At 41.5% G+C, this 288,358-nt stretch overlaps 1 protein-coding gene across 2 annotated transcripts; it reads right to left on the bottom strand.

Annotated features, from left to right (window-relative positions):
* Positions 1 to 49,303: 49,303 nt before the first annotated feature.
* Positions 49,304 to 278,480, bottom strand: SFMBT2 (Scm like with four mbt domains 2). Of its 2 annotated transcripts, none has more exons than XM_080685057.1 (21): positions 278,284 to 278,480; positions 248,208 to 248,356; positions 237,041 to 237,135; positions 232,266 to 232,506; positions 158,920 to 159,008; positions 156,997 to 157,243; positions 149,504 to 149,601; positions 126,917 to 127,018; positions 121,393 to 121,540; positions 108,801 to 108,883; positions 102,715 to 102,841; positions 87,924 to 88,037; positions 85,900 to 85,942; positions 84,015 to 84,085; positions 81,786 to 81,925; positions 70,406 to 70,515; positions 59,462 to 59,637; positions 57,948 to 58,114; positions 57,344 to 57,613; positions 56,476 to 56,604; positions 49,304 to 49,693 (listed from the first exon to the last, which is right to left on the bottom strand). In XM_080685057.1, the coding sequence occupies exons 2-21, from the start codon at positions 248,305 to 248,307 to the stop codon at positions 49,553 to 49,555; spliced, it is 2,691 nt and encodes an 896-aa protein (XP_080541183.1). In that variant the 5' UTR covers positions 248,308 to 248,356; positions 278,284 to 278,480; the 3' UTR covers positions 49,304 to 49,552. The 2 variants fall into 2 exon arrangements, with proteins under 2 accessions (XP_080541183.1, XP_080541184.1); XM_080685058.1 differs by having other exon boundaries at positions 156,997 to 157,052.
* Positions 278,481 to 288,358: the final 9,878 nt, after the last annotated feature.

The following is a 288,358-nucleotide window of genomic DNA, read 5'->3' as shown; positions in this document are numbered from 1 at the left end:
GAATAAAATCTGAATAAAAAGCAAATAATAGCAAGGATAGGCCATTGAAGACTTCTTAAAGAAGAACCAAGTGGTGGATAGTAAGTAAAGAACATTTTTTATTAAAGTTTTATATATGTCTCCTTTCCCTGATTGACCTCCCCCCTGGCCATTCCCACCTCCAAGGGCAAACCCCCACTGCTCCAGTATCCCTATCCATTGGTTATGCTAATATGCATGCATATAAGTCCTTTGGTTGATCTCTAACCCCCCTCCACCTTCCCTGCCATTTGTCTCTGGATTTATTTTTGTTCATCAGTTTATGTTGATCATTATATCCCACATATGAGTGAGATCATGTGATATTTATCTTTCTCTGACTGGCTTATTTCGCTTAGCATAATGCTCTCCAGTTGCATCCATGCTGTTGCAAATGGTAAAAGTTCCTTCTTTTTCATAGCAGCACTAGAGACCCGGTGCACGAAATTCATGCATGGGGGCGGGGGTGTCCCTCAGCCAAGCCTGCACCCTCTCCAATCTGGGACCCCTGGAGGGATGTCCAACTGCCCGCTTAGGCCCGATCCTAACGGGCAGTCGGACATCCCTCTCACAATCCAGGACTGCTGGCTCCCAACTGTTCACCTGCCTGCCTTCCTGATTGCCCCTAACCACTTCTACCTGCCAGCCTGATCATCCCCTAACCACTCCCCTGCCAGCCTGATTGATGCCCAACTGCTCCCCTGCCAGCCTATCTACCCCTAACTGCCCTCCCCTACAGGCCTGGTCCCGCCCCCAACTGCTGTCCCCTGCAGGCCTGGGTCACCCCCAACTGCCCTTCCCTGCAGGCCCGGTCACCCCCAACTTCCCTCCTCTGCCAGCCTGGTCACCCCAACTGCCCTCCCCTGCAGGCTTGATCGCCCCCAACTGCCCTCCCTTGCAGGCCTGGTCCCTCCCAAATGCCCTCCCCTGCTGGCCATCTTGTGGTGGCCATCTTGTGTCCACATGGGGGCAGCCATCTTTGACCACATGGGGGCAGCCATCTTGTGTGTTGGAGTGATGGTCAATTTGCATATTACTCTTTTATTAGATACGATAGTATTCCATTGTGTAGATGTACCACAGTTTTCTAATCCATTAATCTGCTGATGGGTACTTAGGCTATTTCCAAATCTTAGCTATTGTAAATTGTGCTGCTATGAACATAGGGGTGCATATATTCTTTCTGATCAGTGTTTCTAATTTCTTGGGATATATTCCTAAAAGTGGGATTCCTGGGTCAAATGGGAGTTCCATTTTTAACTTTCTGAGGAAACTCCATACTGTTTTCCATAGTGGCTGCACCAGTCTGCATTCCCATCAGCAGTGCAAGAGTGTTCCTTTTTCTCCGCATCCTTGCCAGCACTTGTCATTTGTTGATTTGTTGATGATGGCCATTCTGACAGATGTGAGATGATATATCATTGTTGTTTTGATTTGCATCTCTCAGATGATTAGTGACTTTGAGCATGTTTTCATATGTCTCTTGGCCCTCTGTATGTCCTCTTTTTAAAAGTGTCTATTTAGGTCCTTTGCCCATTTTTTGAATGGATCATTTATCTTCCTTTTGTTAAGTTGTATGAGTTCTCTGTAAATTTGGAGATTAAACCTTTATCTGAAATAGCATTGGCAAATATGTTCTCCCATGCAGTTGACTTTCTTATTTTGTTGATGGGTTTTTTTATTTGTTTGTTTTGTGCTTGCAGAAGCTTTTTATTTTGATGTAGTCCCATTTGTTTATTTTCTCCTAAGTGTCCATTGTCCTAGGAGCTGTGTCAGTAAAGATATTGCTACAACATATGTCAGATATTTTGCTGTCTATGGAGTCTTGTAGGATTTTTATGGTTTCCTTTCTTACATTTAAATCCTTTAGCCATTTTGAGTTTGTTTTTGTGTATGGTGTAAGTTGGTGGTCTAGTTTCATTTTTTTTTTTTTTTTGCATGTATCTGACCACATTTCCCAGCACCGTTTATTGAAGAGACTGTCTTGACTCAATTGTATGCTCTTGCCTCCTTTGTCAAATATTGAGCATAATGGCTTGGGTTGATTTCTGGGTTTTCTGTTCTATTCCATTGGTCTATATGTTGTTCTTGTGCCAGCACCAGGCAGTTTTGAGAACCATGACTTGGTAATATAGCTTGATAATCTGGTATTATGATCCCTCCAACTTTGTTCTTCTTTCTCAGGATTGCTGTGGCTATTCAGGTTTGTTTGTTTTTTTTATTGCAGGTGAATTTTTGGCAAGTTTGTTCTATACCTTTGAAATACACTGAGTGGCCAGATTATTATGATCTCTGAAGACATAATAATCTGTCCACTCAGTGTATATCCTATATAATAAAAGGCTAATATGCAAATTGTCCCCTCAACCAGGAGTTCGACCAGCAGGCAGGCCAGCCAACTGCTCATGTCCCCTCCCCCTGGCCAGGCTGGCCAGACCCCACTCATGCACGAATTCATGCACCGGGCCTCTAATATATATATATATATATATATATATATATATATATATATATATATATATATATACTGAGTGGCCAGATTATTATGTGTTCAGAGATCATAATAATCTGGCCTCTCAGTGTATGCCGTCGGTATTTTAATGGGGATTGCATTGAATCTGTAGATTGCTTTGGGTAGAATGGATATTTTAATAATGTTGATTCTACCAATCCATAAACATCATATGTTCTTCCATTTGTTTATGTCTTCCTCTTATCTCTTTTTTCAATGTTGTGTAGTTTTCTGAGTACATGTTTTTACCTCTTTAGTTAAGTTTATTCCTAGGTATCTAAAATTTTTTGGTGTAATGGTAAATGGGATTGTTTTCTTAGTTTCTCTTTCTGTGAGTTCAATATTGGTGTATAAAAAGGTCATAGATTTCTGGGTGTTAATTTTGTATCCTGCTACATTGCCGAATTTATTTATTAGGTCTAGTAGTTTTTTGATTGAGTCTTTGGGGTTTTCTATGTACAATATCATGTCATCTGTAAATAAGGACAGTTTTACTTCTTCTTTTCCAATTTGGATGCCCCTTATTTCTTCTTCTTGTCTGATCGCTATGGCTAGCACTTCCAGTACTATATCGAAGAGGAGTGGTGAAAGTGGGCATCCCTGTTTTGTTGCTGTTCTTGGGGAAATCGATTTAGTTTTTGCCCATTGAGTATGATGTTGGTAGTAGATTTGTCAAATAAGGCTTTTATTATGTTGAGGTATGATCCCTCTATTTCAACTCAGCTGAGAGTTTTTATCAAGAAAGACATTTGGATTTTGTCAAATGCTTTTTTTTGCATTGATTGATATGAGTATGTGATTTTTGTCTCTCAATTTGTTTATGTGATGTATCACATTTATTGATTTGCAGACGTTGTACCATTCTTGCATCCCCAGAATAAATCCCACTTGGTCATGGTGTATGATCTTTCTAATGTAATGCTGGATCCAATTTGCTAGAATTTTGTTGAGGATTTTAGCATCTATGTTCATGAGGGATATGGGTCTGTAATTCTCTTTTTTTGTGGTGTCTTTATCTGGTTTTGGAATTAGGGTAATGCTGGCTTCATAGAAAGAGCTTGGAAGTGTGCCTTACTGTTGAATTTTTTGGAATAGTCTGAGGAGGATAGGTTTTAGTTTTTCTTTGAATGCTTGGTAAAACTCCCCTGTAAAGCTGTCTGGACCAGGGCTTTTGTCTGCTGGAAGATTTTTGATCACTGCTTCAATATCTTCACTAGTTATCAGCCTATTCAGGTTTTTTTTTATTTTTATTCTTCCTGATTGAGTTTTGGGAGCTTGTATTTTTCTAAGAATGTGTCCATTTCATCTAGGTTGTTGTTTTATTTTTTTTTGGAATAGAGTTGTTCATAGTATTTTTTCATAATCCTTTGTATTTTTGTGGGATCGGATGTTACTTCACCTATTTCATTCTGATTTTGTTTATTTGGGTCCTCTCTCTGCTTCTTGGTTAGCCTGGCTAGAGGTTCATCAATCTTGTTTATCCTTTCAAAGAACCAGCTATTGGTTTTGTTGATCTTTTGTATTTTTTTTTTATCTCTATGTCATTTATTTCCTCTCTGATCTTTATTATTCCTTTTCTTCTGCTTATGCTGGGTTTTTCTTGTTGCTCTCTTTTTATCTATTTGAGTTGTAGGGTTAGATAATTTATTACTATTTTTTGTTGTTGGTTTTTTTTTTTTTTTTTTTTTTTTGAGGTAGTCCTGTAGAGCTATGAACTTCCCTCTCAAGACTGCTTTCACTGTGTCCCATAGATTTTGGATTGTTATATTTTCATTGTCCTTTGTTGCCATGATGCTTTTTATTTCTTCTTTGATCTCTTTGGTAATCCAATCCAAAAGCATGCTAGTTAGCCTCCAAGTGTTTGATTTTTTTTCATTGTTTTTATTGTAGTTGAATTTTAATTTTTGCCACTGTGGTCTGAGAAGGTGCTTGATATGATTTCTATCTTCTTGAATTTGAAGAGACTTTGCCTGTGTCCCAATATCCATGTGCACTTGAGAAGAATGTATATTCTGTGGCTATGGGGTGAAATGTTCTGAAGATGTCAATTAATTCCATCTTGTCTAATGAGTCATTTAGGACTGATGTTTCTTTGCTGATTTTTTGTTTAGAGTATTTATCCAGTGGTATTAGTGGAGTATTAAAGTCCCCTACTATGACTTGTATTGCTGTCAATCTCTTCCTTGATATCTTCCAGAAGTTTTTTTATGTATTTGGGTGCTTCTGTATTGGGTGCATATATGTTTATCAGAGTTATATCTTCTTGTTGAATTGCTCCCTTTAGTATTATGAAGTGGCCTTCCTTATCTTTTGTTATGGCCTTCACTTTGAGATCTAATTTGTCAGATATAAGTATTGCTACCCCAGCTTTTTTTTTTTTTTTTCATTCATCTGAAAATTTTTTTTCCATCCCTTTACTATCAGTCTATGTGAGTCCTTTGTTCTGAAGTGGGTCTCCTGGATTCAGCAGATATATGGGTCATGTTTTCTTATCCATTCAGCTACCCTATGTCTTTTTTGGGGGGCATTTAAGCCATTTAAATTTAAAGTTATTATTGATAGGTACTTGTTTGTCCCCATTTTTATTCTTTATGCCTGTGTTCTTTCTTCCCTTCCTATTTCTTCTTTTTACAGCAGTCCCTTTAGCATTTCTTCCATTGCTGGTTTGGTGATAATAAACTCACTTAGTTATTTTTTGTCTGTGAAGCTCCTGATTTCACCTTTAATTTTTTTGGATTCAGACCCTTACTTTGCATAACTTTGTGTATTTCATTCCATTCCCTTCTGGCCTGATGTGTTTCTGTTGAGAAATCATTCAATAGTCTGATGGGAGATCCCTTGTAGGTAAATTTCTCTTTCTCTCTGGAAGCCTTTAAGATTCTTACTTTGTCCTTGGTGATTGCCAATTTAATTATAATGTGTCTTGGTGTTGGTCTTTTTGGGTTCATCTTGTTTGAGACTCTGAGAGCTTCTTGGACTTGTGTGAGTTTTTTCTTCCCAATATCAGGGAAGTTTTCTGTCATTATTCCTTCAAACAGGTTTTCTATTCCTTGCTCAGTTTCCTCTCCTTCTGGGACCCCTATTATGCAGATGTTGTTTCATCTCGTGTTGTCCCAAAGCTTCCTTAGGCTCTCCTGTTTTTTAAGTTGTTTTTTTTTTTTTCTAGTTGCTGTTCTTCTTGGGTATTTTTTCCTATCTTGTCTTCTAGCTCACTGATGCAGTCCTCAGCTTCTTCTAGTCTACTTTTGATGCTTTCTATTGTGTTTTTTTATTGCAGCTATGTCATTCTTCATTTATTCTTGGTTCTTCTTCATTTCCTCTTGGTTCTTACACATGTTGTTGAATTTGTCTTCCATCCTTTTCAGTGTCCTTATGATAATTACTATGAATTCTTTCTCTGACAAATTGTTTGCCTGCATTTCATTTAGTTCCTTTTCCAGTGATTTCTCCTTCTTTCCTATGGGGGCTGTTTCTTTGTCTTCCTATTTTTGCTCCTCTCAGCATGTCTGGTTATGTAGCTCACTCTCTACCACACAAAATACAACATGACAAAACACAACACAGAGGGCACCAAACACGAATGTATTCATGATACCAATAATCCCAAATAAAGGTGACCAACAGAGAAAAGAGAATTAGGGGAGAGAAAGGAGTGCAAAAATGATACTGAGAAAAGAAAAAAAAAGGTAATAGAGAAAAGAAAGAGAAGAAAAAAGGAGGAATATATATGTATACGAGGAGAAAACTCCAAAAAATCAACAACTAATCCAAAAAATGCAAACAACAAACACCCACAAAAAAAATGAGAAAAGCTGAGTCTGAAGAGGCAGAGCTTATTTCCGGAAGGTAAGGTAAAGGAATTGAATAGATGGGGAAATGGCCACGATTCAGTATAGAGGAGGTAGAAAGAGAATGAGTGTATAAGAAGAAAAGTAAAAAACAAAATACTAAATAAATAATTAGTAGAGGAAGTGAACAAATGAGGAGAGGAAAAACAGAAGCATAAAAAAATAAAAACAGAAAAAACAAACTAACAATCAAATAAACATCAACAACAAGAAAGAAAGAAAGAAAAATAGAAAGAGAAAGGAAGAAAGAAAGAAAGAAGAAAGAAAGAAAGAAAGGGAGGAAAGGGGAAAAATTTGGCTAATGAAGAAAGAGAAAATAAAAGTGTGCATAGACTTGGAGCAGGGGAGAGGAAATTAGATATATGAGTAATATCAGTTTTTAACAGGGAGTAAAATAAAGGATAGAGAAAAACTAAAGCAGGAACAGGGTAAGAGAAACAGGATAGAAAAGGAAAAGAGTGAGCAAGGAAGTGTTGGCATAAAGGAAAGACTGAGATAGAGTAAAATAATGATTAAAAAAATAAAAATAGAATGTAGAACACTAATCCAAAATAAATAAATAAATAAAAATAAAATAAAACTTACAAAAATGGTAAAATAATAGTAATAATAATAAGAATAAAAAAATTAATATAAAGTGAGAAAAAAACTAGTTTCTTAAGTAAAAGATAAAAAATAAGAAAGTGAAGTAGTAAAGTTCATTGGCTTCAGCAGAGCTTCAATGACCCATGGGGGCTGGTTTAAGACCCCTCTCTACTATTCTGCCTAGCACATCTGTTTCCTGTCAGGTATTCAGCACAGTGTTGAAATTTGCAGCGATCTACCTCTTCTCTGTGTCATAAGCCATAACCTTAGTTTCAAGCAAGTGGGATCACTCTGCTTACTTTGTTTCTCTGCCTGACTTCAGTTGTATTTACACAAGCATCTATTTCTGACACAACCCCTGGGTTGTGGTATTTCTGTATTAGTTTCCAGGACCAACCCTGTCCCCCAGGGCTCCTGGCGGCGTTTAGACTCTTCCTTTCCCTGCCGCACTGAAGACTGGGTTGGAGGTACAGACCATCCCAGAGCTGGTTTCCAGCTCATCTATCCCTATTCTTCTCCCCAGTTTCCACCAAAACCACCTTCCCCTGCAGTTTCAGTAAGTGTTTTTGATTGAAAGATCCTATGCACTGGGTGTAGCAAGTAAAAGCAAGGAAGTTATAAAGACAAAGCAACTGTGCCGCCTTGTGTCTTTCTCCTTCTGGCACTGCGCAGCTGGTATAGAACTTCAGGCTGCCTTTCTGGGCACAGTCTCCCATGGCTGTGGGCTTAAATCTAGAGTCCCCCACTGCCAGTAGCCCTGTGGGCCCCCTTCCACATTCGAGAGCTACAGTGACCCCAAGGGCCATGGATTTGGTGTAGCGCAGTCTCCCTCTGAGATTCTAGTCCCAGCTGTGCATGTTTCTCCCTTCAGACCAGAACGCAGATCCCACTTCTCTCCAGGAGATCTCTGACCTTTATGTCCATGGATAGCTGTGTTTAATTTGGCAATTCCAGATGAATGTTATTCGTTTCAGCTATTCTTTCTATCTGCTCTATAAGAAGGTGCAGGACCCATTCACATTTTTGGCTGCCACCTTGTCTCCCCCTGGACAAACTTTTTAGGCACCTGCAGCCGGGGAGGTAGGAGTGGGTTTGCATCTGAGACAGCTGGTCCCTGGTTGTTCTGGCTGTAGGGTCCCGGGAGGTATCTGAGGTCTCCCCAGGTGAAGGTAAGGCTGGGCTTCTGATCACAGCTGCTCTCCCCTTCAGGATGGTGCAGTTTCTGTGGCAGAGCCGGCCTTTCTGGGAGAAATTTCAGTGGTAGTAGAGGCTGCCCAGCCAGGGGAACCTGGTCCGCCAGTCCCCGACTGTCCTGTGGAATATAACTGTCCCTCATTCACAAATACACACACTCCCCGCATGTCCACACACTCTCCTTTCGCTCTTTCACTCACTCACACTATCTTGCTGACTGAAGTCTCGTCGGCCTCCATCTTGAATCTCTCTGTAAAGAACATTTTATCATGCTTACATCCTATATGTTGCGCTCCAGTCATCAGCTGTGACATTTAATTCCACACTAGCGTTGGTCAGAGAATTGGTACTAGAACACAGTAGGACACAAGAACCTCAGCATTCTAGAACTCCATGCTTCTGTGTCCTCCTCTGGAAGATGAGAATCTTATTAGCAGCCCCCTCAGAGGATTTTTGTTGGAATTAAATGAGCTGATCTAGAACAGTGCCTGTCACACCATGAACTCTCCCGACAGTGTTAGCTGTTGTTTGATGATCATGATTTTGGTTCCCATCCTTGCTGTTAATCTCTACCCCTCCAGACCGGTGTCTGTAAAGAGCTTGTAGAACCACAACCAGAGAGGTTCCCAAACTTTAGGATTTCACTGAAGAGCAAAAGTTTACATTTTGAATATTGTCATAGGATTGACTACTTTATATTTTGGTCAAATAAAGACATTTAAAACAAAACCCCATTACCTAACAGGACAGAAGAACTTCATCTGGGAATAAAGAACATTGCCTTAGACTGAATTTAAATCCATTATCCCTGGGGGATCGGGCCTAAGTCAGCAGGTGGATATCCCCCAAGGGATCCCAGTTCCAGACTGCAAGAGGCCACAGGCCTGGCAGAAAGACAACCCCCTCACGCGCCCCCCCCCCCCCCCCCCCAGTGTATGAATCTCATGCACCAAGCCTCTAGTATATATTTATAAAATGAAAATTACATTCCGGGGAAAGATTGAAATTTGATTATAGGAGGATAGGTTCCTGAAAATCCTTATTTAATGCTTTATTATGTGTGGCATGTTAGGGATCCTGATAATCGCTTTATGGAAACCTCGTATTTTCTTTTCTTGTTTTGCTGAAGACCAGTGAAAATTCATTGTGAGCTGCCAGAGACTCACAGTCCAATACTTAGGAACTACTGTCCTATATACGAGAATCTCACACAAACAGGCTCCAAGGTAACACAAATTAGGCAGATTTGAAAATAAGCATAGATTAAGCCTAATGTTACCTATTTGTGTTTTTTCTGAAAAAATGTTTCATATTATAAAAACATTTTATATTCTAGGGTCATTAACCTCAGAATTTTTACTATTTGCTAACATTAAGAAAGTAGTCCCAAAGACATTCATAAAGATGAGAAAAGATAAGAACTAGGAGTGACCCAGCAGCTAACCAGGATCTAAGTCATCTCCGGTTTTTATTTTTCCCGTAACTGCGTATTTGTATTATTTGTTGTTGCTTTCTTTAAATGCGTCAAGTTGTATAGAGCTTCAGGGAACATTCTTGGGCCACCTCATCAATGCAGCTGCTAATCCTTCTGCCCTACTTAAGGCATGTGCAGCCCATGAGGTGCCTATGCCCAAAGCAAAACCATCACAACTACAACAAATAAAAATATGCATTGGGCCAAAAAAAAAAAAGAGAAAGAAATAGAGAAAAATGTTACTGGAACATGTTGGGACTAGGAACGATTTTTCTTTTCCTTTTTAAAAACAAAACACATCAACTTCCAAATTGTCTCTAAATGCATGTGGCAGTCAGCATGGGTTTGCAGTAAGGCAGTCTGGGTTTGTCACTTCTCACTTTTCAACCTTGAAGAGCTAATTTAGCCTTTCTGAGTCTCAGATTCCTTATGTGAAAAATTGAGAAGAATAACGATACCTATATTGCCAGGTATGTATGTAAAATGTTTAGACCAGCATCTAGCACCTAGTGTCTACTTAATAAATTATACCTCTCATAGGACACACAATTTCATTTTGTATAATAGCTAAGGCTCTTTTATTTCTTCAAGGCCAACTTGATGTAGACTGTACTAGCACATTTAAGTAAATTAAAACCACATTGATGAATTAGGGGTAGCATGATCATAAATTACAACATGTCACAGGAATGCCTCCTAAGAACTACATCCTTGACAGGATGCATTCAGCACGCACAGGTTGATAAAGAAACCCTGCTACTATCAGGGAGTCATGGAGTTTAATTAGGAATTCACATTGGTTTAGCTGGACTCTGATCTTGGTAGCCTCTCCAAAATGGCTTTGAAATGCTCCTTGTTTTACCCCCAGGATCTCTATTGTAAAAATTGTTGCTTTCCACCATTGGAAAACAGTAATCCGGATTGTCAGATACTATCATTTCTGAAATGAGCCTACATTTTTCTTGCTTGAGCTTGAAAAATTTCTGGGTTGGAACCTTATCATAATTGTCACCAATATCACTTATTGCCTTCAAACAAACTGTAGGCTGAAAGGGTGGGGTATATTATCATTATCACTAGAATGGAGCATTAGAGGAAACTGGCCAAGAGTCTTGCTAAGTCTTGTCATGCACTTTGTTTGTTGCAAGTAATCAGCCCTGTTGAAATACTATGGCTCACCTCAACAGCTTCATCCAGACTTAGAGGTACACTTGCACAAAGTGCTGGAAGGAATTCCGAACTCTACTCTGGCTATGCTTACTTCTTATTTGTGTATACCAGGAGTCTTTTCTAACTGTGGATTTGCATTTGTGACTGAGCAAAAGTACTCATGCCCAACAACTTCCCATGTGCAAATAGAGCCTATAGAGCTTTGCCACTGGGATCTAGGGGAAGGCAGCAGAAATAGTACCATTAGAAACAACTCTTTTGGAGCCATCTGACACTGTTCAGCTGCCTCCCTTGAGGACACCATCAAGGCCATGAAACAAACAAGAATTCTTTTTTCTCTGGTCACTGAAACTGCTGAGGTAGAAGAACCTGACATGTATATCCACTTGAAAACACTTCATAATTTGTGTAATTAAAGAATCTGCTTCTTTAATTGTTAAGGGTCTCCAGCCAAGCCACTTCCTCTGACAATATTGTTATGATTTCACATAATCTTCCCTGTCACAGAGGAGTTGCTGGAATTTCAGTACAAGCATCAGTGGGTGTAAAACAGAAAAAGAATTACCAAGCTCCATCTACACTCCAAGCATCAGCACCTTGAGAAAAGAGCTCATTAGCAAGAGGAGAGGAAAATCCAATTTCCAACATGCAGTCTATCTGCTGCAAATGTTGATAGCATTTCATAAATGTTGATATCATTATGGTAACAAAATGGCCAAGAGACACCCTGGTCTCATGCTCATTCTGAGTTTCTGAAGCTGCTACATGAGTATTGGCCTCCAAAATAATTACAGGAGTAGCCACTTTCTCCATGAGAGATGGTGGTGTCTAATAAACTCAGTCTTTACCCTGTACTAGGGAAGAGTTTAGTTTTATTGTTATTTTGTTTTTGTTAGGATAAAAGGAATATGACTTTTCCTTGTTTCTGTAACATAAAGTCCCCATTGGCTTTTAGGACAATTATTTGTTCACAAAGAGAAAGGACAGATTGGAAACAATTTATTTATTTTTTTCATTTTTAGCATTATCTTCTACCAGTTTTGCAAGAAAAAGGAGTGTGTGTAACAGCTGATACAGTGTGGTGGTGAAGATAGGGGTTTTACCAAAATAGTCTAGGCTTGAAGCTCTACCTCAATAGTTGCATCTCATAGGGCAAGTGTTTAACTATTCTGTACCTCCCTTTTCAGAACTATAAAATTAGTACGTAGTGAACCTGATTCATGAAGTTGTTGTGAAGATTCAATGAGTATGTACAGCACCTAAGACATGACAAGCACTCCATAAACAGTAGCTTTTATTACTGTCCTATATAATAAAAGGGTAATATGCAAATTGACCAGTCACTATGATGCGCATTGACCACCAGGGAGCAGATGCTCAATGCAGGAGCTGCCCCCTAGTGGTCAGTGTGCTTTCACAGGGGGAGCACTGCTCAGCCAGAAGTCGGCTCATGGCTGACCAGAGCAGCAGCAGTGGCGGGACCCTCTCCTGCCTCCACAGCAGCACTAAGGATGTCCTACTACCGGGCTTAAGCCATTAGTCAGACATCCCCCAAGGGCTCCCAGGCTGCCAGAGGGATGTCTGACTGTCAGCTTAGGCCTCAACCCCTGAGGAGTGGGCCTAAGCTGGCAGGTGGACATCGCCTGAGGGGTCCTGGACTGCGAGAGGGTGCAGGCCAGGCTGAGGAGACCCCCTACCTTGAGTGCATGAATTTTCGTGCACCGATCCTCTAGTTATATTTATAATAGCTTCCATTTTCCATGGTGCAACAATGGCTCTTGCAGAAATCTCTGCTTCTCTGATCTCTATGGTGGGTCTTCCCACCCAGCACCTCTAAGAGAGCAGCAACCTGGGGTGCCTATGGAGCCTCCTAACAGAACTGCAAGTCTAGGATGTTCTTTAGGAAGCACTTCTCCAGAAATTTTTCTGGAACTTTGATTTGTTTTGTTTGAGATACCTAGAGAAAAAAATCTTTGTGACACAGTTAATGTCAAATCATTGGGAAAATAGGTGGCATTTCAACAAAAAAACACACACAACCAAAACGTAATGCTAACAATAATGATAATTAGAACTTCCATCATGGAAAACCTTCTCTCTAGCAGGTTCTTCCCTACAGGAGGTATTGTGCCTATACTATCACTAATCCCTACAATAATCTTACAACATTCATATGCTAATCCTCATTTTACAAATGTGGAAACAGATTCACAGAGGTGAAGGAGTTTTCTTTTGTAGGGACATTATGGATGCAAAAAGATTTGAATGCAGGTGTGTCTAATTTGAAAGCCATCTTCTTCTGTTCTACCACATTGGTGGGAGTCAATCAGTCATCCCATATTAAATTGCACTGCAGTAACAAACAACCCTCACATCTCAGTGGCTTGCAGTCACCAGGGCTTATTTCTCACTCATGTTGTGTCAGCTGTGGGTTGACTCTGGCTCTGCTCTGTGTCCTCTTTATTCCAGGACCCAGTTGGAAGAGTAGTTACTACCTGAGACATGCCACTCTCTTGGCAGAGAGAAAATACCAGTGGTGGAATCCTATGATGGACCTTAAGGCCTCTGTTCTATCATGCTCACATTATTAGCCAAAGCAAGTCACATGGACAAACTGATGTAAATGGATGAGAGCCATATCAAAGAAGGCCTTGCAGGGATGGGCCTGGTAGAGAGGGTAGTGAGTGATTTTAACAAATAATATAGTCTCACACAAAGGGTCGTCCAGGAGGAAAGATCTATGTATACAGCTTCAGGAAGATGCATAGAGTTTTCAGGAACAATGAGAAGCCCAATCTGTCAGGTTTAAAATGTACATGCAACAGTTAGGTAATGTTTGAAACTTTATGCTAACCTCATATTGTGAAGACCTCGGAATGCTAAGCCAAGGAGGGCGCCCTTTATTCAACAGCAGTGAGAAACAGCCAACCAGCAATTCAACATAAAAGGTGTTTTCAGGTGCCAATGGCACAGCAAGGACACACTTTGACATATTTCAAAGAACTATGTTTCATTTTGAGAAAAGACAAATGTAAGTGTTATGCACAATAGCAATAAAACATATGTTTTAACCCGTTCACAGGCTTCCCATTTGATCCTCCTACACAATTGTAGAGTTCTGTGGTAGATAAGATTGTTTTCAATTCCTCACTTCCTCCCTGTTACAAAATTAAATGTATGTGACCTTCTCCATGTGACTATAGCAACTCCCATTGTGGAAGATATGAACTTCCCTCGTCTTTGATGTTGGCCTTGGCTCTAGGACTTGCTTTGACTATTAGAATGTGGGCATAAATGGCTGCATGTTGTTTCCAAGCTGAGGCCATAAGAAGCAGTGTGTTATTTTCTCTGCTCTCTTACATTCCTATTATCCATCAAGAGGAAAGCATGCCAAATAGCTCCTGCCCCTTAACTATTACCCCAATATGAGACACATGCCAAAGATCTGGACTCAACATACAGCCCAGGGCCAAGCCCAGTTGAGATTTGTCTAACCCCAGCCCACGCACAGACTGTGATGGAGAAAAATCTTGTTTCTGGGTTGTTTGTTATGTAGCATTATTGCACCAATATCTATTAAAAGGTCCATTTTACAGATGAAGATAAACAAATACAGAGAACCTAGGTCTTCTTTTCTCAAGGTTATGTTTTTCTCAATAGACCATTGTATTCTCTGTTAGATAGGTAGAGATTTGAAAATATGAGGTACTTTATTCATATATAATGAGGGGCCCAAAGTCTAAAATGAATAAGAAATGCAGTCAGCCTGGGAAGAAGTGGGGCTAACCTGGATCAAGATGAACAAAAGCCACAAACATAATGATGGGGAAGGTATCATTTTGAAGCCACATTTATTCTTTCTTCATTCATTCATTCTTTTGACAAATATTTATTAAGCAATTATGTACTAAGTAACCTCTTCTCTTATATAATTTACAGTCTAGTGCAAATAATCAAACTCTTCAACCAATCAAGGTATAAGTTAAGTATTTTAAAAGAAAAGAAAATAACACTGTATAATGAAAATATATCACAGCGGAATCTGATCTGATCTTGGTGGGCTGGGAAGTGGCATCAAGGGAGGCCTCTCTGGGGGCGTACCCTTTGAACTAAGATCTGAAGAATGCAGATAGACTTACTATGTAAAGAAAGCTGAAGGTAAATGTCCCACACAGCAAGAATAGCATATGCAAAGACCCTGTGGCAGCAGGAGCTTGGGACATTCAGGAAAGTGAAAATAAGGCCAGGTAGAATGTAATAAACCATGGGAACTGGGGGTGGGGATGCCTTATTGGCCAAGGCTCTTGGTCTCTTCCTTCATTCATTAGAAAACATTGGAAGATTTTAAGTGGGGCAAGAAGTCTTTTATCAATATTTAATTTCCTAGATGGAGAAAAGTATTACCTTTTTGGTCAGCCAACTTTGTAAGAACTGATGAATTTATTATTAAAAATGGGCCACAAGGATAATGTCTGATGAAAACAGTTGGGCAGGTAGTACTGAAATTGTCAATGTGGCCATCACCAACATGAGGTAATAAGTTGTTGTAGTAAGCTGTATTCCTCACATAGCTTTGTAAACAAGCAAGGATTTAAAAGATCTTTTTGAATGAGGCCACAATTTATAAGGTTTCATTACTTACCTGATGGAACTCCAGGCCTTCCTTTTCCCAGTGGGATCACACTGTGCATAAAACAGTGCCCCTGAGAGGAGTTAATTTTTGTAATGGGATCACACACCTGTCATCCCTGCTGGTCATCCATTTAGCTCCATGGGAATACAGAAAAAATTTTCTGCTACCAGTTTGATATTGAAAATTCTGTGATGGCTAATCTAAAATTAGGCTTCTACTCCTCCCTCACTCCAGACACACCCCTTATCTGATCCTTGATTTGCTCTAACAAAGGTTGGAAAGTTACAGAAAAAGATAATCTCATTCTTTCAGCACCAACAGCTGGACTCTTTCATGAATTTATGTATTTGTAAGATAAGATAATCACTTTCCTTAACCTTCTAAGTAGCTATTCCAGGACATTAATTGCTACCATTTTATATGCCTCAAAATGGTACAATTGACAGTGACACACATTAATTTTATTGCTGTGTCAGATTTTATTCCATTTGATACTATGCAGCAGGCTTCACATATGACTATCATGTGTCTGTAATATGTTAGTGTCCTCATTACTAGCATCATCTCCATTAGCACATTATCCTCAGCATGTACAGAAGAATTGAGAATTTACACTAACTTAAAGTCTCTGCTCCCAAGGCTCAGTCCTGCCATAAGCAGAGAAACAAATGTACATGCATATATCATTTTTCAAATTAATAATGAAATGATGAATAATCACAAGGGTGAGTTTGAAATTAACTTATTTCCTGCTCAAACAATCATGTTTTCACTTAGTTGGCTGATGATAGAGCAATTTTGTTGACTGACAGTACCCCAGACAGACTACATAGCCTTGCAAAGTTTACAAATAAACCAGCAGACTCTTCTCTAAATGGATTTTTCACGTTTATTTCTTCCTTTGGATTTGGCACTAGAATGACTTTGCCATGAGAGGTAGCTCATATCACACTTCCTCCAGCAACAGTAGTTCACTCCTGTAGAGTTATCACACCCAAACTTCAGTTGGAAGGTGAGGGACTGAAGGAAAACTTTGCTGACTAATAAGTAAAATTTAGGTCTGTGTCAGGGTAGCAGATGGTATCACCCTAGGCAAAGCCTCCACTCTCTGATCAGTCATCTGTATAAACATACAGAAGTTGGTGGCAGACAGTTATGCACAATTTGCAGATGGAGAAACTGAAGGAGAGAGTTCAGTAATATGTTTGAAGTCTCACATTGACAAAGGTAATGATAGGATTGCAATCTAGGAGTCTGGGCACAAAATGTATTCCTTAATGGCTTAAATTCTCTGAGCTTTAATTTCATCTCTAAAATAAAAGCAGTAACATAAGACATAATATACTTATGTCTCCTTTTCCTTCCATTGACCTCTCCCGGGATGCTCCCATCCCCCAGCACATGCCCTCACTCCCCTACTGTCTGTGTCCATTGGTTATGCTTGCATGCATACATACAAGTCCTTTGGTTGATCTCTTAGCCCCTCCAACCCTCCCCTGCCTTCCTTCTGAAGTTTGGTCGTCTGTTTGATGCTTCTATGTCTCTGAATCTATTTTTGTTCATTGGTTTATGTTGTTCGTTATATTCCACAAATGAGTGAGATCATGTGATATTTATTGTTCTCCAACTGACTTATTTCATTTAGCATAATGCTCTCCAGTTCCATCCATGCTGTTGTAAATGGTAAGAATTCCTTCTTTTTTACAGCAGCATAGTATTCCATTGTGTAGATGTACCACAGTCTTCTAATCCACTCTTCTGCTGATGGGCACTTAGGCTGTTTCCAAATCTTAGCTATTGTAAATTGTGCTGCTATGAACACAGGGGTGCATATATCCTTTCTGATTGGTGTTTCTAGTTTCTTGGGATATATTCCTAGGAGTGGTCACAAAGGGGTGACCACTATTTAAAATTATAAAATGCATTAAAACCATTTACTCAGGCACAGATAAGCCAATTATTACCCAGTGTATGGGAAGCAAGCAAAGGAGGGACTAGACCCAGTAGAACTCTGAATTCAGGAGCAATAACTCAGAAACCATGACACCACATGACCATCTGACTTGCAGATCAAATGTAAATTTATACATTAAATATTATCCAGTTAATTTCTTTCCTATCTCATTTATATAAATGGCATTAGAAATATTTTCTTTCCGTATGTTACTTTCTTATGCTCCCTGTCTGTTTTGCCCACTGCCTTAGGAGAGCTCTCCTCTTCACAGTTGCCTTTCTGAGCCAGTAACCCAAGCCCTGCCGGCAGCTTGTGGCTCCTGTATGAAATTTCAGGTGCAAATTTAACTTAAAGAGCCTAACAAAATGGCACATAAAGATGTCTTTTAGATGAGGAGCGCTTTGGGTACTATTGGCTCCTAGTTAACCTGAGGTGCCCATGGGAAAGACAATAGTGTTGCTTGGGTCACTCTATCTCCTCTTCCTTCTTACTGGTCTTCAATGTCACTACAAGTCCCCCACCAGCAGTGATCTCACCCTTTCTCTGGGCATCACATCTGTACGTTACAGTTGGCAATTGATGATAGTATTCTCTCCTTAAACCCCGAGACCTCTCTAGAATCCAAGGATCATTACTCCTGTGCTTAAAATTATAGCCAATAACATTCTGTGTAGAGGGGGTCTCACTCTGGCTTGCCACCCACTGTAATACTCTCCTCTGGATAAAGACCCTCTGGGTCCTTCTGTAGGCATGATGCCATCACTGAGGTTCCATTGTGCCTTCCCTTGAATGTATCAAGTGTGCAGTGTTTATTTACAGCCAATCTCCTTTTAAAATGTACCTATATATTATAATAAGGATCATTTTATAAATCAAGAAGCAAAAACACCATGACAGCTTCTCAGAGGATGTCCAATAAAACTTTTGAAATTTCTGTCCCATTTTCAAAAGGTCAGAGTATAATTTACAAGAATAGAATTGTTCCAATAAAGCACCAGCTGTGTAGAATGAATGCCTTTTTCTATACCCACTAAACTGCGATTCAGATAAAAGCAAAGGTCTCTTGAACTAATGAGTTGCTGTAAAAGTTAAAGATCTGTGCAAGAATAATATGTAGGTGCAGTTCAGAGAGTTCTGGAATTAAAGCTACACTAAACTGAACTTATAGCTTGCAAAAAGAGCTTTGAGGACCGATTTTCTCTGTTTACTCATAGAACAATCAGTGTTTGTAGAAGCCTATTTCCAATCTTTCACTTTTTCCACTAAACTAAAATTCCTTCCAGCATGACAGCCCAGGATGCCCAGTGCAGAGAGCCTTTCAGCCCAGCACATGGACCCACAGAGCAACCAGCCCACATCTGACAAGGGGTTTGATGCTTTAGAGCTAAAGATCAGATTAGAGAGAAATCCTAATCTTCCCCCCACCCCATTAATTCATCCTATATAATAAAAGCATAATATGCAAGTAGACCGAACAGCGGAATGACCAGTCAGCGGGGGGCAGGGCCGGCAAGCAGGCTGCATCAGGCCAGCCAAGGCGCATGCCAGCAGGCAGAAGGAGGGAATGGCAGTGGAGGGGTGGTGACCAGCAGCAGGGGAGGGATGATGGGGGGGCGGGGCAGTGCGGTCCCCTGATCCCCTGTCCTCGCCTCCTGCAGAGGGAGGCCAGGTGTTGCAGCGGCAGGGTGATGGGGGCGGTGCCGTTCCCTGATTGGCCAGCCCTGTCACCTCTCACAGCGGGAGGCCAGACTGTGGCTTAGGCCGGCTCCCCATGGTGAGCTGGCCTAATCCGTTAGTAGGACATCCCCTGAGGACTCCAGGACTGTGAGAGGGCGCAGGCCAGGCTGAAGGACCCCTCCCCACAGGGCACAAATTTTTGTGCACTGGGCCTCTTGTTTTGTAATAAAATACAAGTCCTTTTTATCCATTTGCTCACCTATAAAACATAGTTATGTGCTGCCCCTATTTATCAACCCTCTTTCTTTTAATAGTGACAAATAAATCTCTATGCTTCTTACTGACTGTGCCCACTCATTCAACAACTTCCAATCTGTGGTCAGCAATATGTCCAAACGCATAAAAGACAGAGCGAAAATGCAGTATACTTTACACTTCTCATGTCTTCATAATTGCCAAGAACACAGAGCTCTGTTTTACAAAAAACAACAAACCAGGAACCATTTGTGTGTCAATGGTATGTTGCTTACAGTGTTTTCAAATCTAAAAATAAAAATAAATGAACAAGCAGAACAGAAACAGACTCATAGATACAGGGAGCATTTTGACGGTTGTCAGATGGAGGGAGATTGGGGGAATGGGTGAAAAAGGTGAAGGGGTTTAGAAGTACAAATTAGTAGTTACAGTGTAGTCATGGGGATGTAAAGTACAGCCCAGGGAATATAGTCAATGATCCTATATAACAAGAGGCTAATATACAACCAGGAGTTCGACTGGGGGGCAGGAACAGCTGGCCAACCATCGCAGCCCCTCCCCCCAGTCAGCCCTGCCCTGATCAACCCCCCCACCCTGATTGGGGTAGGCTGGCTGGACCCCACCCATGCACGAATTCGTGCACCGGGCCTGTAGTATTCTAATAACTATGTATGCTGTCAGATGGGTATGAGATTTTTTGGGATGATCATTTAGTAAGTTTTATAATGTCTAATCATGGGGGTATATACCTGAAACTAATATAATATTCTATGTTAACTATAATTTAAAAATAAATAATTTTTTAAAAATAAAGAAAAGAAATGGGGGTGGGGAGAGAGGGAAGTGATTCCAGTGCCTTAGGGACTACACTTTCTGAAAATTCCCTATGGAAGATTTTTCTCAGGGTACAGATTTATTGGGTGAGTTAAGTTATCATTGTCTTTAAAGTCACATGTAGCACAATGAGCATTGGGAGCACTTCATTTAACGTACATTCTCTTTCCATTATTTCTTTATCGAACAAATTACATGTAAATACATCTAGGGTAGAAATCTCACTTCCTAAAACTTAGAGTTAAAAGTTAGGACCTTACTATTTGTTTAGCAGCTACACTTTTAATATATATATATATATATATATATATATATATATAATTCTTGGAGGGTAAAACCCAAATGCTCTGTAACAGAGCTAAGGACACTAAGAACAGTCATTGTATTGCAGGATTTTAGAGCTGAAAAGTGATCATCTAAGTTAAACTCCTCATTGTACTGAAGTCTGGAGAGGTGATGAGTCATCCCCAAGGTCAACCACCAGCAATGGTCCCAAGACAAGGGCCCAATGTGACTGGGTCTGTGCCCTGCTCCCCTCACTACCACGCCTTCTGGTAGGCTGTGCACATAGACTTAAGTGATCTAAATTATGTCTGGGAGTATTTCCGTCACCAAGTGAATTCATACAAAAAATGATACTGAGGCTTTAGAAAAACTATTTTGCCGAACTCCTACACACACACACACACACACACACACACACACACACACACACTATAGAAAGCAAATAGCATCTTCTGCTTTTTATACTCAGGAGTTTACTCTTCTATTTCACAATCCCACAGAACAATTTCTAGCTCTGGGCACGTTTGACATAAATCCTGGAGCATGTAATTGACTCAGCGTGCTACAGGGATCAGAGAACTCGTGAGATAATGGACAGCCAGCCCACTAAGGGCATGTGACTCGTGCATTTAATCTGCTGAGGAGGCTTGTAGCACTGCGAAGTCCACGCTGTTAAATGAGATTCTTCTCCTCTTTCAAAGCCCTGCTCAGTGATGGTCCTTTCTTGGCGGTGATTTTTCTAACCACATTGTTATTTCACTATTATCCACTTCATGTCATATTAACATAATGGGAGGTGGGGATGGGTCTTTCTTAGTTACACCCAATTTCTTCTTACTTTATATTTTGAGAAGACAGACTATTTCAGATAAACATTCATCCACTCGCTAGTAATGTACTTTAAAGTGACTTGCAGGTTTCTGACTGATATGCCGAGTTGTGCCTTGGGAACTCAGGTCAATAATAAAAGAGTTCCTGTGACTGGGGAACTTTGCTTGTCAGTAAATATGTGTGCTGGGTTGTGTGGTTACAGAAAGTAAGGCTTCTTCCCTGATCTCTAGCACACACTCCTCATTGGGAGGGAAGCTGAATAGGTAGTTCTGGTGTGACAAGGGAGACAAGGAGGTACCAGAGAAGCAGAGGGAGGGTGTCCCAGCCAGCTGGAGAAGTCCTTGACACTTACCTGGGGAGGTGATGTTGGAACTGTTATCTAATAGCTGGGCAGAGAGAAAGGAAGGGGGAACAGCTCATGCAGAGACACCACCTGAATGCTTTTTTTTTTTTAACCTTATTTATTTATTTATTTATTTATTGTTTAAAATATTACATATATTAGCACATATGTCTCCTTTTTTTTCCCCCCATTGACCTTCCCCCAGCCTCCCCTATCCCCTATCACATTCCCTCATCCCACCCCCTCAGTGTCTTGTGTCCATTGGTGTGCTTATATGCATGCATACAAGTCTTTTGGTTGATCTATTTCCCTCCCTCCCCAACACTCCCCAGCCTTCCCTCTGTAATTTGACAGTCTGTTCGGTGCTTTACTGCCTCTGTATCTATCTTCTTATTCAACAGGTTATAATGTTTTTTTTATTTTCCATAAATGAGTGAGATCATGTGCTATTTTTCTTTCATTGCCTGGCTTATTTCACTTAACATAATGCTCTCCAGGTCCATCCATGCTACTGCAAATGGTAAGAATTCCTTCTTTTTTTATAGCAGCACTAGAGGCCCGGTGCAAGAAATTCGTGCATGGGGGAGGGGGCTGTCCCTCAGCCCAGCCTGCACCCTCTCCAATCTGGGACCCCTCAAGGGATGTCCAACTGCCCGTTTAGGCCTGATCCCGGTGGGATTGGGTCTAAATGGGCAGTCGGACAGCCTTCTCACAATCCAGGACTGCTGGTTCCCAACTGCTCGCCTGCCTGCCTTCCTGATTGCCCCTAACTGCTTCTGCCTGCCAGCCTGATCACCCCCTAACCACTCCCCTGCCAGCCTGATTGATGCCTAACTGCTCCCCTGCCAGCCTGTTTGGCCCTAACTGCCCTCCTCTGCTGGCCTGATTACCCACAACTGCCCTCCCTTGCAGGCCTGGTTCCTCCCAACTGCCCTCCTCTGCTGGCCATCTTGTGGTGGCCATCTTGTGTCCACATGGGAGCAGGATCTTTGACCACATGGGGGCAGCCATCTTGTGTATTGGAGTGATGGTCAATCTGCATATTACTCTTTTATTAGATAGAATAGAGGTCTGGTGCACGGGTGGGGGCCAGCTGGTTTGCCCTGACAGGTGTCCCGGATCAGGGTGGGGGTTCCCTTGGGGCGTGGGGCAGCCTGGGAGAGGGGCCTGTGGTGGTTTGCAGGCTGGCCATGCCCCCGGTGACCCAAGCGGAGGCCCTGGTATCTGGGGTTTATTTATCTTCTACAATTGAAACTTTGTATCCTGGAGCAGAGTCAAGCCTTCTACTTGCTCCGTGGTGGCAGCCATTTTTGGGGGTATTTATGTATCTTCTATAATTGAAAATTTGTAGCCTTAAGCAGAGGTGTGCGGAAAGCTGTGCAGAAAGGTTGGCTTCCTCCATCGCCAGGGGCAACCCTAGCCTCCTGCTCTTTCCAGCTCCGTGGCTGCCACCATTTCTGTTTGGGTTTATGTATCTTCTATCATTGAAACTTTGTAGCCTTGAGTGGAGGCCTAGGCCAGCAAGGGCAGGCGGAAAGCTTGGCTTCCTCCATTGCCAGGAAAACCCAAGCCTCCCTCCTGCTCTCTGTGGCTGTAACCATCTTGGTTGGGTTTATTTGCATATTCACTCCTGATTGGCTGGTTGGCGTAGCTTGTGGGTGTGACTTGTGGGTGCAGCGGAGTGATGGTTAATTTGCATATTACTCTTTTATTAGATAGGATAGTATTCCATTGTGTAGATGTACCACAGTTTTCTAATCCACTCATCTGCTGATGGGCATTTAAGCTGTTCCAAATCTTATCTATGGTGAATTGTGCTGCTATGAACATAGGGGTGCATATATCCTTTCTGATTGGTGTTTCTAGTTTCTTGGGATATATTCCTAGAAGTGGGATTACTGGGTCAATTGGGAGCTCCATTATTAGTTTTTGAGGAAACTTCATAGGGTTCTCCACAGTGGCTGCACCAGTCTGCATTCCCACCAGCAGTGCATGAGGGTTCCTTTTTCTCCACATCCTTACCAGCACTTATCGCTTGTTGATTTGTTGATGGTAGCCATTCTGACAGGTGTGAGATGGTACCACATTGTCGTTTTGATTTGCATCTCTCTGATAATTAGTGACCTTGAGCATGTTTTCATATGTCTCTTGGCCTTACTTCTGTCTTCTTTCGAAAAGATTCTATTTAGGTCCGTTGCCCATTTGTTGATTGGATCATTTATCTTCCTTTTATTAAGTTGTATAAGTTCCCTGTAGATGTTGGAGATTAAACCTTAATCAGTGATAATATTTGCAAATATGTTCTCAAATACAGTGGCTTTCTTGTTGTTTTGTTGATGGTTTCTTTTGCTGTGCAAAAGCTTTTTATTTTGATGTAGTCCCGTTTGCTTATTTTCTCTTTAGCTTCCATTGCCCTAGGAGCAGTATTGGTTAAGAAATTGCTTCAGCATATGTCTGAGATTTCTCTGTCTGTGGATTCCTCTAGTATTTTTATGGTTTCCCCTCTTATGTTTAAGTCCTGTATCCATTTTGAGTTAATTTTTGTGTATGGTGTAAGTTGATGGTCTAGTTTCATTTTTTTGCATGTATCTGTCCAATTTTCCCAACACTATTTATTGAAGGGACTGTCTTGACTCCATTGTATGTTCATGCCTCCTTTGTCAAATATTAATTGAGCATAGTGGTTTGGGTCGATATTTGGGTTCTCTATTCTATTCCATTGGTCTATATGTCTGTTCTTGTGCCAGTACCAGGCTGTTTTGGGAACAGTGGCTTTGTAGTAAAACTTGAAATCTGGTATTGAGATCCCACCTACTTTGTTCTTCTTTCTCAGGATTTGCTGTGGCTATTCGAGGACTTTTTTTTAATTCCAGATGAATTTTTGGAGAGTTCTTTCTAGGTCTGTGAAATATGCTGTTGGATTTTAATGGGGAGTGCATTGAATCTATAGATTTCTTTGGGTAGTATGGACATTTTAATGATGTTGATTCTACCAATCCATGAACAAGGTATGTTCTTCCATCTGTTTATGTCTTCCTCTATCTCTTTTTTCAGTGTCCTGTAGTTTTTCACATATAGATCTTTTACCTCCTTAGTTAAGTTTATTCCTAGGTATCTTAATTTTTTTGGTGCAATGGTAAATGGGATTGCTTTTTTAGTCTGTCTTTCTGTAAGTTCACGATTGGTGTATATAAATGCCATAGATTTCTTGGCATTAATTTTGTTTCCTGCTACATTGCCGAATTCATTTATTAAGTATATTAGTTTTTTGATCGAGTCTTTCGGGTTTTTTATGTACAATATCATGTCATCTACAAATAAGGACAGCTTTACTTCTTCTTTTCCAATTTGGATGCCTTTTATTTCTTCTTCTTGTCTAATTGCAATGGCTAATACTTCCAGTACTGTGTTGAACAGGAGTGGTAAGAGTGGGCATCCCTGTCTTGTTCCTCTTCTTAGGGGAAATGGTTTTAGTTTTTGCCCATTGAGTATGATGTTAGCTGTAGGTTTATCATATATGGCTTTTATTGTTGATCCTTCTATTCCCACCTTCTTGAGAGTTTTTATCAAGAAACGATGTTGAATTTTGTCAAATGCTTTTTCTGCATCAATTGATATGACTATGTGGTTTTTATCTCTCAATTTATTTATGCGATGTATCACGTTTATTGATTTGCAGATATTGTACCATCCTTGCATTCCTGGGATAAATCCTACTTGGTCATGGTGTATGATCTTTCTGATATACTGCTGGATTTGAGTTGCTAGAATTTTGTTGAGGATTTTGGCAGGTATGTTCATGAGGGATATTGCCTGTAATTCTCTTTCATTGTGTTGTCTTTATCTGGTTTTGGTATTAGGGTGATGCTGGCTTCAGAGAATGAGCTTGGAAGTGTTCCTTCCTCTTGAATGTTTTGGAATAGTCTGAGGAGGATGGGTTTTAGTTCTTCCTTGAATGTTTGGTAAAACTCCCCTGTGAAGCCGTCTGGCCCTGGGCTTTTGTTTGCTGGAAGCTTTTTGATGACTGCTTCAATTTCTTCCATAGTTATTGGCCTATTGAGGTGTTTAGATTCTTCCTGATTGAGTTTTGGAAGGTTATATTTTTCTAGGAATATGTCCATTTCCTCCAGGTTGTCCAGTTTGTTGGAATAGAGTTGTTCATGGTATTTTTTAACAGTCCTTTGTATTTCGGTGGGGTCTGTTGTTATTTCTCCTTTTTCATTTCTGATTTTGTTTATTTGAGTTCTCTCTCTTTGCTTCTTGGTGAGCCTGGCTAGAGGTTCATCAATCTTGTTTATCCTTTCAAAGAACCAGCTCTTGATTTTGTTGATCTTTTGTATTGATTTTTGGTCTCAATGTTGTTTATCTCTGCTCTGATCTTTATTATTTCCTTACTTCTGCTTACACTGGGCTTCTCTTATTGCTCTCTTTCTAACTCTTTGAGTTGTAGGGTTAGGTAATTTATTACCATTGTTTCTTGTTTTTTGCAGTCAGCTTGTAGAGCTATGAACTTCCCTCAAGACTGCTTTTGCAGTGTCCCATAGATTTTGGATTTTTGTGTTTTCATTGTCATTTTTTGCCATGATGTTTTTTATTTCTTCTTTGATCTCTCTGGTAACCCAATCATTGTTTAATAGCATGCTGTTTAGTCTCCATGTGTTTGATTTTTTTGGATTGTTTTTATTGTATTTGATTTCCAGTTTTATGCCACTGAGAAGATGCTTGATATGATTTCTATCTTCTTGAATTTGAAGAGACTTTGCCTGTGTCCCAATATCCATGTGCACTTGAGAAGAATGTATACTCTGTGGCTTTGGGGTGAAATGTTCTGAAGATGTCAATTAATTCCATCTGGTCTAGTGAGTCATTTAGGATTGATGTTTCTTTGCTGATTTTTTTGTTTAGAGGATTTGTCCAATGGTGATAGTGGGGTATTAAAGTCTCCTACTATGAGTGTATTGCTGTCAATCTCTCCCTTGATATTCTCCAGGAGTTTTTTTTTATGTATTTGGGTGCTCCTGTATTGGGTGCATATATGTTTACCAGAGTTATTTCTTCTTGTTGGTTTGCTCCTTTTAGTATTATGAAGTGGCCTTCCTTATCTCTTTTTATATCCTTCACTTTGAGATCTAATTTGTCAGATATAAGTATTGCTACCCCAGCTTCCTTTTCATTTCCATTCGCCTGAAAAACCTTTGTCCATCCCTTAACCCTCAGTCTGTGTGCGTCTTTTTTTCTGAGTTGGGTTTCTTGTAGACAGCAGATATATGGGTCGTGTTTTCTAATCCAATCTGTTACCCTATGTCTTTTGATTGGGGCATTTAATCCATTTACATTTAAAGTTATTATTGATAGGTGCTTATTTGTCGCCATTTTTATTCTTTACCCCTGTGTTCCTTCTTTGCTTCCTATTTCTTTTTTATACAGCAGACCCTTCAGCATTTCTTGCATTGCTGGTTTGGTGGTAATAAATTCCCTTAGTCCTTTTTTGTCTGTGAAGCTCCTGATTTCACCTTCAATTTTGATTGATAGCCTTGCTGGGTACAGTATTCTTGGATTCAGACCCTACCTTTGCATGACTTTGTATATTTCATTCCATTCCCTATGGCCTGATGAGTTTCTGTTGAGAAATCAGTCGCTAGTCTGATGGGGGTTCCTTTTTAGGTAACTTTCTGTCTCTCTCTGGCCACTTTTAAGATTCTTACTTTGTTGTTGGCGTTTGCCAATTTAATTATAATGTACTTTGGCATCGGTCTTTTGGGCTTCATTTTGCTTGGGACTCTGTGAGCTTCTTGGATTTGTGTGGGTTTTTTCTTCCCTATATCAGGGAAGTTTTCTGTCATTATTTCTTCAAACAGGTTTTCTATTCCTTGCTCCGGTTCCTTTCCTTCTGGCACCCCTATTATGCGGATATTGTTTTGTTTCGTGTTGTCCCAAAGTTCCCTTAGGCTCTCCTCCTGCTTTTTAAGTTTTTTTTCTAGAAGCTTCTCTACTTGGGTTTTTTTCCTACCTTGTCTTCTAGCTCACTGATGCGGTCCTCTGCTCCTTCTAGTCTACTCTTGATGCTTTCTATTGAGTTCTTTACAGCAGCGATGTCATTTTTCATTTCTTCTTGGTTCTTCTTCATTTACTCTTGGTTCTTACACATATTGTCGAATTTGTCTTCCATTCTTTTCAGCCACCTTATGACCATTTCTCTGAATTCTTTCTCTGGCAGGTTGCTTGCCTCCATTTTGTTTACTTCTTTTTCTGGTGATGCCTGCTTTTCTTTGCAGCAGTGGGGGCTGCCCGGTCAGGGGAGCCCCGTCCAGCAGTCCCCCACCGTCTCCTGGAGTATAGCTGTCCTTCAACTCACCAACCAACAAACACTCCCTGTGTGACCCTCAGCTGTTCTTTCTATCTGTTTTGGGACAAAGCTTAGGGCACGTCTGTCTATTTCAATGCCATTTTTTCCTCCCCCATATATCCCACCTGGATGCTTTTAACCTAGGGCAGTGGTCGGCAAACCAAGGCTCGCGAGCCACAGGCAGCTCGTGAGCCGCGGTTTGCAGCTCTGTTGACTAATGAGTTTGCCGCCCACTGACCTAGGGGATTACAAGTAGCTCTAATGGTGCCAGAGGCTAGGTGACGACTGCGAGTCCCAGGAAATGAGGCATGTCAGGTAAAAGGGGTAAACCACCCCTTTCTCCTCTGCAGTTTTTCTGTCTCAGCACTCTTAGCTTTCAAATGCCAGAGATCACCCAATATGTGTAGTTTGGTTGCTGAACATAGATTCAGAATTTCTAGACATCTGTGCAATTCAGCTTCCATTCATTTAGGCTTTAGCCTCTCCTAGGGACAGTGGGCAACAGTGGCTGTTTTTCTGAATATGGCCCTCGGGCTCAAAGCTGGGAAATTCTTACACTACAATCAGCTAAGCACAGAAGAGAACAGGAAAAGCATCCTTTTCCCATTAAATGAAGAACTTTGGGGGTCTTATCCAATTACTTTTAATAAAAAGTGGTTTCCCATATCAAAGAAAGGGGAAAGGAAGAAAAGCTTTATATTTTTTAATTGTTATTTCTTAAAACAGCTAAGCAAGTCAACATTATTTATGGGCTCATTTATGTGTTTTGTTTTTGGAACTCTGAATTGCAAAAAATAGAGCCTGTGTTAAACAGTTAAATGGGTAAAGAATTAAGCGAATAGTTTTTTGAGACTACTGAAATTTTTATATCCTTGGCCAGGGACTGTCTGAAAGGAACAGAAAATCCAGATGTTCTTCCTCTCTTCCTCTCTTCCTCCCTTCCTTCCTCTCTTTCTTTCCTTCTTTCTTTCTTTCTTTCTTTCTTTCTTTCTTTCTTTCTTTCTTTCTTTCTTTCTTGTAGTAAGTAATAGTCTTGTCAGACCTTCTGGATAGAATATTTCAATTACATTAAAATGGATCAAGTCTCTGTATGGATAATATAGGTCATAGAAAGAATAGGTAATACCAGTCATAGAAAGAATGGTGAATTACTTAGGTTGATGTCTTTGCAGAACATATAACACAAAATAACACAATATCTTAAAAATCTTTTTTGTTGTTTTTTTTTTTTTGCTATGTGATTATGTCTCTTTTTTTTTTCTCTCTCCTCCGCTGGGTACTGCTCAGTGCCTAACTCTTGGTTAAATTTTAGAGGCAGTAATTAAGCCCTGGAAACTTCTGGATCTGTTCTGCAGCACTCTTAGTATGCTGTAAATCACCACTCTAGCCCCTGGGGGCTCCTTCCCAGAAGCTGTCAGAGGCAGCAACTCCATGTTTATGGGAGAGTCTCTCGACGCTTTATACTCATTGAGATAAAATTAAGTCAAAGAGCATTCAGTTAAAATGGCAGGGTAATTAAATGAGCTGTTCTCCATCCCTCCATCTAAATGGCATCAAGGCTTTGAACTGGGGTGATGAAAATGTGGGATTGTGTTCTTGCTGAGCAATTCTGGGGGACTGCAGGCACAAGTTTTCTAACGAGGTCATGGAAGATTGGAGATTTACCATCTCTTCTGTATACACTCAAGAAACACACATGTGTTTAGAGGTTCCTACTTTAACCCCCAAAGTGGGTGGTACTCCTGGAGCACCGGAGGGTTAACATGCAGCTCTGATACCTGACTGGAGCTGCAAGGCAGAGAGAGCAGGTATAGTTTGTGGCCTCTGGGAGTTTATGGATTAATAGGGAAACCAGTTCAACAAACAAGGGTACACTGAATACAAGAGATACATACTGGTACAATAGGAGTAATGCTGGATACCTGGCTGTGTTATTAATTAGAAAACATCTGACACTGAAGTTGTGATGTCCAAGAGAGACCTTGGAAACTGTCTGGTCCAGAGGTCTGAGGTTTGTCACTGGGGCTCTGCTAGGAGTCCAATCATGTCCCCTCTATGAGGTTGCCAGGATAGGTTAATGCAGCAGGTGGTAGCAAACCCTCCTCAGATCATACTGGAACTATTTTATTTTAATCAGTCAGTCCCCACTGTCAGCCCCAATTCCATCCTCACACATCTCTGTGGAGATACCTATGTGGAGATTTCATCAATGTACTTGCCCAGTTGTATTACTCTGTGAGTGCATACATCATCCTCCACTGATGGTTTTGCTGAAACCTATCAGGTGAGCTGGCCTCCTTGCTCCTTGCACCTGCACTCACGCTTCTTCCATCATTTCTCAGCATGAGCCACCCCATCCCTTGCATCCCAACCTTCTGCCTGGAATCTGCCTTCTCCACCTGAATTTCTCTGACCAGCAGCCTCCATGCCCTAAAGTGACCACATTCAGCATTCTTACCTGGGCCGATTGTTCTGCTTATTCACTGATTTTGTCGTTAAAACATGGTGGTCTTTGAAAACCAGTATTTTTCATTTTTTACACAGTGTACAGTATAATAACATCATGGGTAGTAAATGTTTACAGAGTTATATTTAAAAAATTAGTCCCTGATAAAGTTCAGAATTGCACTTTTTAGCATATTTCAGAAGTGCATGCTTTACTGTAGTTTAATTTGTTTCTTCTATCCTTTTTTATAAGTTTAATTCTGAACAATCCAGCAAAAATTTACCAGAGGTTCCCCTTCCAATTAATTGAGCCTTCATTTTCATATACTTTGCATCCATTTAAGGTCAGTTTCCTGTTTTCATGCATTTTAAGCATGGCAAAGACTGAGAAGCAAGTAGACATCTATGGGATGTCCTGACAGAATCCGCTCTAGTTTTGTTGCATTTTCTTATGAAACGCCCATCATTTGGCTCTCGATGGGTCTTTGCTCGGTAACTGGGTCTGCATTGATTGGAAGGCACAGGAAGTCTCCTTGGTTAAGTTCAAGTATTGATTTACGGTACTATCTGGGGTCTCCCTGATTCTGGTGCCTTTGTAACTGTTGCCTAGAACTACTTTAGAAGGACTATAGAAGCACGTTTACTGTCTTCTGGCATTTAAAACTTCCCTGAGCTTTTGAGACTTGACAAGGAGAGCACCACCAGCTTGCCCTGGTCCTGTGAGTGTTGCCTCTGGCACAGTATTTCAGTCTCAGTGTCTTGCCTGTCTCCATTGTCCAAAAGCTTGGGCTGACATGCCATCTCTGTAAAGATTATGTGACTCATTTTCATTAGAAAATGGTAGTTGAAAAACAGGGTTCCAACTTCATATGAGGAGAAGATAAGACTTCCACGAAGCTTCGTAGGAAACTGTCATGAGGATGGAATTGGTAACCCCAAGACAAAAATAAACAAAGAAAGCCCACACCGGGTGCCTGATAAACTCGGGACATGCACATTTGCAGTGCACGTGGCGATTACTCATGTGAATGAAACGAGATTCAGACATTTCCCTACAGATCTCTAATCAGACTTCCCACATTCATATCGATGTGAGTTTTCCCTTATGTGTCCTCCTCTCACATGGGAGAAACTGATGAGCAGTGAAATTGATAAGGCAAGGCCTTAGAAGACAGGGAGATGAGTAAGCTTTTAGAATAATCAGGAGTTGGCTGAAGACCTTGATCTTGCACTGAAAGTTGTTTTGTGAGAGCTAATGTTAAACATTGAGATTCCAACTGTTCTTTAAGTAGCTGTAAACCCCCAAAGGGCAGCTCTGTGTGTTGTACTTACTACACCCCTCAAAATCCTGAGCTCTGGGTCTCTTAAGTAGAGATCACTCACCAAAGTATTGTTGAATAAAGAATGAATTAATATTATCATCACCACCAGTATTGGATATCCATATCATATTCCACCGATAAGTACAAGACACGATCTTATTAAGATAACATCAAGATTGTAAAAATTTTTCTGGCAGAGCTACATTTTTCTATAACTTTAGGACCTAGATTACTATGTATAGTAATAAGCTGAAAACAGATTAGAAAAATTCTCTGACATAAAGAAGTGTTAGCATTACAGCAAAATGCAGGGTGTTCAGGAAAGTGCACAGACATTTTAAAAGATTTATGTCATTGGTTGCCAGAGCATTTTTATATTTTCGGATGGCACTTTATGCAAAAACTGAACTTTAAAGGAATTTTATAATTCACTGTAAACTTAATTTTGTGCATTCGTTATTAACTGAGTAGTATGCAACTATGATAACGTAGCTTTTGAGAGATTACACCAGCTCTATTGTATTATGCAGTTGTTCTTTTGAATATTTCATTTCCTCAAGGGGAAAACATTGTAATTTGTAATTTCCATATTACCAGATTATCGTGCACTCTCCAATGATTACTCTTTCTATTTGTTTGGAATTTGTCAATTTCTGCACAATTTAATAAGACAGTTTGACTTTCCAAACACCAGGAAAATCTTGAAGGGCTGCATTTCAATGGAAAATGGAAAAGCCTACAGTTCTTTCTCAGGATCACAAGCTTAGCATTTCCATTTGTTAAACCACCTTCCCATCCCATCTCCCTCCCCTCCAGTGAAGCTTAACTATTTGATTTCATCTTGCAGCAACACAATTTCTAAGGATATGATCTTAATACTATTTTAATGATGAAGTAAGAAATGTTGGAGGTGCAGTTATTATAGGTTTGCTATATATTGCGATTGTGTTACAAATGCACACAGACTTATATGGAGATAAAATGCAGCAACTCTGTCACGAAGATTCAAAAACAATTTCCACAGCATTTAATAGACAAACTGTATAAACAGTTTCAAAAATTACTAAGTTGAATAAATTCTATTTGGCCCTTGCCTGCACATTGTCCACACTTAACAGTATTCTCCCAGCTGCTTTGTAGCCCTGAAACCAAGATGGTCTAACACTGCTCTCACATCAGCCCACTTAATTGTGCTTTGCTTCATCAAGTTGTTCCTCAAATAGGTTTTGCAATTATCCCATGTTGTGTCAATCATGAAAATCTGTTGGTTTAATTCTATCCAGTCAGCAAGTAGTTATTGAATGCCTACTTGAAGTTGGGTGCTGAAAATACCCTTTTCTGCCATATTCTGAGCTGCTGGCTTGTTGACTCCCCTGAAGATTTTTTTCAGGCTCCTTCTTTAAAGTCTCAGTTCCTCAAACCAGAGAGCACAGGTTGATGGGGCTTCTGTTAGCTTTATTTTTTGCACCCATTAGGGTTGGCATTGAGCAATTTTCATGTGTTCATTACTATGTCTAGGCACTGTTCAGGTATAGCATATAATAAAAATATAAATATATACAAATTTAGAAGCAATCTATTTGATAGACTATACCAATAGCATGATTTACTAAAATCCAGTGTTTTAAGAAGCACTTGGAAAACTCAAACATATTCAATTATGCTGGGTGTTGATTAAATGAAATTATAAATTACTTTTTGCAAAACAAATGATTAGTAAAGGTGATCACTGTAAAGTGAAAACGACACCCTATGTTTTTATTAGAATTATACTGGGATAGAAGTCAGGAGATGATGTTCTAACCTCAGATAATCCTCTATATGATTTTCCATTAGAACGTGCATGCCTTGAGGACAAAGATTATGCCTTTTAATGTTTTAAGCAAGAGAGCTCACGATATATTGTAAGCATTTATAATATATTGAGTAAATGATTAACATGTAAGTTGATCTTTTTCAATACAGTTGGCCCTTCATATTCATGGGTTTCGCATCTGAGGATTCAACCAATCACAGAAAGAAAACAGTATTTTTGCATTTCCAAATGCAGATTCTCAATTGAGAGTCAAAAGTACTGTTTTCCATCTACAGTTGGTTGAATCCACAAATGCAAAAGGTGGCTATAGAGTCAAAAGCTATACGGAACTTTAGACTGCAGGGGTATCAGTGCCCCTGGCCCCTGCATTGTGCAAGGGTTCCCTGTAGTGAGCATGAAGATAAGCCCAGGGCTCTGGGTGGACGTGGAGGGAAACATCCCTCAGGCTGCATGCTTTATAGAGGCCTTGTTAGGACCGGATGATACACTAAATGTAAAGAATCTAGCGCACATGAGACCTGCTCCATAAATGTTAGTTCAATAACCCTCACCCTCCTTTACACCAGTCCTTGCTGCAAAGGACTCTATTGGTAGAACATGAGTTAAGCTGTTTTCTTAAGAGATGCTGTTTTTATGAACACTGGTAAATGTGACTGTTGTAATATTTTTAGGCTAGAAAAGGCCACCTTGTATTGACTTCACCATATGCCTCCCAACAAGGTTGGATCATTCTAAAAATGGGGTAAAACATCGCTCTACAAAAGTGTCCCTAGCTAGCCCATAGCTCTTGGAGGAGTGAGAACATTCCGGACATAGAGGGACTCCAGTTCTAATTCTGACTGATACTTAATCTTTGTTCATGGTAAGTTCCTTTCTGAAACCTCATTTTCCACAGTTGTAAGAGTAAAAATAGTCCCACCTCAAAGAATTGTGATAATTCGATACTATAATTCATGTCAAGATCTCAGCTCATTTATTTATTCATCAAATACTAATTCAGTAATACTTACTCTGTACCAGATTCTAAAGATAGAGCAGAAGAGAACAAGCAACAAACTTACCTGTCCTCAGGGAGCTTACATTCTAGTGGGGGAGACAGAAAGTAAATAAGTACAGTTTATAGTGATAAGAGCTAGGAAGGAAAGCAGCGAAGAGAAAGATGAAAAGTGAGGAAGGGAAACGAAATCAGACATTGACTATCAAAGACCTGGGGCGGGGGGGTAATGCCAGGCACAAGTAAATGCATATTGATATTTTATTAGTACACATTTCTGTTCCACTCTCTGGGATTGGATATTGCGGCCAACACATCTTGGAGAAAACTGACTTTAGATGATAACTTGGAGCAGTCATACCCTGCTCTTGTGATTAGATTTAATTGTTGTGTTTTTTTAATCCTCACCCAAGGATATGTTTTTGTTGATTTTTAGAGAGAAGAAGGGGAAGGAAGGAAAAGAGAGAGAGAGAGAGAGAGAGAGAGAGAGAGAGAGAGAGAGAGAGAGAGATTGCCTCCCAAAGTCACTCTGACAGGGAATAGAACCCACAAGCTTTCTGGTGTATGGAATGATGCTCCAACCTATGGAGCCACCCTGCCAGTGACTTAATTGTTTCACATTAATTATTTAATGTGTTACTGGCTGCTGCTACTCCCTCCCCCTCTTTCCTTATGCACGTCTGATAATCACTTCCGAAGGCTCTTTTCTCAAAAACAAAACAAAACAAAACAAGAAAACCCCAAACATTATCCCCTCTGGGGTGATCTTGAGCCACCAGAGGACCAATGTTTGCTTTTGCATCTTTCGTAGGATCTGTCCCCGTGAAAGGACTACCTTGTTTTCACAATTGTTTCTCTTCAGATGCTAAGTGACATAAGAGGGTAGAATGTTCAAATTGAAACACAGCAGCCCTTTGCTCAAATGTGATTAGTATTGCTAATGGGATTTGCACAGCTTGCACTAAGGAGAGAATGTTAGCTTGTCATAGGAAAGGACCTTCTAAATGACAGATTCCAGATAGAAATATTCAGCATCAACTTAGTTTGTTACTGAGTTAACCCTACGCCACTATCTGAGGGGCTGGGGGCACAGTTAAGTTGGTTGTCTTCAGTGGCCCAGTGATTAAGACAAGAGCAAGGATTCTCTCCCATCTCTCCCAGCCAAACAAAATCCTGGAATTCTAAGGCAAGAAATAATTTGTTCTGAACTTTCTTTTTGCATCCTTTTCTCACTTAAAGAAAAAATACTTCCCAAGCTTTGATCACATCCCTACCAGCTTTAGTCAATAACTGTTAAATGTCCGCACTGTGGTCCCTTCGTGAGGGTGAGATCAAGCTGTGTGATCTTGGGCAAGTCCCTCAACTTGTTAAGGCCTCGGTTGCTTCTTCTGTGAAATGGGAATGAGGACTTCTAACCTGATAGGATGTGGGATTCTGTAATTGAGGATTCTGTGACCTGAGGAAAGATTCAGTGACACCAAGAACCAGTTCCCAAAGGGTTTCTTATATTTCTGTAGAGATGATGCTAACACATGAAGAAAAAGCATGATGTAACCAGTTGCTAAGGGATGGGTGATTCTAATAAAATAGTTTAATATTCCCTGAAACTCTGGGCAAGGCCTTTAACTTGTCTATCCCCCCACCCCCGTTACTCCACTCTAATTTTCCCATGTTGCTTTCACTACTCTGCACTTCAGCAAGGCTCTTTATTGCCCTGGCCTGAGGTTCCTCTGTTCTCTCTAACCCTAACCCTAACCTTTAAAGCAGATCCCATCCAAATACCTAGAAATCTCCCCAAGAACTCTTGGCAACTTCGCTCTTCCTTTCTTGGTAACTTCCACCCCTTCCCAGCCATCATATATTGATTTTATAGTATTGATTCCTTGCTCTTCTTTATTGCCCTTAATTATGCATCCAGGAAAATATATGATTTAATTTCCATGATTTTGCCTGTTTTCGAATTTTTATAGAAGCAGAACATAAAGCATCTATTTTTCATGTGTAGCTTTTTTCACTCAATATTATTATTTTTTAATCCTCACCTGAGGATAGTTTTTCCATTGCTTTTCAGAGAGAGTGGATCGGAAGAAGAAAGCGGGGGAGAGAGAGAGAAACATCGGTGTGAGAGAGACACATTGATTGGTTGCTCCTGCATGCACCCCAACAGGGAGTGAGGCACTAACGGCAACCCAGGCACATGCTCTTGACCATGAAAGGAACCCAGGACCCTTCGGTGTGCGGGCCGACGCTCTAACCCAGCCGTGGGCAAACTACGGCCCACGGGCCGGATCCGGCCTGTTCGGCTGTTCTATCCGGCCCGCGGAGCCCAAAGAGCGGAGGGTTCTCTTGCTCTCCCCTCCGCTCCTTCACCAGCAGCAGTGTTAACATGGCAACGTGGGGAAACACGGCCGCAGCTTCTTCTTCTGAGTGGGCGGATTTATATCCTCCCATTTAGTAAAAGGAACAACCTCTCAATCTTCCAGAGGCTCCTTGTAATGCCCGCGGACGCGTCCCCGGACATCACCCTGGGAATGCGTAGACATGTTATCGTGGTGATGTAGGGAGACATGCCCCTGGAGAGCACAGTATCAGAGCATTAGCTAAAAAGGAGACCAACAACACTGTTCCCACTGAAGTTGATGTTTTAAAGACCAAAAACCTTTCAACCCAGTCTACATTGCCATCTACATCTACGTCCCGGACATAATTTGGAAGTTGCACTAAAAAAATGTTTAATTTACTGTTTACACATTTTGTTCTTTTCTATTTGTTTTAGTTTTAAATTATTTTATTATATTTAAGTTTAATTTGAAAGGCTTTTGTACCTTTCCTTTGTTAGGCAATTTTATTTTGCCTTTGCCATCTTCAATATAAGGTATGTTATTGTGCTATGATTCCTCCATTTTTTGAAGTTTCAAATTATAATAATTAGTGTTTACATTCTTCTTGTTAAAATGTTTGAAATGAATAAAACTATTGAAATAATAAAAAAAAAGACCGTACCCTTTTATGTAATGATGTTTACTTTGAATTTATATTAGTTCACACAAACACTCCATCCATGCTTTTGTTCCGGCCCTCTGGTCCAGTTTAAGAACCCATTGTGGCCCTCGAGTCAAAAAGTTTGCCCACCCCTGCTCTAACCACTGAGAAACACCAGGCGGGGCATCAATATTGTCATTTTTAAATATTCATTCATACGTTTTCATTAGCTGTAGATATAATTGATCTATTTTCCTTATTCTATGGTATCCTTTGTAGGAATATGCTCCAATTGATTGATCTGTTCTACTAATTAATGATGGGCTAGTTGGACTATTATGAACAATGTTTCTATGAACATTCGTGTATGTGTATACTGGTGTCCATAACCATGCGTTTCTGAGGACATAGTTCTCACAGAGGGTTATCTTTATAATAATCAAATGACCTAGGTGCTAGTATCCCAAGTTTGCAAACAATGAAGCAGGAGCACACAGATGTTAAGTCACTTACCTGAGTTATAGAATAGGTATTCAGATAGTCAGCCTGACTCCAGAGACCCCACCCATTGCTCAGGCACCCTCCCACCCATGTCAAATGCCCATGCCCCACTAGACCTAGTCTCAGAAAGAACAATTGTACTGAAGGAATCTTTTTATAGCTTGCACTAGCGTAGTGCATTGCACAGAGTAGGATGCTTAACATGCTAATTGAATAAGTAAGTGTTGTTTCATACACATTATAAGAAAATGTAGCAAAGGCTATTTTCTTGTCCTTTAGCCTTAAAGAAAATCCACATTTTAAGGGGAATAGAAGCAATACAGAACTAAATTATTTGTTATTTGTAAGCCCCCAAATGCCATGTTTTTGGAACTTATTACCAGATACTATGGCCCAGACACCTTAGCTTTAGAAAAAAGTATAACATTTTAAATACCAGAAAAACATGTAAGAGATAAGAGAACAAACAACACAAGCAGTCATGAGCCAAGGAATGCAGGAGCTAAAAGTTTATATCTAAATTCTCCAAGGATCTGACCCAAAGTAAAGATCTCTAAAACTTATCACTCTCATTTCTCCTAATTGATTGTAAATTCCTTGAACACAAGCAAGACCCATGTATTATTCTATCCCATTACACCTAATGCATAGCAGATGCTCAATTAATAAGTGAATCTCATCTCCAGCTTACAACATGTTTGTGTTGGTACCTTTGTAGAAACGGGCACATACTATCAACTTAATTTTGAGTAGCACTTTAGATTTTGTCCTAAGTATATTCACACTCCTTTTGTGGGAGTTTCAAATCTGAGATCTATCTTTTAAAAGTGAACTGTTTAATTTCTTTGAGCCTTCGTGTTGTCTATCAAATGGCATCTAATAATGCTTAGTTATAGTGAAACTATAAGGTAATTTATGTAAGTTCTCACCACAGAACTTAGCACATCCTAGGTGTAAATCATTATAGGACTTTATTTCCCATTTTACAGGTGAAGAAATGGGAAAGTAGACAGGTTAATTTACCTGATGCAGGTCATAAAGTTAGGAGCAGAACAAGTCTGAAAACTAGACTTCTATATCCTGATACGCAGCCTCTTCTTTCTCTCGGACTGAAATGATGAAACCAATCTGTACCTGAGCCAGGGACCCTGGCCCCAAAGCAAGTGTATGCAAGCACAGATACATCCTTACATAGCAGAGTAATAGTGCGAGCACTCTCATTTTGACTTTGAACAATTATGAGTAAGCCTTCGATTGAGTAAGAATTGACTCTGATGTTTTTTAACTACTGTCAAAATAGATCAAAATTTGACTGTCTCAAAAAAAAGTGATCACAAATCTCATTGGTAAATGTCTCACATTTGTGATTGAATGTGGCCGCCTCCCCACTAAGATGTTTGCAGAATGAGCAAGGCAGAGGTCCTGAACTCGTGGTGTGGAACCTAGCTGTAGATATTTGCCTTAGCCATCATCATCTTTAAAATGTTTTAATTTCTTGACAGTACTTAATACTTTGGAGATCTCACCTAAATATTTAGATTTCTGGTTCCCCTTGGAAAATGAAAAGATGAAGCAATGATTGACCCCAGACTTACTGACAGCCACCTGGCGGACAAGCCCTTCTCAGGAAGGTGAGTCCTCTCCTGTTTCCCTCCACCATCCCCACCAGCTCACTGCACCCATTTATGTTTCCTAGGTGACCCCTGGAGGCATTTAAATGTTCAGCCCCACTGTAAGACCAGTAACAAGGGCTGGGACCTGGTACAGCGATCTGAGAAGCATAAACCTCACTTCTCTGCTACAGCCTGAACCTGTGTTGTACACACCTCAGCTCTGTTTTCAGTGCATGGCCTCCCTCCCTCCTCGGGGGCTTCTGCCTTGTAAGAGCAATTAGCACGGTGCTCTTCTTTTTCCTAATGGACTTAACGTGGTGCATCTACTTAGCAGGTCTGAAATGTTTTTTGGAGATGAATTAATGTTGTCTTAGGTTTCTCATAAGAAGCATTAGCTTTACATAAGCTTAAATGCCTCATAAAATGTTTCCATTTCCGTGTATTCATATGGATTATTGGGACGGCACAGATTAGCCTATTTACATAGTAAGGATGCCCTGTTTGAAGTGAGTCAGTTGATAGGTGGCACATAGCACAAGCGTCTGTATTTAGACAGTGTGAGTACTTAATCGCCTATGCCAACAGAGGGGGAGAGAATGGGTCACTGCTCAAATCCTGGCAGGTAGGAGCATTGTTAGTGTGCGGTATTGACCAAAACAGGCCCATTCTCACACTTACACCACTCCAGCCCCACACCTCTCAGCTAGGAATTTATGACAAGTCAGAGGGGATAATATGCAAAACAGTTTTTTTCAAACCATGAGGTTTTACTAAGAGTGAAACTATGCAGAAGAGACATTTAGAAATGTCAACTTTCTGAGCATTTTGGGAATTGTACCTCAAATGAACCCCATGCCAATATGAATTTTCACATGGGCTAGAAATCTTATTTCTAAATAGCCTGAATAATGCAAACATTAGCTTCATTTTCAGAACATACTCTAATATCACCTGCAGCTTGGAAGAAATTGTCTAAAAGAAAGGTAATATCTGAGACACTTTTAGTCAAGATGGCTCTGTAAGTTTAAACCCAGTCACAACTCTGTTCTAAAACACAGACAATGACAGATAAACTAAGAAAACTGATGAGGCATGGCTGAACTAAAAAATAAGGTGAACACTGCTAGTGACCAGAAAAGGTACAGAAACACAAAGTGGTGAGTAGGCTGCAAACTTGCTGGGTTCTGAAGTAGGATCCAAGCGTCAGTCATGGGATGCTCTGTTATTGTGGAGTGAAGTGCTCCATGAGAGACGGAGCGGGAGCTAGGCTGAGAGCTGGAAGCTACGGTCTGTGGAGGCCTTCTCCAACTGCGAAACAAGGCTGACCCTAGGAGGAAGACACAGCTCAACACGGGAAAGTGAAACAAGCTGACCATTGGCTCAGGGTGTGGATGAGCAATAGCCCCCATATCCCCACGGGATGGGAATGCTCCCTCCCTAACAATATGAGACCTGGTTCTGTTCGTTGGTCTATATGGGATGGATAGAACATGAAAAACCAGTAATTTGATAAGTGGAAGAAGGTAAATAAATAAAGTACATACTTCCCATTCAAAATAAATCAATAATAAAAATCAATAATAAATAATAAATCAATAATAAAAAACTCTGCCAAGTGTGGGTAAGGATGCGGAGCAGGATAACTCCTACACACACCTGGCAGGAGTACAAACTGGAACCGCTGCCTGGGATGCCCCTGGCACAGCCAGGGCAGCCCTCCTCAGGGACACTGCTACCTGTGTGCACCGAAGAACTAACTGCATGAAAATCTTCATGGCAACATTTTTTTGAAATAGCAGAAAAACTGAGAACTTAAAGATCCAATGGTATGAGAATGGACAAGTAAATCATGATGTATTCCATTGAATTTATGCAGCAGTAAAAATAATGAGGAACAAATACTAACATGCAAAACTCTCATAAAAATAATATTAAGCAAAAAAAGCAAATTGCAATATGATACAAGTAGCACAACACCTCACTAATATGTAGAAGACCCGTAAAACAGTGGTGTACATTATTATGGTTATATGATGCCTAGAAATGGAACACACTGTAATCAGAATTGCTGTTACACCTGGGACAAGAGGGAAGGTTGGAGAGTCAGCTCATAGATAAAGGGGGTTTCAATACCATCTGTAAGATTTTATAGAATATATAAATCCAAAGTAAATATGGCAAAACAATACTTTCCAAAGTTGGGTGTAACATTTGTTATGTTGAATTATTTTAAAAATTGTTGAAACATTTAAAATTAAAAAAACATCCTGGTATATAAAAGCCAGGGGCTGTCACAACTGAAACAACCGGACGGACGACTGAACAGCAGGCTGCGTGGGGCGACCAGGCCGGCAGGGGGGTTAGTAAGGGATGACCAAATGACTGAATAGCAGGCTGCATGGGGCAACCAGGTCTGCAGTGGGGCAGTTGGGGGCAACCAGTCCGGTGGGGAGGGGGGCAGTTGGGGGTGACCAGGCCAGCAGGCAGAGGTGATTAGGGGTGATCAGGCTGGTCGGGGCGGGGGCAGTTAGGGGCAATCAGGCAGGCAGGCAAGTGAGCAGTTAGGAGCTAGCGGTCCTGGATTGTGAGAGGGATGCCTTGGATTGGAGAGGGTGCAGGCTGGGCTGAGGGGGACCCCCCTGCCCCCCGTGCACAAATTTTGCGCACCGGGCCTCTAGTTAGATATACATAAAAACATGAACTCCACCCCAGAGAACATTGCAAAATAAGTTAGTGAAAAAATTTTAAATGATATAAACAGCTTGACTTTGATATTGTGTTATAAATATACATGGAAATATGATAAAGTGGTAGTTGATCATAATGAATCAATTTAATAACTAACCCTTTATTTTTCCAAATTGTCTACAATACACCCATATTATTTCAATAACCAGAAAGAACATTTTAAACTTGAATTTCCAACACATGCTTTAAATTCTAAAAGGATTCCTATCATGAGCAGTCCCAAAGGCTCCAGGTGACGGCTGGATTTCACTAGAATATTTTGTCCTCATTATTTGCACATATTATATGAAGCATAATAATGGCTGCCCTGTCTCAGGCTAGCTCCCTAGAAAACAAGGTTACAAGCTGATTCTTTGGTGGTGGAATCCCAGGCTGAGGGAAGTTAGGACTGGAAGGGGCAAATCAATACAAAGCAATTCATTAGCGAGCTGGCCATGTTCCACAAGAGCACAGGTCATTGTTCAGACCGGGGGATGTCTCTGGACTGACTCTCCACTCCACCACATGGGGAAAGTCCATCTATGCAGGATGGCCGAGGAGTTTATTCTCTGGTCACATCCTTGATCAGAGTTTGTCCAGGAGACATGAACTTCCTGGCACCTCCAAGTTCTGTCACCTGAAGCAGCCACATTCCACAGCACAGCGCTCCATCGGAGTCCAGAAAGGATGGGAGGAATTGAAGCTTTGATGAGCCCAGTGCAATGGCTCTGAGTGCCAGGGTGCATGTGGTGGCCTCCATGGTAGAATGAGCTGGTGTGCAGGAGCCAGCCCTCACTTTGGGGGAGGCAAGACAGCGGGGGCAATGGGACATGAAGTAGCAGCCACGGTGGCTGGGCTGTCCGCAAAGGAGCTGCACAGCGGGGAGGCCCAGGATGCTGAGCCAATCAGGGGACGTGCGTTCAGCAACTCAACACTGAGTCCCTGTGCTACTCAGATGCACTCACACTCTCTGTGACATCCTATCCTCATATGCTGAGAACAGATGCTTCACCTTTTTTTCCCAAGAGGGTAAGGAAGCACAAGTCAATGTCCCTGCAAACTGCATGCTAGGGGAAAAAAGCAGCCCTGGTTTACATATGTATCCATTATATTTCCAACCGTCTGACTTCTTCAATACTAGGACAAGGACATTCTGGAACTCCCCACTTGTTCACTGTAAGCCAACATCAGAGAACCATCCCAGGTAATCCATAGACTGGCTCCAAGTTGTCCATACAAAAATATTGAATCCCAAGTCATGGGTAATTGCCCAACTTCTCAAATTTCCCACATCGTCTTATATACTGTCCGCTTGGTCTAACAGCCTCAGCCACTCCCATGTAAGTTCTTCAGCATCTGCAGGGGACATTAGCCACATCCTATAATTCCCTCAGTGTGTGGACTGTCCTCCCACGATGGGGGTTTGTAATTCCCAGCCCAGGTGGTGCTCAGACCAGTCTGGATGTCGTGGAAGCAATGAGGGGTGGGGACACACCTTGAGAATAATGAATTTTGCAAAGCACCTGCATCTGGTGAAGTGGTTCTATGGTGTTCAGGCAAGGAAAGTTCTGGAAAAGTGTTTTACTGTTGTTATTTTGCTTTATTTTACAGCCTTTAAAATTTCTTTGTTATCAAAGATCTTCATTACAAATAGAAATACAATAGTCATACATACTCATGCATATAACCCTTTGCCTGATTTGCTTCTAATATATTTTGAGAAAATGAACAATATGCTTCCTATTTTTGTCTGTTCTCTGAGGCTTTCTTTTTGTTATTAAGGTTTTACTAAGAGAAATAGCTTCCATGATTAAAAATGAAACAAAGATTTTTATATGCAGAACTTGTCAGCAGGGTCAAAGTATATTAAGAGGCTTGAGAATGTCTGCAGTTGGGAGGAGAAATTGTGCAGGATCCCGCTACCTCCTTTCCCTAAATGCCTCCTTGCCCCCGTTCACCTTCCCTCTGTCTCTAGGCAGTTACCTGAGTCAGTATGGCAGAGGGGGCAGAGGGGGCAGGAGCATGATCCGCCTCTGAGAGCCCCCGTGACAGGGCAATGACAAAAGGACTTCTTCCTCTTCCAACGGAGACACCTGAGACACATTCGTGACATTTAAGGGCAATGATAAGTACAAATGTGGTTATTATCGTTCTCACAGACATAAAGTAGTGCTTGTACTAATGCACCAGGTAATCAAAGAGCAACTGCAATCCCTGAAAACGGGGAAGCTAGAGGTGAGCATGCGAGGATATAGAATAATGTTTCAATGAAAAGAGCAAACACAGGCTCTTTGAGTAAAACGTTGCAGAGCTAGCACGTGACCCTGAAAGTTAACCTAGGATTTTGAGAGCCATGGTTATTAAAACTCGGTAACATTTGTTTTAGCACATGGCAAAACAAAAAATTAATTCTAACACAAACCTTAAAAATAGCTAATAACCTTTAACACAAAGACACAAACACCACCATAGACTTTATTTTTACTTTATTAACAATGTGGCTTACATTTTTTTCAAGTAAAAAGGGTTTTTGTCATTAAGAATAAAAATTAAAATATAACTCTGATATAGATTTTCATTTATTTACATGAAAACATATATACAGAATACAATCTTACAACAAACCAACAACATGCTCTTTTGTCCTGCAAATCTCAAAAGTAAAACCCCCAATTTTCCCTTTTATGCACTGAAACATACACAAGATAGATGACTCAAATTTCAACACAAACGCTTCAAACTGGAATGCAAAACAGGAAAAGGGCTTTTGACATTCACGACTAGGGACAGTTTATGCTTCCAGATATCATGCTAGCTTCCATTTTGAACAACAAATGAGATCATTATTTTTTCTGTCATTTAAAAAATTTTGCCTCGCATTTCCCATCATAAGGTGGTTTTCAGCCTGCCCCCAAACTTCACTTTTTCCTCTATGCTGCTCTTTGGCGCATAGGAAGCACCACTCTGCTTGGTTATGTGACAAGATCTACGTGTTCACTGGTACCAAATCCTGGCCATTTAAAACAAAAGCAGTAAGATGGAGAGTCTGCAGTTCAGGACACTGTTACTACTTATCATCTAAACTAGAGGTGCTTTTAACCAAACCCCAGATGTCAGCAATTACAATTTTATGTAAATGAAGTGGGAGAAAATAACCCAATTTGATTTTATCACATCATGTTTTGGATACTTGTAAACCAACTCTAGTGATAAAAGCTACAAAAATCAATCAACTTAAAGATTCAACCAAGTTAAAGGGAGTCTAGAAATCCCTTGAACAGAAAAGGACAGTGAATAAATAAGAGAATCATTAAATTGTAATAGTTGCTAGTTAGTTATTGCACCAAAGAGACATGGGCAGTATGCATCTCTCTCCAACAAGTTCATCCTTAAAAACAACAGATACCTTAAGTTACTATTTTTCCCTTCAAATCATTGCACACGCGATCACAGCTTTCTAAAGACAGAATAGAGTACTTGGAGCCTAGGTTTACCATCTTAACCAAAAAGCAACAACGATGTTCAAACCACAACAAAGATTTTACACTACTGTTTCTATAGTTCTATATACAGAAATAAATATAAACGGGTGTTCTACAAAAGAAGTATGAAAACACCTAGCACTTCCAAAACGAAGGGAGAACAGCTCTTAGAAAGGGGTGTTTGGTCTGAGATAAAAGGAAAAGCTCAGAACTTGTCTGATACAACACTCAAAATCCTATGAGACAAATTAGGAAACTGAGACCAGTCTTCAAAGGCTGATCAACATCAACCTTCTGGAGATTGTAGTAAGGGTCAGAGGTGGCAGTGTTCAATGTCTGAGTCACTTTAATTTATTGAGAAACAAATCAAAGCAAACACAGGAAATCATCTTTCAAATATGATCAAATAAGGTAAAGCAACCTAATAGCTGTACTGCTCAACCACCGTGAGTCAAACTTTGATCAAATGAACCTAATTTTAAAAGGAATAAATGAGTTCTTCATGCTACACAACTCCATGGTGAAGGAAATGGTCTTTGCCTGTTTTTTTGTTTTTTGTTTTTTGTTTTTTTGAAAAGCACATTAAGTTCTGTTATGCCAGTCATACCCTGCTCTTCTTAGGTTTTTATGCTTATAATTTTTGTGGAGAGTATTTTCCCAACACAGTACAAATAAAGTCAAGAAGTTAGAGGCTGAAACAAGCTCCATTCCATTTCGAGTAGGATCGAGTGATGATGGACCTTTCTCATTAAAGATGAGGTGGCATTTCTGCTTCCCACTTATACACATGTCCAGATTGTCAGTGTCTGCTGGCCCAGGGGACAGAAAACACGCGTCCCAGCCGTTCCAAGAGGTAATGTGCGGCACGGTGTGTGCAGGGTCCGGGTACACAGAGGACAGGACTTTGGTCCCAAAGTATTATCAGAGAGAGAGAGGCGAGATCACAGTATCTGGAATGGGCAAGGGAGGGGCGTCGCTTGTAGGAGTGTTTCGACTTAGGGGCTGTGGTGGTATTTGGGGGAGGGGGTGGTAACAGGTGTAACATCAGTATTTCCTGCCCTAAGAGACACAGTAACAGCACAGTAAAATGTTCCTGGGGGTTGGCCCTATTTCTAAGACAGACGCTGGTGAGAGGTCGCTCATACAGAGAAATGAACACCACTGTACAGTCCTGTAGCTCAGTTGCTACTGGCATGAAGTTATACCCACCACCACGGGAATTCCCAAAGAAGCCAAGTTCAGGAGGACATAGGCAACACTCAGAGCAAAAGCATCTTCTTGATCCTAAAACATTATCTTGGCTCCCAGAAGAGCCAGGAGATGGCATGAGATCACTTCAGGGTGATCACTCAGGCTGGCCTTCTGCCTGTAGTGACAGGTGTGTGCTCCTCACACACAAAGCAGAGCACAGAGAGAAACAGGAAGAGGAGAGTCTTGGGCACCTGGCCCTGCGGGGAGCTGGTCCCCAGCAATGGTGGCCAGCTCGTGTCCAGGCTGCCTGGCGGGAGCCTTCCAGCTCCTCTGGGTGGGCGGCTCCAGATACTCCCCCAGGAAATCTGCTTCAGTGCAGCACCTCCTCCTGTGTGTCATCTTTGAGAGGGCATGAGAAGGTGATGTTCATGCTGCAAGCACATTGCTAGGTTTCAGCTGCCACATTCCTTCCTTCCAGTTTCAAATGCAACAGAAAGAGCTGAGCTTGAAAAGGCCACAGTGAGAGATCATAAATGAGTCAGCACAGGGAGAATGCCAAGATCTTGAAATGGATACCCTTTCCAATTGTTGGACAGAGTTTAACTCCACAAGACTGAGCATTTAAGGCCAAAAGCATGTGGCTGAGAAGGCAGGGGTGGGAAACTGAGAGGGGGTCAGAACTTTCGCTTAGAAGAGAGAATGGACTGCAAGCCAAGCAAAAATCACCGCGGACATTTCCATCCTCACAACGGTGCTTAAGACAAGGGTCCTTCCGTCAGTGGTCCCAGGCAAATGCATTTGCCACATGTTTAAAAGTGGACTGTAGAAATCAGCTACAGGGAGATGAAAATGTCTCAACCGCAAAATATTTGTTTTCCGTTTTCATCTGGAACAGTGACAGAATGTTAGTACAGTTTAGCATTAGCAATCAAACTTTTCCAAATCTGACAGTCCCGCCTTAAAATGTAGCAGAAGTATGAGCAGCTAATAAGCCCCCCACCCCTCACCCCCGTCCCCTGCCATGGTATTAGTGGAATTGTTGAGACTCTGATCAAAGCGAAAAGATCAAGGTGATTATAGTGAAAAAGTAGTTGAAGGGTGTGCAGCCTCTGCCTTTGGTGTTCACTCCTGAACAACTCGAAGTTTAAAAAGGTCTTTGGGCAATTACCGTAACAGAATAGAATATAGTCCATTTGGGTTTGAATATATATATAGGATCACTCAGGGGCATACACACATGAAGTGTTTGATACACACAACCAGCCAGTTCTCAGAGTCGCAGATCTTTCTTTACCAATTTAATAAAAGTTGCCCAAGAAATGTCATAAGAACCTAAAGCCAGAGTAAGCTGCAGGATTGACAGGGTTAAAAGCTATGGGGACACCCCTTTTTCCCATTTACTCTTTTTCTCATTTTGGCCAATCTAGACTCTTCCCTTAGCAGGAGCAGAATGGAGACAGGAAAAGGTGTGCTCACTGCTCCAGTCTTAAGTGTTCCAACCTGTCACTTGGCAGGAATGAGGTGCAGAGTGATCGCCACCCAAGATCACAGTTAGTAATTAGCCACGCCAGGTAAAGACCAGGCCTGACTCCAGGTCAGTGCTCACTCCGCTGCAGGCGTTGGCCTATTGTGAACGAGTGGCCAGGGCCGAGCCATGAGAATGGCCTTCAAAGGGAATCTGCTAAGGGCATGTAGCTGATATATAAGAAGCTTCTCTCAAATCTCTTCCCACTCCTGTGCTCTGAAATTAATCTTTACCTTCAATATACAACTCAACATTTCCCAGGAGACTAAAGGAGTCCCTCCCAGATACAGTCACACTTCAATTAGAATGTGAGAGATATTTGAGATCCCATAAAAGAACCTGCAAGTAGAGGTGTCCCTTACTCAAGGAAAATGGTCTCATCGCCACGACACACCGCCTTCCTTCACCCCCCGAACTTCCTAAAAGGCACCTCTGACGGGCGATGCAGGTTTAGTCGCTTTATAGCTATGTCCTGAAACATCGCCTACAGCTGTGTTTGAGAAATTAGTTGCCACCAAGATCAAACTGCGGTGACAGTCACATGTGTATCGGCACGAAGAAGCATCTATGAATGCGCCTGAGAATGATTAGAGCAACCTCCTCGGTCACATTGAAAAGACATCAACTGCACCTTCAGGTGTTTTCAAAGAAACACGGGCCCCGGATTAGGACCTTGTTCAAAGGAAGCCACCTGGTTTTGGGTGGGAGAAAGGCGAGATGTGGCTATACAAAGAAGCTCTTCATATCCCGCAGGGTCTGACACAGAACTTTAATGTACACCCTCCAGAGGCCACTGCTGTGGTCCTGGTGTGTGCTTTGAACACATGGAACTATGAAACGGGCTGGGGGGTGAAGGAGGTCCTTCGTGCTTCGTGCTTTCCAGTGACTGAATGAACCATCTCACGTATCCAGGGAAAAATAAAAGTTCCAGTCCTGGACACCTTCCCCAGACACCGTATCACGAAGACAATGGGCCACCTCCCCAGAGGGTAGAGTCAGTTGGCATACTGGGCGTAGAAAGCCACTTTAACTCTCTCGATCTGATGGCACAGCTTGATGGCGGGCCCCAGCTTCAGCTCCATGCACTCCTGCACGGTCGGGAGAGTCAGCAGCAGGAGCGCCTGACCGTCAATGTCCTGTTGGAAAATAAAGCCAGATAGTGAGCACCGAGGGGATGCCTCAGTCCCAGCAGCCTTCGTCCCTGGGTCAAGGGCGGGAGGGGCTGCTCTCCTCTCCTCCCTTTCTGGAGAGCGAGGACAGAGAGCAACTTGGCTAGATGGCTGTCTCATCTCTTGGTTAACACATTCTTTTTGCTAAAAGATAATTTGGCTATTCTGAGATTCACATCTGGGCGGGCGGGGATGAGGGGCTATAGCAGGTGAGCCGCTGCAGGAATTCTTCCTCCCAAGCTCACTGCCCCTTGCAGGGAGAGCACCTCGCGCCCCGAGGCCCCGTCCTTCCTAAGCTCCGCTGTGATGTAATCTGAGCACTGGAAAAGGGTTCTGTACTAAAAGAAAAGGTCTCCCATTTCACCATCAGACAGGGTGAGAAGATGCTAGAAAAACACACCAGCTACACAGTACAATTTTCCATAGAGGAAAACACAAGTGTTCAGACACACAGGCACGCACACACCTACACCCACATACCTACATCACCCAGAAGGAAGGGCTACCTGTATTTTTATCTTAATTAGTCCTTCTCCATCTACACACAGGGGCCCCACAGTGATGATATTCATTAAATGTCTGTGATACTGCACAGCTACAGAAGGAAGGCTCACTGTAAAGCTTTAGGATCACACCACTGGATATTTCTGCCCCTTTACCCGATTGGTTCTTTAGTAATGGGGTTCATTTATGTAGATGTTGTTTGACTGAGTAACTGAGTGTAACTACGATCCCTCTTTCCATTCACCAGGACACTCTTCATACTCCAGAGGGAATACCGAGGCTCCAGGAGACTGTGGGCCCAAGGTCACGACAAAGGGCAGGGAAGGAACGAGAGCATAAACCGACACTCAGCACACCAGACTTCCTGCCACAGGGGGAGCAGTGTGCCCAGGGCTGCCATAGCCACGGAGACCTAACTGTCATGCAACTAACTGCATGCGTGACCTCAGACATCACCTGTCAGTGAATGTCACATACGTGCTCATTTCTTTTTCTTTTTTAAAAAATATATTTTATTGATTTTTTACAGAGAAGAAGGGAGCGGGAGAGAGAGTTAGAAACATCAATGAGAGAGAAACATCGATCAGCTGCCTCCTGCACACTCCCCACTGGGTATGTGCCTGCAACCAAGGTACATGCCCTTGACCGGAATTGAACCTGGGACCCTTGAGTCTGCAGGCCGATGCTCTATCCACTGAGCCAAACCGGTTAGGGCTCATTTCTTAAATTAATGGTTTATTTAGCTATCTTGAAAATATCTACAAAACAAAAACAAAACCGAAATGAGTATGAATGTTAGCCTTAGGAAGACTAATGTTATAAAACGATGTGCAGGAGGCTTAACCATTAACTTCAATGAAATTAACAGAACAGGATAGAAGAGACCTGAACTTATTTTAAAAACTGGAAGCTTTTCTTAAAGATGGAAATTGATGCCAAAAAGCTACCTAGTTAGAGACAGCATTGAAACTAGAATCATGTTTTCGTGGTGTTAAACTTGGGAAGGAAAAGTTATAGCTCAGCTTTTAACATCTACACTTAGTCATGATGGTCATCCTTGGACATAGAAAAACAATTACAATTGAAAATCAGCCCTAACATATAAATGAAACTCTATGTAGACAATTTTAGTGATGGTGGCTGCCATAGGCATGTAACACAGGTAAATAGAGGATGTCATTCACTCAACAAGCACTTACTGAGAATCTACTAAGTGCGAGGCACACTCTGACAATCTCTGGGGGTATCATACTGAACAAAACAGATTGACTGCCCCCTTCCAGGGGACTCTACAAATCTCAAGGGAGGCAGACAAATAAACAGGCCATTATGATGTAGAAAGATGAATGTATGGGCACAGAACTACAGGTTCAAACTGAATGGCCAACTGAACTAATCTTACAGGAGTCCAGGGAGGCTTCAGAGATTAGGTGATACCTAAACTGAAACCTAAGGGAACAATGGGAATTATTAAGGAATCAAGGAATTAGTAAGATAATAATTCCCTCACTGAGAAACAAGGAAATACAAATTAGGCCCACAATACAATTTAATTTTATAGCCACAAAAACCAAGGTCTAACAATACTAAGTGTTGACACAGAAGTGTACTGTAAGAGGACCCCCTACACTACTAGCAGAAAGGCACACTGTGTATAAGAAAAAAATCAACTAAGAGCTCAGGAAACACAAAGTTCAGAACAGCATTTATGGCCAGTGGGAATCAAGGGGGCTGTGCCTAAAGTTTACTATAAGAGGTCTCCATTTTGAGGCCACAGTTGGGGGTAGGGGGTGGGAAAAGTCCATTCCCTGTGGCCTGAATTTCAAATGTAGGCAAACTGGATGGGTGGAATCAAGTCCACGTCTTTGAACTTCCCTCTTCAGAGCAGTTAAACGCTTCTCGTGGGTCTCACGGTGCCCACATGGCAGCCCCTGCACATCTGGGACTAACAGAACTGGGAGAAATACAGCTGAATTTTGTCTGCAGAGACATTCCTATTTGCAGGAAGATGAAGATTACGGGGCGGGGGTGGATTAAGGCTAAACTATCTGATTCATTACAGCGATCCTGCACACCAGCTTTTTATCTAGGCAAAACTGACAACAACTGGGCCGATGGCTCAAGTGGGAGGAGTGGTTAAAGCGCAGGCTGCCTGCACTGAGCCCCCTCAGGGCCTCTGCTGTCCTCTGGATTCTCATCTCATCCGCCATCTTCCATGATGATGTAAAACAGAACTCTAGAATGTTCTTATTTTGAGAAGAATACGCTACCAAGAATAAAATCAGACCTCTGATTTCCAACACCAAAGTGTCATGCTGCCTGTTGAAAGCACTAGATTTAGCGGCCTGACCATCGGATTGTCATTGGTATGGGAGAGCAATGGTGGTGGCCATTGTTATCAAATGTGGTCGACCAACATGTCTATCTCATGCTGCAGGCTGCGCATCACCAACAACCATGGCAGGGTCCCCACAGGGGAGTGGGAGGGCAGGGAGGGGAATGGAGAAAAAACTGGGGAAACGCACATGATCCTGCAAGGAGTCAAGGAATGCCGGAGGAACCCCCCCTGGCAGCTCCTCTCATAAGCAGCTGTTGCTCTGGTTTGAAAAAAGGTTTTTTCTTTCCATTGATTTTGTAGTAACAGACCTCACAGTTAATTTAATTTTTACAAATGTGCTTTCATATAATTCAGAACTGCTGGCAAATCACTTGTCATGTTCAACATAGAATTAGCACAAATGGACTACTAATTTTTAGAAAATGAAATGTAATAAAATACACCACGTGAAAGTTATGCTTAGCACATGGCAAAATTAACTTTATTTTTGTTTGATACAGAGGTCAGTATAGGACGTGGCAGTTTCTCAATGGGAACATTCAAGTCTATTGAAGTAGAAAGAAGAGGGGATAGTCTAAAAGTAAACCTATAAACTATCCTGAAATTTTTTTACTAAAATAAATCACTAATCTGGTTCTGTGATTATTCTATGTCTCTCATTCATAAAAGGTGAATGAATAGGCAAAATTTTTTTGAGAGTTTGGTGTTTGTTTAGTTATAGATGTATGGGGTTTTACTAGTTAATATACATGTGTACAGCATGAAATTACAGAGTATAGATTTTTTAAGCAGTTGCCATATGTTTAAGAATTATAAAGCATGTATTCCAGTAATGGGAAGTTTATAATTTCTACAAATACTCCTGGTGATTATGATAGTTTCTGAATTTACAACATCCAGAGGAGCTCACTCACATAGCGATTACCATTCCATGCCCTGTGATTTTTTTCACATGCTGGTGCATAAAGACCCTGGGCTCCTTCTAGTTCATCTCAAAATTCACACGGCGCCTGGAGTGTCACACTGGAGACCACACCAATCACAGCCGTGGCCTTCGGGCTCAAAGACGATAGAACAAATTAGTAATTAAAGGTCTGATTGAACAGGAAAGGACTCAAGTGCCCCTGTGCTTCAGATAGCACAGCGGGGTAACAGCCTTTTATTGCGACAGGCAAAATGGCCTATCGTGAAATTTAAAATTAATAGAAATGAGGCTATTATCAATTAAAGTCCACCTATTTTTCTCTCTACATGAGAAATAAGTAGGTATGCAGGATCAAGCTTTTAACTGATGTGAGAAGAGCAACTGAAGGGAGGGCCCTGCCCATTGCTTGGCTCTAGAAGTGGCAACCTGCCGGGAATACTTCACGTCTTAGAAGCCTTAGCCTGGGAAGTCACGGAGCTTTCTGAGATACTGTTATAAACAGGCCTTAGAAGCACTAAAGTAAAAAAGACTCAGCATACGTAGTACTTGAGTCTTTTTGCCAAATCAGCTTTGTTTTCACTTGCTTATTACTAGAAACTTGTAAAAGGAATCAACGCATGAACCTGTTAACCTTTCACAGTGCAAATGGTCTCAAGCTCCATGGATAACCTGGCATCCGGGTGGGAGAGGCTCCGCCCTCTGTTCTGTGTTAGGACCAATTGAAAAACATTTATCAGTTAAAGACTGGAGAGACATACACTGAGTGGCCAGATTATGATGATCTCCTAACGCATAATAATCTGGCCATTCAGTGTATATCCTATATAATAAAAGGCTAATATGCAAATTGTCCGCTCGACCAGGAGTTCAACCAGCAGGCAGGCTGGCCAACTGCCCATGTCCCCTCCCCCTGGCCAGGCTGGCTGGACCCCACCCATGCACGAATTCATGCACCGGGCCTCTAATACACACACACACACACACACACACACACACACACACACACACATACAAACACACACACACTGAGTGGCAAGATTATTATGCGTTCAGAGATCACAATAATCTGGCCACTCAGTGTATTTTTAATTTATGAGTTATAGTCATCTCATCTGCTAAATTTGGTCCTAAAATAAAACAAAAAGAAAACTTTAGACTAATAGAGAATGCTACCTTCCCCATCTGCCTTTTGACTATGGAGGCTCCATCAGTGTATGTGGAGTGTACACATACGAATGAGTAGATACACATTACACCGTCATGTTTTATACCCTCACTTGTCATGTATTCAAATACAATGCTTTTAGCAAGATTTCAAAGTTCTGCTGTATTTTCATTCTCAAGACAGAGACATAGCTGATCAGCATGCCCCAAGTCACTAAAGTCCTCACATTTCTTGTAATTCTCTCTCTTTTCTGTCTGTGTGTTTTAATGAAGAGACATGCTCATTACCCAGGTTCCTTGTGTCTAAGGAAGAAGTTTTTTCCTACCTGTCTGCTTTTAAGTGTCACCCAGAGAGGAAATGCAGTCAGACAGCTGGGAGGCAAACTTGCCCTCTCACTGCCATTCATTCATTCATTCATTCGTTCATTCATTCAGGGTGCACTTATGGTTGTCTACACAAGATTCTCTTGGTCAATCAGAGACCTTTGAACATTAAGCACTCCTCTCCCCTGGGAGAAGCTGGGAACCACAGTTACTTGCTTTTCACAATTCATTACCACATTATGGTGAACTTGGGAGAAAAGCTGAGAAATTTACTGGGAGCATGGGAAATCAGAGGTCTTTCTTTTTTCTCCCTGATTTATTGCTTGAATTGCCCCTTTTCTAGACTATTGGTTTGTGTGATCTAAAAAAAGACTGGATAGACATATTTTTAATTTATTTTATGGGAAACTTTAAGAAAAAAATAGACAGGATCTTGAGAGACACAATGCAAGAAATTTTAGCAAATTAAGCAAACCCAGCAGAGCACATACCACAGGCTTAAACTTGAACTTTTTATATGAGGCCAGTGAGAAGTCTGCAAGGAGGCATGGGTTTAGAGAGTACCAATTTGTTTGCATATTAATTTGAGGGAAAATAGAAATAAAAACCATCCTTTCCTATGGCTCATCATGGCATATCTTACATTTTAGCGTGTTACAGTCATCTCATCTGCTAAATTTAAAATTCCTGTAAGGTATAGATTGCATCAATTGTTTTTGTGTTTATCCATCATTAGCACAATACCCACCTGACATACTATGGGCTTTAAAATATTTTCCCAAGCCAAAGGGAAGCAAGAAAGAAAACAGTGTTGAAAGCAGCATGAAGAAAAATAAAATATATAGAAAATTACTTCTGGGAAAACTGACTTGGCATATTTTCCCCTATTTCTCCCACTAAACATAAGGAAAAGCCCTGGATGTGATACATAAACAAACTTAAGAGGAATTTGAAGGTGGAGAGAGGCAGACCAGCTGGGACTGTGGGACCCAAGATATGACATGGTGATGCGTGCTCTGGGTTTTCTTTGTTTGGCTCCTATACCCAAGGCTTATTGCTAAAGAAGCTGGGAACCCAGAAATGCAAATGGGAATAGATGACCAGAGGCCCAACAGAGACCTGCTCCCTCTAGCCAGAGGACTGGGGAAGGGGTAGCCTGGGGAGACAAAACCTTTCAGGACAAAGCAGCCCAGCCACCATCACCAGTAGAGGTGGCACCAGGTCCTCACCCACAGAAGTGGGGTATCTAAGAAGGTCAAGTGGAGAGCCGAGACTCCCATCTCCACTTGGCCACAAAGAGTCCTCCAAGGAGGTGTTGGTGAAGACCATATGTGGATCTCAGACTCCTGCCCGCCCCCACACCCACAGAAGTAATGAAGACGTGCCCCCTCTCCTATCAAAGCTGTGTCTCAGGAAACCAGTTAAAACAGAGAGTTTAATTGAGACCCAGAGTCTCATAATAAAAACAGCAAATACACCACAGAACCACCATACCTGTTCCTGAAAAATTTTGGCCAAGGGGGCGCAGTCTGTCAGTTTAATGAACCTCACCACGTCAGTCACTGTCCACTCTAACGGGTTGCTCTCCAGAATGAGCCTCTCCTCCTCCTCTTGCTTTGTTTCCTGCAGAGACGAGGGAAGCAGGAGGTCATCGTGTCACTGCATGGTCGGTGGGGTCCTCTTTAACCCTTCCTGGACCCTGAGGGGACTCCCCATAAAGTCTCTCATAACTCGCCAGGACAAGCCACAGGGACTTTCTAGGGTCCTTCTTAGCAACTCATCTGGGTTATGACTGCCTCCAATGATGTGTGTGCCTTTAGAGGGAAAATATTTTTTAAAGGGAGTGATAATAGCTGTTGAATCCCATGTTCAGGAAAACTTGGGACAGCTGATTGAATAGGAGAAATGAATGACAAGGGGCATCTACAAATGTACACAAGACAGTGAGCTATTCCCCCATTTGTTTGGGAGACAATGGTGTCAGTGACCTGTTGGCTGATCATCTGGCACCCGTGGGCTTAGGGGAGACCCGCCAGGCTGATTTACTATTTTATGGCATCACAGAGTACCCTATAAAGGGAAAGTCTAGTGTTCAATGGGACCTTGAGGACTTCCATCTGTGCTCCTGAAAGAATTCTTAGTGGTTTTAAAGCCTTCCTTCAGAACTCCAATCTGATGTTCACTGACCCACTCCGTCAAGATATGAAATCACCAAGCCTCTTGCCCTTGACTTAGAATTAGGCTGGAGCAGTGCTAGTGTCTTTAGTATTTTAAACAGGTGCCCCAAAATCTAGGCCAGGAACTATAATGCATTTTCTTCTTCAACACTCAGCCCAGACAAGCCAGTTCCCATGTGCTTTACCTGTGCTGTGTCCTTGTCCTGGCCGGCTGCCGGGCCCTTGTCGCCGCCCTCGGCACAGGAGGCGGCCTGCACTCTTCGGCCCCGTCTCGTCCTTTCCACGGGCAGCCGGCGCTCGGGCTCAGAGCTGCTCCTTAGGGTGACGGCCCTCCGGGGCCTGGCAGAGGGGACCTCAGCCGAAGAGGTGTCTGTCTGGTCGTCCCGCAGCTCAGAGCCGGTTTCCTCGCTCCCTGTGTCATCGTCCACGGCATCCGCATCCTCCTCCTCACTTTCCTGGGAAGGAGGGAAACATGGGAATGGAGTTACGTGAGAGGAGCCTTTGTGAACACGCGAGGCTGGGCTCTAACCCGAGATCTTTCCCGTCCAGGTGGCCCTGTGAAAGGCACCTGGCGAAGCCTCTGAGGACCGGACTGCAGGTCCCAACCAGGGTCCCAGTGGCAGCCCTTCCCCAGCTGGAGCAGCTGACAATCTAAATCAACAAATGAGGAGGAGGGTGCTGGTATCTCATGTTTCCAACCATTCAGATCAGACTTCACTGAGGCCATCGCACTTGCCCGCCAGGCCTGCGTCCCGGTGCAGGGCTGGGAGGTGCTCCGGGTGAACATACCTCCCCCGAGCCTGCCGCAAAGTCCACGGTAGAAGACCTCCGTTTCTTCTGCACAAAAATGGATTTTCGCCGTTTCCTACGCCTGGCTGGTTTAGGGTGTCCACTTTCAATGCTGCTTTCCCCAATTGGGGGCTTAATGATCTTCTTTCTCTTTCCATAATAATAGGCTACAAGGAGAGAGAAAAAGAGGGAATTTAAAGTTTTTTTTAAAAGGCTACACACGTACATACATGGACATAGAGTACAGGGGCAAGAGGGGGATGGGGAGAGGATTCCTGTGATTTGTCCATGAGTGACCGTGTAGGCAGAATGAAATGGGGAGATATATATCATATAGGAAATGCACACTCTGAATAGTGTTTCAAGCATGTTCAGGTTCCTGACACACAAGGTGACAAATCCCATCGGGGTGGGGCCCACGGAGCACCGACCGTGCTTGTGGGTCCTGGAACATGGGCCGGCAGAACCAACTTCCAGGTCACTGTGACGAGGGTGTAGACACCCCTTGGGTTAGACATAACTGAGGCAGACACAGAAAGAGCAGAAGCCAGGATCAAAGAGTCCTCAGAGCCTGTGCTGTCTGCGGTGCAGTGGTGAGACCAGAGCAGAGGCAGGACAGGGCCCAGGGAGGCCAACTCGAGAAGGCAGAGGTCACCAATTGACAGGGAGATGGAACAGGCAAGTGCTGAGGGAGGGAACATCCTGCCGGGAAGAGGTCAAAGCAAAGGCGTGGGCCTTGGTAGCAACTCTCCCAGGCCAGGTGGAGAAGCAGAGTCAGGAGCAAAGAAAGCAAAGAGTGCTCTGCACCCTCAAATTACTCCACTGAAAGTAGTATCAACAGGGGAGAAACAGATTGTGACAAGGACGTTGCCCGTGTAAAAAAGGGCAATGAAAGACTCGTCATAATTGCTTAGTGTTAAAAACCAAGAAGTGATTCTGGTGACTAGCCATTACCAATAACCTGTTTTATTGTGCCTTTCTTTCAGCCGTATAGTTTTCCGAATCAACCAATGCCCTGACATGCAAGACAGCATATACACCCTCGACTCTTCGTCGCCAATGCCAACCAGTGACATACATCCTGGTTTTAATCACCCACCCCCTCCTTAGACCAAGCTGGAAAACACAGAACCAGGGGCCACAGCAGATCACAGAGAATTCTTCCATAGCAGTTCCTATGAAAAACCACTCAAAAGGTTATTTAAGCCCAGCCAGTGTGACTCAATGGTTGAATGTTGACCTATGAACCAGGAAATCATGGTTCAATTCCAAGTCAGGGCGCATGCCCGGGTTGCAGGTTCGATCCCCAGTGTGGGTTGTGCAGGAGGCAGCTGATCAATGATTCTCTCTCATCATTGATGTTTCTATCTCTCTCTCTCCCTCCCTTTTCCTCTCTGAAATTAATAAAAATATATGTTTTTTTAAAAAGGTTATTTAAAAAACCACAAACACCAACTACTTGACCCTGCAGTTCAGGCCCAGGGACCAATGTTCTATTCATTATTTGTACTCACTGTATTTGGTTTTGGTATGAATGGAGCAGTTTTCTGGGCAGTTTTCAGAAACCAGCACAGGACTGAACAAATTTGGACAGCACTCCAGCTTGGCACAAACACGTCTGCAGAAGTCCGCTACTTGGTCAGAAGTTCGTACAATCTTGGCCACGGCCCTGTATGTTTTGCCTCTGTACCTAGAAGGAAGGAAGGAAAACTTTTGGCAAGACGCAGAATTACTCAGACCTAGTTTGTACAGCATCTCCTAAAGTACCCTTTTATTTTGTGACAATAAAGCAGGTTCTGTGTGATTTCCATGTCATTTGTTTTTATCATTCTTTACATTCTCACACAAATATTTTTTTAATATATTTTATTGATTTTTTACAGAGAGTAAGGGAGAGGGATAGAGAGTTAGAAACATCGATGAGAGAGAAACATCAATCAGCTGCCTCCTGCACACCCCCTACTGGGGACATGCCCGCAACCAAGGTACATGCCCTTGACCGGAATCGAACCTGGGACCTTTCAGTCCGCAGGCCGACGCTCTATCCACTGAGCCAAACCGGTTTTGGCACACACAAATATTTTTAAGAAATGCCAGTGCTCACAGTGCTAAGAGAACCACCGCAGTAAAGATTTCCACTTAGCATATTCTGTGGCATACGTAATTCACACCAATTCCAGATGCTTCCAGAATCTAGATACTGTAATTTGTTGCTCATCAATTTTGAGAAGAAAACGTTCTCCTGCCCAAGAAAAACGAAATGCAGTGAAATTACCAACATAAAATAGGAACGAGATCTTCTGGAAAGCAGGTTGGGTTCTGCTTTAAAATAAGTCCTGCAGGCCTCCTCCAAATATAGGGTGCCCCAAAAAACGTATACACACACTTTGAATAATTATAAAGGCAGTGTTTATTAAAATACATTTCATTTTCAAAATTGAGCTATCAGCTGTTTTGGGGGACACCCTGTTTTTATGGTAATTAACTATGTAAATAATGCCTGCTTGAAAGGATGAGCATTTGGAAATAGGTCTGAATCAGCTTTCAATATATTTTTTAAACTATCATTGGTATAAAATAATTATAAACTTTTCGGTTGGCAGCAGATCATAGGTCCTTACTTTTAGTTCACATTCACTGAACTTAGAGTCCACTTAAATGAGAACACATCAAATTGAAATCTTGAACAAGAAATTATTTTCCAGAAAACTAGCAGGTGGGGGTGGCTCTGGCAGAGAACAGGCATGGTTTTTGGAAAGCTAACCGAATGCAGAGACGCTGCCCACTAGTGAGGTGACGATGTGAGAGAACTCTTTGCAGCCTGCTCTTTCACACACACAGAGGTTCAGGTCCCTGACAACCCACCACACACCACAGGGACATTATGCAACTCGTGCAATCAGGAGTGTAACATCAGGAGATCATCATCATCTTTGCAGTTTGTGAATAAAACACTTAAGTTCAAAACATTAGGTCTGGTTCACTGAGAATACGGTGATGGAAATAAATAGATTTTATTTCAACTTGGTGGGGGATTTTTTCTGTCCTTTTGAAGACCAAATACTTCCCCCTAAAATGCATTTTTTAAAGTATCAACAACAAAAAAATTAAAGTCTAACTTGGAAAAACTGGCCTGTATGTTCATTCACTGGTCTTTCCTATCTCAGTCCCTCTGTCCCTGTTCTTCTGTCTCTGAGAGCCAAGCTGTACTTTCTGGGTAGTAAGAACTACTAGTACAAAGCAATTCTTTGTAGACAAGATCGTGCTTTGAGACCACAGCCTTGTCTGAGTGCTGACTTTTTTAGGACCTCTATGGACCCTAGATATAGAAGCAAGTGTGCCCCGCCCTGAGGAGGGGCTTCCTGACTCACTCTGGGTGGTTCTTGCTACTGCTTCCTTTGTGTTTCATAAACACAGCACAACTCTGAACACAGCATATCCTTAATGGTGGTGGAAACAAAGAATTAAAATACAGTTTTACTCTACATTTTCTCTTGTGATTTTTTTCTCTCTCTTCTAAAAAGCTCAATGTCAAGATTCTTAAAGTCCCTATAAAATAGTAAAATAACAGAAGGTAAAATAGCAGAACTGTAAAAATCAGGTCAAAATTCAGACTGTGGAAGTAGGGGCCACAGACAGCTATTTCTGTTCCCAGACCTCAGATTCGCAAGGGGACACTTCCAAAAGCACAGGAGAGGGTGCAGGAGAAAGGGAACAAGCGCCGGAGACGTGCACAAAGGGTGGCCTTTCTTCCTCTCCTGAAGGAGGATGACTCAGTGGAAGAGTGTTTCAGTACAGCCCTTCACAATTAGGAAAAACCAATCTAAATTTATGAAAATAAAATTAGTCATTTTTTAACTATATCTTTATTTTTATTGTTGACACTATTGCAGATGTCCCCATTTTGCCCCCCTTTACCCACTTCCTTCCCCACCTCTCCCCCCACCCCCCTTCACTCTGGTCATCACCACACAGTTGTCTGCGTCTATGGGTTATAAATAGATCTTCTTTGGCTAATCCCTTCACCTTATGTCATCCATTCCACCCCTCCCACTTTCCCCTCTGACAGCTGTCAGTCTGTTCCATGTATCCGTGCCTCGCTTTCTATTTTGCTCATCAGCTTATTTTGTCCATTAGATTCTACATATAAGTGAGATCATAAGGTATCTGTTTTTCACCTCCTAGCTTATTTCACTTAGTATGGTTTAAAGGGAAGGGACTCCTCTCCTCTTTCCTGCCCTTTGAGAACAATTCTGTCTAAAACAGTGGTTCTCAACCTTTCTAATGCCGTGACCCCTTAATACAGTTCCTCATGTTGTGGTGACCCCCAACCATAAAATTATTTTCGTTGCTACTTCATAACTGTAATTTTGCTACTGTTAATGAATCGTAATGTAAATATCTGTGTTTTCCGATGGTCTTAGGCGACCCTGCTAGCGGTTCTCAATCTGTGGGTCACGACATTACGTAGAGCCTAAGACCATCGACCCTGCTAGCGGTTCTCAATCTGTGGGTCACGACATTACGTAGAGCCTAAGACCATCGGAAAACACAGATATTTACATTACGATTCATTAACAGTAGCAAAATTACAGTTATGAAGTAGCAACGAAAATAATTTTATGGTTGGGGGTCACCACAACATGAGGAACTGTATTAAGGGGTCACGGCATTAGAAAGGTTGAGAACCACTGGTCTAAAAGCCATAGCAGTGGTGGTAAGGGTGGGGGGACTGGGCAAGGAAAGTGCCAGCTGGGGAAGGCAGGGTGGGACCCGCAGCGTCCCAGCTGGGGTGTGGACACTCGAGTGCTGCTGGGACCTCCCCTCCCTGAAGGATGTGCTGTCCTGGTTCGAGCAGTGCTGCTGGCCGGGAACCTCCAGATGTCGCCCCTTTCGGTTTGCACCAGATGCAGAAGTTGCCTTGCCCTCCGCCTTCCCCCAGACAGCCCCATGCAATGACTAATTGTGGCAGGGGCAAATAGGCCTGGCCACCTGGGCCAACTCTGGACAACCATGGAGGGCCATAACGACACAGCTGCCCACAGGCCACAGATGGTCCCGCCCTCTGCCCAATCTGGCTTTTCTTCCTCTGTCTTCCACAGGTGTCGGCCCCCAGGGTCCTCCTTAATTAAACCCCAGCTGGAAGGATCCACACCTGAGGCAGGTGAGAAGAGGGTATAAGGCAGCATTCTGTGCAGGCTGCCGTGTTCTGAGCAGGGTGAGGACATTTGCATCTGGGGGATAGCTGGCGTGGGTTGGTGTGAAGGCCTGGCATTGAGAGTTGGCCCCTGAGTGGGGTGAGGGAAGAAGAAAGTGACAAGAGACTGGCACTACCCTGGAGCCTGATCAAATAAACATGCTGAAGGCGGTGTGAGCCAGGTAGCCCATGTATACTGGGGAGGTTGTGGCATCAGACTAACAATTTACTACCAAATCGATCTGGAGAAAGAATAGTCCGTTTTTATTTTGTAGTTGCAATATTTCTGTAATTCTGCAGTTTTTCAAAATAAACATTAAAAAATCATAAAAATAAAATTTGTCTTATACAATGATTCAAACAACATTAAGCTTAATGTATATTTCCCACCAAATGCATATTTTCGAGCGCTATTAGTACTGGGATCATTTTCAGTTATTGTCACAAATGTGGAATAAAAACTGTTTGAAACATCCGAATCCAGACTGAAGCAATGATCGGGTTTGTTTTGGAGTTGGTCAACAAATCAGGGCAATTGTTCAAACAACTGTTTTAACAAAGCCTGTGAAACTTAGAGAGGTGCCGGCCTACCGAGACACACAGCAAAAAGCAGCTCCAAGATTCTGCCCGGTGGTGGATTTAAGGAGACAACTGCGTTTATGCAATACTGTCATTTCTGTTTTCTCAAGGACATTACACCACGTGATCATTATACAACCTTCCAGACAGAATGAATGGACAGGTGTCCCCAGCCCCCCCCCCCCCCGCCCCCGTGAGGGACGCAGATATGGGAGGGCAGCTGGCACCTTGGGCAGCTCTCAAGGCATCCAGGTGAAGCTGGAAGCCACAGTCCCCGCCACTGCACTGCCTTTACGTTACCACAGGTGAGAACCAGAATCTGTTTTGTAGCTTTCCGTTCCACTAAAGGTTTAAAAAGCGGTGTCCCAATGACATAACCTTGAGGGCAGGAAATGTGAGAACAGCTCAGAAGCCTGGGATAATGCCTTTCCCTTTAGCCTCTCATTATGAACTTGGAGAGAAAAACACTGAGCCATGTAATTTATTAAATGGCCCAGCCAGGCTATTGTAAACAGGTGAAGATAAGATTTTCTTCAAGTATTACAAGTTTTTTTTGTGTGGGGGTGGGGGGGTGGGGGGATATTGAAAGAGACAAACAAGTGAGTACACAGCAGAAATCTCCCCGGCGTTGTAAACAATCTCTGAGAGAAGGAGGGAAGGAAAGAAGTAACAGGCTGCTGCGCTGCAGCACAGGAGGAGATGCTGAGACAACACCCGTCTCAGACGTGCACTCTGAAACAGTCCAGGGAGCAGAGAACAACAGACGGACACAGGAGGGATAGCTTCCCTGGGTGCCAATGTAGGGACCCACTCAGAACCCCAGGGCTGATATAAAGATTACTGTAAGACAAAGGCATTTGAGATTCCACAGATATAGAGAGAAGCTTTTTCAGAGCTTCCATTATCTGACTAAAAGCAGAAACTTTCGAGCAATGAAGACTGCCATAAATTCCCTGTGTGAGGCAGCTTCTAATCGCAGGAGAGAGACCAAGAGTAAACGTACCATAAATCCCCTCTTGGGAGTTTCATGGCCAAGAAAGAAGGCTCGCACTGCATAAACAAACATTATCACACACTTCCTTATCTCCCATTTGTTCTCCTAAAAAACATTTGTCTTTCCTAAAGAAACCCACCTCTTCTTCCCCTAGGGGCCTCTTCTCCATCCTCCCTTCCCCCCACTAAGTTAGGTCCCATGCAAATATACGTTGTTCCAAATCCTAAGTGCCCCCTGGGTTACTCAGCAAGGGGCACTCCTGCCTGTATACGCGCTGCACCTGTAAGTAAACTGTCTTTTCTCTTGCTAACCTGTCTTCTGTCAGTTTAATTTGCAAACTCCCAAGTACTGAACATAAGAGGTAGAGAAAAGGTTTCTCCTCCATGACATGAATAAGGAAGCGTGAGTGGCTTTCCAATATCTTTCCACCAACCAGAGTAGGGACTTATTTCCACACGTGCATGCACATGGCAGGGTGGAGAAAGACAGTGAAGATGGAGGAACAAGAGTGCTGGAAAAAATGGTCTCTTCTCCTCCAGTAAAGAGCTGAGAAAAACCACAATGGATTTTGAGCCAAAAGAAATCGAGCAAAAAGACTGACACTGGCCTGACAATCCCCAGAACCATCAGCATGGCCCATGTGGGATGCCCTCAATCTGGCCTAAGTCACGTCATTCATCTTCAAATGACTCACATCAGGACCTTCTCACAAAATCTGGGTAGGCAGTGAGAGGCCGGAATCCACATCCTTGTTTATTAAAGGAAGAACTAAAGGGGGTGGGGGTGGGGAAGGGGTAACCCCAATAACTCTGCAGAAATAAGGAAGCTTCACAAGCTGTCAACAATGAGATGTGGCTCTGATTTCCTTCCAAACTTCACTGGGCACACCACCCACACCAGGGTCAATATGCTGGCTCCCTCACTGGTTCTCAGACCTCTGATACTCAATTCCTCAAAAACATCTCTCTTCCTTCTTGATCCCTGCATTGCAAGTGCTGAGAGCTCTGTGCAATACATGTGGCGGGGGGGCCCGTGGGGGGAGAGGGGTGTTTATTTTAGGAAGAACACATCTGTGTTTGAACCAGCAACACCAAGCCCGTAATCTGATGAACTGAAACCCACACACAGAAATTCAGTCTTCTTTTCACATGCTGGTTCACCTGCCTGTAATGTGTACAGTATACATTTTTTAGGAGAGCAAGTTGCATACATCTAAGCAAGGTAAAAATTAACAAATGAGGAAACAAAATGTTTTTCAGCAAAAAAGTCTCTGTTTGGGAATCCTTTTTCACATAATCTCCTTATAGCCAAATATTACATTTTACTGGCTCATAAAATATGGGCATGAATAAAAGGCCCCGAAAAGTAAAATAAAAACACATACAAAATTAGTCACTGCTTATGAAAAACAAGAAACCAAAATCTTTTCCATGAATCCGAGAATGACTCACCTAAAAGTACAGATCTGACTAATTCCTCGATTCTGCCTAGCTGATAATGAAGACTAATTCACTTGAAATTATATCAGGATATCTCCTCGTTAAGTTCTGAATAACTCTGAGAAATAACTGGGAAAACCTACTAAGCCTCCACCTGGCTTTTGTAAAGATGATCACAAAAGCCATTCAAAGAAAAGCCCCCCGCCCCCACAATTCTGTAACATATTGGAAAAAATATTTAAAAGTCTCTAGATGCAGAGAGTTGGACTTTTTTTTTAATTCCCACTAAGGTAGAGCCTAAATTCCTCCTCCTGAAATTCAAAATAATGTAGGTCAATTTAGTACACTTCAATATCACCTGAAAGAATTTTCTCTGACAGAACAGCTGGAACAAACTGCATCAGAGTCCACTTTTCCCTTGGCACTACCACACTATAGTTTGCCTTTCATGTTAAAGACTCATAATATCATAGACTCCTTACAGTGATCAAATATTACCTTGATTTGTTTTACTATAAGGGTATGGTTATTGGACAAACAGAAAAGTAAGCACTGAGGAACAACCGCAGGTGACAGTGTTAGCTTTCCTTCTATGTACAAGTCAAACCTTTTCAATGGCACGTCCACCCTCTCAAGTAAATGGGCCTTTATTTACTCTTTAGAACAGGGGTGAGGGGTGTCCGGCCCACGGGCTGTATAAGGCCTGAGAAGTCATTTGGTCTGGCCCTGCCAAGGCATTAGGTGAGCTAATTAAATGTTTGGCCAAATATAACAGGCTAATTTTTAGGTTGATAATTTTGATGTTATAGATACCTAAATGGCCCTGGCAGAACAAAAGTTTCCCACTCCTGCTTTAGAAGTAAAACCCATTAGAAGCCCAGATGCTCAGTGATAGCATGCAGAGAGTCCTGTGGAGGGTCTGATGCTCTTTCTTCCCAAAAACATTCTTAGTGATGTTATAGTTTCCCGGACCACAACCAAGGTGGCTGGATGCCCTAAATGCAGGTCTCTCTGCTGGGTTAATTTATTCATGACAGGGACCACATCAGCCTTTCAGCTCCCAGGACAGAAGCCAGCTCTCTCTCTCTTCCCATTTGAAGCAAAGAAATAGCAAAGTTGTCAGGATCTAAAAAGTTGTCATTTTACATCAGGAGGAAAGAAGTGACTCAATACCCAGTGTGAGAAAAAATGCTCCCACTCACTGGAAGTCTGTCATCATTAGCAGCCGCTGGGAGAGGCCACTGTGATCCGCACACTCGAACCCAGTTCACAGCCCCGCTCCCCAGCGCTGCTGGGTGCAATCTTGCTGAGGAACTCCCTGTCTCATTTGATATAACAGGCACTTCACCGCCTTTATAATATAGCTGTGCCGTGTCTGTATTGATTGAATCAGGCTCTGATAGACCTGGTGATGGGAAAATGAGTGCAAATACTGCAAAATGAGTGCTCCTTTGTCATTTTGGTATCTAGAGCAAGTTTCTGGCTTATGTAGGAGCAGGGGGAGATTTTAATAGAATGTAAGGGGTTGTTGTTTTTTGTTTTTTTTTTTTTTACTTCTACTATTTCCATATCCATTAAGTGTATTTTGGATATATTGAATGTTATAGAAATTTTTTAAAATAATGATTAACAAGGGTTTCTGTATAAATACTTACTCACTACTATAATGAACTGCTCTTGATTTTGCTATTGCTGATGGTCATCCCCTTAAGTAAATTAGGAATATATGGAATATTACATTGGGAAAAAGCTTGTTTTAGTTTTTCCTTGGTTATATATGAAGCTCATTTAAATATTTCTTGGGAAAGAAATGAAGGATGAGCTATGGTGCCACCTTCCATTCACACGCCACTTCATAGAAATAGTCTCCTATTTGCAATATATCCCCTTTAACTTTTGTGACTTGGCAGAATATCTGTAGACCATAAGTGACTTTTACTGAATCTGAAATTACAGAGATGTTCAAAATAGACACTAGAAAGTACTGAGTGGGTAAATGACAAAAAGCGTTGAAGAACAACACAGTGTGTCAACATCTATACTTAGTACCAGTGTAGGATAACTACAGGGTAAATAATTACTGCTTATACACGTTATTTAATATTCCTCAGCTTTCCCTTTGAATAAGGTATGTACTTTCTTTAAAGAAGGGCTTATATACATGCTGACCTTTGAAAAGTGGTTCACTCTTTCAAACAGCATCATTTCCCAAATGTTACATCTAAACAGTGTTAGTTCACTTATACAAGAAGCTGACCAGAAGATCTATTCTATTTGAAAAGCATAACTGAATATTAAAAGGCCTCCCAGGACACTAAGCAATTACTAAACATAAGTATATCTGGAGAAAGGGATCTAAACAATCGAGTTCAACCCTGTGGATCCAGCAGGTGCTCTCAGCTTCAGAACTCAAGAAACTGAAAGCAAAAACAGCACCTTTCCAATGAGCCTATCCTATCTAATAAAAGGGTAATATGCAAATTGACCGTCACTCCAAGACACAATATGGCCACTCCCATGTGGTCAAAGATGGCCACGACAATATGGCCAGCAGGGGAGGGCAGTTGTGGGAAGTTAGGGGTGACCAGGCCAGCAGAGGAGGGCAGTTGGGGAAGACCAGGCCAACAGAGGAGGGCAGTTGGGGTGGGGGGACCCATGCCTGCAGGGGAGGGCAGTTGCGGGGGACCCAGGCTTACAGGGGAGGGCAGTTGGGGGGGACCAGGCCTGCAGGGGAGGGCAGTTGGGAAGGACCAGGCCAGCAGGGGAGGACAGTTTGGGGGGACCAGGCCTGCAGGAGAGGACAGTTGCGGGGGGAACCCAGGCCTGCAGGGGAGGGCAGTTAGGGGCGACCAGACTGGCAGGGGAGGGCAGTTAGGGGTGACCAGGCCCGGCAGGGGAGGGCAGTTAGGGGCAATTGGGCCTGCCGGGGAGCAGTTAGGCATCGATCAGGCTGGCAGGGGAGTGGTTAGGAGGTGATCAGGCTGGCAGGGGAGTGGTTAGGAGGTGATCAGGCTGGCAGGCAGAAGTGGTTAGGGGCAATCAGGCAGAGGCAGGCAAGTGGTTCAGAGCCAGCAGTCCTGGATTGTGAGAGAAGTGTCTGACCGCCCGTTTAGGCCCGATCCCACTGGGATCGGGCCTAAACAGGCGGTCGGACATCCCTCAAGGGGTCCCAGATTGGAGAGGGTGCAGGCTGGGGTGAGGGACCCCCCCACCCCGTGCACAAATTTCATGAACTGGGCCTCTAGTTTCCAAATAAAGGAACAAACTGAGCAACTACATGTCAACCCGCAGCGCATTCACCAACACCAAACAGAGGTACTGGTTCATTTTATCCTTTAGAACAGTGGTCGGCAAACTCATTAGTCAACAGAGCCAAATATCAACAGTACAACGATTGAAATTTCTTTTGAGAGCCAAATTTTTTAAACTTAAACTTCTTCTAACGCCACTTCTTCAAAATAGACTCACACAGGCCATGGTATTTTGAGAAGAGCCACACTCAAGAGGCCAAAGAGCTGCATGTGGCTCGCGAGCCGCAGATTGCCGACCATGGCTTTAGAACTATCAACTCTCAGCGTAAAGAATGTTTGGATCTGGCTTAATTAAACTTTTTACAGTACCAAGTATTAAGAACTGCTAATGAATAATGCATATTGATTAATAAGGGATGCTCTCTCTTTTATAAAAGTTTCCCCTTTTGGTCAAGTGATCTATTCGATCTGAACACAGCATATTTTAATTGTGAATGTTTAGCACACTAAGTATTAGTTAAGCAACCCTCTAGTTCAGCGGTCGCCAACAGGTGGTCCATGAAGTCCGAAAGGTAGGCGACCACTGCTCTAGTTCACTCGAGGAATCCTAAGGCTCAAGACAACTCCGTGCAGCAAATGCCAACAATCAGTGTCCAGCTCGCAGAACTGCAGAGCAACAGTCCTTCTGCTGCCATTTCCCTGGGCTGTGTCCAAAAGAGGGACAACAAGTTTCTGGCCCTGGCTGGGTAGTTCAGTTGGTGAGAGAGTAGTCCCAACACTCCACGTTTGTGGGTTTAATCTCTGGTCAGGGCACATACAAGCAGCAACCAACGAATGCATAAATAAGTGGAACAAAAAATCGATGTCTCTCTCTCCTTCCCTTTCCCTCTCTATAAATCAATAAATTTTAAAAAAATTTAAAAAGAGGAACAAGTTTCAAAGGAGCAGGCCAAGTATTATTACAAGAACCCTTGTTTCCCAGAATTAAAAACACTTACTTTGCCTTCAGCGTCTCCTCCTGAAAATTCCAGTGTGGATCTTCCACCAGTTGTAATTCCCTCAATACCCTCCCAGGCTTGTAAGCTGCGTTGATTATCATGCTAAGAACCTGTTGGGGGGAAAAGAAAACACAAGATGAACTTCAATTGTAGCCATTCTCGATAACACTAGGAGTCTCTGAAAACCCCCTGCTGTCACAAGAAGCATTTGCTCTGCATCTCCATTCAGTGAAAGGCTGGGGAGAAGTTCCACAGGGCATTCTGCAGGCTCATCAGCAGGAGAAAAGGGTGGTACACTCTAATCTCTCTGCTGACAAAGAGGGGGTGGCCCACTCTCACTAACATTCCTGATTGCAGAAAAATTGAACTATTTCTTCCAATGTGTGTGTGTTCCGTGTTGTTGAGGTGGTTCTGACTCCTGGTGACCCTATGAATGAGTGATGGCCACAATGTTCTGTCTCAGCTCCTGCAGACCCATGCCTACAGCTTCCAAAGAGCCAATGGTTGTTCTTCAACAGTCACTCTTCAGTAGGACTGGCTACTGATATTTCATTTTATTCTTAAAAGTAAATTTCAAAAGGCATCAATAAGAGGGAGACAACAGGTTCATGCCAACACTTCTAGATAGACTTCAGATAAAACAATTATGTGAAACTCAGCTGATGCTGCCCCAATTTATGGATATTTCATACTAGGTTAATTCTCTCAGAGAGGGCAGTGTTTCAAAAGGAAGTTTGGAACACCCAACACCATCCCACAACTTATTTCCTCAAATGACCCCTTCACTTCCAAGTCCCAAGTCCAACAAAATGAGCATGTTCTCACTCCCTACTATGACACCCCCAGACAGACCGTACCCATCCCTTCTAAAGTCTCAACTGCATGCTCTGGGGAGATGGCATATCCCTGGTCATCTTGATGTGTTTTTCAAATGAAAAGACAAGGAATTTAGATCCCTCGGGGCCCTCATCTTTCCATAAGCAAATCTTCATTAACAATGAACATTTATAACTTCTGGTATGGTACTGCTATGTGGAGAGAGAACTGAAAGAATGTGAAGGTGCAATGCTGCGTACAAAGAGACATGAGACCTATGGTTCAGTTCCATGCAATGCCCACGGTCAGGATCTGCCATGGACCAGGCCTGGGAGCACACGCAGGAGCAGGCCACAGCTCCTGCCACTCCTGGAGTCTCCCCCAGTCCAGAAGAGCATAAGCCAGGCACTGAGCTCATTCTTCATGTTTCAGAGCAAAACAACATCAAAAGAATGATAAACGTATCTTATCGAGATGGGACATTGGCATCACTGCTGAAGCACCTACTATGTGTTGGAGGAGACCAGCACACTATCAACGGGAAGGAAGGAGATACAAGTATGTTAGAAGAATTTTCATGTTTCAGTTTTCATGTATCTGATGTGCTCCAGAATGTAACTGGCATATTTGTTCCCTGATTTAATTCCAAAAGACAATAAAGCTTTCTCATATTAAAACTGGGGATTTTACCTTAATACATTTTATACTAGGCAATCAGCATGGCAACTGTCTTTTCTTTCCTGGAGTAGCATTTTCCAGGGCCCTGTGACTCCCCATAAAGAAAATGAGGTTCAGCCAAGGCACTAAGAGCCAGGACAAGGCAGAACAAGCAGCTTTGGTGTATTTATGTTTTCTGTATTAGAATAATCATCTGATTTTATTGTTTACTGTCAGTACAATTTACAGAGACTTGGTTTAAAAATAAATGCAATTAGAACTGGCTGAAATAATGTGCAAAGTGTTTATCAACGGACAAGAAAATTTCAACTGATTCTTTTCATCGTGTTTTACTGAGGAACCCCCGCAGCTACATGTTATTTGCAGCATATCAAAATGCATTTTGTGGCTATGAAAAGAAAATGCCTTCCAGAGTTCAATTCAGCCTGGAGACAGGCAGCAATTAAATTGTAAAAAGCATATGATATTGAATAATTTTCCCATGACTTTTCCCAATGCCACATCATTCCTCTCTGAATTCAACCAGCTCCCTATAAAACTTTGAAATTATGAGCTGAGCAACTTCTGTGTACATGGCATCTTGGTGTATTGTTGTTACATCCATGACAATGACCACGTTGACAGCTGTTACCATTACTCATAGTTAGACTGTGTGACTGCACCTCACAAGACATCGGAATGCAGCTCATGATGAGGCTCTTGACCAGAAAGGGGAGCATGGACCCTGTCTCCAATGAACTAGCAGGACATAATTCATGCTGGAGCAATGCCTCGCTCGACTTCTTGGAGTTCACGAATTGTTTGTTGAGAACATACTTCTATGCAGAAGCCCCCACATTGTGTTATACAGCAGAAAGGCAATAACCTTCGTATTAGACAGATCCCAGATCAAATCCCAGTTCCATCCCTTAGAAGCTGTGAGTCTTTAGGCCAGATGCTTGGTTACATTTCCTCCTGTGTATGATGGGGGCACTGCTCTTAACTGGTTCCTAATGAAGGGGGTCAGAGTATGCCACCTCAAAATATGCCACTTGGACATTGGATTATTTTGCAGTGAAGGCAAGTGAGAAACAGCAGACACTGCCCTCCGCTCTCAGCCAGGAGCAGGGCCTAAACTTCCCCTTGTGAAGGCGTCCGTCTCCTCTCTCCCATACCAGAACGAGAGCAACCCTCCTCGCTGGGGAAAGAAAGATGGCACAGAGAGGACGCTGCACAAACAAACCTTACGAAAAGAGCCCTTATCTTCCAGTTGTTTACCCTGCAAATCTACCTTCCCGCAATACCACCCCTAGAAGCCCCCGCCCCTTTTCCTTTGCTTATCACCTCTCCATAATTTATTGCCTTTTGTTAAAATGGTATGGAAAAATCTTTCACTTCTTTTCTGTGAGGCCTGTGTGCATTCAAAATAAACCCTTTCTCCAGTTAACCTGTCTTTTGTCAGTTTCATCTGCAGGCACCAGCTACTGAAGTTAAGAGGAAAAGATTTTCCTTTTCTCCAACAGGGGTATTTTGAGAAATAAAGGAGGTAGCAATTTTGCATAGCAAAATATTTAAAGGCAGCCCTCTTCCTAATAGCAATGCAGCCCTCTCATCAACCCATAAAATAAACTCTCCTGTGCTCTTGGCCTCTCTGCCCGCATTGGCCCATACTGATATTTGTCTTGCATCTTTGCAAAATAACTTTCCTTAGAAGCTCCTTAACTTTATTACTGCTTCCTTTTCAGAACCAAACATCTCATAAAAATAATTTATACTTTCAAATTATTCATCCTCAATTCAGTTCTCAACCTACCCAAATATAGTTTCCTCTCGAGCCACTACACAGAAATGCTTTGCGAAAGGGCCCCCATGACCTAATGTTAAATCCAGTGAGCGCTTTCGTCTTTCTGGAACTGGCAGCAGGCTGACAGTGCACCCCACTCTTGGTCCTGCAAGGCCGCTTTGCTCTCCTCCCTCTGCTCCATCAGGCTCAGTTTGTTCAGAAAATAGTGAGTGGGCCAGGGTATAGGGAAGAGGCGAGGAACAACCAGAGGGAGGGAGGAAAAGAGAAAAGAGCGTAAATGCTCTTAGCAGGGGAAGGAGCAAACTCTGCAGCTGTGTTTGGTACACAGGCCCTACTCAGTGAGTGTCAGCTTCCTTCTCCCACTCCTCCCCTTTCATGTACAATGTCAGCGCTCAAAATATTGTGAAAATTGATGGGATTTTTTTTTTTTCCTGTTCACTCATGAAATTACGCTAACCATGATTTCCTTTCATATTCGCTCTCGTGAAAACTTCTCCCCTAAAAAACAAAAATTACTTAGATAATTCCAAACCTCAACTGTATCCTGTGCTTAAATTATAACTATGTTGAAAGTGCAGGGAATCCCTTAATATAGACAAATTAAATCTTTAAGTGTCAAAATTAGAAAATACTTCAGAATGCAAATATGGCTCCCACAACCTGGGTTCAGCTGGTTTAGTGGGAAGATGACAGATAGAAGGTTTGCAATGTGTTGAATTCTAGTGGCCAGGGAGAAAGGTGTGTCTGGGGTAGACTTTTGGAGACAGACGGTCCACACAACACATGAAGGAGACTATCCACTCTGATGACAAGGAGCTCGGCCCCCCCTCATGCGTTCACCATTCCAACAGACCTTTCTGCTTTGCAGTCTGTCCAAGGACCATGGTTATAATAATTACCTGTTTACAAACTCAGGACCATCAAAAGCCCTCAAGGCCTAAAAGGTTTCTTCTTTTCAACCTCAAAATCAGATGGAATGGAGCTAACTTTATGAATACTTTTTTTAAAGTCAAATGATAAAAAAAATTTTTTTTACTTAATAAGCACTTTATCAATAGGGTTTCACTCATGAATGGGAGCTTATGTGGAAAATTCAAAAGGAATAAAATGAGTTAAGATTCAGACTTCAACAGCTGGCCTTGTCCATGCAATGGGAGGCCCAGTGAGTGCAGAGCAGACAAGCTGAGTTTTTAGTGTTGGGACCAGGATGTTATTTAAGACCTGCCTCCTTGGCTAAGGAGTTCGGGGTTCAGAATTCCAGCAGTTGCATTTCTTTTCACAGAATTCTGTCCAGCCTACCCTCCGTTCCAGAGATCTACACTGCATCCACCACGAGTAAAGGCCATTAAACTGGAAATCAGGAAGACGTGCTCTGAGAGAAGACAGGATCCAGACAGTCTTCTCTATTTTTTAGTACAAACGTAACCTTCTAACAAAGCCAGAGAAAAGCAGGAAACAAGCTTTGGCAAGAAGACAAGGCAAGGAACTTTTTCAAGTTATTGACCCTTGAAAGTGGGTGTTTTTATTCTGTCTCCACTACATCTAATATACTCATAAAAAATCATGTAATGGTAACTGTTATGTTCATTTCTCCTTTTGTTATTAGTTGCAAAATCTCTAATAATAACAGTAATAATCTGACATTTTACCAGGTGGAGAACTGCTTTGGCCAACACCAGCCTCCACCTTTATTTAGATTCTTACACACTTGTGCTTTGCCAGCCTTCCCAGACACTCTCTAGGGCAGCTGTGGGCAAACTACGGCCCGCGGGCCGGATCCAGCTGTTCTATCCGGTTCTCTTGCTCTCCCCTCCGGTCCTTTACTTTGAATTTATATTAGTTCACACAAACACTCCATCCATGCTTTTGTTCCGGCCCTCCGGTCCAGTTTAAGAACCCATTGTGGCCCTCGAGTCAAAAAGTTTGCCCACCCCTGCTAGGGCCTGCTAGTGCTTACTAGTGTCCAATGAGCTGGGTAGGTGGTTTTTAATGGGTTAATGTCCAGCATACACTTAAAACAGCAGCAACAAAAACACAGAATTCAAGAGGTACACCCACATCTTTGATTTTGTTGACTGACTTAACCAGATGTCACATGGGCGAGATGTTTCCTCCATCCATCATGACCTGGAAAGTGTAAGTCCGTTCTCTGAGGCCATATTTCCTGCTGCCTCAACACCACCTTCTCTGAATTATACCAATAAATACATGGATGCTTTGAAAAATAAAAGCTATCTTCATTTTTGGTACATTATCATTTACACCCAGTTAAGGTGACTTTGGATTTCTTACTTTCTGGGTTCCCACACAAAGCTCTAGTTTTTAAAAGCCATGACAGGTAGCCCAGGACAAATGATCACAGATACATAATAAAGGAGAAAGTCAAACAAGTCATGGCAAACTCCCCAAATGTGGGAAATAAACACTTTAATCAAAACCAAGAGGTTGAGGGAAATAGCTTAATGTGCTGGAAAAATTATCTACTGAAGCCAAACTTCAAACTGCCAGGTCCCAATGAGAACTTCCAGCCCGGTGGCTTTGGGGTGGGCAGTGGTAACTTCCCCTCTCTGGGGCGCTCCTTCACTATGTGCAGCATCTCTGGCTGAGGGTGGGGAGGGAAGGGAGGCCATGAGTTCCAAGGGTTCTGGGCAAATAGGGCCCCAGCCTTGTGCAACCACAGGGTTTCTTTGGAACCTCCTGCTCCAAACACCTGGTTCATACGTCAGTAGAGCAGAGCAGAGTCAGTGCAGGGCCCAGAACGTTCACTTAACGGTAGGTCTGTACCCTCGCTTTCTGCTTCAGATTCGTTCAGTCTCCTGTGTTTGAAATCATACTTCATCTGACTGGCTTCTATTTAGTCATACTTCATGGAAGAATCCCAGAGTCAGAAATTAGCAGATGCCTGTGTTAGGCAAATTTCCTCCATCGCTGCGAGCCAGTAAAAAAATAAAAAAAAGGCTGAGTCCTGAGCCATATAGAGCATACGAAACCCACTGACACAGCAACTGGTAATGAGACTGAGGGTACACAGAGAGGGGGACCCCTGTAAGAGTCATCTCTTCTATCTTCCATCTTATTGCCAAGGCAACAAATAGCACTGGGCTCCAGATTTAAAAGCCACCACATCTACTGCTCCCATTGACCTGAGATAACACAGAACTGGGTGTTATTCTAATATAACCAAGACAGGTTCTGCTGGTGTATTGGTATTTGTGTGGGCTTGTCACCAGGAGGCAGGCCTAGAGGCAAGGAGAGAAGATGAGGCCCCCTCCTGTCTGCAGGGGTTCTGTCCACTCTCTGAGGAAGGGCCCATATCTCTTGCTCACACAACCCCTCAGCTTCTAGCATAGTGCCTGCCTGGTACATGGTTGTGACTCATGAATTTCTCAGGACACGAAGAGATGGATGGATGGATGGATGTCTTACTCACTGCTGTGTTCCCAGGGCTCAGGGAACCTGAGATGGCTGAGGCTGAACACCTTGGTATTCAAAAGATTCTACAAAGATTGCAGGTAGACAAAAAGAAATATACATGGACCACAGTGGCACCGTACAATACCCACCTCATTATTCCTGCACTTTCCGAAGCCACAGAAGCAGACTGAGGAGACCAGAGCTCATGGCTCTCATTATTTCTGCAGCCACTTTCTGCCAAGTTAGAATTATCACAACCTGTCCTCTTAATCAGTCATGTCTAAACCATTGCATCCCTTAAGTAGGCTGTAATGAAGAGTACCAAAGTGACTCTTCTAGATACAACAGCTAGATAGATAGAATAAATGATACCTAGATGATAGATGGATGGACATATGATAGAATAAAAGAACGATAGGTCAACCGATATGGATGGATGGATGGATGGATGGATGGATGGATGGTTGGGTGGATGGGTGGATGGATGGATAGAAGGGTGGATGGATGGTAGAAAGATAGCTGGATGGATAGGGAGGCGGGTGAACTGAGTTTGGATTGTGTGGGTGCACACATTACCTGCATTTTACTCATCAGGAACAACATTCCCACCTTGGCAGAGCAGAAGCTCTGTCTATCTCACTTACTTTATCGTGTCGCTCTATACCAATGGTTCTCAACCTTTCTAATGCCGCGACCCTTTTATACAGTTCCTCATGTTGTGGTGACCCCCAACCATAAAATTATTTTTGTTGCTACTTCATAACTGTAATTTTGCTATTATTATGAATTGTAATGTAAATATCTGTGTTTTCCGATGGTCTTAGGCTCTACAGCAGCAGTTCACAGGTTGAGAACCACTAGCAGGGTTGCCTAAGACCATCGGAAAACACAGATATTTACATTACAATTCATAACAGTAGCAAAATTACAGTTATGAAGTAGCAACGAAAATAATTTTATGGTTGGGGGTCACCACAACATGAGAAACTGTATTAAAGGGTCACGGCATTAGAAAGGTTGGGAACCACTGTTCTATACCATCATAGGCGGACTGACCCTGATGTTAGGTGGGGTGCGCAGGTCTCCAGTCAGCATCTCTGGCACTCTCAACCAGGGGGTGGAAGTTACATTGGAGGAAGAATAAGCCACGGAGGGTCAGCCCTTCAGAAGTTTCCCTGAGTGTTTGGGACTCGAGTTGCTTTCTCCGAGGCCTTCTTTTAAGCATCAGAAAGAGGAGGAAAGCGAGCAGAACATCAGGTGCTCTATTTTTATCTTTTCATGGAGTGCACAACTTGTCAATTTTCCTACGATAAAAGTTCATGCCTTGCATGACCGACCCACGCTGCCAAAAAGAAATGCGCAGAACACAGGCCATTTCTGCTACTGAGCTAGCATGTCCCACAGCAAGAGCCAGCTTCACACATCAAAGGTTGATGGGCAAAATGTGACAAAGGACTCTCAGAGATTCCCCTCTGGAAATGACAGGTTCCTCATTTTTGCTAAAAACAGAGGTGACACACTGGCTTTAAATAACTTAAACCAAATAACATTTAAGAAAACCATGCATGTTCCCCAATCTCTGTAACCCACCAGGGACCTTTTCCGGCTGTGCCGCCTTTACATCCATGGCCTTTAGAGACCCTACAATCCTTCCCAAATGGGTGTTTTCAGTCATTTCTGCCAGTAGGACTGGGTCGCTGTTCTCCCATTTCATCAGGTGTCTATCAAAAGATGGCTTTTTCATGGCGGGACACAGTGACATGAGTAAACACGTCACTACATGTTCCACTCTCCCCTGTCCTGCCGCACTCAGGCTGGCTCGCTCACATAATGCTCTTTCACACATGGACACGGCACCTGCCTCATCTCTCTATACATGAAGTAAGGACCACAGACCTGGTGCCTGCATAGAAAGCAGAAAGCAAATTCCCCAACACCTTTGTGAATAGCAACAAGAATGAGGCTAATGATCTCTGAGTGGGGGCAGGCTTGGAACACTAAAACCTTGTGGGTCTGCCCAGGGCCGCATAGATCTGTAGTCTACGTGTATATTTGGGAGACCTTGGCATCCCTGGGGACAGGACAGTCCTGGCTGGTGATGATGAGGCTGCACATACAGGTTTGATTTATGACAATGACCACCATTTACTGTCTGTACTCACAGGTCCCACCCTCCATGCAACAAGGTCCAGGGTCCCATAAAAACGCTCCAGCCTCTGAGGGGGTGTCAATAGACTCATCCCCTGTCTCGGGCCCCAGTCCTGCTTGTTCTGAGTCTCCTCATGTGGTGACCGAACGTGACTGGGCCACCTGCCGGCTGTGGCACCAGCTCCTTAGAGTCACCTACCTGCCTGGGCAGCACCCTTGCTGGAACTGAGCCAGACACAGCTCTTAGCCCCTCAAAAGCTCATCAAGTCAAATGCTCTGCATGCTCATTGACCAGAGGTGAACAGAGACATGCATTAATAATCACTTTTGCCAGAAACGTCTTCCTCTCTGGGATACTGCCCTCGGAGTTCAGGACCCCTCTTCACAGTTCTCCACAGGCCGGCTCTGCATAGACCCACAGACATTATCTGCTTCTAGCAGACCAGACGGAGGGAAGGCACTATCACTTCGTGTTTCCAAAGATATGAAAGAAGCCTGTAACTGCTAACACCACCAATGACCTGAAAAAAGCAAATGCACTCTGTCTTTCTCCAATTACCTCATTCTCTGGAAGTAAAATGAAATTTGAAACCACACAGAGGTTCTGGTGCTGAAGGGGAGAGCATTAGCATAAATATTGGCTTGGCGGAACTTACATTTTTCTTGCGCTCCCAGAACTGAAGTGCTGGCTTTTTTTTTTTTTTCTTCCCTTCCTGCCTCATGCATTTTCTGAACATCAGCAGAAAACTAGTTTTGTCATCAGAAAACTGCTCTGGCCTGGCTTTTAAATCTGGCTGCTGGCACCTATCAGAGAATTGATCAGGGATAACTTCTTTTGACTTAAAAAAATCATGTAGTAAAAGTAAAATAACCAACTGCTAAAGAGAGATGGAACCTAAGGTCATCTTGTTTGCTAACAGAGCCAGCAGGTGCCCCAAGAGCTCATTTTAATAACTGGGATGTGTGGTGTAAAGGGTGTTGCACCTGTCAGTTCACTGCATTATCATCTGCTTCCGTGTTCTGTTCTGATCACTCACAATTGAAACAGGCACTAATTCAGGCAGACAAAACCTCTGTAGCAAAAATGCACTCAGCCCCAAAGCATGGCAAACTGAAGAGTCAATTCTCGGTACTGGGGTCTTACTTTACATCATGACAGAAATTCTTACAGGTAATCCTGGTTTGAGCTCTTTGATTGAATCTAACATCTGTAGGGATCTATAGTCTGGGCCAATTGGAGTAAACCAGTGGTCCTACCTACCATTTACCCACATACCTTTCAGAGGTATCCCTGAAAGATGAGATGTTTTTTTTTCTTTTCTAAATATAACACTCTTTTAAACCTGTGAATTATCCCCAGTCTAAAGACCTATCCTATTCTCCAGCAATACATGACCACCTTCATTACCCAGACACCGCCTTGAACCTCTACCTTGAACTTCTTCCATGCTTTGTGTTCAAGGTTCTATTTACTTCACCTAAGCCAGAGCAAGTGTCCCTTGGCATGCATTTGTCACTCCCTCACTGTGCTCCTGGAGTCTCTGTTGTGTACATCAAGCTCAGAGTCATGTCATCTCCTCAACGGGAGCTTGAGACCCAAACAAGCAGAGGGCAGATGATTTTCTGACCGACTACATCATGCAGTGCCTGGCTCCTCAGAGTTGCCTAACCAACATTTGTTCAATGGATAAGGAATTGTTGTGCCCAAGGGATTAAAACACATTCATCATGGTATAGTAGCAATAAAGAAGATATATGTGGTGTCCTTTTTCTTCGAGAAAGTACTGATGTGTGTGAAAAATGCAGACAGGTCAAGAGCAGTTTAGAAATGGTTCCAAATACCAGTCTGTGTCCAAACACTGTCCGGGGCTAAGCTATAAAAATGTAACAGAGGGAAACCTCCATCAGCGTAATTAGGCTTCACCTCCAACTGCAGGTTGTTTCCCAGAGGCAGGAAGAGAAACGGGAAATAACACCATGTAAGTGCTGCGCAGCCTGGGCTCTGTCTGGATGTAGCCTCAGCACAAACCTGATGCAGGTGCCCAGAGCCTGTGGAAGCTTTCTTCATGCACCTCCTCCTCCCTTGTTCTGTGAGGGAGGGAAAAGCCGCCACTCCGGACCCGGCTGAGGAGGGTCCATTCTTAACCATACCCTCCACCGTCACAGGAAGCCCTTTTTTTTGCTCTTCCAGGCTACTCACCTCTTCAGGGAAACCTTCACTCTCCAGCTCTGAACCCTCACTCCACACAAAACTGATCTTTCCTCTGTCTTCCCGAAGCTCTATTCAGACCTAGAGCAATGTTTCCCCTGACTCAGAGGATGGTATGTACACCCCTCCCACTAGACTGTGGGTCTTTCATGGGCAGAAACACTGTTTTCCATCTTCATATGACCAGCTTCCAGCCCGCAGGATTGAGAAAGGAGGTGCTTAGTAAATATCAACTGAATTGATCCACATTTCCATTGTCTCCTTCTGAAGCTGCACCTACACCTTAAACACCCTGTGGAAATAAGCCAAATGCAACTGTGAAAGCACTTTACCTCTTTCAGAACCAGCACGCATTTGCCTGGTCCCACCGACTGAGGTAGCTCTGCGATCCTCCCCTTGTTTAGGTAAGGGCCTGAGAAACACCTGTGATTGATGAAGAGCTGAGGACAGCAGTATTTCCCGTTGACAGGACCTATGGGAAGAGCAACCAGCTGAGACTTTAGGAAGCAACAAAAAGCTTGCTTAGTCAATTTGGTTGGCAAAATTATCCAGAGGCACACTGTGTCTTAATATCAGAACATTTTATAGACACAATACTATCTTAGAAATCCTGATTATTTTTCTACCATGTAAAATAAAATTTTTGTTTATTATGCAGTATCCAAAACATACACAAAATGCAAAAACAAAGACAATGATAACTAAGGGGGGGGGGGGGGGCGGGTGCGGAAATCACATTGCACAGCTAAGTTCCCCTGTGTGTCCTACCCCAGAAACTCCTCCCAGAGGTAGCCACTACCCTGCACTGGTACTTATCATTCCCATGCAAGTCTATAAATTCGACCACACACATATATGTATGTGTGTAACAATAAGCAATATATATATTTAAAATATTCCATAAATGGTTTTCAGCAACATTTGGTGGTTCAACCTGAAGTTTCTGAGATCCACCCAAGTTGGTAAATAATTACCCAGAACGTTTATTCATTTTTTCACTTCATTTTTCATTATTCCATTGTAAGAATATATTACAATTGAGTTTTCCATTCTTTTATTGATGGACACTGTGTTGCTGCCACTTTCTCAATGTTACTAACAGTGCTTTAATGAATGCAACTGTAAAAAAAAATCTACTTCTATTATGGACCAGAGTCTTCCAAGTACACAACAAGGAGTAGAATTGCTCAGCTGTGGGATCTGTGCATCTTTAGTTTTACTAGATATGGCCAAACTGTTTTCCTGGTGACTAACCAAACAGATCCTCGAGTAAGCACTGTGTAAGAGTGTCTGGTCTCCCACCCAGTCCAACAGAGGTATTGTAGGTCTTCTTCATTTTGCCAGTCTGATGGATGTGAAATGTTCCTTACAGGGGCTTAGATTTGCATTTCCCTCACTATTCTTTCAACTTAGAAAGTGAACCGGGCAAGCGGTTGTTCTAGTTGTATCTGGAGCTGCCATGGGGAAAAGGAGAATTACTACACAGTAAGATGTCACTCCAAATTTCTTCATGCCTAAAAACACAGACTGAGACTTCACTTTCAGCCAAGGACTCAGGCTCTGCCACCACAGCTCCAAGCTAAGCTACACTCACGGTGGCATTTCTGTTGAACAACTGTAATAATTAAGATGGTAATTTAACAATCCGGGAAGTTTTGTTCTCATGGGACTTCAACTAAAAACCAACAGGTAACAAGAGGGAGTAAAATAACAATTACAGACTCTGAATGAGTAGCAGACACAGTACTTTTAAAACCATTCTAAGTTTGAATTCTATAAAACAGGCTAAAAAATTTAGTCTACAACTGCATTTACATGGAAATTTTTGGTAGGATTACTCTTCCCAGACCTTTAGGAAAAAACCATTTTAGTAAGTCTACTCATAAAACTGCTGTCTTTATGATAAAGATAACTTTAACTAATAGGGTTTTTCCACAGCATAAAGCTTTTAAACCTGGAATTCAGAGCAGATTTCACTTTGACTGGAAAATAAGAATTCTTAATCAAATATATTACTGAATGTGCCAACGTGTCTATAATCAGATTTGTGGTCAAAGGCTAATTCACATTTGTGTTTCCAAAGATCACTGTAAGATGTAGGTCTTTACATATTAAAAAACATATTATTCACAACGAGTTATTCAAACACAGGGGGTTTTAAAGAACGATTCAAAAGCCTGCAGGGATTTAAGTATTAACCACTACTGTAAAAATGCAAGTGGAACTGACATAAAATGTAAAAAAGGAATGTCCGATAATTATTACTTTCAACTTAATAATTGGGCTCATAATTTCTAATTAGCACATGGACCCTTTTCCTGCAGACCAAGAGAACTGTCTAGAGCTACTGACCAAAAAGCAGAAAAGAAGAGACACAAAGAATTTAGCTTAGAAAAACAAACACGTTTTTAAAACGCTATTCGTTAATAAGTAGCAACTAAGTACAAGAGAATAGGCTCATAGCTAAAATATTTGCATATTGACCTAAAATATATATTCATGTCTCCACTCCTAATAACAAATTGGGAAGTGACAGAGAGCCCTAAAATGGGTTCATTTACCTGTGGTTTCCAGGTGAGGGAATAAACAATGGTCATGAGGTATTTTCTCAATAGGCACTGTGGATGTCAATCTGTTGATAAAGAAAACAAAACTCTCAAGGGTCCACACTATAGAAGAAACCATTGCATTCCAAAGTCTTTTTACAACTTAAAGCGACTATTAGAGAAATCCAAGCTAAGAGCCTAGTAAGATAGGATGTGTGCATCTAGGAGAAACCTCACTAAGAATATATAAAAAGATCATTTAGATTGTTCTCAAATTCTTGTAATAACCCTAAGACACCTGACCCTTGAGCGGTCATCACTGATTAATGAGGTTCTTCTAGGTCACTCCTGGGCTGGTCTTTTGTTGTAGAATTATAATAATGTCCTTAATGATATTTTAGACATGAAGAAACATCAACTTACATTGACTTAAATTAAAGTCAGATTTCTCTCTAATGTCTAATTGAAAACCACTTTCTGCTGACCTTTGGTTTTGGGTGATTGTGCTTGAGTGGGTCATGGCCACACTGAGAACAAGACCTTCAAAGAAAACCTACCAATGATGGTTCTTAAAATGTGCAGCAGGCTTATTCTAAGACAAACATCTACATTCTGGTTCAGTAAAAAGTTGCTGAATAAATATAAAGCGACGTGGCCTTAGGGAAAAAAAAGAATGGGTTTCACAGGGCGTCTAGGCTGGCTGGGTAGAAAACACACTTGAAAAGCCACATAAAGTTGAAGTAAACCAATATGAGAGATATAAGTTGGGTCGTCCATGGCACTGGTTCTCAAAGATCAGTGTCACCTGGGAACTTGTTAGACACGCTGAGTTGGGTGTTTTGGAGATGGCAGCCTAGCTGCCTGTGTTTGACGAGCAGTCTGGTGACTGATGCAAAGAGAGGGTGAAACATGCTGATCCACTGACTGCACCTTTAGGAGTTAGGTATTCAAACACGGTTTCAATGATGGAACCATTATTTCATTATTTCTTCTCTATTTCAGTGTTGGAGTCACATTACTAACCTGATACACTGTTTAGAAATGAATGTGCAAGAAATTCTGTTATCCACATTTCACTAACAATGCAGTTATTATTCAATTTTTATTTTATTTAAATTTAAACATGAAAAATGTGGTTTTTAATTTCATTTCCATCAGCATATTAAGAAAACAGAAAGGCTTGGCAAGGGATATGTATTTTAGTATATTTTAGATACTTTCCAATATGTAAAAATGTTACCCCCAGTTACGAGTTTCTAAAAAAATTCTGCTGGCATCTGCACAGGATGCCCAAATACCCTTTTTCCTCATAAAATTACAACTGAAATGTGAGATAATCTATACTTATTCAATAATATAGGGCCTACAAATTTTACACACAGAATCCAATTTAACTGTCCTAAAAACCCTGAGGAAAAGGTATTTTACAACTGAGATGCAAAAATATTAAAGCAACTTGCAAAAGTTCATCCAGTTGGGAGGTGGCCAAGCTGGGCAGCAACCCTGAAGTCCCTCTCAGCAGGCCCAGCCATGACGAGTGGCGGGGAGCATGCTGGGTGGGGCTTCGTGGCCTCTCGGGCATTAAGAACCACTATCACAGAGAGCCATCGCTAATAATGAGTGAGACTGGGGTGTCCTTCCGGTATGCTGAGGTGGAATCAAAGTGAGACGTTACAATTTGGAGTAGAAGTTCCTTTAGAGGCACGCCCTGTGCCCTGCACAAAATAGGTGCACAGTAAACCACAGATATTTTACTGTCATCTTTACTACTGTGCTATGTGTTAGACTAACTCTAATAACACCAGCCATGCTTCCCATCCTCTATAAAGACACTCCATAGTTTGTTTATCAGTTCATTTTTGAAAACTAAACAAACAAAAAAATAAAAATAAAAACTTACTGTTTTTCTGGTTGCACAACTGCAATCTTTCTCTTCTGTTGTGCTGTAAAACAGGCCAATAAAAAAAAAAAATCAGCTTGGTTAGCCAGTTGGGTAAAAGCATTTTAAAAAATGGCTTAGTGTAAAGCTGTTAGTTTTAAAGTAACAATTTAAATACTGAAAAGTTATTTCATTCATGCCACAATTTTATCTTAATTGCTTCAAGCATAAAATAGACTTTGACTTATCAGAAATGAGGTCTAAATAGAATTTAGTGCATTTAATCTTATCACTACACACTGTCTACTTCATTTTAAAATGTGATTTAATAAGAAAGAAAAAGAGCACACATATCATACCTCACATGAACACACTTGGTAAGATGAATTGTTGCAAGTATGATTGTCCAGATGACTTTTTCCCCCAAAGAAAGTGTGATAAGTCAAATAATGTTACCATAACAGATACTCCCAAATTAGGATTAGAGACATGTTCTTAAACTAAAACATTTTATTATTGAAAGGAGGATTGCTATCTACCAAATGTGTCTATGAAATAGTAACATAAAGCAGTCAATAATAATTTTTTTGAAAAGAACATTTCCATTTCATATTTAGAACCACCTTAATAAAGACAGACCAGAGCTTCTGACATCTATTTTGGCACAAATATTCCTGAAATTTCCAAGATAAGCATAAATTAATCCTAACAAAACTTCTAAAGAGTTGGTGGGTTTAGACTTAGAGGGAAAAATAAAAAAACAATGACTTCAGATTGAAATAATTATCCTTGGCTCAAATTTTTAGAAATATTTTAAAGTAAGGGGAAGATATTACTCTCATTAGATCAGCCTCACTGAACAGTATGGTATCTGAGAGAGAAGAATCCTTTAAATACCACTTTGCCTATAATCAGAGCTACCTTCTTTATTTCACCCAGTGTCCTACCCTACTCTTGATGAGTATCAAATAGGAGGACTCTAAGTTCCCTTCAAAATCTGTTGACATCAGGAAATAAAAGGCCAACTGTGAGATGGAACTTTCTCTATAGCAATGCTCTGAGATTCTACATAAGTGATCCACATTTAGTGTACATGTAATATACACTCAAGCATACTGCTAGAAAGAAGTAAAGCTAGCATATAAATTACATTTAAAATATAAGAAATATAATCTGTGTCATAAAAATTAAACCCCTTATCTTTAAGGAACCAAAATTTTAAATAATATTTTTTAAAACCTATGGTAGAATATTTAATGCCAATATTTATTAGGTTTGAAAATTTTCAAAAGATATCTTTTCAAGATAATGACCTATTATTATAAAAATGTACCTTAAAACACACTGCTGTACATACATGGTATCCCCAAAGAAAGTATACACACGTCAGCAGGTGATAGCTCAATTTTCAAAATGAAATGTATTTTAATAAACACTGCCTTTATAATTATTTAAAATGTGTGTATAATTTTTTGGGATACCTTATATGTAAGTGTGTGTATTGTGGGATTGGTTAACCACTAATATGGTTTTTTCCCCACTAATATTGTTTTAAGTTGGTTCTGGATGTGATGTAATGCTCTTTTCAAAGTACAGTTGACATTTCACTGGTCAATTAGTGCTAATAGTAGTTTAGTGTTTATATCTATGTCACTAAATTATTGGGACCAATTATGACTCCTTTGGAGTAAACCTCATGAGAAAAAGTAGTCTTTTCTCAGATATGATAATACAAAAATATAGTAGTTAGTCTAATTTTTTAATAAAAATAATAAGTTGTATACAAAACGGAGAGAAGATTCCAGATATTTATTTTTGCCTCTCTGTGACCTTCAGTTGTCTCGTCATTGTGACTTTATTTGTCAACCTATGAAATATTCATCTCATGAACGTAATGAATGAGATTTAAAAAGCTGGTGCACTGTGGGAAATTTCAAACCTTTTCTATGTTTACAACCTGGCTATACTATCTTAACAAAATTGCCTATTTATTCATGCCAACCCTGGAGGTTATCTATCTGAGCTCCAAACTTGGCGATACTTACGGACTATTTTGTGAGGTGTGGTCAAAGGGTAAGAATTTGCTTCACACCAGCCCACAGGGAAGATGTCCATGGATTCAACATCAACAATAAACTCTGGAGCAGGAGTCTGCAGGCCTGCATTGAAAAGTTAAGACAATAGGTACAAACAGGTTTTACCAAAAAAGACACCTAGGAAGAAGGAAAATACTGAGCATCCCTGAGACTGAGGAAAACATACTCCTGGATATTAAACACAAAACTGACAATAGCCTTATGACAGGCACAAATGCCTGAAATATACAAGAGTACAAGGGGCTCAAATAGAGTGGGGGGTTTGGAAAGGAGAGATCTGACTGAAAATGGGACGAGGAAGTAACCCAGAAACAATGGCATTGCCAGAAACGCTAGCAGAGGGAACGAGTCTCTTCCTTTCCTAAGAATAGCTCTGAAATTAAAGAAGCGTGGCTGAGCTTTGGGTGGGGGCCATAGGACACACGTTTAAGCCACCAAGGCATTCTTCACCCAGCACCAAGCAAAGATCAGCCTTTAGCTAATGAAAGTTAAACATGACTTTCTCTACAACACCAATTATGAGCAGTGAAAACAGATGACACAATTTCTCTAGGGAACGTGTTCCTTTATAAGTTTGATTGGAGTTGATTATTTTGAACTCAGTTTGTAGCTTGCAGACTTTGGCCATGTCACACCAAAGTCATGTATGTAGTATTGTATTTTTAGTGGGGATCTGCCTACTTCCTGTTTCATAATCATAATAATAATGCCCTGTGATAAATCAGCATTGTAGCGGAGCCTCTGAAAAGGAGGAGAGATCTGGGTGCAATACCTGTATTAGCTAAAGTTTCAAGGAGCTCTAGCTACTGAGAGAATAAAATTAGAACCCAGAAAACTAGTAAAAAGAAGAAACTTCTACTCTGAATCAATAGTCCTTTAAAAAAAAAAAACACTCTGAGAGAAGATACTCTTGAACCAAGAATCGAAAGATAAGGGCTCTATTAATAGAGAGTGACTAATGGGCTCTGACCACTTAAATCTTTCATTGCTTTGGTTTCTTCACTGAGAACCAAGATGAAAATAACACAGTAGAGCTTCGCACACATCCAGCTTATCACACGATATCTGATGAATTTTTAATCATATCACCTCAAAAAGTTAACTTCCTGAAGCTAAATACCAGGAACACAAAATGTTAACTACAGTTACACTGACTCCCAACTTCTTAAGTCTCATTCTATAGTAGACATTGTGTAGACAGAGTATGTTATTTAATCAGTGGAGGGTCCCAATTTAGTGTCAAACCAAGATATTGGTGCATATAGTGCAATCTGAATGCAGATTCTAGTATACATGAGCACTGAAAACAGATTCTTAGACACACATATTATCATCACTATTAGTCACTTTAAACTTTAGATTTGTTCTCAAAGAAAGCATTACTGTTATTATCAATCTTTACTTACTTTTTGCTTAATTCTCCTATAATTTAAACGATATATGTTAAATAAATGCAACCATGTTTATAGGGATTGCTTTTGAATAGAAATCATTTGTCTCATACAACTCAACTGTGAAAATTAATAAACAGAAACCTCATTTAAATTTTGTAATTAATTTGAGAGAGAGAGAGAGAGAGAGAGAGAGAGAGAGAGAGAGAGAGAGAGAAACATGGATTTGTTGTTCCACTTGTTTATGCATTCGTTGGTTGATTTTCATATGTGCCCTGATCAGGACGAACCTGAAAACTTGGCATATCCAGATGATGCTCTAGCCAACTAAGCTACCTAGCGAGGGTAAAGAGAAACCTCATTTAGAATGGAGGTTAGAAGAGAGAACTCTCACCCAAGTGTCACTCAATATGCACTCACTGCTGATCCCAAGGGAAGAGAAGTACCTGCATCTGAGAGGAAGTGGTACTACTGTACCACCTCACAGGAGGAAGACTCTTCCTTGCCCAGTAACAGCTCAGCCCATGAGAGACCACCACAACTCACTCAATGAGAAGTCACTGTACTTGAAATTTCAGTTGCCTCCATTGGATTCTTCCTTTACAACAACCCCTCCCAACTCCATAAAAGACTGCTTCTCTCCTTTGTTTATGAACTTCTGTGGTATGCCATTAGACCACATATCCAGAATTACAATTCTTTGTTGTTCCCAAATAAGCCCACTTTGATGGAGAAATATCTGTCTATTTGTTTAAGGTCAACACAATCAATATGTAACCTATTTGTCAAATAAGTAAAAAGACATCCCAAACAAACAAAAGATAAAGAAACCCTCCAAGTAGCTTCAAAGATGGAAGTGATTTTTCTTGTCCGCAAGGGCACATAATTCTCCAGAGGTTGCAATGAAGAGGGTTGTTGGGTTATTTCCCCATTACACAGAGGATGAAGATGTTCTTAGTCTTCAAACTCACAAAAATAGTGTGTGTTTCCCAGTTACTCAACAATTTTGCTCACAAATTGAATTCAGCTACTAGATATGTTTCTATTTCCATATTTATGTTTAGCTATAAATAACATTTTCAAGGTCAAAATAGCATAAACTGAACTTTCTAGCTTATTCCTTCATGAATTATGACTTTTGTCTTCCAATGTTCTGCTAGTTCAAACATCACATCATATTAATGCTTTAATATATACACTCTGTAACAATGTATACATTAATACATTTCTAAGGCTGTCTTTACAGTACTTTAAAATTCTTTGATCATGCTTTCCATTCAATTAAGCAAATATTTATGAGCTGCAATGTGTCAGCTACCATATCCTCAAGAAACTTATAGTCCTGCATTCCTTCCACCCCCAAATTTAGCCCATTAAGGCAAAAACTAATGGAAAAGTGGGTTCTTTGTCATCCAGGAAAGATTTCCAATCCTGTTCTGAATGAAGGTACTAATTCTTTATTTCTCTTTATCAACCTTATGAATCTGGATACATCTGGCTGGACTCGGAAGAGTTTTTTAGAACATAACCTCTTATAATCCATTAAAAATGTATATAATGCTCTTTTATTGATTATTCTAGGATTGCCAAAACCACGTATGCAAAGCTAGATGCTCCACTAAGGACTGCTGTAATATATTTATCATTTCACAGGAAAAACTCTTATAAATGACACAAGACCATGGCTTAATCTCTGACTTTATTTCTGCTGCATCAAGTCAATATGGACTCTACTTATTTGTTCTTATCCAGATTCTTCATTTAAAAAACCATCAGGAAGCCTAAACCTCCATCTATGGAGAAGAAATTAAATAACTATTACACATCCATAAGATGGAATATCCTGCCGCTATGAAATAGTATAAGAAACCTCTTTATATACTTATATGTAAAAACATGTATGTATAGTTGAATACACAATGATCAGCAGGGTGCAGAATACTCTGTATATACAGTAGGCTACCATCTATTTAAAAAGGGAAAGTAACATATTTTTATATGTGCATGAAATAAATCTGGAAGGAAAAGCAAAATACTAATCCAGTGGGTGTCTGCTCAGAAAAGAATGGAGTGGCTGTAGGCTGAGGAGATAGGAGAGGTAGAGAGAATCTGACTAAAGATACTTTCATTTATTTTGGGCCTTTGTGAATGAATTACTGATTTTACAATGACAACCTCACTATCATCACAATAACAACAACACAACATAGGATATTCAGAGAAGGAGGAGTCTGGATACACCCTATCATGCAAAAATACAGTATTGCCACAGGGATCAGATTAATGAAGGACAAGTTACCTTAAAAGGGAGCAAAGCTAAACTAGGAATTATTTCACTGCTAAGAGGAGAAGGCCTTTCCATACTCACAAAGCAAATTTACAAGCACCTAAATTTGTAAGAATCACTTTGGAACCTTAAAATAATATTGCAATTTGCTGTATCCAGAGACTAGCGGCTACCCTCCACTTCTACAAAATCCCACTTGCCCTTCTAATTACAGGGTTTAATCCAAGAGATGACTTAGGGCCGTGAGTGTGACCTGTTCTACTCAGAACATCAGGATGAAAGAAAGAGAAGGCTTGTGATGACGCTGAAATCTTGGAAACACAGCCCTGTCACATTACATAATTGCTTCATTCCCAGCAAACTATGGAAGAGAACAAACATGGGCGAGCACAGGAGTAGCAGATGCTACTGGGGGACTGGAGACAAGAGGGATGTGAGGGAAGAGACTAAGAGCCAACTGTGAGAAAGATGGTTTATTTTCATTGACTCCAGTATTAGAACTGGAACGACCCCTCCATCTCAGTTAAAAGCTGGAATGGGAAGAAAGGCAAAGGTATTTAAGGAAACAACCTTGTTCAGTGCCCTCATTAATAGTTACAGGTCGCACCAAACTGTGATGGGCTCAGCATGTGATTAAGAGGTGAAGCACTAGAAGGATGAAGATCTGGTTAATTATGTGAGCAAGCAAGACCTGGGTGCTGGAAACCCCACGGGCCATCTCTCATGCTTCTTTCATTGTCAGATGCCCATCCAGGAATAGGATTTTAGAGTATCCCTTTGTCAGCTACGGAATTAAATTCCCAAGGAATAAAGAGAGGAGCAAAACTGTGACTGGCAAGATCCAGATATGACAGAATGCAGACGACCTAAAGGAAAACCCCAGAAATAGAATTCAATGATGTGTCTGGCAAGAGAGATATATACACTCACAGGATTGCAACTACTTACAGCGCTTGCCCAAGTGTTTAATCCTCACCACAACCCTAAAAGATAGGGACAGTTTTCATCCCCGTTTTATAGATCAGTAAACAGAGGTACAGAAAAAGATCAGACAGCCAGTAAGTGGCACACCCAAGTTTCCAATCCAAGTAGTCTAGTTCCAGAGCCTCAGACAGCATATAAAGTAGGCAGCTTTCTCCCCCTCCCCCTCCCCCTCCCCTGCCCTCCCCACCCATCTCCTCCCCATCTTCTCTGCTGTCTCCTCCCCCCCCTCCCCTCCCTTGCTTGTTGTTTCTGGTCTATCTAGCATGTCTTATTCCTCTTAGGGCCCCATATCCCTTCTGTAGAATTCCATTATGAGGTAACCATTGCTGCCTACCACAAAGGGGAAAAGCCAGATCTACCCTCTCTCTGCAGGCAGATGATGTCAGGCTCAGACCTTTTGAACCAAAATGTGGTCAGTCAGAAGTCACATTCATCACAACGGCAGCTTGAAAGCCCAAACTTTGCTTTGGTTCCTGCTGAAAAGCCTCCTGGAGCCTCCATCCAAAGGCCTTCCTCCCAGATTCCCATTTTGCTGCGACAGCCAGAGCCAGTTCTGTCGCTGGCCACCAAGAACCTGTCTAACTGCACGACAGTTTTGGGGACAAAGCAGATTTGGAGTGATGAAGGCCTGCTCCCAGGGATAGCTCCCACTGCGGGGCCACCCTCTCTGAGGGCAGGAAATTCTGCTCCATACCCTGATCTGCTGAAGCAGCTCCGCAACAGTGCCTTCTGCAGGCCGTACCTCTTTAACGGTTTTAACCCACACTGACTAGAAATGTAATTCTTTTCACATTTGCATTTCCCTTTGTTTCATTTTTGCAAGTCTAGCGAAATGCTTATTAACCACCTGACTTTTTCACAAATCATGGGGCAGTTTTCTGCACCTGGTCTCCTAAAGAGAAGAGGTTGACTCACAAACGTTTCTTTGAAACCTGCCGCACTCTGCTCATTTACCCTCTTAGAGTCCTTTACAAACTCCAGTATGTGTGTGAATCACCTGGGGAGGGGACTTTAAAAGGCAGACCCCCAGGAATCTACATTTTAGTAGGACTCCGTTGATTGTTGATTATAATATGGAAGGTAGTTTCCTGGTACTGAATCAAGCATATGAAAAAACTGACCAAGAAGTTTTTAGATTTTAGCTTACAAGTATAAAATACCTCTCATCATTTCAAAATTTGGTTCTCAAAACAACAGTTCTTAAGGGGCTGCTGTATCCTAAATCACTTTCTCATTAGGAACCACAGATTTTATTTATTTCTCGTGTCGATTCAGCAAACACTGAGTGAGCGCATGAACTCCTCGCGCACGAACACTGTGCTGTGCGATAGGCTATAGGCGAGGACTGGAGTATAGCCGTGTGCAATGTCTCGCAGCACCAATCACAGTATCAGGATGTTAACAGACACCTGAGTGGTCTATTCGGACGGAGCACAGGCTCTATGCAGGGAGGTAAAGCTGCAAGGAAGAACACTGCCTTCCTTTTCGCTCCTCACCACCTCCACTTACTGGGCTCTGACTATTATGGGCCACACACAACTCTGAGCACTTTATAGACACTAATTCTCCCAGCTAATCTCCACAGCATCCTCCAAGGTAGAACCCATTATTATGTACATTTTATAGTGCTGTACAAATAAGAACAGAGATTTTAAACTTAAAAAGTCCTCATGATCACATGTCTAGGAAGCAGGTGTGTATGTCGGGAGGCCTTGCTGAAAGCCAGTTATTTGAGTCTTGGCTCTGCGAGAAATACAGACTCCACATGTGTTAGAAGAAGGGCAATGACTGTATTTTACAAAGCCAGCTCTTAGAGCCCATGAAGACGATAGGGAAAGCAGTTAGGGGACTACTGAAATCCTAAGAGGAAGGGATGAAGACCTAACCTGGGGAGTGGCAGCGAGAAGAGACAGAGCTGCCAAGGGGCACTGGGCTACCGAAGTGACTTCCTGGTCACCGGAGCCGTGGGGGTGCAAACAGACAAGAGTTTCCTAGAATTTCTAAGTTGGATGACTGTGGTTTTTAACTTGGCTGAAATAAAGCACCAGGTCAGATCGAAAACTCCAAGAGAAGAGCAAACACAGGGGCGACACAGTGATGTCTGTACCAAGCTGATGTGCACACAGAGGTGCTTTGCAGGTGGGCGAACATGGGGTTATGCCTGTGACTGCTGGGAGTGGTGGGCATACAGATTTGTCAGCACAGAACTGCTATTCGATGCACAGAGAAAGATGAGATTGTATGGGCACCGGGGAAGAAAAGGTCTGAAGAATTCTGACCTTTACATGTGAGGAAAGCAGTACAAAGGTGAAAACAAGAACCTCTTCTAAGGAAACCTCAGTGGGGAAGAGAAAGCCGCCCAGCCAGTATTCCAGAAAAGACAGAGGGAAGACTTTGGAAAAGGGGTCAAGGTAGGTCAAATGCTGCAAAAGACATTTTTAAGGTGGGGAATTGCACATGACTGCGGAGGAACTTACATAAAAAGAAAACATCTTCATGAAAACAAAAACAACCAAAGCAAGGGATGGAAATGTATATTACACTTCTTCACAAGAGGAAGACTGAATGTGAGGGGGAAATGGAGATAGGAAAGGAAATTACTCAAGGAAATTATTGAAAATGCCTCCCGTTTATCCACTGACATGCCCAACACGTGAGCAGAGCTAACAACGCATGTCTTGCTTTGTTACTTAACGTTAAAAATGAAACTTACTGTTTATCGGCTAACTTGCTGAAAAGAATAAGCCTCCAACATTTCATTCTGTAACTTAAGATCTTGTATGTTTGATTTCCATACAACACAGATTCTTTTACAAAAGTGGAAAGAGGGGATGATGGGATGGCTGATTGGCTCTCAGCACCACAGCCCACCTTCCTCTCGGCTTGAGGGGCTGGAGACCTGAAAAATGAACTCCCAGATCCCCACACACGATAGCGCACTGCGTTCAAAATAGGTTCCACCGCTGGTATTTATTCATGTGAGCTTCAAAGGACAGAATGAAGCAGAAGCGACCTCCCTGCTGCTGTTACTGCTGGCAAGCAAGGCCCTGGAGTGTTAACAGCTGGACTTGGTACGTCCATTTCCATTCCTAAGCTTCAAGGGTCTCTGGAGGTGCTTCAGCAGTCCCAGTGTTTCCTCACAAACTGGAGTTGTGAGAGGGACTGGAGCCAGTGGCAGGCCATCGATCGCGGCTTCCTGCCCATGGGACCCCACAGTGGCCTTAAAATAGTCCATTGTGGGCCTCATGACCTCTGTCCTCCACCCCTCTCAAGGATCTTACAGGCACCTAGTTTCCTGCTACAGTCCCTTTCTGCTTGAGATACCAATTATGCTTTCTTGCCCATTTGTCAGAAAAGAATGGACTCTAGCTTCAGTTTTTATACCTCCAGTTTTTAAGTTCTGTGGGTCCTAAAACCTCATTTCTTCTTGGTATTAAAAGCTGAAATGTACAGTCTGGCATTGAGCTACTTGCGTTTTGCTGCCCCCACATTCCAAGAAAATCTGAGTTCTGGGTCTCCATAGGCCAGTGGGACTTACTTTTGACTCATGTGAGCATCTAGAACAGTACTGTTCAAATGAACTTTCTGCGTGGGGAAATGTGCTGTCCGAAACGGTGGCCACAGCTTCACCTCCCTACTGAGCACCTGACTGCAGAGAGTGCAACTGAGGAACTGAAATTGTAAATTAATTTTAGTTAATTTAAAATGAAATTGCCACATGTGACTAGAAGCTACACACTGGACAGCACAAATCTAAAATCTATAATAATAAAAGCATAATATGCTAATTAGACCAGACAGCCAAACAACCTTTTGGACATCCTTCTGGATGACCTTCCAGATGAAGCCGGGTCTGTGAGGGCCGAAGCAAGCCACCACAGATGCAAGGGCCAAGCCCCTTGCACAAATTTCTCGTGCATCAGGCCTCTAGTCTATTAATATCTCCTGAGAATCTCCTGCAGGGGTTTGGATCTGGGAGGTCCATCTGAGAATTGTTTTGAGAGGGCCTGTGAATCATCTGAAGTGGCATAAAAAATCATATACCCTTCAAGTACATTTTTCTGAGTGTCCACAGCTTTCATTAGAATCTCAAAGGGGTCTGTCCCATCACAAATGTAAAAAAATGTTCTGAGCTTGGGGATCATGCTAGGCATGCCAACATTCCTCAGTTCTAATAAGATCACCTGGTTCAAAGTTCATGCTCCAGGAATCTATTCCTCTATCAAAATATTTATTGATGTCTACCCTGGTTTTGGCCTTCATCCCTATGTCTGACATAGAATCAAATTGTGCCATAAGGGACTCAGGCACAAAACTCCATTAACCATACTTAGTATATTACCTCATTTATTTATTCACCACGTAGCTGAGAGTCTTCAAAGTACAGAGGACAAGGAGGGCAAGAAGCAAGCCAATTCAGGCTGCCAGCCCCCAGAAAGACAGTGGAGTGGCAGCAAGGGATGGGTGAGGCTGAACTGAGAAAAGACTGGTTGAAAGTCTCTCCAAGAAGCAGTTAGACCTCTCAACACACTGTTGACTCTGCACAGAAGGTCACACCTCCACCCAGGCTGGTGGCTAGAGGTTTACTCTCTAGAAAAGAGGAATGAGAACAACTAAGAGTTGGAAACACAAGGAGATGGCTGAGAATAGGAAAAAGACGAGGGCAAAAATGGGATTATGTGAAGGTCCATGCTCCAGAAGTGAAAGGCCTGCACCTGCCGCCATCATCCTACTGGCACAGATGTAAGCCAGATTAGGACACTGCTAGTTGCAGGTGAAGAGGGCGAGGATATGGCCCTGCAAGCCTGGCCTGGTCAGGGAACTGTCCTGCAAAGTGCTGAGTTGCGTTCCCATCTTAAATGATGCCTAAAACGTAAAGCAAGTGGACAAAAGGACACCGGCAGAACATCACATGCCAAGGTCTATCTCACCACAGCCAAGAAACTGAGAAAAAAAATCAGATAAATAAAAAAACTGGCACTGGACAATTCCACAGAGTATGCATTTCTTAAGAGGGAAAAAGGAGAGAGCAAATCCTGTGTTTAAATACCTACACTGAAATTCTACATGAGGCACACAGGCTTAAAGAGTCCACATGTTGCTCACTTTGGCTGTCACCTGCGGAAATCCAGGGCAACATGTGAACTGGGCCCTGCATGTTCTGTGCTTGTCAATGTGGAATGTGAAGTTCATGGGGAAGGATGTAATCCCGGACTCTAAAAAGCTACTTTCCAAAACTATACATCACGATTCACAGATTGAAGCTTATACACTATGTTTTACACACAGAACTGAAAGCCCTGGGTAACAAACCCTACAGGACATCCTTCTCTCTCGACGTTCCCAGTGCACAAACACTCACCAGGAATCCCCTGTCTGTTTTCATTCATAACAGTGCTCCAAATTTCAAAGCCAGGTTTTGGTGCTCATGTTCTAAAGCTCTCCACAAAAATTACTGTAGTGGCAACAAGTAAAAGAGCTAAATAACTTAGCAAAAATGAAGCCTGTTAGTTGTCATACATTTTATGACATAAAAGGCATTTCTGCCTCAGCTAAAAATCTAAAATACTTCATATTCAGGAATGTGGAACCCACTGCATCTCTTCTAAATGAGAAAATCATCTATCTATCATCTATCTATCTATCTATCTATCTATCATCTATCTATCTATCTATCTATCTATCTATCATCTATCTATCTATCTATATAAAGAGCCAGGATCCGTAATGTCCAAAATGACCTAATGGATGACCCAACACTGGAAGTCAGTCCTGCAGTCAGTGTTGGGTCGCCGCAGCAACTCAGCACTGACTGCCACTGCTGCAGGCACGGTGACCCAGAACTGACTGCTGAGGGGGCTGCAGATCATGCCCAAAGAGAGGCCCAGAGAGAGAAGCAGGGTCTGATCCACAGCCTCCATGGCAGCTGTTAATCAGCCCTTGCCTCTCTTTCTCTCTGGGTCTTGCCAGCAGCTGTGGGGGCTGCTGATTAGCCCCACCTCTCTGATCAGGCCCAAAGATAGGCCTGGAGACACTGACTGGCATAGAAACCAACCAATCAGAACCAAATCTGGGTGAACTTCGAGGAGCCAATGGCTGCCTAGAAGGTGGAGCTTTTGACACTGACTGACATATAAACCAACCAATCAGAACCTAATTCGGGTGAACTGCAAAGGCAGAACCTAAGGTGGGGGCTGAGGAGGGGTTTTAAGGGCAACAGCTGTTTGGTGTAAGGTGTAAGAAAGCGGTTCAATTTTTTAATGACCGGTTTGGCAGTATAGTGCATGTGGCTATCAGTCCAGATATTGGGATTATGTATTTTTGTCTGTCAAGAGCATATTCTCCTGCTGAAAAAGGCTCCCCCCCCCATTTAAGGAATCCTATCCTATAATTTATCTATACAAATAAAAGGGTAATATGCTAATTAGACCGGGTCGACCAGACATCCAACTTCCTTCCGGACAAAGCCAGGGTGGTGGGGGTCGAGGCAGAGGCAGTTAGGGGCGATCAGGCCAGCAGGGGAGGGCAGTTGGGGTGAGATCAGGCCAGCAGGGGGTTAGGGGCAATCAGGCCAGCAGGGGAGGGCAGTTGGGGGCGATCAGGCCGGCAGGGGAGGGAAGTTGGGGGTGAGATCAGGCCAGCAGGGGAGGGCATTTAGGGGCCATCAGGCAGACAGAGGCAGTCAGGGGCGATCAGGCTGGCAGGGGAATGCAATTAGGGGTGAGATCAGGCCAGCAGTGGAGGACAGTTGGGAGCGAGATCAGGCCTGCAGGGGAGGGTAGTTAGGGGCAATCAGGCAGGCAGAGGCAGTTAGAGGTGATCAGGCCAGCAGGGGAGAATAGTTAGGGGTGAGATCAGGCCATCAGGGGAGGACAGTTAGGGTCGATCAAGCAGGCAGGCAGAGGGGTTAGGGGCAATCAGGCAGGCAAGCAGAGGCAGTTAGGGGCGATCAGGCAGGCAGGCACATGAGCGGTTAGGAGCCAGTGGTCCCAGATTGTGAGAGGAATGTCAATTAGAGAGTGTGTAGGCTGGGCTAAGGGAACCACCCCACCCCCACGCATGAATTTCATGCACCGGGCCACTAGTATTAATAATAATGGGATAAGGGAAACCAAGAAGGCAATCCAAAGATATAAACCCTCTTAGAGAGTGAACATGCTATGAGGATGAACAGAATGCCCACACCCTATTTGTCCCAGGAGAAAATGACCTGAACTGTATGTGGAGTGACTTGGATTTTGAGAACGCAGACAGAAAAACAAGCGTGTGAGGCAGTGTGTGTAATATGCTAGAGCTGCAATACTAGAGGTGTTAACATTTCTACTACATAGATAATGCTCAGGATGGTACACACGGTTACCTAGAGCAGAGTATTACCATAGAGAAAGCACAACAATGTCCTTCCCAAAACACAAAGCTCCTTCATCAGAAACTGCCCTTGCTCACTATCAGTGGCTTTGTGAGAGCTTGAGATTCTTTCCAAATTTGCACCTAAAATAATATTACACAAATCTCATGTAATTTATTCATTGCTCCCCCTTCAACATCGGCTCCTTTATAGACACTTAAAGAACTATCTGACTTCAAGAGAAGTGAAATATTAAATAAAAATCACCCTTTTAATGACCTACAAGTGGTCAATTAGGCATGTGTTGAAATACTTCACATCAATTTAATGCACAAATATAACTGATAAATTGTTATGAAGTACTTTATAAATTCAAAGTGTCGAATAAATGGTCTATAATCAGCATCACCATCATCATAAAAGTACTCTAACAGGCACAAAGTGACCGTAGTGAATCTCTAACATTTTGTCCCTAGGACAGAGGAAAGAAAACACTATTACATAAAACTGAAATAATGAGAAATAAGTACCAGCAAGCTTGCTATTATATTAAATGGTAAATGTTCAGTAAGGGCCCAAATCAAAAATAAAACAAAACAAAAACACACAAAATTTAAGACCATTTAAGGAGATTGAGTGGAATTTACTTTATTTGATGAAATAAATGCATAATTTTAACCAATAATTCCAGGCAGATGATAGTCAACAGATTGTTTAAATTTTTTTCTTTAAATGTGCACGGCCTGGAAAAAATGGATAATTTACTTTCTGACCTGCTTCAGAAGCCTAACTAACTCATTACTACAGAATTAAAGCACTCTGAAGAATAAGCAAAAGAGCTGCCATGAATTGACTTGTATTTAGTTTGCTATAAATCCACAAAACTATACCAAAGAAAAACAGCAATTTGGATGTAAATAAATTATGACTGCCAAATAATCTTAACCACAATGTGCTAAATAATAATGATAATACATGGGCTCTAAACATTCCCATTTTTGTTTTCAAATTAACAATGTAAATAAGATTCCAATCTCATGATATAGCTTAACATAGTATTAGGTAGCATGTTCGATTAAGGGATTCAAAATCATCCAAGAGCTCCTATTTTTCCAAGAGCAGCTGAATCAACTTTATATGTAGTAATGAAAGTAAGGTCGCACAATTACTGTGGCTGCAGAAATATCACTATTATGCTTGTGTCTACCTTCTGGCTACTTCCACTAGAGGCCATTTTATTTGAAAAACAAAGCAATCAACTTTTTGAGAATTTCCTCTTATTTCAAACTAGAGACCCGGTGCACGAATTCGTGCATGGGTGGGGTCTGGCTGGCTGGCCCAATCAGGGCCGATTGGGGCCAGGCTGGCTGGGGGGAGGGGCCGTGGGAGGTTGGCTGGCCAACCCCACTCACGATCAGGGTCGGGGGGCTAATAGGGAGTGGGGCCAGCCAGTGTGAGGGGCCACAGGCAGTCATCCCCTAGTCGAACTCCGCATCGAGGGGACAATTTGTATATTAGCCTTTTATTATATAGGATTGGAAATCTTAAACCACAGTAATATTTTAAACTATTTTCTGGGAATTAACGACACCTATGATGTTCAGCTAAAATCACTGCTCTCTACTCTTCCCACTCTCCTGAACTGTAATGTTGATGAGATGGTAGGCCTATCTAAAAACTTTCAATGCTTGTTAGATCTTATTACTGATGAAATAAGGATGAAGATATTAGCAGCAATTCTATGACCTTCCAAACTTTCTGGTCCAATGGTAATACAAGCATGTTAAAAGATCTAAAATATAGACCAGGAAAGCTAACATAACTTTATTATTCATATATAGTCTTACTGTTTTTTCATAAACACTTGAAATAACTATTGAGTGCTGTGAAACTGAAAAACAAAGAAAAAAACAAACAAACAAAAAACTCAAAGTATCTTAAATCACAGAAAGATGGGAAAACCTTGGATATCAAATTCATTTCAATTCTTTCTCATTGAAAATATAACATCTAGAAAATATAGTCTACTATCTAAATTCAAAATCTGATCAAGGTTTGTTTACAAAGTACATTATTCTGTGAATTATCTGTATAATTGTAAGTAAAATGTAGCTATAAAGAACAGTTTAAACACCAACAAACAAGCCTAAATCCTGTTTATTATACAGGGGTGGGCAAAAGTAGGTTTATAGTTGTGAATATGCAAAACAGTTTATTCTTATATTATTATTTATTAATTATTGTATTATTTATTTGTATTACAAGTATAAACCTATTTTTGCCCACTCCTGTATATTTGGGGAGAAAGTCATCTCCATTTACTATTTTAAGGAAAAATTAAACAACTATGGAAGAAACCAAAGTAAGGGTATTATTCACATTAAAATATGCAATTCTATCCTCATAATTACCAAGACTTCATAATAACCAAGACCTCAAATACCAGTCTTAGTGACTCATATTAATTTAACTGTGACATTAGCTTTTATAATCATAGATGTAAAAAACCCACTGTGTTCCGAACATAATTATCACTCCAGCATCTCATTTCATGAAATTATTAAATTAAAATGAGAGCCTCTGTACAAATTTGTATTTGATTAGTTTCACTTACTTGAGAACACTGAATAATTTAAGAGCTGTTTTAAGTAAAAGGAACACAAAACGGACACTTCTGAGACGTGCTGGATGGATCCTAAATTCTCCAGAATGGTAACAAAGCGGGCATACCTTCCAGGTGAAGCCACAGCAACCGCCCCTTCACCCTCACGACAGAGGCCACACAGAGCTCTCCTGGATTCCTGGGGTTTACGGCTTCAAGTTTCATGTTCTTTGTGAAACCCCGGCTGAATGATGTCTGAAAGAGAGAAATGACACTGAGCCACTGGTACCACAGCAAGACAGCGTGCAGAAACAAAGCTGGCCAACTGAGGAAGCAGACATGCGCACACAGGCACACGTGCACACACAGACCTTATTTATAAGACGAGCAGGCTGTTCCTATGTTTGTCTTTCCTGCCACTCATGAAGAAAGAACCATGCCTTCTTCATTTGTATCCTAGAAATTAGAGCTCCGCTTGGCACATAGCAAGTGCCTAATAATATGTGTTGAATGACTGAGAGGATGAATACATGAACGCAACCACAGTGGAGATACAGAGCAGTGCCTTCACCTCCAAAACCCCTTGCACTGGCCTTTCGGTAATCATTTCCTCCCAGGCTCCCGATTCCCGGACCACTGATCTGTTTTCTGCTCATATAATTCCACCTTTTCCATAATGAGAGATAAATAAAATCATATACTATGTAGCCTTTGAGTCTGGCTTCTTTCACTAAGCAAACGGCATTTGAGCATCATTCACGCTATTGCACGAATCAGTAATTTATTCTGTGCTACTGCTGAGTAGTTTATGTAGATGTACCACAGTTTGTCCATCATTTACCAGTTGCAAGACCTTTGAGTGGTTTACAATTTTTGGTGCTTGTGAGTAAAGCCACTATAAACACTTAAGCACATGTTGTTGTGTGAACATTAATATATTAATCAGCTCCAGCTGCCATAAAATAACACAGACCTGGTAGCTTAAATAATAGGAATCTATTTTCTCACAGTTCTGGAGACTGGAAGTCTGAGAACAGAGTGTAAGTGGAGTCGTTTTTTTCTGAGGTCTATCTCCTCGGCATGCAAATGGCAGTCTTCTCCATGTGTCTCCACATCTTCTTTCCTCCAAGCTTGTGGTGTGTGCTCTTCTTACCAGGACACTGGTTGTATTGAATTAAGGCCCACCATATGACCTAATTTTACCTTAATTACCTCTTTAAAGACTCTAACTCCAAATACAGTCACATTCTGAGGTCCTGTGGTTAGGACTTTAAAGCATGTATTTTGGATGGACATAATGCAGCCTATAACACTGTTTTCATTTCTCTAGAAACAGGATTGCTGGACCATCTGGTAAATCTATAATAATAAAAGCATAATATGCTAATTAGATCGGACAGCAGGACAACCTTCCAGACGAAGCCAGGGCTGCGAGGGCCGAGCCCCTTGCACGAATTTCGTGCATAGGGCCTCTAGTGTATACATATTTCTAAAAAATTGTCCAATTGTTTTCTAATATATCATCTTGCATTCCCATCAGCAGTGTATACAGTTCCAGTTGCTAAACATCCTCCCAACTGATACTGCCAGTTTTTTAAATTTTAGCCATTCTTATAGGTAAGTCTAGTGGCATCTCACTATGGTTTTAACTTGCGTTTTCCCTATGACTAATGACACTGAGTGGTTTTCACTTTTGTCATTAGTATATCTTCTTGTTGAAGTGTATTATTATTTTTTTAAATATATTTTTATTGAGTTCAGAGAGGAAGGGAGAAGGAGAGAGAGAAACATCAATGATGAGAATCACCCATCAGCTGCATGCCCCCTACTGGGGATGAAGCCTGCAACCCAGGCATGTGTCCCTGAGCAGAATCGAACCCTTCAGTCAGCAGGCCGATGCTCTATCCACTGAGCCAAACCGGTTAGGGCGAAGTGTATTATTTTTACCTTCATTCTTGAAGTATATTTTTACTGGATATAGAATTGTAATTTTTTTTTCTTATAGCACTCTAAAGAAGTTGGTTCACACTCTTTAGGCCTCTTTTGTTTCTGATGAAAAGTTTGTTATTATTCAAACTGTATTCCTCTATTTGAAATGTATTATTTTTCTCTGGACATTTCCAGGAGTTTTCTCTCAATGTTTATTGGTTATCAGCAACTTGACTATGTAGAGTTTCTTTGTATTTATGCTGCTTGGGGCTCACTGAGATTCCTGAACCTGTAAATTTAGATCTTTCAGCTGCTTTGGTTAATTAGGGATTATTATTTCTTCATATATATTTTTCCTTCCACTTCTGTGTCCACTTCTGGGTCTCCAGTTACACACGAGATTGTCCCTCAGATCCTTGAGATTCTCTTCATCTTCCTCCCAACCCCATGCCAATTTTTTTCTCTGTTCTTCAGATAGAATAATTTCTGTCTTCAATATCATAAACTCTTTCCTTGCTCATATCCGTTCTGCTATTAAGCCCTTTCAATGAATTTGCTTATTTCAGATATTGTATTTGTCAGTTTTAGAATTTCCCTTTTTTACACTTCTACTTCTGTTCTGGCACTTCCTATCTTTTCATTAATTAGAAGAATATTTTCCTTAACATCAATGCTTCTAAAACTTTAGAGGATATAAAAATCATTTGGAAAGCCTTTAAAAACATGGGACTGCTGGGCCTCATCCCAAAGTTTGTGATTCAGTTTAAGTAAGACAATTTGTATTTCCAACAAGGTGATGCTGAAGGAGCTGGCCTTCAGACCACACTTTGGGATCCAGTGCTTTCTACTACTGAGCTTAGTTATAATAGGGACTTTAAAATACTTGAATGCTACCAACATCTGGGTCATTTTGGATTTGGTCTCTGTTCATTGTCTTTTCTACTGAGAATGAGTCAGATTTTCCTATTTCTTCATGTATTGAGCAACTGTGGATTGAAATCTGGATGTTTTAAATGTTATGTCATAGAAACCCTGGATTGTGGCATATTACTCCCAAGAGTGCTGGTTTTTCTGTTATAGCAAGCAATTAACTTGCTTTGTCTCAAACTACACACTTGTCTCTTGAGAAGCAGCTCAGATCTAAATTCAGTTCTTTCATCTTTAACTACTAGGCTGCTTGGAGTTTTCCTGGCAAATACATGGTTCAAGGATCTGTGGTTCCTCCTCCTGGCTCTCCCCTGTTTGTGATTCCTCTTACTTTCCAGTAGCTTGTGGTTTCCTAAATTCTGTTATTGTGTTCATAAGGCCAGAAAGATAATAAATCTTACAATCACTGTTTTAGTCATCTCATATGTTGTCAACTGTGGCTGACCTCAAGCCACTCATCTGAAAATTTGGGGATGATCACCCCACGGTCTTATTTTTACTAAACACCTGCCTCCCCGCCCTCAGTATCTGCCTGCTTTTGTTCATGTTCTACATCCTTCAGTAGCTGTTTTCATCCTGCCCAGGGTTTAGTTGCTATCTGTAAGAGGATGGATTCAGTATGAGCTTAGCCATTACTGGAAGCAAGATTAACTTTTAAATAAATATGATATAAAAATTTCCAGTCACCCACTTCTATAAATTTTAACCAGATATTACAATACTACATAAATATATATGCTTTGAAATATACAAACAGATAAACAAGTTCCTGCCAGTAACAGATTACATCTCTCTGTTACTGATGGAAGGAAACCAAGGTAATTCACATTACATGTCTTTTTATATACGTTAAGTTGAAATGAAAGTCTATCTCTGTGTAAACAGAACAAAATTATCCAATGTATGTTAAGAGACTAGTTTGCTCTTTTCCTTTATATTTCCTTGGAAATAGGAATCAAAGCTACTCTATGTGGGCTATTTTCCTACAAATAATCCTAACTTACCCACACATATTATGTATTGAGCTTATTTCTGATAATACAAGTTGATAGGCTGGCTGCCTGTAAAGTCTCTAAATAAGTTAAAATGCCATTTATTCTACTTAATAAGGGAAAGCTACAACCACATAACCTCTGTTTGAGGGTAATTTATAAAGGATCAATGGCAAAACCGTTACCTGTGAGTTTATTTTACGAAGCATTTGGCTGTGTCAATCCATTTCAGAACTGCCTGTGATTGTTAAACATCCTCAGGGAAATGTCATCCATGTATCCACTTCTAAACTACCTCTCCTCTGGTATACATGAGATGTATGATTAAAAAATGAACTCATAATAAGCATCCCACTAAAGAGCACTGCCAAGTACCAGTAATGCAACCCATACATCAACAGGCAGATAACAATCCTGTCGATTAAATAAACGAGGAGCCAGAAAAAAGGGGACATATTTGTAACAAGTGCAGCCCTAATAAATACACCAATGTATTTACTAGAACAGATGTAATCTGGGTAGCTAAATCCTAAAAGCTCAGAGGCCACCTGGGGATGTGGCTACTTGCTCCACTATTAAAATGCATGTGGACAACAGCTGGCTGAATGGGAGCAGAGGACAGATAAAAAGAAGCCTTGGAGTCACAGAAGAAACTCCTCCTTAAATACAGGACCAGGGGAGATGGGAGGATTTCCTTCCCAAAGCTGAAGAATCAGGGAAGGATTTTTATTCTTTTCAGGTAGAAAGCACAAAGTGAAGGGGTTTCAGGACATGATGAAGTGTTTCCAGGATCCTAAATGAAAGGCCAGAAGGCCAGTAGGTTTTGTCACAAGTGACGTCGACATGGTAAAAAGGTTAACAAAATTGCATTGGACTTCATAAGCCTTGAGTGCTAACTGGCTGCTATCCTTATGGTGGCATGATTACACAGCTGCCCCCTTCAAACCACCTAAACACTCACCATGCAGTTCTTTCAACTACAGAAGAACTGCCTTTGTGCAAAGGCTATGTCATCCAAGTAGAAAGTCCATTTAATCATTTACAAAGCTTTGATTTCCACTCTGCCACTGATTTGTTTCTGTATTTAGGAGTACAAGTTGACCTAGTAATCAACCTACTTAATTCTCCAAAATCCTTTTTTGACTTATGCTCAGTATTGAGTTTCTCTCTACTAAGTCAACCCTTTCCTCCTCTCAGTTCTCATATTCTGTTATCCTGCAGAACAAATTATAGGTGGGGCGGCAATGAATCAGCAGCAATAGAAGCTCATGTCTAGAAAACAAGTCTGTGATTCGGGAGCACTCTGCACTTAGTATCTGCAGTCCTCAGCTGGAGGACTGCGTCTTTTCTCAGCACAAGGAATTAACTTCATCATGAAATATGTGTTCAACACACTAAGCTATATATTTATGCCTCATTCTTAAATCAGAGATACTAATCTACGTCTCTTTTCATAGTTCCCCAGGGTTGATGAAATATAAATGAATAATTTATAGACTACTCAATACAACCAACTCTGATAACTAAGCAAATACATACATGTATGAGCACACACACACAGCTATTTTATTTGTCACAAAAATCCTATTACTATGCCAATAAGTTCTATTTGAACAAGGTAGGGGCTTAAAGTAAGCAAGCAAAGTACAAAATTGTTGGACTAGCATTCTAGCAAAATAATCCAAGGCAAAAAAAAAAAAAAAAAAGATCATATTTTAAGAATATTCCTCAGGTACAGAGAATCTGTACCTATTGATGGGCTTATCAATATTATACCCCATAGTCACCAATAGCTATGCATAGCAAGTGCACAGCTATTGGTAGCACAGGTGGCTGGCTGTCCACCAGTTTGTCCTCCCTCTTCTACAGTATGGAGTCATGGCTGGGGAACTAGCCAGGGCATCTCCTAGCCTCATTCATGGTGCAGATGAGGGACTGGTTCTCACTGAGAGAAAGGGAACAGAGTAGCGTGTGTCAATACCGGCTACCCTGCTTAGAACTAGGGCTGTCTTCTCTCCCTATCTGCTCACCAGATCCAGGGACTAAGACCAAAACATATCTAGCTCAAGGCTCACCACAATGAGAAGAACCACCTAGAAACCCAGTACATCATGGACCCTTCCTCAGTGAGAACTAAATGTGTAGATGTTTAAGACACTACACATTTCAGTAATCAATTTGTTACTATCTCCCAGAATTACTCTAATAGACAAGCTGAAAGGAGGACTTTTCAAAAACTATGAAGTTTTGGGATTCCATGGAATACAGCAGCATTCTACTCTTGCTCAATAAATAGAAAACAATTGATGGCATTTGTGGTGAGCAACATCTATGGTAAAAGGAGTAGCAAGAAACAAGCGTCTTACATTTTTGAAGCAGAAAGGAGGTGCTTCTTCCGTTCCATGCTGCTTGTGATAATCGGCCCAGTCAAAGTCCTGGCCAGAGTAACCTGTGCGGGACAGAACATGGGCAACATTAATCAGGCTAAACACTGACAGTGAACAGCTTTACAGTGTCACTAATTAAAATAATGAGGGGTGCAAGGATAGGCTCCCCAAAGGTGAAGTCTTTTCTTAAGCCTGATAGCACATCAGATTTTAGGAGGATCAAATGAAATATTTTGAAAAATGTGAAGTACTACATACAGGTAAGGTGCACCATTATTATCAGAATGAGGTGCCCAAAACCAGGTAAAGACAAGGTGGAATTGACCCACACCAGCGCATGACAATGGGTAGATCAGTTCTGGAGAAGAATCCTATCTAATAAAAGAGTAATATGCAAATTAACCATCACTCCGCTACACCCACAAGCCACGCCCACCAGCCAATCTGGAGCAAATATGCAAATAAGCCCAACCAAGATGGCTATCGCCACAGAGAGCAGGAGGGAGGCTTGGGTTTCCCCGGCAATGGAGGAAGCCAAGCTTTCCGCCTGCCCTTGCTGACCTAGGACTCCACTCAAGGCTACAAAGTTTCAATGATAGAAGATACATAAACCCAAACAGAAATGGTGGCAGCGACGGAGCTAGAAAGAGCAGGAGGCTAGGGTTTCCCCCGGTGATGGAGGAAGCCAAGCTTTCCCCACACCCTGGCAGGCCCAGGCCTCGCTTAAGGCTACAAAGTTTCAATTATAGAAGATACATAAATCCCAATAGAAATGGCTGCCACCATGGAGCAAGCAGAAGGCGTGGCTCCACTCCAGGCTACAAAGTTTCAATTGTAGAAGATAAATAAACCCCAGATACTAGGGCCTCCACTTGGGTCGCCAGGGGGCGTGGCCAGCCTGCAAACCACCACAGGCCCCTCACCCAGGCTGCCCCATGCCCCAAGGGAACCCCCACCCTGATTCAGGACACCCTTCAGGGCAAACCAGCTGGACCCCACCCATGCACCAGGCCTCTATCCTATCTAATAAAAGAGTAATATGCAAACTGACCATCACTCCAACACACAAGGTGGCTGCCCCAATGTGGTCAAAGATCCTGCCCCCATGTGGACACAAGATGACCACCACAAGATGGCCAGCAGTGGAGGGCAGTTGGGAGAAACCAGGCCTGCAAGGGAGGGCAGTTGTGGGCGATCAGGCCAGCAGAGGAGGGCAGTTAGGGGTGACCCGGCCGGCAGAGGAGGGAAGTTGGGCGTGACTGGGTCTGCAGGGAAGGGCAGTTAGGGGTGACCAGGCCTGCAGGGGAAGGCAGTTAGGGGCAAACAGGCTGGCAGGGGTGCAGTTAGGCATCAAACAGGCTGGCAGGGGAGTGGTTAGGGGGTGATCAGGCTGGCAGGCAAAAGCAGTTAGGGGCAATCAGGAAGGCAGGAAGGCGAGCAGTTGGGAGCCAGCAGTCCTTGAGGGGTCCCAGATTGGAGAGGGTGCAGGCTGGGCTAAGGGACACACACACCCGTGCACGAATTTTGTGCACCAGGCCTCTAGTAGATGATATTGAGGGAGGGGTTTGAGAAACAACTATTCATATATGCTAAATTTAATGAGATACAGATCTTATCAAAGTGGTTTTTTCTTTCTTTATTCATTTGATTTTGGGGGGAGGGTACACTTATAAAATATATATCCATCATAGCCACCACAACAAGACATGGGAGAAGATGAGAGAGGAAAACAGTTCTAAATTATAAAATAAGAATGACACCGAGTGTATGGCTTAACCTAGATGGGAAAATACATCTTAATGTGTGAGTATTTGCATTTCCTGTGAAAAAAGGACTGTGATAGAAATGAAAAATACAGTAGTAATTAGGATTCATTGAAACTGTACAAAATGTCACTATACTCTTCATTTAGTGTTCTCCCTTTATTGGTTTAACTGTATGTAAAATACATTTAAGTATATTTTTGATGCAAAAGAGATTGGGAATATTTCTTTTCCTGCATATTGTCATAAATTTATACCTGAAAATTCACTTAACATGGGGACTTTAGTTCCTAAATCCCATAGTTGCAGAGTAATGACAGAAATTTTTTACTAAAGAAACTCAAGATACCGGTTGCCTCCTACCTCCATCTGTACTCACAAGTACAAAATAATGTTCTTTTCATTAAGTAAGCACAATTTACCCAACTTTTCCTAAGATGGAGGGATTAACCAAGAAGGCAGCTGTCCTCCTCTGGCCCAGGGACTGACCCTTGACCCTCCCATGTGCTGCTCCCCATCAGTGGCAGAGGTACCCCCTTCCTTGTAAGATATCCCTCTCATTCTATGAAGACTGACAAGTCCTCACTCCTTTCCCATAAGGAGATAAGAAGTCTCAGAGTTTTGAGGTGCTATGTACTCTTTCTAGCTGGTTCTGAATAGGACCAGCACATCTTCCAGCTGCCCTTCCCCCAATGCTTTCCAGCCAGAGGCTCTTGCAGCAGAGGTTTCTGGAAGGGATCAAACCAGCTTTCTTCCGAATATTCATAAGCAAAACAAAACGTGTGTTGAACAAGGCAATGCAAGTTCCTGTGCAATTACTATAACCCGCCACTTGAAGAGTAGTAGTCTGTTTGGAACTGTTTTGGGTCAAATACTCACATTAATGTATAAGAAAAGGAGAATTCCAACTGGTGAGAAGTTACCTAACAGTACAAAGGGTACTGAACCAGAAGGGAGACTGATTTTAGATCCAGTTCTTCCAAGAACTAGATGGACCAAGGTGAAAGTAAATTAAACCTTCTATGCAACAGACTTTATTTACTACTTCACAAAATAAAGAGACGATCTGATAAAGTCCCCTCTAGCTGCTGCATTCCATGACTCAGAACCACCACCACTAATAGTTCACTGTTGCTGCTTAGGATTTTGTTCCTTTCCTCTGTGCTTACTGTCCTTTTCTTCTCCCAGGAGAAACGTGTGGCAGGGCTGACAAACAGAGATTATGTGACAAGACATTCCCTAGATGAGCTCTCAATTGAACAGCTGAAGACAAGATGATCCCCTGCAACAGGACCCCCGATTTGTTCCATGGTAAAGCCAGCCGACTCTGTTACAAAGTCAAGATCTCTGTTCCATCTCTTCCCTACACTTCTGCTGCTTCCTTACTTAATTTTGTGAATGAGGAAGCCTCATCAAGATCATAGGGGAAGAGAAAAATTAGGGGGAAACGTATATAAATAGTAACTTATGTTCTGAGATAATATGAAAGTTAGGTATTTTTAAAAATATTTTTTTATTAATTTCAGAGAGGAAGGGAGAGGGAGAGAGAGATAGAAACATCAATGATGAGAGAGAATCACTGATCAGCCGCCTCCTGCATGCCACACACTGGAGATCGAGCCCACAACCCAGGCATGTGCCCTGACTGGGAATCGAACCATGACCTATTGGTTCATAGGTCAATGCTCAACCACTGAGCCACGCCAGTTGGGTGAAATGTAGGTATTCTTTATGGTCAATATCTGTTCAGATAAAATGTTCAACTCAGAAATTGCCTCTACTTCTACAGACAGACATTTAGCAGGGTTCTCTAGAATTCAGACCCTAATTGCCAACTCCAATGGACTTCAACCCCTCCATAAAATGCTATGCTCCATTATTTCTTGGACCAACATTCAATCCTCTATATCCAGTCTTCATGATTCTATGGGGAGCCATTTTTAATCTAATAATTTCAAGGGATAACCAAGTCTTGCTGAGTACTTAAGCAATGCTAGAACTCTCTTCTTTCCCTGAACATTTGAACAGCCAAGACTTCTCCTCCTCCTCCTTCTCTTAGGGGCCTTTATTCACTTCATCACTTAAAATTCTTTTCCTCCGGGTTGATAATGAGCTCTCTTTGTAAGGCAGTTTTGTGACAGCTCAGAAAATAACTGCTACATAAAAACAAATTGCTGTGGCTTGTATAATAGAGACAACAGGGGTCAATTATACCCATTAATCAACAAAGACAGAACAAGAAGTACTAGGGCTTAACTGCAGCCAGGAAAACATGTTTTAAAGCCGGAGAGAGGGAAATAGCAGAGGGGAAAAGAAAATGAAGGCAAATCAAAACCCCTTAGGCTATTAAAATTTGCAGCCTGCTGCCATAGGAGACTGTTGAACCACAATCACTAGAGTTATTTCAGCTTTTATTAGTGTTTATTCTGAATGAAGTTCCAATTGTTACAGGTCCAAAAGGGAACAGGTCGATGACCCATTTCCATATGACACAAATTAATTGACATAAAGCAGCTCCACTTGCAAACATTGCTATTGGCAGTGGAAGTAGACAATTGTTTTAAAAAACAATTTGGCAGTAAAAATGTTCATGAACTTTGACACAATTTCATTTCTAGGAACTTATCCCATAAAAACAAACCTAGAAATACAAAAAAATGCTATACATTAAGATATAATGGCATTATTATTGATAATACTAGCTGGGGGTGAGTGGAGGGGGAATGGGGACGGCTTTGTATCCAAATATAGAAAATGTTTTGAAACTTATCCAAATCCATGGAAAGTGACACAGACATGAAACTGCACAAAGTCTGTTTAAAAAAAGGTCATGATAAATGATTGCTATGGGTTTATTTTATTTTTTATTACATATATTTTTATTGATTTCAGAGAGGAAGGGAGGGGGAGAGAGAGATAGAAACATCAATGATGAGAGAGAATCATTGATCGGCTGCCTCTTACACACCTCCTACTGGAGATCGAGCCTGAAACCCAGGCAAGTGCCCTTGACTGGAATTGAACCCGAGACCCTTCAGTCCACAAGCCAACGCTCTATCCACTGAACTAAACCGGCTAGGGCGATTGCATTGCTATGATTTTAAATGAAAAGACTGGTATAAGCATATATAGAATTACCTAATTTATATTAAAAATATGCAAAAAAAAAAAAAGAAAAAAGAAAAACCTAGCGGTAAATATCAAAATAACTAACTGGGTGGTGGGATTCCTGGATACTTTTTCTTCTACCTCTTTGCACCTTCCAAGCTTTCACTAATGATCATGAGCTACTTCAATAATAAAAACTATTTGAAAGCATAACATCTTTGCTCTATTTTAAAAGCTAATCAAGGCACTGGTCCATCAATCAAGGGTTGATTCAGTATGTGACTGCCTCCCCACAGCTGTCCTCTCACTTCTGGTGCGCTAACAGATTCCTGATGGTTTCCAGTTCCCACAGGAAGTCAGACCTCTCCTCAGTACCAGCAATCGAATCGGGACAACTCTGAGATAACCATGGTGGTCAGACCTGTAGCCAGTGATTTAGGATGGAGGAGAGGGGAGGGTTACAAAAATATTTCCCTTTAATAAAAGACAGGACAGGAATAAGGGCTGCTCTTCTATGCTGGGTGGATATGAAAAAAAAAAAAAACTGTACAGTCTTAATAAAAAATAAGAACAGCAAAAGAATATCATGTTTGCCATCTCCCTGATTGGCAAAATGAAAAGACAGTAATATGAATCCCACACTGTAATGACTGTTGGGAAGCAGGTACTTTTATTCTGGTTGGTATCTAGCTTGAATAACCATTGCAGGTGTCAATTTGGCAACATGTGCCAAATTTTTAAGAAGGTGTCTACTTCTCCACTCTAGCCATTTGTTAATTTACATATCCATTCATTTAGAAACATTTAGTAAGTGCATGCTATATGCTAGGCAGGGTTTTAATACTAGGAATACAGAAATGAACAAAACTGACAAAAATCCTTACTTCACAGAGCTTACATTTCAGTGAGAGGAAACAGATTATACACAAATATAAAAAGTCAAGTGATCACAAGTGCGAGAGAGAAAGTGGACAAAAGGCGTAGGAAGGGCTGCATCAAGGGAGGCCTTAAGGAAAAGTTGAAACGTAGAGGAATGGTGGAAGTGAACCATGTGCCAGGCAGAGGGACTGGAAACTGCAAAAGCAAAATTCTAGCAAAAAATTGCAAGTTATAAAAAGATAATATAATAAAATGTCAATTTTCCTAAGTTAATCTATAAATCCAATGCAATTGTGATTGATATTAAAGAGGGCAGCCAAACAGACCACCTCAAAATGCAGCACCTGAGGCAGGACTGAGGAAGGGGAAGGGTGTGACCAGCAGAGGGCACAGTGAGTGCCAACGTCCTATGGAGGGGATGTGCCTGCCCCACGGTCCAGGAAGGGCAAGGTGGCTGGAGTGAGGGAGCCGATTGGGGAACGTCTTAGGAGATGAGGCCTTTTGGCTGTTGCCAGGACCAGGACTCGGCCACTGAGTGAGGTCTGTGCAGACAAAGGAGGAACAAGTGTGATTTACAGATGACTACTGTGTTGAGAGTAAACTGAGGAAAGCAGGAGGCCACTGCAAGTAACCCAGGTGATATTTAAAGGAGCCCTGAACCCAGGAGGTGGTGATGAGGCATCATCAGATCCCAAAAATGTCAACAGGATTCACAATGGATTAGACATGGGGCGCCAGAAATAGAGAGGCCAGGATGCCTCGGTTCTCAGTTATATCTGTAATGTTTTATTTCACTTTTTAAAACTTGGAATAAAATATGGCAAAATGTTACAGCTGAGTCATGGTGGCAGATCCATGGGAGTGGGTTTATTTTCTGTCCTTTCGGTATGTAGGAAATATAACAGATCACAAAATGGACTGCGTTCATCAGTCAATGTCCAGGAAAAGAGAATACCAGCAAGGGTTCACTCCTCTGTGTCCCGATAATAATTAAAATACACCCTTACTTCCTAAATTGTGTCCACAGTTTAGGTGTCTATTAAGATGGCCAGCTAGTAGACATGAAATGCTAAAATAAGCGATTTACTTCAGCCTTCGCTCAGACATTTTACAACAGAAATGAAAGGCTAAACATTGTCTACAAAGATCCCCAAGTGGGATGTTTTCTCCACTAATTCCACCACTTATCTTTGATGTTCCATGCCATGGAGGTTAGTGAAATCATTTTGAAATAGCAAATCATGGTTGATACCCTATACGCATTTTTGCTTAGATGATTTATTATCTTGTTTGATCACTTTTAGTGCCTATAATATTGAATTGTTGTTCACTGGGTTTAAAGGAATGGTGTAAAACCTTCAGGCTTTGTCCCTGGCTTTACAGGAAAGCATCTGCTCACGCACAGAGAGCACCGAAAAAGTCCTACCCACTCCAGCTTAGACGACTTGTCTCTAGAGCCTGGGAACAGACTTTAAAAAAAATAGGAATGGAGTTAAAATAATGTAAGTAAGGACCTATGTTTCTGCACATCTCCTAGACCAGTGGTTGGCAAACTCATTATTCAACAGAGCCAAACATCAACAGTACAACGATTGAAATTTCTTTTGAGAGCCAAATTTTTTAAACTTAAACTTTTTCTAACGCCACTTCTTCAAAATAGACTCGCCCAGGCCGTGGTATTTTGTGGAAGAGCCACATTTAAGGGGCCAAAGAGCCACATGTGGCTCGTGAGCCGCAGTTTGTCGACCACGGTCCTAGACCACTGGATGTCTTTTATTTCATCATCAGCTGCTTCCCACTGTCTGGGGAATGAATGGGGTATCCTTTTGCTACTGGGCAACATGAAATTATAAGCAGTGTTTATGATTGGAAAGGAAACCAAAACAATATATTACACTTGTGGAAAACATACACTCAACACATCTAAACACCTCTCAGCATGTAGAATAAATCAGACATACGCTCTTTATAAAGTTCAGAATTTAAGTTAAAAATAACAAACTTAGTTCAAGACGGTGTATACTTTCATACATTAATAAAGCAAAGAACGGTGCTTTAAAAGATTTCTACAGCATAACTCCCAGCCCGGGTGTGACTACAAAAGACGTTAACAAATTACCTCAAAAGAAAACCATCAAATCACCATTAGGGAAATCACCACCACCTCCTCTAAACTGTATTTCATTTTAATTACAAAAATAAACATATTCCCCTCTCACAAAATGGTAAGGGAGCTCAATAAATAAAGCTGTGACTTTGTTATATCTGCAAGCACTTGGAAAATTATACCTGAGAATTGAAATTCTCCAAATGCTCTGACATAGAGACAATTTCAGTCACGGAAGAGTCATGGTCGACTGACATCAGTTAATCCCCTGTAAGGACACCCAATAGCCCTAAATTCCTGAGGACGGCTTTTATGAGTATAACAGTGACAGACAAGAGGAGTAAAGGGTGGATTTGGTTATTTTTTTTAAAAAACCACAAAATTTGAGACCTTAAGACTAGGGTTTTAAGCCAGTACTTCTGCCTCAGTACTTGAAATATTTAACACCACTGAGCTTCAATTTACCCACAAGTAAAATGATTAGAGCTGATGAAATCATCTTTAAGATCCCTTTTAGTTATAAAAACCATATACTCTTAATGTTTATTTTTAATAGATAATACATTACTTTAGATCAAAAATAAAAATATTTTTAAAGTATTCTGCTCAGAGTCTCACTCGTACACTCACTTCCATCTGTCCTGCTCACCACCTCCATACTCGGAACCTCCATTCAGAATTCTCATTTTTATTAGTTCCTTTTTGTGTTTAGCTTCATATAATATTTTTTAAATTTATCTTTATTGTTGAAAGTATTACAGATGTTCCTTTTTTCCCCCCCCATTGACCCCCTCCTCCCTGCTTCCACCCCCTCCCCAGGCCTTCATTGCACTATTGTCTGTCCATGGGTATTGCATATATGCATATAATTCTTTTGTTAATCTCTTCCCACCCTCTCCCTTTCCTCTGAGATTCCTCAGTCTGTTAGATGTTTCCGTGTCTCTGGATCTATTTTGTTTTGTCAGTTTATTTTGTTCTTTAGATTCCATAAGTGACCAAATGGGATTTATTCCAGGGATGCAAGGCTGGTTACAATATTCACAAATCAATAAATGTGTTATACCACAAAAACAAATTGAAAGACAAAAATCACATCATATCAATAGACATAGAAAAGGCATTTCACAAAATTGAACACCCATTTTTAATAAAAACTCTCAGCAAAGTAGGAAGAGAGGGATCATGCCTCAACATAATGAAGGCCATATATGACAAACCTACAACCAACATCATAATCAATGGGCAAAAACTAAAATCATTTCCCTAAGAAGAGGAATAAGACAGGGATGTCAGCTTTCACCATTCTTATTCAATATAGTACTAGCAGTCCTAGCCACAGCAATCAGACAAGAAGAAGAAAATAAAAGGCATCCAAATTGGGAAGGAGGAAGTAAAATTGTCATTACTAGTTTCTTATGTAACCTGACAGTTTCTTTACAGAAATATGAGCAAACAAATACATATTCTCCTTTACCTCTTTTCTAATAAGAAAGTGTCATGCTATAATCTACTGATCTTTATCACTTGCAGCATATCTTGGAGCACTTCTCATATCAGTACCCAGAGATTTCCTCATTCTTTTTAACAGTTGCATAGTTTTCATTATATGGATATCTAAAATCTATTTAACCCATACAGACAAGCACTTGGACTTTTTCCAGTATTTGCTATTACATATCATGCTACAAAGAACAAACTTTTATGCTTATTATCTGCACAGTGTATCTTCAGGAGAGATTTCCAGGAATAAAACTGCTGAGTCAAAGGGTAAAATGCATTTATAATTTTAGTAAAATTTGACAAAATGCCTTGGACACAGTTTGCACCTACCTGCACTATCACCAGCAAATTTGGGAATTCTTGTTTCTCCACACGCTCATCAAAACAAAATTTCTTTTCTTTCTCTTTCGATTTTCCACCTCATCTTATACAGGCATGCCATCTCAATATGATTTTCACTCGCATTTCTCTTATTGTGATATGTTTGAATAAGAGTCCTTATGTTTCTTTTAACTGTGGATTATCTGTTTATATTCTGAAACCCTTTTCTGTAAATTCTGGTCTTTTTCTTACTGGCTTATCAGTAAAATCTGTACTATTTCAAGATAACAGTCCAGTAGCCAAAACACAACCCCTATAGATTACCAGTGGATCCTTGACCAATGATATTGATCACTTCTTAAGTGTTTTAAGTATTTTTGTTTTTGTTTTTTTAAAAAAGGCTTATCACTGAGAGTTTCTTATTGGAAGATACTAACCACTATACTCAATATTCCACAACAATATTCATGAAGAAATTTTCTTTTTTGTGTGTGATTTTTCAAAAAGCATCCTTCATTTTCAATAGGGGAAGAAATCATTTGGAAAACTACATGAAGACAGTTTCATTTCACCGTATATCACAAATACTTGGGTGACAGAGAAGAAATAATAAATGTGGCTAAATGTTAGGTATAAAAAAGCTTAACATATTAAAACACTCAATATTCTAAATACATTTGTATAGTCATTTCATTACACATTAGTTCAATACAGTAATCTAAAACAACTTTCTTAATATCGTGAAATGCAATCATCCAAATAAGCACATACATTTTCCTAGTAAATATTTATGCTATGGCCACAATCACTTTTCTAAAAAACACTTTTTAAGAGTTACAATTCATAAGAAGCATATTTAAAAATTCTGGTAAATATTAAACCTCTGCCATAATGAAATAATCAAGCAACCAAAATGCATGTATTAATACTTCCCTTTTTTCATTATGTAAGGAAATACCCAACCAATGTTTATAAAATTCTTAAATAGATCTTATTACTAACTAGACATTTGCAAAGTCCAACTAAGAAGCATTTTAGATATGTAGAAAAAAAACTTCCTTCAATGACAAGAAACCCATCTGCACCCCTGGTTTGACTAGAGTGGTTAGAAGGAAACAAAAGTGGCCCAAGGGGCATTCGAACTCCACAAGTGACCTAAGGCTAACGTTCACAGCAGGAAAGGCCTTGTCTTATCTACCACCAGTACAGACTCTATCATAAACACCTGGATAGTCATTTTAAGGGACTATAAAAATACTTAGACTTTTGTCATTTCTTTGATTCTGCACGCCTGTGGAATACCAGACATGTCCCCCTTTGACAGCCCTGAAAGCTGAGGCGCAGGGATGTGGCCAGTCTTTGGTGAGTACCCAAATGCAAACAAGAACCTGGGCCTTGTGAACTGGAGTTCTCACCGCTATGGGTAGCGGGATCCGGAGCCAGACCGCCTGCCCTGTGACTGTCTATGTGTGACTAATTTTCCTCATAGGGAAGTCCTCGTTTTAAGGATTAAATGAGTTAAGCACTCAAAATAGTATAAACAGTGTTAAGCAGAAGTTCATGGTACTCTATAATTAGACCACATTCCATTACTGCAGAACGTAAATGTGAAGAATCAACAGCTGAAATGGAAATACTCAAAAGCAAGTCCTCCATGGGAATGAGCAGGGATGGACAATGAGGATAAAAGCTTAAAAATATCAAAGTATATTCATGCCAGTGGAGTATAGGCACGCCATGGATGAGCTGGGTGTACACAATTAAAGGTGGTATGTGGCATATGATGGACACCAGGAAAATTGGAACTCAACCTGTGGGCATTAATTACCTCCCAATATGGTCAACACTGCATGTAAACCAGTCCCTGGTGAGCTGGAAGGGTTAGCACAAAACCCCTGTATTATTTGTAGTTATCCATTATAATCCCTCCATAAATTTACTTTTCTACTCTCTTCTGATTTTCTCTTCTATTATTCCATTTATTTCCTCCCTATCTTCTCTCCTTTTGCCTTACTGCTTTATTCCTTGAATAAACCTTAGACCTATAAGGGACAGCACATCAAGTTACTAAACTTACAGTGTAGTGCATAAATCCCAATGTAAAAATTATTTTAGTGCAACCTAGTTCCCAATTTAATTATTTTAACACTAGAGGCCCAGTTCGGTCCCTTAGCCTGGCCTGCACCCTCTCATAATCCGGGACCCTTCAGGGGATGTTGGAGGCCCAGTGCATGGATTCGGCCCGATCCCCGCAGGCCAGGCCAAGGGACCCCTCCATTGCACAAGTATGTGCACTGGGCCTCTAGTATGCATATAAGATCTTTGGTTAATCTCTTCCCTCCCTCCCTTCCCTGTTCCATGTTTCCATGCCCGTGCATTGAGCGTCTGTCCCCTGGTGGTCAGTGCGTGCCATAGCTACTGGTTGAACAGTCAAACGGTCCCTTAGGCTTTTATATATAGAGATATTATAGCATCAAATTGTTGGATATCTGGGAGCAACTGGGCTCTAAGGAAAATCTGATTTATTGTAAATAAAATGTAAAGAAATGCTTCAATAGCATCTTATTGTCTTTTCAAAGCCACTTCATAGACACTCTGCAGTTTTTAACCTCAATCACTTAGCAACACTTACCCTCTATCAGTACACAAGGGCAGCAGAACCATCGAACATTCAATCACTAACCTGGAACTTTGCTTTACAGATGTGGACTGAGAAGCCCAAGGTCACACTTCCCGCCAGGGAAGGAATCTGTACAGACCCCTATGTCAAGCTAACCATGAAAGACATTCTTTTTCCACTACTTCTAAATTGTTTACAACATAAATTTCTCTAGATAAACAATGACACCCTCCTGAATCACTCAAACCCTGCACATTTTCACAGAATACAAACCTTTGGGAGGTGTGAGATTGACTCCATTTTTAAGGCACCACTGTACTGGTAAAATCCCCAAAGAATCTGCATGGCACAGCATTGAGAGTTTACTAGGTTCTGGTCTTAGATCGTCAATAGTCACTTGAAAAAAATTATTGTTAAAAACCTGAAAGAGAAAACCAATACAGCCAATGGTTAGTTCCTTGGGATTACATATAAGACTAGTAATGAAATATTGGAACAGCTTCCAAACGCAATCAATGTATTTCATCAAAATGGTTTGACCACAAACTGGCATGTCAATGTGTATTACTAAATTGATCCAGTTGCTACAAAGTTAGAGTTTATCACTGTGGTCATATTAATGAAAAGTAAACGAGTAAGTAGAATGTATTGGAGACAGAGAATAAAACGTAAACCAATAGTCATAGCTGAAAGATAAACAAACTGCTGAACTAAAACAGACAAACCCTGGCCGAGGGGAAAGCCAGGCAGGCACTGAAAGGTCTAATTGGTTTCTCCATGTCCACAGCAGGGACACACGTTCTCACACCAGGTCATTCAAGAATGCTCCAAGGTCTGGCCTGAAGATTTCTAGTCGCATCTAAGTCTCATGTATCGCTCATCTTGAATTCGCCCAAATGCCCCACCTCTAGCCCAAGAGGAAATCATTCACACCAGGCCTGTTCTTAGCATTCTTGCAGTCTAACAGCGCACTCCCTTGTCAGTCTATAATCACAGTGCATTTTTAAAGGTCCAACCTGAAAGTCAATGCAGCTGGGAAATTTTCCCAACCACTCAGTTGGAATAAAGGGCCCCTGCTCTGTGCCCCCAAATCATCAGGCTTGTATCTCTATACTGAACATCCTCATCCTCCCTCCCCCCATGGACTGATATCACATCTGTCTACCCCAGCATATCCCAAGTGCTTCGAGGACTGTGGCCTCTTCATTCCTGTGAAGGTATTCTCACCATGCAGAGAAAACGCTTTGTGCACAGAAACTGGCTAATCATCCACTGGATATAAGGGGAAGAAGAAGTCCATGAAAAAACAGGAACAAAGCATGATGATGAAAAAAGAAGGGGGCAACAGTCAAAAGCATGATGGATCTAGAGAACCAAGTATGTAAAAGAGACCAGAGGAAAAAAAGAGCACTTTCCCAACTCAACAGAAAATCTTAGGAAACCTTGACACTCTCCCTAAGCTATGATTCTTAGCTCCTTCATTTAAAAAATATTTTCTGGAAGCAACCTAGTTCAAAGATAAGCAGGAGAGGAAACTCACTTCAGTTCTTCTTGATGATGTTAATTCCAGTAAATAATTAGAATTCTGTCGCCTGAGTTTTGCAAAGGATCAAACATTACCTTCCCGGGGGGGCTCCCCTGACAACCCTACTTAAAATCACATCTTCCCTTCCTCCACCAACACTCCATTAGTTCCTTTCCCGATGCGTCTTTCTCCTTTTTTATTATTATTTTTATTTTTTTATTGTTTAAAGTATTACATGTAGTAGTACATATATCTCCTTTCCCCCCCCCCCCCATTGACCTTCCCCCAGCCTCCCCTACATTTGCTTACGTATTACTTAGAGAGAAGCTAAATGGTTCAGAAACACTGGGCCTTCTGGTCAACACACAGGTCTTAAACTAAAGCCTGGAGCAGTTAACCAACTTGCCCAAGACTGTGCAGCTCAGAGCTAGCAAATAGAAACAGAGCCCAAGACTGTAATTCCAGTATCTTTTGCTCTAAACAATGCAATATATTTCACATTATAGATGATACTGTCATCACCACCATCGTCTGTCACTATCTCACTGTTTTGGAACACCAAAAATATAATCCCACTGTACTGCTAAAGGTTGGGTATTTAATACTGGATCTGCTACATGCTTATCCGTCTATTTGCTTTAACATTACTTATTTCTTCAACAGTTGTGCCATCAAGAAAAGCCCCAAGGAAAATAAAAAAGAAAATTTCATTATAATGACTAATAACGGCACAATACATTATATTCTCAAACTTAATATTCTAAAACATCTTCCAGTGTTAATAGAAACGTATTTATTTATGAATACCTTCTGCATGGAGATTATTCTGATACTGTGTTACATGTACATGAATCTTGAACCTGGGGAGGTGCTCATCCAAGTCTATGCAGTACACAACACATGGCCAATAGGGAAGGAGGGGTCTATAAGAATGAATGACTTAAGTATTTTATCTTTGGTACAAAAAGTAGGAAATATAAAAATGAAAATGTATCTTAAGAATCAGAGAAAATATCCTCTCACCCCCAAACTCCAATAAGATTTGTTTAGGGAGTAAACTGTTTTACTGTGGAAACCAAACTGCTGCCCCTGGAAGTCCACACAACAAGATACAGGTATTCAGGCTGCAACTAATTATAATGAGTGTGTCACATCCCAACATCACGTATACAACGATATAAAGGCATAAAAATGTGAATGTCTACCCCTGACAGGCTAAGCACATTTGCATCTCTGTTTGGCTTAAAAAAAAAATTTCCAAGTGAAGCTGACACCACAGCCTCTTAGAAGGAGGACAAGGCAATATATATCCAGATAAATGAACAGCTGGCATCACTAAATCACCCGCTGCTCAAACAAAGGGAAATTCTGGTCAGGTTTCAACAAGATATCACTCTTTAGTTTTCTACAAATGTGCAACAACCAGAATACACAGGAAAGAACCCCGAAGGTCATTTCAAATAAAATGGTTTTTAATGGATGGTGTATAAACATGATAGCATGCATTTCAACCTCAAGATTATCACTCAATGCGTAAGTCAATATTTTTCTCATATGTAGTTATTCTTTAAATAAATTACTTTAACAGTTATAAAAAATAATTTATAGTCATTAAAGGAAAATACTTTAAGGGGGAAAAAAGACATTTCCTTATCGTAACTATTTTCCACATTCTGTAATACACTGTCATCACTCTATTTCTCGAATTTTACCAAATCATAAATTTTAAAAAGCACGACTCAAGTAACATTAAAACACTTGTCACTGCATCAAGAAATCCTGTCTCATTCAGAAAAAAGAAATTAAAATGGAATTAACCTTTTTTAGTGTCTTCAACTTTATAAGATTCAGAAATCAATCTGTGTCACCAAAAGGATCGTTTCCTAGGACTATGCATCTGAGTGTCACACATTTCATATGTTTGTTCTCTGGTTGTAAAGTCCTGCTCCAACTTGCTTATGGGTCCTCAGACGTGTGGCAGTTACAGGAGCTATTGAGGACACATCTGATTGTATCCCAAATACAATTGAGACATTCTGCCAACGTGAAGTAACATCAAAGAAACTTGTTTGTTTTTATTTCCAAAGTCAAATATATTCTTGTAATAATGAGAGAAAGAATAAATATACCCAATTGATTTCTTCATATTAATTATGAAACTATTTCTTTGGAAAAGTGCTGCATGGATCAAGACTCTCAGGAAAAAAAATGCACACAAAGCAATCCTTCTTTGCACTGCCTACAATAAAAATTACAAAAGCCCACAGTAGATAAACGATCAAGTTTTTCAAATACTTTGAAATCAAAATACAAATTTCTTCTCTCTTCCTCTTGGATCACAAATTTCAAGATAGACCATTTCTCCACAGGAACCAAAACAGTCTGATCAGCAGTTGGTAATGTTTCCAAAAAAAGGAGAGCAAATGAAAGATGACAGTAAATGTAAAATTAGAAGTATTCTGTTGGATCATGAAAGAGTTCATTTTATCTTAAGAATGACTGACATCCCAACCCACTGTGGTGACAATCAGCTGTGGTCTACCTTGATCATCCTCTTCACACAGTAGTATTTTCATTTCAAAAGTTATGTATGCACAGTGGGCCGGTGGAAAACTCAGCAATATACATGGCTTTAAAGGGGAAATAAAAGGCTTCAGTTTCTCTTCAGGGCAGGTTGAAAATAAAGTGTGCTGAATGATTCACTGGACTGCTGACTCCAGTTGTAGGGTTGGCCCTTGCTAAAACTGGTGATGTGTATTAACCACCACAGCACTTTGTAATAAACAAACTTAAAATTCAGTTCTACAACAATCAGGCTTATATTCCACCAGCTAACAAGGGTAAGATAACAAGGGTAAGATAGACCATTTCTCCACAGGAACCAAACACAGTCTGATCAGCAGTTGGATCCCCAGATGCCTGTGGCATGCTTTTTTCTTGGGAGATAACTATGATAAATAGTACCCATAAATGGGACCAAAGGTTTGGGTGAACATAGCTAATATTTTACTGAGCACTCACATGTGCCAAGTACTATGCCAGGCACTTCATCCATGATTCCTCACTTCTCCCAATGACATAAAGTGGACGGTATAATATTTACGGTATACTAGTAGATATAAAAACTAAGGTTTTTAAAATATAAGTAATTTATTCAGCTTGTAATTAGCAAAGCTGGTTGGGATTTATCTGCAGAGCCATTTGTTTAGACTAAAACATTATGCCCCCAAGGAATTAAAACATTAAATATTACATTAGTGGGCACCATGAGACCTGCGTTTGAATCCATGAAATTGACTTTTGAACCATTAATTACCTTCCCTAGAAAATGCATAAAAGGCCATTAACTAAAACAGACATTGGCTTAAGAATGCTAAGTTAGCCCGGCCGGTGTGGCTCACTGGTTGAATGTTGACTCATAAACCAGGAAGTCACAGTTTGATTCCTGGTCAGGGCACATGCCTGGGTTGCAGACTGGATCCCCAGTAAGGAATATGCAGGAGGCAGCCAACTGATGATTCTCTCTCATCATTGATGTTTCTATCTTTCTCTCCCTCTTCCTGCCTCTCTCTGAAACCAATAATAATAATAAAAAAAAGCTTAAAAAAAAAGAGTTCTAAGTTTGTTGGTTTCTTCCATCATTTATACGAGATACTTAAGGTAGAAACACATACTTTAGATGTTACCATAGCTGACTTCATTGAGATGTCTTTGATGGAAAAGGGAAATTATAATCTTAAAAGCCTATCAGACCATAATTAAAATGCCTTTACATGAAAAAGCAATTTCATTTTAAATTTGCACATCTCAGAAGCATGACTTTGCCTTTATTAATGAAAGCACGTGATTAAAAGGAAATCAAAATGCAATGGGAATTTGCTTTTCACCATTTGCAGGTATTTTTGAAATATAAACAGATCAATCATATTAAATACTATCAGTTCAGGAGGAGCAAGTTCACAGCCATGCATCTTTAACCTTCCGCCAAGTCACTAACAGATGCAAGTGTCCACATACTGTATTATCAGAAGACAAGTGAAACTCACCCAACCATTACATGAGGGGACCTCTGATCAGACTCACTCTATGCTACCAGTGATAAAGAGAGAGCTTCAAATAGCACTGGATGGGAAAGAAGGCAGTTCGACTTAGGTTTCCTTGGAACTGTAGCATATCCTTGTGCAAACACATTTCATCTGGTTGGCTTTCAGTAGAAAGACTTATTTGATCCACTCTGGAGGCTGAGATGCAGAGCAAGGGAGGGAAACTCACCTTGGTCACTGATGCAGGACAGATATGAAAGGGCTCACTCATATTCACTGTTTCTAGTTTCATCCCAACTGTGAAGAAATGGCTTCGCAAATCTGCATGATCCTGCAGGGAAAAAGGGTACAAAAATTGAACGAGCTGGGATTGTAAATTAATTCAGCAACTGTCTGGATACTATCCTTGAACATTTTATTGGGCAACTAAAATCAGATTGAAATAATTAACCCTCCCCATTTCCAATGTCTAATTATTGCAAGATACTGCAGATTTAATTATTTTCTGCAAGCTCAGTTTGCTTTTCCAAGAGAGAGAAAACAAGCCCTTGTAGCCATGCTTAAATTTACACGAAGCAAAAAAATTCATATTGCACTGCTTTGATCTTCTTCGTCACCATGAATGGAGCACAGCAGAGTAGTAGAGGCGATCAGTCATCTAAAACACAGCTGGAACATTATCTTCAGGAAATGTGGCCTCTTGCCCCCGGGGTTACTTCATGGGGCTTCAGTGAGTACCTTGTGGGTGATACAGCTTGTCTCTATGTCCGTGTCTAAGGGCACACACGCAGCTTATCAGTTATTGGTGGCGAGCCGATCATCTCGGAGATGTGTGCACACAAGGGTCCAAAACAGCCCTGCTGACCATCAGAACCTGACTCCTGCTCAATAAAGTTGAGCAACACCTCCAGCTTAATAGATGTCTGGCAGTTTTATAACTTGCTCACAGAAACCTAAGTGTGCGAGGTGGGGCTTTCCTGTCTTCTCAAGAAAACAAATTTCAATATCCACTTCAGCTGCACTGCCATAGATGAAGCTAGCTGGACTCCGGGTACCAGGATTTATCTTGCTGAGATGGAGGTCACTTCATAACTCAAAGTCTGTATAAAGAGTAGTGGCTAAATAAAAGTATTTGCAGACTACCCCCGAGGAAATTATACCTGCAAATAAATCCCTTTATTTCTAAATACGTCAACAGGGTGAGAAGTACAAAAACACCTGGGGACTCACTACTTTCTTTTATCTGAAAATCTAAAGTGGCTCTTTAATTCAATTATGCATTCTACATCCAATTCTGATGACCTTACAGAGTCCCATGGGGCTGGGCCTGCTCCCCTGGCAAAGTTGGTCAATGTGGTAATTGTACATCACAAGACTAGAGAAAAAGAAGTGCTTATACAATTCTCTACCACTCCACTGCTTTACCAAAGAAGCTGCAGAATGTAACCTCCTACAGAACCACAAGGCCCCTCTCATTTCTCATGTCACCACAGCAGCCTGCAGAGGTCTCCGTACCCAATAGATTCAGAGCAAGCATTGGGTGTGGCTGAAACAAATAGCTCGACCTCCAAAACGAGAAGGGATGTGGTAAATGTGCAATATGACAAAAGCTCACTAAAATAACTGGCCCGTTCTAAAACTTTATCAATTCCTTAAGAATTTGTAGTCATCACTTTATAAAAATTGTATGCATAAGGAAAATCACACAGAAATACTCTTAGGTGCAGGAGATTATTTTATACTGAAAATAGAGCATTTATTTTTACAGGTAGCTGGGGAAGCTGGATCCAGAAGAGAAATTTAAAAAGCAACAGTAAATAGAGTTTAATGCATATCAATACTCATCAACCATAATGCTAAGGCAAAGCCAGAAAGCATAGATGTTGAGACAAAAGTAGTAAATTGAAAAAGACTAACTGACATCTGAATTAGACTGTTTCTATCAGACATCATGACTCCCAGTATCTCACTATCAACAGGAATTGAGGCACAGTAGTGGATTTTACAGATAAATATTTTTCTCTTGAAACCTTTTGAAAAGATAAATTATTCTAAAATTATGTCATAAAAGTTTGTCTGAATATACTCAACAAGTTTAAGCATTCATCATTATAGTTTTTGACAAATCAGAAATGCACTCATGCACTAATGATACGTTTCTAATTCTAATAAAATGCCCAGATGAATGTAATATTTTCACAGAAGTTCTTCTGTTTCCCTCTCCGCTACAGCAGAAGTTCCCTCTCATTCCTCACAGTTATAAGGCTAAACATTCTTGAGATGTGGTTCACCAACAATAGAAAACTTGTAACTTCTTCCTGGCTGCCTCCACCACCAGAGAGTTGTCCTTGCAATTTCCACCTCTCACCTATTCTCCTGCTGGCTTCTCCTTTGCATTTCCCTTGTAAGGGTGTCCTGACAGCATTCTGGGCTTCTGGTCTACCTGCCTGCCATCTTAATCTTCTATTGATTTCAGCTTGTGTGACCCCTTTTTTTTTTGTCCCATATACTTGTTCCTACCTTTGTTCTCTGAGTAGAGCAAGCTTTCTAAGAAGGGTTGACCCATGACCCCCAGACACTCTCTACATTCCAGGCCCTCAGGTTGACCTTGACCATCGACTTGAAGCCAAATCTACACCTATCTTATATCTATGCTCCAAGCCCTACAGAAAGGTCTCTATCACAGCTTCCACTGCTGTGTTGAAAACTCTGTGGCCCCCAGGAACTCTACACGAATAGTTGTCATTTAGCTGCTGCCTTATTTTATTCAAAGTTGTCTAGTGTGACCAGGCATTGGCTGCCTTTCCTTAGAAATAAAGCACAAAGGCTTAAGATGGCAATGTGCTCCTTAGGTAACCTGAACCTTTCAGGGCTGCAGACTATATTATAAATGTTTATTATTAATGATTATGGTGTATTGTGCATCAAGCGGTATCTCTAAGTTATGAGGGGATCACTTTGTGCAGATATTACACACTCTCTTCCATCTTTCCTGGAGTCTGTGCACTTATTTTGTCAACCACTGATTGTCTCTCCCTCTCTGTTCATACACAGAGAATACCATTAATGTCAAAATCATACATGGCCATATGTGGGATGAAATTCAAATATTAACAACATTAATATTTTTAAACAGTGAAGATATTGTTGACAATATTTTGCTCTGATGACATTAAGGTATTTTTAAACAATTTCAAAATAATGCTTAATTAGCAAAGGTTTAGAACTTTCCCTGTGTCAATCATGGCTCAGATTTTCAACATCTTAAATTATTTCTACTAGATTTCAGCTGCAAGCACAAAATTTCTTCCTTGTGGAAATACATCAAAACTATGTGAAAACTCTTAAATCTGTTTGTTCAATATACTGGAAAAAGGAGCCAGATATTTTGAGAGGCAGGTGCATCCAAACATAGGAATTTATACTCTGGTCTCAAATATTCATATCTATCTATAATATCCTGTTAAATTTGAACTCCAAATTTCAAAAATTACTTTGGAAACTATAAAATACATTTCTGTATTCCCAGCCTTAACTTTCTCAAGGCCATTTTTTAAATCAAAATTTTAAAAAAAGAAGAAAAAAACAAATAAAGAAAAACATCCTACAATTACCATGTAGAAATCCCACCAGTTTCAAAGGCAAGTCAACATAATGGATTTTTTTTTTTTTAATTTAGGAGCAAAGACACATAATGATGATGAGTTTTACTATATCTGCTACTTTCATTTTTAGGTTTTTCCTGAACAATGATGTCAGAAATGTTTTACTAGAGACACACGATAATATTTTCTAAAAGGACTTGTAATTGAATCCTCTGGCCATTAGAGACTTAAAAAACATGACAGGTAGTACATGCAATACTGTCTAGTCAATGTTGAACTCTTTCATTTATATTGTGCAATTAATCCAAGAACTATCCCAATAAATATTTACTGAGTTGAGCTGAAGATACATAAAAAACTGGATCATTGACATTCATTCCAGTTCTATGTTCTATCATTCAGTCAGTAAGCATTCGTTAGAAACCACTGAGATACCACACAGTAGGCTGCTAGATCATGCACAGAACACACACACAGAAAATACTACATTTATCAAAGAAAGAAGGAAAAGACAAAGAACAGTTATGAAAGACCCAGGCTTAGAAGAAATTTCAGAATATTTTTACTTGTTGCAAATAAAAATTATTATCACTCCGATGATGGTAGTCCAAGGGTTTACAGGAGTGTATCTTACTTTGAACTATGAAAAGCATGTGTAGAATGATAAAAACTCTGGGAAGGTGGCACAGTAAGTTTGGTTGGAGAGGCTGGGTCTTAAATACTGATTGAGAGATTTGAGCCTGATATAAAAGGCAAACGAAGTCCTTTAGACCAGTGGTTCTCAACCTTTTTAATGCCGCGACCTTTTAATACAGTTCCTCATGTTGTGGTGACCCCCAACCATTAAATTATTTTCATTGCTACTTCACAACTGTAATTTTGCTACTGTTATGAATCGTAATGTAAATATCTGTGTTTTCCAATGGTCTTAGGCTCTACAGCAGCAGTTCTCAATCTGTGGGTCACGACCCACAGGTTGAGAACCGGTAGCAGGGTCGCCTAAGACCATCAGAAAACACAGATATTTACATTACGATTCATAACAGTAGCAAAATTACAGTTGTGAAGTAGCAATGAAAATAATTTTATGGTTGGGGGTCACCACAACATGAGGAACTGTATTAAAGGGTCACGGCATTAGAAAGGTTGAGAACCACTGCTTTAGACACTCATAAAAATATAGTTTTTTATGATAAGCAAATAATTAAAAACCAGTGAATTTCAACATAGGCCAATACACAGACCTTCTGAGCTCTGTGTGGGTATATATGTACATTCATATTAGTGTATGTGAGAGAAGGTACAGATATTCTCAATGAAACACAAATGTAATCATCTGTAGACCATTTACTTAGAGCTGTTAATGAAGTTAGAATACATGCATTCATTTATACAAATACAGCTAATCATTTTCTATGTTAAGCAGAGAGAGTTCCTGGCCACTGAAGATGATTCACAGAACCAATTATCTACTGAGAGATAATGGAAAACTCACTGTGGTTTGAAAGAAACATTCTGGCCTTTGCAAAAGCTCTAGAGAATCATTCACACCTCACAATGACTGGATCAAGAATGATGTTATTCCTGAAATCAAGAGGGATTACTAAATCCTTAGTACATTTACAAATATGCCTGTCACATTCAAGAAATACCATTTATTTAAATATTCTGGAGTCCTGTTAAATTGCTTACAGAAAAACTCCTTTCATTTAAAAAATGCTGGCAATGCTGTTCTCATCACTACACATTTTATTTTTTTCCTAAAGTAGTTTTATATTGATCAGAAGTAAACATATCATTTATTTTATAGAAGGATGGTCTTACCAGCCTACCTTAAAAATCACTCTTCAGGAAATCTTTTTTTCAGTGGAATGACAATGTAAAAGAGATTATGGGTACATCAACTTCTGTTTTCCACTAAGGTTTCATCAGCTTTATTATCTCCTGAACCCCTGTAATTCTCATGCTCTCCTAACAAGATCCAGTGACTGCATTTAGAATAACTTGGTTGGGTATATAATATCAAGCAGGAAAAAACAATAACAATTAACATATTATAAAAACTTATAAGGTCCATCCTTATAGTATTGTTCACTTCTCACAACAGACTATTGGGCAGTATCCATCTTACAGTGAAGAAGTTAAGACACAGAGAGGTTAAGTTACCTAAGCAAGGACACAGCTAACAAGAGGAGCCAGGACTCAAATCAAAGTGGTCTGACGCTAAGTCCATGGTTAGCTAGCAGGTTAGAGAACATACTAGGAGGCAACAACCCAAAAGGGTCTTTTATTTATTTATTATTACTAACTAGGAAAGCAAACAAATAAAACCCTTACAACCTACAGGATCCAAATATTTTATTTCAAAGACATGTATCGCCAAGTTAAAAGTGACGGCTACTGATAGTGATCATTTACTAACACTTCCAATATTTGCTGTTAATTCATAACTTTTCAATAGCTATGAACAAGATGTGTCAGAATTTTGACACTAAAAATTGCCCCCAAAATGTTTAGATATGTCAGTCACTATCTTTATCAGCAATGGATAAATAATTGTTACTAACTGCTTTCATGTGTCCCGTAACCAATGAAGACTGAAAACATGTGTGCAGCATTAAGCCTATGGTGCTTTTTTAATTATCCTTCATTGATATCTATGTTCTTATATTGTTATCAGTGTTAATCAAGATGGGTTAATCTGATCTAGTAAATTTTCCTGGCTGTATAGTACACACAAATCTCAATTTGTCCGTGCTGTGGTATTGAAAATACTATTGGTTAAGCACTAAAGTATGTGAATGAAGAGAAGAGTAGACGATGTGGTTCTTGACATGGAATTGAGTTAGAAAATGACTAAGGAGTGATAAATGCAAAGCATAATGCTAGGAAAGAAGTTTGGACAAACTGCTGTGTATCTGGTTGCAGGGGCTCACATCTCACGTTATTTCACCTATGAAACAGGGGTCAAGAAAATGAAACCACCTCAGAGCATTCCTGGGTACACACTGGTCACCTACTGCTCTAAACATTAGCCTCTGACGAAGTCTCTGCATTTGAAGGGATTACCATGCCTGGGATAAGGCTCTTGCTGGTTCTGGAAGAATCCAACATAGCTGTTAAAGAAACGCTGCTGCACAGAACTGCCTTAATGTTAAGTCATCGTGCGTAAGCACCAACCCAGAGATCTCTGGCAGAGTGACAAAGCTTTGGGGTGAACACTGAAGTTCTTATAAAAGAGATAAGGACTATGAGCATTAATCTACAGGAGATGAAGAGTATTGCTAATTGAAGACAGGAAAACTGGAAGAACATTCAGTCATTTTAGGTTCCACTCTCTCCCACTTGCCTTGAATGTAGCTCCCGTCTCCACATTCACTTTCAGGGCTTGCAGAACTGTAGGTTATGCTATTATAATGTGATGTGGCCATCTGAGACTCCCATCCCGGCTTCATTAGATAAATACACCTCATACGATATAAAAATATGAAGAATGTGGCAGAGGGGAGAATGAGTGCAATCTAATTAACACCACACAATTAAAATGCACTTGGTGAGGATTTTAATGTTAAGAAGAGCAGGGAATCACTCACTGTGCAGAAACCAAAGTTTTAACCAGAGTCCCACAATCCACAGCTGCAGGAAATTGCCTTCAGGGGTGGCAAGCCAAGCACAATTTCTCTGGTTCTTCCTTCCTGCTTATGTTGTTACAAAATAAGATGAACAACAAATAGATATGTAATTCAGCCCCCCTCCACATATTTTAAGTACCAAACTCATTTACCATATCATACTTCCGAGAAAATACTGCACAGTATATAATTTTGTCTGTTCCAACATGCCAGTTTTTGGTCCACAGGGAACTCAAACATTGCATATGCATCTTTTAGGCCTCAATTAATTTGCATAATTTCTAAGAATAGGCTTCAGTGAAGTTAAAGGTTTTAATTAGTATTACATTCAAATTGATATATAATGAACTACGCTTTAATTCCTTTACTTATATCAACATGTCATGCTAAAAATAGACCCAGTGCAATTCATCATATTGTTCCTTTTTATTTCATCAGTGATTTAGTGCGCATATGTTCATTAGAAAATTACTCTCATATTCATTTCATCTAAAGCTGGACATTAGGATGCCAGCATTTATTAAGTCAATAGCATTATTACATTTCAATTCTACTGCACTGAATTAAATTTAGCCAATGAAATATTTATAACAAAAATGTTAATAAAAACCCTGTAAGCTGAACACTCATAAGCTTCCCATTTTTTACTTACAGCTGAAAATAGCAGTTTTAACTACTAATCATACATTAAATCAAGTTAAAAAATAGTAATGAGGAAATGTAGTACTATATACTTCGACCTGAACCACAAGATTTATAATAGGCAATTATAGCAGGCCTACTTCACAGGAAGTCCAAAAACTGGTACACTAGGTTCTTTAAAAATAATAGGGGCAATGAGAATGCTTTTCATTGATTACCATTTAGCGCCATAAAAGCATTTGTAAGTGGCAAGAAATTCCACCTTATTTACGGTACCACTGTGAAAAAAACAAGGCTGATTTTGTATGTAGGTACACAGTGATTACACTGTCTTTTTTCACGCTTAGTTACCTTTCCCAATAAGTGAGGGCACCCTCTTACATTTCCACAGCAATGCTCTCACCGGTCTGAGTGCTGCTGGCTGAAGAGAGTGTGGTGGACATTGTGTGGGTCCATTTCCCTCCCAGCCTCACACCGACTGACAGGCTGTGGTTGACAGGTACATGCTGGGTGCACCTTCTGCTGAGAGCCCTAAATGCAGATAAACTGTTGTCATAGAAATATGACCAACAGCCCTGTATGGTCTCCACTCAGGTGGATGCCACCCTTCAGAGAAAAGGAAGAGCTGGTGATGAGCACACTGACTGTGTGCTCATCCCACAAAGCAGACTGACTGTGTCTCCACCTTTCCAGACACAGACAGCAGCTACTGGAACCTAGGGAGCTGACACCCCTCTCTACTGTGTTCTGCCACAGGTAGGGAAGACTCCAAACTGAGAAGTGCCCAGTTGCCAGCCAGCCTGGCACAGATAAAAAAAACTTGTAAGGTAAGGTCTCAGGTGCCTCCCTCAAAATTTGGCTGCCCTCACCCCTACTGGTCTATCTGTTTCTAGGTGAGAGAACTATTCATCCATCTAGACCATGGTTTCTCCATCTTGGCACTGTTGGCATTTGGAAGCCAGATCAGTCTATGTTGGGGGTTTGTCCTGTACACTGCAGCATGTTTAGCCAATAGATGCCAATAAATTTCTACCCACTAGATGCCAATAATGCTCTACCCATTAAATGCCAATAATGCTCTCAAGTTCTGACCATCCAAATGCCTCCAGACATTGCTCAATGTCTTCTAAAGGGCAAATTCAACCTCGTTGAGAACCACAAGCTCAAAACGTCAACAGAGCCTCTACCAAAGGCAACTGAACAATGAGTCACTCAACATCTTCCAGTTCACACTTGGTGGGCAACACAGTACTCTTAGGGTTCATTTTCTGGTTCTTTGTTACAATGATATTTGGCTTAAATATTCATTTGAAGTATGGTAGCAATCATCTCAGGTAGAAACTGCAGTTTTAACTTTAACTTTAACCCTGCTGTTTTGGGTTCTTGTACTTATTTGCTTGCTAAAACAATAGAAAAGTTATTTTGATTTTCTGAACTTATGTATGCTATCCCAACTGATTGAAAACTCCATTGTTGGTGGTTTGAATATCCCATTGATTGTGATCTTACTGGTTATCAAAGCACATTCTTCTGTACCTGGGAACCAGGACAGCACAATTACCCTAAATTGCCTCAGTAGCTACAGATAATGCGTTTCGGTTGACTCAGTGGTCCCAAGACCAGGACTGCACAATTATTCTAAATTGCCTCAGTGGCTCCAGATAATGTGTTTTTGTTGATTCAGTGATCCACAGACCCAAAACTATACTTAATCTTTATAGATAACTAACTTGCTCAATTTCGCTTCTGTAGCTGCTTTGTGCAAACCACGTTCCTCATTCCAAACCCAAAGATGTAATCGATACCTTTGTGATATTCTGCCTATATAAGCCAGATGTGGCGAGCATTTTGGGGCTGTGAGATTTGGAGCGCTGTTGCCCCTTGTAGCTGCTGGCCTTTGAATAAATGACTCCATAATTTGACTTTTTGAGGCGTCCTTTGTGAGATTCAGGGTACACTACAACACATTCAAGTTTACATCTAAAAACAGTACAAAAGCGACAGGGGAAAACACCTTAATCTTGGGCCCTGGTTCCACCTCAGGCTCTCTATGAGGTAGGGCAACAGGCTAATTCCTCTAAGCCTGGAGTTCTTCAAGTACACAGTAAGACTAACAATGCCCACTGTGCCAGGTTATTGCAAGGATAGTGAGGCTACGTATGGAGAGTGCCTAGTACAACTTATCCTGCGGGCACTCAAGAACTAGAAGCTATTGTCAGTACAACGAAAAATTAGTCCACTGGAGAATGATGTGAGAGTTCACATGAAGTATCCACGGCTTCATTTGCATTTTTTTACTCTGTGTTTCTGTCCACTATCTTGGAGGGTCTGCAAGGGTTAATCTAGATCCCATTACAGGAGACCATGAACTTACACAATCAACCAGCCTTGCTCCTATCTCTCATTGATGAACCTACAGTCTCTCAGGATCAACAGAAACTTGGAAACAATTGAGGGCGAATGGACTAAAATGTGTACAAAATCACAGGTGAAGTGACTAAGTTTCCCAAATTCATTTGCAAACTGGACACATGTGTGCCATGTATGTATGTGTTTGCTTTTAGGGAAATCAAGATGCTGGGCCGGGGCAGGGGTGGGGGAGGGATTTAATCCTTTTGGGATCTGGACATCTCACCAGCAACTACAAGATTGATATCTTTTAAAATATTAACTAGCTTTAAGTCAGGCTTCTACTATTTTAAACTTATGCATCCCTCTTATAATGTTAAACTCAGAACATTATCTAGTCATGTAAGAGTTTTTATGGTTTATGGATGTTGGTCCTTTTGGTTATAAATGGGGCTGGAGACAAGTGGAGGCAGAGTTTACTCACACCCTTGACTTTTATGACATCAAGACAAGGAGACTGAGAGTAGGATGGTCGTTGGAACACATGAAGAAAGAAGACATAGGACTGAAGGACTCCCACACTTTCATTTCCATCCACAACACACGCATCCCCTCAGGGTGCCTTTCTCAAGGCAGGAGGGAGTGCACTAAAGATCGGGGTTCAGTAACACAGCCTTGGTGTGCTGGGCCCCTATCACATGTGGTCCTCATTTTCCATTAGATCTTAAACCTCTGAAGACGGAAAGGGCTTAAAGTTCTCTTTCCATCAGTTTCCCTATGTGAGATGCTGCAATTTGCAACTGCCAGTTCCTGAAAGGTACCGTGGAGCTTAGAGTATGACCTAACTCACAAGGGACCCGTGCATGTTCCTAGAGGAAAAAAAAACTGCCTCCATACAATTTATGTTTATGATCCCATGCACCATAGAAGAATGAACTATAATCCATTTTAATTATTCTCATTAATAGACAGTAGTATGGAAAATCTGAAAAAATTTAAAACACGACACCACAATCACTTTCCAATGTTTCTGTTTTATAAATAGGAGATTTATGGCCCCTCCCCATATCCCACCACCAATTACATTAAGTTCACGCTAGTATTATCTTGCATTCCCTGAAACTGCAGGAACTGGCGAGAGCCAGAATAATCAGTGGCGAACAGAAGCCACTCGGGAATGATAACTCGTGGAGTAGATAACCAAAAGTTGACTACATTCTTACATGCTCAGTGTTTGGAATTACAAGCAAGTCACTATCTAGCAGACTGCAGGCGGCAGCGCTCGGGCTCCTGCAATCCAGCGACTGTTAGAGCGAACTCTGTGTATGTGGGGTTTGTGATTTTTATAGTTACATTTATTGTTTGACCAAAACTGACCTCTTTATATGTCTCTTATAAGATTTTCTCCAATACTTATAAAAACGAGATGGCCCCCGCGGCGCTTTTTCAGTTACGTAATTCATGTGCTTCAATTCAAGAACCCAGAATAGAGAGGCATAACCACACACAAGCTCTCCCTCGGCTTTCTTTCAGCCGCGCAGGACGGACATTGCATAAACTCAACTTCTCTGTGATTTACTACCCCGGAGAGGCTGTTTCACAAACCTCTCCAAGTCTTTAAAGAAAGAACAGCAAAGGAGGGGATGTGGCACAAGCCTGGCACAGCCTGTGCTGAGGTGAGTACTGGCCACTGGGTCGAGAACTCAGACGTTCGGTCAACAACACCAATAGGTTCACAGGGGGCAAGCCAGCCGTCTGGTAACAAAATGACCCACACCCTAAGACAGCCTTTCTTTAAAGGAACCATTCAAGTCTAACTCGATGGGAAGAAAATAGCAACCACGTGCCACACAAGAATTTTTTGCTAAATTATTTGGTATTAGACACTCTGCCAGGTGGTTCAGGGAATGTCAGGCCAAAATATTAAGTTACGTTCCTACATATCTGAGAGAATCTAAGTATCCTACCTGAAGGCCAAACTTAGCTACGAGTTTTTTATTGTTGCTGCATTTAGGTGCTGAACAAGAGAAAAAGAAATCAGTCACCATGGAAACCACAACATCACAATCTATCCTGACAGAACAGCTCGTATCCTTTCTTACCCCTTTGGCTGCACCAGATGGAATAAGAAAGGAAAGCTTTTCTCTCCTTGCCACACTTGATATTCTCTCTCTGGCCTTTCACAGAGGTCTCAGATGTTAAAATACAGAAAAGACTGCCTCCTAAGAGTTAACTCTACAATCACACTGACAGGTACATAATTCAAAGCGGAAAAGAACTAAGGAAATAGCAAGAGGCAAAATCTTCAGTATTGCCAACACTGCCTGACACTTAACAGAGAAGAAATATGTGCATGGAATGCCCTTCTTCCAATAAGTTTGTTTGCTTGTGTTAATAATAATAATAATAGTGCACTTCTTTTTTTTTTAAGTCAATTAGCCTTCTCTCAGCTGCCCCTTCCCTTTGTTTATTAGAACTTTCAGCTATGGGGAATAAAGTATTATAGCTTGAGACCATACCAAACTTACTGTTTCACTTACTATTTTGCCATTACTGAAAACCCTTTATTTACAGATTTCAAGGGCACCTTTTAACTAGTATTTGGTGTGTATACATAATTCTGGATTCGTTTAACAACTGCATATGCCAGAGACAACAGAAACTGAGCTTGGATTAAACACAAAGAGCTGGGTGTTTAATCCAAGTTCTAGATCCAGAACACATGTGTAATACCCTATGAGTCCTAACGAAGTATAAAAACTCAGTTACCGTGACCTCGGCTCCCTTTTAACACCCATGGTGGCCACAGATATTGTTTTGGAATTGGTCAAAGAGACAATACAGAATGAATCAAAGCAAGCATCCGGGATGTACACATCCAACCAAAAAACACACCTCTCCTTAGCTTCCAATAAGACAGAAAAACCCAGAAAGGCAATGCAATAGAGTGGAAAACCAGACTGACCAGAAGAAGAACCAGTCACTTAGTGCCAGCTCGATGGCTGAACAAAAGCATTCTCATTCCTCAAGCTCACTGCACCTATATGAGGAAATCTTACCTAATAAAAGAGAAACATGCAAATTAACCATCACTCCACTATGCCCACAGCCAATCAGAGTATGCAAATTAACCCAACAAAAATGGATGTTAACTTGCTTATGCAGGTGCAGAGTGGCCGGGAGGGGCGTGATGCCTGCTATGAGGGGAAGGGTGGCAGCGGAGGGAACTACTGGAGCCGTGCTCTGGACAGAAGCAAGGACTTGCTGGCTCCCCCGGACTTGCCGGCTCTGAGTGGGGCAGGAGCAGGGACTTGCCAGCTCCCAGGCGGACCCAGAGCGGGGACATGCCGGTTCCCTGGCGGCCAGGGAGCAGGGACTTGCCGGCTCCCGGGCAGCCAGGGAGCAGGGACTTGCTGGCTCCCGGGTGGCTGGGAGTGAAGCTAGGGGAAAGAAGGCCTATTCTTATATGAATATCGTGCAACAGGCCTCTGGTCCTATCTAATAAAAGAGTAATATGCAAATTGACCATCACTCCAACACACAAGATGGCTGCCCCCATGTGGTCAAAGATGGCTGGGCCCATGTGGACACAAGATGGCCGCCACAAGATGGCCAGCAGGGGAGGGCAGTTGGGAGGGACCAGGCCTGCAAGGGAGGGCAGTTGTGGGCGATCAGGCCAGCAGGGGAGGGCAGTTAGGGGCAAACAGGCTATCAGGGGAGCAGTTAGGCATCAATCAGGCTGGCAGGGGAGTGGTTAGAGGGTGATCAGGCTGGCAGGCAGAAGCGGTTAGGGGCAATCAGGAAGGCAGGCAGGCAAGCAGTTGGGAGCCAGCAGTCCTGGATTGTGAGAGGGATGTCCGACTGCCTGTCGGGCCTAAACGGGCAGTCAGACATCCCTTGAGGGGTCCCAGATTGGAGAGGGTGCAGGCTGGGCTGAGGGAATTTCGTGCACCGGGCCTCTAGTAATATATAACATTGACACTGCAAATTCATGAGCAATGGGATTTCAGAGAATGTGTGATGCTGAGATGTTCTTTGGTGTGTTTTTTTATTTGTTGTTTTATATATATTTGTATTGATTTCAGCGAGTAAGGGAGAGGGAGAGAGAAATAGAAACATCAATGATGAGAGAATCATTGATCGGCTGCCTCCTGCATGATCCACAGTGGGGATGGAGCCTACAACCTGGGCATGTGCCCTGATCAGAAATGGAACCGTGACCTCCTGGTTCATAGGTCAACATTCAACTGCTGAGCCATGCTGGCTGGGCTGAGATGTTTGTTTGTGTTCGTTTGTTGTGTATTTTTTTTTATTTCAATTCATCCCTAATATTATTCTCAGTGATCTCAACTACTTCCTCTTCTTAGCCACAAACTGATCTGGGTGATTTTTCCCTGATCATGAAAATACCGTCTTAGTGAATTCACAGCACTATAACAATCGAGCTCTCTCTTTGCTGTCTATACACAGTCATCCAACTATGCACAATGGAGGTTATACCGATGACCTCTCCAGAGTTTTTATTCTTCTGAGTTGATCTCTATAGTTATTTCTTCACTAATCCATTCAAGAATGTTTACTGAATGCTTACTGTATACCAGGCACTGTGCAAGGCACTGTGGATGAAGCACTCATAGAAATAAACCACCTGCTCTTTTAGGACTTATACCCTAGCTAGGGAAAGATCAGATGCAAAAAAAAAAAAAAAAAAGTAATTAATACAAAACACACCAGGGGATAAATGTGATTAAGAAAAATACAGCAGGGCTGACGATAGGGAGATGGTGGGAGAGCCCTATTTGTTATTTTAAGAAGAGACCTGAAGAAAGGGAGGGAAGAAGCCATGGAGGAATCAGGGGGAATCACTATCCAGGCCGGCAGCATTACTGCAAGGCCTGAGGAGAGCACCTGAGTGTTGGAGGATAACAGGAAGCCAGGATGAAGCAGAGCATGCAGGCCGGGAGCAGCAGGTGGGCTCAGAGGGCAGGCAGTGAGCTGGGCCTTGCTGGACCCTGGATGGCAAACCCTTGAGTGGGTGAGATGCCACCAGAGAGTTACATAGAAAAGAACGACATGATCTGAATTTTGTTTCAAAAGAATCACTCTGGCTGCTTTCTGAAGAACACACTGTAGGGAAGCAATAATTAGAAGCCGGGGAAAAAGTTCTAAAATGAATGCAACCGTACAGGGACAGGGCGAGGGCAGCTTGGACGAGGGTCATCGTGATGGAGGAAGAAGAGAGTGATGTCTGGGATAGATGCTGAAGGTAGAGCCCACATGCTTTGTAGATGGATTGAATGAGGTGTGCACAAAAGATTTACAAAGTAGGTCTGCAACCGAAGTCCTCAGGAAGAGCCCACTGCAGGGTTGGCCCTGGGCTGACATCTGGGAATATGGCTGACAAACAGTACCCTACAGTGCTATGAAATTTTTCCTAAATATGAGTGGCTCACTCTGCCGTGACTGTGTGCAGAAACAATATGGTTTATACTAGCACCCCTAAATTTCCCTCTGGGAGTCTGGAATGCGGGTATATGCTAGGCAGAGGGTGCCCACATGGCCAGCCCCCACTAGAAACCCTGGGTGCTGAGTCTCTAGTGAGTTTCCCTGGCAGAAAACAGTTAACATGTGTTGTCACAGGAAATTAAGGAAAGGATTAAGAGTCTACGGTGGGACACTCCAGGAGAGGAGTCTGGGAAGCTTGTGCATCGATTTCCAGAGACCTCCCTGGTGGCTTTCCCCTCTACTGATTTTGCTTTATGTCCTTTTGCTGTGATAAACTGTACCTGTGAGTGTAACAACATCTGAACCCCGTGAGTCCTGCTGAATTACCCAACCTGGGGCAAATCCGGGGATCCCTAAACTGGAGTCTTGTGCCAGAGAAAGAAAGAGGCTTCAAGGAGAATGCCCAGGTTTCTGGCCTCCAGTCTCAGTTTTTATACTTCCCTTCACTCTACTGCAAATCTCTAATAGCTTATTTGGAATTTCAAACACACTGAGATTTTAAACTTTTTAAAAATGACAAATGAAAGTTCAAACAATAGGAGGGACAGAAAATGAATAGGTGACGCAGAGAGGATGTATAGGGAGCAAAGCTACACTATATGCTACTGTGATGGTGGATACATGTCATTCATTATACAGTTGTCCAAACCCATAGGACAAACACCACCAAGAGTGAGTTAATGTAAACTTGGACTCTGGGTGAAAATGTGTCAATGGAGACATCTATTCTAACTCTAGTGGGGGATGTTGATAGTGGGGAGACTGTGTATGTGTGGGGACAGGGGGTATGTGGGAAATCTCCACCTTCCCCTCAGTTTTGCTGTGAACTTAACATTGCTCTAAAAAATAAAGTCTACTTTTTAAAAAGTTTCAACAATGTCACCTCTTTAATGGACAATGGATTTTAGTGGCTTTTTAATTAATGTTCATTCCTTGAAATTCAACATGTGGTTATGAATAAAGTAAGCTGGAGAGCATGTTTTCTTCAGGCCACATATCTGTGATCCTCTAAGGAAGAAATGCTTTATTCAAATTAACTGGCAAACTGGGAACTGCTGTTTCATATTTGTAGATCTTTTAGATGTATATATGAGTTGTCAGTGAAACTTCTAAATGTGACATTTGCAAACAAGTGAGGTCACAAATGTGGATTACAATTTACAAGCACTGCAGAGAATGAAAAGTAACAGTAATTACAGAAGGCTTAGGAATGTCTGTCTCATGAAATATTACATTAATTATAGTTAGACTCTTAATGTTGAGTCTCCCTTGGCCCTATTTTAAAACTTAAACTAAATTCTCCAAAACCCATGCATTGCATCTCAGTGAATACTTAGTGAATTAGAAACCTGGAACAGTACAGGAGTCGCTGGCCAAAAAACTGAATTAGCCCTATAATCACTTCACTTTTTGGTGATAGAAACAAACTTGGAGAGAAACCCATCCTAGTAGTTCTTTATGAAAACAAACATAAAAAGCTTTTATTGGCACTAGATTATTTCACTCTGATAATGGGACATGTGTGTCATAAGTCAATCAAATGATGTCTTGCAAAGGTCACATAGTAAGTAAAAAAGCCAGGGAGAGACCATGCTGACATGCAGTGTAGTCACCCCTATATACTTATTTTTTTCTAGAGTTAATTAGTATTAATATATGAATTGTTTTAGCAATTTATTAGGTATCTTAATGATGAAGCAGGCTTTCAGGGGAAAAACTGAATTTATTATTTTTCAATAAAATGTATTTTTTTATTTGCTTCATTCTTTTTGGTACCCACTTCATTAATTACTTATCTTTCAACTAAATGTACATTGTGGAGATTATCTGCATTTTCCTAATATGAGAAGTCAGAATCTCCCATAAAATATGGTATCCAAAGCCATTCAAAGTCACGAGTAAAAATAGCAGAGATACTAATAATTATGGGTTTGCTTTGACACCATTACTATTTGTGTTCATGACATGTTGCATTTACAGACATAGATACACAGATCCCAATGCAGAAGTGAGCACATTCCACAAGATAACAAACACTGCAATATAATGAGATTCATTCCATCAAACACCATATTATCTAAAGTGTCAAAATAATGAAAAAGAATTGCTTTGAAGTACTGCTCATCTCTATCCATTAAATGTGCTTATATTAGCTTTTACTTATGTTTCGGAACTGCTGAACACTGGCAATTTCCTATGACAACATGCATCTAGGACAGCAATTTTCAACCTTTTACATCTCATGACACACATAAAGTAATTACTAAATTCTTCCATATTTCAAAAAATATATTTCTGGCTTATTGGACAAAAAAAATAGGTATGGTTTTGATTCATTTACACCGAACAGATACTGTGTTGGCTGTTGTCCTTTTTTTATTTGACAATCTAAGGAGAAAGAAGTCAAAGCCCCTGACTAAATAGTCAGGTATTGGGTGTTTTAAAAATTCTTTCAAGCCTGGCCAGTGTGGCTCCATGTTAAGTGTCCACCCATGAACCAGGAGGTCAAGGTTTGATTCCTGGTCAGGACACATGCCCAGGTTTCTGGGCTCTGTTCCTAGTAGGGGATATGAAGGAAGCAGCTGATTGGTGATTCTCTTTCATCACTGATGTTTCTATCTTTCTCTCCTTTTCCCTTCTGCTCTAAAAACCAGTAAACTATTTAAAAAATTAAATGTGTAAATATTTGGTCCATACAAAGTAAGGTTAAGAAAGTAAAACTACTCATTTCTTTTGCATCAAATGAAAAGTAAGAGAAAACATTTATGAAAGTACTGAACAAGCTATAAAAACACAATTTTCAATGCAACCAATTTTTATCTATTAGGTGACTATTCCATATGTCCTCCTTATAATAGGTTCTGTGAAAAATAAAAAATACATTGAGTATCTATTCTTATAGCAACTATCAATTATGAACAAAATATTGATTATAATGATAATTCTTAGATACACCATCAAAATAAGTCTAAACTCTAATAAAAAGACATCAAAGTAAGGAATAAAAGTAATTGTATTTTGGAATATGTAAACAAATTATTAAACTGTGGAATCCAGTCAACAGTCCTTTACAGAATGTAGCTACTCAATAAATGTTTAATGAATAAGTACATTTTTAATTAAAAATATTAAGATTATTAATTTTTATATCTTTTGAGTCTTAGTATTCATAGTTCTAAATAAGTCTGTACAGCCAATTAATCTACATTAGCTCAAAATTTTTAATTCAAGAAGTTAAATACCTATGGCCATTCAAGACTTAGTTCATTTACTTGACAAATATTTGTTGAATACTACTAGCCAAGCAGTTATGTTTGGTTGAATGATTCAACAATAAACAAAAAAGACATGGTCTTTGCCTTCTTAGAGCTTTAAAGTTGGGCAGAGGAGATGGATATCACACAAAGGGTTACGCACAACTGTGACCTGGTGATGAGGCAGAGCAGAGGGCACCCAATGGAGCCAATCTCACCTGACAGAGGGACTGAGACCTGGGGGCCGGGGAAGAACTCTTAGAGAAATTATATTCGTGGTTGCAGGATGAGTAGGAATTTAATAGGAAGAACAAAACAAGTACAAAGAGCATCTGAAGAACAGAGAAAAGGCCAGTGTGTGGGCAGCCCCGCCCACCAAGGAGGGCACAGAACAACCTAACAACAGAAGACTGCGGAGGGCAGCAGGGCGAGGCCACACCAGTCTCAGTGAGCCTTGGGAGGATGTGGGAGCTTTACCCTCAGTCCGAACTACGAGATATTTTAAATGGGAGTGCCAGATTAAGATGGCCAACTGCAATTCCACACTAATTTTACCTTTTCCTAAACTCTAACCAAAACTACAGTAAAGAGATTTAAAAAAAAAAAAAAAAAAAAGACACAAACCCACCCAACAGCGACAAAGCTATGGAAGCTAAAATGCGAATGAACAAGAAGTAACTAACTTGAGGTGTTCAACAGACCCAAACCCCGGGCCATCAGCGGGAAAACGGAAAATCGGCCCTGTGAGGAGTGCAGAGTCCTCTGAAGCCGTGGTACCAAATATGTCTGTGACTGGGAGTGGCTGGGAGTAAATCAAATAGTAAGTCTGGGAGCTCTTTGGCAAGCAGTGTGGCTCCTGGGTACCCTCCGCCTCCCCAGCCCACCCCACCCGTCTCCTCTGAGGAGATGAAACAGAAGGTCGCTGGCCCGTGGGTTGGGCACTATGCACTCCGTGGAGAAACCCCGGGCCCTCTTCTCACCACTCAGGACGCTGGCAGCTGGACCTTGAACCCCAGGCAGGAAGTTGAAAACTCCCCCTGGGAAACCAGCTAAAGAAGAAAAACCACCAAACAAAGAAGCAGCCCTCCAAGGTGACCTTCAGTGACCAGCCCTGCCCACAGCTCTCTAATCCCTGCTCTTACCCAAGAGCAGACAGTCAAGGATTCCCAGGTGACTAAGGAAAGCCTCTATCAAGAACAACAGAAATCCAAAGCAAGGTGGAGGAAGCACATCATTCGGGGAGAAAAAAACCTTATCCAATCATTCCAACAACATACCCTCATGCCTCTGTGTCATGGGAACAGGGGGCTATAGCAGAGCATTCAGAGAAAAAACCCAAACAAACATGTGCTCGTGAAACATACCAGCACAAATAAGTTGAGAAAACTTCTGACAGTGGAGCAAACAGACAAAGAAATAAAAAATAGATCTGAGGAAAAAGAGATTAAAGCCAGTTTAGAAGTACCATATCCACAGAGTCACAGATCAAGAAAGTAAAAGAGCAAAAAGAGGTGGAAGACATTGTTTTAAAAGAAATATCCCAAAATTAAAGGCATGAGTTGCAAATGGCAGAACTAACCAGTGTTATGGAGGTAAATAGATGCCCACCAAAGCATGCCATGGTGAAATCACAGAACAGTGGAGAAAAAAGAATATAAGTTCCCAGAGAAGGAGAGAAAAAAAATGGGAGGAATGCCTCCAAACTCCAACTGAGAATTCTGTTCCCAAACAACCATCAGTGAAGCAGGAGGGTAGAACAAAGATGTTTTCTCTCACTTTAAGTGAGAAGAAATCTTGTGGGCCGACAGCACTAATGGCTTGTCACGTTTTATCGACTGTGTAATCTGAGGACGGAATGCCAGACCCAGTCTGTTAACAGCTGGCTCATTCTGACCACATACTAAACAGGTTCCCGGTCCCTGCTCTAGGCCCAGCTTCCTGGAGCAGAGGAGAATGATCCATTCCCTGCACAGCAATGCTGGGCTCGGGCTTGTTCTTGAGCTGGGGTAAGACAGAAGCAGAAAATATAAACCCACTGATTCCTGTCCACATTCCCATCCACCACCTGGAGTTCATGCTACACCTCTGGCAGGTGCCCAGACTAGGATACCTACTTTTCTTAAGATCAACTCATGATGTTACCTACTCAGTTCTCCTGTAAACTGAGGAAAGGGAAAGCCAGCTGATGACCCAGACACAGTCCAGCCATCTTCCCTGAAACGATTAAGATTATGCTTGCTTCCTATGTTGTCAAAAGTAAGTAATACCACACTTAGAACATACACAAGTGGTAACACTACAAGAGAAGCGAGGAAATGATTAACACAAAGGTAGGGTGCCTGTGACCTAGCAGAGGCAGCAGAGAGGGGTGAGGGGTGAGGGAGGGGCAATGGAGGCTTCTATGCTTGTGCCACCTCTGGTGCCTACACTGGAGGGTGGGTATTTGTATTTTTCTTCTATTACTCTTTAAACTCCTCACATGTGTACAGTATGTTACAAAATAAAATTTATTTATCCAGGATGGACAGGACCAGATCTGTACATTTAAAATATCCCTAAGGCCGCTGTAAAGGAAGTGAATGTGAGCTGTGGAGGTCACGGGAGTCCTGAGGGTCAGCTGGATTTAGAAGAGGCAGTGGTGCCAGACAGGTTACAAGTGAGTAAAATGCTATTTTTCTTTATTATTATTATTATTATTATTATTATTATTATTATTATTTTCTGCAGGGGAGGATATTATCAGAAGAGAGAGGGAGGGAGGAACGCAGATAAGAAGGGAGGAGAGAGAGAAATAAGAGGTATTTGGTCAATTAGCAAAAAAAAAAAAAGGAGCCCAAGATAATGTTCATTGTCAGGGATCGCTATTGCTAACAACATATTATCTTTATACTGCTCCTCCAGTATAGTAGGCTCAAAATACTGTAAAGGTCATCATTCAATTAAACTTCAGAACACAATTCTATGGCTAATTTTAAAAGAGGTTTTTATAAGTCCAATGATACAAACATGAAAAGTGCTGAGCAAGAAGGCTGAGGATTTGCCGTGACAGGTTAAAATACTGGGTGAAGACTTCAGTATACGTAACATTCAGGATGTCAATGGCCCAGCCTTAAACTCTTACTGCATGTGGTACCTCCACACCACTTTAATTTCCTTTTCCAGATGAAACTTCTACGGCACTATAGAAATGTTCCCTCAGAACTGACAGTCTTCTGCAACCACACTGAGTGCTCGAGGGAAGAACGGGGGATACAGCTTTCCCACATGTTCAGGTTCCGAATAAGAAGAAGTTGTTTTATGGCTTCCGCTGACCTGAGTAGATCATTCCAGCCCAGAACTTAATATTCTACTTCATATAAGTTTTAGGCATGATTTTAAAAGTGTTGAGAACCTGACTATGCATTTCTGTTGGGGTATCTTCCTTTCATATTCTGTGGCTCCTAGAAGTGGGCCTAACATCCAATAGGTACTCACACACTGTTTCCTGAGCCATCGAGGAAATTGAACCATCAAGACAAGCATCAGTTTCTATTATTTTCACTAAATAAATGCCAAAAAAAGACTTGCTGTATTTTCTTTGTTTCTTTTGTAAGAAGTGAAAATGAGATACATTTTGGAGAAAAACAGTAAACCTAAAAAAAATGTCAAATCCTATCTTGTAATATGAGTCTTTGTGAAGATTACAAAACATAGCAAAACATTTAAAATGGAAACTGGCCAAGAAGGTAGCTTTTTAAACAGTGGGAAATGATATGATACAGGAAATCTCCCCACCCCCCTGTTTATTCTTGAACAAGAGTAGATAAATTGCAATGAATTCCCATCTTACCTTAAATACTTCCATTGGAAGAGGAAACTTTGCAGCATCAATAAGGGATTTTTCCAGAGCATATTTCCATTCAGAGGCCATCTTCAAAGGATAGATTTCTGTATCAACAGCAAACCACATAAGAGTTAAAGGACTAAAATGTTCTGCTGGGTGGTTCTTTCTTGAATTTAATCTTCCCAGGATTTCATAATAAGCCAGTACGCTCAGCAACCACAAGTATTCACACCCTGTCCACCATAAAAGGCCACCTGCTAAAGGGATTTTCTGAAGTTGAACAGCAACTTGGGATTCTGCTTTCAGAAATGAAGAATAAACTTAACAGGGCTCTTCTTCAGGAAACATTTGTATGCATTCTGTTGGCATTCTGTAAGTAATTTAATGGTATAAATCACATTAGCCACATCTTCAGTCATCCACTGCCCCAAATTCCGTATATTACCTGGGAAGTAATATCCAGTGATGAAGAACTTATTATCTGATAAATGGCTAAACTAGAAATGACTCTTGCCTGGCATTTTCAGTTATTACAGCATATTTTTCACTAAGTCTCTAAGCTCTCATATGCTAAAAATAGTCCATGTAAGTCAGAAAATTATTAAAAGGTAAATTAAAATTTACCAACCAAGTTTAATATTTACACTTGAAATGATGTAAATGCACCACATGTCGTCCACAGTTTTCCCCAGGCAGTAGGGGGAGAGCGATTTACAAATGGAGGTTACACTGTCTGAATGCAAAATTAAAAGAAAAAATTGGTTGAGCACTGTTTGTTGTTCACCGATTGCTGAAACTGCAGGGGAATTTTATGATCTGATCTCAACAGATTTAAGACCTTATCAAAACAAGATTTGCAGAAGCACTCACTTGAAGTAGATATGTTTATATCTTCCCTATATCAACCCCGGCTACCTCAGACAGACAGTTAGGATGTGAATATGAATCTAAGTACAGTTAAAAGGCAACATTAAACCTTTGGGGCTATATTTTTAATTTCTTGCATGTCTGCTTTAGAGCATGGTGCCATATATTATGATTCTCACCGCTTCTGAACTCACCTTGAGCTTGAAGCCCCTGTGTTTTAGCAGTTTATTTAGTCTTTTCAGACTACCCTAATTATGGTAGGCAAAGGATGCTGCCACAGCTAGCCAAGTCATCAATGCTCTGCCCACATCATTCACTGTCAGTTACACAAAGGCACAGAAAAATTGTATTAATGACTAAGTAGGTTCCATTGTGTATATTACCTAGAATCCTTTCTAGCATTTCATTTATAGTCTTCTACCTCTGGGAATTCCCACCCCCCCCCCCCAATTTGGCATTTCTATATCAGAACAACAATATAATGTGACTCTCCTTAGGAGTACCTAGCATATTTGGGTGAACACAGTGGGGCCCCAATGATACCTCTGCAGAGATACACAGGTGAGAAGGGGGTACTGTGTGAGAAATGGCTTATCACGGGGCCCCACAAAGGAGAAAGAGAGTGGAGTTCACAGAAACCCCATAAATAGTCCCATGATAGCTGGAAGGATTGCTTGGAGTGCCCCAGTGGTTCAGCTCAGGGGCCTGGCATCAAAATCTCAGTGTAGGGGATGGCAATTCTGCGGTCTCCAGAGGACAAAGCCCAGAGGACACCAACTGCAGCCATTCAACAGGGCACGGAGGTGAGCAACAAGCAAGAGCCTGCACCTCCCGAGGAGACCACAAATTCACTTTTCCAGGGATCTGGAAGAAAGTTGATAGGGAGTCCCGCCTTAGCAAGGTAGTAAAAGGAGAACCCAGTCACAAGAAAGGATGGCGATTTCCAAAGACAAGACCAAAGGCAAGGTCTGCAGGCATAAAGGGTGGGGAAAAGAGAGAGAAAAGTCAACCGTGTTGATGCCCTGATCTTTAAAGGGGGTGGGGAGAGATAAGAGGGTAAAAGAAGAGTGGTAAAAAAAATTACTCAATGTTGGGAACAATGAAAACCCAAACGGCCAGGGTTAGATCCAAACTACCAGAGCTAAGGGAAGTGATGTGCAGACCCCAAGTCATCCCAAATGCTCACCACTTCACCCAGAAAGCTGAGCCCTCAGTCACCAGATGCCATCTTTCTCCCACCAAACCAAAGACAAATGTAACAAGAAGCCCAGTGTAACGAATGTTTGCATCCCTGCTCCCAGATCCCTATGTTGAAATCCTGACCCCCAATGTGGTATTCAGAGGCGGAGCCTTAGGGAGGTCTCAGGTCATGAGGGTGGAGCCCTCAGGTTGGGATTAGTGCCCTTATAAATAAACACACACACACACACACACACACACACACACACACACACACACACTCCTTAACCACCCCTTGTACCATGTGAGGACACATAAAACAGCCATCTATGAACTATGAACCAGGGAACAGGGCCTCACCAGACACCAGATCTGCCCTTCTTGATCTTGGACTTCCAGCCTCCAGGACTGGGAGACGTGTTGTTTATAAGCCACCTCGTCTGTGTTATTCTGTTATAGCTCACAAAATGGACTGAGAAACCCAGGTTCCACATGATTTTTGCCTCTGTCCTACAATCTTATTCTTTGTCTTCTTTCTGAGGATAGTAAATCCTAACATGGAATTTAATCCCATGGCAAGGCACACTTCTTCTCTTAAAAAATGAAAACCAACTTCAGTTTGTCAGTATGCTCAACACCTGCAAAAGCTAAACACCTAGTGGTTTCAATAAGCAGAAAACTATATTCCATGTGTGTGCTTCATTAGAAGAGAGGCACATGGTTATATTGGCCAGTTTATGGACAATAAATAGTAACATTAAAAGACCATAAAACATTTTATTAAAATGATCGTGTTGCAGATAATTTAATAGAGTGTATCATGTCAATTTCTATTGGTGGGGAAGTCATAAAGCAATTAAAATCTGTCCCGATTCATCTGTAACTAGGAGCTTAAGTGAAAATGAGGTGATTTCCCTTTGTGCAAGTGTGTGGCAGGCTGACTCACAGTAAGTGCTGCAGGAAGCGAAGTGCACAAAATCACCTCGAGGATAGATGCCTTTCTCCCACACACCCCGAAACCTCCACTCCTTCCTTCTCCACCAGGTTCTGACCAGTGAGGCAAGACTAATCTAGGGTTGTTAACAGACACTGGAAAGTGTTATGGACTGAATGTTTGTGTCCTCTTAAAATTAATGTGATGAAATCCTAACCCCCCATGTGACAGTATTTGGAGTTGGGGCCTTTGGGAGGAAATTGGGTTAGGTGAGGTCATGAAGGTGGAGTCCTATGATGGGATTAGAGCCCTTTAAAAGAGGAGACCAATAGCATTTTCTCTCTTTCTCTCCCACCTCCTACACACTACACACACACACACACACACACACACACACACACACACACACAAAGAGGAAGCCTTGTGAGGAAAGAACAAGAAGGAGGCCATCTACAAACCAGAAAGAGAGTCCTCACCAGACCCAACCATGCTGACACCCTAATCTTTGACTTCCATTCTACAGAACTGGGAGAAAATAATTTGTGTTGTTTAAGCCACCAGTTTATGGCACTTTTTTTTTTGGCAGCCTGAGCCAACTAATCCTGAAAGCATCAGTTCTTTTGGGACTAAGAAGAGGTTCAGACAAGAAGGAGTTAAGTTAGATGCAAAAACTTGCTGATTCCAGGATCTATCTAAAATAATTAAGAAAAAAATTGTAAAGGTTCACATAAAGATTTTGAAGGAAAAATTTTAGAAATAGAGATTTAAAGAAAACTAAATATTTTATCTTCTTATCTTCTGCAAGAACACATATAACTCTATCTTGCTTTCTGAATATCCAGAAATATGAAAGCAGGTGGGGCCTCCAAATGACCCGACCTCAATGACTTAAATTTCTTAGAGAACCAAATATAACCATAATACCCTGACCACAGATTGAATACCAATAGAAAATGACAATCACCTGGGAAACCTATAACACTCAGCAGGCAGTAGACATATAATTATCCCCATTATACAGATGAGGAAACTGAGGTTCAAAAGGTAGAGTCACTTGCCCAGGAGCACTGCAGCTAGTGACAGAAGCAAAAGGAAAAGCTAACAAATCCTGACTCCAAGTCCATGTTCTTTCTATTTTGCCAGGTTTTTCCATATGAGTCATACGTGGGCCCTTTGAAAAGAACAAAAACTTTCATGGACTTCAAAGACCATATTCCTGCACATCTCATATGTTCTGGAGCACCAGTACTTGCTCTGACCCTATTTTCAAAGCTCTCCTAATGTATCAGGAGCAAAGAGGACACTACATCATCATCATTTTGGGGGTGTCTTTACCCTGAACCCTTCCCTCCAAATTCCTTTCCAAAACCCTGCCCATTATTCTGGCCCCTAGAAGGTGGACTTGGCTAGTTCCTTTCTTCTCTACAGACATATCTGACATTTTATTCAGTCAATTCGTATCACCCAAATATCTCCTGAGCACCTACTATGTGCCAGGCACTGAGCCAGATACTGGGAAGTTAGCAGTTTATAAGGCACCAACTTGCAGTTAAAGTGGGTGGTAAAGCCCTCTCATGATGGGAATGAAGTGAAGAAGTAGGCCACACCAACAGCATCCTCAAAGGAGACGTGCTTGTAAGCCCACGGAAGAGAGGGCCAATTGCTGGAAAATGAGGGAGTGCGTTGGGGATACGAGGCGGAGAAGCTCTACCGTTTCCCTTCCATTCAGCACAGACGTAAAGGCACTGCCCGGACTGCCAGTCCTCTCATCATAAAGGCTGACTCATGTGGGACCTGAGGAAGCCTCTGCCCCTTCCATGAATATTTGCATCTTACCATTTTCTCTTCCTTTACCCTTTGTTCACTGAGGCCGGATTCAGCCTACTCTGTTCATACCTGCATGACACCTTGACAGTGTGTGCGAGTAACAGCTGTATGTGTGAGTGAAGTGGGGTGGCTTCTTTCCCTCTTTCTATCCTCCCCACCCCAAACTATTTCCTCTGATTCTCGGCAGAAAGAAAGGTGCAATGGCTATAGGTTTCTCACTAGGGACGGTGTAAAAACCAGCACCTGTTCCTTCAGTTTTGAGGGCTACCTTCCTAGCTACTTCTATTACCCATTTCTCTTACCTCTATTTGCACTGAACAGTTGAGAAATATTGTGCCCTTTAAAAAGTAGAAAGCAAAGTAAAACTAAAAGAAGAACTATGATTACTTTTAGCAATGGTGGCGGGGTTAGTGGGGGCGCACAGCACAGAGGGCGCTGAGAGCAGGGAGAACTCACCAGGGCTGATCTCAAAGTATACCTTCCCCCACCCCTCCCAATTCTGCTTCTCACCCCCAGTTAATGCAGAACACTTTTCATTTATTAAAGGTATTGGGAATAAAAATAAAAAAGCCTAATATTTTCTATGCAAGTCTGAAATTTTATTCCCACCTATATTTCAGTTAAGGAAATAGCACTACCATATTAAGTTTTACAAGTCACACTGGGACTTGAAATCAATTTCCACAAACCCAGAGTACTGGGTTCTGATCCCATGAGTAAGACACGGGGAGTAGCTGCCTCCCTGGGATACTGTTCTGCTGAATAAGGTAACGGAATCCAGTTTTCATCTTGCAACCCCTGCATTTGAAAAACTAAAAGTCAGAAGTTTGAGTGTCCTTTTGGCTTTTATTTTTGTCTTCTCATCCATAACCTTTCTTGTTGACAATTTAAATGTTGGGAAAATAACTTCTTGCTGAGGAATGCCTTTCCCAAAGTCTTTAAAGACTCACACAAACTCTTCAATGAAATGGACAACTCCTGTTCAGAAAATTACTAAGACGAATAAACACACTTTGTTCTTATAAAAACATCAAATTATGTAAAAGAGAAGAGATCGCATATGCAAATGTTTCCTAAGTTTCCTACCTTGACACTTTCCATTCTTGCTTTGAGTCCCAGGATTTCACAGGAAAGGGACATTTCAGAGAACCTAAGAAGTTACTAGTAATCCTTTGCTTTGCTATAAATTTTTACACTGGCAAATATATGTTTCCCCTAAAATTTATAAAGCAATTAGATACTAAGCTAAGATTTATACACCCAGTTCTCCACACAAAGTAAATTTCTCCTACAGCATTATGACTCTGGAGGCAAAAAGGAACTTAGATCTCTCCTCAGAAGCTGGCAAGCCCTTTGTTTGTCATCAAAGTCCAAAATTACTCAGGGTATAAATGGATTTCTTTGCTGCTTCTCAAAACGTTGACAACAATAACACTCATAAAATACCGTGTTACATGTCTATACGCCTGTCAAATTCAACACAAATGCAAACCCATGAGATACAGAACCAGGAAGTTTTTTTTTGTTTTTGTTTTCAATTAAAGCCCCTGAGTGTCAGAAATAGGAAATGTAATGCCTCAACTTCATTTACTCACGACCAACAGTGACAACTAATACAAGAGGAAAATCTCTGGCAATTTTAATAAAGCAAAGAGCCGAGTCTTTCTTCCTGTATGCCTGCAAAATTCCCCAGAATGAAGATCGGCATTTCTAGAAGAAACACATATTTCTTCCTTGGCATCCTTAATTCCGTAAGAACCCAACAATTTGTTCTGAGGCTACCCATCCAAAGTTTGGCAAGGCCAGTAAGGGGCGGCAGGGGGGAATGGAATGGGCAAGGGATCTGGGATTTAATTACAAGTAGCTTGGACAAGTAGCTTAAACTCATTCTGAATTTTTTCTGCTATAAAAGGAAATACAACAAGCACTTTTTTGGAATAAAAATAAAAGCATAGCAGATGTAAAATCACCTGGCACACAATAAACATTCAAGAATTATTATTTGTAAACACTAAGATTACGGCCCAGTTAGGTATGTCAGAAAGCATAATGCACTATACTATCCAATTAAGTCTAGAGAAAGTCACTTGGCAGTGCATTTGAAGCTAATTAAAATATTTGATATGTCAAGGGGAAAAGCATGGTGACTTTTTTTCACTTTGCTATTTCTAGGTCAGAACAGATTAGATAATGATAAGCATTTGTTTTGGATATTCTGATGGATGGATGGATGGATGGACGAACAGACACATGCATGAATGGATGGATGGATGGATGGACAGATGGAGATTTGGGAACCTCCTTGCAAGACTTTTCCTCCACCCCCATCCTTTCCACAGCCCTTGCGCCCTCCCCTTCCCTCTCCTCCCACACACACTTCAAGACCCCCAAAGAAAGAGGGAGAATATAACAAATCCTAATCTACTGTCTTTCATTTTTGAACCAGTGATTCCAAAGGAAGTAGATGAACTTCTCCACAGCCTCCAACACAACTTTCTTCTTTTGAACACTATTTATTGAAGTCTTGGGTTTAATTCTCTATAGAAAATACTCTCTTGAGTTAAAATGCTTAACATTCACATACTCATATATACAAGATACCAAAGAGCTCAAAAATTTCCAGAGACACATCCAAAAAAATAGCACATTTTTTTCTCATATAATTCACAACAGCAAAAGTTTTGGCCCTTACCTGAAGGTGGGTCCATTCTGTATTTATTCTCTTGACACCAACCAACTGGTCGAAGTCTGTAATCCAAGTAAAACAACCACTGGTCATAGGATTCAGTGTCCTCCAATCCCACATAGCGAAGGCGTAATCTTCCTCCAACATTTTCAATCACACTAACTATCCAGTACTGAAAAGGGTTCTGAGAATCCTGAAGTTCTATTAAGGAATCAACTGTAATGAGGTCTATAGGGCCTTTCCCTCGCAGAGGCTGTTTAAACAGAAGCAAAACTCCTTATTTTAAACTTTATTTTAAGGTTCTCATGGAAACAGATGACAGCAGAAGATAATATTTTTTCACACCATCATCCAAGCTATTGGCAAACAGTCTGGTGTTTCCCTCCACCCCCATCCTTTCCACAGCCCTCGCCCCCTCCCCTTCCCTCTCCTCCCAAACACACTTCCATTTACCCAACTCTGTCCAACAACAAAAATCACAAGTCAATAGGAAATAACAGTTTGTGCTATGTTCTCACAAAACAAATACCCTTCCCAGATAAAATTGCATTTGTTAGAAATGAGTACACTTTTAAGAAGAGTTAGAAATTTGCCTTGAGCTAGAAAACGTGTGGTGGCAGAATGTCTACTTTTCTAATAGACAGATATATCAAACATGAGGCTATAAGTTTATACTGGGACTCAATAGACACGTATCTTACAATGGCCACTGCTATAGTAATCAAGACCCTCTCATACTTTGATTATGTGCATAAAGCATGAACATGTGTAGATAACATGTTTGATACATAATGATATATACTAAATTAGAATATTATGTAAAGATATGTCTACATTTAACCTGATAGTTGGTTTAGAGAATAAATGTACTCACTGCCCTATCTAAGCAACCTTCTTAGCATATGTTAGCATAAGAAAAGGGTGTTTGTTCAGTCAGGCTTGTAGGCAAATGTGTTTAAAAAAAAAACACCTAAAAGAGTAACACAATGTGTCCTTTTGAAAGGGTCAACACCATCATTTTGATTTGTTAACCAAACAATTAAATTAGTAGCCATTAAGATAAACAAATACACTAGGCAAAGTCTTCACAAAACCAAACCCAATAACCCAATATATCAGACAATGGTGTTCCAAAGTATCAGTATCTTTTATGACAGGAGGGAAACTTATAGTTAAGGTTAAGAGAATAATGATATTGTCAACATCCACACTGTATTCCTTGTTTTTCATTGTGTTTCCCCCTTTTTCAAGGGCATTCTTCAAACAGATATGGTAACACAGTAATTATCTACAACACATCTTTTACTTTATATAATAGAACAGGAAAATAAAAATAAAATGTTTCATCATAAAATTATTTACAAATGAACCATCAAGATTTCAGATTTAACTATTTTTTCAGTACCATAAATTACCTTAATCATATTTAAATATGGTTAGTCATTTATCCTCTTGTTTTTATAAGAGAGGAGGTTAATTCAATTATTACTTATCTTGTGCATATAAATCTTTGGGTTATGCATCCGGAATGAAATAGTTAATGAAACCATTTATCAATATGCTCCCAGACTATACTAGTTTCACCTGTACAAAACAGTTATTCTGCAGGATTTTATTTACAACTAATAAAGGATAGAGGCTTAAACATATAAGATAGTGAGATGTTCTAACATAGTATTATTTAAAAATGTGTTCACATAGAAGCAAATTCCCCATTTTTTGACTGTAGCACAGATGAAGATTTTTCAATGCCATTAGAATGAGTAACCTAAGTAACTTAGGAAAAAACGAGAAGTTAGGCTCTTTGGATATAGATACCTGTGTGTATGCATGTACCTGCGGAAGGATATATGCAAAGGAGCCGTTAGGTTTGAGCTCATGTAACTGTGATGCTTCAGACATAGAATAGCTGTAAACAATAATACATACACCTTCCAGAAGGTTAGCAGGTGCTGTCCGGGAACCAGTCAAATCACGAATGAGAAATTCTGTCCAGTCTGTGTACTTTTCTTTGATTGCTGGTGAGACAAAGGAGAGAAAACACTTCAACACCACTCAATTATCAAATAAACTTAAAAGGACAGCACTTTGCTATATGTGAGTGTTACTTCAGTGTTTCTCTTAATTTTAAGCACGAATCTTAAGTACTAAAATCACAATAGCAAATCTATCAACCATGGGTGAATTCATACCCACCAGGTGCCTAGATTTTGCTGGGCCTAAGGAGATTAAATAGGAGGTTCTGAAGTCTTGCAACCTATTTAGAAACTTCTGCAAACAGCAAAGATATTATGAAGTATGTAATTCAGTTTGTTTTAAGAAGAAAGAGATCAATGAGAGCTGGCAGAATCAGAGCAAGTTTCCCAGGTGAGAAAATAAAGCCAGGCTCTGAATTACTCAAAAGGTTTATAGAGGCAGAGAAGAGGAAGAAGGGACCTTTATATTGACAGGAACAGCACAGGCTAAGGAGAGTGATGAAGTGAGGGAGGAAATGGAGAAAGACAGTAAAGTCCCCAGCCAGACCTGGCAGAGTGTGAGCACAAAACACTGGGAAATAAAGTTAAGAGGTAGAGTAAAATATGGACGGCCAAGAATGTCAACGGAGATGTTCAATAAACAGGAAATCTTTGCATAAAATTAATCTGGCCAATTAAAAAAAAAGTTTTGAATGGAAATAAGAGACTAATGGCAGGAAAACCAAGGGTAGAAGCTACTGACGATAAGAACAAATGACAGGGCCCTAAACAGGGGTGCAAGCTGTGAAAAAGGAGGACTACATCAGAGACATCTTCTGAAAATAGAAACATCAGACCTTCAAGGCCAATACTCTACAAGTGCTTAGAACCCAAGACCTGAGGAAAATGTAATATCTTGGCGTATCTACCAAGCTATAGATTTCCACAGCCTTCCGGAGGTAACATTCACACCCATGAAGGCTCTGAGCCTCCCAGAACACCACAGGGTTCACAAAATCAGCAACAGGCAATCAGCAAGCCCTGGATTCCCATCCACCCACACGCTGATTCTGACCTTCACATCACATGGAGGGTACCGCCTGTGTACATCCAACACTTAGCCTTGTTGAAAGGTTCAAGACTCAACTGGCGTTTAAATTGTTTAGGTGCTCAAAACTAAAGGAACAGATCTATCCTAGCTAATAAAAGAGTAATATGCAAATTGACCATACCTCTGCTACACCCACAAGCCACGCCCACCAGCAAATCAGGAGGGAATATGCAAATAAACCCAACCAAGATGGCTGCAGCCACAGAGAGCAGGAGGAAGGCTTGGGTTTCCCTGGCAATGGAGGAAGCCAAGCTTTCCACCTGCCCTTGCTGGCCTAGGCCTCCACACAATGCTACAAAGTTTCAATTATAGAAGATAAATAAAGCTCAACAGAAATGGCGGCAGCCGGAGCTAGAGAGAGCAGGAGGCTAGGGTTGCCCGCGGCGATGGAGGAAGCCAAGCTTCTGCAGCCCTGGCCTGCTTTGGCCTCCGCTTAAGGCTACAATGTTTCAATTATAGAAGATAAAGCCCAACAGAAATGGCTGCCGCCAAGAAGCAAGCAGAAGGCTTGGCTCGGCTCCAGGCTACAAAGTTTCAATTGTAGAAGATAAATAAATCCCAGATCCCAGGGCCTCTGCTTGGGTCGCTGGGGGGCATGGCTGGCCTGCAAACCACCACAGACCCCTGGCTCAGGGCGCCCCATACCCCAAGGGAACCCCCACTCTGATCCGGGACACCCTTCAGGGCAAACCAGTTGGCCCCCACCCATGCACCAGGCCTCTATTCTATCTAAGATGGCTGCCCCCATGTGGACACAAGATGGCCACCACAGGATGGCCAGCAGGGGCGGGGGCAGTTGGGAGGAACCAGGCCTGCAAGGGAGGGCAGTTGTGGGCGATCAGGCCAGCATGGGAGGGCAGTTGGGAGGGACCAAGCCTACAAGGGAGGGCAGTTGGGGGTGATAAAGCCTGCTGGGGAGGGCAGTTAGGGGTGACCCGGCGGCAGAGGAGGGAAGTTGGGGGTGAGTGGGTCTGCAGGGAAGGGTAGTTGGAGGGGACCCAGGCCTGCAGGGAAGAGCTGTTGGGGGGGACCAGGCATGCAGGGGAGGGCAGTTAGGGGTGACCAGGCCTGCAAGGGAAGGCAGTTAGGGGCAAACAGGCTGGCAGGGGAGCAGTTAGGCATCAGGCTGGCAGGGGAGTGGTTAGGGAGTGATCAGGCTGGCAGGCAGAAGCGGTTAGGGCAGGGGTGGGCAAACTTTTTGACTCGAGGGCCACAATGGGTTCTTAAACTGGTCCAGAGGGCTGGAACAAAAGCATGGGTGGAGTGTTTGTGTGAACTAATATAAATTCAAAGTAAATGAGCGGAGGGGAGAGCAAGAGAACCCTCCGCTCTTTCAGCTCCGTGGGCCGGATAGAACAGCAGAACGGGCTGGATCCGCCCGCAGGCCGTAGTTTGCCCACGGCTGGGTTAGGGGCAATCAGGAAGGCAGGCAGGCGAGCAGTTGGGAGCCAGCAGTCCTGGATTGTGAGAGGGATGTCCAACTGCCCGTTTAGGCCTGATCCCAGTGAGATTGGGCCTAAACGGGCAGTCGGACATCCCTCGAGGGGTCCCAGATTGGAGAGGGTGCAGGCTGGGCTGAGGGACACCCCCCACCCCGCCCCATGCACGAATTTCATGCACCGGGCCTCTAGTAATACATATAAAAGGTTAATATGCAAAGTGTCCCCTCGGGAGTTCAACTGGGAGACCGGGAGTTCGATCGCTCGCTATGATGTGCACTGACCACCAGGGGGTGGCGCGGAACAAAGGAAGGCCCTGGCCAGCAGCTGGAAGTCCCCGATTGGCCCTGATCGCTGGCCAGGCCTAGCGACCCTACCCATGCATGAATTTCATGCACTGGGCCTCTAGTATATTATAATGGTGAGGTGGGAGCAAAGTCACGGTGTGGGTAGGATCTGGGCTCCAGGGTGAGCTTTGCCTTACTTGTTCAATTTCTCTTTTACTCTATTAGCAACATTTTGCTGATAGGATGCTATAAGGATTTTAAAAATATACATATGTTCATAAAATATAATCATATATAAATATGAACTGTATCAATGGGGTGGAGGGAGCTAGAGCCAGGAAGTGTTTGGACTACAGGCACCTGGTTAAATCCTGTGACTTTCAGCCCCACATAGGACTCCCATCTTCTGCCATTCAAAGTCTGGGGCCTTTGAGGGACCCCCTCAGCACAGCCCCACAATGTCTTAGCAGTCACCAAGACTTCCTCAGGGTTCAGGCTGACAGAAACATTTTGAAATTTCTTTTCTGTGCTGGACCTTCCTCAATTCTTTCTTCTTGTTGGTCTATGTATTTTTTATTCCATTACGATCACTTTAATAGGACCACTGGAGGAAGAAAAGATAAATAAGAGTGCTCAGCCCACTGAATCTCCTTGCTCACAAGAGAACTGGGCCTTTACAACAAGATGTGAGGCAGCAGCCTTTGACTTATCAGGGTAATGTTTTTAACACTGACTTCGCTAAAGAAAAGAGGAAGAAACAGTGAATCTTAAATTATAAATGGAAGCACTTACTATTAAGAATAAAAGACTACAGTGTTCCTTCCCTTGGAGATTTTTAAAAGACAACCTACATTAATTTTTCAGAGGGTTTGAATTAAATTGTTCCCATAAACAGAAGGATATATCCTGAAAGGATTCAACAGGACTGATAAGCTCCTACTATGTGCAATGGACCCCGTAACATACCACTGGGGCTCAAGCACATAGATAAAAGTATTCCTGTTCTTAATAATAAATACAGCCCAGATAAACATGAAACTTGTGAAGAATTTTATAAAAATTACACATACACAGAGACACACACATTCCTTAGTACTTGGGAAAGTTCTATTTCAACTTTAGCACTCTTTCCGTTGTACAAATATACTTGTATAATTACAAAAGGCAGTATCATTATTTTGCTCTGAAGAACAGGCTTTAACAAAGACATTACCTAAGAATTGGTGTAAGCAAAGGACAGGCTTTTCACAGTGGTAACATTAGGTTAAAATAGGAAAGATAAGAACCTCAGAATATTCTCCATAATTAGACCACTTAATATTTATGTCATTAAAACCTCAGACAGTATTTATGCAAACCCTTACAGAGAAAGGCCTTTGCTCTTTAACGTTCTACACATTATTATGTGACTTTTAACGGCGATTCCGTCATTGGGCGGTTGTAAGGATTAAATGAGAAAATAAATATAAATTCCCCAGTAATTATCACACATTTACAGTATCAATCAAGCCTTGTAAAAAGTGTTCTTTGAATCCAGAGACATAGAAGCATAGAACAACAGATTGTGGAATCTCAGAGGAAAGGGTCGGGGGGAAGAGATCAACCAAAGAACTTGTATGCATATATGCATAACCCATGGACACAGATAATAGGGTGGTGAAGGCCTGGGACGGGCTATAAGGGGTCAGTGGGAGAAAAAGGGGGACATACGTAATACTTTCAACAATAAAGATTTTTTTAAAGGGTTCTTTGATAATGCAACTAACCATTCCTTCTTTAATGCACTCAAATACTTAATAACATGCTAAATTTTCTTTAAAATATCTCAAACTGATGTAATTGAGATAATAATTTCTTTCAATCCAAATTAAACTTTTAATAGACTTGTACATCAGATCATGAATACAAAATGATGACCATAGGTATAAAAATCACAGTATTTTATTAATTTGAAACATTATAATTAGAATAAAAATTCCTTCCAGCATATGATGGAACTTTTTAGCCTTCTAATCATTTAATTTCCCTTCCCTAATTTGGGTATTAATGCTAATTTCGCCATTATGATCACAGCATGAAACACTGACAAACTGGTAGCCCACACACACAAAAATCTACCTTATGGAAAAGAAGTCCTAATGTAAACTGTTATGGGAATCCAATTCATTTTTAGCTTCTATTCCTGTTTCTTCATATTATTATAAAATTGATTACCCATTATATAGTAGTAAAATGCCATCTCTCTGTCTAAGCTTAGCAATAATATCTTAACACAACAAGATACATGGTACACAAAGATCATTATTCCACAGTCACTTATTCATGTTTTTATGAGAACAAGATCAATAGTGAATAGATGATACACAATGCTTACATCAATATGAATGTTTACGCACACAGCTATTTATACTTAATTTTTAATTGACACTATAGAGCATAGTATAGTTCCTGCAGTCTACATTTCTTCCTAATCCAAATCAAACTTCTGTTCCTGATGTTACACACAAAGCACACAGAAACAAGAAATACAGCACTGTTGAGACAGTAATCATAAAGCTCAGAATTCAAACCAGATTTCTTCATACTTATATTCCAATCTGGCTAAAGCAGTTACTTTATAACTTTACTTTCATCAGTAAGTTATTCCTACAATTCACACAAGTCACATCTTACTGAAAAATGAATTAATTCTAATAAGCTCTTATTGTATTTTATTATGCCTGTTTAAATAAGGCAAATACCTCAGTAAATATCAGTTTGCAGTACTGTACTGCTGAGGGGATTTTTGGAAATTGCATAATATTTTTTGCCAGCTCCTCAGAATGCACCCAGTGCCATCTAGGGGAATAGCAGTAAGGAGTGTCCCCATCAGGGACTCATAAAAGGTGCAGTGGCACTTGCCTGAAGGTGCCATCCTGACTCCATATCTGTTCTCGTCCTTAAAAACCACCACACCCAATCTTGTCGCCCAGGTCCAGCGACTTTCCCATCCTCTGCTATCCACCATCCCCATTTTTGCCTTATTCTGCCCCCCCCCATCTGTGCCCCTGGGAAACTAGAATAACTTATAACTGCAGCATAAAGGAAAAAACCTGAGCCAAGCCATCACCTACAAGTTCTAGAACCACCCTTCCTTTTTAACAAATCACTTTGAATATTCTTTTCTGACAAGTTAATACCCCATTTCTTTGCTCCCCTCCAAAACCTAACTTAAGCAAAGAAGATTTCTCTCCACCCACCATTCAACCCAGTCAACTTCCTCCCGCACAAACTACCAAACTACTGAACTACATTTTTCTCCTAAGACCTGCACATCCCCACACTAATGTCTTCTCAACCCTTATTTTGCTATTTGACACAAATGACCACTTCCTCCTTCACAGTGTCCTCTGTGGGCCTCCTCTACTCAACTTCTGATGATTCGGCGTTACTCAGAAATTGGTCCTGGGCTGGCTCTTCTTTCTTCTCGTGTGTGGTCTTCCACGAACAATCTTATACATTCACCTGACTTCAATCACATCAATAACACCAACTGCCAATTTCTCTCTACAAACCAGGCCTCTTTTCTGAGCCTCAGAATCACAGATTCAATTGCCTGATTATCAGTGAGGTTTAGAATCATGACATTATGATAATTCAGATTTCTTTTCTGGGAACTTACTATTTACATCCCTTGATCATTTTTCTATATACATATCCTTTTTTAAAAAATGTCGATTTTTATGAGCTCCTTCTATATTAGATATTAATTCTTTGTTAAAAATAGCAAAGCTCTAACTTGGTATATGATATTCAGCATGAGCCTTTAAAAGGAAGACATGAGATCATTTTGCTCAGCCCCTGAATCTTAGAATAGATTTCAAGCTCTTCAGTCCCGCTCAATGCCCTGCATGACTGGGTCTCTCAGCACTCATCTTCCTGTGCCGTCCATACTGGATTTCTCTAAACTCTTCTTCTACTGGGCCATATAGGGTTTTGCACATGCCCTTCCTTCTGCAAAGAAACAGTTTCTCCCAGTCTCCTCATCATCTCACCCATCACTTTCTCCCTGACCTCCGCTAACTTCTAAAATCAACTGTATTCTCTCCTGGAGCCTCAAATACTTTCCCTTCATAAATTTAATGCACTTTATGATTATATGTTTGTACATTTGTCTGATGACAGTTCCCACCTGACTGTTCTCTCCAGGAGGCTAGGAACCATCCACGTCCATTGTGTTACTTCTGTATACCCAATATCTATAACAACTGCACATAGTAAGTGTTTAATAAAATTTTGGCACTGGAAGGAAGGATTAACAGATTAGATGGTTCTATAAATGGTGTCTGCTTCACTAATATTTTGTTGAAACAGAACTTATGAAATTCAGATGAAGAACCACTGTTACCATGGATATTACACAGTCCTTTCAATAAAATACGATTTAACTCAATAGCACACTACCAGCATTAACAAATGAACTGCCTTTTCTTTTTGTTTCTTTTTCTCTTTTATTCGCCTTGTTTCATTTGTTTGTGTGATATTAGTTATCATTTAAGACTTTAGTTTCAGCATATATAACCCAGAAAGACAGAGACCTGCCCATTTAATTGAGATGGCAATAATGTCTTATGTGCTAGGGCAGACAGATAATACTTATCTAGAGTTCTCCTTATGAGTTAGTACACAATATGAGTCCATTAGGCAACACGGATACTGTTCATTTCAGACAAAGGTATCATCCAGAAACTAGAGGCCCGGTGCACGAAATTCATGCACAGGGGGCGGCAGAGAGGGTGTCCCTCAGCCCGGCCTGCACCCTCTCCAATCTGGGACCCCTCATGGGATAACTGGCAGTCGGACATCCCTCTTACAATCCAGAACTGCTGGCTCCTAACCGCTAGCCTGCCTGCCTGATTGCCCCTAATGCTTCAGCCTGCCAGCCTGATCGTCTCTAACTGCTTCCCTGCTGGCTTGATTGCCCCTAACCACCTCTGCCTCGGCCCGCACCCAGGACCCAGGATTCCCTCCTCCAGCTGACCACAGGCACCCTGGATCCGGTTTCCCTCCCTCTGGTCAGCCATAGACGCCCAGGCTGGCTGCAGCCTCAGGGGATGGTGGGTAGGTGGCTTCGCCTGGGCTGCAGCTACAAGTGCTGGCATCCGGGACCGTGGGGTGGGCGGCTTCTCCGTCTCCTGGGCCACAGCCAGCTGCAGGTACTGGTGCCCGGGACTGCGGGGTGGGTGGCTTCTCTGTCTACCAGGCTGTAGCCAGCCACAGGTGCTGGTGCCTGGACTGCAGGCAGGCAGCTTCTCCATCTTCCCTTGGATGCAGTGGGGGGAACTTCTCCGATTGGCTGCGGCCTGGGATCACAGGGCAGGCGGCTTCTTGGTCTCCCTGGCTGCAGCCAGCCTCAGGCGCTGGTGCCCCACTTCTCCAACTCCCACAGGCCCAGAATGGCTGGGGGGCAGGGCTACCACCTTCTTTTCAGTTTAATTTGCATACTCACTCTGATTGGCTGTTGGGCGTAGCAGAGTGATGGTAATTTGCATGTTTCTCTTTTAGTAGTGTAGAAGATTAAAGAAATACAAGGTACTACATACACCTCCATACTTTATTCTCAAGGGACCAATCTGCTTTCTCTGAAGCTCCCCAGAACCTCTTAGCACTAGAAACACCCAAGACTTACAAAACAAAAGCCATACAAATATCAACTATATATGACATTCTGTAGACACAACTCACATTACTCTATATCCTATCTCTAAAAGCCCAAAAGATAAAAAGCCTATAAAACTATTAGAAGAAATTTAAAACCTTATCATTGTTCTCTGGTAAAAGATTTTTGTCCAATAGAGTATGGAATTTCTCTCATTCCTGCAAATTTTCTCTAATTCTTTTCTAGCTACTAATGTATCACTTTACAGACATTTCTGCTATTGCTTTAAGTATTTTCCTGCTTTTAAAAAATAACCTTCCAAAGAGTCTGCCACTTTTATTCTCCACTAGGAAAAACTTGTTACAGGTCTTTTATTGGCTCGCACTACAGCAAAACTGTCGACTGAATTGACATATCATAAAGGTCCAGGGCTGTAGTTCAATGGAATAAGACACACACACACACACACACACACACACATACTTGACTTATTTCTTTTTGTAAAGTTACTTTCATTGCTGCTGCAAAATGACTTCCATTCAAATTTTCCCCAATGCTCCCCTTAGGTGTATGTCTTAAAAAGACAGAAACAAGTTTGCATAAAATTAACATTAACACGCCCTTTGTATATGTCTAATTACATGAATCAGCTTATTTTTCAAATTTTTTCACATTATTGTCTATGATGGTTTATTTTATGTGTCACCTTCACTAGGCACAGTGCCCATATATTTAGTCAAACATTATCCTGGATGAGGATATTTTTGGATGAGATTTACATTTACATTGGTAGACTGTGATAAAGCAGATTGCCAGCAGACTGACCTCCCAATGTGGGTGGGCCTTATCCAATCAGTTGAAAGACACAAAAACAAAAGACTGAGAGCAAGAGGAAATTATGACAACATCAAAGAAAAATTAAATAGATATTCCATGCTCATGGATAGGAAGACTCAGTACTGTCAACATGTCATTTCTTTCTATCTTGATCTATAGCTTCAGTGCAATCCCAGTCAAAATCCCAGCAAGTTATTTGGTGGATACTGACAAGCTGAGTCTAAAGTTTATATGGAGAAGCTAAAGATCCAGAATAGCCAATACAATACTGAAGGAGAAGAAAAAAGTAGGAGAACTGACACTACATGACTTCAAGATTTACTATAAAGCTACAGTAGTCAAGGCAGTGTGGTGTTGGCAAAGGAATAGACAAACAGATCAATGGAACAGAACAGATACCCCAGAGACAGCCTACATGAATACTGTCAACTGATCTTTGACAAAGGAGCACAGGCAACATAATGACGCAAAGACAGTCTTTTCAACAAATGGTCCCGTGAACTGGACATTAACGTACAAAAAAATGAACCTACATGCAGATTTTACACAAAAATTAGCCTTCCGGAAAATAACTAAAAATAAATCACAGACCTAAATGCAAAGCCTAGAAGATAACACAGGAAAAAACATAGATGACTTTGTGTATGGTGATGCCTTTTAAACTACAATGCCAAAGGCATGATCTATGAAAAAGAATTGATAAGTTGAACTTCATTAAAATTAAACACTTCTGCTCCATGAAAGATGATGTAAAAAGAACGAGAAAAAAATATTTGCAAAAGACACATCTGATACAGAACTGTTATTCAAAATATACAAAAACTTCAAACTCAACAAAAAGGGGGAAAAAACTAATGTGATTTTAAAGAGGGCCAAACAGCTTAACAAACTTCTCACCAAAAAAAAAAAAAAAAAAAAGGTATACAGTTGGCAAATACTACATGACAAAATGCTTCACATCAAAGAAAAGCAAAATAAAACAATGAGATACCCATTCACGCCTATTAGAATGGCCTACATCCAGAACACCGACACCACCAAATTTTGGCAGGGACGTGGAGCAATAAGAACTCTCATTCACAGCTGGTGAGAATGAAAAATGGTATAGCCACTTTGTGGAAGACAGTTTGGTAGTTTCTTACAAAAGTAAACATACTCTTACCATATAATCAGCAATTGTATTCTTTGGTTTCACACAAAGGAGTTGAAAATTTATGTCTACACAAAAACCTGCACACGTATCTAGAGCACGACTTGACTCATAATTGGCAAATCTTGAAGCAAGCAATATGTCCTTCAGTAGAATGGATAAATAAACTGTGGCACATCCAGACAGTGAAAGATTCAGCACTAAAAATAAATGAGCTATCAAAGCACAAAAAGATATAGGAGGACATTAAATGCATGTTACAAGTAAAAGAAGTCAATCTAAAAAAGGCTACATACTGTATGATTCCATCTATATGATGTTCTAGAAAAGCCAAAACTATGGAACAGTAAAAAGTGGTTGCCAGGGGTTAGTTGGGAAGGAGGGATGAATAGCGGGAACACAGAGCATTTTTAGGGCTATGAAACTACTCTGTATGATACTGTAATGCTGAATACATGTCATTATACATTTGTCCAAGCCCACAGAATGTACTACACCAAGAGTGAAACCAAATATATAAACTATGGACTCTATGTGATGACCATGCATCAATGGAGGTTCATCAATTGTAACAAATGTACCATTCTGTGGGGGATGTTGATAATGTGGGAGACTTGACTGTGTTAGGGCAGGGTGTGTACAGGAATGCTCTGTACCTTCCTCTTAATCTTGCTGTGAACCTAAACCCTGGACTGTAAATTCCTTATGGACAACACGCTCTATCTTATCATCATTGTTTATCCTAGTGCCTAGCACAGAGGACCCAACAAATGTTCCCACATAGCTTTCAAAAGTGAAGCAATTTATCATCCTCCCCCTAACCCAACATATATTAGACACCACAATTCTAATTAGAAAAAAAATTGAGTGTTTTTGATGTACCAAACAGAGCCAAGCACTTCCACACACAGCATCTCAGTTAGTGCTTCCCCAAAACCAAGGAACTATTTATTCTCATCCTCATTCAACGACAGTTGGTAACAGATATATTAAAGAGTATATTTACAAACATGTATAACTAAGGGAATAAAACAGACACAAAACATAAATTATTTCAAAAATCTAGGATATAAACACAATTATTCAACAAAACCTTAGACTCTATATCAGATTTCTCAAATCTACTTCTTGTCTACTTTTAAAGATTTATATGGCTAGGTAAGCAAATTTTGAAAAATTTAAAATAAAAACTCCTATTGGTTCCAAGAGCTAAGCCTCATGAAATGTTACTTCCTTTAGAATGAAACTGTAAGAGTAATACTTTGCAAAAACACATAACTGACGAGTACGTTCTAATAGATACAAATCTGATTAACAAGCTAATCACAATAATTAAAGGTATCTTTAAATACACCTCATTGAAGAGGGTTCACACTAAATATGAACCATAACATGAGAAAAGAAATGGAATGATTCTCTGTAAACATCCCACTTGAGATTTGACATATTTATGATATGCAATGAAATCCTTCTTATTAAAGTTAAGTTCAAGAAAATTCGAAGCATGTTCTTTGAGATAATCAGCCAGGTCCCACTGCAAGCACCAGTATCTTGCAGTCATGATGGACAAACTCACTGACCTAACAGTTATGCCTGAACACAACAGATGGCCCTGGCTGTGTTTAAATACTTTAAACCTGCCATGTTCGTAAGTACTAAGGAAACACAAGCTCTCTTCCACCAAACAATCCTATAAAAACACTGAGATTCTGTTTCTGAATTACCCAAAAACCGAACTTCTTGGCAAAATGGAGACCCCAGAAAATATTCTCCTAACAACAGGATTTATTATCCAGTTATTGTGGATTTAAATCTTTTCCAACACTACACTCCATTAGGACCCTTTTATTGACCTTTAATTTTTTTAAACATTTTAGTGAAACTTTGTTAGTGACTTGTGAGTTTTTTTAAAAAAAAGGATCAAAACACATTTTGCATATCTAAATTACAGTCGTCACTAGCAACTCAAAATTACAGGGAGCGGGAGGATGATATCTAAATTATAGGTCTGCAAACTGGAGAATAATTCGAACCTATAACCTCACTCCTTCACACGTCTTCCCTTACAAACTTTCCGCTCTGAGAAATCCATAAGGCAAAATGCACAGATCAATTTTTCTGCCAAATCCAAGGGCAAGAGCTACAACAGATGTCATGGTACAATTATTTGGAAGCAAGCTGGGCAAGCACCATGAACCAGGTGGGGCCAGACTTGCAGAGTTCAAGACAGAGTAGAAAAGATCATTAATGACTTTTACATCGCCAAATCCAATAGTCAATTCCCAATGGTATACCTATTTGACATAAACAGCATTTGATATGTTGGATCACTCTCTCCTTCCTCAAACATTCTTCACTTAGTGTTAAGGATTAAATGTTTGCCTCCCCAAAATCCTTATGTTGAAATCCTACCCCCAATGTGATGGTATATAGAGGTGGGTCTCTTGGGAGGTGCTTAGGTCATGAAGGAGGAGCCCTCATGATGGGACTAGTGCTCTTAGAAAAGAGGGCCCAAGGAGCTGTCTCACTCTTTCTGACCTGTGAGGACACAACAGGAAGTCGGTAGTCTGCAAGCCAGAGGAGGGCCTTCACCAGAACCCAACCATGCTGGCACCCTGGTCTCGAACTTCTAGCCTCCAGAACTGTGAGGAATGAATTTCTGCTGTTTATAAGCCACCCAGTCTATGATATTGTTATAGCAGCCCGAGCTGGCTCAGACAGCTTCTGGGCCATCAAACTCTCTTAGCTTATCCCACTGGGTGTCACTTACCTCAATGGACAGCAACTCTCAGTCTCCTTTGCTGTTCCTTCTCTTCTTTTCAACTTCTAAACATTGGAGGGCCCCAGAACACAGTCCTTGAATCCTCTCTATCTACACTCATCCCCTAATTGACTGCATCCAGTCTCATGGCTTCAAATACTGTATGCTAACAATTTCTAATCATGTCTCTAGTCAGGAAAGTCTTTCTGAACTCTAAACTCATATAGATGACTTCCACCTTGACATTTCCACCAACATGTCAACTTACCATGTTCACACACAAACTTAATCCCACCCCCACGTGCTCCTCCCACAGAACTCCCCCAATAATAACTGTGCCTCTTCAGTTGCTCAGGCTGTGGTCAATCCTGGCTCTGACTTGCTCTATCCTATCCACCTCACAACACACATTCATTCTCTCTCTCATTCTCTCTCTCTCTCTCTCTCTCTCTCTCATCAGCAAACCCTGTCAACTCTACCTTTAAATATACCCAGAATCCAACCACAGTTTGTTTGTTTTTTTAAACCAAATCCATGCCACCATTATTTCTTTCCTGGATTACTGCTACAACCTTCTCATAGACTCTGCAGCCAGAATGATCCATTTAGATCACAGGTCATGACTGAATTACTCTGCTGCTCAAAACTCTCTGATGAGAAAAAGTCAAAGTCTTCACCATGGCCTACAGGGTCCTATTGGCCACAGCCCTGACCTCCTCTACTCTTCCCCTCAGCACTCAATCCTGGATGGCTCTGGTGGCCTACATGGTGTCCCTCTAACACATCAAGCATGCTCCAACCTAAGGACATTTGCACTCATTATTTCCTCTGCTCAGAACTCTCTTCCCCCAGTTATATCCGAGGCCTGGCTCTTCCCTTCATTCAGGCCTCTGCTTGGATGTCACTTAGTCAAGGCAATCCCTACCTCCCCACACACACCACATAAAATAATATATCTTGTGCAGCTATCCAATGTCACTCCCTAGCCCATTTATCTAGCCTTCTTTTTCTCCAGAACACTTACTTCCTTGGTCAACTAAATACTTACATGTTTATTGTCTATCTCCCCTTCCTTCTAGCAGAACTTCAGGCACAGGAGAGCAGGGACTCTGTTTCTTCCACTGTTATATCTCAAACACCTAGCATTACTAAATGGTATTTCTTGAACTAGGCTCCCCAAAAGTTAACTAGCATCTCAGCCATGCCTCCCTCTTTCCCATTAAGAATCCTCACCCGGCTTCCTTCTGAGGCTGCCTAATGAGAGGGGAATATAACTAAGAGGCACTGTAGTATCAAATGGAAAAATGTAGTGGGTTAGAATTATTTCAAAAATCGGGCCAAGAGTAAGGGACTTCAAGAGTCAACCTAGCAGAGATATGTGAACTAGAACCCCCACTAACCACAAAAAACTGGAGAGAGAAGAGGTGAGGGAGCACTAGAGATTTTCATGGGCCTCAACAGGGTCCCAGGGAGAGAGCTCCAGGTAGGAGAATATATGATCTTTCCAAAAATAAAATAAGACTTCTGGCAAGGTAATCTCGTGCTTACCTTTGTGACTTACTTCCATTTCTCTGTGTCAGGAAGTACCTTCTTATTTCTAACCTAAATAATCTCGACTGCAGCTTCGGCCTATCTCCTTCTTCTCCAAAGCTCTATACCTCCGTCCACTAATAAGGACTCCAAACACCCTCCCCCTTCTCCTCATGCAGTTGAAATATTTCAGTAATTAACTCAGCTCAGATAGTTTGAATCCATCTTCAATGTTTAATATGACCCCAGTCACAGTATTCCCATCAGCAAGAATGCTGTGGGAATTAAATTACGGTTCATTAGTTAACCGCAGGCTAAGTAGCTGAGTAGGAGCTCACAGCTCTGAAGTTGACCAGGACACTGACCCTTGATGTAACCCAGGTGAAGTTCCTAAACAAAACAAACTGTAGTTTCAATGACTATTCCAAATACAGAGATACACAGGCAATTAGCTGGCTTGATTCTTGTTGATATGTGCAAGTCTAAGGAGAGCGACTAATTATAAGGAACATTCCAAAGTGCAGGAATCATGATTCAAAGCCATAACTCAGTTTGTGATTAAAGGAAGACTGTTCAGAAAGAACAAAAATCAGCCATGCCTTTCCCTCCCCAGTGAAGGAAAATCTGAGCAGTCACAGTGCCTACAACAGAGGCATTTGGTTTGCAGGCAATAGTAGTAAAGAAAGAAGGTATATTTTTGTGTGTATCTGCCTCCCTCTCTCCCTCCCTTCCTATCTTATGATCCTTAGTAACTGAACAGAAAATTTCAAATAAGTGAAGTCCTTATGGTTTTATCTTCTGTGATTCTTAAAACAAACGAACCAACTAAAAATGCTTCAACAGTACATCACAAAATATATCAAGAAAAATTTTCAAAAGGGTCAGAATATGTAAAAGAATATGCTGCTTTGGTAGCCATAATTCATTTTGAGTTCTTACTACAAATTCTGCCTGCTTTGTTACATAAACAGATTTCATTTGGGTTATTGCATGTGGCAGTTGTTTTTTAAGAACTCCTCTGTAAACCCAGCCTGAATTTTCTCCTGTCAATTACATGAGATCAAATTATGTTTGGAAAAATGGAACTTTGCTAGTAGCAATTATTTCTACTGTAAGTTAATATCTTACAGTTAACTTACAGTTTTCTTCCTATTATCACTATGATCATATTAAATTAGATTTATAGTTGTTCAATAAAACAACAACTATTATGTTGCCTTAGAAGCAGCAATTCATCAACTAATGTGGGGCAAACAATTTATCCCAGGTGAGCAGAAAGGAATAAATATCCTGCTCATTTTGAAACCAGTTTTTCTTCCAACAGCAGAAGATAGGGTAATTTGAGATTTTAAAAGAGGGGAGTGTATAATAAAACAGTAACTTATTTAGATATTAACTCTCACCACAACCTAGGATTGATTTGTCAAAAAATCATAAGCTTTTGGTGATTTTTGTCACTTTATCTAATATTTCAATTACCTCAACACAATAAACTACTGAGATTTAAAACCATCCCCAAATGGGATTAATCTGGAAATGACTCTTTGTGCAATCATCCTGAGTTAATAATTCTTAATTTAAGAATTTTTCTACATGGCCCTGACCTGTGTGCTCAGTGGTTAGAGTGTAGTGTCAGCCTGCCCCAGAAGGGTCTCGGGTTCAATTCCCAGTCAAGGGTAGGTAGCTGGGTTGCAGGTTTAATCCCCGGCCTCCGGGATCAAAGTGTATAACAGGCACTCATCTGGTTAACTCTCACAATAATATTAAAAGCAGCACCAACACTACCTCAACTGACGGATCAGGAAAGAAGCAAAATATACAAGAAAGACACAAGCTATACAAGGACCATTAGCAAAAGACAGAACAGACAGAAAAAAAATCAAACCTTAAAGGTTTCAGTTATTGGTATGATAAAATATACTTAATATGTTTATGGTATGATAAAACATACTTAATATGTTCCTTAAATTCTGTAAGGAACACCAGCAACAACAAAATGATCATGAAAAGAAGAAAAAATAGAAATTTTGTAAGTTAAAATATAATGAGTTTATTAAAATATCCAATCTCCCTTAACAGCAGGTAAGAAGCTGAAGAGAAAACGTGCACTAGAAGATGGGTGCAAAGAAATTATACAAAAGGCAGGGTAGACAAAAAGATGAAAATAGGAAAAAATTAAGAAACATGGTGGAGAGAACCAAGATGGCAGCATAGGTAAACACTGGTACTTGCTGCCTCCCACAACCACATCAAAATCACAACTAAAATACAGAACAACTATCATCCAGAACCACTGGAAAGCTGGCTGAGTGGAAGTACTGCAACTAGAGAGGTAAAGAAGAAAGCACACTGAGACTGGTAGGAGGTGTGGAAGCGCAGAACGGGCTGGTCCGGCACCCGGATGTGCCGCTTTTTTAATCTTTTTTAATCGGGAGGGAGATCGCCTCTACAGAGGCTGCCTGGAGGAGCAAGGAGTCCCAGCCCCACAGACCCCTAGCCCAGGGTCCCAGAGCTGGGGAAAGAAGTCACTATGGGCAGTAAGAACTACGGACTGTAAAAACCAGTGCAGATTGGGGCTGAGTGACACACAGGCTGCTGGAAACCCAGCTGCTCCTTTTACTAGGCTGGCACCATGAACTGAATTTACAAGCTCCCACTTCCTCTGAGCTCCAGTGCTGAGAGAGGCTCTGGGGAACATAGACACATATGGGGAGAAACTGAAATGTCTGGCATCGGGGCAGGAACGCGAGAGCAGTTTTCTTTCAGATGGAGGTGCTAGCAGCGGTCATTATTCCCTTGCTGGAACCTCCCCGGTGCAGGGCTGACTGGCAGCCATTGCTGTTTGCTCTGCCCTGGTGATTCCCTGAGACCCTGTCCCACCCAATTTACAACTCCACCCAAGCTGTGTACAGTGCCTTTTGCATATGGTCTGTCCTTTCTCAGGCTAAAACTCTGTCAAACAAGCTGCAGCTGGGTCAGAGAGCCCCAAACCTATCAAAAAAAAGGCCCAAACCTGGCACCAGCACCAGCCTTCCTTGCTTCACAGCTGGGCCTCATCTGGATACAAAGAGGAAGAATCTGCAGATCTCTCTGTAGCTCCTGCTGCATGGCCCTGGGCAGTGGCTGACTTTGCACCTCCATGGAGACCCAAGAGCCAGTGTACGCCGTGGTCAGTGCGAGACCATACCAGATTACAACTCTTCACATCCATAAGTGACACACTCAAGGGGCAGACTCAGTGAGCACCAAAGCCCCACTGAAGCAAGTCCTGCTCCATAAGGGTGTCTCCTACACAGCAGCTCTCCTACTATAGTCGCAGCTGGTCCTCACAGCCAATTGGCCTGGAGGTCAATTCCTCCCAGTGATACCAACAGCAATCAAGGCTCAACTACAACAAAACTGTGCAAACAGCCCACAAAGGGGTGCACCAAGAATGTCCACCTCAGGTGATTGAGGAGGATGAGCCACTGGGTTCTATAGGACACCTACTACACAAGGCTATTCTATTAACTCAAGGAGACTTAGCAGCTATCCAATACATAGAAACAAACAAAGGGAAGCAGCCAAAATGCGGAGACAAAGAAACATGTCGCAAATGAAAGAAATGGAAGAAAGCAAACTACTGGATACAGAATTCAAAACCACAGTTATAAGGTTAACTCAAGAATCTTCTAGAAACATCTGAGGAACTTAGAGAGACTTTCAAGGATCTTAGTGAGAATGCCAAAAACATGGAAAAGGACCAGTCAGAAATTAAGAATAATATAGAATAATATACAGGGATTCAACAGTAAACTAGAGGATCCTGAGAATCATATCAATGATTTGAAATACTAGGAAGCAAAAGAAAACCAACCAGAAGAGCAAAAAGAATCCAAAAATATGAAGATAGTGTAAGGAGCTTCTGGGACAACTTCAAGCGTACCAACATCTGAATTACGGGGGTGCCAGAAGAAGAGAGAGATCAAGAAAACCTATTTGAAGAAATAATGACAGAAAACTTCCTCTACCTGGTGAAAGAAAAAGACTTACAAGTCCAGGAAACAGAGAGAACCCCAAACAAGAGGAATCCAAAGAGGACCACACCAAGACACACCATAATTAAAATGCCAAGGGCAAACGACAAAGAGAGAATCTTAAAAGCAACAAGAGAAAAACAGTTAGTTACCTACAAGGGAGTGCCCATATGACTATCAGCTGATTTCTCAACAGAAACTATGCAGGCCAGAAGGGAGTGGCAAGAAATATTCAAAGTGATGAACAGAAAGAACCTACAACCAAGATTACTCTACCCAGCAAAGCTATCATTTAGAATTGAAGGTCAGATGAAGAGCTTCACAGACAAGAAAAAGCTAAAGGAGTTCATCACCACTAAACTAGTATTATATGAAATGCTGAAGGGCATTCTTTAAGAAGAGGAAGAAGAATAAAAAGGTGAAGATAAAAAATATGAACAACAAAGTGACAACAAATACATATATATCAACAAGTGAATCTAAATATCAAATGAATAAAAAATCTGATGAACAGAATAAACTGGTGAATGGAATAGAATCAGGGGCATGGAAATGGAACAGATTGATGATTCTCAGAGGGAAGAACATGTGGGAGGGTGTGGGAAGAGATTAGACAAAGATCTTATATGCATGTATGCATTACCTATGGACACAGACAATAGGGTGGCATGGGCCTGGGGTGGGTTGGAAACCAGGTGGAGGGGAGCTATGGGAGGAAAAAAGAGGGACATCTGTAATAATCTCAACAGTAAAGATTAATTAAAAAAAAAAGAATCATGGTGGATAAGATCTCTGGTAAGTCTGCCTGGAATGCTAAAAAGAGAGGAAAGAACAGGGAAGAGGTAAATTCAAAGGGTAAGATAACAAAAATGTTCAGAGCTGATAATAGTCAATAACCCACAATAACCTCAATAAGCCCAAAAGAACTCAATCAGAATAAATATGTTGCCCTAACTGGTTTGGCTCAGTGGATAGAGCCTCAGCCTGTGGACTCAAGGGTCCCAGGTTCGATTCTGGTCAAGGGCATGTACCTTGGTTTCGGGCACATACCCAGTAGGGAGTGTGCAGGAGGCAGCTGATTGATGTTTCTCTCTCATCGATGTTTCTAACTCTCTATCCCTCTCCCTTCCTCTCCGTAAAAAAAAATCAATAAAAATAAAATATATTTTTTAAAAAAGAATAAATATGTTTAGAAACATTATAGTGAAACCACAGAACACCCAAAGCAAAGAGAATCTGATGAGAAGCCGGAGGGAAAAAAAGACTAAAGACTAATAATCTTTCAAAGGACTAACAATTGTCTGACAAGTGATTTTCAGCAACAATTAAAGCCAATGAGAATGGATTATATTGTCAGTATGCTGCTACAAAATACCTGTCCATCCAGCATTATGCACACAGCAGAAACACTTTTCAATCTATGAAAGAAATGAAGACATCTGAGACAAAGGAAAACTGAGTTTATCCACAATAGTCCCCCACTATAGGAAATTCCGAAGGATATACTTCATGAAAGGAAAGTAATCCCGGAAGGAAAATATAAGATGAAAGAATGACTTACAAGAAAATAAAGTGGAGTATAAGAAAAAATATAAATTAACACTGTTAGGGCCTTAAGAAGTTGGCAGAGTTTCCCCGGTGGCGGGGTGTTGGGGGGGACGGGGATAGACACACAATATTCCACTCTAATAAAAAAAAAAATCCCATGACACTATCTATGTAATTATACATGGATGAAGCTCTTCCTCCTAGTCTATCAAATACCTGAATTACTAAAAATATAATTGCCTTATTTGCATTTAACGCAATGAATCTTGCAGTATCACTTCTAGTGGCTATTTCTTGGTAGTTTATCTTTTACTGTGACATCCAGTTGGCTGCACTCTACTTTGCAAACTAACAGATTCTTCCATTGATGGCAACTCATAATTTTTCTATTTACAAATCCACCTGCTAAAAATGTAAAGTGATTTTTAAAAGGGAATTTGGCTAATAAATCTATCACATCATCCAAGAGTGACTAACCCACCTGGGTTTATCTTGATTGACTCACAGCTCTACCAGCAGTCACTCAGCTACACAGAGCAATAAACCATCTCCCTGCAAGCTGTGATGATTAATCACCACCCTTCAGTTAAAGTCAATATCCCACTCACATCATGTTGACAACAAGAAAAATCTGGTAAGAAGAAATGGCTTTGCTTTATCTAGGCTGAAGATATATAAATTACAATCAGATTATGTAGATAAAATACATGAGCTAAATTTGTCCATGGTAACTACACTTGTCACAGCACTTTTTAATACCTGTAAAAAAGGATTTATGTAAGTGCTAGAGTGAGCGGACAGTTGAAGAAAAGCTGTACAACAACTTCTGAAGGGCTCATTTGTAACTCATTCCAATTACTTCTTTTTCATTGTAGAAATCATTAGCTAGAATCTTTTCATTTCCCTGGCCCAGAGTTTGTTTATTAAAACCACTTAAAAAAGTTGGATTACCCTTACAGAATAAACTATAAGCAAACTACACTATTTCCAGTCCACTAAAGTCTAAACCACAAAAGTGGGGCTCCAATGGTCCAAGGGAGCCCCAGCCACTGTCAAAAACAGCTGACCTATCCCAGGAGAAGGGTACAAAAGTCCTTGAGGAATCCAGGAGACCAACATTATGAGTATTTTCATCTATACTAATAATAGAGGATTGTGCAAATTGTCCGGGATGCCATCACAGTAACAGTAACAACCGAACAGCAGGCTGCATGGGGCGACCAGGCCAGCAGGGGGGTTAGTGAGGGACAACCAAAAGACTGAACAGCAGGCTGTGTGGGGTTACCAGGCCATCAGGGGGGGCAGTTGGGGGCAACCAGGCTGGCAGGGGGCACTGGGGGTGACCAGGCCAGCAGGGGGGGAGCAGTTGGGGGCAACCAGGCCGGCAAGGGGGGGGGTGAGTTAGGGGTGACCAGGCCAACAGGAGGGGCAGTAAGGGGTGACCAGGCCAGCAGGGGGGGGGGCAGTTGGGGGTAACCAGGCTGGAGTTGGGGGGAAGTTGGGGTGACCAGGCCAGGGGGGCAGTAAGGGGCAACCAGGCCAGCATGGGGGGGACAGTTGGGGGGGACCAGGCAAGCAGGGGGGGCAGTTAGGGGCGATCAGGCCAGCAGGCAGAGGCAGTTAGGGTGATCAGGCTGGCGGGGGGGGGGGGGGGGGCGGCAGTTAGTGCCGATCAGGTAGGCAGGCAGGTGAGCAGTTAGGAGCCAGCGGTCCCGGATTGTGATGTCGGCAGTCAGACATCCCCCAAAGGGTCCTGGATTGGAGAGGGTGCAGGCTGGATTGAGGGGAGCCCCCCCATGCACAAATTTCGTGCACCGGGCCTCTAATAAGATATAAAAGACAATGAAGCAGAAAAGATTATGATGAACAGAATTGTTGACGCTGAAAGTAAAATAGATTAAATGAAGGAAAGACGAATACAGGAACCCAAAAATTATGTCCTGAGATCCTACATATCCTGGACAACAAGCCAAAAATAGCCTCATATGCCTGGCCAGTGTGACTCAGTGGTTGAGTCTTGACCCATGAACCAGAAGATTGTGGTTAGATTCCTGGTCAGGGCACGTGCCCAGGGTTGTGGGCTCAATCCCCATTAGCAGGTATGCAGGAGGCAGCAGATCCATGATTCTCTCTCATCAATGATGTTTCTATCTCTTTTCCTCTACCTTCCTCTCTGAAATCAATAAAAATATTTTTTAAAAACAGCCTCATGTTTCACAGACTCAGGGGCTTTAGCTATATATACATGAACCCACTGATAATTAGTGAATGAGTGGACTGGAATTTCTTTGATGCTCCTGTTCTCAGCTTAATGGTCTGTTGAGTTTATAGCTGGTAACTGTCTCCATAAGGGGCTGTCAACATATCAAAGTGATACTTAACCTCACAGAGTAGAAAGTGAGGCTAGGTTTATTTTTTCCCCATGGTTAATTGTAAAGCCCTGAGATGGGGATTTTAATTACTTGCCAGGTAAACGTGCTATATAACCTAACTTCAGAAAAAGAGAGACAGCATTAACATGACAGGATGGAAAGCTGCCTAGAGTTTCCGAAATTTGGAGGATGTTCCCAAGTTTGGCCATGTCCAGTGGCTAAAATGGGAGAATGTAGAGTGCTCTGCCCACCTTCGGAGAAATAAACTAAATATAAACACTGAATTCTGTTCCCAAACAAAACTGAAGCCAACCCACCCAAAAGAATTACCCTCATAGGTACCATCCACACCACCTCCCTGCAAGGTGCGGAACTGCACAGCATAGAAGTCATTAAGATGGGAGGGGTGGGGTGCAGGACGAAGGGGGTCCGTGGGAGAAAATTTTCAACAATAAAGATAAATTTTTTAAAAAGAAAATGAATTTTAAATGCAGTGAGTTTGATACAACTATTCTCATTTCAACATCATGGATAATAGAGAAAAACAGCAAATATTAACGTTGACTAAAGGATGCGACCCACCCATCCTGCCCAAGGAACTCAGTCTGGTGTGTGGTGCTAAGAGGCCATGGTTCGCTTGAGTGAAACGAAGTCTCAGGATAATGTGTAATGGTAAGGCCACAGTTCCCTTATTTAAGCTTCTAATTTAAAATATCTTCATGAGACTATCTTTATAAAAATAAAGCATCTCATTCTGAGAAGTTCGATGCAGAAGAGGAAGGCTGACTTTCACTTTTTACATTATACACTTAGTTTTCACTTTTATTACTTTTGTCATTTTTTAAAGTAATGAAAAGTTCAGTTGAACCCACTGAAATTATTACATAGATTCAAATATGCGTGTGTTAGAACATCTAGTAAAAACCTAATGTGGAATTACTGTCTGTCCATTAGGTTTTATTCTTAATTCCTAACTAATTAACCTTCAACAGAAAATAAAAGGACAAGTCCTTAATTGAAAGGCCAATCATATAGGTCTAATCAAAATATGGTAACACTGAACAGTTTCAACAGTTTCCACTTCCTCAGTTGTCAATTAACTTCATCTACTAACCTATTTACTTATGGTGAAAGAAAATACACAAACATTAACAGCAACAAGCCTGCAGTTGCATTATTATTACTTAATGACAAACCCATAATGCTGACCCTTCAGGCAATAATACAAAACACATAAGATAACCTTAAGAATGAACAAAAGCTGCCCGCTCCAGCCTCCAGGGACACTAATGTGGATTAAGACATTGCTTCTCCTGATGAACTCTGTTAAACTAGATCTAGCTCACCTATTAGTGCTCATTAAGTTTCAGTTTCCCATTGGAATCAATAGCAATGATGGAAACATATGAGATAGTTTATTAGAGGCTTCTTTTCCTATGATCAATGTATTTCTTTATTTTAAGATATATTTTTAAAAAGTTACATCAAACTTTTGATTTCAATGGGAGATCTGAGATTAAAGTATTTACATTAAAAAAAAAAAGAATGAACAAATACTGCCCCTAAAGATTACTTCATCTCTGGGATTTACATCTCAAGCACTCTTGGTGTAAACTGTGAGTCTATTATCTTAGCCAGTCTATGACCAGAGCTTTTTGAAAAGGCCTTTTGCCTAAACAATGCATAAGAATCAGACCCAGCCCTGGCTGGTTTTTGCCCCACGGTTAGAGTATCGCCCTGTGCACTGAAGGGTTGCTGGTTGAATTCCCAGTCAAGGGCAGGTACCTGGGTTGCAGGTTTGACCCCCAGCCCCAGTCGGGGCACGTTTGCCAACACAGAGGTAAAATGTCATGATGCACTGTGATGGTTTATTGTATATGCCAACTGAACTGGGACCCAGGGTGTTTGTCAAACATGTATTTGTGTGAGGTTCTGGACTTGGACATGGGAATTTTGAGGGGACACAAATCAGCTCATAGCAGAATGTAGGATCCTTCTCTGGATAAATAGTGTTTTGTAAAATATTTGTGTTGTTAGTGTATGTGTGTGTGTGTACTGAGTCACATTAAAAAAAAAAATCTACAAGTAAATCTACCAGATTGACCGACCATTTCATGTTTACATCTGATGATCCAACCTCCACTTCAACAAGCAGAGTTAACTGGAAATTACTTTTTTTTTAAATTCCTGTTAACCACTAAAAAGTTCTTCCTTATATTACCCACAAATATGACTCCCAGTAACTTCTACCTATTAGTCCAAACCCTAACCTTTGATGTCAAACAGAACTTTTCCTTTTCCTTTGAAAAGAAAAAAAAAAACAATTATGCCCGCCCCAATGTTATCCATTTTCACATTTATTAAACATCTATATTCTAATGATTATGACATACTTATATGTATTTGTATGTGGAATATTTGTTTGTTGTTTTGGGTTCATTTGAAGGGCTGGCTGTCTGGAAGGGAGTAAGTCTCATATATGGTTCTAAAACCCTCCCAGTCATTCCTTGAAAACTACAGCTCTAAAAGATATCATTCTTAATGCTAAGAATATACAATTTTCAAATCTTCATCCTAATATATAGCCATTTGGCAGAATACTGCCAATTCTTATGAATAAAGATGTTGCTTTTCCAAAAAAGTTAACCATTTCAAAATCAAAGGAGATGAGAAACTGATGCAAAGAAACAGCTCTTACGAGAATTTGGAAACGAGAAATTCCACAGCCTCCTTACTGTGACTGTGCTGAGCTTTTGAGCTGCTGCTGATGGAGCCAGGCAGTCTCAGAGCAGGGCTGCCACACACACACACACACACGATTGGGACGTTTAAACCAACAAGAGTTTATGGGTTTAGTCAGGAGCCCCCATCGTTAGTAACCAAATCAAAAATGTACATTATAAGCAGCATCAGATTTTAATGGCCATGCCGATGATGTCCATAGAGGAGACAATAAAAGACAGAGTCAGATTCTTGTGGAAAAGAACCGGTATAAGAAAAATACTCAAGAACCTGTGTATATCAAAAGTTCATCAAATATCCGGTTTCAAGTTCTATTAAATTAACAAGAAAAGCATGAAGGGCCATGTTGAAAATGAGGTAACAGATAAAATGCATCTCTGGATGGAAAAGACACTTGGTTTTGGTATAAATGCCTAAGGCTCAACAAGTAAGTCCAAGAACAGCACAAAGCAGTGCTGGCTTAACCACACTGGGAGAAAATCCAAAAGATTAGCATAACATTACAAAAATATGCACCATTTTTAAAAAAAGAGTCTTTTTATGAGACTTACAATGATTATAGAACAGGTAAGAATTAGTTCAACATAAGTGTATACTGGTCCTTTGACAGGTAGGTCTGAGCATCAAATTCTGGGAATTTTAGCAAGTTCATGGGGGCAGGGCAGCATCCTGTCAGAAGGATCTGGCCAGTTCTCAATGATGGATCTACTCTGCCTGGAGAAGTTTCTCAACCTCTTTTCTCTTCATTATTATCCCCTGAAAAAGCCCTTTTAGACATTTTTTTTTCCAAATCACCCCATCATGTATTTCAAAATCACAGGTATCCTATATAATAAAAGCCTAATATGCTAAGTGTCTGGTTGTCTGGTTGGCCGTTCAACCAATCAAAGCATAATATGCTAATGATATGCTAAGACCACTCGCTATGATGTGCACTGACCACCAGGGGGCAGACAGTCAACTGGTCAACCAGTCACTATGACATGCACTGACCACCAGGGGGCAGATGCTCTGACGGGTAGGTTAGCTTGCTGCTGGGGTCCGGCCAATCAGGACTGAGTGAGATGGGCTGGGCATGCCCTGGAGCCCTCCCCAGATGGCCAACCTCCCTCGTCCCGCCCCAGCCCCCATCATGTACCGGTGGGGTCCCTCAGCCAGGCCTGTGCGCTCTCGCAATCTGGGACCCCCTCAGGGGATGTCGGAGAGCCAGTTTCGGCCCGATGCCTCAGGCTAAGCTGAGGGACCCCACTGATGCACAAATCTGTGCACCAGGCCACTAGCAGTATATATCTCTTTATGTATTGTACTAGAGGCCTGGTGCACGAAATTCGTGCATGGGGGGTGGGGGGAAAGGTGTCCCTCAGCCCAGCCTGCACCCTCTCCAATCTGGGACCCATCGAGGGATGTCCGACTACCCGTTTAGGCCTGATACCAGTAGGATTGGGCCTAAACAGGCAGTCAGACATCCCTCTCACAATCCAGGACAGCTGGCTCCCAACTGCTCACCTGCCTGCCTTCCTGATTGCCCCTAACCGCTTCTGCCTGCCAGCCTGATCACCTCTTAACCACTACCCTGCCAGCCTGATTGATGCCTAACTGCTCCCCTGCCAGCCTGTCACCCCTAACTGCCCTCCCCTGCAAGCCTGGTCACCCCTAACTGCCCTCCCCTGCAGGCTTGATCATCACCAACTGCCCTCCCCTGCAGGCCTGGTCCCCCCCCAACTGCTCTCCCCTGCAGGCCTGGGTCCCCCCAAACTGCCCTTCTCTGCAGGCCCAGTCGCCCCCAATTTCCCTCCTCTACCAGCCTGGTCACCCCTAACTGCCCTCCCCTGAAGGCTTGATCGCCCCCAACTGCCCTCCCTTGCAGGCCTGGTTCCTCCCAACTGCCCTCCGCTGCTGGCCTGATCACCCCCAACTGCCCTCCCTTGAAGACCTGGTCCCTCCCAATTGCCCTGCCCTGCAGGCCATCTTGTGGTGGCCATCTTGTGTCCACATGGGGGCAGCCATCTTTGACCACATAGGGGCAGCCATCTTGTGTGTTGGTGTGACCATCAATTTGCATTTTACTCTTTTGTTAGCTAGGATAGAGGCCTGGTGCACGGGTGGGGGCCAACTGGTTTGCCCTGAAGGGTGTCCCGGATCAGGGTGGGGGTTCCCTTGGGATGTGGGGTGGCCTGGGCGAGGGGCCTGTGGTGGTTTGCAGGCCGGCCACGCCCCCTGGCGACCCAAACTGAGGCCCTGGTATCTGGGATTTATTTAACTTCTACAATTGAAACTTTGTAGCCTTGAGCGGAGGCCTGGGGAAGACAGGGGGGCATGGGAAGCTTGGCTTCCTCCATTGCTGGGGAAACCCAAGCCTCCTGCTCGCTCCATGGCTACAGCCATCTTGGTTGGGTTAATTTGCATACTCGTTCCTGATTGGCTTGTGGGCGTGGCTTGTGGGCATAGCAGAGGTAAGGTCAATTTGCATGTTTCTCTTTTATTAGTGTAGATGTGTATTTGTACTTTGCACATTTAAAAAATATGATTTTTTTCACCCACTTAGAAATGCCTAAATTCCCAGGACATCCAATGGCCAAGTTCTCAGGTTTTAAGCAGACACTCTGGCTCAGTCATGAATTTTATGGCTTGAATAGCTCCTTCATTAGCAGAAGTTTAACACAATGACTCTGTTAAATATGTATTGAGCCATAATATGACATATCGATCCAAGAATATCTAGTCTATCTTTCCTTAAATACACAGCCTAGATGCTGAGGGAACTGCGGTGGCCAAAACTATGAACGTTCTTGTATTCGTGCTCTTACATTTTAGGTAGGGGGAGAGGAATAGTCAGTTGGCAAATACACTGAATGTCAGACAATGGTAAATACTAAAAGAATAAACCTGCCAGAGTGGGTCAGATTATACCTATACACTAGGAGGAAGAGCTCATTGAAAAGATGACATTTTACAGAGACTTAAAGGAAGTGAGAGTAAATAGTGCAATTATCTGGGAGAAGAGTGTTCCAGGCAAAAAGTACAGTCTGTACAAAGGCCCTGGCATGTAAATGAACTTGCCATGTCTTCAGAATGGTGAAGAAGCTGAACCTAATAAAGCAGAGTCAGAAAGATGAATCTCCCAAGACAAATCAGAGGGGCGGCTGGAGGCAGAGTACCCATGGTGGATTCCTTTGATAATGTGCACAGAAAAACATTTTTACACTATGTGTCTCATTTAATCTAGAGATGACTTTGGGTAATATGAACATTTGAAAATATAAATTCTTCCAATACGTGAACCTGGGATACCTTTCCATTTGTGTCTTCTTCAATTTCTTTCATCAAAGTCTAATAGTATTCAGTGTATGGCTCACCTCCTTGGTTAAATTTATTCCTAAATATTTTATTGTTTTTTATACTATTGTGAATGGGATTGTTTTTATTTATTTCTTTTTCAGATGTTTTACTGTTGTATAGACACATACCTGATTTCTGTATGTTGAATTTATATCTTGCAACTTTACTTAATGTGTTGATTAGTTCTAGCAGATTTTTGGTGGAGTCTTTAGAATTTTCTCTACACAAGATCATGTAATCTGCAAAGACAACTTAACTACTTTCCTACTTGGATGCTTTTTATTTCATTTTCTTGCCTGCTTGCTCTAGCTAGGATTTCCAGTACTAGGTTGAATAGGAGTGATGAGAGTAGGTACCCTTGTTTTGTTCTGGATCTTAGAGGAAAAGTTTTCAGCTTTTTACCATTGAGTATGATGCTGGCTGTGGGTTTGTCATGTGGCCTTTAATAAGGTGAGGTAGGTTGCTTCTATACCCAATTTGTTGGGCATTTTTTTTTTATCATGAAAGGATGTTATATTTTGTCAAATGCTTTTTCTGAATCTATTGAGATGAGCATATGATTTTTATCTTTAGCTCTATTAATGTGGCATATCACATTTGTTGATTTCTCTATGTTGAACCATCCAAGAAACTATGTGCCACAGAATCTTGAGGCAAAGAAATCAACAAGTGAATAAAAAACTTAAGTCTGCTTATAAAGATCTTACTAAACCCAAGTCATCAAGGTCACCCACAGTAGTTCTAGGGTAAGAATGCAGAGCTAGGAACTGCACAAAATCTAGCAGCCAATATTACTTCTGTGTCTGCAAAAGCATTATTTTTTCTCATTCAGGTGAGATAAATACAAAGTATAAAATTGAAGACTGTTACACAACGCTGTCAACCAGGCCTTGGAGAGAACTCAAACCATACAAGAGCAAATCTGTTCTGTTGACCTTGACTTAGGAAAAACATTCTTCATGAAGGGAAACTGGTTTTTGGGTATCTTTAAAAATCCCAAGAGTCACAAGTATTTGATTATAATACGCCCTAAAGTTTTGTTTTTGTTTACTGTTGCTGTTTTATTTTTTGTAATATATAAACTACAGGATTTAAACTAGGTGCTGAGAGAGAAGGAGACAGAAATCAAAGCTTGACAACTCCACGTTGGCAAGATGAATTGCCCTCATTACTTTAATATGCTGTCACACATGCCAAGCAATTTAAATTCACTGAACTTGTTTTCCTTTCCTATCAAACTAGATGCCTAAGTGTGCAGCTGCTGACTCTTAACAATTAATTAATGACTCATTTTTTTCTTCAGTTCTTCCTCAAAAGACTTCAAATAGTTTTTGTAAGTATTCTGGAACATCTTGCCCCATGGTATCAATGAAACAGACTGATGAGCCAGAGAGCTGCAGCCACTTCTTCCTCAGTTCAGACAATAAGATAGCAAGATTCTGTAAATGAGAACTGCCTTATTATTAATGTCAGCAACTCCCATTGCCAGCATAGAAGACCTGCCAAGCACCTAGTTCATCTGTTTATCAACAACAACAACAAAAACTAAATAAATTGTCTAAAAGATATTCATATTCAAAATTTCACTGAGTGCTCGTCTCCATAACTGATTTCCCTGAGGACTCAGCATGTGTTCTTTTTAATTAATAATATGACAAGTTCTATTACAGGATTGCTCATATACAAAACAAATTAACACTCTTTCTGGGAGGGAAGAGAAGGGAAGCTCTCATTTAAATAACCTGTGTATCTCTCCTTTTAAGAGAAAGGAGTTACCCAAAGTTTCACTGAAGCATTTGTGAGCATTGTAATAGTTATGAGGGTAAAACAATGTCAGGGATGAAATGTCCAATCTGAAGGTGCACAGTGGAGGAGTTATTTTAGAAATCTTTAAGTTAACTGGTGCATAGTATATGATCTTTTCCCCCTCTGAGTTCTCTGTTTAACATGAGAATCTGTAGATTTCTTAGGGTAATCACAATATTCTACTTTCAAGACTTTGTGACCTGATCTGTCCATTTCCAGAGATGTGAAGTAACTACTCAGGGTAGGACTTGATGACTTATCTGGATATTTGTAACACTTGAGACTGTATTTTGGACAATTAACACAGAAATTATTACATTTGCAAGGCATTTTTAAATGCAAACTGAATTCAATATCATAATAATTTCAACTCCCCAATTGATAATAAATTCGATGCAACACCAATCAAAATTCCAGGGGGCATTTCAGGAAATTTGACAAACCTGGCCTCTAAATTTCTGTGGAATGTCAAAGGATCATGACTAGCTAGGACGAGTACTTCCCAAACTTTTCCAGACGATAGCTCACGTGGAAAATGACCATGTTTGGACTCACATAGTACTACAGGAGGAAGCTCCCAGCTGGAAGCCATCAGCCCAGAACACTAACTGCCCTCTATCCCCCTCAGGACACCCAAAATCTGACCAAATCATCAGAAAGCCTGGCAGGCCTGTAACCCAGTGTGACACGTCACTGAGAATGTGCTCTGAGACAACTGTGAGGTGGGGGAAGGACAGGAGCCTGAGATGAAGGACTCCATATATATATAAAGCAGCGGAACTTAAGACACGTGATGGTGAAGGGACACGGAAATAGACCACTGGAACAGAAGAGGCAGCCTGAAGCCACCCCAGGCATAGAGAAAAACTATGTATGACAAAGAAGGCACTGCCTGTCATTGGGGAAAGGAAGAAATACTCAATGCATAGTCACTAGAAAACTGGTTATCACCACAAAGATGACAGAACAACCTCCCACCCTACACAGGCATCATTCCAGATGGATTAAAGACCTTACTACTTTAGAAATTCTAGAAGAAATATACAAGAACAATTTGGAATAAAATTGAAAGCACGAACAGCAAAGGAAAGATCTGATAAGCAGACTATGTTAAAATGGCGGAGAGGAAAATGCTCTACAGAAACCCTAATGGCCAATAAACATATAAAGAGAAACCATATATATAGTAATCAGGGAAATACAGAAAAAAAAAAAACACAAAAGCCAAAACCGGTTTGGCTCAGTGGATAGAGCATCAGCCTGTGGACTGAAAGGTCCCAGGTTCGATTCCGGTCAAGGGCATGTAACTTGGTTGCGGGCACATCCCCAGTAGGAGGTGTGCAGGAGGCAGCTGATCGATGTTTCTCTCTCATCGATGTTTCTGACTATCTATCCCTCTTCCTTCCTCTCTGTAAAAAATCAATAAAATATATTTAAAAAAAAAACACACACACACAAAAAGATAGCATTTCACATCTATTTCAGGGGCAAAAGTTCAGTGTTGACAGGGACACATGCTACTGGTTACAGTGTAACAAACAAAACAACAGCCTTCCCCCAATTTACTGGGTAGTTACATTCCTGAAAATTTCAGACTATTTTACAACTACACAAACTATACAAAAATGACTTATAGTTGAAATTAGGTTTCAGACTCTATTAATTACATACAGATATCTCACCTTCCTGTCTAGCAGGACATTCCAAGATCATGGGTACAAATCTTCATTGTACAGGACTGTCCTGTGCGCTGCAGGACATGTGGCATCCTTGCTCCCACCCATGAAATGCCAGAAGCACTTCCCCATCAATAACTCCCACTAATTGCCAAATGCTCCCAAGCTGCCAACAAGCACCCTTCAGAAGCACTGACAGAACTCTTGTTCAACAGCTTTGGTTCTGAATTCGTATCTGCGACTAGTTCAGGCAGCTACATTTTGGAAGACCCAGAATACTTATGACATCCCATGTAAATATTATTAGATAGGATGGGTACCAATGATAACCAACTGCATTGTTGCAAAATAAATATTTCTTCAAATCATACAGACTATCGAGTTTACCCTTTAATTTTCTAAGCAGTGCATGGTAATTTAATTGTATGACACTAATTAACCTCAATTTTGAATCGTGCACTTAAATCTCTACCAAGTGCGCTAAAAAATAAAAATTTCAAATATCTGGTTCTTCAGAATCACTTGAAGTCAAGCTTTGGCTTCCTGATGCCAAAGCAATCTCTCTTTCTCTTCCAATTGTGCCCTTAATACCAAATCAAATTCACTTTTTTTGTGTATGGAGGTAAAAGGTGAGGACATTCTAATTTCTCCATGCATTTCTTTGGGCAATATTTTAGGAAATCAACATTAAAAAGAAGACAGGCTTGGAGATGTCACTATGCCCCAGTAACTTCCATGAAGAGAAGCATCACTTCCCTGCAATCCTTCAATCAAAGAGTTTTGCCAACCAGTGCTCTTCTTCACCTCTCATTTATCTGCCAGCTGCCAGGGAGAAACCAAGTTGCCTTGCAAAGAACTGTATGCCTCTCTTAAATCAATAAAATAAGTTTTAAGAATTGCTTCTTTAATTTTTTTCCTATTATAATATTGACCTTTTTAGGGTACACAGTTCTATGAGTTTTAACACTGGTACAGATTCACATTACTACCACCACAATTAGGATACAGAACAATTACATCACAGTTACATCATCCCCCCAAAAGTTCTTTCCTTTACCCCTTTATAGGTACACCTTCCTGGACCCCTGGCATATAGTGATGTTCTCCACCACTACAGTTTTATCTTATAAATAACATCACATAAGTGCAACCAAACAGTACAAAACTTTTGAGACTAGTATTTTTTCACCAAGCCACATGCCTCTGAAGTTCTTCCAGGTGACTGCATGTGTCATTCAACAGTCTATTCTATTGTATCTCTGAACAACTTTCTATTACGTGGATGGAGCAGTTCGTATATCCATTCACTTCTTGAAAGACACCTGGGTTGTTTCCAGTTTGGGGCAATTATGAGCTAATAACATTTGTACACAGATTTAATGTGAACAGAGTTTTCATTTCTCTAGGAGTATGATTGCTAGGTCATAGGAAGTATTTGTTTAAATTTATAAGAGACTGCCATACTGTTTTCCACAATGGCTTTCCCATTTTGCATTCCCAGCAGCAATGTATGAAAGTTCCAGTTGTTCCACATCCTTGCCAACACTTTGTATTGTATTTTTTATTTTATTTTAGTAATTCTAAATAAATGCAGGACTATCTCACTGTGGCTTTAATTTGTATTTCTCTAATGGCAGCTTCTCAGATGCTTACCTGCCATCTAATGGCCCATTTTCTAATTGGATTATTTGCTTTCTTCCTGTTGAATTTTGAGAGTCTTTTTGATTCTGGATACAAGTTCTTTGTCAGAAATGTAATTTTAAATATTTTGTACAAGTCTGTAGCTTGTCTTTTTATTCTTTTAACAGTGTCATTCTCACAATAAGTTTTTAACTTTGTTCAATCTGTTTCTGGTTTTCTGTCTACAAACTGCAGGTCATGAATATGTTCTCTTGTGTTCCCTTCTCAAAGTTTTATACTTGCACTGTTTACATTTAGGCTTTTGTTTTGAGTCAATTCTTGTATAATTTTGTGTGTGGTTTACACTAAAATTTACATTTCAATTCGATGTATGTGGCTCTTCTATTGGAGGATTCTGAACAAAACAATTTCCACTTCGATAAAGTAAATGCTTAAGTCCTAATTGTCACAGACAGAACTCACATTCTCAGGTTGTCCCTTCTTTTAAACTTAAAAGACAAAAGCTTTTGTGTATACGAAGACATGTGTATCTAAACAAAAACAAAAATAAAAACATTTCATAGATAAGAACAAGGTAACTACGAAGAGCTCACACTTGCTGCCCTCAAAGCTCCTATCCATTTCTCCCAAATAAGAAAACAGGGCTGCCTTCTCTCATGATTTGAACCCAGCTTAACTATGTTTACAGTCATGTACATTTACCATGGAAGATCCAAATGGTCAGAGGCCTTGGAAAACTTGACAGCTTGCCTCATCTTTCATTTCTCCCCAAACTCACCCTTCTCCTGAATGTACATTAGGCTCACAAGGCATCTACCCTTCACCGGTATTATTCCAGGTGAAGGCACAGGCACAGAGGGCTGCTTGTCTCTGCTCCACAATAACTGTGGCCCTGGCTGGGAGACTCTAAGGCTGGGGCTGACTTCATGGCCAGCTGGGGCTGGAGTCATCCGAAGGTTCATTCATTCTCATTCTAGTGCTCGACCAAAATGGAAGGTTAGGAATGCAGACCAGAGCACATAGATGTGGCCTCTAGGAGTGGCCGGGCGTCCTCACAGCATGGGAGTCACACTTACTCCATGGTGGCATGAGGTCCCAAGGATTGGTGTTCTAGCAAATGTGGTGGCAGCTGCATTGCCTTTCATCACTCAGCCTTAGAAGTCCCGTGTTGTCCTTGTGCCTGTACTTTATTAGTCCAGATTCCAGGAAAGGGGACACAGACACCCCTTCTCGGGAGAAATATCTACAAAATCTAGAGTCATAATTTAGAACTAGTGTAGCTGCCAGCCTGTTAAGAGTATGAGAACCCCCTGAAGACGTGCCTCTCAGGGTTTCAAGGAAGTGACTCTCTCTCTGGCCCCAAGGACTGCCCACAGCATCTAGAATCTCTTCTTTTTCTACCTTAAGAAAGCTTTGTGAAGGCTTTTTAGCCAGGGGCACTCTTTCTGTTATCACTCCTACAACTGTGCAGCAGCCTATTTCTCAAGATTCTGCTTTTGAACAACCTGAAAGATAAATTGATCCCTTCAGCTAACTTTATAACATTTCTCATTATTTTAAAAAAATAACTAGCCCAGCGATTTCCAAGACTGCTATTTGGAGACTCCCTGTGAAAGGTACACTCTCTCTTTAGCACAACCCCACCATTAATTTGCATCGAATCACTTCACATTTATGATCAAACATTAATTAATCCCTTTCGTCCCACATGGAGAGAACATGTAAGCAGAGTACATCAGCACCCAGTGGCCTTACTGAACACACATCACACATCTTTTCATCTGTTAGTCACGCAAACAAAGCCCAGGGTCACCCCAGGAGGTGCTTCACTCTGTAAATAGGACCAGTTAATTGTTAATCATCATAATTACCTAATCAAGAAACACTGCAGCCTGAGGGTCAACCCCATGCTCCAATGGGCCAATAGCAATCAAGACTCAATTACAATAGGAGGGCCCACATAACCCACCCAGGGAACATTCCTGGAACACCAAGTTCAGGTGATAAAGGAGACTGCGCTACTGGGTCCCACAGGACGTTGACTACATGTGGCCAGCCAGTTACCAAGACTGGGAGTCATAGCAGATCTACCTAATACATAAAAAGAAAAACAAAGAGATAGAAAAAATGGGGAGACAAAGAACATGCCCTGAATAAAAGAATTGAAGAAATCTCTAGAAAAAGAGCTAAATGAAATAGAGGTAAGCAATTTATCAGACAGAGAGTTCAAAAAATTTATTAAAAGGATGCTCAAAGAACTTAGAGAAAATGACAACAGCATAAAAAGGACATAGAAACCATAACAAAGAATCAGTCAGAAATGAAGAATATAATATCTAACATCAAGAATAATACACTGTTAGAAATAAACAATAGGTTGGATGAAGCAGAGGATTGAATCAGCAATTTGGAAGTCAAAGTAGCAGAAAACACCCAATCACACCAGCAAAAACAAAATAGGATTTTAAAACAATTTGGATAGTTTAAGACACCTGTGAGAAAACATGAAGCATGAAAACATCCGCATGATAGGAGTAACCAGGACAAAAGAGAGAGCAAGAGATTGAGAACCTATTTGAAGAAATAATAACAGAAAAAATTCCTTTACCTGGAGGAAAAAGAAACACAAGTCCAGGAAGCACAGACAATCCCAAACAAGATAAACCCAAAAAGGCACACACCAAGACACATCATAACTAAAATGGCAAAGGTTATAGACAAAGAGAGAATCTTAAAAGTAGCAATAGAAAGACAGTTAGTTACCTACAAGGGAGCTCCCCTAAGACTGTCCACTGATTTCTCAACCAAAACATTTCAGGCCAGAAGGAATTTGAATTAAATATCCCAAGTGATGAAAAGGAAGTACTTACAAGCAAGACTACTTTACCCAGCAAGGCTATGATTTAAAATTGAAGGAGAAATAAAGAGCTTCCCAGACAGGAAAAAGCTAAAGAAGTTTGTTACCACCAAACGAATATTATAAGAAATGTTAAAGGGTCTTCTTGAAGAAGAAGGAGGAGTAAAGAGGTACATACTTGAAAGAATAAAATGACAATAAAAATGTACCTATCAATAATCACTTTAAATGTAAATGGATTAAATGCTCCAATCAAAAGATAGGGTAACCCAGTGGTCGGCAAACCGTGGCTCATGAGCCACATGCGGCTCTTTGGCCCCTTGAATGTGGCTCTTCCACAAAATACCATGGCCTGGGCAAGTCTATTTTGAAGAAGTGGCGTTAGAAGAAGTTTAAGTTTAAAAAATTTGGCTCTCAAAAGAAATTTCAATCGTTGTACTGTTGATATTTGGCTCTGTTGACTAATGAGTTTGTCGACCACTGGTGTAACCCAATGGATAAGAAAGCAAGACCCACCACAGAACAAAAGACACAAACAGACTTAAAGTAAATGGAATGGAAAAAAAATATTTTATGCAAATAGCAATTTTTTTAAAAAGCTGTGGTAGCAATACTTATATTTCACAAAATAGACTTTAAAACAAAGGCTATAATAAGAGACAAAGAAGGTCACTATATAGTGATAAAGGGATCAATCCACAAGGGGATGTAATCCTTGTAAACATGTATGCACCCAAAATAGAAGCGCCTAAATATAAAAAGCAAATCTTGATGGATATAAACAGAGAGATTGCCAGTAAAAACAGTTATAATAGGGGATTGTAACACATCATTGACAATAATGGATAGATATTCCAGAGAAAAATCAACAAGGAAACAGTGGCCTTAAATGACACAATAGATAAGATAAATTTAATTGATATCATCAGAGTATTTCACACCAGACTGGCAGAATATACATTCTTTTCAAGTGCACATGGAACATTCTCAAAGATAGACCATATATTAGGCGACAAATCAAGTCTCAATAAATTTAAGAAGATTGAAATCATATCAAACATCTCTGACCATAATGGCATGAAACTAGAAATCAATCACAAGAAGAAAACTGAAAAACATACAAAGACATGGAGAGTAAATAACCTGATAAAGGATAAAGAAACACAAGTCCAGGAAGAACAGACAGTCCCAAACAAGACAGCACCCATTTATGATATATTATTAAACAATATATGGGTTAACAATGAGATCAAAGAAGAGATCGAAAGACACCTTGAAACCCACAAATAAAAACAAGAATGCAACAACCCAAAATCTATGGGACATAGCAAAAGCTGTCAGAAAAGGGAAACTCATAGCATTACAGGCCTACCTCAAGAAACAAAATAAATCTCAAATAAACAATTAAAACTTTATACTTTAAAGGAACTAGGAAAAAACAACAACAAACAAAGCCCAAAGTAAGTAGAATAAAGGAAATAATAAAGATCAGAGCAGAAATAAATGACATAGTAACCAAACAAGCAATATAAAAGATCAACAAAACCAAGAGTTGGTTCCTTGAAAAGATAAACAAGATTGACAAATGTTTAACCAGTGTCATCAAAATAAATAACTAAATAAAAGAGAAGACCCAAATAAATAAAATCAGAAATGAAAGAGGAGAAGTAAAAACTGACACCAAAGAAATACAAAAGATCTTAAGAAAATATTATGAACAACTAACTATATGTCAGCAAATTGGACAATCTGGATGAAATAGATAAATTCCTAGAAACATACAATCCCACAAAACTAAATAAGGAAGAATCAGAAAATCATGGATTACAACTAGTGAAAGTGAAGCACTATGAATCTCTGGGACATAGTAAAAGCTCCCCAAAAACAGAAGTTCTAGACAGAATGGCTTCACAGGTGAATTTTACCATATATCCAAAAAAGAACTAACACTTATTCTCCTCAATCTACTCCAAAAAATTCAAGAGGAGGGAAGACTCCCAAGCTCATTTTGCACCCAAAACCAGACGAAGACACTTCAAAGAAAGAAAATTACAGGCCAATATCCTTGAACATAGATGCTAAAATCCTCAATAAAATGATCATGTGGGATTTATTCTGGTGACGCAAGATTGGTAAAATATCTTCAAATCTATAAACGTGATACACCATATAGAAACCATAAAAAAGAATTAGTCAGAAATGAAGAATACAGTATCTAACATCAGAGCCAATTGGCCTGGGGGTCAATCCTTCCCAGTGACACCAAGAGCAATCAAGACTCAAGTACACAGGACGGTGCACACAGCTCACACAGGGGCACACCAAGTGTGTCCAGCTCAGGTGACTGGGGAGGCTAAACCACTGGGTCCTATAGGACACCTACTACACAAGGCCACTCTACCAATTCCAGGAGACATAATAGCTCTGCCTAATACCTAGAAGCAAACACAGAGAAGCAGCCAAAATGCAGACTCTGGAAGTGGGTTCGTTTTTTCTTCATCTTTTTTTTGTTGTTAGTTTTTTAAATCCTCACCCAAGGATATTTTTCCATTGTTTTTTAGAGAGAATAGATGGGAGAGGGAGAGACACAGAGAGAAACATTGATGTGAGAGAGATACATCACTTGGTTGCCTCCTGCAAGGCCCCAACCAGGGCCGAGGATTGAGCCTGAACCGAGGTACTTGCCCTTGACCAGAATTGAACCTGGAACCCTTCAGTCCGCAGGCTGACACTCTAATTACTGAGCCAAACTGGCTAGGGCTGGAAGTGGGTTAGTTTTTAAATAGGAAAATAACCTGAACTACCCATTTGGACAGGAAAACCAGATGAAAACTGTGACCATTATGTTCATCTCAAAAAACAACCTTTAAATGTACGTTTCCAAAGTGTTTAGAAGATCCCTGGGATTAAAATGTACTTAGAGGTTTGCTGTATCATGTTCTGCACATCTCTGCCAAGAGGAACATGGCAAACTAGATGCTGTTTGAGTATCACATACATCCCCTTCCACTTCTAGAAACTTCTCCACAGAATCTAATATCCCCTTCAGCGCAGGAGAAAAAGGTATGTCCTCTCCCCACCTTCTTTTCCTTCCTTTCTTCCTTCCTTCTTTTTTTTCTTCCTTCCTCCCTTACCGCTCCTCTTTCTCTTTCTCATCTTTCTTTAAGACTTTCTTTGACAGTGTGAAGCCCTGGTGCTGGGGAAATACCTGAAGGAAAGATATGAGGTATGGAACAAATAATTAAATATAATCTGGGAAAAACACTGACCTAAATGAATCTTTACACTTCATGGCTTATTTGGGGAAACCTCATATTCAGAAATGTACTTTGTTTAGTGGTCCCGACAAAGGGGAGAGTAGAAACTTTTGGTGTATTATATTACTATTTTACCCACAGATCCTGAAAGCATATGGTTTACTTCAGGCAACAAAACCTTTAACTGGTGACTATGGGATCAACGTAATGATGTATAATGAGAAAAAAACAAGTGTATTTCACAGCTGGCCCTGGTACTCGCTGTCAAATACACCTGGCAAGGATAACCAGGATCAGACATTCACCTAAAAAGCTCAGCGGGCTCCCCTCTTCCCACTGCCCCCACCCTCCACAATAACAAAATCAAACCACAGCCAGAAACCTGACCCTTAAGACACACAGTAAGTCTTGCGCTGTGCTGCCTCACATTTTCAAAGTAGCTGCATTTTTCATTAGCTCCCTCTGACAGCTAATAAAACTTCCGTTTGGAATTATTTTCTTGCTTTTACTGTACCAAAATGAAATCGTAGAGTAACGTGGAAGCACCGCTGAAATCCCTTAACTAGGACTAGACCAGCATCTTCTTAAGGGTTCCCAGTCATTCGCAGGCCATAAAGTGGAGCTGCTAATGAAAAGCATGCCCCGTAACCAATAATGACTTTAAGTTAAAGTATTATCCTATCAGTGGCAGGATAAGAGGATTTCCAGGGCTCTTCATAAATGCAATTACACCAATTCAACTTAGCTTAAAAAGTGCTGTCCTCTTTGTTCCCCATTTTCCATGGTCTGAAATTGTAACTCAAGTGCTTCTGGGTTGCCTTGAGAGTTCAGATCGATCTGTTCACCACCCTCCTGGGCCCTGCACCACATCACAGACACTCTGTGAAGTGCCAGGAATACAAGAAGCAAAACCTAGAACCCGCTGTCAGGAAGTTTACCAGGAAAATAAACACACAGATAAAAAGCTGGACTAGAATGAGTGTTCCTCTAACTAGACCGAAGCAATTAACTCACCGAGTTATTTTACTATGTTCAAAAAAAAAGGAAAAGAGAATCTATTTGGGGGATTTAGGCAAAGTTTAGGAGAAAGTGATTCTTACCTGGAGTCATCAAATTCATAGAGACAGAAAGCAGAGTGGTGACTGCAGGGTTGGGGAGAATGAGGAGTCAGTGTTTAATGGGGACAGAACTCCAGTGCAGAAAGGTGAAAAAGCTCTGGTGATACATGGTGTTTGTTAATGCCAACAAACTGTGCACTTAAAAATGAGTAAAATGGTAAATTTTATGTTATGTTTTACATTTTTTTTAAATCAGTAAATAAAACCAAGACCCAACTTGCAATCCAACTATGTCACACTGCCTTAAGAGGCACAGAACATACGCACAGCTCAGAGATAAAATCTGAAGAACATCATTACTGGTGACCCCAGCTGCCACCAGCTTTTGGAGTAAGCACACACTCCCTGGGTGCTGTGAAGAATCAGCAGCCCACCACAATTAGAACTTCAAATATGTCTCTTCTGTGTCTCAAAACAGCCATGAAAGCATATTCAGGAATACACACACACACACATACACACACACTGTATAGAACATTTCACATTAACTTGGAAAAGGAATCCATCCAGCTTCTATTGTGCAGAACTTTTGCTTATAAATGAGCTAAAATCTGATCCAAATTGGAAATGACACTTTTTTTTGTATATCATGCAAAAGACACTACATTCTTTGTACTATATAAAACATCAGAGGATTAAACCTGAAAGCCACTAGCAGGTGATTCTATGCCATAACCCTCTAACCTGATTGCTTGAGTAACTCCTTCTGTACTCAAAACATTTTTGGTTATAGTGCCTTATGGCATGGTGCAAAACCAAGGCTTTTCCAATACACTGACTCTCAGTCACTAAAAAGAAAATACATAAAAGGGAAGACAAACACTTCTTAAAGAGTTTCCCCTGCTAGTATAAAATACCAAGCAAACATTTATGTACAAAGTGGAGTGCTTGAAAATTCAACCCATCTTAGCTCACTCAGTTCAAACAGCTATAAAAAAAATCCTAAATCACTTGTAAATGAAATATTGCCTCAAAATCATAAAACAGTATAAAATACATTCATGGAGTCATAAAAGCCTGCATATAATTATGTTCTACTTTTCTCCTCAAAGAATTCTATTTGAATACAATACTAATTCTTGGCTCATTATAAGAGTTTTACAAATTAGGAAAAGCACCAGCCTGGATGATATAAGATTGTGCTGGCGGGGGGGGGGGGGGGGGGGAAGAATAAACGCTAGTGGTCATAGTGGAAGGGCCATATGCCCACACTTCAAAGCTACTTTGGGGACTGTTATAATTTATTTTGCCCTGTGTTATATTAGCAAATTAAAATGGAGGTGTCACTAGGCAGGAAGGGGAGGGACAGCTGAAAACCTGACGTCAAGAACTGCCAAGAGGGTAAGGATCAGGGAACTGGAAAAGTTAAGTGGGAGAAGGAGGGAGCAACCAAATGACAAAGGCAGTCGGTTTATGAGAAGGTTCACAGTAAAGACCGTAAGTAAGGGAATAAGGGAGTTGCTGGTGACCTGCAAGTGTGATTTTAGCAAATGATGGACAGAAACTTGAGCTCTAAGGATAAAGTGGGTAAAGAGGAAATGGAGACAGAGGCCGTTAGATAAGAAAAATTCAAGGAACCAAGACAGACAACACTTACATCCAACTGTTTACAATATTAATTTCTAGAGTATTTCCATTTCTGGTATCTAATTGGGTTTAACCCAATGAAAAAGATAAAACAGTGCTTTTTTTTTTTTTCCATTGATAACGTGTGCCATGACTTCTCATGTACATCGACATAATATGTGCACTGGTTTAGAGATTATGCTTTTCTATTTCTCATTAAAATTCTAGTTTATAGCAAAGCTTGTAAATACGCAAATTGATATGTTTACTCAAGTGTCCTCCCAACTGGATGGATATCTGTTTACAGCTGCCTTGCAGAGTAGGCTGTTCCCTTTCATGAGAAGGAGTTTCTCTGCCAAGGCATCACTTTATTCTATTTCAAGGCCCAGCCTCCAGGCCCTCAGAGCCACACTGCCCCTTCAGCCCTGTGTTGGGTCCCTATGTGTACCTATCCTGAGCACACTCGAGGACAAAAGATGGCATGTTTCAGTCAAGGATCACAATCACTCCTGTTTTCAATTCATTTCAAGTTCCATCTTACAAAACTTTCTGGAATACAAACTCTTGCCAGCCTGGACCTCCAACATCTCACAGGTTTAAGACCACGGCAAACTCCAATGCACTGTCCATTGACTCAAGAGTTTTCCACTCAGGTTTTTCATACTTTCATGATTCCTTATGCATGCTAACCCAAGTCCTCCACACATACGCTGTCCTAAACCAATTTCTCCCATTGCCTCCCAAGGTCAGCAATGACAATAGCTCATAAACAATAATGGTAATGAAAATAAAATATGTCAAAAAAATGTAAAACCTGGCTTATCCTGTTCTGGGCTAACCAGGGAGGAAATCTACCAAGTGGGAAAAATACTTCATCTCAAAGATGGCATTTATCCCAAGAGAATCATTTTTGCAATACTTCCAAAATAATTGAGGTGTGCAGGAACTTGAATGGAATTACTAATTTTCAAATGTTAACATCTCACTTTCTGCTCTATTTGACTGCCCAACCAACACACCCTGCCTGAAACCCTCTTACAGGACCTCTTCACCAATTATTTTCACCCTCAGTCACACAAGCAACAGGATATTCAAGGTACTGTTTGCTGTTCAAGTTTAGGGACATTTGCATAATTTTAAATTTTCTGTAATGACTGAATTGACTTTTTCCTTCATACTTATTCGAATAAATTGCACACAAAGGAGTTTGATCCTTTGTTAAATCTCTTCAGGATAAAGAAAGAAATTACCATGTTCTTAACTTCAGAAAAATATCTAAGAGTTCAAGACACTTATTTTCTATTTGGAAACAACCACAATTTGAGTTTGGTATAAAATTTCTTCCAACCAAAAATTTCACTTTTTGATAGGCACAAAGGGTAGGATCCTCCCTATAGCTCTAAAACCTGCTTTAATTTCAAGTTGTTGGGCTCATTATCCTTACCCCTTTTCTCTTACTCTCCACCAATTAGGCCAAATCCTTACCAGATATCAGAGATTTTACAGAAACTGATGTTGGTTAGGGAATTGCATGCCAAGGTACCCAAGTTGCCCTTAAGCAGGAAAACTTCAGCATTCAGAATGAGCACTGAATAATTCTCCAGTTTACATTAACGTAAAAGGCTTCGTGGTGGCTGTTTGCAGCCAGAAATGAGCCTTTGAGGTGAACCCTCTGTACTTGCAGAGATCCTTTCATAATTATGTCTGGGTTCGTGTCCCCCGTTTCCCATAGCAGGGCCTCCATGTACAAGTGCTCCGCATTGACCCAGAAAGGCCCAGTGGCGTGATGAGTAGTGTGCCTAAGGTAAGACTCCCATTACTCAGATGACTTGGATATTAACGATAATGGCAGTCGTGTCCATAATTTACCACACATCCAGACAGGACATGGAGTTTACAGGTTAAAGTAAAGTGAGTTCCTTGCAGACGCAGGGTAGCTGGTATGAGACATAGTGCAGGCCCCAAAGTTATTGAAAAGTAATAATAAAAATAATATTTTTAACAAAGTGACTGAAACAGAACTACAAGGATTCTTTGACAATTTTTCTAGCAGAAAAATAAAACTCATGCAGATAATTGGGGGCCCTCTATGTTTCAAAGCCTGTGTGATGAAATAAACTCATTTCTTCAAAGCTAACTTCTAAGCACAACAGGCATCTCCATGCTTCCACGCCTACCAGTTCTCTAAAGAAAAACCAACTAAAATAGTAACCCCAATACCAACCATAATCAATTCGGTCTGGGGTTTAGAAGCTCATCCCAAGGCAATGAATGGATATCGGGGCTCACTGATACCCAAGCTCTCTCCATCATCACAGCTAAGATGTCCCCACTGTGTATACTATAGGTTAGTGCTAACGTGAGTGGACATTTGAAAATACAAACATCTCTTCAGTAACACAAAGCCACTTTCATCACAACAGTTCAACTCAACTATTTAAATCTAATATTTATTCTAGGTCCAACAAGAACAGAAAAAATGCAAATTCTCATAATGAAAACAGCATTTGTGTGTGTGTATAGGTTTTTTTTGGAGGGGGGAGTACTGATATTTTAGTTTTTATTCACTGAAATTTTGGGTAAGGTAGACGATGCGCTGCATTTTACAGCTACTAGGAAAGTATTTTTAAAATAAATTTTTGGTTCTACTTTTTAAACACCAACAAACAGAAAATCTTCCCTTTAGCTACCACAGCTTCTCAATTATTCTATATAAGTATGTGCAGAATTGTCCTTTAAAGACACATTGAAATATTTACAGTTGAAATTATTTGATGTCTAGGATCTGCTACAAAACAATACAGGCCAAGAAAATGGGTGAGAATATTGATTAAATACAGCCTCCCTTGAATTGATCATGATTGAAGTTGGGTACTGAGCAGATGAGGGTTCTCTCTATATCCTATCTTCTTTTGGGATATATTAATAATTGAATTTCCTCTAATAAGAGAGTTTTAGAAGCAGAATGGGAGCGGCATTTTTATTTTTTTTATTTTTTTTAAATATATTTTATTGATATTTTACAGAGAGGAAAGGAGAGGGATAGAAAGCTAGAAACATCAATGAGAGAGAAACATCAATCAGCTGCCTCCTGCACACCTCCCACTGGGGATGTGCCCGCAACCAAGGTACATGCCCTTGACCGGAATCGAACCTGGGACCCCTCAGTCCGCAGGCGGATGCTCTATCCATTGAGCCAAACCAGTTAGGGCTAGGGAGGGGCATTTTTAAAAGGGGAGCTGCAAACTACAGCAAATAACTACTAGATCTCCAGGGTAGAGTTAAGAAATGGAAGAGTTTGGGCATTAATTCTGTTTTTGTTCTTAAACCTATCTTCCTAAACAGCTCACTGCCTCATTAAAATGGATTCACCACGTGTTCACTGTGGAGGTGCCAAGGTCTCCAAGTGAAAGAACTTCAACCACTAACAAACTGGTATAAACCTAAAGGGAACTGCCACAGACATCAGTTTATGACAAGGCCGCTGTGGTATCTGGTGTTTAGACCACATGTATCAGACTACTACCAATATGTCAGGCACATGTGTGTGCCTCAGCAAGTTTCACTTGTGCATAGAATGGAATGAAGAAACCAGAATGTCCTTCGAGAGTACCCTAAAATGGGAGTAGGAGACTACAAGATTAACTTAGCATATAGAAATGAGCCTCTAAATTAAAAAAAATGTTTATTTATATAACTCCAATTTTTAAAAAGTAATCACTAATGTCCCTATTTCCTTTGTTTTATCCATAACTATCATGAAACAATTGCTTAAAAGACCCAAAACATAAGTTACTGTGACACAAATTAAAAACAAAAGCAATAGTACTAACAATAAAATGTCTTCTGAAGAATTGTATTAGCCTTTTTCGGGGGCAGGGGGCGGGGGAAGAGACATATACATCAGGAGTCAGAAGGTTAAAAAAACAAAACATTGTGCCAGGAACTTTTCTCTACAAGAAAACCAGTATCGATTTAGGTAGAATGAGCTCATAAATCTAACTCAGAAACATACCATTAAGGTCATGGGGACTTTCAGGCGAAGGGGGCAGAAAATAGGACTCTATCACCACAACTTCTACAATTCTTGGCACGTTTGTTGGGGAATGTGTCCTGAAAGGTCAGTGAGGTGAGAGGAGAAAATGTGCATCCTTTAGATTATTCTCATCCACTGACCCAAATATCCACCAATTCTCGATTATTCATATACTTCTGATGTGTGTTTCAATGTGACTAAGTTAGTCAAGGGCCCCTTCATGCCTTGTTGGTGTAACCCCTTGTAGTGTTTGTGTGTACACTGATCTGCCTGAACAAATACTACATTTTACAGCCCTAATACGCATGTCCTGGGAATTTTTGCATTTCATGGATCATGCACATGAGTTCAATATGTGAATGTGCCATCGTGAAAGAAAAGAGAGAACAAAAAGTTTTCATTACAGTGTTGTATCTGTAATTCATAATTAATTTTAGGAGATATTGTACATAAAGACAATTTTTAAAAGTTGTGAAGTGATGTCAGGCAATTCGTAGAAAAATGGGATCCACAGAGAAAGTGAAGGAGCACAGGAGAGGGCTGGACAGACAGGTGGAGCCAGGAGGCTGAGAGGGGACAGAAACTGCCAAGGTGAAAACCGAAAGCTGAGACTCCCACTGCCCTCCCATGAAGACTGGTGAACTCACAAAAGACAAATTCCAGATTCCAGAGCTCGCAGATTCAAAAGCAACAGCATAAGGTACAATTATCCCAAACAAACTTACAAACTAATTCTTTGAATGTCTGGCAGCAATTTAAAAAGGACATGAAAGGATTTAATCCCTTCCACTGTGTAGAGGGCCCCCTGGGAAGGCACCTGAGCATTCTATATTGGCCCCTCTTGCCCTTTTGGCCAAGAGGGACCCTCTTCTCACAATCCAATTGCCCACCGCTGTTGCCTGAGCTTTCCGTTCATGCTGAGGTTGAAGCCTCATGGTGGCTGGTATCATGGATCTGTCTCTCGCCCAGTGGGGTGAGCTGGGCCCTCCCTGGAGAAGAAACCTGGGTTCCCCGAGATATGTGATCAGTGTTGGGGCCCTGCCAGCAGGCCAGGAGATCCCAAGGCAGGTGCTGGGCGTGGAGGCCATGGGGGCATAGGCTACCAAGGAGACAGAACTGAACCTCACATCACCCTGCTTGGCCCCGGAGGATGACTGGTTAGCCAGGGACCGGTAAGATTCCTCAGGGAAGGAACAACCTAAGACAGGCACAGTCGCAGAGGGGCCATCAGGAGAGAACTTGGGGGTCAATAGAGGTGGGGCACAGACCCTCACCCCCCCAACTTTGCAGGGGCCTGAGCCCTCACCCCTTCTGAGGGAGGTCTCCTGCCCCCATGGCTGCTTCGCTTCCCACGCCCAGCTCCGATTGGGACACAGGTGACAGACAGTGACTTGGCCCAGCTCAAATCGGGACCCAGGTAACAGACAGAGACTTGGCCGACAGCAGCTGCCTTCTCACTGCAACAAGACTTGTTTGAGTTGTCTTGTACCCATGGTGTGGGGAAGTGGGTTTTTGATATCTAAATCCAGCCTAGCACCAGGAATGCTCAGGGCCTACTCAAGAAGGCAAATAATCCTTTCCACTAATATTTACAGGGTAAAATAAGATTGTTGTTAGAGTATTAAATTTGAAAGTAAAATAGTAGTCAAGTTCTCAGACTAATTTAAATTGGCTAAGTGAAATAAGTGAATATTCTAGAAAAATTAATGGTACTGGACAAAAAGCTTTCCTAAAGTGTTAACTAAAATTTTTATTGGTAGTTCATCTCATGGTAAAATTGTGTAACATGTAATGAACCTAAAGCAGTCATATTTTAGTGCAAAAAATTAAAATTTAAAAGCTATCAAGACTACATTATAAAATTTCCAAAAGCCTCCTAATATTTAAATAAAAAAAGGAGGGGATAGTAGAAGAATATCATGTAAGGAAAAATATCCTGTAAGTAAATTACATCTAGAAAATTTTTACTTTAGAAAATTTACTTTCATTTGTAATGCTAAGAGCAAGACACCCATGAAAAACACACATGGTGTCAAAACAAGCCAAAGGAAAATCGTTTAGGCAAAAAATGAAAAAGGATCCCAAGTCAAATTTATAGAAAAGATTCCTTTATTAACTTTTGGTCAAGAATATGTTTGTATATTTTCAGAAAACAACTCCAAGACCATGTGGATTCCTGCAACAGAGAGGAATTGACAGGACTGCTCTAGCCATGAAGACAGAAGAGAAACAGTCCAGAGATGGAAGACGCTGATGACGCCTTGCCATACTAGCAGTCAGCAGCTGAGTGTCACGGCAGGTTGCCCAGGACCAAACCAGAGAGGGTCGGACCTGCATTACCACCATTTGTCCACCATCCAGAACTGAAATATCATTGCTGACATGTACACATAAGGAACTGTTTGACATTGAAATTGGGACTCAAAAGAACTGTTGGCCCAGAAAGAAACTCACTACAGACTGATTCATTTGCCACTCAGCATAACCATTATTGCTTGTCTCATTTTCGGCTTTATAAGTGTACTAGAGGCCCAGTGCATGAAATTCGTGCACGGGGGAGGGGGTGTCCCTCAGCCCAGCCTTAACCCTCTCCAATCTGGGAACCCTCGAGGGATGTCCGACTGCTCGTTTAGGCGGGATCGGGCCTAAATGGGCAGTCGGACATCCCTCTCACAGTCCAGAACTGCTGGCTCCCAACTGCTCGCCTGCCTGCCTTCCTGATTGCCCCTCACCGCTTCTGCCTGCCAGCCTGATCACCCCCTAATGACTCCCCTGCCAGCCTGATTGATGCCTAACTGCTCCCCTGCCAGCCTGTTTGCCCCTAACTGCCTTCCCCTGCAGGCCTGGTCACCCCTAACTGCCCTCCCCTGCAGGCCTGGTCCCCCTAACTTCCCTCCTCTGCCGGCGTGGTCGCCCCCAACTGCCCTTCCCTGCAGGCCTGGTCCCTCCCAACTGCCCTCCCTTGCTGGCCATCTTGTGGTGGCCATCTTGTGTCCACATGGGGGCAGGATCTTTGACCACATGGGGGCAGCCATCTTGTTTGTTGGAGTGATGGTCAATCTGCATATTACTCTTTTATTAGATAGGATAGAGGCCTGGTGCACAGGTGGGGGCCAGCTGGTTTGCCCTGAAGGGTGTCCTGGATCAGGGTGGGGGTTCCCTTGGGGTGTGGGGCGGCCTGGGCGAGGGGCCTGTGGTGGTACAGGTTGGCCACGCCCCCTGGCGACCCAAGCGGAGGCCCTGGTATCTGGGATTATTTATCTTCTACAATTGAAACTTTGTAGCCTGGAGTGGAGCCAAGCCTTCTGCTTGCTCCTTGGGGATAGCCATTTTTTGTTGGGATTTATGTATCTTCTATAATTGAAACTTTGTAGCCTTAAGCGAGGCCTGGGCCGGCCAGCGTGTGCGGAAAGCTTGGCTTCCTCCATCACCGGGGGCAACCCTAGCCTCCTGCTCTTTCCAGCTCCGTGGCTGCTGCCATTTCTGTTTGGGTTTATGTATCTTCTATCATTGAAACTTTGTAGCCTTGAGTGGAGGCCTAGGCCGGCAAGGGCAGGCGGAAAGCTTGGCTTCCTCCATTGCCAGGGAAACCCAAGCCTCCCTCCTGCTCTCTGTGGCCGTAGCCATCTTGGTTGGGTTTATTTGCATATTCGCTCCTGATTGGCTGGTGGGCGTGGCTGGTGGGTGTAGCAGAGTGATGGTTAATTTGCATATTACTCTTTTATTATATAGGATTTCTAGTATCACACATGATCTCACTCATTTGTGGAATATAATGACAACATAAACTGATGAACAAAAACAGACCCGGAGACAGGGAAGCATCGATCAGACTGTCAAACCTCAGAGGGAAGGTAGGGGAGGGTGGGAGTAAGGGGGAGAGATCAACCAAAGGCTTGATCTGCATGCATATAAGCCTAACCAGTGGTCACGGACAACAGGGGGCTGGGGGCATGAGTGGGGAGGGGTTTGGGATGGGAATGGGGGGAAGAGGACAAATATGTGATACCTTAATCAATAAAGAAATTAAAAATAAAGACCTTTCTAAAAGTCATCCAGCCCCTCTAAGACCACTCTCAATAGATAATTATCTCCTACAAAAATAAGAAAAAGGTAACATAAATTAGTAATTCCAAAAATCTTTTTGCCATCCTTTATTCCAGGGCCAAGCATACAACTACAAAGCAGTCTAAGTACCAACAAGGAACCAAAGGCATGGAAGTGACTGGGCTTCCCCTACTCCCCTCGCTTATCAGATTTACCATCTAAACATGGGGTTCGATCATTTGCATAAATGGTATATGTCCTTCATCAGTGTCTCATGGGAACACATAATAACTAGGACATAAATCTTATGGGAGTGGAGAAATCATTTAGTAGTGCACCATTCTACTTCTAGTGCCAAGAAATGGCCCTGATACTGCTTAATACTGAATGATTCTCCACTGCACTAAACTCCTACCATGTTTAAGTAAAAAGTAAAGGCACTGAACACCTAACCTTGGTTGTCTTCGCATCCCCAGCTTCCCTCATTCTGCCCAACTTCAAGACTACAGTCCAAAATGGCAGGAGCTGCTGGCCTAATTTTGAGCCTAACATTTGACTACACACACCATAGAAAACACATCCTAAACCTTTTGCTTTTATCCTTTTGTGCAAAGTAACTGAATAAAAATATTTTAATCAACAGCCTTGGGTGTGGTCTGTTTTATTTTCTTTCTAGACACCTGTGGGATCTTTCTGTCCCCAGCATTCTAAAATTGTACAATGCTGTGTCTTGGTGAGGGGCTCTTTTGGTCCCATATACTGATCTTAAACAGTTAAAAACATTTACCTTCAGAAAGGGGTATTTTACAAATGTGAGCAAAACACTGCTTATTTTTAAAACAAGCCATTTAGACTATTTGTCTCTTGAAAATATTGTATGCATATTAACTTGTAAACTTGTGGGGTTTTTTTAAAAAATTACCCGAGGCCCAATATGATACGTTTACAGACACAAAAACCCAGAACTAATAAATGACTTCAGATATACTGTTTTCCATAGGTGCTGCAACTCCAAGCACAGTGAAAAGTGTGGCTGGTGAATCCCAACTATTAGAAGGTAACCATACTGGGGGCCATTAATCTCTTTGAAAATTAATAGAAGGGAAAGTATATAATATCTTATTAAATCAATAGCAAATACTGCAAGTTAGAAATCTAAGGTATGCTATCGACTATAGAAAATACGAAAAAAACAAACAAACCCATCATTTGTTTGGTTTTATATTTCAAACATTTTTACATTTTCCTTGGTATGTTTCCCAAGATGAAACAGCTATTCTAAAAATGTTTTTCTTAGCTGAGTTAAGGTAGACCCTGCTAAGTGTTCCCAAGGACCTGTTCCCCCTTCTTTCTTTGAGTAAAAGAAGCCTCTGCACTCTGGGAGTTTTGGATGAAGCTGGGACATGTTGCTACAGTGTGCATTTCCCATCCCACCACTGCGGCAAGGTATGGCTAGGTGCTAAGCTCTGAGCGAGGGAAGGTGAGCAGCTGGCCCTGCACTCACCCTCTCTCTCTCTCTTTCTTTCTGGGCATGAAAAGGAAAATCAAGGTTGTACCATTATGTGGAAAACACCCAATGGTACAGAGCAAAATGGAGAGAACTCAGTGCAGCTAAAGGACCTAAAGGAATAGAGGTACCACCATCCCTGAACCACAAATATCTGGCCGGTTGCAGGAATGAGCAGTAAACTTCTAATTTAATGTGGGCCATAATCTCTTAGGGTTTGTTTGTTTGTTTGTTTGTTTGTTCGTTTGTTTTTGTAATAGCAGCTTACATTGGATCCTAATACATAAACCACGCAATCAAGGCCCTTAGATGAGCTATAAGCTACAAACCCTCAAGAAAGAAAATGTTGAAAAAGAGAAATAGAAAGAGGGTCCAGGAAGAAAGAAGAAAAGGTACCATGAAATTTAAAAATAAAAACTCAAAAAAATGACAAAATCTCTGTTTCTAAAAACCACTTAAAAATCTTTATAATAATTTAACACACAATATTTCTAGGTAGTCAGAGGAGACCTATACTATAAATGTAAGATTTCTTTTGATAGGAGAAAGATAATTTGAATTGGGAAACTGAGCAGACATCCATTTCAAAAACATTAATTTAATATGAACATACTGTACTTAAATATTTGTTAAAGGACTACTGCCAGCTATGTTAATAGAATTTGTAATTGACATTTATTTCCTGTTTGGTTATTTATGTGAACATCCTCCCTACAGAAATGCTTCACAGAAATCCAGCCCAGAAGGGCATATCCATAAATACATATGCTTAACTGAAAGAACCATTAACCAGACGTATAAATCTAAAGCTCTGTGTACATTAGGGATCTAAAATTAATTTTAATGGGCTGACAAATTATGCATTAGATGTACAGATGAAGGATGTAAAAAGAGTGCTGCTTTCTTCATTTCACAAAACAAATCTGTGATTAAATATTACTCCAAATAACACTAAATAAGGCCTACAATTCATCCCTTGATTGCTACAGGACAATAAAACATTTAAACCAGAGAGTAAGCCTTAAATAAATTTTATTTTCTTTGTTGATTATTGAAGAGTTTGTTGTGTTCATGTTTAAGGTGTAGGGTGGGAACTAGTCAGGGCTGGAAATTGTTTTGGTTTATGATGGTCTCAAAGATATTCATCAGATCCTTTTCTAAGAAATAAGCTGAACAGATGCTAATGACTTGATATAACTGCCTAGTGTAAAAAAATTAATTACAAATTGTTACAATGGATATAACTTGTTTCCCTAATCCACAATGGGCTTTGGGGAGTTATTTGTCACCATTGTGTAAATATGCCATTATGAGCTTTTTAAAATTTTTGCATTGTTTAACCAACTATGCCTAACATCTCTGTCAATTGTTAAGAGATAGTCAGAAAAATAATTATGAAAACACTTAAAATTTTATTTCCATAGTGCTTCCCTCTGATAAAACCTCTTTAGAAATATAAAGTTTAGAAATATAAAGTTTAGAAATATAAAGTTGATTACTGTAATTTCTCACGGCATAGCCTAAGAATAGCCTATATAATAAAGAGCTAATATGCTAATTAGACCGGATGGTGAAATGACCTTCCAGAACGACCTTCCGGACTACCTTCCGGAATGACCAGTGGGTGGGGCCGTGAGGTAGCTGGAGCCGCAAGGCAGCCAAGGCTGCGATGGGCTGAGCCCCTTGCACGAATTTCATGCATCGGGTCTCTAGTTTAAAAATAAAAACAGTTGGGCCTCATTTTGCATAATCATTCAATCTTCAAAACTTTTGTAACAAGATCGGTGCTAACCTTTGGAAAGTAGGCAACTTTTTAAAATGCTTGACATAAATTTTTTTCAAAGGAAAGGCAACTTGTACAATCTACAAGCTGTTTTGGCGGTTCTGCATGTTAGCTGCATGGTACATTCAAGTTCTCATGCATGACAGTACAGAATAGCTAGTGTTTCTCCAGCATCTCTAAGTGTGTGAAGCGATAAGCACCATGATAAAGATGAGATACCCACAAAGATCACCGAAGTGAAGTGAAGTGAAGTGAAGTGAAGTGAAGTGAAGTAGAAAAAGCACTGGATGGCCATGAAAAGAAATGGAGGAAACTTAAATGCATTTTACTAAGTGAAAGAAGCCAGTCTGTAAAGGCAGCATACTGTATGATTCCAACTACATGACACTCTGGAAAAGACAAAACTTTGGAGACAATAAACAGATCAGCGGTTCCCATCTATCTTAGGTGATTATGTGTCAATGCAGGTTCATCGCTGTAACAAATGTACCACTCTGGGAAGGGATGTTGATAGTGAAGTAAGCTGTGCATGTGTGGGGGCAGGGAGTATATGGGAAGTCTCTGTACTTTTCTCTCACTTTTGCTTTGAATCTAAAACTGCTCTAAAAATAAAATACACTTTTGTAAAAGCACTGGACACTTGAGATACCTGGTCCAGGGTGCTCACTCGCCCATTCCCTACCTTTCTGATCTCTCCCCCCACTCATCCATCTCTAAATCACCTGCATGAGATCAACAGAATCACAGACCTCTTCCCTAACACATCATCTAAAACCATCTAAAACAAGGGGACACTGGTCTATAAATGCTGTTGCTACTCAATTTCCAAATGTTATGGGATGGCATGTGTGATGGAGACCCCTACCCCCTAAACTGACCATATAACACTATTACCCCAGAGTTAAATCCCAGAAATCAGCTGCAGGTTTGGTTCCAGGACCATCACCCAGGGTCCAAAGGAGGTAGAACAACTTGCTGGCCCCACAGAGTGCTGCTGGGAATGTCATGACTTTCAGTCTCTTCCTCTTTTACTCGCCTTCTGCTTTCCTCAGACCCTCAAGCTGATCCACTGATTCCCATCCGCTGCCAGTCGTCAATCTGGAACAGTTGTATCCCAAGGATTGCTGCCACCAAAGCAGAAATCACCCAGTTTCTAGGATGCCCCTGTGTGGAAGTCACTTCATAAAGAGGTACCAGCCCCGAGACCCAGGAGCCCACAGATAACCCCTGAAGCACATGTACCTGCTCCTGTCCAAACTTGTTTCACTCAGGTCATCTGTTCACGGTCCCAGAGGCATCACGTGGCCCCATTTCACAGCTTCCTCTTCTTGCCTCAGTCTACCTTGTTGGGGAGGTCAAGTCATACCCTGATCCATAATGCTAGATTTTCCAACCCAGTGCTCAATACTGCTATAGGGCCCATCCCACTGATGGGGTCTTGCTTTGTTCTGGCCAGTCCCATAGAACCCCCAATGCCTAGGACATGGGACCTGGATTTCCCATCTGGATACATCCACCACCAGACAGGACCTCCATACGTCATCTTAGAAAATCTACCCCAGAGTTTTCCTCAACTTTGGACCTACTCAGCTACATTCCTGGTCAGGCCAATTCTCAGCCATGACCATTACCCCAGCGTGGGTCCCCACCACAGGCTCCATCTCGGCACTGTCCTGGTTCCTCACCAAGTACATGCCCATCCCAAGTGTCTGTCAGCTGACCAAACCTAGCACAGTTCATCTCGAAATACAAAAATCATTAAAATCTATTATTTGTCTACCAGGTCAATACCTCGAAGCTGTGTTGGCTTGGGGTTTAAGGAGCCGGAATAAGAACTGTTTGAAACTCGAAGTCTGGGTATAAAAGAGTTAACTATAGTTACAGTAATAGTTCATTGCACTGGCCAGTGTGGCTCAGTTGGTTGAGTATCATCCCATGCACCAGGAGGTTTCCAGTTCCATTCCCGGTCAGGGCACATACCAGGGTTTTCAGGAGGCAGCCAATCAATATTTCTCTTTCACATTGCTGTTTCCCTCTCTCCCTCACTTCCTCCCTCTCACTAAAATCAATAAAACCATAATTTTTTTAAAGAAATGCTTTGAATTTAAAAAATATATAAAATAAAATAAAAACAATAGTTCATTACTACATTCGACTTGTAGAGCACTTGTCTGTCAGAGTCCCAGTTCTTTACAATCTGTATTTCTTCACACCACATCCCTCCAAGCTTAACCCTTTCTATTGCCACCTGCTTAGTAGATACAAAATAAATGTGAAACCTTTTTGAGGACTGAGAATGGTATAAATCAATTATTCAGCACTCTCATATCATAGCTGACACCTCACTGTGTAATAACCCCACACCCTCCTGACCTACTGACAGGATCTTTTGCTCCTACATTATGCCCTAACTGATTTGGCTCAGTGGATAGAGCGTCGGCATGTGGGCTGAAGAGTCCCAGGTTCAATTCTAGTCAAGGGCATGTACCTTGGTTGTGGGCACATCCCCAGTAGTGGGTGTGCAGGAGGCAGCTGATCGATGTTTCTCTCTCATTGATGTTTCTAACTCTCTATCCCTCTCCCTTCCTCTCTGTAAAAAAATCAATAAATATATTTTTTTTAAAAAGACATTAGATTGCTCTTGCTATCAACTTTTCCCAGTTGTTCCATCCCCTCCCTTGCAGTTGGGCTGTCAGCGATCATTTATCTCTGAAACAAGTGTGTATGACTAACAGCCCTCTTCCCCTGCTCCTAACCGCTGCTTCCAACATGCAGCAAAGCCTCAGAATCCAAGTGTGGTTGTTGTGCATGAATGCGGTCAGATTTAAAAGGATCTTGAGTAAATAATACACATGCACTACAACTACCAATTAGTCTTGGCTTGCCATTATTTTTTAATTAGCTCAGAAGCTTTGTTCTTAACCACTTAACAACTACTGAGCTTGACTAAATGCAAGACATAAAAAAATAAAAGGGTGTTATGATTGCAACTATCATCCTGCAAAAAAGGCAAAACTATAGAGACAGTGAACAGATCAGTGGGCCCCAAGGGGTGGGGGGGGAGGGGGGTGAAAGGTGAGTCAGAGAGCTTTTAGGGCAGGGAAACTACACTGTATGGCACTGTAACGGTGGGTACACGTCCAAACCCACAGATTGCGCACCACCAGGAGCGAATCCTCATGTAAACTGTGGACTCTGGGTGATGATGACCTGTCAATGTAGGTTCACAAGTTGTAACAAATGCACTGTCTATGGGGCATGTTGATAGTGTGGGAGGCTGTGCATGTACAGAGGCAGGGGTATATGGGAAACCTCTGCCCCTTCCCCTCAATTTTGCTGTGAGCCTAAAATTGCTCTAAACCAAAACAAAAGTTTTTGCCCTGGCCCGTGTGACTCACTTGGTTGGAGCATCCTCCTGTACACTGAAGGGTCGAGGGTTCTATTCCCGGTTAGGGCACATACCTAGGTTGCAGGTTCAGTCCCTGCATACAGATGGCAACCAACCAATCAATGTTTCTCTCTCACGTTGATGTTTCTTTCTCTACCCACCCCTCTTCTCCCTTTCTCTCTCTCTCTCTAAAATCAATAAAAACATCCTTGGGTGAGGTTTTAAAAATGAAAGAAAGGAAGAAAAAAAGAAAGAGGGAAAGGAAAGAAGGAAGGAAGGAAGGAAGGAAGGAAGGAAGGAAGGAAGGAAGGAAGGAAGGAAGGAAGGAAGGAAGGAGGGAGGGAGGGAGGGAGGAAGTTTAAAAAATAATAAATAAGTAAAATTAAAAAGTGAGTAAAAACCATTCTTAGCCAGAAAAAAAAAATTAAGAAAAAAACAGCATTTCTCCATTTCCTCCTACATTTTAAACATTGCTCTGAGGAGTTGATACAGATCACATTTAATTCATAAAACAGCCCTATCAGGCAGCTGTCATTATCCCAAGTCGCAGATGGGAATATCGAAGGTCACAAAGTTTAAAAATGAGGTACCTAATCCAAGTTCACACATGTAATTAAATTGTATTAGGATCAAAAACATGTATTTCTGATTACACATGTTCACAAAGCCTTACTTTTTTAATCAATGGGTGTGATTATATATCCATAAACAATGATAACACAAGGCAAAAATAACTACAAAAGGGTATAAGCAAAATTCTCTGCGATCACGGGAGGTTGCGGGGGGAGGGTAATTGGAAGTGCCTGGGCACTGACCACAGCGGGTGAGGGGCTTGCAGCTGAGCCAGCCTCTGCTGCACCTCTGAGCTGCATTTCTGGGCTTCCTGTCCTAGATGCAGGCACTTCCTCACTCACACCTCCCTTGTGCCTGCCTAGGGAGCAAGCACCAGTAGGGCCTCTTACAGTTAAAAAAAGAGAATGAGAAAAAGCGATGCTGAGCATTCTTCCCCTTTGCAGTGCTCTACAGGTTCCAGAGAGCTTTTGCATCTGCCATCAAAGTTGGTGCTGACAATACCACAGAGAGAGAGCAAGGTCAGGTGATAATTAGCCATTTTAAAGATGCGGAGAGTGTGAAATGCAAAGAGGTTAAGTGACTTTTTCCCAAGGTCACACTAAGAGAGAGGTACAGATGAGCTACTAACCAAGCCACCTGACACAGGTCAATGCCCTCCACTCCTTTGTTAGGGCCTGAAGAGCACTCTTACCACACAGGAGCCAGCTGTGGATGCTCCAATTTATTTTACTTAAATACCAGCAGAATACAGACCAGAGGGACCTTTCCATTTAGCCGCCAGCAGATCACCATGGAAGTTAGGGGCCAGGCTTCCATTACCAATCACATCAGCCTCCAGCTCTTGTAAATTTCCACCCTTGAAAAATGCTTAGCATAAAAAAGACAAATTTCAAAATACATCAAAAAAGTGCTACCTCAGAGCAGTTTCCATCTGGACAAGAAAAAGGTATTACCCATTCCAGAGATCAGAGTTTCAAATTAACTTCTGATACGTCTTAGCAAGACAAGAGTGAGATGAGATCTTCAAGAGTGAACAACCAAAGCAGAAATGATCGACAAATAAGAAAGTACATTGGCAGTTGCCACATAAAACATCCATTTCCAAAAAATAGGTCTTCATCTGAGTGCCATGGGCCAAAAGCTGATTGCATTACAGATGTGCTTCATATAAATGCTTAGTAATAACTATTTAGGGTGTCCCCAAAAATGTATACTGAGTGGCCAGATTATTATGATCTCTGAATGCATAATAAGCTGGCCACTCAGTGTATATCCTATATAATAAAAGGCTAATATACAAATTGTCCCCTCAACCAGGAGTTCGACCAGCAGGCAGGCCGGCCAACTGCCCATGTCCCCTCCCCCTGGCCAGTCTGGCCAGACCCCACCCATGAACAAATTCATGCACCGGACCTCTAATGTGTGTGTGTGTGTGTGTGTGTGTGTGTATGTATGTATGTATGTATATATATATATATATATATATATTAGAGGCCCGGTGCACAAAATTCATGTACGGGGGTCCCTCAGCCCAACCTGCACCCTCTCCAATCCAGGAGCTCTCAGGGGATGTCCTACTGATGACTTAGGCCCACTCCCTGTGGTTCTCTGCTTTCTGTGGGGCCTGGAGGCTTCACCGCAGCCATGGAGACGAAGCCCCCATGCCCTGCTGTCCACTCTCTGCCTGCTGCCACCATGCAAACAAAGCCCCCATCCCTGCAGTGTGATCTGTCTGCCAGGCCTGGGGGCTTTGCCGATGCTGACACACTTAGGAAGCCCCCAAGCCCTGCTGTCTGGGCTCTGTCTGCCAGGCCTGGGGCTTCCCCACCATCACCCTGCGAACAAAGCCCCCATGCCCTGCTGTCCTGGTTCTGTCTGCCAGGCCTGGGGGCGTTCCCCGCCACGGCCGTGCTAAGGAAGCTCCCATGCCCTGCTGTCCTGGTTCTGTCTGCCAGGCCTGGGGGCGTTCCCCGCCACGGCCGTGCTAAGGAAGCTCCCATGCCCTGCTGTCCGGGCTCTGTCTGCCTGGCCTGGGGGCTTCCCCGCCTCCCTGTGAACAAAGCACCCATGCCCTGCTGTCCAGGGGTCTGTCAGTGACAGGTCTGGATACTCCAGCAGCGGCAGAGTGGCGAGGCTGGATCTGCCCCCTCCGGGCTCTGTCTGCTGAGCCTGGGGCCATCTCCACCGCCGCCGCTGCACTAAGGAAGCCCCCAAGCCCTGCTGTCCGGGCTCTGTCTGCCGTGTCTGGGGGCAGATCCAGCCTCACTGTTTGGTCCCCACGAACCCTGGCCGGGCCAAAAGGCCCAGACACTCCAGCAGAGGGGCTGAAGGGACTGGGTGCCGCCATCTTGTGGCTATGGGTGCCACCATCTTTGTGACAGAATGATGGTTAATTTGCATATTACTCTTTTATTAGATAGGATATACTGAGTGGCTAGATTATTATGCGTTCAGAGATCATAATAATCTGGCCACTCAGTGTATACACACACTTTGAGTAATTATAAAGGCAGCGTTTATTAAGATACATTTCATTTTCAAAATTGAGCTATCAGCTGTTGAGGTATATATACATTTTTTGGGTCACCCTATATTGTATAATCCCACTAAAAGAAATCAGCACATAGTAAAACCTCAATAAATAATCCTTCATAGATTGACATAACATTTTTTTCCATCTCTATGGCAACAGCTGCTGGTATCCATGAGCAGGTTGTTCCCCATCATCCCCAAATTTCCCTTCTTCTGGCTCTAGGTTTCCTGTCAGCAAGAACCTGGAGGAAGACTCGCACATTTATTACCAAGGGAATCCAGTAACTAAATATAAACTTTGTAAAAGCCCAATCGTGATAAATCCTGTCGAAGCCCTGAGAACTTCTAAACACCTACACTGCAAGAAACACTTTCTTACTGAGTGAACAAGAAGGGCTGAGGGAAAGCACCATCCTTGAAAATCCAGTCAGGGAGAGCTAGGGACCAAAGATGGATTCAGGGCAGGTCACAGCTCATCCCATCCTGTCTCCAGGATGGACATGGGGCATATTCAAAATATTTACAGACCCACAAGGTTCAGGTAACAACAGCTCTGAACAAATGTACAACTTCCAGATTGTCACGGCCAAATATTTGCCCAGGGAAGGAGGGAATCATCATGTTTTCAGAATGGCCTTTCACCTAACACAGCTGTCTACACCACCATTCTTCAAATTTTCCTGCTCACGTATCCCCTTCAAACAATTACGGAAATTTGTTTCTTCCTCACGTGTCTTCAGTTTGGCATTCTAAAAGTTTTCATTCGTTCAAATAGTTGCAAAGGATGTGACACTTCCTATGGACTGTACATATGACATTTTGAATGAAACTGCTATATTGCTCCCATAAATATATTCAATAGAATGATCTGATCTCTTCTACCATGCATTTTTATTATTTCTTTAATTTATTTTTATTGTTAAAAGTATTACACATACCCCTTTTTCCCCCACCGACCCCCTTCACTCCACTCCCTTCTCCTCCCCAGGCCTACTGTCTATCCATGAGCTATGCATATCTTCATATAAGTTCATTAGTTAATCTCTTCCCACTCCCCTCCCCCGACCCTCTGAAATACATCAGTCTATTATATGCTTCAATGTCTCTGGATCTTTTTTGTTCATCAGTTTATTTTGTTCATTAGATTCCACGTATAAGTGAGATCATGTGATACTTGTCTTTCTCTGGCTGACTTATTCACTTAGCATAATACTCTCCAGGTCCTTCTACACTGTCTCAAAGGGTAAGAGATCCTTCTTTTTACAGCTGCATAGTATTCAATTGTATAAATGTACCACAGTTTCTTAATCCATTCATCTACTGATGGGCACTTGGGCTGTGTTTTTAAATAGGCATGAACAAGCACTACTTTACAGTCAGTTGGTGTACTGTTCCTTTTTCTCCTTGAAATCAGAGATCCATTCCACACCCCTCAGACTTGTATCCTATGATTAGCAACTTTCTGTTCCCAGCAGTCTTTTATTGCTCATCCATACTACTTATCTGTAGCAACAAGGCTGCACAGTAACAGATGTTTACTAAAGAGTATGGTACAGTATATAAATGTCAAGTCACTGTGGTGTACACCTCAAACTAATATAATATATTTTTGGGTCACCCTATATTGTATAACATATAATATAATATTGTACAACAACTACATGCAAATAAAAATGTAATATATAGTCAAATTTTAAAAATATAATATTGTACAACAACTACATGCAAATAAAAATGTAATATATAGTCAAATTTTAAAAATGTAAATATAATTTACATTTAATATAATATTGTACAACAACTACATGCAAATAAAAATGTAATATATAGTCAAATTTTAAAAATGTCTCTGACTATTAAATAAAAATGTTCTTTTGGCTTAGATTATTAAAATCATTTTTAGTCCTGACCAAAACAGCTAAAATAACATGATAAGGTCTGAGGAGTAAACATAAAAGGTACAGTAGTCCCCCTGTCTGAGGGGGATGCGTCCCAAGAACACCACAGACAGTACTGAACCCTATATATATTTATACTATGTTTTTTCCTATGCATACATTCCTATGATAAAGTTTAATTTATAAATTAAGCATAGTAGGATATTAACAATAATAACTAATAATAAAACAGAACCACTGTAACAATATACTGTAATAAAAGTTCTGTGAAATGCTGTCTGTCTCTGATAACTGAACTGATCACTGAGACGGCTACTGAGTGACTAACAGGCAGGGAGTGTATTCAGCACAGAGATGCTGGACGCAGGGGTGATTCAAGCGAGACAGCTGGGGGTGGGGGGCAGATTTCATCACAATACTCAGAGCAGCGCACAATTTAAAATTTATACATTGTTTATTTCTGCAATTTTCCGTCTAATATTTTCAGGCCCTGGTTGGCTGTGGATAACTGAAACCACAGAAAGTGAAACTGTGGATAAGGGAGGACCACAGTAAACTGTGGTTTCGTAAAGTTATGTTTGGAAGGTTGGTGTGATGCCTTGAGTAAATGAGGCTTCACTTAGGACACAGATATCCCATGTGCACCACAGTGACCTTCTTCTCTCAAGTGGAGAAGGAGGCCAGGGTGGGTGAGGCAGGAAAGGACACCAATGGTCGGTTTCAGGGAGGATCTGGAAACTAACTCCTTAAACAGACCCGGGCCACTAACCCTTGGAAAGGTGTCCAGTTCGCAGGAACATGAGAAATCCACTGTGGAGAGCAGGGCATGGGGGCTTCCTTAGTGCGGCGGTGGCGGGGATGGCCCCAGGCCTGGCAGACAGAGCCCGGACATGAGAAATCCACCCATAACATGGATAGGCAAGAATATAAATGTAGGTGCACATAGCACAGGTGGGAATATTTTAAAGTTATTTATCAAGTGAACAGGTTGTGGAGTAAAGTATGGCCTATCCTCCTATATTATACTGACAAATGTAGCTTCATAATGACAGAATCAAAAAGTTTGTAAAGGGCTCTAGTTTATATATATATATATATATATATATATATGACTGCAAGTTGGCAAAATGCCAAAGATTACTAAATTTAATTATGATGACATGTGTCTGGGTATTTTGTTGATGGGCTAGCAATGTTTGGATAAGTAATAAAATAAAAACTTACATAAACCATAAATCTTTAAACCTTTATTCTATAACATTTCTTTTCCTTGCCCTCATTTCAGAGAAATTACTAACTATCCAGTTTTAAGAAATTAAAAATTTTCACATAATTTGTATTCTACTCACAGAAATCATCTAAGGGATTAGAACATAACATGTAATTATAGCCAGTCTATATAATTTTAATATTCTTAATCAAAAAATGTAAAGTGCAAAAATCCAACTTTTAAATGTTTTATGTCTTCAAAAAAGCTACTTTCCATTTAAATGTTCTAAATTATCTACTAAAATTAATAAGAAAATTACAAACTATAACTAGTAAATATCAAATTTTTTACCTAAAAATGTTTAAATAAACTTAAATACTTCACTTAGTTTTTTGATATGTTAATTTTACTACATGTGTTTATAATAATAAAACTATCCACAGTTCTAGCATTTAACATCTATCTATCCAGGGCCAATGTGAAAAGTCAATGTCACACTTCCTGTGTGATGTCATGTCTAAAGCTATGTATTATGTGTCAGAGTATGAATTTATATTGTAAAATGTTTTAATTTTGTAAAACAAACTAAATTTTGTTTAATATTGTAAAATATTCCTCAGCCACTACATGTAACCGTTGAAAATTCTGCAGAGAAAAGAAGCACAGCCCTAGAAGGTCCGTGTGACTTTAGAAAGAAGGCATGAGCCTGGACAGTCAACATGGCCTTGAGAGAAGGCATAGCCCTGGATGGGGACGCAGCCCTGGAGCAGAGGCATGGCCTGGAGGAAAGCCTGGGCCTGAGGGTCAGCATGGCCCTGAAACCTGGAGCCATGTTGGGAGACTTAATAAGAAGCAGAAGGAAATCAGAGGCTTGTTCAAGAGCCCAGAGCAGGAAGAGAAGTGGGAGAAGCTCACCAGCCAAACAGGCTAGAGGACAGTCAGAGGCAAGAAGGAGAGTGGACAGTCAGCACCAAGGGCTCCTGACTCGGGGTGGGGAAACAAGACAGGTCCATGGGGCAGGGGCAGGGTTGGAAGCAGCAGAGGTCCGAGAGGGCCAACATTGCCAAGGAAGACCAGTCTGTGCAAAAGTGAGTCCAGGCTTCTCTTGCAGGGTCTACACTAGTCATCCATTCGGGGTATTAAAGGAACTGGGATGGATGGGAGCTGACCCCTGTGTATGGAAGCCTTCCTTTGAGCCGAGTCGGGGGCAGCCCAGGCCACGATCTCTAGCTAGGAAGGTGGGGGCTGAAGGGAAGAGAGCAGACAGATGATACTAGGGCTCTGACAGTTAAGGAAATGAAGAATTAACAGAGTTAGACAAGAGGCTAAGAACCCACAGAACTGACTAACCCCCACCTTTCACACAGAATTAAACACACGCTTGATTTAAAGTACACATGCTGCTGGATTAAGAAGCAAAAGAAAATAAATTCATTTATGACTAACACCAAAAAGGAAAATCTTCTAGTGCCGCTTTGTGCTCACAGTTTTCATGTAGTGCAAATAACCCAAATAGCATCTGATACAATTTACATAACTTTACATAATCTCATGATTACCATTTGTCAAGGAAGTTGCAGCCCAAGTCTCTTTCATTTATTTGCCTCCAAAACTGACAAAACATTCTGGACAAGAAGCTTCCCACTCTCTTCCTAAAAATCACAAGGAGCCAATTCTACCAATTTCCTTAATAATATGTTTCCAATACTTCAAGTCTGAACATTCTAAAGTCGTATTCACACATGAAATCAATAAACAAATGTTTACTGACCCCTGCTATTTTCAAAGCATTGATTTCAAAACTGGGGGGAAAATTCTACCCTTAGTTTAAAATCTACTTCAAGCTGTCTGGCTGGAGACAAGTTATTTACCCTTCCCAAAACACATTTTTTCAAATGTAATACAAGAATAATACCAGCCAATTTACATGGTTTTTCTAGGGTTAAATTTAGTTACTTGGTGCGCAGTAGGCACACAATACAATGATTTGGCGGGTGAGAAAAACTTTTTAATTGGAAATCCAGGATACAAACATGCTAAAATTCATGACTCATTCATACACTGGGCAAGAAAATGGTAAAGGAATATGAACTATATCATAAGTTCCAAAGGACAAATACAAATACCAATCAGGGATTCATAGGAGAAAAGATTATAATTTTTACTCATAAACAAATAGTTGTACACCACCACCTGTGCAAAGGTTTCTGATTTATATGAGGACCATTTAGTCTGCCTTCACTTTTTTGGTCTTTGTGTTCTTTCTTTCCACAAATTAAAAAAAAAAAAAAAACTCACATTTTCTTAAGGTCCTGTTCATAAGGAATCTTATTTCAGAGCCCTTTCATAAATTTCATTCATTGCTCTTTGAATTCTTACATTCAGAACATTTTTGAGCTGAAGGAAACCTTAACAATATCTGGTCCAACTGATGTTGTAAGATTGAGCCTCAGAAACTTGAGCTCAGAGGCTGCAGGAGGCCCTGTGTGGCTCTCCTGTTTCTATGTTTCAGCCCAGACGCCCATAGGGCCGGAGCAGATTAGAAGCGCAAGCAGGGAACAGAAGGTCTGGAGAGCAAACAAACGGCCACCTGCAGAGGCAGGCGCTCCAGTGAGGGATGCCTTGTGGAATGCAGGTCCAACAGGTCTGCATCATCTAAGTTTTCAAGAGATGACCATAACCCAGACTTTTAAATGAAGTGACATGTAAATGGTAAATACCCAAATTATTTCAAAATACTGCTTAGATCAACACACACACACAGTCTCATGCATACACAAACACACTCACATCCTCATCTATGTATACAAATGCACACACATGTTCACAGATACTAATGCACATACATACACACACACTCAAGCCTGTATGCAAACACATGTATGCTCACACATGCAAACAAACACATATCATATGAACACATAAACACATACTAGCATATGGTCATCACACATAAAACAGCCCACACATTGGCAAACCAAGTCCCCTATGATCTACACCCGTGGTCGGCAAACTGCGGCTCGCAAGCCACATGCGGCTCTTTGGCCCCTTGATTGTGGCTCTTCCACAAAATACCACGGCCTGGGTGAGTCTATTTTGAAGAAGTGGCGTTTGAAGAAGTTTAAGTTTAAAAAATGTGGCTCTCCAAAGAAATTTCAATCGTCGTCCTGTTGATATTTGGCTCTGTTGACTAATGAGTTTGCCGACCACTGGTCTACACCATGATGAATCTGTACACAGGCTCTCCACCTGATCAGATAGGGCTCAAAACCATGTGTTTTGTTTTAAAAGGTCATTAAGTACCTAGAGAGAAAGGATCACTCTTTTTCTACCTGAATATTCCTTCTTTCACACAACACTGTCAAAAATGGCTTTTTCACAATAGGATACTAACTCGCTTTTTAAAATATATACCTATGACTTTTAGTTTACTTACTGTCATACTTATCAAATACAGCCTACCTTTTCTTATAATAATGTGTTTTTTCTCTTTATATTAAGTGATCTAATGATTAATGAGTTTAATCCTTGTGCCTCCCTCAACTCTGCTTAAGATTAATTTTGCTCTTTAAGATTTTAGCATATATACTTAATTTTCTTATTAATACACAAATGAAACCAATGTGACTGAGTAGGTTTCATTAGTATTACTAAAATGTCACTTAAATAATAAAATAAGAATACTAAACACTGATAATTTCGCATAACCATCAAATTCTACTTCTCAGTCCTCCGTTAGACAATGGTTATGGATTGGTAAATCCTGTCATCTGATCACTTTACAGTCCTGTGTACCCCTGGCAGCATCTCTTATTTTGCAATCAACTACAGTAAAAACAGCAGTCCCTAAAACAGCCCTCGGACCAGGCTTCAGAACCTGGCAGAATCTACCCCCATAACATAAGGCCATATTCACACTTTCTCCTAATGCTTCATGAATAAACATCCCTTTATTCAAATAAGTTATATAATAACTAACTCCAGTAATTTTGATTCAAGTTTGGATGGTAAATAGAGTCATTCTGGCAAGTCTGCAGAGTTTGCAATTCAAATTATAGGAATTTTCATAATGGGGAAAATAAAAACTAGTGATATGATTCCTAAGGCACCTAATGCCAATCTTTTCCTGCAACAGTAGAAAGCATACATAAGTACTTCTCAGTGTAGAAGCGGAGGAGTATTCTGTGGACAGGCATCATCACATGCATTTACCTGCAATTTGTCAGCATTCCTTTCAGGGCCTCAGGGGGTACCTACCTGCTATAACTCTAGAGCTCCCCCACTCCAGACATCAAAAGGTATTGCTGCTCCTTCTCAATAAATAGCAGTGCAATGATCACTGGATTAAATGACTTCCTTACATTATCACTGTAAACAATAATTATTTGTCAGCTGCGAGCTTTGCATGTGCTTATGAATAAATCAAGCCTTATTGATTTACTAAGCCAAACGATTTACATTTTGCAGCTCTAATAAGAGCTAATCCTCCGCTGCACTTAGTGGTGTGCTTCAATGTAGCAGTTTCTTAATACTTTTAATATGAAAGATTAATACTGATTAGCTCAGGCGCAGGAACACTGATCTTTGAACAGCCAATTGGCCACTAAACCCAGGTCTCTTTAAATATGCCCTTGTTAGTGGCATTCTGTCTGCTGCTGTGCTGTTTCCTTCCTCATAACATCTATACTAATAAAAGAGTAATCTGCAAATTGGTCAGGACGCCCTCACAGTAACAACCAAACAGCAGGCTGCATGGGGAAACCAGGCCAGTGTGTGTGTGGGGGGGGTGGGGGTGGGGGGGGAGGTAGTGAGGGATGACCAAACAACTGAACAGCAGGCTGCATGGGGCGACCAGGCCAGTGTGTGGGGGGGGGGGGCAGTTGGGGGCCACAAGGCTGAAAGGGGGGCAGTTGGGAGCAACCAGGCCAGTGGGAGGGGTAGTTGGGGGCCACCAGGCCAATAGGAGGGGCAGTAAGGGGTGACCAGGCTGGCGGGGGGGGGCAGTTAGGGGCAATCAGGCCAGCAAGAAGAGGCAGTTAGGGGTGATCAGGCTGGCAGGCAGGTGAGCAGTTAAGAACCAGCGGTTCCAGAGTGTGAGTGTGATATCTGACTGCTGGTTCTGACATCCCCAGAGGGGTCCTGGATTGGAGAGGGTGAAGGCTGGGCTGAGAGGACCCACCCCCCCCCCCAATGCACGAATTTCATGCACCGAGCCTCTAGTTTAAAATAATAACTATGGCTCATGTTAATTCAAAGGCTAAGTTCATTTAAAGGAGCAAGGCAGGAAAATATGGGACTGTAAGGAAGATTACATGTTTGTTAAAATTATCATTGAAAATAATGAGTCTCTTTCAATGCAATGATTTCAGAAGAGTAAGACAACTTTGAACAATCCCAAACATCTTGAAAGATCTCAAGCGCTGCAACCTCAGTCTGACCATGCAAGGCAACCCCCTCCCTTCGCCCCAAATCACCTCAAGCTCCCATCATCTTTTCTGGACCAACCATATTTTGAAACTGTCCTCCATATGCTGAATGACTCAACTCCACTTGTGCTGATCTTTTTCAGTCTACAATCATCAGTGAGCAAAAAGCTATCCATTGCCGGTGACATTGGACCCAGGCACTCACAGTAATTTCCCAACCTAGACTGGCCCTCAATCAACTGAAACTTCATCATCCCCAACAGTAACCTAGGAGCTGTACTTCCGTGCTTCATACAGATGCCTGGGCTAGATTTCCATAGTCCCTAATTTCAAAACAAATTCCATTGCTCGTGCATACAGTAGGAAAAGTAGCACCTTCTCCCTCCTCCTTTCTTTGACAAGGATCACAAACCAGGTCATGTCAGACTAGAAAGCTCTTGAGAGATTATAGTATACTCTAACCTCATTTTAAAGATACGAAAATTAAGAGGGGACTCACCCATGTAGCTAAGCTAATGGCAGAGGCAAGATAAGCATCCCAGGTCCTGGCTCCAACGGCAATGTTCCTCTCTTTATACAACCCACTCTCCCACCCTGATTCCTGGGATCAATAAGAAACCTATCACCATAGAACATTCCTAACAAGACTATTATGTGTCATGGACTGCTTGCACTCGTGTTAATATTCTGAGATGCCTTTCAAGTTTAACCACCAGAAAGATCAACCAGGTACAATTGCGGAATTCACAATGATATTAGCTCTCTAAGACAGAAAACCACAGAAACAAGAATTCTTCTTCAAAAATAGTCTACAACTCCCAGTGGAACAAGTTCCGTCTAGCCACAAAGCAATAATTATCCTGTACTGCAGCAATCAATAAAACCTTTTGCCCCATGAACCTGCTATTTCCTGACTTTGTTCTCTGCACTAAAGATTTCCAAGGTATATTGATTACCTACTAATTTTTTTTAAGTTCTTTAAAACGAGCAATAGAGAAATTCTCAAAATTAGCATAACTTGTGACCGTGTGAAAAGCCCTCCTACCTTCCAGTCACATTAGTGGTTTCCCTCTTTACAGGGTTTTCCCCATTTTTCATTTTGAATTTGTCATGTTAAGTGTGTCTGTGTCTTGCCTAATAGCAGGAAGTCAGCAGGATACAAATTTGACAGTGTTTCTGAAACTGACTGCTGCCACATTTTTCATCCCAGTGAGAAAGAAGAATTGATTAATAAGCTATACCGTCTTTCTCAAGCAACAGCATGGATGCTTACCAAGTGAACCCATTAGCTCTTAGAGAGTGTTAAAATTCAGTACCCTGGAACTTCTCTCTAAAACTATTCACTAAATAATCTATAACGTGATGCCATCTCAAATCCTTTCCAAGGACGTTTAGCTACTACAGTGTCAAACTTTAAGAGCGAGTCATGCATGAATGACACAAGCAAGGACAGAGAAAGGCAAGGCTGCAGCTAGGAGTAGGGACTTGCCTCCTGGTTCCCTCCTGCATTCCCCTCTACCAGTGCCCCCACGTGTGTATTGGCTGCCTGGAATTAATGCATGTTTGTCTGTACTCTCCTGAGAGTGTAGGGGCATATCTATGTGGCCTTTGTGTGTAGAGCTGGGCAAATGAGAATTATTCTAATTTTCTAACTACAACTGCTTTTTTCCCAATATTCCATCCATACAATTCACCCATCAAGACTGGTTACTCTATGACAGATCAGAAATCATAGGTAAGTTAAATTATTGCATGTTACATCTTCTCACCTTAGTGGCTGTTTGCATTCAAAGCCAAATGGAATATTATTCAGCCTTTGAAAAGGAAATCCTGTCACATGCTACACATGGATGAACCTTGAGGACATTATGTTAATTGAAACACACCAGTCACAAAAGGACAAACACTGCATGATTCTGCTTATTTGAGGCATCTAAAGCCTTCAAACTCACACACAGAGTAGAATGGTGGTGACCCAAGGCTAGGAAAGGGGAAATGGGGAGTTAGTGTTCAATGGGTATAAAATTTCAGTCATCCAGGATGAAAAAGTTCTAGCGATCTGCTGTACAGCCTTATAGTTACCAATAATTTTAAGTACACTTAAAATTTTGTAAAAAGGGTAAAAATAAATTAATTGTCCCACTAATGGCACAATTTAGGCTGAGCCTGGGACAAAGAGTACCAAGCATTACTAAAGGTATTACAGATAGTGTTCAGCCAACTATTTGCTCTTGCAGAACTAGAACAAGAGTGAAAAATAAAGCCTCATGCATTAACACCATTCTCCAGCACTCACCTGAGAAGTAACCCTCAACAGAGATGAGAAATAAAGACTCACACTTCTATATACAAAGACACTACCAATAAGGAAAGGGGTGGGAGGGGGGTGGGGGGAGGGATTCTTCTATTTAGAGAACCACACAATTCAAAGAACAGTTGCACCCAGATGCACATCCATTGACAAATGGTTAAACAAAATGTGGTCTATCCATATGATGGAATATGATTCAGCTATAAAAAGGAATGAAGTCCTGATACGTGCTAAGCATGGATGAGTTTTGAATATGAAATGCTGAGTAAAAGAAGCTGAACACAAAAGGCCACACACTATATGATTCCGTATATGGGAAATGTCCAGGATAGACAAGTCTATAGAAACAGAAAGTAGTTTTAGGCCAGGGCCTGGGTGGAGGGGAGAGTGAGAGTGACTATAAATGGGTACAAAGCTTATTTATGGCATGATGGAAATACTCTGGAATTAGACAGTGATAATGGCTGCATACCCTGGTAACTATATTAAAAATCACTGAGCTTTATAGAGATGAATATATAGTATGTGAATTATATATCATTTTTTTAAAAAAATCAATGCGAGGCACAGTTGCAAATATGATCAACATTAAGGGCACACAAGTCCTTGACCACAGTTGCCTGAAGGAGTGATAAAATAAGCTGCCAGCTGGAGGAGGAAGAGGGTGTAGGCACAAGAGAGAGCAAGTGCAAAGTCCCAAAGCAAGAGGGCCTTTCTCTCTTTCTCCTGAGACAACAAAGGGTCATGGTGTTAGCTCCGGCCAAGGCAACAATTTCCATCCTGACATATACCCATTAATGCAACTCAAACTCCTTGCATTTATTATGACCCCACTATTTATCAGGCTCTCGGTTATGCATAAAAAGGGGAAGTAAAAAACCATTGACCATTCCCACCTATCAGAAAAACAATATATCAGAACTTTAAAAAGAAGATAAAATTCAAATGCTCTGAAAGGTGAAAGCAACTAAATATGGTGGACACAATAAACTTGGAATTCAGCTCTAAAACTTTACATGTCTCTTTGAAATAAAAAGACCCATTCAAAGCTAAAAGTGGCAGACAAGCACTAAGAAGACATTACACTTGAGAATTAGCATCAGAAGTCTTCAAATATAACTGCTGCCATCACCATACAATGAAACATTGAGGAAAGGTTGTTGAGATTCAAATATTGGGTGACTCAGTTTTTCTCACTGACAGGATCATATGAGCTCCTTTAATGCATTTGTAATATGCTGCCCACTCTTTTAAGCAGGGTTTCTCAACTATTGGAGTTTGAACTCAATAATTCTTTGTTGTGGTGCTGTCTGCTACATTGTAGGATATTTAGCAGCATCCTAGCCTCCTCTCCCACCAGATGCCAAGAGCTCCTTCCTCCTCCCCCTCTCACAGACAAAAGTGCTTCCAGACATTGCCACACGTCCACTGGGGGTAAAAATTGCCACTGTTTTATAGCATGTTTCTTCTTTGGTTTCTGCATGCATCACACCCTGAGTGTCTCCCCACAACAAGAAAGATTAAAACTTGGAGAGATCCTACAGATACTCTACAGCACTGTTCAAAATGTGAAATCTGTAAAGCAAAAGAAATGCAACATAATCCATTGGCAATGGAAAACAAAACCTCAGTCTCAGCCTCCTCTCCTACCTCCAAAATCAGGCTCCAGAGCTTTTGTCTCCTAAAGGCCATGAATGGTTCAGCTGTCAGGAAGAGCTCTGACAGCCAAGAATGCACCCAAGTTCCCTCTCTCTCCGGCACCCTCAAACTAATGAAACCCAGGAGGCAATCTTTAAAGTGCTAGACCTTCCCGCTAAATCCACTATGGAATCTCTGCAAGGTTATACCTGCAAGCACCATGAATAAGGATGGCCTGTAAACCTAAAGGCTCTGAATCGTGGGCCAGCTGGGAGCTTACCGTCCGGGGGCATCAGGGCCTTGTTGTTCTGCGTGCACCACCCCACGGGGTGCAGATCTGCTATCACCACGTCACACCAGAAATCAGCCCGACGGTCCTCCCCATAACCACAGTAGCGCAGAAGCAGCAGCTGCCCGCAGGTGGTGATGACAGTGGCCACCCAGTAGGTGTCCGGGTTGTTCTTATTGGCCACTTCCAATTTCATCCCAGGCTGGAAGTTGCTCTGAATGCTGATTTCAACCTTAAGGAACCAAAAACACAGGAAACCTGTTATTATACTACACACATACACCCAGAACATTATGAGAACTGTTAAAATCACAGCACTTAAAAATGGCATTTCTGTTGCCCTAGGACAGCACTCTCTAAGAGAAATACAATGCGAGCCTGAATTTCCTAGCAGCCACATTAAAAAAATGATAAAACAGGTGAGATTAATTTTAGTAATGTATTTTATTTAACCCAACATATCTCAAAGGTCATCAATATAAAATAGATTAATGAGATATTTTTACATTTGTATTTTCCAGTGAAGCCTCCAAAACTCCGTGTGCATTCTACACTTACAGCACATCCCAATTTGGACGACACCCTTTCCAGGTGGCTGGTGGCCACTTTGTGAGCTGTACAGCCGTGGATGGATTTTCATTTTTATTAATGAAGGATTATAGTCTATTAATATTTATCAGCCCTCCTCCCCAAAAGAAAGCTTCCCAGCCTTGTGGGCATTCCAATGCTAAAGCATCTGATGTCTATGAGTAGCAGCTGCTTAAGAGACGATGGAATTACAAAAGACTCGTTCCTGGGTTCCTTGATGCTTTTCCTTAACAACAGGCCTGGGGACACTCTGCTTCCTGAACTGCTGTGATTAAAAGGGAGGTGGGAGAACTGACGGGATTAAAGAGAACAGGAGTTACTCCATATGAAGAGGCACTGATAACTTACCAGTAAAGAAGAAAAGGAAAGTTGTATCCCTCACCTAAACTGCCTCAAGCAACCTAATCAAGTCATCCCATAAGAAGCTATGCAGGATCATACCCAAACTGTAAGTCAGGTGAGTTGTAGCTCTGTTATATTTTAATATTTACTTACCTCTTAGTTTCACTGAATAACTACAACTACATTTATAATAAACTAGTAATTATAACATTACGAGTGTCAGTATAAAAGAGAATTAGGAATGTAATCTACTTTTATAAGTTCATGCAAATTTAATAAGGTCTTAAATTCCTTTTCAAAAGAACATTTCACCTCCAAAAAGGATAAAATGTTGCAGTAAAATAATGAATCAAAGTTCTGGCTTCCTAATTCAGCATGAGAGCCAAAGGCAAGAGCAGGTTGAGAAAATGCCCCAATTTGCTAATGATACTCAGGCTGAATCTTTGCTCTGGGTAGGCCAGTGAAAAAAATGTTTCTCAGAATTAAATTTTCCTTTCCAGTAAAGCAACAACAATGCCAAAAAACATAGGTCCTGGAAATTGAGTATTTTCCTTGCTCACAATATATTGCTAAATTCTTCTGTAGAAGCAAAAACCTGATAAAAGCTCAATTTTTTATTTCCTGGGACTTTTACTCTGCTGGGCAAGCTATTTGCATTGTTCAAAGAAATCATTGTTAAGAATGATTTGTTTTTTGGCTTGATCTAAATGTTTTCTGAATATTTATGATATTTTCTCTCATTTGACTAATCTGCCTACAGAAGACTATAAAACTTTTATGTGTCCTTTCAAAATAAAAACATCAATTCGGCCCTGGCCAGTGTGGCTCAGTTGGTTGAGCATCATCCCATGCACCAAAAGGTTGCCAGTTAGGTTTTAGGTCGCCAGTTCAGCCCCGGGTCAGGGCACATGCCTGGGTTGTGGGCTTGAGCCCCAGTAAGGAACATGCAGGAGGCAGCTGATTGATGTTTCTCTCCCTCTATCCCTCTCCCTTCCTCTCTAAAATCAATAATTTTTTTAATTTAAATTCTTTATTGTTTAAAGTATTACATAAGTCTCCTTTTTCCCCCATTAACCTCTCCCTGGCCGCCCCCACCACCCACCACATGCCCTCACCCCCCACAGCGCCCCCCATCTGTGTCCATTGGTTACACTCATATGCATGCATACAAGTCCTTTAGTTTATCTCTTATCCCCAAACCCCCCACCCCCTCCTCCGACTTCCCTCATAGGTTGGACAGTCTGTTCGATGCTTCTATGACTCTGGTTCAATTTTTGTTCATCAGTTTATGTTGTTCATTATATTCCACAAGTGAGTGTGATCATGTGATATTTATCTTTCTCTGACTGGCTTAATTATAAGATTTTAAAATTAGATCCTGGAAGATGGCTGCCAACGGGAAAGCAGACTGCAAGATAGTGTGTTGAGTGAGAAAACAAAGGGAGAGTGTGTGGTCGCATGGGGAGTGTTTGTTGGTGAGTTGAGGGACAGCTATACTCCAGGAGACTGTGGGGGACTGCTGGATGGGGCTCCCCTGACCGGGCAGCCCCCACTGCTGCTGGGTTCCCTCTGAGAACGACCCGATCGGACGGGGAGACTGCGCCATCTTGAAGGGGAAAGTGGATGTTATGGGACACCTGAAAAGCCTGGGGAATCTGCAACTACGGCACCCACCGAACAGCTGTGAACCCGAGAACACCAGTCCCCAAGCGCCGCAAGCACGTGGATTCAGAGGAGCTCTACATTCCCTCACAAAAAGGTCAGATTTCGCCTGGGATAAGGTGAGGTCTGTAGTCCCGGCAAAAGAGAGAAACGCACATGCGAGAGTTGGAGGACTGGGGGAAGTCTGCACCTAGAAAAATCTGTGGCTGTTGGGGCTGGCGTGATCCATGAATGTGGAAGGGGGTCCGCAGAGCTGCTAACAGAAGGGAACTCTAAAAAGCAATCCATAAAAAAAAAAAAAAAAAAAAAAAAAAAAAAAAAAAAATTAAAAAAATTTTTTAAAAAAGCAACCCATTTTGATCTGGGCATAAAAGGACAGCCTAAAAATTTCAAAAGTGTGCTGGCTGCTTAGACCCAAGGGAAAAAAGACCTGCACAGACTTGTGTGCAGCCCCAGAGTTTGCACACTTACTCTGGCTCTTTTTTTTATTCTTTTTTTTCCTCTTTAAATCCTTGCTTCTGATTACTAAGCCCAATACATAGCATCACCCAATAGGGGACACTCTAAGAGACTGCAGGGGAAAGTTGTTTCTCTGGAACCTGGGGATCAGAGCAGGGAATCATCATCAGAGAACCAGCTCTGGGGCAACCCATTCCCCCAAACTGGTATTAAGTGCCACGGGGAAAACAAAACCTAAACACTAGCTAGAGAGGACCTATAGACCCGGAAGTCAATCCAGAAACACTGCCACCCAGGGGTTGAATCACAAATTGACTCTTGTGTAAACACAAATAAAGGAATAGAATAAATAAAGACACACCGCCTGCTTAAAAATCAGGACTGGCTTACAACACTGAAGAGCAGTGGAACACAGGGAACTTCAATACTGTCCTGACTAGGAAACAGGCGTGCCAAACAGAACAGTAGAGGAAGTGAATGACCTTCGCTACTGCACATTGTTATTTTTTTCATCTTTTACTTAAGAAACTAATTTTTTTTCTTTTTTCCTCACTTGATTTTACCTTTTTAATTATTACATTTTTATTTTCAATCAGTATTATTACTACTACTATTTTATCTTTTTTTTTTTTAAAAAAAAGTGTCATTTTATTTTCTCTTCATTTTACTTTGGGATTAGTGTTCTACAATCTATTGCCATCCTTCTTTTAGCATCATTTTACTCTAACTCAACTTTACCTTTATGCCATCACTCTCTTCCTCACTTTCCCCTTTTTGTTGTCCTGTTTCTCTTACCCTATTCCTGCTTTAGATTTTCCCTATTCCTTCTTTTTATCCTGTTAAAATTTCACCCTATTTATATATCTAATTTCCAATCCCCTGCTCCAAGTCCATACACACCTCTCTCTTCTCTTTCATCACTATTAAAATTTTTTTTATTTTTTATTTTTTTTCTCTCTGTCCTTTTGTTGTTGTTTGCTTGATTGTTGATTATATCAATTTTTTATGCTTGTATGTGAGATTGTTTTGCTTTTCCTTTTTGTTTTGTTTTTTACAGCGGGCAGGCTGGGGAGTGTTGAGGAGGGGTGGGAAAGAGATCAACCAAAGGACTTGTATACATGCATATAAGCACAACCAATGGACACAAGACACTGGAGGGGTGGGATGAGGGCATGGGACAGGGGGTAGGGGGGCTGGGGGAAGGTCAATGGGGGGAAAAAAGGAGATATATGTACTACTATATGTAATACTTTAAACAATAAAAAAATAAAAGAAAAAAAGATTTTAAAATTAAATTTAAAAAAGCATCAATCCAAAATAAAAATATACAGCCATTACACCTCCTAAGAAGATATTGTACTTAACTAATTTGCTGGCGTTTATTTATTCTAACCAATCTTACCTGTCTCAGGCCCTGTGCAAGGGCCACGTCTGTCAAATTTGGCATTTTGAGGTACAGACGAGGTTAAAATTACACATAGTTTCTCACCTGCCCTGAGCCCAGCCCTGTGTTAGATGAGATAAGCCGCAAGACCCAGGCCAACCCACCTGCAACTAAGCAAACAAACTTCCCCATTTCTTCTTTATTTCTAAGAAATCTTGGCTGAATTTCCTTTCTTTTCTCATCCCCTATCTTCCCATCGGTTTGGCATTTTCCTGCAGGTTCCCCTCCCACCCTCCAAATGCAGACCAGAAGGAGAAGGAAGGATACGTACGTGTTTGAATGATGTGTGAGGAGCTGCACTGGCACCTGTTTCTTCCAAGTACTCGCCCCAGTTAAAGCCAATTTCCTCCAAGCTTGAACCTTCTTCTATTGAAAGATGAAAACCAAACCAAACAAAAAACACAAAAATATCAATAGTAGAGTGAAGAATGGAAAGGTACTTGCCCCCAATGAAGACTAGAAAATCCCTTAATTCAGTGGTTTTGGAACATATTATCAAATTATTTTCATAGCTTCAGTTTGCTGACTTCATAAACTGAGGACACCCTGAAGAAATTCTGCTTGGATACCCTGACAAAATCAAAGATAATATTAAGTGCTCTTAGGCAAAATGAAATGAGATTTGTTTCACGGCATACTTGCTGCATATTAGTATATCATTCTGGATCTGGCCACTGTGGACACTCCATTCTTTGGGGAGATTAGAGGGCAAGGTGAAGAAAGCCAGGGGGTGCTGAGTAAGTACCATGATGTACTTACAGCACTGGCACCCTTGTCCCTGGCTACATACTACAGCTGGGGATTGTGGAATAATAGCATCGACTGTTAGTGCCATATGGGACTCTAGAAAGCATTGATGTCATTTCAAGGGGAAAATAATTGAGGCCCAGAAGGATTGTTCAAGTGTGTGAGGCCACTGGGTAAGTTAGGGACAGAAACAGACCAACTGTGAGACCCAGTCCAGGGTCCGCTGTCCTGCCAGCTGCTGTGACAGAGCTTTCAGGGCAAGGTACGCCAGTAGAACCAATAGGACATGGATTCCCCATTTACAAGGATCAAGGAGAAATACAATCAAATGCACATGACTCTTAAAGCAATCCCTATTTTGGCTCTGAAGGAAATCAAATAATTCTCCAAACATTCAAGACTCTATATGTGAGATATAATCTGTATAGCTGAAAAACACCAAATAATTCATTTTAAAGTACAGTATAGGCCCTGGCTGGGTATCTCAGTTGGTTAGAGTGTCATCCCAATATGCCAAGGTTGCAGGCTCAATACCCCATCAGGGCACATGCAAGAAATCAACCAATGAATGCATAAATAAGTGGAACGACAAATTGATGTTTCTCTCTCTCTCTCTCTCTCTCTCTCTCTCTCTCTCTCTCTCTCTCTCTCTTTCTCTCAAATCAATCAAAATTTTTAAAGTGAAATACAGATAACATAAATGTCATGTCACAATTTCAAATGGAAAGAACTAATCAGCTGTCACCATTACTTTAACCGATTTGTAAGACAATCCTAAGGAAATAACATACAGCAGCAAGGGCTGTCCATACATGCAGCTAAGTAAGAGCTTCAAACGTTTAGATTCTCTCTTCTTGCAATAATGTTCAACCGTGTATCTTCTACTAGCAGGAGGCTACCGTACTGGACCAAGAACAGATACTGGCAGGTGGGCCAGGGGGATGAGGCAAAGGGAGAGGCGAAGAAAGAAAGCCTTGTTCTTGAGGCTATCTATCACTACTTGTTCCTACTAAAGACTTTTAAATTAAAAGTGGGAAAAGTAATTTTCTTGTGATACAGTGCATAATCTCAGAAAATGATAGAAGAGGATAGTCTTTGTAGTCAGAACATGTTAAGTTGAAAGGCCGTTACCTTCAATTTTGTCCTCTGAACCCAAGTTGCTTAAAACTATCTTCTCAAATTTCACTCCCATCAAGTGGTTTATAATCAAATGTCCAAGAAAATAAAAGCCATCTGAAATGAAAACCCGCCCCTTGTATCTCTCCCAAAATGCTGCTTCACCCAGGGACTTACTGTCTTTTTATCAGAAATGTGCTCCCTGAAAAAAAGCCAGAGGTTCCTGCAGCCACTAGCTAACAAGGACACCAAGTGGTTTCCAGCTACTTCAACACAGTAAGGCAAACCCAAAGGGAAAGCAGTCACATTCAGAAAACACATGTGGGTGTCACCCAATAGCTCTGCCCACAACTATTTTGCCCCAAGCAGCACTGGACATTGATTATCAAGATTGCTTTTTGACCCACTAGCCAGAGCATCACAGCAGCACGATTTATCTGTCCAGGTGATCTGGTGCAGGACCTGATGATAGCTAACTTGTCCTACTTTATTCTTTGCACCCTGTCCAGCCTCAGCTCAACCTTCCAGCTCCACAAAGTGACTACACAGCAACACGGCAAGGTCATAAGAGCCATGCCGTATTGGGACATCCGCTCTCTGTGATTGCTTTACATCTTAAGAACCCTGACAGATGGATACTACAGCTTCATTTCACAGAAGGGATGATGGGGGCCCTGCGGGGGGCCCAAAAAGGCTGGAGCCACCACTGTCACACAACTGTCCATCCAAGGAGGCATGAGTCCAAGGCAGGCTATCTGATTTCGAGGATGGAACTCTTATGAGGCACCTTCCTGTGTCAGTCATTCTTCTGTCCATATCACAAATCAGAAACCTCCATTCACCACCACCACCCGCTTCTCCACATGGAGACTCAGGCTGACTTCTCTCTGTCTTCCTGCGCTGATGAGCCTTTGAACACTCCAGAGCCAAATCAGACAACAGAAAGACACAGGGCTAGAGGCAGCAGCCACCTTCGAGGGGCGAACCATATGGGCACAGCCCCTGAGACCTGCTTGTAAAGAAGGAGAGAACCAGGGCGCAGACATGGGCATAAAACTCGGTCCTGGGCAGGAGCATTCTCTCCTTTGTTGCCTAAGAGACGCTTTGTGTCATACTGAGGTATTAGCATGAAAGGGTTGTTGAAAACTGAAGTTTGAGACATTTTTTCTGTGAACAACTTGGTCGAGAATCGAATTGTTCCAGATGGGAGATGTTCGAGAACCAAGGTTTGACTGTAGATGCTTTCTTGTTCACCCAGATATTAATTCATTCATTCATTCATTCATTCAAGTTAACCAAGAGAGGAAGAGGTACCATTGTGACTCCCAAGTGTGCTTCATTAAGAACAGGGCTGAAGAAAGGTGTTACTCTCTGCTGTCTAAAAAAAATACCGTTTGAGGAAAACATCTAGGAAGTGGTTTGGAAAAGAGGGTTTCAGGAGTGACATAACCATTCTGCCTCTAGACTCCCAGCCCGCTATCCTGCACTAGATCCTGAGCTGCAGCCACCAGCCAGGTTTCCAACCTCCAGTCACCCCTGCGATCCACTGCCCAGATTGGCACATGCCAAGGACTTGGTCTATCCTGTTGCTGCTATTTCTCCTGATTAATAAAGGCAGTAATCTCAGTTCAGTCCTGAATGGGTTTTTCCAACAACTGCAACTGAGTTTTACTTCAGTCCCTAGTTTACTTGTGCCCCTAAATGTGCAGACAAATCGTGATTGCTAATGTATAACACACATCCTTCTTGCTCCTAAATCCCAAAACTCTGGGCATAAACAGACTAGCATTACGTGATTTTTAAAGTACAGTAAAAAAAAAAAGTATAAAATTATTCATGCAAAAAGAACTTCAATAAGCACCCCAAAAGTCAGACCTAGAATGCAATTAAAAATATTTTTAAAAACCTTTATGCCCAGCACTGGTAACTTTAAGTGTGTTGTTTTAACAATAAAATCTGATACAAAATGCAGGGCTCCTCACAATACAGCCTTTTCAAATCTGTCATTTAGTAACACGTCCTCCCCGGCATGTGCCTAAGTGGCTGATTCTCTAAAGACATTTCAATGAGCAATAGATAAACATACACGATGTTTATGAGTGGAGGTCTCATAAACCCAGAGCAAATATTTACCGCTGATTCATGAACTTCTTAAACCCATAAATATTTTATCAAGGAAACTGACAATCTCCCTCCGTGGCAAATGATCCAGTCGGAGGCATTGCCCCATGATGTAATGAAAACAGACTATGAAAAGCTACTAAGAAAATGTCACAATTTAAAAGAAAACAGCCTCGTTCATTAGTGGCACTCCAGCTTTAGAAAACAGAAAGCTATTTATGTGACCAGAATATTTCATAATAAACAGAAAAAGAATACCTTACTAAAAGCTGGACTGCAAGCTGCTTTATAATGAAAAATGGAATGAGCAAACGGCTCAAACACCTTTAAGTAATCAAACCTTGGGTTGTACAATTTTACAATATGAAATAAGGCTAACTTTGCAAAGTTGGATATGAAAGCCCATAACCACTACCTTGTTAAAAAAAAAAAAATGGAGAATTGACACAATTTGAAATGAACAAAATCTTACAGAGCACCTTCTTGTGTGCTAGGTATGTTTTTAATGTGGAAAGAGAAAGAAAGACATTAAATCTTTGTTATTTTAACTGCTGATAGTCCATTCAGACCATCAGAACATCTAGAAAAGAGGTGCATTGTGAATATATTAAGCAGACACTGCATTCGAATGAAAGTCAGATAGGATTGGCCAACGCAATCCTAGATCAGAGTTCTCAGCTACAGGACTAAATCAGGGAGGAGCAGACCGTCACCTGAGCACAGAGGTCCTGGTGTAATCTCAGCTACCCAGACTTCCAGAGAGACTTCCCAGAAAAAAGAAAACATTTAAACTGACCCAACCTCCTGGCTAGGGGAGGCAACAACTGTATAAAAGAGAGTTGTTATTTTTCAAAGGGAATATAATGGAGTTACATGAAACGAGTTCCTCTCCAGCATGAAGAGTCAGAGATCTGAATTTCTCTCATAGGAATGTTCATTTCCTCCCTGAATGCAAGAGCCTGTGGGACTCCAGTTGATACAACCTAAACACTCTCCCCACCAAAAAAATAGAGCCCACATTTCCAGAAGTAATGCTTTTGACTCAGACTTGCCCAATGTAAATGCACACCACCGCTTTATCTGTAGACTTATCAGGAAATTACATTTAGCCATCCTGGAAAAATTATGCCCAGGAATCTATTTATCACTATGTCAGCGAGTATTTTGTTTGTTTTTATCACAGCCATTGGAGAAGCCTAGAGTTCCAGAAATCCAGTTCTGGTCTCGACCTTCTGTGTGTTTCTGTCCATTCTGTCCTCTGTCCCTGCTTATCCCAGTGGCGTCCCAGAAGGGGGAGTCATTTTACATTAAGCTATTTCATCCCTGGGACTCAAGTGTCAGTTATTAACCCCAACTATTTGAGCTTCCCTTAGGAAAAGAGGCAAAACTATACATGAGAAAACTGCCAATGAACTCAGAGTCCTGTGTTAAGCTGATGGTTTTCATTTCAGAGGAACGGAGCATCAGTGCAAGGATCACAGCAGCTGGGCATGGGGACAGAGGAACCGAAGACACAGGATCAAAATATGGGAAGCAACCAGGTTGGACTCCAATCCTTTGGCCCCGTAATTTGGTCCAAGAGCTGTAGGCACCTACATGTGGTCAGTTTTCAGGGAGGTGCAGTCAGGTGTCATATAACACATGGGGAGAGGGGATGGGAGACAACTGGTGGAGAGGACAAGAAAGAATGAGTGTTGGCAGATCTGGCTCAGTTAATTATTGCCCCATGCACCAAAAGGTTGCCGGTTTGATTCCTGGTCAGGTCACATGCCTAGGTTGTGGGTTCAATCACTGGTCGGGGTGGTGCAGGAGGCAACTGATGGAGGTTTCTCTCTCACATTGATGTTTCCTTCTCTCTCTCTCCCTCCCGCACTTCCTTCCCCTCTCTCTAAGATAAATAAAAACATGTGTTGGTTTTTTTAAAGAAAGAATCTGAGTTGTCGCTGTGTCCCATAAAGTGTGTGTGCATGTGTGTGTGTGTGTGTGTGTGTATGCACACTTACATGTCCAGGCTGAAGGGCAGGCACAGCTCAGTGTTTCAGAGCACAAGGTTCCAAGCCCTCAGGATGAAATCTCAGGCTTGAGCACAACAGCCAAGTGACTCTGCCTGGCTGTCCAACTTCATCTGCTATTTCACTGTGTTGTGGAAGACTTAAACAACGCAACATGTGTGAAACACTTAAGGGAGTGCTGCCATGAACACAGGGTCATGTACCCGTTGTACCTCATTTGAGAGTCAATTTACAGGCAGGTGAAGAGAGCTCAGTTTGCCTTCTGCTCATCTGACATGGAAATCTCATCTGAAACACTTCCAGGAAAAAGACCAAGACACCATCCAACCCTTAGCACATCACAGTGGGTCCCAGAACCAAACATCCACACAACTGATGGCAGACAGCAAGATATTTTTTGTAGTAACAAGTGAGAAGGTAACTACCTGGGAAAAATTACTTGACGGCTCCTACTTGGGTATGTTCTTAAGAGTCTAAATGTTCAAAACTAGATCCGAGTTCCTAAGAGTTAGCCTCTGCTCTCTACAAAGGTTTAGATCCTGCTTTAAATTGGTTTCCTCTTTAGGAAAGTCTGTCTTTGGGGCACCATCTAAAAGTCTCCTCACCACACAAGTATAAATGGAAATTCCAAGGAGAAAGGACAAATTAGCCATATTAGGAGGGGAAGAAGGGAATCAGGGCCAATATCTGGAAAATGTTAAGATCATTTAGAGCTTTTTAGGACTATTACTTCTAATAAAGATCTTAACCTCTTAGATGATTTAGGCACCCCACCACACAAGAGCAAGGAACTAACCAAGAAGTGGGCGTTTGATGTGGCGTAACCCAGCCAATGACAGGAATCCGGTGCTCACACCTCCCCATTAATGGGATCACCCACAAGAAAATTCAGTACACCTAATTTTCCTGACACCGTATTATTAGTAAGTTTCAGAATCTACTGCAGGTGCCCAAAAATGAAAAGTCAACACACAGTTGCCATTTAGACAGTTTTGAAAACACACCAGTAAAAATGATGCAATCATAGGTGTCAGATGTGTGTACAGCAAAAATATGGTGAAAATCAGGGACTCTAAAAGTGGAAAAATAACCTCACTCAGCAAGCATAACAAATACTTTTTTAAAGGCATATTTGTACTTAAATAAAAGTAGAATAACGAGGCCAAACATTAAGTCTATGGGACTATGCTCTCTCAGAAAAAGAATTTCCATGTTTCCACAGGGAGAAAAAGATTCGACTCTGCTTTTAGACTTTTTGCCACTCCTGCTTTATGTAGAAAGAAACTGAAAGGGGAACAATGAGCTAATTTTGAAACAGATACTCACATCTTTCATGCAATTATTTTAGGGGTTTCCAGATTTTCTCCAGATATAGATATAATGTGAGAAACATAATCTAGTAAATTCAATGGTACCTGTCTCTTATGAACTAGAGCATTTAATAACTTATTCAAGACCCTGCCACTCTGCTTCCCATTAACATTACACAGTCTGCAATTGCATCATTGACTGGTCTCATCAAAATGTGAAAACAAATTTCATACCTTTTTGGGACAATGGTCAAATCTCCCACTGAATTAATGATCAACATTTTTGCCCACGAATTCACCATAGCATTGTCTATGATTCTGAGAGCTAAGTTGTCCTTATCTATTTTGCTGTTATGTAATACTGAAGTCCTTTTTAAAAAAAATTTTAATAAACTCTTTATTATGCCAATATTTAGAAAAAGATACATTTACAAATTAATTGGGTAAATATCAAAATTCAACCAAAGACTGGTTTCGTTTTGTTTGTTTTGTGATTTCTTTACCACAAATTCATATCTCCTAAATTTCTTTCACATTATGCACTTTTCTGAAAGCTGTGCTGGAGATTTTGGAGAGGGTAATGGGAAGCAGCATCTAGTGCTTAGGCAGATCCTGCTGTCCTCTCTTTCTGGGCACATGCCAGAGAATTCGATTTCTTTTTTTTTTTTTTAATAAATCTTTATTGTTCAGATCATTACAGTTGTTCCTCTTTTTTCCCCCCATAGCTCTCCTCCACCTGGTTCCCACCCCACCCTCTACCTTTACCCCCCACTGTCCTCATCCATAGGTGTACAATTTTTGTCCAGTCTTTTCCTGCACCCCCCACACTCCCTTCCCCCCAAGAATTGTCAGTCCACTTCCTCTCTATGCCCCTGATTCTATTATATTCACCAGTTTATTCTGTTCATCAGACTTTTTATTCACTTGATTTTTAGATTCACTTGTTGATAGATATGTATTTGTTGTCACTTTCTTGTTCATAATTTTTATCTTTACCTTTTTCTTCTCCTTCCTCTTCTTAAAGAATACCCTCCAGCATTTCATATAATACTGGTTTGGCAGTGATGAACTCCTTTAGCTTTTTCTTATCTGTGAAGCTCTTTATCTGACCTTCAATTCTAAATGATAGCTTTGCTGGGTAGAGTAATCTTGATTGTAGGTTCTTGCTATTCATCACTTTGAATATTTCTTGCCACTCCCTTCTGGCCTACATAGTTTCTGTTGAGAAATCAGCTGACAATCGTATGGGTGCTCCCTTGTAGGTAACTAACTGTTTTTCTCTTGCTGCTGTTAATATTCTCTCTTTGTCATTTGCCCTTGGCATTTTAATTATGTGTCTTGGTGTGGTCCTCTTTGGATTCCTTTTGTTTGGGGTTCTCTGCGCTTCCTGGACTTGTAAGTCTATTTCTTTCACCAGGTAGGGGAAGTTTTCTGCCATTATTTCTTTAAATGGTATCTTGCTCTCTCTCTCTCTTCTTCTGGCACCCCCATAATTCAGATGTTGGTACGCTTGAAGTTGTCCCAAAGACTCCTTACACTATCTTCATATTTTTGAATTCTTTTTTCTTTTTTCTTTTCTGGTTGGGTGTTTTTTGCTTCTTCGTATTTCAAATCTTTGACTTGATTCTTGGGATCTTCTAGTCTACTGTTGAATCTCTGTATATTATTTTTTTATTTCAGTCGGTGTATGCTTAATTTTTAGTTGGTCCTTTTTCATATCCTTGAGGGTCTCACTAAATTTCTTGGAGGTTTCTAGAAGATTCTTGAGTAACCTTATAACCATGGTTTTGAACTCTATATCCAGTAGTTAGCTTTCCTCCATTTCTTTCATTTGTGACCTGTTTCTTTGTCTCCGCATTTTGGCTGCTTCCCTGTGTTGATAGAGTGGCTTTGTGTGCTAGGTGTCCTGTAGGGCCCAGTGGCTCAGCCTCCCTAATTACCTGAGGTGGACACTTTGGTGCACCCCTTTGTGGGCTGTATGCACAGTCTTGTTGTAGTTAAGCCTTGATTGCTGTTGGTATCACTGGGAGGAATTGACCTCCAGGCCAATTGTCTGTGAGGATCAGTTGTGTCTATGATGGGAGAATTTCTATGCTGGAAACACCCTTATGGGGCAAGACTTGCTTCAGTGGGGCTTTGGCGCTCACTGAGTCTGCCCCCTGAGTGTGTCAGAATGTGAAAAGTTGTAATCTGTATGGTCTCACTCTGACCACTGGGTACACTGGCTCTTGGATCTCCAAGGAGGTGCAAAGTCAGCCACTGCCTGAGGCCACCCAGCAGGAGCTACAGAGAGATCTGCAGATTCCTCCTCTTTGTTTGGGGTTTGGAGGTGCCCAGATGAGGCCCAGCTGTGAAGCAGTGCAAGGTGCTGTTAAGCCTTGGGTCTTCTTTTGGAGGCTCTGGGTCTCTCTGACCCAGCTGCAGTACGTTAGGTTTCAGATTGCAAAGGGCCAGGCCATCCATGTGCAAAAGCCTCTGCGCACAGCTTGGGTGGGGTTGTAAACTGAATGGGGCAGGGTCTCAGAGAATCACCAGGGTGGAGCAAACAGCAATGTCTGACCCTCAGCCCTGCCCTGAAGAGGTTCCGGTCTCTGTGTCCCCCGGCACCGTGCAGGAACAATGATCACTGCAAGCACCTCTGAGAGAAAGCCACCCTCGTGTTCCGGCCCGATGCCAGACAGTCCATTTTCTCCCCGTATGAGTCTGGGTACCCAGAGTCTCGCCCGGAACTGGAGTTCAGAGCAGTCGGGAGCTTGTCTCCCTCCTGATTGAAAAAGACAACAGAGTATTCAGTTGCCAGTCCCTTTCCGCACTTCACTTCCGCACCTCCACACCTCTTCCGAGTCTCAGTGTGCTTTTCTCTTTCCTTCTAGTTGTATAATTTCCACTCAGCCAGCCTTCCCATGGTTCTGGATGATGTTCGTTTTGTCTTTTAGTTGTAGTTTTGAAGTGGTTGTGCAAGGCAGCAAGTTCAGGTGTTTACCTATGCCACCATCTTGGTTTCTCCTGAGAATTAGATTTCCACACCTCCCTAGACTGGTTCTGTTAAGAAGTTCTGAGCATGGGGGTATGGGGGGTGTGGGTATAAAGGTGAAGGGATTAAGAACTACAAAGTGGTAGTTATAAAATAGTCACGGGGATATAAACTGTAGCATTAGAAATACAGTCCATAATACTTAAGTATGTATGGTGCCAGGTGGGTAAAAATATTGGGGGGAACACTTTGTAAAGCATATGAATGTCGAACTGATATGCTGTACACCTGAAACTAATCTAGACTAATAAAAGAGTAATATGCTAATTAGACCAGACATCTTCCTGACGTCCTTCTGGACAAAGCCATGGTGGCAGGGGCTGAGACAGAGGTGGTTAGGGCAATCAGGCTAGCAGGGAAGGGCAGTTAGGGGCAATCAGGCCAGCAGGGGCAGTTAGGGGGGCGATCAGGCCGGCAGGCAGGTGAGCAGTTAGGAGCCAGTGGTCCCAGATTGTGAGAGAGATGTCCAACTGCCGGTTTAGGCCCAATCCCTGCGGGCATCCCCCAAGGGTTCCCGGATTGGAGAGGGTGCAGGTCAGGCTAAGGGACCACCCCCCATGCACAAATTTCGTGCACTGGGCCTCTAGTACAAAATAATATTAAATGTAAAATGTGATTGAAAAATAAAAATTTAAAAAAGAGGTTCTGAGCAAACCTGTCTCTTCTGAGCTAGAGCATTTAATCACTGGTTTAAGACCCTGTAGCTCTGCTTCCCGTTAGGACCAAGCCCGAGGCAACAGCAGAGATGGCACTGCCAGGCACTGTGCAGAGACTCCATGCAACAGAGCACCACCAACTGTCTGAACTATGTTGTGAGAGTAATTGTGAACATTTATTTGCTAAGCCATTGAGATTTTGAAGTGATCTGGCACCTCACTATCACCTAGCCTGCCCTGTCTAGTATACAGCTAATATTAATTTTGAAGCAAATTTTGCCTGATTTTCAAGCTGCTATATGCTTATAAATATAACAGCAAAGCCTAGGAACAGGCCGCATGTGAGATCTAGAAACCCTGCTCCACTGTTTCCTGAACATTTTCAGAAAGATACTGGTCAATACAACAAAAGGCCAAATGGCTCTAGAAAACAGAATCGTACCTGAATCAAAATCTCCATTACCATTGGCTGAGCTGGGATGTTTCTCCAAGGGAGAAGATGAAGGGGCTGGCATATTGGTAGCTGGCAAACTGCTCTCCATGCCTAAGGAAGAAGGATCTTCTCTTAATTCATCCTGCAGAAAGAATTACCTAAGGGCAACCGACAAAGAAAAAAAGAGTCAGATTCACATATTTTTAAACTCTACAAAACTAACAGCATCCTGTCAGAGCTGCTACTATTTCATTATAACGTGCAGGATGCAATGTAGTAATAATAGAAGATACCAAGAGTCAAGACTAATGGGTACACGTCTACACAAAGTCAACATCAAAGGTCACAGCTGAGCAAAACCATCAATTTTCTACAAGTTCTTATCACCTCACCACTAAAATGGACACATTTTTCATCAACAAACAGAATCTACATTTCAACCCCCAGTCTACCCTGGAAATGTTGGCAAGACACTTTTCCACCCAACTGTTTCCTCCTCCCTCACTCAATGTTGTGAAGTGCCAAGCCCCCTCAGCCTCAGTATACACACACACACACACACACACACACACACACACGCACGCACGCATGCACACACACACACGTGCGCACAAGAGGTCTGGTGTCTCCCAGGCACTGGTTACCAAAGCCAGTCAAAGTGTCAACGCTTGTAAATGTGAGCTTTGTGACCAATTGGAATTTTTCTATAACAGTATGATATTCCACACTTGCCTGGGAGTTCTGACAAGACTGGTAGTAAAATAGGTGAAATTACGGTCCGTACGTACAGAATCCTGCAGTCTAACTCACTCATGTCACATCCCGTAAAACACCCAGGTGCAGTCATTACTAAGGGTCAGCCATTCACAGTTCTGGTGGTTAGACAAAGCCAGATGTGGGGTTTTTAATCTTTCATTTATTCAGTGCTCACTTTTATTTCACATGTAGACAAAAGTTCAAATCAGCAAAGGGACAAAAATAGATGAAGGAAAAGAATAGTACATCAATAGCTACATAAACAGGATATTTTGTCACACACATACTGGTAAAGTATTTTTTAAGAATACCATGCCCGATACATCTGATAAACGGTTAATTTCCAAAATATATGAAGAACTTATATAACTCAACAAAAGGAAGACAAACAATCCAATAAAAAAAATGGCTAAAGGACCTAAATAGACACTTCTCCAAAGAAGACATAGAGATGGCCAATAGACACATGAAAAAATGCTCAGCGTCACTAATCATCAGAAAAATGCAAATTAAAATTACAATGAGGTATCATCTCACACTTGTCCGACTGGCTATCATCAGTAAGTCAACAAATAAGTGCTGGCAAGGATGTGGAGAAAAGGGAACCCTTGAACACTGCTGGTGGGAATGCAGACTGGTGCAGCCATTATGGAAAACAGTATGGAGTTTCCTCAAAAAAATGTTAATTGAAACTGCCATTTGATCCAACAATCCCACTTCTAGAAATATATCCTAACAACCTTGGAACACCAATCAGAAAGAATATATGCACCTCTATGTTGATAGCAGTATTATTTACAATAGCTAAGATTTGGAGACAGCCCAAGTGCCCATCAGTAGATGAATGGATAAAAAAGCTGTGGAATATATTGTGTGAATACATTCACACAGTGGAATACTATGCAGCCATAAAAAAGAAGGATCTCTTACCCTTTGAGACAGCATGGAAGGACCTGGAGATTATTATGCTAAGTGAAATACTAAGCCAGTCAAAGAAAGACATATATTATATGACCTTACTTATCTGTGGAATCTAATGAACAAAATAAACTGACCAACAAGTCCTCAGGCATGGAGGCATGGAACAGACTAACATATCTCGGGGTGAGGGCAAGGGACCAGAAGAAAAAACCAAAGAACTTACATACTTATATGCATAGCCCATGGACACAGATAGTAATGTAGTGAAGGCCTAGGGGAGAGGCGGGAGGGGCTGAATGTATGGGGGGAAGGGGGAATGGGAGACATCTGCAATACTGTCAACAATAAAAATATATCTATATATGTAAAAGGCTAAGTGACCAACCATACGTCTGTCTGATCATCTGACCAACCAACCGGCAGGTACATATGACATGCACTGGCAATTTAAAAATAAACATTGAATGAATGAATGAATGAATGAATGAATGAATGAATAAAATTTAGATAAATAAATAAATAAAAATAAACGTTGACTCGCTCATGTGCACTACATATAAAGCTCTTGCTGGCGCCAACTGCATGCGACACCAGACTGTATCTGAAGTCCAACTATTGGCACTTTGTTGTTGTTATATCATGTTGTTGTTGTTTATTTATTAATCAATTTATCAATCATTGTTTTTATCAATGTTGTTTTTATGCCATGTTTTTGTTATTTTTATGTCATGTCTTTGTTGTTTTTATATCATGTTGTTATTGTTCATTTATTAATAAATTTATATATTATTTTCATATACATTTTACTAATTTTCTTTCATCTCTGACACTTCTATTACAGAGAAAGGGCAAATAGTGATATTAAAATATTTTGTATTTTAATTTTATAATACTATATTATATATACTATTTTGACATGTAATTTTTTGCGGTAAATGTAATTACCGCACAAATCTTTCTTCCAATTAATTTCCTTTCAATGTGCATGAATCTGTGCACCGGGCCACTCACATATACTAGTATATACTTAAAAAAAATTTAAAGGTAAAAGTAAATATACCATATTGCATTTTCTGCAAAAAATCTACCAGGCCCTTCTTAAAACACACACACACTCACACACACCCCACATTTTGGTGCTCTTTGGATTACTTCCCTGAAAAATATTTTGAGGTTTTGGCAAAATTAAAAGAATGATGTAAGCCTAAATAGAAACTGGGTGGGTTTGGTTTTTTTTAATAACTCAAAGTTATCTCATATCACTGGTGAATCATTTGATAAGCTTAGTTTCTGAAACCCCCAGTCTACCCATTTAATGAACAGATGGGTTCTAAAACTATTTACAATGGAGGACAGTGGCAAACCCAGCACTAGAATACTGTGGCTGGTTAATTTTACCCCACGGACATCAGTTTGCTAAAACAACCCACAGGATAATGGGCAGAACTGCATACTCCTAAGAGCATTTCTTCACCATTCCTATTACGACACAGACACACAGCTCTGCTTTTGGAGATTTATAGACAGCTCTGCTTTTGGAGATTTCCTCCCCCAGGGACTGCAGACAGTGGCAGGAGAGGCTGCCAGATCACTGGATAGTGTCCCATCCCACCCTGGGATTTCGCCAGTTAATCACTACGCCCCCTGGTACCTGAGGAGCATCGCCGATGTGCTCTGCAGAGAAACCACTTGGTGATGAGCAAGTGGCCATCCAACCAAATACCCAACAACGCACAAGCATCCACTGAGAGAATGCTCACAGGGAGCACTGAGATGTCATTGAAACCCACACCCCACCCAATGACACCAACAGTGACTGTAAGTTTCCGGATCACTCCATCACTAGGCAAGGATACCACATCCGCTGACCCCAGGGGCTAACAAGATGGCCTGGACAAAGAAGGAGATAGAGGGTGGCATGCTCAGGAAAACTGCCTTCCACCGCTGTCCATGGGGTAATGCAGGAATCACCAAGAACTTGGAAGGGAGAAAGACAGGTAACTGAAGAGAAAGGGCAGGAAGTGGAACACTCCACAAACAAAACACCATACACTGCCCTGATGGAGAGTACATTCTACTTGGGGAAAGCTCCAATACATCAGAAAATTGGTAAAGTAAACAGTATGTTAGAAGGTGATAAGTGCTGGAGGGAAAACTAAAAATGGAGAGAAGGTACAGATGAGCAAGGGGTTATGATCATTTAGATGGTGGCCAGGTAAGACCTGAGAGAATGATATTTGAACAAAGACTTGAGGGAGAGTAGGGAGGTAGGAGGAACCCTGATGAGAGAGGACAGTTCACCAAAACAAGGGCCCGACCCCGCATTTCACTCTGCAGACAGGACTAGACACTGCAGGATTTCATTCCAGGAATGAAATGATCAGATTTGTTCTAGAAATACCACTCTGGCAGCTGCGTGCCAGACAGGTGACAGACAGGGGCAAGACCAAATGGAAACAGAGACTAAAAACAACATGCAGATGAAGGTCTAGAAGAGAAAAGAAGGAAACAAGGTTGTTATGTATTTGAAAGGTAAAATCCACAGGACATGGCAGAAACAACCCAAGAATCTCGCAATATTAACAAAATGCAATCTTTTCACAGCATGCAGTCAGGTTCCCAGAATAAATTACTTCACTTGCCACAGTTAGCACTCAGCAGCTAATAGAAGCTATGCAGTGCCTACGGAAATAAACAATTCTGGACGAAAATATATTAAATATAAGAATGACAAACTACTTCACAGAAATTTACTTTTGATGGAATTGCAGGGGGAGGGGACAAATCTTATTAGTGACAACTGATCTATAAGCTTTGCAAAATAAAAACAGGATTTTAAAAAGCAAATCCTTTTCCTAACTACAGTACCCTAATCCCAAAAAAAGGGGGGGCTATTTTTAAAAAAAAGCAAATTTTCTTTTGATTTTTAAAATATATGTAATTTCAAGTAATTTAAAGACTGAAGGTAAAATGGCTATTTTTGAAAGCAGCACTTCCTGAAGACATGAAAAGAAGGCTGAGAGGGCTGGATTTTTAAAGGGTCATTTCCTGTTTGTACAATACACGTTGTGACCCTGTGTAAAGTTAATTCTACTATAATTGACTCCTCTTATCTCTAAAGTTGTTGAACCGCAGAATTATAGGTCTGAACTGCCTTTCAAAAAGTGGTCTTGGCCCAGTGACAAGAACAGTGTACTTGGAGAATAAGGAGTAACAAGACCACTAGCTGTGTGACTTAAGCAAATTATTTAACCTCTCTGTTCCTCAAACTTCTCATCAGTTAAATAAGAAGGCTTAATTAGATGCAATCAATGGCCTTTTCAAATCTAAAATTCTATGAATTTACCAGGGCTTTTAGTATTAATTGCATATTTTCTGCATTTGGATTATCTGTTTATCTGAACCAAATATGATAAGCACCTGCCTCCTATCATTTAAGTATTCAAAGAAGAAAACTATTTTAGCATAGGCTAGACAAAGCCTCATTAAGAATATTCTAAAGTGAATCAGAAATTATTGGGAGCTTAGTTTCTATTTTGAATTGTCTCTAGACCAACAAGGTCCAAAAGAACTTTCTATACCTGCACAGTCTAATTTGATAACCATTAGCCACACATGGGCCCTTGGAATGTAGACAGTGTGAATGGGATCTCAATTTTAATTTTAATTAATTTTAATTTAAAAGCCCTATGTGGCCGGTGGCTGCCTATTGAACAGCACAGCTAGACCACTGCATAGGAAAACCAGAATTTACTATATTTGAATTTGGAGCACGTCCTAAATAACCATCAATTCCTGGCTCTCTTAAAAGATTTAATTCAATAACAGCAAGCTAATTAAAAAGAACATAGGAATTTTTAAACCTAAGAAAATTCAGTTACCCCATAATACCCTACAAATCTTTCAAAGCAAACTTCCTAAGTAGTAGGTTTTTATTGAATGTGTGCTGCCTTTCTGTATCAATACAATTTCAAAGAGGAACTCTCAGAAAAGTTAAATTATGTGTGTCATATATGATAATTTCCTTTTTCATTCATCTGTAAAGTCAAGAAAATCGTTCCACCTCAAAAATGTAATCATGCAGCCCAGCCGGTGTGGCTCAGCAGTTGAACGCTGACCCATGAACCAGGAGATCACGGTTCAATTCCCGATCAGGGCACATGCCTGTGTTACAGGCTCAATCCATGGTAAGGGGCATGCAATAGGCAGCCGATTAATGATTCTCTCTCATCATTGATGTTTTTATCTCTCCTTCCTCTCTCTGAAATCAATAAAAACATTTTAAAAATGTAATCAGGCATTATATTTTTCTGTAAAGGAAAAAAAAAACCTCCATGAATTTTATTAATGTCAAGTATCAATGGCTTATCTGACATATTAAAGGGAAAAGTTTGCTAAAATGTTTATGATTCCTCCATGATTCAACTCTCTCCATTTGCCTCTAACCAGACACTATAAAAAGGTAACTGGGGACTATAAAATAAGACATCAATTTAAATGCACCAAATCAATCATTTTAAGTAGAACTCAGGGATAATATAAAAAAAAGAAAAGAAAAAAGAAAACACCTGAATAAGTGTCAGAGTTAAACCTCACATTATTCTATACAAGGACAAGTGACAAGGCACAGTCCCAGGTGGCTACAAAATTTATTTTGGCAAATGACGGGTCACATTTTCACTTTTTAAACAGTGTTTACTTTTTCCCTCTCCATAAAAAGTATATACACTCTCTGAAGAATTCTTAAGGAATAAAATTATAGAGAAACAAATTTAAATCACTAGTAATTCTGACACCCAGAGAAAATCACTTTTATGTCTATAGTAACTCCTCCTAATAGCTTCCCTGTGGGTTTTTTCAAGTTCATATTGAATTTAGAATTTTAATTTTTTTTCATTTAACATTATATAAAAAGCATTTCCCCACATCATTAAAATTCTTTGAAAACATGACTTGAAATGGTTGGGTAATTTTTATTACAATATAAATAAGGTAACTTATTTAGCATTCTGCTACTGCTGACTGTTAAGTTGGTATGTGTGTTTTTCATCATCATAAACAGTACTGTAGTGATAATCTTCAGTCATAAATTCTATTACATCTGGGATGTTTCCTTTGTGTAGAATCCCAGAAGTTAGAATATGGGGCCAAATGCAGGAACATGTTTAAGCCTCATAATACATATTGCTAAAATGCTATCCAGCCTGCTGTCCTCAGCGAGTGAGTGACCAGCAGTGGACAACATAATCTGTCTGAACCCAGTCTCCTCCTGGGCCATAAATAGTGTTTATTTTCACCTTTTTCAATATGATATTTAAAAAATAGTATCCTGCCCTGGCCGGTGTGGCTTAGCTGGTTGGAGAGTTGTCCTGTACACCCAAAAGTGGTGAGTTTAATTCCCAGTTAGGACACGTGCAGGTGGCAACCAACCAATGTTTATCTCTCTTCCTCTCTCCCTTTCTCTCTCTAAAACCAATTTTTTAAAAGATTAATAAAAATGAATTTTAAAACAATAGTATCGTGCCACTGCAATACACAATCTTCGTGTGATACTACCTCTGTTCACATCCTTCCCACTTTTTAACTCTGTTGGTATTTTGTATAATTTTTAAGAGCTCTGATATTTTACCTCATAGAACTATTGAAAGATATTTACCCCAGTTTGCCCTTCAGCGGTTCCTTTTCATATATGGAATGTTAGTTGTTTTGCTTTATTTAACTTAGTCTAAACTATCTATTTTCTTCATTTCTTCTAAAACTTATATTCCTAAAATGTCCTCCCTCACCCTAGGATACCAGAAGTCTAACATTCTGGGTTTCAAGTTTTACATTTAACACACAGGAGATTTATGCTCAAATATTTTGTGAGGTGCAACTCTGAGCTGATCCCCACTCCCACAGTTAATAATCCAGTCTTGACTATTGGGTTTACATCCTGCCTTTATCATATATTAAATTCTTATGCATACAAGACTATGTTTCAGTGCACCAAACTTTAATGGTAAAAAGAGAGTGAAATTGGAACTAGGACCAATGTTCACATATCCCTCTTAGTTGGGTGATCATTAAACTTGAGGTCATTTAAGGTAGGTTTATAAAGGGATGACCATGGTTTTCCATGGCTTGACATGACCATCACAAGGAATTCTGCTGTGAACAGAATATATCCGAAAGTGAACACAGGCAGAAATTATTATGCATCAGAAACTGTTAAATGTCCCTCTCCCACCCCCAATATCCATTTTCTCCTTTGCCTACAGGGAGGAGCAACTGGTTAACCAAAATAAACATAAACACTGCTTGTGGCTGGATGTGGCTGCACCACTACATTCTGTCCAGTGGGAAATCTGCGGAATGAATGTGTTCAACTACAAGGTCACCCTTTAGTGGAAGGGACATGCCTTTGTATTTACCCCCAGAGCCACCACCAGGGATCACATAAGCCCTCCGAATATTGAAACGAAAGAGAAGGGAGTTAGGTTCTGCGGTCAGCTCCAGACTAGGACACATAAGAGAGAAATCAGCTTCTATCTTGTTTACAGTGTAAACTTTACACCATCCTACATAGGGTCCTTGATACTTACCCAATCCCAAATCCCCAAAGATAGACTCTAGCCTAGAAGGACTGTGCTCTTTTTTAATAAGTGTGTAATTATGGTGCTTAAGATTGTTAACTGTTCAACTCGGTTATTATCCAGAAGACTACCAGTAATGACAAATCTGTCTTTGGTTTGTTTAAAAAAAAAAAAATCACAGTTCACATTAATGCTGACCAATGTGCTTAAACCTGAAGAATGAAGCCCACAGGAAGATGAAAGAGGTCCCCTTCTCTGTGGGGAGCCCAGACTGAGCTTAACCCCTAAAGAATTGAAGGGGAAGCATCTACTATTTTGGCAGCTTTAAGGTACAGCAGAATTACCTGCAGGACTTGTCAAAACTCAGCCTGCTGGGCTCCAGCCCCGAGTTTCTGATTTAGTAGATCTGGGATGATGCCTATTCTGGGGTAATCATTTTTATTTCTAACAAGTTTCCAGGTGATGTGGATGCTGCTGATCCACGGACTGCACTCTGAGACCAACTGCTTTACGAAAAAGAGGTTTTTGTCTGCGTTGCTTAGAAAGATGAAAGTTGTTCTTTATCAAAAGAAATCTATTATAGGTATACTAGAAAACATAATATTTCTGCAAAATCACTTAAGTGTGGAGAAAAGTTGCTGTTTCTAGAAATAGTTTTGCATTAAATAGTATTTATTAAATAGCTTTACATTCTAGCTTTCCTTATAAAATGCCAGTTATCTCAATTCCATTATTTTACCAAGTCAAACTTTACTGTACACCATCTGCCTAAAGTCAGGCCTGCTTGCTCTCCATAAAAGTATGAGTTACAGTACCAAGAGTGTTTCATGTTGTTTTTCATGGTGGAGCCATGCTCTCAGTGGACCTAAGCACCTGTAGGAATCATTTTTTTCTGGGCCTTGGTGTTCTCAAACATCAAGAGGAGAATGGATTACCTAATCTCTAGGAATTAGGCTCCTCATTCCTATCGGATAGTTTTTCCTTAGCTTCAATGAGATAAGAGACTAGCAGATGGTTTTTTATATTGTATCTGCTTATAACTTTAAAAGCCAAATATTCTCTAAGGCTTGTAGAGCCTCCACCCACCCACCCACCCCCCAAAAAAAGAAACAACAACACAATCTCCTGCTCTTTTCCTCCTTCTCCATGTCCTGCTCCCCAGGCAATCAATTTCATCTATTTTAGCTGACTGTTTTGGCATTCATCTCCATAACTCTAAACAATATCTTACATCTTAATTTTTCAGTTTGTGTCATTATGAGGTAATGCCCTACTAGTCACACCACCACCAACCTCTCTCTCTCTCTCTCTCTCTCTCTCTCTCTCTCTCTCTCTCTCTCTCCCCCTCCCTCTCCCTCCCTCCCTCTCTCTCTTTCCCTCCTCCCTCCTTCTTATACCCTTATCCCTCTAATGGATATGATTGCAAGATTATGTCACAGCAGAACCATACACCATGCTATGATTACTTTTCATTTTCTCACACAACTTTTCCCTGGTGTTAATGGGGGTCTCATTTTCCCCACATCTTTACTTTTCTACATAATTATCACCCATTCAAATCCAATTTTTCCGTCAACTGCCTGACTCTCCTCTAGATAAACTGATATGTATATATAGGCATTTTGTTAATGTCATCTTGAAGTAATTTCTACCAGGGCCTTCTGTTCTGCTCTAGTCTAGACTAACTGCCTCTGTGCCTGGTACGCAGATGCTATCCTGAGACCTTGCTTCACCTCTTTCTTTGTAAGAGCGCCCCTTTCCTGTGTCCCAGGCCTGCCTAGATCTTGTTTTCTCCCTCCCTTTGATGGAGCACATTCCCCAATAGGTTCCTAAGAGAAGGTTTAGGTGGAAAACGTGTGAAACCTTATATGGTTAAAAAAAAGTCTTTAACCTACTCTCACATTTTAACTAATAATTTAGGTAGGTTAAAAACAAATTCTAAGTTAGAAAAACATCCTCTCTCAGAATTTTGATGGTTTTGCTCCACTGTCTTCTGGCTTCCACTGTTTTGATATTCTGAAATGCCACAATGATGTGTCCAGTGGCAATCTACTTGGGGCTTGGGAGCCCTGAGTGACTTCTTTCAAGATTAAAATTCTTTTGACACTGAAAACTGTGCTTCAGTTCTAGGATAATTTCTTGAATTATTGCTAACATTTCCTCATCCTGTTTTCTCTGTTGTCCCGTTCTAATATTCACTCAATAGTTGGACTTCCTTAATCTCCTTAATTTTCCCTTTTGTTTTCTATCATTTTTTTAAATCTACTATCTAGGATATTGCTCAACTTCTTCTAACTCCTTCATAGAGTTTTAGAACTTAATTTCAAAAACCTCTTTCTAAGGACTTCAAAGATGGCAAAGTAGGTAAACACTGTGCTCCCTTCCTGCCACAACTACAGCAAAATTACAGCTAAACTAGAGAACAACCATCACTCAGAACCACCTGAAGTCTAGCTGAACAGAACTCCCATAACTAAGGAAATACAGAAGCCATCTAGAGACTAGTAGGAGCGGCAGAGATGGGAAACAGGGTTCTCCCACACCCGCCTGTGGTGGTTAAGAGTCAGGAGAGATATCTCGGTGCAGAGGTCCCCTGGGAGGAACCAGAGGTCCCTGCCCCACACCAGGTTCCCAGCCAGGAGCATGAGATCCCAGAAGAGGATCCCTCCAAACAACTGGCTGTGAAAATCAGCAGGGACTCAATCCAGGTGAGAATGAGGGCTGCTGGCATCCCAGGCATCCTCTTAAAGAGCCAAGGCACAGACTCACTCGCTCACTAACACTTACTCTAAGCTCCGGAGAAGGGGCAGTAGCTCAAAGAGCGACTGGGGCATACTGGGAGGAACTGAACTGTCTGGCTTCAGAGTGAGGGATGGAGGAACAGCTCTCTCCCAGACATAAGCTCAAAATTGTTCCTTTGTTAAGCCCACCCCCACCACAGTGCCAGGCCCAGAGGCCATTGTTCCTTTGTTGAGCCCGCCTGCCTCCCAAGTCTCCACCACTGCTCACACCACCCTGAGACACTGCCCTACCCAGCTTAGGAACCAGCCAGACCCTCTTTCAGCAGCTATTCCACACAGGCAGCCAGCCCCCATCTACACTAGACTTTCCTAAAACCTCTCAAAGGTGTACAAAAATGCCAGACAAGCAATGTCTGGCCTTGGCATGGCCTATGCTTCTTTCTAAGCAGCCCCAAGCCTGGCACTAGTGTCAACTCAGTTGGCAGCATAGCCTTCCCAGTTGCCTCCAAACCTGGCACAGGCAGCTACCAACTGCATCCTCTTAAAGAGCCAAGGCACAAACTTTGTAGCTCCTACCAGGTGGCCCCAGGACACAAAAAGGCAATAACTGGCCTAGGTCTGCACCAGAGCCCCCTAAGAAATCCCATAACCAACACACCTGGTGGCTGACTTCAGACCACATCAGAGCACCACTCAACTAGCTCCACAAACAACACACCCAAAGGGTGGGCTTGGCAGGCAATAGAGCCCTACTAAAGCAAATCCCTCTCAGTGGGGTCAGGCCCACACAACAGCTGTCTACTGTAGTCATGACCAGTCCCCACAGCCACTCAGCCTGAGGGTCAATCCCAAAAACTTGCTAACAGCAATCAAGGCTCAACTACAACAGGAATGCACATACAACCCAGGGATACCTTGGGGCACTGGCTCAGGTAACAGGGAGACTACACAACTGGGCCCCACAGAACACATACGACACAAGGCCACCCTGCCCAGACTGGGAAACGCTGCAGATCTATCTAATACATAGAAACAAACACAGGGAGGCAGCCAAAATGAGGAGACAAAGAAACATGTCTCAAATGAAAGCGTAGGGCAAAACATCACCAAAAGAACTAAATGGCCCAGCCAGTGTGGCTCAGTGGTTGAGTACTGACCTAGGAACCAGGAGCTCATGGTTCAATTCCCAGTCAGGGCACGTGCCCAGGTTGTGGGTCGATCCCCAATAGGAGGCGCCAATTGATGATTCTCTCTCATTATTGATGGTTCTATCTCTCTCTCCCTCTCATTTCCTCCCTGAAATCAATTTAAAAAAAATTTTTTTTAAGAACTAAATGAAATGAAGGAAGAAAGCTACCAGATACAGAATTCAAGACACTGGTGATAAGGATACTCAATGAACTTAGGGGAAGATTAGATGAAATCAGTGAGAACTTACATAAAAAGATAGAAACCATTTAAAAGAACCAGTGAGAAATTAGAATACAAGAACTGGACTGAAGAATACATTAGATAAATCAACATTAGATGAGATCAACATCAGATTAGATGAAGCAGTGTATTGAATCTGTAACCTGAAATACAAAGTAATGAAAAACATCCAATCGGAACAGCAAAAAGAAAAAATACATTTAAAAAAATGAAGATAGTTTAAGGCAGTGGTCGGCAAACTGCGGCTTGCGAGCCACATGCGGCTTGCGAGCCGCGGTTTGCCGCTCTGTTGACTAATGAGTTTGCCGACCACTGACCTAGACTCTCTATTCCAATAATTACAGGCTGTTGTTGTTCCTTGTGATTAAGCCTCTTTCCCAGTGGTTGGCAAACTCATTAGTCAACAGAGCGGCAAAACGCGGGGCTCACGAGCCGCAGTTTGCTGACCACTGGAAGGGACCTCTGGGACAACATCAAGTGTAAAATTCCCATCAGAGGGGTACAATAAAGAGAAGTGAGAGAGCAAAGGATTGAAACCCTATTTGAAGAAATAACGACAGAAAACTTCCCTAACCTGGTGAAAGAAACAGATATATAAGACCAGGAAGCACAAAGACTCCCAACACATCATAATTAAAATGCCCAATATTAATGACAAAGAAAGAATCTTAGCAGCAAGAGTAAAGCAGTTAGTTACTGACAAGGGAGCTCCCATAAGACTGTCAGCTGATTTCTCAACAGAAACTTTGTGGGCCAAAAGGGACTGGCACGAAATATTCAAAGTGATGGAAAGCAAGGAGGTACAACCAAGATTACATACTCTACCCACCAAGGCTATCATTTAGAATTGAAGGACAGATAAAGAGCTCCCCCAACCAGAAAAAGCTAAAGGAGTTCATCACCACGAAACTAGTGTTATAAGAAATGTTAAAGGGACTTTTTAATGTAGAAGAATAAAAAAGATCAAGACTATAATTAAGCCCTAGCTGGTTTGGTTCAGTGGATAGAGCATCCACCTGGGAACTGAAGGGTCCCTGGTTCAATTCCAGTCAAGGGCACACGCCCAGGATGGGGCTCGTACAGGAGGCAGCCAATCAATGATTCTCTCTCATCACTGATGTTTATATCTCTCTCCCTTTCCCTTCCTCTCTGAAATCAATAAAAATATATTTTTTAAAAAGACTATAAATAAAATGGCAATAACTATATGCCTATCAATAATTACTTTTAATGTAAATGGATTAAATGCTCCAAGACAGAGTGGCTGAATAGACAAAAAAACAAGATCCAGACATATGCTTTCAGATTTTAAAAAAATAGACCAAAAGTAAGGGGATGGAAAAGATAGTTTATGCAAATGCAAACAACAAATAAGCTGGGGTAGCAATAGTTATATCAGGCAAAATGAACTTTAAAACAAATGCTATAGCAAGAGACAAAAATGAGTATTTCACAATGATGAAGGGATTAATACAATAATGGGATATAATCCTTGTACACACACACTCAACATAAGAGCACCTAAATATATAAAGCAAACATTAATAGCACTATTTACAATAGCCAAAATACAGAAATAATTTAAGTGTCCATCAATAGAGGACTGGATAAAGAGCATGCGGTACATACATAAAATGGAATATTACTCAGCCATAAAAAATAATAAATATTACCATTAGCAATAACATGGATGGACCTACAGGCTATTATGCTAAGTAAAGTAGGTCAGACAGAGAAAGACAAATACCATGTAAAATGATTTCACTTACATGTGGACTCTAAAGAATAAAATAAATGAACAAACAAACAGAAACATACTCACTCCTAGATTCAGAGAACTGATGTTTGCCAGATAGGAGGAGGGTTTGGAAGGTGGGTGGAAAAGTTTAAGTGATTAAGAAGTACAAATAAGCAGTCAGAGAATAGTCATGGGGATGTAAGGAAAGCATTTGGAATATAGTCAATAATATGTATGGTGCCAGGTGGGTACTTAAAAGTATCAGGAGGATCACTTTGTATGTTATTTAAATTTCTAACCATGATGTTGTACACCTGAAACTAATATAATATTATCAACCGTAGTTGAAAAAAATGTTTAATTTTTTAAAAAAGCTCTTTCTAATTCTCATAATATTCCCTTTCCTGTTCTATTCTATTCCTGTCACATGAATGCAAAATCTTCTATTATATCCTGGAGACAAATGACTTTTTCTTTTTTTAGATTTTTTTTCTCTCCTTTATAAGAAAAGTTATTTTTCTATCTTTATAATTTTGGTCTCTACTTTTTATATTAGCTGCCTTCCTCATAAGTCTGATTTTTTGTATTTAAGAGTGGGGAATTAAAAGGCTGATTGGCATCTCTGAGCACAGGGGTGGAGGCTGTTGATCTTGGAGATCAGTGTACAAAGACCTGCTGGGTCAATCCGAGAGGAAGCCCCAATATGAGTGTCTTTAAGTCTTTGCTCTAAGGTTGCTCAAAGTGCACGAAAATGATTTTCCAATATTCCAACATATAAGGGCTGGAGATATCTGCCTACTGTTCACTGGATTAGAATTGAGCATCCTAAGTAGACATAGTCAGTTTCTTCCCTGAGATTAGGCAAGTACAGACTAAAAGAGAGAAAATCTCCCCCGCTTAAACCCAAAGCAATAAAGATGTGTCCAACTTCAGATTTCCACTTAAGAATCAATGAATACTCTTCCTCCCTTAAGCCAGTACTTACTAATATACCATGTTTTCATCTTGATTGTTTACTAGACATAATTAATAAATGTTAAACTCTCGTTGTGTAACCAGAGTTTGAAACAAATTATCCAAACTCAGGAGAAAAAGCAAAACTTCAAACTATAATAAAAAGCTACCTTAGCATTAGAAATCATGCTTATCTCCCAAATGTTTACTGCTTAGAAGGTCTCACTCTAGTAAGCCTTATATATTAGTGATAAAAGAAATGCTGCATTTATTTCAAAGTTACCCAATTATCTAGACCTTTCCAACTGATCTGCCTTAAAGGAGCTTAAGAACTCATAATTTTACTAACCAGTAACATACTTGCTACTCTGAAATAGGGAAAGGTTTGCTGTTGTTTGTTGTTGTTTTTTTTAACATGACTCAAAAAAAGTGAATATTCTCCAACAGAAAATAAAATGTGATGGTCGAAACTAAAAGCTTATGAAATTCCAGACATGCTGTAGCTGCCCTTGGAAATCTAGCCTGTCTAAACCACAGAGAAAACTGCCTCATTTCACACTCCAGGAATTTCAAAATGAGCAGGGGACACATAATCTAAGCTAACACCATTCACAATATTTCACTCAAAATGGAAAATCACAGAGCATTCTGAAGGATGCACAACCAAATTTTTTTTTTTTACCAAAACCTGATCTCTGACAAATAATTTCTTCCTTCTTCCTAAAAAGCAGCATGCAAATGACAGCCTCTGAGCACAAGAGTATCTGTAAGAATCATATTTGTAAATGGCTTTGAAGATGAAACTGCAGTGTTAACTGCCAGCCGCTATTATCAAGGAGAGCTTCCTTCTATTTCTATTCACCCTGTCAGCCAGATCACCCTGCTAATGGTGCCTGACTAAGTCATCTACTCCCCACTCTCCCCAGCCAACATCTACTCCCCACTCTCACCAGCCAACTCAGCCTGTCTAAGAGACAGGCCCTGCCTGATTCCATCATCAAGAAGAGGAACTGATTCTTCCGGGCAACAAGTTCATGGAATTTTGCCATCCTCCATATGCTTGGAGCTTGATTTACCTTGATTAGGACAGCAATTTATGGGCCATTTTTCAACCAGGCTTCATTGGTTTTCACTCTAAATAGATTGAAATCTGACACAAATCGCCACCCCAGCGTAAAAAAATGCTACCTTTTTACAATCAGGTTCACACCTCGGTACTGGGAAATAAGATATGTTGTGGATAATAACCAGTCAAGGAGTACATTCCAGGGCTGGTGGCAGCCTACTGTTCGCACAATAACAAACTGTGTCTTCTAATTTATGGCCTTCACTGTCATCTCTTAACTTCCCAATCAAATGGCATGTATTTCTCCAGAATAGAAGGTGAGCTAAATAAGTCTTTCAAATGGGCATGGGAAAAATAAGAGCTTTCCATGTTCCGTGCCCAAAACAGAAAACCCAATCCACGTGTAGATTAGCTGTGCACCATCTTGGAAATTCATTTATGTATTTACTATTTACTTACACATTATTTAAGTATTTATTAACTACTTATTTACTATAAAGTAGGATGAAGCCTTGAAATTCCCAACTGAATCCTTTTAGGTGTTTAAATAATATATATACCCATAAAATTAGGCATAAGTCAAATTTTATAAAGTATATCATTTAACTGCATGAGAGAAATTTACTCTGGTGGAATCTAACTGACAATCATGCAAAATCAATTAAAAACACTCTAATTTACTATGGTTAGTAAAGAGCATGGGACATGTAACAAACCCAGCAGCGGGTGGCAAAAGACCTGCATTTATACTATAATATAACTAGCACTTACAGAATATGCTCTTGGCCTTTTAGCCACCACAAGCAACATTGTTCTCATCTGAAAACCACATCAACTTCTCTGGAAGCCTTGTGAAGTCTCACCTCCCACTCCAACATTGCTGGGAATCTGGGTTTTCGCTGACTTTCTTTGTTAAAACTAAGTGTGTCTAGTAGGGAAGAATAATATGGCATCCACTCAAATGGTAGAGACTTGAGAAAGGAAAAATTCACATGGTCTGAGCTGAATCCCAAAAGCTTTCATGAAGGAGATGAGTTGGGCCCAAAATGCCTGGCTGGCTACCCAAAGACTTAATCGAATAAAATGCAGAGAGCCACTCTGGTTCATAGCAGCAGAGGACTGAAAAGGGGAAGAGGGTGCCCTGCACTTTACAGCTAGCTGGGAGGAAGAAGGCATATTTAAGTTAGTTTTAAAGACAATGAATGACAAGGGCCAAAACTCCAGGCTCCAAGTATCCCGTTTACACTCCGAGCCATTCTCCTGCCTGCAAACAGAACATCAGCCTGGAAAACAATGACTGGTATGTTTGATTCAGTATGTCTGAATAGTGCCATAGAGAATGGACCAGAAAAGAGACCAGCAGAGAAATACTGAAGTTGCTCCACATCCATCAGTTTTTATTTAAACGATAGCATCCAACTGTTGATATCTCCTTACCGAAAATCAGAGGAGCACACTCGGCAGGGATTGGCTAGGCCAGTTGTGAGGCCCTGAATCATCTCAGAAACATCAGCTTCCCAATGAACCATCCCCAGCTGCATTCTGCCTAGCTTTGTTTCTATTTAACTAGAGGCCTGGTACATAAAATTCGTGCATGGGGCGGGGGAGTGTCTCACTAACCACTCCCCTGACAGCCTGATCAATGCCTAACTGCTCCCCAGCTGGCCTGATTGCCCCTAACTGCCTCCCCTGCTGGCCTGGTCACCCCTAACTGCCCTCCCCTGCAGGCCTGGTCCCCCCCAACTGCCTTCCCCTGCAGGTCTGGGTCCTCCCCTCAACTGTCCTCCCCTGCAGGCCTGGTCTCCCCCAACTGCCCTCCTCTGCCGGCCTGGTCACCCCTAACTGCCCTCCCTGCAGTCCTGGTCCCCCCCAACTTCCTTACCCTGCTGACCTGGTCCCCCCCAACTGCCCTCCCTTGCTGGCCTGGTCTCCCCCAACTGCCCTCCTCTGCCAGCTTGGTCACCCCCAACTGCCCTCCTCTGCTGGCCTGGTCACCCCTAACTGCCTACAACTGCCCTCCCCTGCTGGCCATCGTGTGATGGCCATCTTTGACCACATGGGGGCAGCCATCTTGTGTCTTGGAGTGATGGTCAATTTGCATATTATTCTTTTATTAGATAGGATTAGCACATGGTTGTTACTGCTTCTCAGAACACTCTGGGCCTGACTTACAGCCTCCTCTCTCCCCTCTACTCATCTAGAAAGCTCTCCCTTATGAAATGCCTGAATAAAGCATCAATTCCTGCAGAATCTCACCTGCCGTCAAATAAGTATCTGAAAAATCACCCACAAATAAACAAAAATAAAAAAACCTGGGAGGGAAGTTTCTCACACACACATCTTTTACATACTCGGAACTTCAAAATCCTCTTAATTAGATCAAGTAGAAAATGAAAGCTGTGAATTGCAAAGGAGATGAGCCAAGACAAAATGTGCAAGGATGAGGGCTGCAGAGTTCAACGATGCATATCAGGTTGACATGCTGGTGGAAATCTTAGCAAATCAACCTTTGGCCAAAGGAGCTACGTGGGATGCAGCCTATAGCCTTCAACAACGTACAGCTAGAAGTTAGAGTAATGATTTTACATCGGTTGCTTGCTCATCTATATATATAAAAAGCCAGAGACTGGAACGCTGTAACGACCGGAACAACTGGTCGCTATGACGCCCAGTGCAGTCAGCGAACCTGCAGGATGGGAGGGTGGGGCCAGCCAGCCAACCTCCTGCAGCCCCTTTCCTCAGCCAGCCCCACCCCTGATCAGCCCCTCACCCTGGCCAACTTCCCACAGCCCCTCACCCTGGCCGGACTCAACCTCCCACAGCCCCTCACCCTGGCCGGACTCAACCTCCCACAGCCCCTCACCCTGGCCGGACTCACCCCCAATCGCCCCCCCCACCCCAATCAGGGGTGGGGCCCACCTACCAATCGCCTGCGGGCCCTCCCCCTAGCTAGCTCCACCCCAGATCGTCCCACACACACCAATCGTGGGTGGGGCTGGCCAGCCAACCTCCCACAGCCCCTCCCCTGGCCGCTGACCCCCGATCAGCCCCCCATCCCATTCAGGGATGGGGCCAGACAGCCTACCGTCCACAGCCCCTCCCCATGGTTGGCCCAGCCCTGATCAGGCCCCAATCGGGGCGGTCCAGCCAGCCAACCTCCTGCCGGATCCCATTCATGCACAAATTCATGCACTGGGCCTCTAGTTCTATATAATAAAAGGCTAATATGAAAATCGACCTAACAGCAGAACGACTGGTCACTATGATGCACACTGACCATCAGGGGGCAGACACTCAATGCAGGAGCTGCCCCTGGTGGTCAGCCAGAAGCCAGGCTCACAGGGCTAAGGATGTCCAACTGCCCTCTCCCCTGGGGGAAGTGGGCCTAAGCTGTCAGTCAGACATCACCCGAGAGAGCTCCTGGACTGCAAGAGGGCACAGTCCAGGCTGAGGGACACTCCCGCCCCTCCCGCCGCCAGTGCATGAATTTCATGCACCAGGCCTCTAGTTGACAAATAAAAGACTATGTATTACAGAAGAATAGGTATGATTAAAAGCAGATGAAGTCTAACTAAGCGAGGTAATATCAGCAATGATATTAATGCCCAGGCAGCGTGGCTCAGTGGATGAGCGTCGACCATGAACTACAAGGTCAGGCTTCGATTCCAGGTCAGAGCACATGCCCGGGTTGTAGACTCGATCCCTAGTGTGGGGCATGCAGGAGGCAGCCGGATCAATGACTCTCTCTCATCATTGATGTTTCTATCTCTCTATCCCTCTCCATTCCTCTCTGAAACCAATAAAAATACTTTTAAAAGAACACAATGATATTAATTAATAAAACAAGTAGACTATCTGGAAAAGTGAACATTTGCCCTCAGGAGTTATCATTGTTCTCATGATCTCTGGCCTCCTGTTCACATGTGTGCAGGTGAACTATTATCTCCAGGTAAGTCTCTTCTTCCTCTCAGGCATCTCCATTCCAAGGTGCCTCTTTCCCACTTCTCTGCCCTCAGAGAGGCAAATCCAGTTTCTTCCCTACAGAAATGCATGCAAACCCTTCAGTAATCCAACCTAAGTTTTGTTAGTATGCTTTTCCTTCCATCCCCCTTGACGTTTCCTGTCCCTACCAACATTCATTTTATGAACGTTCTCCAAGCTCTCCGCAATGCTTGAGAAGCAATGGATCTCTTTCAGACAGAGCTCCAACTGGAGGCTGTTTTGAGCATTCTTTTATGAATCTCTGTCTTTTTTAATTGAAGAACTGCAACCTATGCCATGCACCAAGAAGCGTCCATTTATATCAAATGGCAGATCCCCTTTTCTGAAGCATGCCCGGTGAGTATTTTTGCTTAGTACATAGACAAAGTGACTATTACTGAGTATATAACATTAAAAAAAGAAAACACCCAGAAGGAAACATCCTCTCCAACATGGAGATGGGGAAAAAGAAAAATGACTGCAAGTGCAAATGCTTCTCTGCAACCATCCGTTAAGCATGTACCTTATACAAGTCAGAGACTTTTTTCTCTAACAAAAAGATAGCATATTTGTCACAAAGCTGCATGTCTTTTACCTTTTAAAGCCGATTTTTAAGATACATTTGCACCCAGCAAGAATTCTATCCTGCCAGATTCATCACAGGAAAAATTGAAACGGGAGGTTGAAGACTGAAGGGAAGTGACTTAGCCAAGGTCAGAGGAAACGGAAGAGTCACTGGTTCACTCTAACCATTGGACCTTAGTTAGTGCCCTCTAACCATCTACCCCATACTTAGTACACTTTCTAAAATAATGCCAACGCCAATTTCTATAAAAAGTCAGTACTTCGATTTGGCAACACTTGACTTTTTCTCCTGTGCTTTAAAGGAAGTGGAATTAATTTTTCTTCATATAGACTGAAGATCTGACTTGCCAGCTTCAAACTTAACCAGGGGAGGAGGCTACAACCAGTTGATGAGCCCAAAAGGGGCACAAGACAGACAGTGCTTAGTTAGGTCACCCACAGAGGGCAGCTTCGAGGGTCTGTCTGCAGTTTTCTACAAGAGAATAAAATCCATACTAATAAAAGGGTAATATGCTAATTAGAGTGGGAGACCTTCCGGAAGTCCTTCCGGACAAAGCCATGGTGGCAGGGCCGAGGCAAACGCAGTTAGGGGCAATCAGGCCAGGAGAGGAGGGCTGTTGGGGGTGATCAGGCTGGCAGTTAGGGGCAGCTGGGGGCGATAAGGCCAGTGGGGGGGGGGCAATTGGGGGTGAGCAGGCTGGCTGGGGGGGGCAGTTGGGGCGAGCAGGTTGGCAGGGGGGGCAGTTGGGGGCAATCATCCCAGCAAGGGGGGCAGTTGGGGGCGACAAGACCAGTGGGGGGGACAGTTGGGGGTGAGCAGGCCAGCAGACAGAGTGGTTGGGGTGATCAGGAAGGCAAGCAGGTAAGCGGTTGGGAGCCAGCGGTCCCGGATTGTGAGAGGGATGTCCGACTGCCTTTTTAAACTGGCAGTCGGACATCCCTCGAGGGTCCCAGATTGGAGAGGGTGCAGGCCGGGCTGAGGGACACCACCCCCTCCCCCCTCTTCCCCCCCCCCCCACCCCGCGTACGAATTTCATGCACCGGGCCACTAGTAATCTAATAAAAGGCCAAAATCTTAAGGTGAATCTAAAAGACTATGCTCATCAGTGGCCAAACTATTTAGAAGGGGAAATCCTAGCTCTCCTCCCCAGCTTTCTGTAGTATCTTTTTTTTCCCACTCTCCACTTCTTCCACACTTGAGAACATTTAAAATTTATTCTCACCTACAGTAGTGTGGTAATCTCTCTAGCAGAGGAGAGAAGAAAAGGTAACTGATTTATATAAAAACCAATTATTCTTTTTAATTAAGATGAAATTTCAGAAATTCAACCTTTTTCAAATTTTTAGTGGTCAATTTGCATGACAGTGAACAGCTTTCTATACCAACACCAAATATTTCCACTTCTCCATTTAAAAACAGTGATTTAAGCTTCCTTTAAAAGCTCTGCTCTCCCATGGCCATCTGAACTAAATGCAAAAAGAAAATGCTCTAGTCTTACTTAATTTCAAATTATAAAGAAGAAAAAAAAACCTTTTTGTATGATCCAGTAAAACCTCTCCAAAGACTCAATCGCCTTATCAATAAAATAAAGATAATGGCACTCAACTGCAAAGTATAAATAAGAGAATGCAGTTACAGCAGCAGGCACAGTGACCACTACATGACCACTACACCGTAGCTACAGTTTCGTGACAGTGTAAGGTTAGGAGTTACTCAGGCCCTCTAAAGTCTCATTCTCCTCATCAGTGAAATGGAGGTGATAACACTCGCATCAAGTAGTGAAATACAAAGCAGTAAGAGTGACTGGCAAACAGTAGATATTTAAATAAGCAATTATTTTTCTTTAACATTATTCGAATAGGTAATTCCAAAATCCAATTAATACCACAATCCCTTTACCCTTAATCCCTAGACCTACAGATCCAAGCATCCAGTTTTTAAATGAGCGCCTATTTAAATTATATTGAAAATAAGACTTTGTAGAAACTTGCACTTAGAACTTCAGACTCTTATATTATACCTTAAAAGTGCTGCCATTCACACTTCAGTTTTTACCAAAATGGAAAACAACAGCAGCAACTTGCCAAATGTAGGAGAAGGTAGAGAGGGTATACTTTAATAAGTCTTTATAAGATCTTTGCTTAGCCAATAAAACTTCAGAGGAGAGAAAAAAAAATCACAGAATAAAAATCTGTCCCATCTTTCCGTGTCCCACCAGCTCCAAACCCCTCTTCCATAGTCACAACTGATGACATCATTTGCCCTACTTTGCAGAATTCACCAAATGCTTTAACAAGCACTGTATCTACCAAAATGTGTCCTTTTTGTTTTTAGTTAAATCAAAAAGAATGAAACCAAAAAGCACAATGGATTCTTTCTTTCATCACTGTCAAAGACATCTATCTTATCACAAGAATGGAAACCTAAGTGACAAGAAAATAAAACTTTTTTATTAGTGAGTGTCATCTTATCAACACAAAAGATCCTAACTTCAACACAGCCAACACCTGTGTTAGCCAGCAAGCTCATTTTTCTTATGATCATTTTTCCCAGGACATTTCCAGCCTTACAAAGAGAGGAAATACTGCTTAGTGGCCCAACATAACGAGGGGAAATGGAAAATGGAAGGTCAGCCCCGATTCTTTCACTCACTAGGTAACCAGGAGGCTATAGTCATCCACCCACACTACAAATATTAGTGAATGAGGTCCACTTACTCACGCTGTTGGGGAGGCTGGGGTACAGAGGGCTATATGGAAAGGTCCTTCTAGTCCTAGCAATGAATAGATCAAACTCAATCAGGTATTCTTTATGGCTTGTATTCAAAGACATGCTGACCTAACCGGGTCCATGCCATTACTGGGGTTATTTGTGAAGTTCACATTTGTGTATGCCTCAATCTTCTCTAAGCCTCTCCCTTTCCAGAGCAGGAAAGAAAACATAACCCCACGTGGAGCTTATGTCATTTAGCAACAACAGCACTTCTGCATTGTGAACTATAACCCACTTTTTCACAAATATCATCTCCAGCCACTGTCAACCAACATCATAGTGTTTTCACTATACTTTGCAGACAGGTGCCTAAAAGATGAATCATTTGGCCATGCCTGCATAAATGCTGAATCACAGAATTTTCCCCCAAGAGAAGCATGAAGATCTTTGAATGAGATTCCAGTCCAATGCATTCCTTTTGTAAATAAGGAAATGAGGCTCAGAAAGCTGACATATTGGTCCTATGTCACATAGCTAGACAGAAACATCTCTGAAGCCAGAAACCACGCCTGCTAATTCTGTCTTCTCTCTTCCTCTGTGAGAAATCTTCCTTACAAAATAGAGTTGTTAGATCCTGGATCACCACACTGAATGCAGAGGTTGACTTTCTGGTTTATTGTGACACGCATAATTTTCTTAAATTTTTTTATTGGTAAAATGGGGACAATTAAATTGTATGGACCCTCAGAAAGAAGGTGCCTACTAAGAATGGCTCCTGGTGGCTAACTGGACTTAAATTTAAAAAAAAAAAAAAAGAGCCCAGCAGCCATTTCTACACAGGAGCCCCTCACACAAACTGCAGTTCAGTGAGAAGCCTGCATTGAACTACCTGCCTACTGTTTCTGCCTTCTGAGCCAGCCCTTATAAAGGAGTTCCTGGAATCCTATTTCAACCAGTAGGACTGATGCTTTTCCCATCCAATCTTAGCTCCACAGCTATATTCCCCATCAGCTTTGATACGGACCAATCAGAGCAGCTCTGTTCCAACCAATCAGGACAGTGTTTTTTGTACAAATCAAACTTTGAAGATTTGGAGCCCTCATTTGCATTAGGATGGACCAGGGGCCTGGGGATTTTTTTTTTTTTTCCCATGTTTAAGTCAACTCTCCTTTGGCTCTGGGAGTGCAAGTTTCCTTTCCACATAAGATTGTTTTCCTGCTGAGTTGAAACACCAAAGATGGTTTGCTGACCTCAGCAAAGCAGACCAGATCAGCAAGGAACAGGGCAGAGCAGAGCTGTCTAACAGGAGGGGCCTAGACCCAGGATTGCCTCCTACCCCTAATGTTTTTGTTTTTGTTTTTTTTTATATTTTATTCATTTTTTATAGAGAGGAAGGGAGAGAGATAGAGAGCTAGTAACATCAATGAGAGAGAAACATCCATCAGCTGCCTCCTGCACGCCTCCCACCGGGGATGTGCCCGCAACCAAGGTACATGCCCTTGCCCAGAATCGAACCTGGGACCCCTCAGTCCGCAGGCCGACGCTCTGTCCACTGAGCCAAACCAGTCAGGGCTACCCCTGATGTTTTCACAGCCAGCTGTATCATAATTGAACTGTTTGGCATGGAATAAAGTTTCCTTCTTCACCGAACCTCAGATTGGGGATTCCTATTGTCACCAACGACATGACATCAGTTGACACTGACAGTTGCTACCAGAGTGATGTAGATGTACTGGTAAGAACAGTTACAAAAAACACACACAAAATATGTCTTGAATTATGGATTCTAATTTCATTTTGGTACAAGAAACTCTTACAAATTCTTTATGATCACTACACTGCTAAGTGAACTCCAAATATTCCAAATACTGAAATACTAAGAAAGAGATGTCCAAATTTATAATACTGTAACTGGAAGTAATTCAAATCCCACAATGGGCCATTTTTGTTTAAATTACTGAAGAAAAGAATTATTTCACTTTGATATCCTGACAAAAACTTTAAGGCTTAAGAACAGACCCTACAGAGTCTGCATTTTCATTCACATGCTTCTTAAATCCCAAAAGCACTGTATCAATGAAATGGAACCTTCATTCACTTACTGCTTAACGACAGTATCACCCAGCTTTTCTTCTCAGGTGGGGCAAGTCCTTTGGGGACACTGGCATATAGAGAAAGGTGGGAAATGCCACTTCAGCTAGAGTGGCAGAAATGGGATTTGATGAAATGGTTCAATACTCCCAGGGCAGCAAAGGAAGGTCAGTGATAAAAGAGAATAGAGAGGATAGGCCAATCCTGAGTCCACTAAGGCTTTTTCTACTTTCTTCAGGAACTTATGCTGACTTCTATTAAGTCAAGAATCATGAAACTAGTTGTTTATACCTAAAACTTTAAAAAAAAATTCATCCATAATTTCTGCAAGAAAACATGAAGAGGAAAAGCTCTCTCACAAATGACCCGTCATTATTGAAATTCATATCCCAACAGGATAGCCTGTTTGAGGTTCGTGGTGCAGGTATACTAATGAGAAATTAGAAATTCATCAGTTCTCAACCCAGCAGGTCTCAGCCATCACTTCTAGAACAACAGGCTTCAAAACTGGGTGGTTAGTGGCACTCTTCTCTAGAGTGGGGGCCACTGAATCGCCCTGCCACTGGCAAGTAAGTGGCTTACACTGGTCCAGGAAGTTCTGCCCACAGTACAAACTTTGGTAGGGGACTAGAGGGTTTGTGGTGTGCATGGGGGTGTGCCCCTGTGTCTCCTCAGCTCTTTCAGGCAGGCAGCTTGGTCCCATGACTAGCTAAGGTAAAAAGATCTGAGACAGTACTAGTATTTGTGGAAGAGAGGAAGTAATGTGTGCAAATATAATGCTTAGCAGGCAAAAAGTGGCAGATCTCCTATCTCAAAGGATAGCCTGGCCAACAATTCCTTCTGACCATCAAGTTCTTTCCTCCCCCCCACTTAACCCGCTCAATCTCTCTCCACCCCTGACTGCCTCCCCAAGAAATGAGGCCGAATTTAAGCCTGCTTTTGCGTGTTCTCCAACCTGGTAAAACATGGATCCATTTGCTCTTGTAATCACGCCAATTGATCCCCCAGGTCCCTTGGCTATGGCGCAAGATCGGAGAAGTGAGAGAAAGTGGAGGGCAGTGGCGATGGACCCGGATTCAGATAAGGTTTCCATTCCTTGAATGCTGTTTCCCACCGGATCCGCCGCAAGAGCGCAGCTGGAGCCGACAAAACGTAGCGCAGGACGGCAGTCTCCAGGGCCTGGGCCGGGAGCCCAAGACCCTCCAACGCACCCGCGGGGTCCGGGGAGGCAAAGCAGAGGACGCTCTGGGTGAGGAGTCTGAGTACTGCACCGAAAGGGCAACGAGTCTCCGCACGGCCAGTCCCTGGAGCCCTGCCTTTCTCGGAATCCCACCCAACTCTAGAAACCCACAGATCTCGAAAATTCCGAAAGCGAAACTGCAAGCAGGTCTCCATAAGTTTGGGAACCGTCTCCCCCACACCACAAATGCCATCAAAGACAGGCGACCCTGGGGGTGGCGACCGCTCCCGCAAGGCCACCCTCCATGTCCCCGTGGCAGCTCCCTCGGCTTTTTACTTTACTGTAAAGGTTCCCAGCCCCAGGCCGACTGTGTCCCCAGTCTCCCAGCCCGCCACGGGGTACAGGGCGGTGGTCAGCCAGGCTCCTCCTGCTCCTCCCCCACAATAAAGGGAAACTTGGGCCCTTCGAAATCCTGTGAAATGTTCTTCGTAATCGGTTGTACATTCGCTTCCAAGGCAAAGCTAGGTGCAAAATCGCAGGTTTCGAGGCGCTGGGGGAAATTGTGCGCTTGTCAGCGGCGACGTCAGGAGGAGGAGGAGGGGAAGGGTTCCCGACTGAAACTGCAGTTTACAGGCACAGAGCCATCTTCCACTTCATCGAAGCCCACGGGAGAGCTGTCCCGGAGAGGACGCACCGGCAGCGCAGGCTGGAAGCCCTGGGGACGCGCCGCGCGCTCGGCCCCAGGAGGCGGAAGGCGTCTTTGCTGAAGTGTTGCCCGTCGCTTATCCTAGCTTCCCACGTGAGAGGGAAAATCTGCCACAGGGTCTCCAAACCTAGTGACGCTTAACCCTGACCCTCCCACACATACACACGGGACACCGCGAGAGACAGGACTCAGGGCGGTGTCTAAGTGGAGAGGACGAGATGATCTATCGATTCCCCCCATAGGCCCCTGCAAATTTGCCCAAAGACACCGTTACTGCGTTAACTACAAACCTAGCCAACACTATGATTTAAAAACGTCTCAGTGCACTTGGCAGATGTGCCATCAGGTTCACAGGTCCAGAGAACATGGTCATGCCATCGCCAGGCTCCGGGGACCGTGCGCGGCAGCCGCGTGGCCCGGGTCCCCCGGATCCCTCTCGCAGCCACTGCCGCGAAACCTCTGCTCGGCGGCTGCGTCCAGGCCACTGGCGACCCCTGTTGGGGACCTCTGTTTACAGCCAAGCGAGCTCGGGTTTGCTTGCTTTCCCTCGGGCTCCCCTTACAGGCTCCGACTTCGACCCCAAACTCCAGTTCCAGACCCTCCCCGGCCCCTGATGCCAGCCTTTCTCAGGCACCTAGCCGCCTACTCAAAACCCAAGGCGACAGCCCCGCCCGCTCGCTAGGAGGACGCCTCTCTCCAATCGAGCCCTCCAGGAGCCGGACCTGGGCTAGAGACACTTTCTTCAGAGATATTCCCCATCCCCCACCTTCCTTAGAGCGCAACACCAGAGCAACTCCTTGCCACGACCGCCTCGGACCCTACACGCTTTTTGGCGGAGGTCCCAGTGCCCCGGCTTTTCTGCCGCTTCACTTTCACCCTCCCCTCGCCGCGGGCACGGGCCCTTCACCTCCCCACCCCACCGCGGCGCGAAACGAGCAGGAGCCACTGCTAAGTGCAGCGCGCCCCCATGCATGCACACACAAAACCCCACAGGCTTCTGCAGCCTAAATGCATCCAATACCCTGGACCTTTTAATAAGTGCTCTTAAGTAGCACCTTCTCGCTCCACCTACTCCGAAGCTTTACCGCACAAAATCCAGCATACAGAGAGAAAGCGAGCGCGAGAGCTCGTCTCATAAAAAGCCGAAATAAATCATTCCTTCTTCCCTCATGTATTTTGCACCACGTGTCAGCAGTTTGTCACGTCAAATCATGGCAGGATCTGGTTCCAAGATGCACGCACACACATTCGGGGCGGGTCTCTTTGACATCACCCCCCCCCCCACCTCCGCAACTACACACACAGGTATGCACACAGATCCAGAAGCACACAGCCCTTGTGCTTGAAGGCCCCAGTCCCGGCCAGCGACGCCCCTTTCCCCTCTAGCAATGGACTAGACACGCAGACTTTGACCACGGAAAAAACGAAGGCAGCTCATTTCCTCTCCTTTTCCCTACTTAATTCGCTAAAGCAGCTCCTGGAGTAGCCAAAGAAAGTAGAAACTAAGGGAAGGCAACTCCAGTGGCGTTTTTTCCCACTTCAAAACCTTTATTTTCAGTTTTTAAAAGCCACCTTAGCCCGCCATATTGGAACTGGCACGGTTTCTAAATACTCCTTCCCCGCAGTTGTAGCGCTTCCAAGAAAACACAAGTACCGATCGGGCTCTGGAGGCAAGTCCAGCCACTGCGAATCAACCACTTCCCACTCCCAAGGCTCTCCCTCCCCCGTCTTAATCCCCTCCTGCCACCCGGGGTCAAAATCAATAAATACATCTAGCTGTTCCTACAGTTGTTGTTTTTGGCGGATTTTACACACACACACACACACACACACACACACACACTGAAAAAATAACTCCAAAGCCAGATCAGGTTAGTAATTTTGAAAGGAGGTCATATGAAAGTAGACAACAGGAAAGCCCCAAGTGACAGGATATTACTTTAAAGAGAAAAAAAAGAACAAAAAGATCATCCACGCCGGAACACGCTCCAAAACTACTACTGACAATTTCATTTCAGCTGCACAGGCAAATGTTTCCAAGGGGGCGATTCCGAATGTGTACCGATTTTTCACCCCCTGGATGGTTGGTCTCCAGTCCTCACCCCACCATCCCTCCCCCCAACACACACACACACAGAGAGAGAGAGAGAGAGAGAGAGAGAGAGAGAGAGAGAGAGAGAGAGAGAGAGAGAGGAACCCCAGCGAGAAGCTCAGGGGAACAAGGGCGGCTGCGTCGCTAAAAGGAGCGCAAATGAGGAAGGTGGGCGGCGGAAGGGGACAGCTAGCACCCGGGGAGGAGGGTACTTTGCAACTATGGACTGACTCCCGGAAGGCCGGGGTTTTCGAAGCCGAGGACGATGGAAAAGAGGACAGAGGAAGCAAAAATGACAACCCGGAGCGCAGAGCGGAGTTTGGGGCTCCGTTCAAGTGCTGTCGCTTTCTCCTCCAGCCTTTCTCTTTCGCTCCTCTCCCTCAGCCCCCCGCGCCCCCCCTCCTCCACCCGCCTACCCCAGGCTGGATGGAGCTTCCCTTTTTTTCTAAGCTAAAAAAAAAAAAAAAAAAACTGACCGGCGCACTCAACCTGCGGGCCGGAGGTCTCTGGCGGGGCGAGCTGGGCGCGGGGACAGCGGCCGGCGCAGTGTCCTACCTGGTGAAGTTCGTCCTCCTTTCGGCGTGGACCAAGGCCCCGGGCGCCGCCGGCGAGGACACCGGCCTCGCTCGCAGGCTCTGCCTGGCTCCCGCTCGCTCAGCCCCGCTCGCTCCCAGCCCGCCGCCTCCCTCGCGCGCCCGCTTCGGTCCTCCGACTCCCACTACAGCCTCATTCCAATATGGCATCCTCTCTGTGCGCATGCCCGGCACTCTTTTTTAAGATTATTATTTTGTGTGTATGCAGCGAACTCCTTCAATGACCTTTTCCAGCGCTTGCTGATTGTCTTAAACCAATTAGCCTGCGGGACATTCTCGACTCCTTCCTCGGCCCCCGCGCCTGGCACACCACACACAGCACACTGGCACATTTCACTCTCACGCGGCCCCCTCTCAGCCCGCTCCCCTTCCTCCTTTCCTTGAGCTCCCTCCATACACAATCTGCAGAAAGTTCACATTACAGGCTTTTCCGCAAACCCATCTGCAGGGAAATCTGGGCACACTCCGCGTCTCACTGGACACTTTGTTTTCGCGGTTTGCAATCCCTCTGCCGACCAAAGGCACACGCCAACTTGCGCTTTATCCGCCGACGACTCGTTAGGACCGGAGTGAAATTCAATGCTCTAAGCCACCTTTGCCCCGCCCACTGCGCCCCACCCAACAATTAAATTGAGCCTTTTCTATGGAAATTAAAATATTTCCTAGACCCAAAGGGTTGGCTGGAGGGGGCCTGGGAGAGGTTTTCCAGTTGGGGCTGCTCGGGTGAGCTTGCTGCTGCGATCTCCCGGGGCTGGGCAGGACGCAGGTAACAAGGGTCGCCACGGCGTCTCCTGGGGCAATGCCCAGGCCTGGGTGCCCGAAGTGGGCACCTGGCCTGAGGTGGCTATTGTGGGGCGGAAAAGAATCCTGCCAGAGTTCTCGTGGCCCTTGGCGACTCTTGGAGTAAATAGGAGGCAGCGCAGCCGGGAGCAAGGCAGGGTGTCCAGCCGGCGTGTGCGGGTCCGCGCGCTCTTTGCCCGGGGCATGGGAAGAGGACAAAGAGGATTTTCCAGTACCTAAGGCGCAATGGCTGGGCAACGAATTAACGAAATATTCCCAAATTCGGAAAAGCTGGTGACGCCGAGTGGGCAAGAACGAGAACTTCCAAAGGTGGGCTTCGCTGTACTGAAGAGTGAGAAGATGCTGGTTGGGGGCTGTAATTTATTTCCCTGAGAAATAGAAAACGGATACGTTTCTTGGAGGGAGGGGGGAATTGCTCTATTGCCGCAGGGGATAAAGTTACCCCAGTCTCCCAATCCAGTGTCGACCTCTTTCCTACGAACCCCTTGGGCAGGCCCCAGAGGTTCAAGAGGACCCCACGGCCCCCGGCTCCTGGGTGTTCACAGCTCCTTCCACCCTCCAGCGCCCCGCCACCCTAGCAAGTCCTCCAAGACCAGGAAGCTCCAGCAGGTGAGATCTTTGGAGGAGAGAATGCTCGGAAGGGCAAGGGGCAGGGGAGGGACCGTGAAATGGATTCAGCGAGGCAGTCTGACCCTGCACAGGACCCGCGGGAGTCCTGCCACGTGGGTTCTTTCCCAGGCATCGTGGCCCCAGATGATCTAAGAGAGCCACGGGAGGAACATGCCTGGAAGCGGCTCTCGTCGAGCTACAAAGTCTGGGGATCTTCTGCTCAGACAAGGACCTCCAAGCTACGGAGATCATGGGCGGGAGTCCGAGGCAGGAAGACCCGGCGCATTATGTCTCGGAGAGCACGTCACGATGTATAAAACGCCTTCCTGTAACACGCACATCTGAGGTGCACCTTGAGTCAAGCAACTCACACAGTTTAAACTCTAGCCCAAGTCTGCATCTCCTCTAGCTTCCCGGTCCCCTTCTCTTGGAGACACCATGCAGGTGCCCCGAGATCTTTAAAGGTCAGTGAAGGCAAACTCCTCAAACCAACTGCATCCTGGCGGCACCCCCAGCCCGGAATTGCCTCCCTCTAGGTCGTGGGGCCGCTCCAAAGTGAGTCCCACTGAGGAAGCCAGAATGTTGACTCCAGCGTCTCCTTGACTCTACCCCTGGGTCTCACACATCCGTGCCATCTCTTCTCGCTCCTTCAACATGCAGTCTGGCCAGGATTGAGAGAAGGGAGGGGACAGTCGCTTCCCAAGAGAACTTACCCCGCCTGAGACCCAATCTGTGCACTTGTACCCTCCAAGGGGTCACCAGCGCAAACACTGCTGAGCGCGAGGCAGCCAGAGGGCTCTGAGTGCGGATCCTCCTCCAGCCAGCCTCCCCGCCCACGCTGCGCACCGGGCGGTGGTGGTGACGCTGCATGCGGCCGTCCACACTCCTCCCATGTGCCATCCAGACCTCGAGGCCCCTCTCAATATCCCTTGAAGGGACCGAGGATAGCTCCTAGCTCCTGGAATCCCCCAATCCTGAGGCTCTTTTTTAGAGAAAGAACCTATATTCCCTCTCCACCAGCTGTGGCTATGAGAGAGGCAGCCAGCCACTGCGCCGACTCCAGGCTTGTTTACGGGTTTTAAGTCATTATTATGCACGGAATGTTATTTCATCAAAAATAAAAAACAAATGCAAAGGAACACTAATCCCTAACTTGAGGATGGGGTACACATTCTGTTCCCATTTCTCCAAAGTAATTGAGTCTCTATGTTTTTGGTACTCAGACCCCTATATTACTTTGTCTATATGTCTACAAAAGTGTGGAGGAGTTGGAATTTTTTGTACTGCAATAAAGAAAGAAAATCATGAAGCCAGAGCACACAATTATTGCATTGTTATCACAAAGAATCTCAACGTTGTCTATGGTGAAACTTCTCAAAGGTTGCCAACCTTCTGCTTTTGTATTGCTTTTTCCACGTGACTTCTTAAAAGTTTCTTAGCTTTTTTGTATTCTCCCTCCATTCTCCTTTATTCAAGGACACCAAAGAGGCAAATGAAAATTGGTTAGAACACTCCCGAGGCAATTAAAGCAGCCCCTTCATCCCACTCCAATACCTTCCAACTTTCATTTTTATTTCAGAACCAGACACTTTAGGGAGATGGGTATCCAGATGTAGAATCCACACTAAATCAATTAAACATAAAGAAAAAAAATCCAGTATTGTTAGTCAAGGATAAAGCCTTGGTAAAAACTGAATGTTTCAAAGAAAAGAAGGCATAATACATTCCAACTCAGAGAAATTTAACCATGTACATCTCATGACTTTACAAGATTTCTATATATATTGTTAACATTTACTAAAAATCTTGGTAAAAATAAGCCTTTGATCACACCAACTGTCTGTAACTGTTATGTTGTTTCTAAACTATGGTTAAGCCACGAATTTCATCACTTTAAAATGTACCTACACACCTAAGTTATGCATTCAAAGGGTCTTTGGAATTCTTTCAAATGACTGAGACTAAATTCTATAAAATATTAAAATTATATTTCTCAATTGGAAAATATTTAGATGCTATTTCTATTTGCCTAATGATACAGCACAAATTAGGAATTTTTTTAAACTTGAAAAGTTTTCTCTCATATTCTGTGTGTTTCTAAGTATTACTTCACAAAAATTATTACAAGATGAGTCAAAAATTATATGCACATTATTTATTTTATTTATTTTAAAGATATATGTTTACTTAAATCTTGGTACAACGATCTTCAACCAACTTGCTCATAATTAACCCATGTTTAACCTATTATTTCCCACTAAGAAACGGAAACACCCTAAAGAAGAGTGTTTTTTTTCATATAGGAAATCTCCAATGAGATATTAGACATAACTTGCTTAACACAAAAGCAGAAGGGGGGAAAGCCTCCCCAAAAGCCCCCCAAAATAACCAAGTATTTGAAGAATTTTTGCAGTCTTCTTTTTACTAGAGCAGCAATTTTCAACTGGTGTGCCACAAGAATTTTTAAAATGTGCAATACCAGGGACACTTAACTCTTTTCTCTTAGATTTTCAAATAAAAAAAATGACAACAACCAACACAACAATGGCCATCCTGTGTGAATGCCTTATCTTGAACCAAGAATATATAGGTCAAATAATACAGTTGCCTCTTACTGGCCACTTGGCATAATAAGGTTGCATATGATTGGTTAATTCTTGGTACCAGAAATCCTTATATATGATTATAGGCACCGGATTTTTAATTATTTAATTTTTATTTATTATTAATTTTTAATCCTCACCTGAGGATATACTTACTGATTTGAGAGAGAGGAGAAGGGAGAGGGAGAGAGAGAAACATCAATGGGAGAGAGAACATCACTTGGTTGCCTGCTGTACATGCCCCCACCAAGGACTGAACCCACAGCCTAGGTATGTGCCCTGACAGGGAATCCAACCCACAACCTTTTGATATATGGGACAATGCTCCAACCAACTGAGCCAAATGGGCCAGGACAACTCCTGATTTTTTTAAAAGTCATTTGGGAGCAAAAAGTGTAGAATCACTATTTTTTAAAATCAATCAAAATTATACCTATTTTTGTCAGCCTGGAAAAAAAATACAATATATTTTTTGGTGTGCCACAGAATTTTAGGAATCAGTTTATGTGTGCCATGAGATGAAAAACACTGAAAATCGCTGTACTAGAGGCTTGAAACCTAAAGGTGTTGTCTCTTAGGCTATGTAAGATAGTGTTTTCACTTTGTAAGGTCATTAAGAGTAAAATCTAAAGACCCTACCTTATTTTTTTCACCCTTTCCCCTATTGCCAGTTCAAGCACTTGGCCTGTATATTGGGAGTCAAACGACCTCATCATTGCTTCATCACTAATTTCTGTGGGACCTGTGTAAGTCAACTGACCTCTCTGAGGCAGTCTTCTCTTGGATAAAATGTGGGGGCTGGACTAGATGTTGTGTAAGGTCCTTTCAAACACTAAAGAGTGCTTATCAATCTACCTCATCCCAAAGGCACAGATTGCTTTCCATAATATTCTAATGCATCTCTGCCAATTTGAAATGGCGAGGGTGTAAACTCTGGGGTCGCAAAGAGAGGAAAAATGAAGTGAACAGATGTGCAGGAGAAGAGCACAAGGACCTTCTCTATCCTACCATTCAAGTCATGTTTCTGCCTCATTTAGCTGACTGTTGTGTTTTTGCATTTACTGTATGGATTTCAGTTGCCCATGAAAGTGTCTGGGGCTGAGGTGAGAGTACCTATGACAGTCAATCTGAGAAAAGCCTGGGGTAATTGAAATCGCTGTTTAAACAGGTCAAGAGTACTATTTAAGTGTAGTGATGAGTAGTGGTGTGCAAAGATGTCACCTGTCAGAGCACTTTCTCCTGCATTTCTAGACATTTCAGGAACCCACTATTGCTTCTTGTACATTTGGAGTTTCAGGCTTCCTTGACAACAGGAGAGAAAAATAACTGTGCCCAGGGTATGTAAAAAAAATTCATGATGCTTGGACACCATGACATTTATTTAAAGAATGGAGATGAGTTACTTATGGAAGAGCCAGTTTTGACTGATGGGTTTTTTTTCTCCACAGAGGAAGATAAATACCCTGACTAGTCACACCAGCCTCAGAGGGTGCCTAGAATCACATATGTCACTTGTGAATCTTATTTTATATTAGGCAGAGTATTTTAGATCTTTCAGCCTCACTTTCAGCCCTTTTGAGAGGCAAGGAAGTTGGAGTCCAGGAGGTGAAATGACAGACATCTCAAGTAACTACAGAGGGAGCGAGGCCTGGCTCTCAAGAATTGGCCCCTTATCTGGCCACTCTGTTAGAGGAGAAAGGGGGTTAGGGGTTACTTAGTACCTTTTTTGTGCCAGAGACTCTTTTAGGTGTTTTTACATTTAATATGTTCTAGTCTATAGCATGTGTAATATCTCTTTTAAATGATTTTAAAACATGTTTTAAACAAAAATCCCTTTATGTACAAAGCTGGATCCAGATCTACTGTCTCCAGAAAATATGCATGTATCATGTTTGTTGTGGAGCTGAAGTTGTCTGGAATCATTAATATTCTCTATGACCAAGATTATTTATTAACCAACACACACACACACACACACACACACACACACACACACACACACACACACAGCACAGGTCAAGATGTGCTTTATGACCTGGAACAGTTTTGCCTCTGTACATTAATGGGCCTAAATGAGAATGAATTTGGCACTGTGAATAGATGTAAAGAGTCCCATTGGACTTATAAAATAGACAAAACAAATTAAAACTGGAACCCCAATCCAATATCAAAAAGTGGATTTCATGTAGAAGGGAGCAAACAATTTTTGCTGTACCCATCCAGTCTCTCCATAAATATGCAACTATGATATGTAGAGAAGAAAAATCAGTACTGGGATGTTGAACAATCCAACTTTATTGTAGCTTCAAAACCTCAATCTTTTTGTTTCTACTGTGTAAGTTGTTTTAGACGGTATTACTACAGAACAAATAACTTACTGTGATCAAAGAAGTAATAGTTAGTAGACTTATAAAGACTTGATTTGCAGTGCCATCTGCTGGAAACAAATATTGACTTGTTTTCAGATTTTGTACATAGAGTTTTGGGGTTGTTTTGTTTTGAGAGAGAGAGTGCTGGGAATACAGATATCAGAGGTAAGGAAAGAATTAGGTCCTTGCTTTATTTGATTACAGATAATGACTTAAAACCTCTAGTTTTAAATAAGCTGAAATATATTCCTATCAAATCATTCATCCTTTGAATAACATAGAGGACTTGCATGTTTCTTTGAAAAATTAAATCTCTTCTGTTTTTTAAAATAGGTCATTACAACTAGCTTTTTAATGGAGCACTATGATTTTTTTCTTATACCTTTAAAGATTGACTTATACACTCATATGTGCCTCTGAAATAGATCCAGTTGATAAAATCTTGGAGGATTTTATTTTAATTTCATACCTGGTAGGGAAGGGACTCAAGGATTTTTCAAGGTTTCCCAAGCCAATTTCTTGAAGACGTAAATCCTTTAAGTTAGATTTAGAAAGTGAATTAACCAATGATAAATAAAACAAATCTCTGCTTACATTTATTCATTCAATAAGTATTTATTGAGTACTTACTATATGCTCTGTTCAAGGATCTGAAAATACAGTGAACCAAACAAAGCTTTGCTCCATTCTACTTATTTTCATCGAGAGCTCAAAAATAAACACGTGGAAATGTCACATGTCTTGTGGAGGTTGGTAAGATTGAAAAGAGCACAGCAGGGGAAGGTACAAAAAGTAATAACAAGAAGGTCAAGGGAGGGTGACATTTTACGTGAGAGGGTCAAGGAAAACCTCTCAGATAAGGTGACATTTGAGCACAATCTTAAATGAGGGGAGTGGAGTACCCGAGGCTTAGGGAACAGTAAGTACAAAGGTCCTGAGGTTGTCTTGGCTCCATTTCAAAGGAAGAATAAATTATGCAAAAGTTTGATGATATTTAATAGCATAAGCATAAGCTATTAATTTGTAATCTATAAACTAAGCCAGGAGTACTAGTGGTCCCAGATGAGAAGCTCTCTTATTCACTATCTTCTCTTACCTTTATCCTTGCTCCATTACTTGATAGTTTCATATTCCTGAAAACGTGAATAAAATATTTCAAAACAAGAATGTGACTAGTAACTTATTCATATGATAGTAAAAGACTTTAATTATATTATTCTCATTGGAAACAAGGCCTTCATACATGACAATGCTATATTACTTTTGTGAAACTTTGTCACTCTCTAAAAGTCTAACAACTATTAATGCCCAATTTGAAAAGAAGACAATGGTACTGACAAATCGTTTTAAATTGGCATGAGATGGGTAGTCACAGAATAATACCACAGCTCAAAGTAGTGAAAAAAGGGTATAAAGAATGAAGAGACTTGGATTCAAATCCCAATGGTGTCCCTTAACAGTTTCTTTACAAGTCAATGAGTTTATCTGAGCCTCAGCTTTATCACCTATGAAATGGACATCTTATCTCATAGGACTGAGAGAATTTAGGGAGATATAATATACCTGGTGACTGGTAGAGAGCTTTGACTTGGATGGTAATATGTGTGTGTGTATATATATATATATATATATATATATATATATATATATATATTTCCTTCAATCGTCTTTTTTTTTTTTTTTTGCTTAATAACAAACTGTTTTCTAGCCCAAACCATGAGGCAAAGGAAACCACAGAAGCAGGCAGGCATATTGTAAAGCAATGCTATAATCCAAGTCATTGTGAGTTATTGTCTATTTTATGCCAGGCGTTGCTGTGGGCACTATTTTCTTTCACATTTGTATTCTTATTTCAAACTGCTTTGAACTCTTAGAAAATAATAAAGGTACAAAATTTTATGTATGGCTGATATTTCTTGAGAGTCTTGTTGGTGTGCCTTTAGCTGCTAAAAAATAAAGGAAATATGTAAAACCAGGAAACTCTTCAAGACAGAAATACGTCCATCTTTTTCTCTTGACTCTAAGCATAAATCACGTTGAAAGAGCCATTATTCCCTAGTTTTAAAAAATACCAGTTTTTTTTCTTCATTCTACTTGTCAACTAAAAGAAAGCTTTTAACCAAATTTTAGTAGTGAAAAAATACATATTTGAAGATCAGAACCTGAATCTGACACTTACCAGGGCAATTTATACACAGAAGAAACTCAGTGAGTGTTTGTGGAATTTGGTCTTGGCTTTGGCATTGAGCTGAATGTAAACCATGGAATGAAGGGCCTCCCTTCCCCCTTCTTTAAAATGAGTGTGACAGTGTCATGCATACCCTTTTGGAAAGTTTCAAAATCATTACAGGTCTTTCTGGTTTTTAGCTTCTTAGAGGAAAGGGGACAATAAGAATTTTGTGGGGTTTTTTTTAAGCAAAGGTCGTTTATACAGCTTCTGAGGGAGTGACATGCTCTACAAACCCACTGTTTGCTTTCTGTGGGTTTATTTACTTGGTGTTTTGTCATTCTGGAACAGGAGGAGACATCCTGCTGGGGAGAAGCCCCAGAAATGGGCTGTGGATGCTTTTTATGAGAAAGCTATTTTTCTAAACTGAATGTTAGTGACATAACAATTTTGGGATGCTGGGGCCTGCAGTGTAGACTGTACTTTTTAAAGGCTATTCATAACATGACTCTCAAACTAGAGAGACTAAGTGGGACTAAGCACCTTTAAATATTTCTCAGAGCCAAGCTGCTGAAGCACTTGGCCTGCTTCAAAGAATGATGCAAATTTGAACCATTAATAATGTTGGTGTTCTATCTTGAGTCTCAGTCCTGGGCTCTTGGGAGAGGACTTGCTAGTGCACTGGCTACTTCACCTCAACACAGCCCTAATGGTGCAGCTTTTAAAAGCAAGGTGCCCACCTTGACTGGTGCTTTTAACAACAGCAAATAAGTCAGCGGTCTAGGCCTTCCTACCGACCAAACATATAAAATTGATTTCTGTGTTTTCCCCAGAGGAGGCAATGAGAAGTAAACTTTCATTTACCTGTTTATGTTTTTTCTGGTGTCATTCTTTAACTTTCACTGGACATTCAGTGTAATGGCCCTAGGCTAGGAATTGTAAAGGTAAAAGGGTCATATGTATTCATGGTGGGGAGAAGGAGGAGAGTTGAATTTTACAGTTTATCATGGGAGAAGTACACAGGGTCATTTGTTCACTTAGAGAAAAAAAATGTATATTGTTCCATTAACAGCTTGGGGGTACAATCAGGGGGCAACCAAATGGCACCAGCATTGTTATCCCTCTACCCCTAACTTTTTCCTTCTTTGTTGCAAAAGTGTGAGTGTATGGAGGTTGGGCATGGGAGCTATGATGATTAATTTTAAGTGTTAACTTGGCTTGGCCATGGTGCCCAGATATTTGTTTTTTGTTTTTTTGTGGGGTTTTTTTTTTGTTTGTTTGTTTGTTTGTGTATTTTTTTTAAAAAAATATATTTTATTGATTTTTTACAGAGAGGAAAGGAGAGGGATGGAGAGTTTGAAACATCAATCAGCTGCCTCCTGCACACCCCTTCCTGGGGATGTGCCCGCAACCAAGGTACATGCCCTTGACTGGAATCGAACCTGGGACCCTTCAGTCCGCAGGCCAATGCTCTATCCACTGAGCCAA

The sequence above is a fragment of the Plecotus auritus genome, assembly GCF_963455305.1.
Source record: "Plecotus auritus genome assembly, chromosome: 1".
NCBI classification, from domain to species: domain Eukaryota; kingdom Metazoa; phylum Chordata; class Mammalia; order Chiroptera; family Vespertilionidae; genus Plecotus; species Plecotus auritus.
Note: the sequence above shows the minus strand (reverse complement) of the source record. Positions and strands in the feature narration are given on the sequence as shown.

Excerpts from the sequence above, each read along its gene's own strand:
- SFMBT2 (XM_080685057.1), bottom strand. The coding sequence starts at position 248,307 with ATGGAGAGCAGTTTGCCAGCTACCAATATGCCAGCCCCTTCATCTTCT. Across the intron at positions 232,507-237,040 it reads CTCACACATCATTCAAACAC|GTTGAAATCAGCATTCAGAG; the intron begins GTACGTATCCTT and ends TGGTTCCTTAAG. Across the intron at positions 59,638-70,405 it reads GAGGAGACGCTGAAGGCAAA|GTACAGAGGCAAAACATACA; the intron begins GTAAGTGTTTTT and ends CCTTCCTTCTAG.